The following is a 261,917-nucleotide window of genomic DNA, read 5'->3' as shown; positions in this document are numbered from 1 at the left end:
GGGATGCGATGCCGTGTGAGTAGAGCAATGCAAAACTCTGGAACTCTTGGTTCAGAAATGATACCTTATATTAAACAAATTATCTTTTTCTGCAAGCTTTCAGGCACACATGCCCTTCTTTGGGCTCAGGGAAAATTAAAGATGGCACAGAGTCCCCACAGGTAGAAAACAAACTTCATTTTTGCACAGAGAAAGTTGAAGGTGGAAGTCTGTGCCCAAAAGCTTGCAGAAAAAGATAATTTATTTTGCAAAATTTTTTGTTGGTCTAATAAAAGGCATCATCACTGAACAAAGAGTTCAAGAGTTTTGCATTTCTTTTTGTCTCAGACCAATACGGCTACCAAATACATCCATAGGAGTAAAGCAGCGTTGGACAGGATAATGCTCAGGACCTACCTAGGGTTGTTGGCTGTAGCTGTGCTGATCTAAGGATATAGGCAAACAAGGGTTTGGGGTAAATGCGATATCTTTTATTCGACAAACTAAGATGAAAAAAATATTCTTTGCAAGCTTTCGGGCACAAACCCTTCGTGCATATATACCAGCAGACTATACATGCCTGAAGAAGGGTATTCATGCTTCAAAGCTTGCAAAGAACAATTTTTCCAACTATTTAGTTGGTCTAATAAAAGGACCTACCCAGTATACTTTGTCTACTTTTGCCTGTGGCAAAATAAGAGTCAGTTACAGCTCAGTCTGGTGACGGGAGCTTGATGAAACCAAGCTTTGTAAAGCTTGCCTCATCCCAGAGGCAACCATGGAGTGAAAGGGAAGTGCTGGTAGTTTCTGAGGCAGGACTGGAGTCTACAAAGTTTGAGAACCGCTGCTAGAGAGAAACACCCGTTCACTCCTGCTTCTTACATGTTACCTCACAGCCACTCCAGTTCAGAAAGGGGGTTAGGTTTGCATTCTGAATAGAGCCTTTGGTTACGTTAGCAACAAAAATTAGTCCCTTAATAATAATACATATAAAAGCCCTGTTCCCTAGTCATACAATGAATACCCCACATTAATTGGCTTTAACACACTTGCCAATTTTTAATGGTTCTTGTTGGGTTGTCCTGAACACCCGTCACCCCTTTTATTTCTTTATTTTGCTGTGCTAGATGTGTCACTACATTCCCCCTCCCAGATACAGTGATCCCAGAAGCAGTTCAGTGTGAATCACAAGGATTAGCATGTGAGAGAAGGGAGGGATTGTGAGAGACAGTTTCAAGGGAGTTGAGATGCAGAGGCCAGTGATCATACTCAATGGTAATAAGGCAACCCTATGAAGGAAAATGGTCACAGAGCATGACTCAGTTTTATAAAATCAATCATAAAAACTAAGGCTAGAAGGGACCTAAGGAGGCATTTAGTGCAAACCCATGCTCAAAGCAGGACCATCTCCAACTAGATCATCCCAGCCAAGGCTTTATCTAGCCAGGTCTTAAAAACCTGTAAGAATGGAGATTCTCCAACCTGCCTGTGTAACCCGTTCCAGTGCTTCACCGCCCTCCTAATGAGAGATTTTTTCCTAACATCGAACTTAAACCTCCCTTGCTGCAACTTGAAACTATTGCTCCTTGTTCTGTCAATTGCCACCAGTGAGAACAGTCCAGCTCCAGGCTAGTTTTAGTTTCCCTGCTCCCTACTGAATTGTCCAAGAGGTCCTTATCTCAGAGGAATGGGCAGGAATACAGAAATTGGAACCTGACCTGTATAAAAGTTCCCCACACAAAGGCAGAGGGGTGGGAGTCTGAAACTTGCCTCAAACCCTGAAGACAGATTCTGGTAGTGAGTATGTGCGTGTATTCTCTGCTGTATTTAGCTGTTCTTATTAACACTGACTGATAACATCCCAATAAACTGGTATATAGCTTGGAGGAACTTGCTTTGGTTTCTCTTGTACTTCTCTGGATAAAATAAAAACCCACAGAGATATCCTGGTGTAACAACCTCTACCCAGGATCTCTTGAACAGCTATTGACACCACTTCATAAAAGCAGGATGTTGGGTGCTGAAATTCCCCTGCTTTACCAGTGGCAGGTTAGGGTATTAGGTCTGCATTGTGCCGAGGTTGATAGCCTCAGGTAGAGTTTAGACAATGGTTTGTATGCAATGGTTTGGCTAGGGCTGATCCTGCCTCAGGCAGGGGGTTGGACTAGATGACCTGTAGAGGTCCTTTCCAGCCCTACTTCTCTGTGATTCCATGACAATGCATGGTGTGTTTCAATTTGCATTTATTAAAAAAAGAAGAACAAGCTGAATTCTGCCTTTTCAGCTGCTTCCTGGAGAGCATCCTCTCTGAGCTGTAGCTAAAGTTTCAAATTATTTGCTTACTATCTGTTTGTATTCTCAGTAGACTCTAACCCCTGAATGAGAAACACCAAACCTACTTTTGTGGTGAAGGCTAAGAAAAGTTTTGTACATGAGGAGGGGTGTACACTGTACAATACTAAAAGCTGCAGTGCTTTCTCCACAAAATTCCAGCACTTACCTTTTGAATGCAGAGAGACATGTAAGCACTTGCAAGTAAAAAGACCTATATACTGTCATAACCCAAGGGTATGATTTTGTATGTGCTTCGGCACTGCAGAATTATTTCCCGCCACGAGGAGCTTTCTTTGTACAGTGCAATTCTCAGTTGCATGGAGAAAACCCCGGTCCAAAGGAGTTCCCGCCATTCGCATGTAAATTTGTTCCCCACTATTGGCTGTTTCTAAATTATTCCCACGTGGCGGCTAGTGATTGGCTTGCTAGCCGTATAAGAGGCTTGAGCGGTTTCCGTCCAAGTTGGAGGACTCCACAACCATCTGGAGAAGAAGGAGAAGGAGAAGGAGAAGGAGAAGGAGAAGGAGAAGGAGAAGGAGAAGGAGAAGGAGAAGGAGAAGGAGAAGGAGAAGGAGAAGGAGAAGGAGAAGGAGAAGGAGAAGGAGAAGGAGAAGGAGAAGGAGAAGGAGAAGGAGAAGGAGGACTTCACATCTTGTGAAGAACTCTAAGTGCTGTGGAGCCTAACAAACCCAGCGTGTGCCTTAAGAAGGATATAGGGGCCTGATCAACCTCTAGCCTCTCCCCATTGCCGCCTAATCCCTCGATGTACCCTTCCCTGCGCTCTCGTTCCATGGAGCCTAGCAAACTCCGTGTGTGTGTGTGTATCCAGAGCTCTGCCTGAGTTATTTCAAGAGGCTCGAGTTTTTCTACAGGTCTTGTTCGTACAAGTTTTGTAACTGCAACTTAAGCAAAGTTTTCTCCTGCCTGCACCGCGACCATCTACAGTGTAAGTAAAATAATCTTTAATCAACCGCTATGTGTCCGTGCCTAATTCTAGTCCGCCGGCCTGCATTCCCTGACCCGCGTGCCAGGGCTGCTGGCCACAGCCCGCTGCGCGCCCCCAAAAGCCTCGGACTGCTCCCGGCCCGCACATATACATTTGATTTTATTACATTCTCTGACTTTTGTCCCAAATGATCTCGAAAACAGATGAACATAGATTGCTCGACCTGCCCATACAATTAAATATTACAGAAATTTTGATTTTAGTGACTATAGGAAAAAAATGTGTAAAGTGTTTTGAAAGCATCTTAATTGAAGGCAGTTCTGTTTGTGTCCTCGGTCCCAAAGAAACACTGAAAGGGCCACGGTAATTTTCAGAATAGAAGATCAATGGCAGTCAGTTGGAAAGTAAAGAATTTTGTGAGTTTCAGAATAACATCTGTGGGAGCATGTCCCTTCAGTTATGAAAATTAGGGCAAATAACCATTAATCTGGAACACTGCTTTTAAAAGACCACACCCAATACACTCCAGGCATTGTAGGGACATGGAGGGTGACATGCAGCAGAAAAGGAAAAAAAAAAACTATGCATGTCAGAATATTGGGAACAGGAAAAAGGGGAAAATTAAGAAATACAAAACAAATATAACTGTAAACCTAATATAATTAATTCCCAAGCAATGCAAAGCAACCAGGGCTAATTAAAGAATCTTCCTCTAAAGGTTTAAAGGTGCAGAAATATCACATGGTAACATATTCTTTGGGGGGGGGGGTTCCTGTTTTGAGGGACTTTGTTGGTCAAATGTGTGGTATTCTTGAGTAGAGTATTAAGTTATCAGTTACTTAAAGTAAAACTCATTATACATATGTAATTTCCCCCAGAACAGGCACCCTAAATCTAGAAAATGTAGTTGAAGATTGGAAATGTATTCTTGAAGCATTTACAGTCTTTACTCAGACATCAAGTGACAGCATTAGTAGTAAAATGGAAAAACAATATAATGTACATATAAATCAGTATAGTATAATCTAGTATTATAAATATTTGAGCATTAATCATTCCTGAATGGTTGCTGCCAGTATCACAAGGCAAAACTGAGGTAGTTTAGATGCTGTATCTGTGCATTGCTCACCCTGATTTTTGTTTTGTGACAATTTAACCTTAATTCTTAGTTTCCTAAGCTTTCAATGTTTGTTTTGTGAATAATTGCAATACCATTTATTATGTTGCACCCTAAATTACTAATAGTACACTAATACACACTCATTTTTAATTCCATTTAAATATAGCTATTGTCTTCAGCTTAACAGGCGCTGTATCCACTGGTTAGGTTTATTCAGCTGTATTTTTGCACAAAATTCCATCCCTGATTTTTCTATTAAAAAAATGTCAACAAGAATTAAGTGCTCAATATTTTCCATGTCCTATAATATGAGGGCACCCTGCATCATTCAGAGTATTTTTTTCTAATTATGTTGAGTTTAATTTTAAATTCTGTCCAGTATTTTTAAGCAGTTGGATACCACCAGTAGCCACTACATTCAGATTGTACATTATGTTATTAACATTAGCATGTGGCAAAGTTACATTTTACTGAAATACAAAGTTACTGTGAATTAAGAAAAGAAGGAAATAATCTTCTTGACATGACTTGAGTATAAAGTCCTACCAGTTAGCCCCAGGGAGACTCTGGTCATGCTGCCTGTAAGTCAACATATATAAAATAACTGGCATTACACAATACTAAACATCTCATCTCTGAGGGACAAGGAAATCCAAATGAAATAAGAAGTAATATGCAAAACAGAATTTCCCCGTAATCTGGAAACGGTCTGTGTATGTTAGTTTTCCCTGTTTTCCAGACATAAGTCAAGAGTTGTTTCATTTTATCATCATAAGGTTTAACAGCACTACATTTTTATCGGAATTTAATTTTATCAGGCACTTAATTCTTGCTGAGAACATTTTATAGCAAAGTCAGGAAATGGGAGAGGGATTCTGTGCTAAATGCACCTAAATAAAATTTATCATCACAAGATTGCCCATGAAGCAAATCTCCTCCTCTTTTATCCGCTGGAGTCGAGTAGAGTAGAATTTTTTTATCAAGTGGAGCAATGTCCTTATCTAGCTTTCCACTGAGTAGCTAGCTACTACTAGACAGCAAATGAAAGACATTTACACAATTGTGGTTCTTTCTTTAAAAAGGGAAGCAACTATGTAGAGATGGAAATAGCAAGGACTGAAGTACCTCTCCAAAGCACTTGTATTACTGCCAAGCAATAATTTAATATGAGGTTGTCAACTCATCTAAAATGAAAATTGCTTAGGCTTTTATAATAAACTACCCAACGTAGGTATTGGCTCCATTGTGTTTGGTGCAACCAAGTGCCCATAAACTAGGTATGTCAACAGAATGGAAGTTTCTGCTACTGCAGAGGGCTTTAGATTGTGAAAGCACTCAACATTTTGCTGGCAGGACTTTGTAGGGTAGACTAGGATTTTGTTAGTAGTATATTGAGACTGCAATCCAGTGGTTCTGTCTTTTTTAGATTCAAGGCACCCCTCATCAGACTTGAGGTACCCCTCCATAACTTTTGCAAACTGAGCAGCACCACATTTAACCACATTTAACCACTGGCCCCCTAGCTGGGTTCTCCCCAGCACTCAGGAAAGGGGGAGGGAGGGAAACACTCAGGGAGCATTTCTCCCTCTCTCCCTGTGCCCAAAGCCAGTTCCCCTAGCTACACCCCCTCCTCAGTCCTAGCACTGGGCCCTGAGCCAGGGTCTCACTGGCACAGGGGAAATGGGGGTGGGGGATAGCCCCCAGCAGGGCATTTCTCATTCTCTTCCCCTCCCTCCCCCCACACCTGGAGCAGGGAGCCAGGCCTATTGCTTGGCTACATCCCTCCTTGGCTGGCAGGCCAGCTGAGAAGGGACTGTGTGTGTGCAGGGGGGCAGATGCCCTGTTCCAGCTCCAGTCCCCCAGGCAGGCTGTGCTGGGTGCAGGGAAGTGTGGGAAGCCCCAAGTGGGGGCCATTTTTCCCACCACTCCCTCCTCAGCTGGCCTGCTGGCTGAGGAGGGGGCATGGCTGAGTGAGTGGCTTGGTTCCTGGCTCAGGTGGGGGAGGGAGAAAAGCCTCTACTGTGAGCTTCCCTGCAGCCAGGAGCTGGTGCAGTCACCTGGCCATGATCTCTCCCCAGCCAGCAGACCAGCTGAGGAGGGATGGGGGTGGAGGGGGGAAGAAACTCTGCCTGGCATGGGAGAAAAGAAAAAAGCCTGCAGTGGGGGCAGCCCCCTCCCTCCCTCCCTCCCCCACCCCACTCCCTCCTCAGCTTTTGGCTGCAGTGAAGCCTGCAGTAGGGGCTTTACTTCCCCTCCCCCAGCTGGGAGCTGGGCCCATTCCCCAGGCCAAGCAGAGGTCAGGGCTAAGGGAATCTGCCTGGCTCCTCACTGCTGGGGAGGAAAATCCCCTGCTGAAAGATGGGGTGGAGCCAGCCCTGCTCTGCTGGAGTGGAGAGCACAGTAGCTGGAGGACTAGGAGTTAAGTTGAATTGGGAGGGAATCTAGGACAGAAGTTCCATAAACAGGTTTGACCTAAGTCAGTTAAGTCTGATACTACATCCATTCAGGTTTATTTTAAACCAGGTTGCAGCCATTTTGAAAGCAGTTTAAGTGCACTGAACTTCTGTTCTGTTACAGGTTTAAACTGGTTCCTGATCACTTAAACCAGTTGATGTGTAACTTCTGTCCCTAACCAAGTTGTTTAGTTAAAATTCAGTCCTGTTTTCTTTAAGATTGTGGCAGTGCACTTTTGGGTGCCTGCCACTTTAAGGGCGTGTGCAGGCTGCAGACCATCCTGCAGGTGGGAGCAGACCCAATCAGGCAGTTACATGGCAGTCAGGAGGCTGCCTCCACCAATCAGGCAGCCTCCTGGATAACTGGGCAGCCTGTGTATAAGACCAGGCCTTGTGAGCAGAGTGGGCAGTTGCTGCAGGATGGTGCTGAAGTTACATCACCCAGCCAGAGATCTGCTCCTCCTGAAACATCAGGAGGTCAGGGTAGGAACTATGGGGATGGAGGAGGTTCCTGCTCCTGGGTAAGACCTGAAGCTGCACCCTGCTGGGGTTGGATGGTGTGGTGGGGCTGCCTGTGGCAGGGCAGTCTCCAGGAAATGCCACACCAGTGAAAGGCAAGGATGGGGTGTTGTATAGCCTCAGCCCCCACAACCTGGTGAGTTACCCTGTAGAGGGGACAGGCTTTTGGGGTCCAGGCACATTAAAAGATACTTGAGGCCTGAGTGGACCATAGGCCAAGTTAGGGTCCAGGCACATCAACAGACACCTGAGGCCTAAGGCGCATAAGGCCCAGCAGCCCAGTGAGGGGCAGAGTAGTGCCCCAGTGTGGTGCTAGAGGCCAAATTTGGCCCTCTGTGGGATAGAAAGCCAGAGGCGGCATAGAGTAGGGTCTGTCGGGGCCTGAAGGACTGCACATATGCTGACCAGAGTAGAGGCCCCAGTGTGGGGCATGTGGTCAAGGCATGTCTGAGGACACCTGGGGCCAAGTTTGGGCCAGAGGCCGAGTGTGGCCCAGTTAAGTGGCTGGGAGAGAAATAGTGGATCTGGATGCCATCTGCAAGGCATGGGACATAGTAAAGGGAAGGTTGGAGCTGTGTATTATGCCCTTGGCATCAGGACATTAAATGGGGAGCCTCCCACCTAGGAACAACTATTCGGTTACAACAAAGGTGTGACAGGAAAGTCAGGTGGGCAGAGTGCCCTAGATAGGTGGGCAGGCCAACGATGGAACTGGCCTCGAGACGGTCCCCTGTCATAAAGATAAACAACAAAAAGAGAGAGCAAAGAATAGCAAAATAAAAAAGAAAAGAAAGGAAGTTTCTCTCTATTTCATTTGCATCTTCATTGCTGGAGAAAACACAAGTCCAACACACAGTCTGATCAGTCACTATGAAACTTTCACTAGCATTGGGCTTCTGAGGTGTTGATCACACTTTCCCAGAAGTGTTGCAAAAGCTGTCTAGGGTACCTAAGCTAGATGCTTCTTAAACAAGAGAAAGAGGAAAAATTAAGTGGGGGAAAAAATTAGTCATTACACAGAACGAACAATCAACCTAAACAGACCAAGAAAGTTGTAATATATAGCCTGTCTAAACATAGCCTGTTTAATACAGTAGTCTGTATTTCTTCCTGACTGGATAACTGCATCCAGTGGGATCACCTTTACTGCGATTGAAAATACCAGAGAAGACGCACTATTATTTTTGGGACCTGGAACATCAGGACCTTCATGGACAACCCTAACAGTGAACAATCAGAGTGCCACACTGTAATTGTGGCCCCAAGTGCCACTCTGATCTGCTTTTCTGTTCCCTACTCTGTTCCCTGCCTGAACTGCTGCTCTGCCTTCTGCCTTATCTACTGCTGTGCTGCGTCTCTCTTCCTCGCCCTGATCTGTTTCATGCCACATACAGAGGCTGCTCATGCCAGCAGGTTGGCCACTCCTACAATATTAAGACAAAAGTACATAAGTTCTTGGCTGGAGTAAGTGGTTCTTTTCAAACTTGCTTTCACCCTGGATTAGTAGTGAAACTCATGCAAGCAACCTATACTTTTACCCTTGATTTGCATTATGCCAGTAGCATCTCGCTGCTAAACAGTGTAGGGCTAAGTCTCTCCATTGTGACTCCTTTTACTGACATCATTGACTCACTTGTGTCTGGGATGTTACTATATTTCTTGTATAGCATAATGTGTTTGGAATTCAGTTTCATAATTCAGAGTTTTTGGCACATCTTACTTGGTATAACTTCAGTGTAGTAAAGGCCATGTTCCTGACTTCCCTTCAACTCCTTACTCATTCAGACTAGTCAGATTAAGACTTCATCTGTCACAGAAAGTAGCATATCTGTACAGCTATTGGCTGTAAGGATTCAGTGTCTGAAATTAAAAGCAAAATAAGGAGAGCTAATGTTTGGTAGTATTATGAGCCTTCGTTACAAGCTTATTGTAAGTGCATTGTGGGATTTTTTTTTTAATTGGGGCATAAAGGTAGTTCCAGTTCTCCCCCTATTCATCTTCTGTGGGCCAGCCCTCAGCCTACCCTGCCCTCCCCCCACACACAAGTGCTGATCACCTGTAGCTTGCATAGTCTGAGAGAAGTGATCTGAAAATAAAGCCTTTTATTTTTATTATAGCTAACTAGAGACTTTCACTCTTTCTCTTTATAATTTTGTCACAGAAAAAGTGTTAACTTGTCCTGTTCTCTGCCGACCACATGAAATAAAGTCATGAAAGTTCAACATCTGTGTTATGTACCATGTCATTAAAACTAGTGGAAGGTTTCAAAAACCTTATCAAAGGGTTAGAGTTCTTAATTATGCCAGTATGGAGTAAAACTGTGCTGAAAGATCAGCATATACCTTTTTGGGGGAGGATATTTGCCGATTTAACCGGAGAGCCTAGTGTTTAAGACCATGTCTGTACTGTTTTAGTTCTGTAGCATTTTAATCCTGTTTGGCACAATGTGTTTGAAATTACTTTATTTTTTATAGCTAGACTTAAATCAGTGCCCTTGTACAGGTAAGACTAGATTGCTGTTTCTGTGTAGAGAGTATAAGTCATAGATGGCTAGTTTAGTGTAGCTTTTGAGGATCCATGCAGCAGAGTTATTGTCAAAGTAGCTGCACTGCGCGTGACCCGGGAATTAAGAGATGAGCTGCTCAAAGAACATGGAGGTGGCTATTACCTTCTTCTGGAAGGGTAAACAAGAAGGAGAACGCTGACTTCACAGAGTTGGTTTTGCCATTAAGAATGAACTCATAAACCAATTCAATGAGTTCCCTATTGGAATTAATGAGTGCCTCATGACTTTCCATCTTAAACTGTCTGGGAGTTAATATGCCACTGTCATTAGCGCATATGGCCCGACTCCTGGCGCCGCTGATGAAACCAAGGAGGAATTCTACACCAACCTTGACCAAGTCCTTTCTGATATTCCAGAGGGAGATAGATTTATTCTTCTCTGTGATTTCAGTGCCAGAGTTGGAAGGGACTCTATCCTTTGGAATGGAACCATCGACAAGGAAAGAGTAGGAAAGGTCAACTCCAATGGCATCATCCTCTTGTCCAAATCTGTGGAACATGGACTCAACATCATCAACACCCTGTTCAACCAGAAAAACAGGCACAAGACATCATGGCAGTACCTATATCATCGTCCATGCCCAGGATTGCATAGGTGTCCACATCACCTGAGCTATGCTAGGAGTTAACGATTGCTGGACTGATCACCTACTTATCTGTTCTGTTATCTCACTCAAACCAGCTCCCAAACAACAGCTGCGGCAGAAGCAATGCCAACGGAAGATCAGCATTGAAGGATTCAAGATCCCAAGCAAGCGAGACTTCTTCCACCAGTGCCTCAGTGAAAACCTGGTGAATTCCAATCAATAACAATACGATAATGTCAGCAGCATGTGGGGTGCCGTCAAAGCCACCATTATTAGTGCCTGTGAAGAGACCACTGGCAATGTGTAGGGGGTGCACGTGGGTGCATGTGCACCCCCTGAGATTGGGCGCTCTGCCTTCTTTGTATCTTTGGTTAGGAATCTCCCCTGGCTTGTTAACAGAGGACCCAGCTTCCTTGATCCTTCTTTTCTTGCCAACAGATTTAGAGAACATCTTCTTGTCATCCTTAACTTCCCTTGCCAGGTGCAGCTTGGTCTTTGTTTTTGCCTTCCTGGTTTTGTCCCTGCAGGTTCTTGCTATTTCCTAATCCTCATCCTTGGTGACCTGCCTGTTCACTTTCCTTTTGCTTTAGAGACATCCTGGAAGCTCTTTGTGCAGCCACATCAGTCTCTTGCTATTCTTTTTGTGCTTCCATCATTTCAGAACAAAAGCTCCCAGGCCTTCTGGCATAGACGGAAGGGTAACTTCAATCTATCCTCCCATGACACCATGCCTATTAGCTCTTTCAGTCAGATGAAATCCACTTTTTTGACATCTAGCATCCTAGCTTTGCTAACTTCATTCTTTCCCTACCTTGGGATATGGAATCCTAGCGTATCCTGATCGCTTCCTCCCAAGTTATCTATCACCTACATAGTCTCCACCATTTCTTCCCTGTTGGTCAGGACAAGATCCAAGAGAGATGATCCCCTAGTTGTATCCTTCTCTTTCTGGAACAGAAAGTTGTCTACCACACAAGTGAGAAACTGGCTTGACATTTTATATCTGGCTGCATTGTTCTTCCAACAGGTCCCATCTTGTCCAACCCCTGCATGAGGCAGGATCAGCCTTGTCCAAACCACCCCAGACACATGTGTGATCCAGGCTCTGAGCACTGCAGTGCAGTCACCCCAGCATGGAACACAGGCATCACTAGGCCCAGCAAGACCCTGATCATTGCCACAGGCTGCAAGAGCTCCCAGCCAAAGCTGCAGAGCCCCAGGGATGATTGACAGAATCATAGATTCTACGAGAAAGGGGACAACCATGGAGCACAGTGGGGTTTTGTCAGCCCCTGCAGCCCCTGAGGCTCTGTCATGAGGCTCCTTCTGCTCCCCACAAAACAGGTCCTGCTCCATACCAGGTCTATGCATCTGGCTGCAGGACAGGTCTTTGCAACAAGCTGTCTATTGGCTGGGGTGGGGGGACAGAGTTTCCTTCAGGCACCTCTTAGAGATGCATCAGAGATGCTGCAGTGGTTGAGGGGCTGCCAGGTGGACTGCTCCAGCTCATGGCCTAAACAAGCTAATTCTGGGCCTATGTAGCATCCGTGCCCCTGTTCCCACCCTAGAGTGGTGTGATAAGCAGCAGGCAGCCCAAGAGCTGGACACCAATGACAGAAGGACAGTGGTCAGGGCATGGGACCTGGCTCTGGCCAAGTTTGCCATCCATCAGACCTGCCCCCCAGAGACTCTGGGGTGAGGTGTAAGCTGGGACCAAGGGTCTTGGGCCTCAGAGCTGGAAGGCCTGCTGGCCTTGCTCCAAGCTGAAAAGCCCAAGTGCTGGCTGCATCCCTGCCCCCATGAGCCTGCCTTGTGCTGCACCAGCTGAGGTACCTCCTTCATGCTCCAACCCGGAGCTGGCTGCATCTTGAAAACCACCAACCTACTGTGTGTTGCTCCAGCTGGGGCTGTTCCCAGCTGCTCCACCCCAGAGCAGGCTGCATCCTGGCCCCCAGGATCCCGCCTCATGCAGCATAACCTGGGGCTGTTCCCAGATGCTCAACCCCAGAGTTGGCTGCATCTCCATGCAGACCCAGGCACCTCTATACAGTCTCCACAGCTTCCTCATGGGGCCACTCAGTTGAGACAACAACAGACTTCTGGGCAGACAGTGATGAGCTGGGCAGGGTGGTCAGAGCAGGTAAGCCAGAGATCAGGGCACCTGGCTTCTCTCCCAGCTCTGGGAATAGGGTAGAAGAGCAGCTGAGCAGTCGCCAAGGGGTGAGGTTGGCCACCGAGGCTCTGGGGTTGCTGGTGGACAGAAGGGGGCTGGACAGAAGAAGCATCAACCCATCACGTGATGCCTAATCCTCGGTGCTGGACAGGAGCAGGAAGACTTGTTGTTAGGTCAGGGCCAGGGGCTGCATTTTGTGGTCTCAGATCCCAGAAGGACCACAAAGACCAGGAGAACCGTGGGCTGTGGCCATCTCCAGCGGGCAGCACCTAGTCCAGGGCACCGAACTTGTTACCGCAACCCAGCCACAAACCACCTGCCACTGCAGCCCCACAAGAAGCCATAGATGCCCCCTCTCTTCCTGCCCAGGTGCCCTCCCTGCCTTATGCGCATGGGCACAGCCCCCTCAGCTGCCTCTAGCTCTACTCCAACCCGTTGTCTTGCGCTCAGCCCCATCCCATCATGCCCAAGCCTGAGGCACCCCTCATTCCCCACAGTCAAACCCTGCTCCTCATTGCCCCAGCAGCAGACTTCTTCAGCACAGGCTCCTGACCCTGGACCCCACTAAGCCATCCTCAGCACCTCATCCCAGCCCCACACCCCTCATTTACCCCAGTCTGTCTTGCTGCCCCGGAGCTCTTCAGTATACAGTACACTGACAACATTTTAGAGGAGGACGTTTGGTTACCGTGTTTTCCCTGCTTTACCTCTGGCAAGTCAGGGTGTCAGGTCTATGTTGTATCAGAATTAAGGGTAGCCTTATGTACAGTTCAGATGATGGTTGTATGGGATGGTTTGGATAGGGCTGATCCTGCCTCTGGTTGGACTGGATGACCTCTGGTGGTCCCTTCCAGCCTTACTTATTTATGACTCTATGACTCAACTCTTTGAGTACCACAGTCTTGCTGAAAAATGAGGTAGCACCAGAAGTACTGCTCTAGTACTTGGTAGCTGTGTTGCTGTCCTCTCTGAGTGTTATTCGTATGTTCTCAGCACTGAATATGACTGTAGTTTTGTCAAAAAGTGATAACCAGGAGATCCTTACACCAATCTTGTCTTCAAGAAGTGGCAACAGTTTGGTCAGGTTTACTGTCTATAATCCATGACCCAGAATACAGCTGCGATCTGACAGACAAGATGTTATTGCACGTATACCCACAACAGGCTATCAGTACAACACAGTGTAGGCTCCCAGGGGGCAATACAAAGTTCCCATGCTTTCTAATTCTCATTTTATACAGTGATCTAAACAAATAACATATTATATTCCACAAATATCTGGAATATCTTGAGTCATCCTGTGCTATGGACTTGTTCTACATCTTAATCTGGGTGTTGTGCTGCAACCCAGTCTACTGGTCTATTCTCCACCTTGTACTGCCATCTCGCCCCTCCCCCGCGTCCTTACAAGAGTGATCCTCTGGCCATCATGTCAAATTATGCTTGTATGGAAAGGAGCTTATGCATGTACCCCCCCAGATTTGTGTGCAGGATGGGGATGGATGCATGCTGAGGGCTAAGTGCTCCCCACCCTACTGCCCCCCTGCCTGCGCAGCAGCAGCAGGGGTAGGGTAGCTTGGATTTGTGTCTCCTGCAGCTGCCAGATGGGCTGGGGGCACACAGTTGGTGCAGGACTCCTGGGGAAAGGGCAGCAGGTAGGGACCCCTAAGCCCACAGCAGGCAGCCTGCATCCCCACCATGCAGAAATCTGGGGGTATGTGGGGAGGGGTGGGCAGGTGTCCCGTCTTTACATTTAAAAAGCGTGATGACACTAAGGTAGACGTACACATGGGATGCAGTGTACCATCTGAGTAAATATGTCACCATCCAGATCATAGAGAACCCACTCAACTGGTGGAGAACCACACTTGATTTTAGCCTACAAGAGGCCGAGAGGGAATGGAAAGGGGCTGGAAGAGACCACAGGGGTTTTCACTGGTCACCAAAGTAGTGGGTTGATAGGTTTTCTCCATTCCAGGGTGACCAGCTAACAATGAGTCATGCCATAAACATAGTACCATGGACTTGACTAGACATGGGGGCATGTAAATCTTACCCTGAGAGAACCCCAGCCTGGACTTGAGGCAGGGGTCACATTCAAGCAGCCTGCTCTTCAGGACAGACCTCTTCTAAGTGGTGGCACAGACAGCAGAGCCATTGGCAAGGTGGTGTGAGGATGTTTTGTGGCTTCAAAATGGGGCTAGGTTCCAATGATCTGTGTGCCCGATAAGTGTCATATTCCACTTCTTGGGAAATAGCACCCACCTTCCCATTTCTACATCATCTGAAATTCAAAGTAGGACAAGGAAAACAGCCACCCCAGCAAAGCTGCTCTATTTGAGTGTTTTGGTCACACACAAATATTCTAGTACAATGTGAATGTAATGTGTGTAACTGCAAGAGCAGTCTGCAGAGCTGTACTCAGTGGGAGTCTGGACTACAAATCCCAGAAACCCCTGGGGCTGGGGAGGAAGGAAAAATGGAAGATGAAGCTGGAGGCTGAAGTAAGGGGGAAAGATAACAGTGTGCCATGAAGCCTGGCCAGCCCTACCCAGAGGAGTGTGCAGTGGAGCTGGAAATCTCACTGGCTTGGTCAGCCAGGACAGTGGGCTGAAGGAGCTGGATTCAGACCCTGGGGCAGCTGCACGTTTGATCGCTCTTGGGACTAACAGCTTGTTTGGGGAACACTGCTGGTGGGGTTGAGGGGTAGCAGGGAATTAAGGTGCTAAATGTATGGTACCACAATGTTGCTGTTTTTTGACCTTTTACTTGTTCCCTCCCTTTGCCCATTGACTTGTGACCCTAACCCCTGTGATTTTCTATATACAAGTGGGAACCGCCCCCTTGCTTCTTGTGCCAGTTTCTGGGGATGCAGATTGACAACTAGGTTTTTGTCATCTGCAAGAACCTGTACTTTGTGCCATGGCTTTTCAAAGCATTGCCACCACTTCCCCAAAGCCACTGATGCCCATGAGTTGACAGGTCAGGAGCTCAAGATTTCTTTTTCCCTGAGGTGAGTTTGCAGGAAAAGATGATGAAGGGATGGATGCGGGATTTGGTCTGGGGCCTGCCACTGTGAGACCACCACACCTTTTACAGTCCTAGATGCATCTATTGCTTTCACAGATGACAAGGTGGGGTCTGGACAACCTAGCAAAGAGGCAGGGGTGAAGGCCCATTTCAGATATTCAAAGGGTCCCTGGGCTGCTGCAGGCCAGTAAAACTGGAGGCTTTACTTGGTTGGGTGGGGAGAGGGCTATCAATAGATAGCAGTAAACCTGACACTGGCTGCCAGATGTGGGAAGTGCAATAGCAGGGAAGTCTCACTTTTCCCAAAGGGAGATTACAACATGCTGCATTTCACCCAGAGAATGCCTTTATACTGTCCCCACCCTTCCACAGCAATAGCAGGACCTGTCATAGGCTGCACCTCCTTTACCCCAACTATTGCATTTAACCCAGAAAAGACTCTACTTGCTCCTGGCCAGAGGTTCGTTCAAAAGGGCAGGGTTCTTGGCTGCACAGCAGGACCTGGGTGTGATGCCTTGAATGTGACCAACTTCTGCTCCTGAGGCTTAGCAAAAACCCCTGGATTGTGATGAATCCCCTGGAAAGGGAAGGGGCTGAGCAATCACAGAGAAATCTTCCCAGGAAAGAGTTCTGGTCCCTGCTCTGTTCCCATGTCACAGCCCTGGAGAGGACATAGAGACCAACCACAGGGGTATTGTGTTAAGTTGTGGGGCTTGATTACCAAGGAATCTGTTCTAGAGAATGGCATGAGGGGAAGGAAGGTGCAGGGCAGGGGGGTGGGGAGGGCAGAAGAGGGGAGCAGCTCACACTTGGCGGTGCCGTTCTGATGAGGGGCTGAGAAGCAAAACCTGAGAAACTGGGCTCATGGGGCAGCAGTAGCAGTTTCCTACAGACCCTGATGGGCATGTGCAGGCCTGGGAGACAGGTGATGCCATGGGGAGGAAAGGTATGGTCAGGGTGGAAGGGAATGGTTCCCTAGAAATAAATGTCCTCCTTCCTACAACTCTAGAGCCTCACATACAAGAAACCTGGGACCAGGATGGAAGTCGAAGCTGGGAGTCAGCCAAAGACAGTCCCTGGATGTCATTTGGAGCCAGCTGTCTTGGGGAAGGGACCTATTGTGAAGGCATTTCTCCCCCTAGGAGCACTGGCTGCTTTTAGAGAATGATGGGGATAGCACAGGCTCCAAGGCTGTTGCAAAGATCATCTCCTCACAGGTTCCCCCAGCATCTGGGCTGGTCTCTGCCTGAGGTGTTTCTTTTAACCCCTCACCTGCATCTAACCTGGGAGGCCAGCCTCTATGTACTTTGGATTTTGCAGTACCTTGAAAGGCTTAATGAAGGGTGAACTATGGCTGCAGTGCATCAGCATGGGACTGCTTCCCTGCATACAAACACTGGTGGATACTAAGCAGGTATACAATCTCCAAGCCTTTCCTGTATTGCTGGCAGAATTATAGAAACTCCCAGATAGGGATGCACTGGTGCTGGGCCAGTTTGGAGTGGAAGCAGCACTTTCTGCACTGAGCACTGATGTGGTTTCTTCTCTGTGTGGATGAGTGGGTGCCGGGACAGGATGAAGGATCAAGTGAAGCTCTTCCCACATTCTGAGCAGATGTGGCTTCTTCCCCATGTGGGTGACCCGGTGTTTGGTCAGGCTGGACAACAGGAAGAAGCTCTTCCCACACACCGAGCACTGATGTGGCTTCTCCCCTGTGTGGATAAGCTGGTGCTGGACCAGATTGGAGCAACGAATGAAGCTTTTCCCACACTCCACGCACCAATATGGCTTCTCCCCCGTGTGCATAAGCTGGTGTTGGGCCAAAGTACAGGATCGGTTGAAGCTTTTCCCACACTCCAAGCACTGATGTGGCTTCTCCCCTGTGTGGATAAGCTGATGCCGGACCAGATGGGAGGAATGGGTGAAGCTCTTCTCACACTCTAAGCACCGATATGGCCTCTCCCCCATATGGACAATCTGGCCCAGCAATGAGAAGGACATTGCTCCGTCTCAGGGAGTCCACCTCATCCAAATTCCCTGGGGAAGTTTGTACTGACTCCAGGTCTGCAGACCCTTCTGCACAACGCTGCTCCTCAGCTCTGCTCAGCAGCCAGGCACTTCCTGCATGGGGAAGAAACTTGAGATTAGTCCCTGCCCTGCTGGCAAAGGGCACACACTGCTATTCCTTCTGCTGGGATGGGCCTTAAAGCAGGCGTGGACCTTGGCACTTGTGTTCCCTCAAGAAAGCAAGGTCTTCCTGTCAAAACCCCAAGTGTTGGGGGTGAGGGAGGGGCAGGTCCCTGTGCTGGGCTAATGTTGCCTATTCAGTGGAGTTCAGAGCCAGACTGAGTTTTTGGCTCCACTGTCCATACTATTGCCTCAGGCCCTGCTGAGACAAGCACATGTGGGACATGTGTGTTAGGGCACTGCCTGAATAGTGTCATGCTCTATTGGGCTAAGGATGAGGGGAAGACCTAGAGCTGTGCCTCTCTCTTCCAAGCAGAGCAGTACTGTGCTTCCTGCCTGCTTCCAGGGAAAGGTCTTATGCAGAGAATGCCCCCATGGAGCTTTCCTCTGCTGACAGGTCCCAGGTGGCCTCCATGTCCCAGCAGTCTTCAAAGGGTCTTAGGCCTTGGCATGAACCTGAACCTGGACTCTGTGCTGAGTCTCAGGCTTCATGACACTGAAGGCCCTGGAGACGAGACAAGAAAGGGACAATTCTCATGGATACCATGGGGAATTCACTTCCCCCCACAACCTGAAATCTTGTGAATCCCATCCATGCCATGGAGCCATTTAATGCAGCCTGAGACCATGCTGAAACTCTTCCTGGGTTCCAGGTCAACCTCAACAGAATCAGCCAGAAAGAGCCTCAGCTGCTTTCTTGTCCAACAGGAATAGCTACACATAAAGTAGAGAGATATGGTTACCTTGAGCCGGGGGAATTAACTCTTACACTGCTGAGTGAAGATGGAAACTTAAGATCGTGGCAGCCTGGTCTGAAAAATTAAGACAGCAAGCCTGATTATCTCCTAACATCCACATCATTGAATTTCAGAGTGGGAACAACACCTTTCTGGACACATAATAACAGGGATGGGCAAAATACGGCCTGCAGGATGTATTCAACCAGCAGAGGGGCTTTGTCTTGCCCATAGCAGGTTCCTGGGTTCCACCTGGCCAAAGCATGGCCTGGCTATGGCACATCCTGCCGCCCCCTGGGTATGCAGCACGGCTGGCAGAGCTCCAGAGCTGGGCTATGTTTCTAGGCAATGTGAGTGGTGGATGTTCCTTCTGGCTGCCACCAGCCCCGTGGTAGCGACAAGTACCAGCACACGCAGCCCTGACCCTGTGTGCCCCACACCAGCTGCGGGCTCGCCCATCTGGGCTGAGCAGCTGCAGTGCAAGACTGAAACTGCTGCTCAGCGCACAGCAAAAGCAGGCTCTCCCCCTCCCATTGTTCATGCTTATATAGGTGTAGCTGCCCGGAGCCTGCACCTGGGGGCTGTAGTAGTAAGAAGGAGCCACCCTAGCCATGCTGCATGTGCAGGGGTGGTAGGATGCTTCAAGCACAGGGTAGAGTGGGCATAGGCCACGCTGGAGCTGCTCACTGTTGGCAGGGGTGGGGGAGGTGCTGCAGGGTATGCAGGTTCTGGGCTGTTGTGGGCCAGGGCCTCCCATGTACACCCCATATACCCTCAAACCCTCCCCCACAAAACCCAGAACCACATCCTGCCTCACACACAATAACACACGCCACAAACACCACACCTACCCACACTCTTCCCCACACTCACACCTGCACGCTTCTCGGGGGAGCCCCGCTCACTGCCACAGACACACACCACAAACATACACCCGCAGCCACCCTCCCCATCCACACACCCCAAAGCCCCCACAAACTCCATACCCACCCACACGCCACATATGCACATCCACACACATACCCACAGGCCCCACAAACCCCATACCCACCCCTCCACACCCCCCACAAGATACAAGAGTAGGATTTCACATTGAGCTATTATGCAATCACTTCTACATATACACAGCACAAACACACACAAATCAGGAAAAAATATTAAAAAAAATTAAAATGTTATTATGGATCTTTGATTTTTAGTACATAATTTGTGTTTTTTTCCTGGGTCCAAGATGGCAAACCCCCTTCCCAAAAGGAATACTTCTAGGGGAAAGGGGAGAGACTTCCAGTAGCAACGGTCAGAGGTTAGGGGCAGGACTTGCACCCTTGCGGCCCTCAACAGTTCACTAGAACTCATTAAGCGGCCCTACAGCCAGAATAATTGCCGGCCCTTGCATTACAGCATAATATATTGTGTCTGAGGTCAGCACCCTGGAATGGCGGCACAGGGCAGGCCTACAGTTTTCAGGTTCCCCTGGCACTCTGGCCAGGGAGTTTTACTGACACCAGTTGGGTGATGGGGACAACCACAACTCACCTGGCAGCGGGTCCTCTGATCTTGAGATTTCTCCATGGTCCTCATCATCACAGACCCAGAACTCCACCTGTCCTTGCTGGATGCTGCAGATTAGGGCGGGTGTGGGACCTCGATATCCTGTTTGGGCAGTCATTAAAGAGTGTTTGTGACTGAATAACCAACTGGGATTTGGGGAATGGATCCAATGAACTCAAGGTGTCTACTAGGGCCTTGATGGACAAGGGAGAGTAGGCTTGTAAGATGAAAGAGAAGGCACTGCAGTGAGAAGCCTTCAAGAGGTAATGGTCCTTGTCACTCAAGTGGTGTAGGGATGGTCATAGGAAACAAAGCACGAACCACTCCTGATTTAGAAAGGGCATTAAACTGACAGTCACCAGGGACAGGTGTGGAGATGCAGTGATCCATGATGTACTGGGGAGCAAAAATATAAAGCTTTCACTGTTTTCAGAATACCAAAAGAAAGAGATATTGGACACTCTTATGGATGGATAACATTTATCTTCTCAGTGTAATTCCAGGAAGAGGAGTAGAAGTGAGCTTATTGTCAGTGAAGGTTTAAAGTGAGGACTTGTGGCACTGAAAATCATAGGTAGCTGACAATGAGACAGGTGGCTGAAAATTAGACTTTTCCTGGGAGAGAGAGTAATTCATCATCACCAGGGCTAGGAAAGGATGATTTCATAATAAATGTAGCTGCAACTGAGCAATCATCCAATCCATTGGGAGGATCATACCACAAAGGGAGATGAGTGAACAGGTTGGCAAGTTGTGACAGGTCATCACTCTGGGCCATCCTCAATGTGTCCCACACCTGTCTCTGGGGCAACTGCCCACCTACTCGCCTTGGTCTTAATTAATTAGTGTTAATCAGCGGGAGGCTGCCCTTATACTGCCCCCTCCGCTAGGGGGCGCTATCTGCGGCTCCGTTTCCTCCCCTATACCGCAGTCCACACCTCGCCGATGTAATCACCGTTGTCTCAATTCTCTTACTCCAATTCTCTCCCTATTCGGCCCCTTACTGTTCTCCCTGGGCCTTCTCTATGATGCTAGACTTCCTAAATGTTGCCCCCCTGTCTGGGGCTCCTAGTGCCCAACTTGGGCTTCTCAGTAGTGCGACCCCCCTGTCTGGGGCTCCCAGTGCCCAAACTTGAGCTTCTCAATAGTGCGGCCCCCCTTCTGGGGCTTGCCGTGCCCCACTTGGGCCTCTCAATAGTGTGACCCCCCCTTCTGGGGCTCACCGTGCCCAACTTGGGCCTCTCAATAGTGTGACCCCCCCTTCTGGGGCTCACCGTGCCCACACTTGGGCTTCTCAAATAAGATGGCCCCCTTTCTGGGGCTCGCCGTAACGCTGCCCCTTCTCTGGGGCTTGCCAAGCCCACACTTGGGCTTCTCAAAGTTGCCCCCTTCCTGGGGCTCGCCGTGGCCACACTTGGGCCTCTCAATAAGATGGCCCCCTTCCTGGGGCTTGCCACGCCCACACTGGGCTTCTCAGTAGTTGCCCCCTTCTCTGGGGCCTTCCACAGTACTGCCCCCTTCTCTGGGGCTTGCTACGTCCACACTTGGGCTCTTCAAATGCCCCTCTCTGGGGCTGGGGTCTAAGCACCCCATAAACTGCATGCTTACTGGTGCTGGGATCCCCACGCTACTGTGGGTCTCCTATGAGGCCTCCTCCAACCCCTTATAGCCTCACCCAAACCACCGGTCTTAAACAGCAAACACAAACTTGAGCCTCCTGGCTATAACTCAAACATAAGGTGCCTGGCTACAACAACATTGCTCAACTCCAGTCAAGCGGTACCTGCTGTTAGGCTTCTACCCGCACCATTACTCCAGGAGCTCCTGCCTCTCTGGCTGCTGGCAGGGAACTGCCCCTGGCCTCAGCTCCCTGGGTTTATAAAGGGCCAGTCAGCTGGCCTTCACTGGTTGCCCTGGCAACCCCCAGCTGGGCTCCTTAGTCACTGCTAGGGCTCCTTCCTTAGCAGCTTTTCCCCTCTTCAGGCACAGGGCACCTCAGTGCTCTGTGACACAAGTTCTGCAGGGTTTAACACAAAGTTCTTGGCAGTCATGGATATGGACAAAAGAAGGCAGAAGATTACACATTCCACAGCATGCAAAAGGCTGTAATATAGAAATGGTCTCTATGGTCTTCATTGAGCTAGACAAAACATTGAAGCACTTCCCTAAGGAAATCCTCTGGGGGAAAGGGAGGGAAAAGAAAGCACCAAAAGGCTGTAATATAGAAATGGTCTACATGGTCTTCACTGAGCTAGACAAAACATTGAAGCACTTCCCTAAGGAAATCCTCTGGGGGGAAAGGGAGGGAAAAGAAAGTAAACCGACCTAGTAAACGCTAAGTACCTCAACCCTACGAACAAGCCAGAACAAACCCCTGTATTAGAGATCCTCTGGAAAAGAAAACAGGTTTTTACTAGGTCCTGCAGCTCTTCCACTTCTTTTTATCACAATGATCGGCATCTGATCTGCAGAGGGAGCTTGAGAGCACAGGTCTTAACAAAAATACAGCAAATTCAGAGTCTCTGATCTATGGAGATGAAGATGTTAGGAAGGAACGCAGACAGAAGCTTCCATTGACCCCTTGGTAGAAGTACCTGCATTGCATCTTGTATACATATGTCACTAGAGGAAGAGTTGAGGAAATGCATCCTGTTGTAGCAGCACAGGCTCATAAGACTTTCTATTAACTTCTCCTGGATCATAACCAAGGTCTTGTCTTAACAACCTCATCTCCTTTTACGATCAGGTAACTAACCACCTGCATAAGTGAAAGGAAACTGACATTGTATACCTTGACTTCTAAAAGGCCTTCGATCTTGTATCCTATGATGTACTTGTGAGAAAACTGGAGGACTGTGGGCTTAACCGTGAGACAGTTAGGTGGGTATGGAGCTGGTTGCAGGCAGGACCCAGAGAGTTGTAATGAACGGATCTGTGTTGTCTTGATGAAAAGTGGCCAGTGGTGTCCCTCAGGGGTTAGTGCTTAGTCCACTGCTTTTCAACATCTTTATCAATAATTTGGAAGTGGGGGTGAAGAGCTCACTGGCCAAGTTCATAGATGACACCATGCTATAAGGAAGCATGGTCATTCATGCTTGAAGATAGGCTGCAGATCTACAGGCGGACCTAGAGAGGCTAGCAAGTTGGGCGTATTGGAATCAGATGAAGTTCAACGTTGAAAAATGCAAAGTGCTCCAGCTGGGGATAAAACCCACCCTACACAACTACAGGCTTGGTAACGCCAAACTGACTAGCACCACAAATGAAAGGGACCTGGGGGTAATAATAGACCACGGTATGAATATGAGCTGCCAATGCGACGCTGTGACCAACAGGGCAAATAATAACCTGGCATGCATCAATCGATGCAGCTGGAGTACTGCGTTCAGTACTGGGCGTCGCACTTCAACAAGGACGTATGAAAGCTCGAGAGAGTCCAGAAGAGGGCCACCCGTATGATCAGAGATTTGCACGGCAAGCCATATGATGAAAGGCTGACGGACCTGGGACTCTTCAGCCTGAAAAAGAGAAGGCTGAGAGGGGACTTGATAGTGGCTTACCACTACATCAGGGGCATACATTAAAGTGAACAACTGTTTATCAGGGCATCCTTGAGAAAAACCAGGAGTAATGTTCACAAATTCTTAGAAGAACGTTTCAGGCTCAACATTAAGAAAAACTTCTTCACAGCTATTGTATCCAGACTGTGGAATAGGCTCCCTTCAGAGGTGGTGCCATTGCCTACCTTGGAAATCTTCAAGAGGAGACTGGACAGTCACCTTGCTGGGGTCACCTGACTCCCAGTTGTCTTTCCAGCCTGGTGCAGGGAGGCTGGACCCAATGATCTCCTGAGGTCCCTTCCAGCCTCACAATCTATGAACCTATACACTTAGGAATGAATAACGAGGAGAAAGGGGATTTAGATATCACAGAACCAAGCAAGCTAGGATTGTTAAATGTGTTTGGAGAGGACACGCTAGGCCAGACTCAGAGGAAATTAGAATTATTCCCGAAGAAACAGCTTTTAAAGCATTTATGTACAATGAACTGGAGATGATATGAACATACTGAAAAGGCAAAGGGATATCATGTTGCTAAGAAACTGCTGCATCTAGAAGAACCAGGAATTATAAGAATGGGGAAGATACAAGTGAAGCTGGCTGGATCAAATGAAGGCAGATATAATCAGTATGAAATGCAATAGAGGTCTGATCACTGACAGAGGAGTGGGGAGGAGGTGGATTTAAAACTCCAGCCACAAATTCTTGAGGATAAGACTCTTGAAACAGGAAGATGACTACAAAACTCGAGTTCTCCCTGCAGCTATGTGAAGCACAAACCAGATCTTTACCCAGGTAAACGAGGGCTTGGTAATTCTTCAGCATCTGGGCCTGGTAAAGCACCTTGTCTTCATCTTCCAGTAGCTCCCACTCCTTCTGTGTGAAATACACAGCCACGTCCTCAAACACCTTCCAGAGCTGCAGTCAAAAGCATTACAGTATCAGTATCTTCTGTTCTAGCTCCTTCCAGCTCCTACAGCCCTGTTTAGAATCACTCAGTACTGCATCTAATTGCAATCTTAGCCATGAGAGGAAAGGGTGCACAGTTGCTCAATCTTCAGCTGAAATGTGATGTGGATGCAGCTGTGGACACAGGAGTTCATGTGTCGGCTTTAGCCTGTATCATCGCGTTTTATTTGCTTGGGCGTGCAGGAAGGGGATTGCAGCCCTGCCCCGGCTCGCTGCAGCAGTAAAAGCCTGGTCTGAAACAGTGGCAGAGCTGCAATCCCCAGCCTGGAGCATGCAGGCTATAGATCAAAGCTCTGCCCTGGCTCCGGAGCATGCTGCCCACATCGCAAGATCCCAGTGGCTCTTGAGCAGCCCCTTGCCCTGCCAGCGTGGCTGGGGCTTGTCGCCATGGCAACCCCAGCCTAGAGCTTTCACAGCACAGCTGCTGCTGGGGTCTCCATGAAGGCCGGTCCCAGCCATGTGGGCAGGGGCTGCTAGAAAATGGACCAGATCAGCCATTTTGCCCACCCCTGTGCTAAAGCCAGCTTGGCGTGTTCACAGCCTCCATCACCGCAGGCTTGATGCTCTTCAGGTCTCTCTACTTCCCAAATTCTTTATAACACCCCTGGCTCCTCCTGTGCTCCCCGCAACTGTACTCCCAAACCCAACTGAACCGGGTTCCCTGCTTACCTCCAAGCTGGCCTCCTGCTTTGGAGGCCTGCCCTGCCCCTTCTGCACTTGGCCTGGCTCAGGGGTCATGGAGCTCTCCTCCAGTCTCCCTGGGGAAGCGCTCTGCAGCTCCAGCTTTACAGGCCCCTTCTCAGGAGGCTGCTGCTCAGCTCTTCTCAGGGTCCTAGCACCTGCGAGGTGGGGAAGACAATGCACAGGTTACCCCGGTGCTCCCGACATAGAGAATATCCTGCTAGTCTCCTCGACTGGCTTGGGACTATGGCAAATAGAGGCTTCAGTGTGCGGAAGAGGGGCAAGAAGGAAGTCTCAAAATCCCGCAGCTCTTTCTAACAGACCTCCACAGGCATGGGATGAGAGATGAGCCCCAATAACTCTGTTCCAGAGTGAGGTGGTGATCACAGCACCATGTCAGACCCTACAGGGACATCACTCCCTGGAAAGAAGCTTGAGGGATGTTGGAGCTGTATCAGCAGCACAGGTTAAGGGCAGGGGAAGGGGAAACGCAAGGTCAGTCTTCTCAAGGGCATGTGAAATGATTCCAGGGCCGCTGGCAGATCAAGAACTGCTTATCTGCGGAGCACTGACCCCATCAAAATGTTCTGCAACAGAGATTTCTCCACTGAGGGATGGGGCCTCCTGCTGTTGGAAAGGGAAGAACCATCGCTCCTTACCTGCTCCTGGGATAGAGCCTTGTCTGGGGCACCACCCTGAGGAGCTTTCAACTACTGACAGGTCCCAGGTCCCCTTGGTTTCAGGGGACTCTGCAGCAGGACGGAGTCCTGGGTGAGCTGTACCGAAACCAGCGAGAGGCCACTGGGGAGTCTCATTTCCCCGTCACCTGCACCAGCCCTTTATCGGGCACAGAGGACTCACGGGGGCATGAGAAAGGGGCCAGTGAACGTGGACTGTTGGAACATGAATTATAATCACTGATTGTGACCATGGCAGCACAAGGCCCAAGCAAGATAAAGCCCCTCTGTGCTGGGTGCTGCACACATGCGGTGAGAAAGATCAGGGACCCCTAGCCTTGGAGCTGCTCATTCACAGGGACCACAGCTCTGTCCCAGCCCAGCCACATAGTTATGAATCTTGCAGCCTTGTTATGGGCAGGGGCAGACATTCAAGCCTCCCCCCCTGCATGCAGGACAGATACTCAGGCACCCAAACCCATGCAGAAGCCTCCATCCTGTACCTCACCTGACTGTTGGTGGGGCAGGGACTGCTTTCTGGGAATGCGAGGTGGCTTGTCCTAAGGCCCTGGTATTTCCATCTCTCCTGACTCCTTCACAGGCCTGTCCGCACGATGGCCATTTGGCTGCTCCAGCCAGGAAGGACCAGGTTTCTGCAGTGTCCCAGTGGGCTGCATCTTGTCTGAGGGCAGTTGCTCCACCTTCCCACTCACTGTGACCTGGGGACCAGATAAACATATCACTGGGGAGCCAGGATCTAGGACAGACAGGGCTGGGAGGGAACATCCCCCAACCTCATAGAGACAGGGACAGCAGCATTCATGATCCAGGTGAAACATTTTTACCTGAAGCTTCTCATCCTCCTCCTGCCCCACCTCCAACCCATCAGTCAGAGTTACATTGCTCCCCCACTCCCAGCTCTGCATCTCTTGGAGCAGAACGGCTAGGAGCTGCTCCAGCACCACCAGCTCCAGGACCTGCTCCAGTTCAGGCAGAGCTCCTGCAGTGGCTGAAAAACTCCCACAGCCGCTTGGCTTCCAGGTAAGAGGCCCCTGAAGTGTTGACACCAGGTTTCGGGGGTGGGGAGCTTGTCCCCCAGTGCCAAATGTGGGATCTCCAAGGGGATCTCAGGCTCAGGAGGGGGCTGCATGGCCTGCATCACCTCCTGCCCCTGCATCTCCTGACATTCGGCTGGCTCCTGCAGCTGCAGCTTTACTGCCTGCGGTACTGACCACCTTGGGGGCACCCCGCTGGTCCCAGCCTGGACGACAGGAGGGACTTGTCCTGCCCCCTCAGCTCCAGCCTGGAGGCCTCCCAGATCCTGCTCCTCCAGCTGCACCTCAGGCTGCTCCAGGGCTGCCAAGGGAAGGGCCACAGCTGCCACTGTCTCCACCAGGAGAGACCTCACCCAGCCGGGGCCTGGGCTCTTGCTCTCCCTGCACGCACGTGCAGCCCCTGCCGACAGCGTCCAGCCTCTGAGGCCCCTGGGAGAAAGAAGACAGCACAGACTTCACCACATGATGGGAGACCCAGGACCGTGACCCGGCCCAGCTGTGAGGTCTGCCCAGCCCTGATGCCCCTGACTATCCCCCACTCAGAGCAGCCTCAGGGTCGTCCTCGCTTCCCCTTCTGCTGACACAGGCTGCAGGAACTGGGCGGGCTCCAGAAACCCACAAACCCAGCTGCTCGCCCCCAAGCCTGATGCCTGCCCTGACCTTTGCCAGGCCCTGCAGCACCCACCTGACACCCAGTGTGGCCCAGGTCTCCCATCCCCATGGTCCCTCCAGTGCCTCCACAGCGCTGACTCCCCTCCCCCACAGCATCCACAGGGGACACAGCTCCCCCCACAGTGACATGCACATGGCCCCGGGGTTCCCCCAGCCCTCACCCATGGCCCCACAGCCATGTGGCTGCACCACGGCTAGGTGGCGTCCGCGTCGGCAGCGTCTCCCAACAGCTCATGGTCCTGTCTCCCAGGGGTCCTCGTGTGCCCCACAGCACCCATTCCCCACAACAGCATCTGGAGGGGGCACCCTCCTCCTTCCCAGCCCCACAGCCCTGCCCACAATTCCCTGCACGTGCCCCAGGGCCTCTTCCCACACAGACCCCCATGGACATGTGGCAGGGCCCAGGTGGGACTCAGCTCCGGTCCCAGGACAAAACCCTGCCGACCCCACTTTTCTCCAAAGGGCCCCCACAGACTGCAGAGAAGGCAGTGCCAGCCCCTGCCCAGCACTCCCGTGCCAGACTGACCCCAGCCCCATGGCGCTCTGCCTGCGCCAGCCCAGCACCTCCCACCGCCGCTGTAACCTCCCCGCCTGCCTGCGGTTCCCCCCCACTTCATCCTTTGCTGGCTGGAGCTGGCAGGGCCGGGGCTGCTCCCAGGGTTGGAGACCCCCCCCCCCGCCCCTTAACGCTGGGGTCAAGCAGGCGCTGTCTGGGGGGATCGCCCCTCCCTCCTGGCCTCACTCCGCCCCAGCCCCCCCTCCGCCTCAGTTTCCCCTGCCTCCGTGTAAGAAACCCTGCAGCGTCAGGCACAATCCCTACAGCCAGCGAGGGGTTTCCTTTATACGGAGTGAGTGTCCTAGGGGTCGGTTCGGGTCGCAGGCCAAGGGGACGGGACAAACCCAAGCACACGGGGTCCCACGCACAGCAGCACACGCTCGGAGGGCAAGTGAAGAGGTCGGTCATACGGCTGGGGCGCAGGCCAGAGTCCCCTGCCCGCCCCGGCCGCGTCCCCAAACCAGCTTCAGCGCAGAGTGGCTCGGCGCTGGGCTGCAGGCCGGGACCAGGTGCAGCGGCTCTCGCTCGGCCGCGCTGCGCAGACACTCCTCCCCGCGCCAGGCCCTCGCGGAGCAGGCGCCACCGCCTCCAGGTGCGGCGCCACCTCGCCCTCCTGCCCCCAAGGTGCTCTGGGGTTTGCAGTGCGGGCTGTCTCCTCGCTTCCTCTTCCAGCTCCCGGGTGCCTCTGGGATTTGTAGTCCGGGGTCCGTCAGCGCCAGGCTGCTCCGCTTCTGGCACGCGCTCGTAGCACGTTTCCAGCGCACGCCGGGCGTTACGCTACACACCGCACACATCGCATTACACACTGCCCACACTACTCGCATCTCTCCCCGGGGCCCTCAGCTCCCTGAGCGTCCTCTTCCCCCGGGCCCTGCAGCTTCTGTGCCCGGGCCTCCCGCGTGCCTCGGTTTCCCCCGAGTCCTCCAGCCGCCCTTGCCGGCTTACCTCTGAGTCCTGCAACCTGTACCAGAGCGGGGGCTTGTCTGGGCCCAAGCAGGAGAGAGACTCAGGACATAATGTTGGTGCAAGGGAGACGGTGTCTGTGCCAGGACGACAGCCTTGTAGGCCGGCGGATTGAGATGGGACCGGAGGCAGGAGCGTGGGACGGGGAACCCCAAACAGCTTTACTCTAGGTGTGAGAAGCAGATCGAAAGCACAGCCCTTCCAGCCTCGTTGCTCTGGGACTCGAGCCTGCAGATGATGCCAAAAGGGCCTTTTGCAGCGTCCCCTGTTTCGGGAAGGAGGCTCCAGCAGAGCTGGGAAGCAAAGCCCAAGGCCCCGAGGAGAAGCACTGGGCAGCTAAGACTCGAGAAAGGGGATTTTGCTCCAAGCTTCAAACCCACAAATAAGGGGCAGGAAGAGGGAGCTGGCCTTGATCTGCTTACAGCTCTGCCAGTCGGTGTCTATCGCTAGCAGACACTGCTGTGCCACAGGGAGCTCAGGCAGGACATGCTGCTGGCACAGGGGTAGACACGTCTGCTCCCAGGGTGGCTGTGTGGGCTCAGGCTCTGGCCTGTGTGCAGGCATCGCTGCCAGCTGGAGTGGCAGTGGGGAGAGAGGGCAGCTGAGGGGGTTGTGGGGGGCAAAGCCCACTAGCCACAACCCTGCGGGTTGGTTCCAGCAGGAGCACTGGCCCAACCTGGTCCCCAGCCCCAGGGTTACCAATGAGTGTTACCCACAGCCAGCATTTCTTCTGCAGTGGAGTCCTCCCATTCTGGGGATCAGCTCTGGTCTCCGTGGGAGAAAGACACAGGATGAATGTTGCCTATGCAGACCTGGGAAGAGAACCCAGGCATCTGGCCCCCAGCTCCACATCCCCCTCCCAACCCGAGGCCTCCCGTTCACCGGGGAAGTTGATGCCCTTTGGTCGCTGGCAGCCCTGCTGTTTCATCAGGATGGCCTCATCCTGCTGGGATCTCTCCTCCTGCACAGGGGAAATCAGGGATGCTGGAGCTCCACCCCTGGACCCCAGGGCAGGTAAAATGGAGTTGTCTGGGTTTCCACCCCCTGCTGGACACCTACTGCCCCCTTCCCTTGAGACCCCACTACCATTCCCCTGCAGCCTAGAGACCCCCCACCACAACCTGGCCATTCCCTTAGCCCCCCCCAATTGCCCCCCCCAAGTCCCATATTTAGGGCAGTGACCCAGTGACCCCTGACCCTGGTGCTGAGCCTGGGAGCCCAAGCACAAGCAGACAGAGGGCTTCAGGTCAGGAGTGAAGGGTCCCCAATGCTACTAGCTCTGGTGGGGTCTTGTGGTCCCCCTGCACATAGGTCTGGGGGCGGGGGGGGGGGGGGTCTCAGGAGTTTCTGATGCTGCCAGCTCTCTGGGTCCCTCTGCACCTGGTGTTGTCTTGGGGTCCCCCCCTGTACCCAGGACTGGGGTGCTCAGGGTCCCCCTGCACCTGCCTCTGGGATTGGGTCTCAGGGTGCCCACTGATGCTGGCTTTGATTGGGTCTCGGGGTCCCCCTTCACCTGGGTCTGCAGGGGGGGGTCTTGGGGTCCCCCTGCATCCAGGATTGGGGGGGTGTTGGGGTCCCCACTGCTGCCAGATTTGGTGACATCTTGGGATGCCAAGGCATCCGGCTCTGGGGGTGGGTTTCAGGTTCCATGGCACCCAGGGGTGTGTGCGGGGCAGGTCTCAGGATCCACAATGCTGCTGGCTCTGCGGTGGTCTCAGAGTCCCCCACACCCGGCTGTGTGAGGATCTCGGGGTTCTCGATGCTGCTAGCTCTGAAGGGTCCCAGGGACCGGGGGAGGTCTCAGGGTTCACCATGCTGGTAGCTCTCTTGGGGTCTCAGGGTCTCCTGGCACCCAGGTCTGGGGGGGTTTGGGGTCCCCAGTGCTGCTGGCTCTCCAGAGGTCTGGGTTATGTAGGTAATATATATTACCTATAAGCCAATTTCCAAAAGCAAACCTTTAAATACCATTTCTAAGCCAACACAAGGTGTCAGTTGCAAAACTTGCTTTTTTGTGGTTCTTTGCTGCAAGAGCACTTGGGACCAAAGAGGAACAAAGCGGGTGAGATGGAAAGCAAGTGCCCAACTCTGTTGCTGGAAATACCTGCCCAGAGAGGGCAAGGAAAGCTCACCCTGGTGACAAGCGGGAGGGCTCCATGCAATTCTGCTTCACAGGGGCCTGTGGAGCGTGTGGTGGGGAATCAAAACCTGCCTTCCCAGACTGAGAATTCAACCTGGTCCATGGTGGTGGAAGTGCCACATGAACCTTCAGGGAGGAGTAGTTAGGAGGCAGAAGTGTGAGCCACTCAGTCATTAGCAAGCTCCCCGTCCATGGCAAAGAATGGTACAATTCCCACACTTCCAGCAGCTGTCTGTGGGCTCTGGTTTCCCCACAGGCAGGCTCTTCATCACCTGAGAAGTCCTCTCTGCAATGAATGGGCCACTGGATCTGTGTGGAAACTCCATGCATTCTGCATGTTTGAAATTCCCTCCTCATCACCAACCTCAATCTCCTCTACTACAGCTGGAGACTGGGGCTCATAGTCGTGTCCTATCTCCATCCGCTCTCTAATAACTCTTCAGGGCCTGGAAGACTGAGATCTAATCTCCCTCAGTCTTCTCTTCTCCTGACTTAATTGCCCCAGCTCTTTCAGCCTATTCTCATCAATCTTGCTTCTCAGGCCCCTAAGCAGTTTTGCCACTTTCTACTCAACTTTTTCCAATGTGTCCATATCTTGCTATGTGTAGACTCAACCCAAAACTCAACCCACTGCTCCCATGAGGCTTTCCTAGTTCTGAATCAATTAAGAGAATTGCTTCCCTGGAAGTGATCTGTTGATGCTGAAGTCTCTCTGTAGGATATTAATACTTTGGGGACATGGTAAAGTCCCCTCCTCTTCTGACCAGTTCATTAGTTAAGATTCACCCACAACTGCCATTCTTGCCTCCTTGGCTCTGGTGGAATGTCTCTCCTACTGCATTCGAGGAACATAGGATTGGAGGAGAACTTCTGGGCCAGACAGTCCAAGATCCTGCTGTGGTTCTTTGCATACCACTCCCACCTTCTCTCAAGAAATTTAGCCTTCCAAAATTGGGATGCACATCTTAAGCAGGGAGCACAGAGCATGGTGCAAAAAACAGAACAGATAATGGAACAGAAGTACAGGGCAAAAAGCAGACAGCAGAGCAGTGCAACAGATGGGGCAGGGAGTTTTGGGCAGGGGTCATAGGGCAGAAAGCAGCAAGGTAGGGTGTGGGCCTGGGGTGAGTCACCCTTGCCCCTACTTCTGACTCCTCCCCTTAGGCATTACCAGGGACATGCGCCTTGCTTGCCTACCCCATTCTACAGTAGTGGATGTGGCCTGATCAAAGCTGTTGCACCTTCAGGAGGAGGCTCTTTAGTCCGAATCAGAAAGGCAGCACGTACAGGAAACAGCGCATGTTTTATGGCCCTCAAAAGCACTGACATGCATCAAATGGTCCCTGCCTGTGGTCTGATCCTCCCCCCATCTCCACTCTTTTCAGAGGATGTCCAGTGAGCTAGCTCATCACCTGAGGAACAAGCAGGTCAGTAAGGCTAACAGGGTGTCACTGCCTCAAAGCTCAGGGGTGCCACAAGCACAGCAGCCTTTGGGTCTACAAGGTGGGAGATCAGAGGGGACAGGGAGCACAGTGGCAGGTAGGGCAGGGAGCAGAAAACAGAAGAGAAGATCAAGCAGGGAACACAAGGCAGGGAGCAGCAAGCAGAGCAGCAGATAGGGCAGGGAGCACAGTGCAGGTTGTCAGCAGGGGCTTACCACCCCCAGGAGACCTAAAGAAGTCCTGCCCCCAGGTGAATGTAAGAAGCAGATGCTTGGCTCCAGTCTAACTCCCTTCAGGAAGAAACAAGCTCAGGTTTGTATTTACTGTTCAACTTGATGGTCACAGACAGAGCAAGAATCACTGCCTACCACTGAAAGCCAAAGCCTCCAGTGAAAAGAGAGAGAAAGAGAAAGAGAGAAATAATAGGGGAATTTAACCATGTTGGGGAATGACCAGTGGCACAAGCTCCCAGAGGAAGTGGCCTGTGCTCTGGCTTTTCATAACTTGAGCTCCAGGCTTCCACTAGCACCACAAACCCCTGTTTGAGCTCCTACTTTCCAGGCACTATCCTCCCTTCCTGGGCTGGAGGAATAAGTATGAGTCTAGCCCTAGAGGCCCATGGCTCCATCCTGAACAAACCCGTCACAGACCAACACGGCTAGAACCAACACCCCCAGGAAGAAGGGGAAACCTGATCCTATTATAATTAACCCATCCATAAACATTTCCTTCTATCTGTAGAATCTTGCAACTCATGATAATGTGGATTGGTGATGGTACCAGTGGGGTTGAAAATACCTTACCTTAGACCATTTCACTTACATAATCCAATTCATACGAAGCTGTCCGTCTTGAACTCATGCTTGCTTTTACAGTTTTATGTAACAGATTGAGGTGGAGTTGTTGCCTTAGCCAGCTTATATGACAACACTGCATTGACTACAGGTTGCACAGTTATACAGGAACCAACTTTAACTCAGGTACAGGCAGCATGGAGATCAGCACAAGCTAACTGCCTGAATACCTATTTTCACAGGCAGGTTTTGCAGCTCCCGGTAAGCTCTGTGCTATTATACAAATCAGGGCAACTTGTAAGAGACAGCCAAATGCACATGTTCAAATACATAGTTTAGTGTCACCACCAAGTGGCCTTTCTATGAATCTTTCTTTCTGCTTATCCATAAAATAGATAAGCCCTAGTACTTAATTTAGTAAGTTTATGGTAATTTCTATTCAGTGTGCCATCTTGCAGAATTAAATTCAAAGTATGTGCCCATATTGAATAAACTCAGCCATTCTCTTTTCTTTGGTAACCACAGTAGCTGAAAATTCACATGCCTCAGGGATTTCACTGCTCTTTCTCATGACCTCGGTCCTCTTTGCTCAGGCTTTTCTGTGTTTAAGTTTTTATGGTTAGGATACTGGCAGATATGTCTGCTATTGCACGCATCACTTAATCTTAGTTAGCATTGGCTTTCCACATTATTCTAGTGCCAGTAGTTGATTTTCCATGTGCTGCCCTTGAAATAGAAAACATTTTCAGGTTAACATTGTAGCTTTCACTGTGTGAAGCAGTGTTAAGTTTGTGTCACTTCTGAGCCATCACAGAAAAACGCTAATAAGTACAGTTGGTTGAAAAGCATTTGTTAAAACAGTTTTCTGTCAGAAAATGCCATTTCAATTCAGGAGAAATTTTTCAGAAAATCCTATCATTCTGAACAAAATTTAATTTAGAAAAAGTGAAAGCAACACACTAACATTTTAGAACAAAAATAACTTTTTATTTTAAAGTGCCTTCATACTTTTAATATAAAAATATTTTTCAATTAAATATTTTAACTTGAGTGGTCATTTTTCAGAATCATACACACACCTTTTCATTTCAATTTGGGTAAAAGAAAGGGGTCAAAATCTTTAATTTTTTCACGAGATGGATAATCTACTTTCTGACCAATCTTTCCCATGAGCAGGTACTACTGTAACTATCCATACTCCTGCACAACAAAATGACACACTATGAAAACTGGCTGGATTTCATCAGAGAAAATGAGAAGGAAGAAAGGAAGAGTAACTGAGATTCTTTTCTGGAGAGGCAGTGTTTACTGCCTTTGCCCCAAGCGTTGGAGTGGCCTAATGTGCTGGGGCTGAACAGAAAACAGCCAGCACAGTTAAGAACTCCAAGAGAGTCTGCATGGCCGGGAACAACTGAAGCCTAAAAAGGCATGGAGAAAAGCAGTCAGGGAGAGGAAAAATAAAATCTTCTTTAATAAGTAGCTCTGTAGAGAAATTTGCCTACAAGCCAAGAACAGAAAAGTTGCAGGAAGGCAACAGATTCCATAGAAACCAACAGGGAGGGATAAAAGCATGCTTTTTCTCTGAAAGGGTCAGCATCATTTTAGCCTTTTAATTCACATCCCTTCCTTCTCCTGGCACCTAGAAAAACCTAGATTTTCTTGCCTGACACTGCTCTTTGGTCACAAACATGTTACTGTGGACTCTCCTTTCCTTCCACACCCCTTGCCTTCAACAATTCCTAAACGCGCTACACATCAGAGGAGTACACTACAAAATGACAGACTGGTAGAGCTGTCAGAGCCAGTCTTCAGAGTGGGGCTCAAACAAAATGGTATTTGTAACAGAAAGCCGACATAACAGGGATGTTGCACATGGGTTTATTGACTTGGGTGAAGAACAGCTACAGGATAACATCAGGTATTCATCAAGGGCTGGGGGCACATTCTGTATCTGGGGGCAGAGTGGACGTGATGCATTCAAGGACTGCAAAGATTCAGGGGAATACTGCCTATGCATGTGTACAGTCTAAGGAAAGACGGCATGAAGATGAGAGGTAGGCAGGCACCCTTGACAATGAACAGGTAGACTTGGAGTCAGATGTATTGGGGCCCTGGGCAAAGAGAAAATGGAAGGCCCCCTCCACTGTGAGAGCTGGACTCCAGCAGGGGCCCTTTGCCCTCCTGGTGCTGCCACTGCCAAGGGCAGGGCAGGCCTCTATGCCCCATGGGCAGTGTTGCCAGGTATAGCATAATTATTGTATTTATACAACAATTTCAACCTTTACACAACATACCATCAATAATAGTAAAGATGTTCAAAATATAGCATATGATCATTTTTGAGGCAACTAATTGATACAGCATAACCAAGTCATTCTAAGGAAATTTTAAGCAACTTTTGGTCTTGCTGTCAGTACTTTCTTATGAATGCTTCAACTTTGACCCAGTTCTCACACACTTAGAGTTACAGTGAGCAATACAAAGTAAATAAGAAGACAACTAATTTGCATGCTTATTTGCATGCTCATTTGCATATTTTTCAGTGTACAATAGTTTTTCAGTGAATATGATAATTTTGAGCTTCAAATACGATGTGTGGGACCCCTGGGACAAAAGGCAGCAGTGAGGAGAGCCCTAAGCCCGCAGCTGACAGTCCACAGATGGCCTGCATCTGCCTTCACCTGCCTTCACCCTGCTGGGCTCAGCTCTGACCCTGGCAGGGAGAGAGGGGCTGGGCATGTGCCACCCCACCCCCAGCCTGGCCAGGTCCACCCAGCCTCCCCCGGGTGAAGCATTGCCAAGTCTTAAATATGAAATTATTATATTTGAAGCTCAAAGTTATCATATTTGTTGAAAACCTATTGTACACTGAAAAAATTTTAATATAATAAAATCCTTTGTCTGTCTGTCTGTCTGTAATGCTCCAGGCCAACTGTGCATGCACTGCTGACAGGCCATACACCAATTGGTTGCGAGGGCCCAGAGCATTACAGACAGAAATGGCAAGGGAGCCACTGCACCCACCCCCACAACAGCCAGCAGGGAGGGGGAGGCAGCAGGGAAGAGGGGAGGAAGGGAGGGAGAGAGGGAGGGGAGCAGGAAAGGGAAGGTGGGGATTCTGGTGGCAGTGCCCCCACCCACCGCTGCCACCACCCAGCCCTGACCACAGCTGGCAGAGAGGGGGAGGTGATGGGGAGGGGAGGGGAGGTGGGGCATGTTGTGTGCTGCTGGGTGTCGATAGCCACTGCTGCGTGCAAACTCCCCTCCCACTCTGTTCCTGGGAGCTGGCGGCAGCGTGTAGTAGAGCAGCCAGTGCAGTCGAGGGTGGGGAGGGGTGCATGGGGCTGGAGACGGGAGGCAACACAGGGCTGGATGCAGAGTGGCGGCACCATGAGGCGCTGGGTGGTGGTACTCCGTCCCCATCTACCTCCTCCCCCCATCATTCATGACAGGCAACTTGCTAGTAAGCAAATAAACGTGCAAATAAGTAGGCAAATAAGTACATAATAAGTCTTCTTCTTAATACTTTATATTGCTCACTGTAACTTGCCAGTGAGCAAGTGAGAACTGGATCAAAGTTGAAGCATTTATTTATTTTGATACAAGAATTATCCTACACCTGGCAACACTGGACCCAGGCACTGGGGGCAGGGGGCTCCCAGACATCTGGGGGGAAACCCAGGCATCTGGGGGCTCCTGATTGGCAGGGGTCCTGCTGGCCCAAGCCCTACTGGCCCATGAGTTAATCTGCCTATGCTTGGGGTAAAGGGCACACTGAGTTGATAGACAAGAATGGCAGTGGAAGATCTGGGAAGAGGAACTGGGGTCCAGTGCACAGAAGTGGGAGGCAGGAAGATGATACACACACAAGCCAGGCTGCACAGGTTGATAGTGAAGGTAAAGGGAGGCCAGGGGTAAGTGTTGGTCCTCAACAGAACCAGATGCTGAGCTCTGAGACCACACTAGTATGGGTGCCCTCATCAGGAAGACTGTGCTTCCTGGTACTGTACAGGGTAGCAGTCATCATTAGTATGTCTGTTGCTCTGGTCAGAGCTGTAGTACTGCTGCCAAGCCTAACGTTTGTGGCTGAAATGGCCTATTCCACACCCTTTGCTAATGCCTCTACCTATGCAGGCCACTTGGAACAATTGAGTCACGCATCCCACTACAGACATACAGCATCTAGCTCCTCCATTCTAATTCTTCCATGTTCCAACACTGCCTGCAGTCCTCTCTAAACCCAGGTTTATAAACCCAGGTTCAGGTTGCACTGGCAAGCATTTACAAATATACTTCAACTCGGTAGGGTGTGTAACAGTGTGCTGTATCCTTTAAGATTAAACCTACGTTCTGCCCATTCCTATTCCAAGTTCTGGCCCAGAATAGAAAGATTCTGGTCAGATCAAGGGACATTGTGGTAGCCGGAGCTGTGACAGTGAGAAGGGCTGGAAGGGTTTTCAGGGTATAAGAACATTCAACCTGACTGAGGCCTGAAGAGAATTACAAGTGGATGGCTGTTGAGTCAGCCCTGGCAAAGGGCCTACAAGGGATTTGCTTTTACTTCCCTTGTTTGCTTGCTATGGGGAAACAGATGGTGGAAGGACAATGGAGAAGGGGAAAAGTTTCATGTGGTAAAAGACTGCTTAGAGGCTTAGACATGCTGTTTCATGAGAAGAAAGAGGTTAGTGGAGGTAGTTGGTCATATTAGTCTGAAGTCAGGCAGAAGGCAGGGGAGATTTGCATCTTCTAGACTAACTAAAGCCAGAGATGTGTAAGCTTTCATAGGCAGCAGCTTACTTCATCAGGTGCTAAGAAGGGACCCTGGGAAATTTAGGCATAGCAGAAGCTAAGGCAAAGGCCACACCTTGCATGAGACCAGGCTGCATTCCAAATCCTTATGTATGATAGGTGCAGGCTCGCTACTAGGGAGACAACGGAAATGTGCTATATGGGATACTTGAAATCCCCTCTAAGCCACCAAGGCCTGAGGGGAACTATTCTTTGTATTATATTAATGCCAAGACTCCCCAGTTATAATCCCCCATTACACTGTACTGGATAATGTACACATATGGACCATAAAGAAAGGTTTCTTTCCCAAACACCTTACAATCTAAGGAAAGAGACCATCTGGTCATCCTTGTCCACATTCAAATGCTAGAAAGTAGAAACAGTCCTCCACAGAAATTGCCTTTGGAAGGTTCTCCAAGCAGTGCTCCACAGATAAATGTAAAAAAAAGAACAAATATTTTCAGGGTGTAGCATATGCAATATCTGATCAAATGTATATTTTTACATATGTTCTACTCCTTATTCCACTCAACGCTTTCCAGATGTCAGGATCAGTGAGGTTGCTGAGTGAAAATGTAAAGTTGCTCACTTGCTAGTTTATATTCTGGAAAATTGCATCTCCATTTATTCATCCCACCCATTTCAGAAGAACAGGAATCTAAAGTATAATTTAAAATTGATGGGGAGAGGGAAGCAGGCAATCTTATACAGCGTTACACCATTATTTAAATGCACCCTGTGGAGTTCATTGAGGAAAAGTTCATTTCAGAATTAGCATGTTTAAAGGTATTAATTATGAATTTAAAATTCAATATTAATTAGTAATTATGTTCCCTGGTAAGTATGCATCTTTCAGTGGTGTAGCCAAACAGATGCATAACCAGTCTCAACAGCTCCTAGTTTCTGCAGAAAAGTTAGAGTTGGTAGAGAGAAAATAATTGAATCAGAAATCCAGACTTCTAAATGAAATGTTCCTGTTCAAGGACCGATTAGTTGTCAGCAGCATATTCTGTAATTAACATGCCAGATAAATATAACACAGCTACCTTGTTCTGTGGGCCCATGGAGGTCATTTTGTAAATGTGCCCATGTCTTTTCAGAGAGATGCCCATGATACTATTATACAAAAAGGGGCATGGAATGAAAGGGTGGGGGAGGGGCCCAGAAGCTGAGCATGGAAAGATTATTGTCTCCAAAGGCTTGGTTTGTGACAATAATATAAATATGAGTCTTATCTCAAGAACACAAGCAGCTTTTCTTTCCTGAGTCTCGTGTTCTTAAAAATTTGCCCTATGGTGCTGTTCTTAGATGGCAGTAGCAGTTAATATTGCCAGTGCAAATCAGAAATGTCAGCATTTTAATCACTGTACACAAAAATCTTGTCTCCTCTTTAACGATCACTGTACATCTGTGATACAAGAGCACAGGAATAATTTTACGACAGAAACACAGCTGTGCTTTGCCATGAAGGAGCTGGTTGCCATGCCTCTTAAGCATCCCTCACTCCTGTAGGATTCACCAGATAAAACATTGTAGAGTCGATACCTTATGTATGAGGTTCTTCCAGAGATTAAAGGAGTCATCATAGTCAGCAATTTAGCTTCCAGCCCATCTCCACTGTGGAAAAAGAGAACCCCAGGCCTTAATTTCTGTTTAAGAAGTGCATTGTAAAAATTTTCCATAACGCTGAGTAGGCCTATGAGGTCAATAGGTCAAACCACGTCTATGCCCTCTTGCAGCTTTCTGGTTCAAACCAGTTTTCTGTTTGACTTGTTATATCTTGTGTCATGTGACCTGAATTGAAACATATAAAAAGCTTGCTTTAACTGTCTGTGGGGGGGGGGGGGCTCAGTGTCCTCCCCTGCAGCTGCTTGTATAATAAAGAGTCTCTGACAACTTCAAAACCAAACAATAAAGTGAAGCTTGTTTCTTTCGCACCACCTACCTCCTTCCTGCAACAGGGCCTGATCCTGAAAGTGTGCTACGCTTCACTGAAAGAAGAGGATAATGCCACAGATTTACCCTGCTCCCCCTTCTGTATCCCTTTAGTGAAGTCCACCTGACTTTGTTCTCCTATTGCAAAAAAAGGGAAAACTAGGGGTCTGTATCAGAAACATGCTGATAATATGCTTTTAGCACTGTGATGTTATTGTCTAGGCATATACCAGTTGCATATCCCTGTAGTTAGTCTACAAAGCTTAAAAGTTGCAAGAACCTAGAAAACACTGGTTCCCTTACCCCAAAATGGCTAGTTTTTGTTTTAATTTGTTGCTGAGTGGGAAGGGTGAAGAAGCTACTGTAGCACTGTAATCTGCAGGGAGTCTTCCAAGCCAAAATAGGAGCCAGTTCTGTAGTTGTGGATTAGAACATGACTTTGTCTACTGAGCATAGGTTTGACTACTTCTTTCAACTGTACTAAATAGCAACATATGTTAGGTAAGGTTCGCCTTTCACCTCTGAAAGCTTTGGAAATAAGGAACAATATCTGAAACATAATTTTCTCAATATCCCTTACAGATGCTGAAATGACCCCCCCAAAACTGAAAAACAAAAACAGGATAGAGGGGCAGAGGGAAAGTAAGACAAACAAGAACACAGTGATGTGAGTTTTTAAAAAGGGGTAACATCCCCCCCCCCACACACACACACATTTGGAATTAAGAATAATTTTTATAGCCTCTCTTGGAAGAGGCAAGAAGTGAGCCAGAGGGCTCAGGGTCTGTATTAGGGAAAGCTCACCTTGGAGTAACTTGACAAAGAGGCTAGATGGGTGACTCAGAGTCACAAGACTTTAAGTGGGAAAGCAAGTATATTGGAGCAGTTGAGAGGGAAAAAAAAAGAAGAAAGAAAAAGAAGAGCCATAAACAGATGTTTAGGAAGTGGTTGTGATGGAAAAAAAACAGAATTTTAGGTGGTATTTTGCAGGAAAAAGTGGAATTGATAGCTATGAATATTCAAAAGCAGTAACATGGTAACTAATTGATGCAAATATCAATGGTAGGAAAGTAGGTAATTATTAAACCAATCAAAGGTGGGGGCCCCAAAAAGAGAGGTGAAGTCAAGGTAAGGCAACATAAGGGAAGGAAAGTGCCTCAGTGCAAATATGTGTTAGCAAAATGATATAAATCAGGACTGTCCAACTTCAGTGCAGCGAGGGGTGGCACACTGTATATGACATATGCTGTAGAGCCAGGCTCCCAGGTCCATTCCCCCTGTCCCCACCACATGGGCTACACAGGCAGCGTGGGCCCATAAGCCATATGCTAACACCTCTTGGACTTCATGAGGGCCTGTGGGATCATGAACTGGAGAGCCCCGATATAAAATAATATTTCCTGGCATAATGCCAACCATGAAAGGAAACGCCAGGATGGTGCTTATCTATTGATATAGGGAGACACCAAACCCGTCTCACTTGCTCCAAAAGTCTCTTCCTCATGGGAATGAGTAAATAACAGGGATGCTAATAGTTTTGTGTTGCTCCTGTCTCACCAGTAGGCCGTATTTTTGTTGTCATTCTGTTCTGAATTACACCTTCTCTTAACATAGCAAGTAGCAGGAAGACAGATTATTGCAGGCTGAATTCTCACTGGCATTGGTAATTCAATTTATTAGGTTGCAATACTAACATTTGCATTGCCTTCAAGTAACAAGGACTCTTTTTCCTCAAGTTTCTGCTTTCGGGTCTAATCTTTCTGCCATAGAAATCATTTATGAGGCTTCCAGTAATATGTTGCCAAGTCAACTGTAAAACTTCCACTGACTTCTACAATAGCATGACTGGGCCTTTGCTGTTTCTATTCCCATAGCTCCCCTTTGGAGAGGTGCTCCTGGGAAAGGTAGGTTCCTCTTTGCAATTCAGGGTGTTTCTTTTTTACAGATTGATGATGACATTAGTGTTATACATCCTGTCTTGCTGATGTACTTGTCCTGATGGACTGATAAGAATATCCTGCAAGCTGTCCTCGCAAATATGTGGCACAAGCATGTGCAGACTGAGACTGTCCTACTGTAAAAAGGATAGCTAAAAGCACAGCCAATGCTCTTTAATTTATGGACAAGGGGAAGTGATGACACCCTGCCTTGATTTAAAGGCTGTTTGACAGATTCCTGGAAATATGGAGGAGATTCTTCACATTCAACCCTGTTTCTGTTCTAACCAAACATACCCATATCAAACAGGACCAGTTTGGCTTTAGATAAATAAAGTAGATGAATAAAGTTGCCAGCCTTTACAGTATTACCTATGATTCCTTACACTTACAATACTGAGAAGCCCACAACTAAAGCTACACATACTTTGGTGTGATCCCAGTATTTCTAATGTTTGCCAAATGGAACAGGGCAATATTTCTAAATGAAGATACTATTTATTTCTTAAGCTTCAATGAAAGAATTGCAAACCAGTAACCATTATTAAAACTAATTACTTGAGGCTGCTTAACAATATCCTCTTCAGTTATGATGAACACAGTGCTTATGAAGGTGAAGCACCTATAACACTGCCCACTGAGCTACATGTAAGCTTCTTAACTTAAAATCCTTAGAGCTAACAAGGTTGTCCCTGTGTAAATGAGGACAGAATTTGCATATTTTTCTCTTATTAAAACGGGCTCCCCCCTGCTTTAACCAAGATACTGCATGAAGTTGGAACAGCAATCTTTTAAAAAAAACATGGATAAGAAAGCAAGCTATTTTGTGGCAAATTCCTACAATGTAGGTCACCTTTCACTCTCTAGGAAGACCATTTGCTTTTCTAATAGGGTGGGTTTCTTAAAACCATATTGAGTAGATAAGCCTACAGCAAGCCTTCCTTTTAGTCTACTTATGAATGGTCCATCTGAGAGAAAAACAAATATTGCTGCAGTGCAATTTGCTCTCCCTAATCATATCTCAGCGACGTTAACAGAGATACTTTGTGATCTGTTATGTACAGTACTTCATTTAGGAAGGGCTAGCACCTACTTGTACAGTTGCCAGTAATAGGTTGCCTCACCTCATGAAATAAAATCATTTCTCCTTTTCCCCTGGTGCTGTAATAGAATTTTTCCCTCAGCATGACATGAAACTAATCCTTTACTGTAGACAACTGCTTCTCATAAACATATGTAATATCCCACGTTACATATAGTCATGTCTCCTCCACATTTTGCAGCCAAAAAAAATCTTTAAACACGGAAAGGTTTTTAAATGCTGAGTGGGAAGCCTGCTTTTTTTTCCATGAGCTGTTAATGTTAAACTGTCCAGACCAAACCATCAGTGCAAAATTCCCCAGGCTAACAGCTGCATCACACCCATTCAATGGCTCCTGTTCAGCACACAGCGAGACTTTGAGAAATATGACAATGCTTACCTGTCTCCACCCTGACATATTGGGCAAGGAAGTGTTTGTCCATGTTGCCAATAAGTGTTCAGCACTGTATGACAGGAAAATATGGTGGCACTTAAAGTATATTATGAAAAAAACCCGAGTAACTTTTAATATACTGGAGATCTTGGGAATGGGGATTTGTGAATTATAGGGCTTGCATCTTTATGACTTGAGTTTAACCTGGAGTAGATAAAGCAGTGGAACAGGAGAGGAGAGCTGGCAAAGGAAGCAAAACAACTTGATGTACCTGTTTAGCATTAATTGCATTCTAGTTACCCACCTACTCATCTCTGTGCAGTTGCTCAAATTAATACCTTACAGTGGAAAGAAATCCCCGTTGTACATAAAGGAAAGTTAGTTTTGTATTTATATATCACTTCTCATACATATACTCAAAAGGCCAAATAGTGCATTTCTGAAAAGCCTTGAACTGGCTCTGTTCTGAAACACATGCAGTATGATACTGTTTTTTCTGTGTGGTTTTCCTCCAAACTAAAGAGAGGTGTAGGTTCAAGGGTAAAGCCAGTAAGTCAGCAGTTCTGTTGATCCACTGTCCACCTTTGATCTTCTGAAGGAACAAGTGTGATTTTTGTATTGACTAGTATGCGGCAGCCACAAAAGCAGCTCCATCATTTTGTAAGAGAGAATTTTACACCTCTCAACCACCACATGGGTTTCATGGGGTTCAGGATTTGGCCCAAATGAATGAGGCCAGACATTTTAAAGTTTCCCTAGTTTAAGTGGGCTGCAAGGTAGCCAACTGTGAGTGATAAGCATCATATTCTGGTTGCATTACAATGCCCAGGATCTACATAAAGGGGGATTGGGTACAGTGTTGTCCTTTTTTTCTGAATTTTACAATGTTAGTATTCATGTATATGTACCTAGTATTTCAGAAAAAATCTAATATATAAATGCAACTACCAAAAATCCCCAGATCAATACAAGGTTAGCTCAGTACTTAGGATAATAATGTGCTGCCTTCTTCAGCTGTCCCAAATTCAGGTGGTTTGAAACAGGAGGCACTGATGTCTTGCTAGGTGCTCTATCTATTAATACTTGGAAACATGCTTCATTTTATGGGAAAGGGGAGATTGGCAGCAGTGGGAAACACAACTGTTTCTTCTAGTACCATAAAGTCTGATTATATCAGACGAGGAATTTTCAATATTTTTAAGTCTAGGAAAGAAGTACATTTTGGCATGCTCAGAAAGAGTTTCTCATGGTTTCTTCAAAGGCTTGTGTAGTTGGACTCATATGGGTCTCTGCACTTCAGAGACCGAACAAAGTGAAAATAATTCCACTAACTTCTTTCTCCCCAGAAAAATTCAGAATGATTGACATAATTTTTTCTGTAGCAGGCGTATGAAAGGTTGGCCCAAGGTTTTTGTTAACAGTGGTTTGGACTATGTGGATTTGCCTTTTGCAAGTACAATGGCCATTACAAACTTATGCCAACAAAACCTGTACATCACAGTGTACAGTTGGTATGTGTGTGGGTGACAGATTTCCAGTTTAGTAGCATGCCATCATGCTAGTATGTTGTTACTCAGTGAATATTCCCATTGAAACATATGGGACTGTTCATACAGAAGGGTGAACATAAGATGGCAGAATCTGACCTTAAATTTACTTGAGAGAAACCAGGTAGCTTTTGAGAATTACCAGAACCATGAAGACCTATATAAAAATATAGCATCCAGGTGTCCTTATGACTGTCACACTCCCTTCTCAGCCTCCTCATCTTATTATTACTAATCATATTATTACTGAGCACCAAAAGATGTTAGGCAATGCCAAGAAAAAAATTAAAGTTTGTTTTATTTGCTCTTTAAAGAGCTTTGACTGGTTTGTAGCACTGTTAAATAGCTACCAAAGAATATTTGTATAAATACAAGATCACTTTTTGTAATATTGCACTTACACTCAGCACTAGATCTATATAATGCTAGAAATAAATCAAGTTACAGTCTGAGTGAAAAAGTCACTGTTTATCATTCGTTTTTTACTTCCACTACCATAAGGGTACTGACAATGCATTCTGTTTGTTGGTGCTTCCATTAAAAATTCATAAGCAATAGGTTGAAAGTACAAGTGAGGTTCATCAGAGATAAAATGCCTATCTTTAACAAAAATTAATTAAAATGTTGCAGGAAAGTGAACTCTCAAGATTCAAATAGCATAGGCAATAGGGCTCAACTGATGAGAAGCAGAAAAGAAATGGCACACCTCTAAACTCTGTAGCATGTGCACTGCATTGTAACCATGATTTTTAAGATGGGAGGGGTAGCTTCTTTTAACCCTGTCTAGTTTCAGTCTATTACTCATCTCAGCAGTTTCAGAAGGAGCAACTAGCACCAGATAGCTACTTATTACTTTATTGGACAAGTAAATAAGAGAGGTGTCGTGAGACAACTAGGACACTGCTAAATTCAGCTTCTATCGAATGTTTCCTTAAATCAGCAAGATTTATAAACAAGCCTTGGATCACAAGTGCCAAGCAGTCTTTTACTAGAAAAGAAAAAAGCCTTCAAAAAGAATCAACCTCCACTCCCCACGTTTCTTTTTTGTGATCTATCCCCTGGAAATCTGCTCATTTTACCCTGATTCTATCAGTAATGTTTCTGCGTGGAACTACTTAGCACAACTGACAAGATATTTTGCATTTCTGATACTCTGCTTTACAGCAAGTGCCTTTCTCTTTTCTATTCTTTGCTTTGCTTTTTTAAAGTCTTACACATTATTCTACTCCTGAAAAAAATGTTCTACCAAACTGAGCACAAATACCATTTACAGTGATGCTATCTAGATTAAAATTATATGGATGATCAATCCATGTACTCATAGGCAGAATATGATCAACAAATAGATATTAAGAAATATTTTTCCCCTCTCAGAAAGTCTAGTATTGTATAATTAATGTGAACTGGGACATCACTTGCCTTTCTCTGATCTATCCAGAATTGGTCACAACAATACTACAGACAGGATTTTTGACAACAGGTCTATTGCAGGATGGTTGTTATTATGAATACTAAGACCATGCATGACCTTGAAAATGCACCAAGAATTAAATTTGTGGATGAAAGTAGTCCCGTTGAACTCAACAGGGATAAATAGTGTTTGAAGCAGAAACTTTTTATTATACATTTTCAGAGAACCCGGAACAACAGGTTTGCTCTGACATAGCTGAAGCCTTTAGGCACTACTGCAATATAAACATTAAAAACAAATAATGCATTTATAGGACTCTACACCACCTTAGGAAGTTACAAATGATCAAAAACTACAGATTTTTGTAACTGCTACGTAGAAGTTTTGTCTTAGGAAAAACATAATACCGTTATAGCATCAACTGAGGTGGAACTGGCAGGTGGGGATAGGTCCCCATACCCTCTTGGCTCTGGGAGTGAGGAGCGCAGAGAAGCACTAGCAGCACAGCATGCAGAACTGGCAAGAGGTTTGCTACTGTGGTACTGCAAGGGGGAATTGTCACCTTGACATGCTTGTTAAGTGATCAAAAAAAGATCAGCTTTGGTGGCAAAAAAGGGGGTGACCTCCCCCACCATGGTAGCGCTCCTCCACCATGTGCTGTCACCACTTCTTTGCCTTCCTTGCTGCCATAGATGTAGCCATAACAGGGAGTGGAGGGGAGGGAATGGGAGGATGAGACACCATTCTGGTACCACTCCGTCCCCACTCCCCATTCAGCTGCCCATTGTTACCATACTGGATTTATGTAACTCCTCAGTAATTTTGGAATGCAAAAGAGTAACTGGATTTAAATTATATTTAAGTGAATTTAGAGCCTGTGCAAGATACCAATTAGAAAGCTACAGATCATGAATAAAAATGCCAGGTTATTCTGCTGACTCACCCTAACAGGCAGACTAGATGAGTGTTTTTATATCCAATGAAGGAGATGACTAGTCTCTTTGCCAAGAGATTTTCTAGGGGGTAGGAATAGAGGGTTCTAACTCGAGAACCTCATAAACAGCAAGATCTGACTAGCGTTCATATTTATTCTTAATGAACAATAAAGCAACACTCTAGGCAGTAACACATTTGGATTTATTTTGCTAGAAGTAGTACTGTATGCTTGATCTTACTGGCCCACCATTGGACTACACCACTGTATGCAGGAAGCATCTTGAGTGACTAGGATAGTGGTTCTCAACCCTTTTAGACTCTGATCCCCACCCTTGAAAATGCCAGCTCTTAGCTTTCACTGATTTTTTGACTATGGAAAAATAGTAGAGCAAGTCTTCTGTTGCAGAGAACACAGAAAAACCACAGCAGGTCAGAATGTGTTTGATGCTATAGATTCCTATTCACAATCTCTGGGTTTATTTTGTGAATCAGGTGTAGGCATTTGCATACCCAAGAGCGCTAATACTGCACAGCACCCAATGGCATCCTTAGAAAAAAAAGCAAAAACCTCACGGCACTTCAGGGTGCCATAGCATTCTAGCTGAGAACCACTGGACTAGGAGGGTAGTTCTTTCCCCACACCAGTTCAAGTACAGTACTTGGTATCAAATGCTGGTGACAAAGATGAATCAGCCGTCACATATGAATGCCTTTGGATTACTGCTGATTTGCTCTGGAATTCAAGTGGCAACATAAGAATTAAAGCAATGGTATGGAACTCATCAGACCCCACAGACTGGATTGGGCCCACAGACTGGCATTGTGTGCCACATACAATGCACACACTGCCCCAGGCTCCTGTTTAGAGAACCCCAGACTTGCCTCATGTGCCACATGCAGTACACAGGACTAGGACTGGGGCGGGTGCATGGTATGTGCAGGTCCAGTCCAAGACCAGGGGCAGCACTGCAGGCCAGATGATAAGGCCCCATGGCCATTATCTTTGGCACCCCTCAATTAAAAGATACATTGCTTGCTGTATTAGCTAAATAGAAATGAGTCAAATGCATCTTGTTGCTCCATAAATTATCAGGATGTAAATATGCATCAAAGTGATGACAATATAGAGTATACATATGCAAACATGTTTATGCATATTTTTATATATGAAAAAATACAGAGATGCTGTGTCAGATCTTTAGATGATGGAAATCAACATAGTACCACTGAGTTAAACTAGTGAAGTTCTTCTTGAAATGGTGCTTAACCCCAGAGCAGCATGTAACCTTCCTTTTGGGAAAGAACAAGTGTTAGTGCCTTTAACTTGCAACAGAAGAGATGTAGGACAGAAATTAGGAAAGCTTTCTATGGGTAATGACTAATGAAGAACCAGGATTACCAAGTTGTGTTATGGAATTTCCCTAACTAGAGATATTCAAGAACAAGTTAGAAAATCATCTGTCAGGAATAGCATAGGTGTAGCTGAACTTGCCACTGGGCAGAAGAATGGAAAAAATCAGCAGTGCTCAACCTCTGGGCCATGTGGGCCAAATAAGTGGCATGGGGGCAATCTGTGCCCCATGCCACTTATTTGTCTGTGAACCTATGCATCAGGTTCAAGTCCTGGCACCCCATGCTACCTCTGCCCAGCCCTGTATGCTGGGATCAGGGCTACAGGGCCCTGCAGCACCTCTGCCTGGCTCCATATAAGGGGATTGGGGTGCCATGGCCCCACACTGCCTCTGCCCAGCCCCACATGCCAGGATCAAGCTCCACACTGCCCTGTGTGCACCAGCCCTGAATTGAGCTCCAGGCTGCACAACAGTGCATAGGGTCACAGCCCACATGGCTCCTGAATCTTTGGGGAGCCCTACAGGCTGCATGATACTGTGTTAGGGGCTGATCTGGCCTGCAGGCTGGAGTTGAACACCCCTGGACTAAATGCTCTCTCAAGGTCTTGTCTAGCCCTATCTTCTCTGATACAGTAATACTATCGAAAGTTGCAGCAAAGTAGGCTTGGATTGCATATCGGGAAAAAAAGTATTTACTGTTAGAACAGTGAGGCAATCAACTCGACTGCCAGGGGACGTTGTACAATCTCCATCAGAGGTATTCAAGAACAGGCTGAACAAGTGCTGGTCAGGGATGATCTAGGTGCTATGCCTATGGTCTACTGTGGATATTTCCCATGCTTTTGGGCTTTACTGGTTGCCACATGGGGCCAGGAAGGAATTTTCCCCCCCTCTTGCTGCTACACATCATGGAAGGAGGAGGGGTTGTTTTGCTGTCCTTGGAATCACTGGGTGTTGGTTGCAGCCAAGGCTGGGGCTTGGGACCGGGGTATGCCAGTGCTCCTGGTGAGACTTAAACCCAGAAGTTCCTGGCTAAAGAGTCTTGACCCTTGGCTCAGGGTCAGACCCATTGCTAAGTGGGATCAGACTGGTATGGGCTGTGAGGGGTTTTTCCTTCCTATGTAGTGGAGGGTGTGGCCCTCTTCCTGGGATTTCTTGGGCATATTTTAACAACCCTCAGTGCAGCAGGCTTTTGGCTGCTGTGGCTCCCTGCCTTACCTGTGGCAGGTTAGGGTGTTATGTCTTGTGTTGTGTCAGGGTTGAGTGTAGGTTTGCTAAGAGATTCGATAATGGATCTGTATAGGATGATTTGGATAGGGATGATCTTACCACTGGTAGAGGGTTGGACTAGATGACCTATGGAGGTCCCTTCCAGCCCTACTTTTCTACGATTCTGTGAAATAGTTTAAACTAAAGCAAAATGTAGTACTAACACGACATTCACTGCTATCATGCACTTTGCCTTTCTCCAGCTCTTTTTTTGCTTGTCTAGATTGAAACCTCTTTAGGGCCAAAGGCTGCCCCATTTTAGGTTTCTACAATGCCTGTTGACCTTAGGCACTACTATAACAAACAAGAAATAATGAATATAGTCCAGGACAGATATGGCTCCATATTAAAACATTTTAGTTGCAGCCTCACTAGTGCTCATTAATTTAATTACATTAACAGTAGCCAGCTCAGAAAACATAGTTATGGCGTATAATAAAAGTTCAGATGAATTTGTTCGCCAAATAAAGATAAATATTCCTAACTAATTGCATTTCCTAAAGTATTGTTCCTGTCTTTCTCTCTCTGGATTCCCAAGAGGCGTTTCCTCGGGATACCATTAATCTGGAGCATATGATCACAAAGGGCATGGAGCAGAACATCAGACAGAGAGCAAGTTGTCAGGCAGTAAGTGGATTTGCAAGGGTTTGGTTCCAGTTCTGTCCATCATAGTACTTTTATTTTTATGCAGATTCTAAGATTCTAAGCTGTGCTTTATTGTTTTACGTCTACAAGAGATAACTTCCTTGTCATTGACCTGGTGCTATTTAAATTGCTATATCCCATTTATTATAATTATACACAACTTTATACATGCATATACACAGAGACAGGACCTGATTTTCAGAAGGCTGAATGCTGTCAAATGTAGTTACATCGGATGCTCAGCATCTCTCAAAATCATGTCTATAGGCAAGATTTTCAAGTGGAAAAAAAAAGAGTTCCAGGAAAGGGTTATATCTATTTGGGAAGACAAATGAATGTATGCAAGCAAAGAATGGAGATCCCAACCTTGTTTAGTTCCAGTATGTACGGGTACATAATATACAATTAGATCAGTGGTTCTCAAATTTTTTGGGGTCCCCTTAAGTACCTCCATGATTCATGTTACAGATAAGGGATTATAAATTAGCTTTCAGCAACAGCAGAACAAATTAGTGCTACCTGATCCTGAGGCAGGCACTGCTGCTGCCTTAGCTGCTGATTCCTACCATGATGATTCACCCGCCACTACTGCTCTAAGGCTCTAGGTGGCTGACTCCAGTTAACGATAAGTAACTCTCAGTCACTACAACCAGCTAAAAGAGATCATACTTCTTTTTCCTCTATTACCCCTTTCCCTCTCTTTCCTCATTCCTTCCTCTGACCACACCGCCTATAAGTTTGCTGCATACACTAGTTTAAGCACCACTACTTAGGGAGAATACACAGCTACAAGACACCCCAATTTCCAGCAAAAGTGTTAGGTTGTTCAGTCGCTGTGCAGAGCACCTCATTGACCTTGTATGTTCTTGTTATAACCAGACTTAGGTCTCCAGTCACATGCTTTGATCAATATAAACCACCCCTGGATGTTGTTCCTGATGCACTTATAGCTTTGCAACTCACAATGAGATATAGTTGGGGTTAATAACCTTCCCTATTAAACTCTTACCTGTTGTGAGCATCCATTGCTCACTGAATCGCTCCATGCACTCCATTTGATACCAAGCTTGGCATGCTGGCAGCACTCTTCCTGTTGGTTTCCCATCACCATAGGACAGAAATAAACATCCACTGCAGATTTTTGCCACATATAAGTTTCTAACTTTTCAAATCTTCTCTTGCTGGAACTGATTTTATCCAAGAGTTCCATGGAAAAGACCCTGTAGTTTAAAAGTGCATTTCTGAAGCATCAGCTCAGCATCAAAACTGACAAACTTATGATAAATTTGACATTTGTCCTAGGCATTTTTCTGACAGGTTAGAAATTTAATTCTGTAAGGAAAAGCTGGAACACTTCCTCGAGTCAGCAGCCACAATGTAATTAGTTTTATACTACTACTCACAGGGCACATCTACATGTGTGATTAACGCACAAGAATAAACTCCACAGCTTATTGTTCTGGAGTTTATTCATGCACAGCACATGGAGCCCAGTAGGAGCAGCCCAGGCTGGCAGGAAACCTGGGGCCGGGGGGTCAGCCTGCCAGCCCAGGGCTGCTCTGACAGGGCTCCACATACTGCAGAGGGGCTGGCTGGGGCCCCAGCTACCTGCTGACTAGCCCTACACTGAAGCACCCTTGTGCATCAGCCAGCCCCTCCACAGCATGTGAAGCTCCGTTGGAGCAGCACTGGGTTGACTGCTCCAATTGGGCTCCACGTGCTGCAGAGCAGTTGGCTGGGGCACAAGGGTGATTCAGTGTGGGGGCTGCCTGTCAGATAGCCCTGCACTGACACACCCTGTGCCCCAGCCAGCCAGGACAGTGTCTACAAGTGTGCTGCTGTGCATGAAAAAACTGCAGCAAGTTAGGACTTGTATTTGCAAGTCCTAACCTGCTGCAGAGCTTATTAGTTTCATGTACACTAATAGGAGCACATGTGTAGACACTGAGATGTTTGCTGTGCAGTTAATTAGGCAACTGCACAGTAAACATCTCAGGTACATGCACCCACAGTAACATGATACTTTCTGTTTGAAAGGAAGCATTGTGTTGCATCTTGTGGGAATACAAGATCACAGGAAAGTAGGGCTGGAAGGGACCCTCATCTAGTCCAGCCCTCTGCTCAAGGCAGGACCATCCCCAATTGAACCATCCTGGGCAAATGAAATGATTTGTGTTGTGGCGATGGGATGAGATTCTGTGAGAGTAATACAGTGGGCACAAGGATAAAGTCCAGGACCTACACAGCACTCCACGTTTGCAGGTAGCAAAACAGTCACTTGTAGCTAAATCTGGTAACAAGGAGCTTGATAAAACCAAACTTTGTTAAACTAGCCAGTAGGGGCTTACAAGCAGCAAGTTCCAGCTGCACTGAAACTACTGACAGCAAAACCACAAGAACTTTGTAACACATCAGCTGCATCTTACTGAAAAGCCAGCAATATTCACCAGATCACCAGGTTAGCTAGGTGTCTGCTGCAACAGTTTCATGTGAAATTATCAGGACTTTTATTACCATTTTTTTCCCACCCTCTTCCCATAGATCTTCCTTTTAGCTGAGGCAACTACTTCTCATTGGCTAAGGCAACTACTTCCCATTAAAATGTAAGGGCATAGACTAGATTACTCATTTAATGCAAATCATATTACCCCTTTGAGTATCCACGGAGAAACTGACTCCCTGAAGTACAATTGTAATCCTGTGCAAGATTGCACATGACCCAGAAAAATTTAATCCCATCAAGAGAGCATTTAAATGTAAATCATGTATACACTTTCCATCCAACTGATTTACAAATGTTGTGAAAAGGTGCTGTGCTTCCTAAGTGTATTTTATGAGCACATTCTTATTTGCATGATTAATGCACATTAGTTTGTTACAATGACTTGTTGAAGATTAAGTCCTACACATAAGATAGCAGTCACATTTTTTAATTTAAACATCAGTGTTTTATTGCAAATGTGTCTAGCTGATGCTGTTTTTCAAACCAGGCAATCTCGCACTTGAAATTTTAGTGAGACAATTTAAAACTGATTCTGATTTTTGACTAGAGGGCCTCCTGAGGGTCTCTTCCAACTCTAATTTTCTATGATTCTATGATTTCACAAATGTTGAGTGTCTGCTATACAATTCCCATGTGAAATGATATTGTGTCTTAAACACTTTCCTGTTAGGGACAGGACTGAGAGTTATCTTACCCTCAACACAGATCTCATTCTCTGTCACTTTGGGGAACTCACTGAGCCTCACTGCTTCAGTTTCTCCATCTGCAAATCAGGATCCCCCACTTGTCTCAGAGGACATTGGGGAGATTAATTCATTAATGTCAGTAAAGCGCTTTACAGTTCTTAAGCACTAAGTATAACACTTAGAAAAACAGAGGTGAAATAACATGCAAGTATCTTTGCATGTGAACTGCTTGTTTGTTTTTATTTCTTAACCTGTATTTTTTTGAAGCAGTATCTGCAGCAGAGATGTGAGGGAGGGGAAGGGCAAGTTTAAAAGTTAGCCAGTCAAGCCAGAAGATGGTTTGCATTCCCCGCTTAGAGATTAAGACTGGATGGGGCCTTCTGGATCACCAATTCTGCATTAACATGAAGTGTTCTCTGTGGTTCAGCTTTCCCCAGTATCACTTACAGAAAAGCAATTCCTGTAATGGGGTGGAGAGAGAGAGAGACAAAAAGAGAGAGACAGAGAATGCCATGTATGTACTGGCTTAAAGCAGGTAGGAGACCGCATTTCTGTAATGAAAGTTCAGGGTTTGAAAACAATCTAGAGAATGATCCTTGTTGGGCCAAGAGAGCATCATAAGCAGTCACACTACCTTCTACTGATCCTAGATTGTTCAGGCAGCATCAAAATGCTGAAGAGATTTTCCTGGCCAAGGATGTTGATTCCTTGACATAGACGGGGTATTAAAGGGAACTTCACTGTACTGCACCAAGTTTTCATAGAAATATAAAAGTTTAATAACTTTCAGGCACATCAAAGAGTGGTTTCATAAATATATGGATATAGTCAGTCAACCACTTAGGGCTGCATTCCTTTTTTCTTTTCTTTTTTTTTTTTTTATAAACACACAGTAGAAGTAGATGCATCAAATGATCCTGTGCTGCACTTATTTCCAACTCCATTATAGCCATTTTCTTTGAATCCACAGCCCAGAGTGTTGCAATTCTGGAAAGGGAGCATAAACCTTGATTTAACACTTGGCAGCATCTCTGTTGTTGGTGCCAAATTGCAATGTCAACATTTGATTCCATACTCTTGGTTTTCCTTGCCTAATCCTGATACAGCATTCACTGTATTGGAGGCAAATGGGAGGATACGTGATTTTCCTATTAACTTGGTAAGGCATCAGGAGATGTAGAGAATAGTAGGGTGGGTGAAGTGATTTGCAATATATAAGGCACGGAGCCCTTCACTCTTGTCTATCACTAGATGAGATCCAAACAAAATGTTAGTGGCCAAAAGTTGATACCACCAGAAGGTGCTATTTGACTGCTCATGTGACATGGGATAATGGTCTCTTATTTCAAGACCACCAATGTCTAAATCTAGGGTTAGGATTTGATGGTCTTCAGCTTTTCAGACAGCTGAAGGTCTTAGAATAAACCTCAGCTTTCATTAAAAAAAATTCTGTGCCCTTTTTGTCATGAACTAAACATTTGGCTGGGAAGTTGCGAGGATTTTCACTTACTAATATTTGGGCAATGGCAAGCTGCAATATCTCTAATGTTTCCCCCTCTGGAGCTTCCATAGTGACCTCCAGAGAGAGGACTGGATGGCTAGAGATTGCAAAGTTGGTGTTCTTCGGTTTGGGTGGTTGTTAACTGTGGGGTAGGGAAAACAAGATGATGCTAGGGCCATCCTGAGAAGGAATGAATCCCAGTGAGAAAGATTTAAAATTGTAGGGAACTGTCGAGCTCAGAAGGGAAAGAGATTTGAAAACCTCCTGTAAGTGGGTTGGTTCTGCCTGGTGCTGTGGAGGTTGGCTTTGCTCCTTGGGGTGTCTGCTGCTTCATAGGCTGGCTTTGCTCCCTTTGGAGCCCTTCAGCCAGTCCTCCTAACAGAAACAATAGTCTTGGCACCAAACAAATGAACCACCCAGACTCTAATCTTTTCATAGGCGGAGGGGAAAAAAATTATTTGGGAGGGGGAGTAAGACAGAGCAAAAGGCTTCTCTGGGGGTTGCCCAGTACAGGGAGGGGTTGGCAGCACACAGCATGGGGAGGGTATGGCAGATCCCACCATTGCACCCACCCCAGAAAACCATGTGGGCGGGGGGGGGGCATGTGCCCTCAGATCTCCATGGGAGGAGGTAGGCTGCAGCTGCGGGCTGCACCGGATGATTCCCAGTAGGGGCAGGGTTGGGCTGCACTGCACTTGAGGCAGGTGGTGGCAATGCTGGGAGGGAGGGATCAGGGGACCTACGGCAAATTTGGGGGTGGCTGCAGTCCCCCACATAGCCCCTTTCCAACATCACTGCAGCCCACCCTGAGTGCAGCCCAGCCCCTCACCCTCCCGCCAGGAAAAGCCCAGCTTAGCCGTAGCCCCAGCCCCAGCACCACTCCCACTCCCACTGTTGGAAGCCTGCAACTGGGCTGCCTTGCAGTCCTACCACTTCCCTGCATTTGGGGGGGCTAAGCCTTGTTACCCCACCTTCCCCTGGCCCAGCCCAGCTGGAGGCCCATTCACCCAGTGGCAGGGGGAGTGTAGGGGGATTGTCCCACTCACCTGGCCTGGCCCTGGCAGCAGGGGGCATGACTCAGCCCAGCCACATGGGTCCCGCTACTCCTATGTCCCACCACTCTTGGACTGTGTCCCGGCCGCTCCTCACATGCATCCTGCTGCTCCCAATTGTGGAGCCTCTGACAGCCCCCCACCCCAGACTGAGATTGACTGTCAGAGGCCCCCCCATCGACCAGTCAATCATGATCGACTGACTGGTGACCACTGTGCTGAACTGTTAATTGAAAGTGTCTTCCCAGAGTTGATACCTGGGCCTAGATCCCAGCACAATTAGTTGTGTTCCTGAAGTAAAGGAAGCTGCTTGCAACCCCTAGCAAGGCCAAGAGCCCCAGGACTGAATGATCATGGGACTCCTAATCATGGTGACCTTCTTCAAGTCAGGTCTAACACATGCTAGCAGAGTGCTGTAGGGAAATGTAGACTGCTTCTGGAAGGGCTGAAACCCATTTTTGGAAAAGGATGACAAATCCAGCACCTTGGACAGATACAAGGTTTACACACAATCTTGATTTTCTGCAGAAACTTGGTAAAACTGACTGATTGACTGTGAAGATAATGAGCAAGTTACTGACAGGCCAATCATACAACTGTAGGGCTTAATTTCTACAACTGAAGCACAAGAAATTAACTCTTTTCCTCCAGTTAAATTTAAAAACTAAGCTATGGCTTTAGATGGGCTGTTTTTTTGTTGCTTTTCTTTCAGAAGACAGAGGTTAATGTGAAGCTTCAGATGAGAGCCTTGTATCTGACATCCTTTCTTCCTTTTAATGACAGACTGAATATGCTTTGCTGAATATGGAGCGGTCAAAACCCAGGACAATACAATACATTTTGAAAGGATTCCTTGACAAGAGTCTAAATAGGTTTTTGCATTGGTTGGAGGAGGACAAAAAAATATAGTGATTAGGAGCTTTTGTCTTAATGAGGAGCAGGAATGCAACCCAGAAGTGCAATTATCAGAGAAAGGCGGGGGGGGCGGGGGGGGAGGGGAAGCACACAAGTTAGAAGATGCAGAAGAAAAGCTGCTGAACAGAAATTCAAACATAAAATCAGATCAAGCCCCAGACTATCAGACGCTACCTGAAAGCAAGCACAAAAAGCATTGTGAACTTTTGAACTCAGGAAGATGGAAAATGGAAGAAGGCAGCAAATGTGCCATCACTTTAAAGAGTCTGATAGGATCAAGTGTTATCTCACTCATATCATCATGTGCTCTCAGTCCCATGCACAGTCCATGGGAACATCAATCCTGAAAAGGAATCTTTCTGGCTTTATAAACACCTTTGGTTGGTTTGAAAGAGTCCACCTCCTCCATACACCCCATCCATGGAATGGTGGCTTGGTGAGACAGAAGGCATCCAACCAGGCAAGGAAGAGACCTGGAAACTCTGTTCACCTTTTCTAAGTTTATCAAAGCGAGAGGCATTTGAATTTTCAAAAAGATTTGATTTAGCTCTAAGGAGATCCATTAAGAACCATTTTGCTGGGGCTAGTCATTCTTTTCCCAATGGAACTCTATAGTTTGACAATTTAATTTCAACTAACACAGAACTTCCTTCTGTTGTCAACAATATTTAAGGAAAAATATATTCATGGGAAATGAGCAAAGCTTTTCACTTGTTAAACTTTTACCATAAGAAAAGTAATTTCCCCAATCATCCTTATATTCTATTTTCTCCCAAGCTTTTTTTGCTATTAAAAAAAATACAAACCCCTCCCCACATGAATCAAACACCATAACCAGTCACTTTTGAAAAATTCTAGCCTGTTACTAGTGCTTTGTGTATGTGCAGGTGTTAACTGATGAGTTTGGAGCCCTCAAGCAGCCTTCATTTTCAGAATGTAGCAATATGTACCCTCCCCCTACCAACACATGTCTCCCTTTTTAAGGTACCTTGAGGTGAACAACTGGACAACCACTACTCAGTCACATTTGAAAATCTTGGCCATAGGTATTTGTGCGAGGAACTCAAGACAAAACCTCCAGGGGCCAATGAAAGGCTCGTCCCATTTTCACAAGTGTAATACACACAACGCTACTCAATAAAGGAGGAATAGCTTTGCTTTACTGTGTTTTCATATTAGTGATAGATGAAAATAGATGAAAACAGCCAGAGAAGGTACCCAAATATTCCTTTCTCAGTGTTTCATCTTGCAATAAGGATTTTTTCTTTTTTTCCTTCTCCAATAGTGGATTTTGACTCTGTTCCATTTTTGCTTCGTCCCCAAAAGGAAGTCCTTGGCTTCTACACAAACCTAAAAGAATTTACCGAACATTTGGCGAGTATCTTCTAAACACATTTTCAAATAAACTTGCTGAAAAAGAGAGAGTTCATGAAGGATAATTACAATGAAAGTTCAAGAAAATATAGAACAATGTGCTCCAAGACCTAGTGTTTGTTGTATTTTTCTGAGGCCCCTGACAGACATTATGCTTAAGATGTGATAAACTGGTTAATCATGTTTTAAGTAGTGACCTGGCCACATATTCAATCAATTAATGGAGTGATAAAATGCATAATAAGTCACAAAGCTATTATACAAGATATGTGTAATAACTTTGCAGCTGGTTTCTAGCATACCTTTAACTGAACATGTGGCCAGTGCTCCCAGCCTCTGGAGCACACTGAAACCCTTCAAGACTCCAATATCCTCCAGAGGCTAGAAGTGCCCATCAGCTGATTGAGTTCCCACCTGGAAGAGCATAGGGAGCCATGCTTGTTGGTGCAGGGTGAGCCTGGGTCATGATCCCAAGCTCCCCCTGCACCAGCAACATGGTGTGATGGGATCTGATGCTTGAACCCCACAATTGTGCCTCCTGCCTTTCCACACATGCATGACAGAAGATGTGATTGTTGGGATCTAGCATCGGATCCTATCGTATTTATAATGTAACATCTGCCAGGGACCTGAGGGACACCTAGCACCTAATGGTAAAGTAAGAATATCTTTGAGTTTTGTTTTTTGTTCAGTTCCAGCTGCTCCATTTTTTCCCCTACAGCCATGTGGAAGAAACTAGTCTGAAAACACTGCACTATTTGGAAATATTCTGCAATATACCTGGTTCAGTCAGAAGCCTGACCTCAGTTTTGTATACAAATAACCAACTACTCTTAAGGAATAAGGCCATGAGACCATGAGAGAATCTGATACAACTAATGGTGACCAGAAGCAATACATTGCTAGGTATCCATGCCCAGTATAAAATAGTTAATAAGCTGTATGTTTTCACAATAACGTACATCTCTCTCCTACACATATGACTAATATCTATGTATTTTGAGCCAATCAACATTTGTCCACTACTTTCTGAGCCATTGACATTGGGACTTTCTCACTGCTACCAGCAGGTTCATATGCTATATATTAAAAATAATGAAAACTCTACTTAGGTTGTGATTGGAAGTGGGGAATCCTTACCTTCACATCAATACAGGACCTGATTTTTTCTAAATCTCTGACTCGGGTGGCATATGCAGAGTGCACTTCTTTAGTGAAGAAATTCTTCACTAGGGTAAGATACATAACTCCCTTGCTGCTTCATTACACGTGAGCGAGCAATGCATCAGTCCCAAACCTAATGCCAAAAGTAACATTTAAACCTTCATTTTCTTTTCACATTTCCCCTTTTGCCCTTTGGCTTTGGTTACACTGTTGTGTCAGCTAAGCTTATTTAAAACAAAGTATGACTAGCCATTGGGTTTGTTGCTGGTGGAAACAGATGCTTTTCTCTAAAAGTAGGTGGCCAGTGTAAAATGTCACACTGGGTTATTTTTTTAGGTGCTTTCCATTTTTGATGTAACGTTTTGTTCTCCACAAACTTTTATTAGGAGGCTTTATAATTGGATTCTAGCTATCCTAATATCTGTTATTGACCTTTTTTTTTTGGTCTCAAGGATAAAAAAATTCTTTTCTGAGATAAGCCATTTTATTTCAATTTCAGATCAAAATCAGCCTTTAAAGCTGAACTGTGAAGTTGAACAGATTTAACAGAAATGTCAAGGACAAGGAAAGATGGAGCAACGCAAACTATAAAACAAAAATGGGATTTTGCTTTTACACCATGACCAGTTGAACCCATCTTTTTTATCCAATAAGATTTTCCTATTGCAGCACTAAGACTTCAGATGAAAAATGGAAGCCTGAACAATGTGCAATTTAAAAATTATTTTAATCTCCAAGGTCCACCCAGACAGGCAGCTTGTAACCTTCCACCTACGGAGACAACTTGTTCAGTTACACAGCTCTGCATTTACTTGAAAAGTTCCTTAATGAAATAATATTTCCCTCAGTTTCTTCCCCTCTGCCCCCCCACTCCATTTCCTTGTCTTGTTTTTTTTCTTGTTTTTTTTTCTTCTTACTTTTGAGGAGAGGGAAAGGACAAAAATACTGCACACTGACCGTGTCTACACGTGCGCTTTACTGCGAGTTGATTAATTAGCTCTGCAGTAAAGTGTCACCATCTATACATACACCTGTATTAGGGTGTAGTAAATTAACTCCGCTGTAGGATAGTATTGTCCGAGACAAGCACTATCTTACAGCAGAGTAGCCAAGCGCGCTAAAATGCATATGTAGATGGTGACCGGGGTTGGCTGTGGTACGAGTGTGCTACAGTGTGGGGGCTTCCTGTTGGGTTAGCCCCACATTGTAGCACCCTCATGCCCCAGCCACTCCCTCTGCAACATGTTGAGCTGGGGTAGAGCAGCCCCAGGCTGGAAAGCTGACCCCTGGGTTAATGTGCTAGTTATACTTAGGGTCCCACATCCTGCAAGATGATCTGCACAGGGGAATCCCCATTGAAGACAACACAGTCTGACAATGGTGGAGGAGTCTCATCTGCGTGGATCAGCTCACAGGATCAGGGCCTAGAAGGAAAAGTGACAAATTACCAAACAAAGCAACTAAAAGGAAACATATTAAATATATGCATTTCTTTGTAGAATTGGTTAGTCAGCCAAATCAGAAAAAAAACCATGGGTCTTCCATTTAAATGTCAGATACCCTATACAGTAACAGACCTGAAAGCAAATGTTACATGACTGTTCCTGCTTTTCAATAAGCACAAATGCAAACAAATGTTATATACAGAAAGTCACTTACAACAGTTAAAATGAACTAAAAGCATAAATGAGGTTCTAATAGATGATGCTTCCACACAGCCAAAGCTATTTTATTTTACAAGATGTGTCTTTTGCATTAATCATTTTCTGAAAGCTCAGTAAAAACAGCCATGAACTATTTAAGCAAATTTAAGAGAAAACTTACAATGTAATATTTGCATAGCACTGTAAATCTGTGCACTAGTTTGGGACAGTTTTTCAGAAATGATAGTAGGAGAGATTGTTTTACTACTAACTTTTAACAGATTTAAGTGCAGCTTTTCTGAATTGCATAAAATTGCGTGTAGGAAATAACTGTAAAAAATGTACAAAAATATATACACATGCACAGTAAATTTGTACCTTGTATACAGTTTTATTACTCAGTTGTTTTGGCTAATAATGATGTCTGGTAGTTAACAAAAATAAATCACAGGTTTGTAACAATCAATTAGGTTAATGATGGTTAGCTTTCTCAAAGAATTTTTTTTCATTAAAGCTACAGTACTTGCTGGTGATCTTTATGACTAACATGCCAGTTTACAGTACCTTACTGGCTTTCAAGCAAGTAGCATTCAGATGTCACAACTCACAGTTCTGAGACAGCAGAAGCAAGGAATATATTGGGTACAGCATGTGTGTGTGTGTGGGCATGTGCATGTGTGTGCGTGTGTGTGTAAAACAAATGAAAGCTGAGAAACAATTTCGTGCTTCTAAAAATACAATTAAACAAAGACCCCCAAATTAGACATTAATTTAAAAAGAAGGTTCATAAATTAAGTAAAAATTACTCTTTCTTAACAATATATCTTGACAGAAAATTTATAAATGAAATGAGACAAATAAGATTGAAAAGTTGTAGCGTTCTCCTCCTCAAGGGACATTGACCACCTGAATTTTTTTTTAATTGATTTTTAAAATTCCAGTCTCTGACAGTCCCTGTTAAATCATATGTCCTGATTCTTTAGCATATTCCCTTTAAAAAAAAAGGTAATTTTGTTTTTACTACTTTACTGTTTCTAAGGATCTTTTCAGCAAAGGACAATTGACTATACAAAGTGCTCTCCAAAGTCAAAGTTAAACTAGGAACTGTTTTGCTAACTTTTCCTCAGTAGCAGAGCTGAGGTGTTATATGTACTTCATGTTTAAAAAGTTATACCTACAGGTGTGATTTTCAAAGTTGTGTTCCTTAAATTCAAAACCAGAGGTCAGCAAAAACCGAGCTGTGACATGCTGGTTTATGGACAGCAATTCACTATCTTGCCAGGGGATTCCTTATGATACAAATGACCAGATTCCAAAAGATGCATCTTCTAATGGCTGGCAAACATTGCACAGGATCTGCCACTGTCAGGCTTTCAGAAATCCCAAAATATGGTGGCAGGCAGAAAAGCTATTTGACTCAGATGTGAAATGAACTGGTGCACAAAGTGTTGAGAAAGTCAAGAAAATACGAACCTAGATTCCAAGACCAGCATCTAACGATGCTAAGGGGACAGACACTTTTTGGGAACAAATTTTGATCCCGGCCACATCAGTGTATCAAGTTTCTCTACTGATTGCAGTGGAATTATTGAACATTAATTCTGACACAACAATGATGAGAATTTGGTCCTTTACATGCCTACAAAACTAACTCTGTTTTCCAAACTTTCCGTCAGTTGTTCCAGTTTCCCAGATGAATTATTCAGTGATACCAGTCAGTGCCCTTTATTCTTCAGCTCCAACCCTTAACATGGCCTTTATGAGCTTCAAAGCCCAGCGTCATACAGCACCAGGGCTTGGAGCAGTCCAAGCTCCATCAAGGGTTAGAGAAACTAGCAAATGAATAGGAAGGGAGCAGCTGTGGCACACTGAGCACAAAGTTAGTATTAAAGTCAAGTGGATGAGCCTATACTAAAAGCCACAACCTAGAACTAGTAAAACAGCTACTGGTTCCCAACAGTTGCTAAACTAGGTACATCTACATGCGACTCTTAATGTGATGCAATAAACTCAGGTGCAGTTTACATATGCATCGTACCCCAGCCAGCCCCAGTCACCATCTACATGTGCACTGCAGTGGAGTAAATAACTCCACCATAGAGCAGTACTTGTTTCAGGCAGTACTATCTTATGGCAGAATTAATTAGTTTGCTCTGGCTTAATAGCACCACTCGTGTAGATGGTGATGCTTTACTGCGGGGCTAATTAGGCAACTCCACAGTAAGTATCTCATGTAGATGCGCTCACTGTGTGTGCATCTAAACCCCAAAGGGAAATGCACTGCTAACAAGAGAAGGCCATGATTCAATCTGCACATTTAAATTGGCCTATTTATTTAAATGACAATTATTTGGGACAAAACTATTTTGGATGTGTTTGACACACATCTGGCTAAGAGACAGCAAACAACACAGGTATTTTATTACCCGTCTTCTTGGAACAACTCAAAGCATTCTGACCAATTTGAACTCAGCATAAAAACGACCATTTATTAAGCAAAAGTGCCTAAAGTCAAAACAGAAAGCTTTTTGGATACTCCCCACCAGGGACTGCCCCCTCAACTACAAGAAATCCACACTCTTGGTCTGTTGGTTAATGATACCCACACCAAGTAATAACAAACTAATGCCCTCATATTAGTCTAGTTCATGTCAGAAGGATCAGGTACTAAATAATGATAGACTTATGTGAACAGTCTTCTTAAATGACATGCTTTCCTGCAACAGGCCTGTGCTCTGTATCAGTGATGCTGAGTTATCAACATACTTAAGACTCAAACATACACTATTTCATACCTATCGAACTTGCTAAACAATCCTGAGGGACAGGAAGACAAAAATTCACAGCTACTCATAGTAACTTTTTACAAGAAAATGTGCTGAAATGCAACAGGCATTTTGGAAAGCCCCTGAATTTGACAGGAGGCATCAGAATAGAGCTGCTGACTTAGCAAACTTGTATAAATTGGGAGATGGAGACAAGATGACCAACATAAATTAATATAACTGAATGTCAGGTTGCAGCTGTTCACTTTTTCCATGAATGCTACACAACTAGGAAAAGGCATATAAGCCCATTCATTGACCACAATTAAGTTTAGAGCCCTTCAAGGTAGTTTAGAGCGGAACAAAGACATTGTCTATGCTCTTTGTGCCTGAGAGAAACACTTGACTCAGTGGGACACAAAGCCAGTTGCAAGAGCAGTCTATTGACCACAGTTGGCCCATGGTCAGCAAGAGAGAATCTTGAGAAGGCTGCCAAGAGGGTCAGCATCAAGCCATCCCTTAACTGCACTTGAAAACGTGAGAGGATGTGACTTCCCCTTGCATGCCCAATGATAGAAGGCTGTCATAGCCCAGCATCTGAGATCTGTCCACATTTTGTTGAACTATGTGTCTTTTGAATTATGACTAAGCTCCAAAAAAGTCAGCATAGAAAAAGCTCCACTGAGCCTTCATGTTAATAACTGGAGAATTTGAAATTTAGTCAAAAAGTGCAAACAGCAATTACAGCTTTAAATGATGAATAGGGTAGGGGGGGAAAGACTTTCAGATTCCTAAATGTAATTACAGTGTAGACCTCATGGGTGCAAATCAAAGACAAAAAATTTCATGATATATTTTTGTTTATTATTGCTCTCAGAGGGCTTGGTAGTCAAATATACAAGCTATATTCTATTAAACCAGAAGAGTGTAAGATATAAAATCTATGCTCACTTTTCCAATTCAAGCCACCTGCTACTCTTCATTAGACACATTTACTGCAGCTATTTCCAATCATGTTAATTTATACACATTCTGTATATTTAGATATAGATATATAAAAAACTTACTTGAAGAAACGAAGGAAGTTCAATGAAAGATTAGGTTTTTTGCATGATTTTGTGTCCTGCTCTGTGCACTGTTGTACATTTCAGATTTCCAAATTGTTACCGATATGTCTGCTTAGAAGACCCAAAATTTTGTAAACAATAATATTTTTTATTATACTTTCAAAACAAATGCATGGCCAATATGTTATGATAATAAAAAAGGAAACACATGAAACATGCCTATTCTCCCCTTGATGTACATGCACTAATCCCATTGGATCTAACTTGGAATTATATGCACTAAGAGGAGACAAGTTCCCCAATACAGAGAAGGGAATTTTAACTTTTCCTCCTTTAGACTGCATCCCCCGCCTTGCCCCCCCACAATTATTAAGAAAGGGAATTACGTTAGGTTTTGCTCATGGGTAATTGAAAAACATAGCCAGTGGTCTTTCTGCTTTGCAAGCCCTACTTTGCTCATTACCAAGCAACTGCAATTTAAATAAGCTCAGTAGCATCTTCAGAAAGCAAGTGTACAGCATCTGTAAAATCTTTCTAACAAGCAAAAGTTACAGCTGTTACCCAATTACCTAAAATAATAATAGCAAGCCACCCTGTTTTGGTCCTCTGGTCAGAAAACATCAAATAAAACCAGAGACTTCTGATTATTAGCATTCAGAGTTCTAATTTTGTTTAAAAAGTGAGTGCACAAAGTGCCCAATACAAAAGAAAACCCCATCCTCCATCCCCAAATCCTAGCCGGTTTCTGCCTCTTTGAAGCACATGTTCAGCTTTCCTTGCCACTAATAAGAGTTGTGCACCATTACTTCAGGGCAGACTTATTTGCTTTGGAAGCATGACATACTAACACCAGCATTGTCAGTGCAGTGCTGAACTGGGATAAATAAAAAACCCTGCAAAAATCATCTCATTAAGAGACTCCCAAATGGACAGTCAGGTGCATGACAGGAGTGATTATTAATGCCCCCCCAACAAATAAAGGACTTCTCTAAGCTAGGAAATCACTAGTGTAAAGCCTGAAGCTAAAAAAAAAATCCTTGTAGGCAAATCCCTGTGGGAGAAGAGGTTAAACTTCAGCCGTTAGAAAATGTGAAAGGGGTAAAATAGCACCTGTCTTTTACCCTTGGCTACTGAGCAAAGGAAAAAAAAAACCCAGCACTTTAATGAGACCCAGTCTTTACAAAAGTAAGAAACTTTCTAACAGAGCTTGGGGTATGAGGAGAGCGAATGTCACACTCATGGACCTTCAGGACCATCTTCTGCCCTCATTTATACCTGTGGAAGGCACTCCCGCTGACTCTACTGGAGTTCAGCCAAGGGCAGAACTTGACCTTCAGACTTGAAAATATACGCAAAGGTTCACACATATTTATGAATGGCCACGAGGTTGCACGCACAGCAGCAGCCTACAAGATCCCAGGATGTGCATTTGGACAAAGGTAGGTAACAGCCAAAGTTGTGATCAGCAGTAAGTAATCATAATTGGAGATATTAAAAATTCCTGAAGATACCCAAAACTCACTCTAGAGGTTTTCAGTTCTAACAGCATAGCTCACCCACCAAATACTTCACAGTGTTTCCTAACGAAGTCAGCTAAGAAACACAACACAGACCACCATATATATGTTAGCACATATAAGGTGAAATCCTGGCCCTGCTAAAAAAAAATGGCAGAAACTGCCATTAAATTCGGAGTGGCTGGGATTTGAATCCTGATTGCTGCAGACCCTTCCTTTTCAAGTTGTTACAAAAAGAAAAGAAGACCTTTTCAAGGTTGCTCCACAGTTTATGCTGGTTATCTCCTGCAACAGTCTCCTGAGAAAAAACAGTGAAATGGGAATTCAGTGGTGATAAAACACAAACAGAAATAAGGAGGACCTTAGGACAACTAAGTTAATAGCCTCCTTAGAACAGGCCCAAATCGCAGGGTAACAATTCACTTAAAAACAAAAAGCAAACAAACAGAAAACCAAAACAAGATCTGAGGCATAAATATATGCAAAGTGTGAAACAGGGCAAACCATGCTCAAGAACACAAGTAGTATGTTGGGTATTATGGAGTTTTGTGCAACAGGTAGCGTGATGCTGGGGGAAGATTTAAATTGTATTAATACTAGTTAATTTGATCTACAGTGTGTGCTTATCAGTAAAGTACAGTTCTCATCAAAATTCTATTATCCATTTTCATGTGGTACAGATGTTAAAAGATGTTGCCTGAAAATAAAAAGCACCTTCAGTAAAACATATACAAATGGGATTTTGTCTGTAGCCATAAAGAAATGGCTTTTCCAGTGGCTTTCACCTAAGAAAGAGCTATCAATTAATTTACAATGGGTTGTCTTTTCTGGATTATCCTCACCATTAAAAAAGACGAGATGTTGGAAAAAAATAACAACTATTAAATTGGCTATAGCAAGAGGAAACGTTCAACGGCTCCTGTTGCCAAGTGAGTGAGATAGATCATCTGAAGAAGCATGTGGCAGCATCCAATATGCACCCCCAAACACAGACAAAGCAAGGTTATCATTTTTTTAGCCCAGATTTTCTCTCAAAGTTTGAATACAATGCTCCTTAAACAGGCAGAAAAGTTGATGTTTTCTCTTCTCTTGATTCTTCTATTTTTTTCACTCTTGGCTCAAGTTTTATTCATTAATATTAGTCACCACTTATTAAGGAAAAAAAAGATAGTTTCTAAGTGTTTTTTTTTTTTTTTAATGAAGTTAATTTGATACCATAGTCTGGCTATATGTGCTGAGCTGCAGCTGTCAGTTATTCCTTTTTCTTGAATTCTTGGTTGCCATAACTGGAGCCTTTTTCTATTTCAGTTACTCCTATCAGTCTACGAACTCCAAAGGAAGCTTTAAAACATAATAAAAGAAACAGGAGGTGTATTACAGCTGATTTAACAATGAAAAAATTTACACACACACGTGCATACAGAGCAGATTAGGTGGCATGCAGGACTTTTAGATATTGAGGGCAACAAATTCAGAAATCAGCGGTGTCTACTAACAATATGTAGCTTTGATCCATGCCTGCAGCATCCCCTTACTGAAACTGTGAACCAGTTACATGTGCTAAAGATCATTAAACCACTGGCCAGACCAGATTAAAAAAATTAAAATGTAATCAACGCTTATTTGCTAGAAGAAACCATCCTGTCAGCCTCAAAGTTGAAGTAATCAGTTAACCACAGAAAATACACAGTCAAGACTAGCAACAGCAATGCAAACTCCTTGGTACTGCTCTGACAATGTGTAACTGCCCTCATAAAGGGGCAATTGTGTGAATATTAGTACATTATATAACACTTCAAAAATAAAGAGACAAAATTGCCTGGATTTAAGTTGCGTGTACAATGCTATGCACAAAAAAAGAAGAACAAATCAACCTGGGAACTGGCTCTGAATATCAACCCAGAACACATTTCTGTAAATCCCATGGATAATAATTTCACTCAGAATATATTTAGCTAATGACCTGCATTATGTCTTATTGTGTTTTGGCATCCTCTCAACATCCATTACCTGCTCCAACAAATCCCAAGAATGCGAGGATAAGAAGTGGTGATCCACTTGCAAAAATTCCAAAAGCAAATGTGAAGAGAGGAGAGAGGAGGACAGTAGCCCAGAAGAGAAAGTTTAGAAGTGTCCAAGGTCTTCTAGGAGGTTTAAACTGTTGGCCAGGAAAAATGCCTTCTTGATTATACATCTCTTGTAAAGCATCCTGGAAGGAAAATTTAAAAAAAATTATTCAAGAAATAAATGCAGCAAAAAAACAAAAACCCAGCACCATGAGCTTCTTCTGCCATATACCCAGCTGCTTACTATCATTTTCTTCACAATTCAGAGAAGACCTAGCCCCAAAGATCTTCTCAGAACTAATTCCCACCTGTATATTTGTGGCTGCTCACTGGCTCTTCCTTTCTGTGAAAATAATCATACAGAAGCCCAAATAATCTAATCAGAATTGCAGAGGTGGCTCCATTTGGAGCCTGTGGAAGACCAAGCACAAGCCAACCACCAGGGTTGAAAAGTTCCTATAAAATGAAGATACTGAGGCTAATTTTGCACTCAAAAGCTTAAACACTGAAGCCACAGCCTTGGCAACAAAAAGCCCAGGATGAGTTCTTGGAAAAAAGTGTAGTGCTGAGAATCATCAACTAAATTATATCTTACCTTTAAAACAAGGATTGATAAGCTGCACAGCAGTAACAAAAATGGTTATTTAACCAGCTGTTGTTTTTGCCTTTGTTTCTAAGAAACAACAAGATCAAGGCATTCCCTCTAAGTAATAATCCTTTTGGGGGAACATACTTTTTGTTCAAAATGAGCACTTTAGAGATTCCAGTTACAGTAGATTCTCTTCATCCACTGAGGTCAGTTTGTGCAAAGAGACTCAAACAACGTTTGACTGTTTGACTCCAGAGCTGAATAGAAGTACAGCCAACATAAGCAAGAAATATCACATCCTCCACTACAACTAGAGCATTTCAAAGAACAGAACCAAGTGAAATAGCATGCTGTAGGCTGTGGCTGTTTAATTTTATAATACACAAAGAAGAGAGGCACAGACAAGAAAGCAAAACGAAAAAAGTGCATCAACATCCATTTACCAAACCAGGACATTTCATTAGGGATGATCACATATGAGCGCGTCCTCATATCAGCTGGCTTTTCAATACAACACATTTACCGTAGAGGTCAGGGGGAGGGGCAAGACAACTCGTTTTGTTTGTAAACAACCCCACCCTCCCAAAATTTATTTTAGATCCTAAATACTCAAAACACATAAGTTTAAAAGAACAAAATGAAACCATGGAAGGAGACCTCTAAGAACCTTATGAACAATTTGGTGTCTGTCTACAGATTAAGTGTAGCTTTGGAAATGCTGCAGTACAGGTCACACCAAAACAGAAGAAAGCTAGGAGTGCCAGGGTTTCTGTGCTCCTCTACTTTCCCAACACAAGCAGCACAAAAAAAAAAAAATCAAAAAAAAAATCAAGATTTGCATTTCAAAACAGAGAAACTGAAGTATACCAGTCCAATCTGTATAAGGGCTGGGCAACACTACATACAGTTCTCTCCCCCTCTCTGCAGCTATTAAGTCTGCAGACAAGAAATTTACCAGCTAGGAAAAAGAGTTGAGAAAAAACGTAGGAGCATATGGTCTATACACTGCTTCTAAGCTCCGACAGCAAATCAAGGAAACTATGTACATCTTTTCCAATGTGGCAGCAGAGCTCTGAGGGAGGCAAGTGATGAAAGGCAATGTAGTGATGATTCTCAACCAGGGTGCTGTGGCACCCCGGGGTGCTGCCAGATCCTTGAAGGGTGTCAGGAGGTAGAAGGAAATAAGTAAGGTAGCAGATAAGCACAGGCTCAGGTTTGTTCCTGCCTGGTGGATCCCCCACTCCCACTGCCCAGCCCCTCTGTAAGGAGGTAAGCACTAAAATATATAAATCAGTTTTTGAAATTGGGTGCCACTCAATTCATAAAAGTTATGGAGGGGGTCTCAGGCCCAAAAGACTGAGAACCCCTGCAATATAAGATAGGAGACCAAAGAGCTGCAAAACAGTTGTGCTCCCCACCCTCACTCCAGAAGGATTGGTTATCTCTAATCTAGAATTATCCTGCATCTATATTTGTGAATGGGACCCAGCAGCTGAAGCACAAAACAAAAAGAGAGCAGATTAAGCATCCTCTTCCCCCTAAGGGGTGCGGGGGAGGGGGAGAGGATGACTCCATAAGTCTTTGCAGAATCCCATAGCACTTCCTTTCACTTGAAACCTACGAAGTAGCCACTATTCTGAGGTCAAGGAGGAAGAAATGAGGCTCTTTTCAGAGCCTGCCAGCAGTGCTCCTGACATCAGGATGAGGGGTAGCTGCCAAGTTATACATAGTATTCCCATTTCCGCTTTCCTTCTGGGGGTCAAGTGTGCACCACTCAGCTTTGACATACAGCGCCTTAAAATACTACTTTGCAAAAGTTCTGAAAGAAAGAAAATCCATTTACCTTTTCTTGATAAAGTTTATGAAGCCAGTTTGCAGCTGCCTTTTCATCTTGAGGGATATCTTCAAGAGGAAATCTCCTGGTTTATTAAAGAGATTTAAGAAAAGGAGTCTTAAAAGAAAACCTAGATATCTATCTTAGTGTAGAGCTGTTCAGGCAAAATGTTGCCATTCAATACACAGCACAAACTGAAATTGGAGTTTGTCTAAATATAGATAAGAATTGCATGTTAAAATTTCAGTCTCTACCTTAAAATTCATGTTCCTAAAGAGAAAGAAAGTACTTGTACATTTTGCTATCAATTTCAGGGCACCTCAGTGAAACAAATATTACACACACTTACCCTACCCATAGTTGAATCCCAGTAAACTCTAGGGCTGCTTGCAGATGTGAAAACAAATAAACCGCGCTTTACCGCAAAAAGTAGAGCATAACGTGAACCCAGCTCCACTGTGTCTGTATAGATTGGGTGCTTCAGCATGGCTTTTTGATGCTTTTATCTAATAGCTGATTCAATCAGGTATTAGCTAAAAGGACCAAAAAAGCCCTGCTAAAGTGCCAGATCTATACAGACATTGGGCGTGTTGGGTCCAACTAATGTGCTGTCTCTTCTGGGCATGCACTGGGCTCTGTGCAGGAACATGTTGAGTTTTAAATAAAGTGCCATTTTTATTTTTTTGTTTGTTTGTTTTTAAACATAAACTGACCCCATACTTTCAGGTTTAATTTTAGGAAAACACACTTTTCCCTTCCTGAATATAAGTCAGCAGATACAAATCTAGACCATGAACCACGACTGTCCTTACAAAAGCCTACAAAAGGCTCAAATACCAAATAAAAGATCCAAAGAGTTAAATGCACTAAAATACCAAGATAAAACCTACGCAGAAAAGAGCAGCTTTTTATTGCACACACAAAGTTACCTGAAGTACATGACTCAAGACTCTTGGGGCCTGGTTATTGCTCAACCCTGCATATAAGTGTGACTTCTATGGTTCTTTTGGAAGTAAAAAGGTTGGAAAGCAGAACCACATAATATTAATGACTTGAAATGAAAAACTATCTCCTTTTAGCTTAAAACAATTCAAAAAGTGATACAAAACATTTCCTCTCTTCATCCCTTCCCTTTGGCTTCTGGCAAAAATCCAGATTTCCTTCCACTCTTCTGCCCTCCCAATCATGCTGCTTTGTATTAGTCACCAGGCCCAAAATATACCCCATTCTAGCACCATCCTGCTTGTTTTACAATGTATACACATGTTCTGGGACTATTTGCTATTGATTTGCAGGCCAAAAAAACCTGAACTGCACCAAGTTTGGTAGGCTCACAGCAAGCTATCAAATTCTGGGTACAGACAGGGTTAGCTCATTAAATATTTCTGAACAGTACCCTCAGCCCAACCTGAAATAACAGTATTTTAGGGTTCTCATTCAATGAGTGAACAGCCAGTCCCAGTCTTGTAAACCACACAATTCAGCCTGTTAGCAGCTTTCACCATTCCTTTAAGCTCTAAGAGTGAACTTCATTACATTCTTTAAAACAAACGGTGCATCTTTAACACCATCCTGCACATCTGTAGAACTAAGTAGAGGCTGCAGTTACCCCCTCACTTTACCCCAGATAAATATTTCATGGGTAGCAGGATACTATCTGACAATCTACGCAACAGAGCAACAAGAGTTAAGAACCCACCTTTTTTTGAAACTCTAGACCAGTGGGAACTAACCTTTTTGGCAGGCATGCCACACTCTCCGTAAGTGTCACACCAAACCCCTTTCCATGCCCAAACTGCTGCTCTGCTCACTGCTCCCTGCCTGCTTTGCTCTCTGCCCACTCCGCTGCTCTGCTTTCTGCTTCCTGCCCTATCTGCTGCTGTCTGGCCTGGCCCCTCCCTGATCTGCTGCATGCCACACACAGAGGCTGTCCATGCTACTTGTGGCACATGTGCTGCAGGTTGGCCACCCCTGCTCTAGACCACAAGATCAGCTGAGACATCACCTGGCCCCTAATGTTCTATAAGAAAGCCAAACTGAATAATACATTTGGGTCATATTAACTAAGGCCTATGCCTTTGCTGCAGCAGGAGTAAGGAAACTGAACAGGCCGTTCTGAGAAGGAGCACTGCTTTGGGAGTGAATCAACTGGTATTGGTCAGACACCAAGTTCTGCAAATGGATGTTTTGCAAGGCTCAGTTGGCAAACTCAAAACTACAGATGACTGAATCCTGGCAATTTATGTAGCACCTTCTGGAGGGATAAAAGTTAGAGAGTCTGTGCCCCTTCGAGTGAGCAGAAAAGGCACTGATGAAGGAAGACAAGAAAGATGGCTTGCCCATGACCAGGTCAGCTATTTATACACACATCAAACGTAAAAAAAAGAAAAAAGAAAAAAATGGATGTTTTCCCGGAATGCCACAAATCATAGATGAGCAGCCTTCCTAAATCAATTACTAAATGCTGTTTAGTTTTCTATCCTGAGTGGGGTTGGGGAGGGAAGGGAGAGGTTGCACAGTTAAAAACTAAACTTTTATTGGAAAAAAATCTTTTCCAAAGCCACCATTGTTCTCAAATCATCACTAGATGGTGCTCCCAAAGAGAACACTTTGGTAATTTCCATGGATCCAATTCCATGGACTAAGTTACAAACCAATGAAGACCTGCAAAGTTTGCAAATAGGTGCATCACACCTATGTAGATGGAACAGCACACTCTGTACTAAGAGCATGAGCGCATCTGTCTTGTTTTCATTAACCTAAGCCATGTCTGTTGGCACGTCATTCTTTTTTAGTTACTGGATGGAAGCATGTAGTCTATGACCAGATTCATATCAGCTAAACTCTACCTATCAGTGCTTACCAAACTAAGTGTGACAAATGTGAAGAATGAGATTTTCAAATTCTCTAGTTATAAGAATAGGATCTGAAAAATCTTCTGAAGTTGTTCCTGAATGTAACTATGCTCCTATCCATCCTCAACTCTGGGCTCTGAACAGATGTACAGAAAATTCAGAGAAAAGAATAATTTTTTGTACAAGTTACCTAAGTACCTGGGAATAGGACTGGAATGAAAGATCCTCCACAGCTATGGCTTTAAGCATTTGACCCACCTCTTGGATAATAACTCTATAGTTAGCAAAACTGCTGCAGCTAAATCAGTGTTGAAGGTACAAGTGAGAGTTCCCCATGAAGTCCTCTCCATCACTATTAGATACAACACAGCTATTTTTAGCAAAAAGAAAAAATAAGCTATGCCAATGATTTGCTGGCTACAAAAGACTCAAGGGATGTTTAGAAAGGAAAAAAAATGGTGCTTCAGGTTTTGTAGCAGCAGGCTCTCTAACAGAGCATTTCCTAAAGTAGAAGCAGCATTACCTGGGAAGCCCAGAGGGCTGGCTGTGGGGGGAAAATGGACAACATAGACAGACCTTTCAGTCACTCTCACAAGTCTTAGCTTTTTTTCTTTTCTTTTTCTTTCATAAAAAAAATCCAGTTATAGTCCCAGGTTAGAAAGTTGAAGGCAATAGCTGAGAGACCCCTTCTGAGTTAGCAGAAGGCCTGAAAAAATAAGTGAAGTATGAACTGCCTCTTATCATTTCAGCAGCTGCTAATGAAAAGCTTATGATTATGTTATACAAATGTCACTGCTTTATTGCTAATAAAAACCAGTGAGAGAGGAAACAAGCAATATTTTCTTACATAAAATATAGCCCAGAATATAATATTCCCCTTGTTTTTGAAAGACAGAATGAAGGAAAAAGTTTTTTCCCCAGAGTTATGGCTCCCCAGAACAAGTACAGAGCCTAATCTTCAACTCACTCACCCTCCCCTGTCCCACTGAACTAAAGCTGAAACCCAGGAGCTAGTCTAATTAAAGTGCACTCAGCATCTCATGTTGTCAGCACCCCACCTCAAAAAGGCAGCGGGGGCAATTTAACTAAAGCAAGTTCAACGAGCTTTAGTTAAAGTGCCTGCACTGCCATTTTGAAGTGTGGAAACACTGTCCTGAATACACATGATGGCGAGGCTGCTGGAGTGTGCTAATTTTGAGTCTGCTCCAATGCGTTCTAATTAGAATGTGTTGGAGCAAGTGTTGGGCACATGTGAATTTGAAAAGAACTGGACAGTCTCCAAGGCTGTGAAACAGGAGGAGAGAGACCAGGAACACAAAGATCATTAAAAACGAAAGAGAATCGTTAACACATGTGGAATAAAAAACAATGAGCCATAAAGTCAAAGCAATGAGCCATTAAGTCAACTAACTCCCTCTGCCTAAATAGTGATGTACTGTGAAGCAGATATCAAAGCAGGGTGCTTCTATCCTGATCAGAAAATCAGGGAAAATCATCTTCCCTGCTTAATACACACACCCCGACTGGAAGAGGAGGAGGTGTGGAGGGGAGGGTTGATTTGAGGGAAAAGGGTGCAAGAAAATACAGTCTTCTGAAGTTCTACACAATTCACAAGATATGTTCTGCTAAGTGGAAACGGTTTTTCGATAGGAGGAGATGCCCTCACTTTTTAAAAGATGGCAAGTACTGGTTTAAAGGACTGTTCATGCCCTCTCTTGAAAGTTCCATTGTGATGAAAGTCTAGGCCATCACCAACGTTGTAGGTGATGGGCAAGACCTAGGATCTTTAAAAGAGGGAACAGTTTGAAGCACAGGACATGGTAAGCTCCTTGGGACATGCAACGGAACCTGAAGGACAGTGCTGGGGTGATGATGAAAAGTAACATTTCCCTACCAGACGTGGAAACATTTTAGTATCCAGAACACAAGCCCCTTGGGTCTTGCACCAGTCAATCCATGCTCACCTCACACACATATCTGCTTCGTATTTTTTTCCATAAAGGATTCCCAGTAAAGAGGGGTTCTTGTTTCCTCGGAAGTTTAGTGTTACATCATACACTGCTGAAACTGTTGCAAGAAAAAAGAATACAGTCATTATCTTAGTCTTCCATGCATCCAGCTTGCCCATGTTCAAACTTTAAATAAAAACAAACTGAAGCAAACACTGCTTTAATGATGTCAGTTAGCCAAATACTGCCGATAGTTTAATCCATAAGGTGTAACCAACCAGACTGCTACTTAATTTATCCTATTTTGCAAATGCTTCACAAGAGTATAGCAAGAGTTTGATGCATGTTCATATATTGGTACTTTAAAAGGTGTAAAATATTAATTTGTGCAAATTAAAACTAGAACAGTCATGCATTTTAAAGATTGCTCATCAAGGAGTCAAGTGCTTCAAAGTAATATTAATGAAGTCAAATTGCTGTAATGAGTCTGTATTTTCACTAAATATGAGTATATTGAATCATCAGGTACTACACTTGATCTGAGCCTGCAAGAGGCCAAGAAGCAAGTACTGTTAAGATCAAAGGAAAGCTAGCCCATACCTGTTCCCCTGAGACACTGGACTGCAGTGGTGAAACCTTTGGTTCTCGGTAACAGATGATATTTGAGTTTAGGCAACCCCTTGGATGCAGCTACCTCCATGCTGATACGATGCTTGGTCTCTGTAAAACGAGTTCCTTCACAATACAAGAGAAACTAGCACACAAAACAAGAGGAAAAACAAGAGCATCTCATGATCACAAACAGAAATTAAAGTGGCTGTGCAACAGAACAAGGCAGAGGATATGGTACTTTTATGGAGCACGCACACTTTTTCTTTATTTGTTCTATAAGCATCAAGCATCAAAACCACTTTATAACTCTTCACTAGCATAATTGAATATAAAAGATAGCTGGTGAGAGAACTGAACCAGCAGTCTGCTGAGCAGCTTCATTTTCAGGACACAAATAGTTAAAGCAGGGGCAGGCAATTATTTTGGGTGGAGGGCCGCTTACTGAGTTTTGGCAAGTCATCAAGGGCCACATGACAGGCAGTCAGGACCAGATAAATATTAATTTTCTAAATTTTTTAGGGGCCCCGTGGGCTGGATAGAATGGCCTGGTGGGCCACATTTTGCCCACCCCTGAGTTAAAGCCTGGTCTCAAAGAATGCAAGGCTACAAATGCAAACATTCACAGAATTTAAATGTAGGGCACATTTTTGGATCTCAGTTCCTCCCCCCCCCTTTAATCAAACAAGTATATACACACAGACTTACATTTAACATGCATACAAATATCCATTTTGATTCCAGCTCATTCACTGCTTCCTCTAAAAGCTATAGGAGGATTCAAAACTGGATGAAGGTAACTTCAACCCTTCAGTAACATAACTGTGGCCAGAGGCTATATGCCACACAGGCTACACCAGCATGAGTTGCATGGCCCTGGGATCTGCACCAGTGTGAGGTCATGGGTTCCCAGGTCACACCCCTAACACACCACTGCACCATACTGTGGGCTCCACTGGTGTCAGGGGTGGCACCACTCTGCCCCCTGGGGCAAGGGCAGGAGCAGATAGTGAAAGCTCATTTAGGGGGAGGGCCTAGGCTAGGGACAGAAGTTGCACACACTGATTTTAGTGATCAGAAACTGGTTTAAACCTGTAACAGAACAGAAGGTCAGTGCACATAAACCAGTTTCAAAAAGTTTGAAACTGTTTTAAGATAAGCCTAGTTGAATGTAGCATCAGACATAACTGATTTGGGTCGAATCAGGTTATGAAACTTCTGTCCCAGACCCCTTCCTGGTTCAGGTTAAATCAGAACCCCCCAGCATCCCAGCATGCTTTCCAGGCCTGGCCTGACTCCAGCAAAGCAGGGTGGGGTGGGGAGGGGAAGAGAGGCAGGGACTGCCCCCCCAGGCAAACCCTGGCTGGAATCTGGGGCCAGGGAGTGGGGGTTAAACCCCCTTTCCCCGGTTAACCCCCCTTCCCCCAGTACAGAGCTGCTTAGCTAAACATACTGAAAGTTACTGCAAGCTGTGACAGTGGACTACAAATCCCAGAGGCACCTAGGAGCAGGAAGAGGAAGTTATAAGTGACCCTGCAGAGTCTTGATGTGGTGATGCTGGACTGCAAATCCCAGAGACCTCAAGGGCAGCAGGAAGAGGAAATGCCAGAGAGCCATACTCTAGGAACTCCCCCCACGGTCTGGTGTCCATCCTGTCGTCGTCCCCCCCAGCTTCTGGCCTGAGCCACTGCAGGTTGCATTTCCTGAATAAAAGGTAAATGTGTGTCCAGTTGTTTCTCAGTTTCATCTTTGCATCTTAGACTTAGACCTGCAAAGACCGAATCAATTCAACCTCCAGCTTTTTGATTGTCTGTACTTAGCTCTAGGGACTGTAGCTGCAGCAGTTGGAAAAATAAGAGGCCAGTGGTGGTCCACAGGGGTGCATATGCACCCCGTCAGGCCACATTCCCTGTTTAGCTGGGTCAGGGGCCAGGTGGGTGCACCGGTGGCCCCCCTGCGAGTGCCGGCCAGGGAGCGGGGCCACCAGCAAAAGTGGCCGTGCCACTTCTGGAAGCGCGATCGGCTGCCAAGGGACCCCTCCCCATCCGGTCAGTGAGATCAGCCGCTGGGGGACTCCCCTCCCCAGTCACTGCCTACTGTCAGGGTGGGGCACATGTCCCCACGACTCAAGAGGCACCAGTGGCCCATGTAAGAGGCAGCACTACAAAAGGTAGGTAGGAGTCATGGGGCTGTACGTTAACCCTTCACAGGCTCTGTGCAGCCCCCAGGCTGCCAGTTGGACATCCCCGTTCTAATATACCTGCAAGCAACACATGATTTCCAAGAAATTCTGCTTTCTGCAACAAAAATGTAAACACACTGCAGATTTATCTGCGCAGATGAGAAGCAATTTTAGCCCAGGTGCTGCAAAAGCTTTGAAATATTGGTACCAAATTTAAGATCTCACAGGTCCTAAGAGGTTACTGTTGTAACTGATTATAGTTTAAAGAGAAAGACAGGAAAAAAATCCTGAAAAGTTTAAGCCAGAAACTGGCTAATAATGTAAGTCAGAAAGGAAAATCCAAACTAACATACCCATTGCAAAGGAAATGTATTAGACACGAAGGACCAATATCGTATTCCACCTAGGTGGAATTGGGTGCCTAAGAGTGCTCTTATTCCATGTTGCTCAAGTCCCTGAAAAAAAAAAATTGAACATGCCTACTTCCATGTCTCACAAATCACAACAAGTGGGGAGCAGGAACAGGATCTATCCATTTCTGCATTAAATGCTTCTCAGGGACTTGGGGTCAGGAACTTGGGAAGACACTAAGGTGACTGACAGATGGTACAAGATCTGGCCCTAATTATCATCTACATTAAATCTGTCTGCACTCCAGGTCCCTACTAACAAAGCGCAAAACTTCTATTGCTTGTTTTATAATAGCACAATGTAGGACAGACAACTCTGCAGTTCCCCAACCACCATACCACATTCTCTCCTACTAGAGAGGAGGCAAGAAGCAAAGAAAATCTAAAACTGGACAACAATGGATATGTGTTCTGAACTCCACAGGGGAGAACTCTGTGGATCCCTGGTCTTCTTGATGCCCGGACCCTATCTTTCTCTCATCTTCCTGTTAGCTCAGTAATAGTACCTCATTCCAAAGTGTGCAGGCACACAAGTTTCTTCAGCGTAAAAACACTATAATGACCTCTCTCTTTTGGAAGTTACTAGTCAAATGTACAGAAGAGAGAAACATCAAAATGAAACATGACTGTACAATCTTTGTATGACCTCCTTGCGTATATTCATTATGAAAGTGTTGCCCCAAAATCACAGAAGGTTTCCAGTGGCAGAACCAGGAACAGATGAACTCAGCTTTCTTGAATCTCCATTCAGTACTGTATACATCAGGTAACATCCTTTCCTATTTAAAGTATCTGTCCTTTGCAGAAAATGAAAGAGGTCCCAAACTAATACTATCTGACTATATAATTAAAGACTATAATGCATACACAAATTGATCCATAGAAGGTTGTACAAACAGCTTTAAACTTGACATTTCCAGGGTTTACATCAGTAAATAACCAATTTTGATCATCCAATTTAATGATTTAAAGTCACCAAGCAGGAAACTTTGATTTAAATGAATTTTAATCTTGTTTCTCATTTATACTTCTAACTTATTTTCTGAAAAGGGTTGATTCTCAGTGGTACAAGCATTAAAACATGTTGGTTTGCAACTAGATATAGCCTTGTCACAATATTTGATGGTATTTTTTGCTAATGCAGAGGATACGCCACATCCAGCCCATACACATTTATTTAAGCTATTAAGTAGCTTAAAACCCAAAAACTTAAAATATAAGAATCTATCATGATCGTAACTGAGAAACCTATTTCTGATTTACTAGATGCTGAATATCTTACTATAGTTTTGTCCAGGTGATTTTGAATGAAAATTCAAAGCTATTTAAATGTGCAAAAATATTTAATTTTTTTCATTAAAGAAAATTTCTAATAAGTTCTGGATACCAAAGAAAAACAGAGTTATGTTTTACATTCAAAACTAAATGCTTTATTAAAAAGTATTATCCATAATTAATCAATTGTTTGTTATTGCTGTACTCTTCAAGATTTTAGAACTAATGTATCTCATCCTCATGTATCTAGTTTTTATTTCTAGATTGAAAGAGGAAAAAACAAGTTTTCTAATCCCATTCTATTTAAACTTTAAATGAAGTAATAATTGATCAGAACCATCTGAATCAAGTAAAGTACAGCAAATCTCTCTCTGCACCTGCGAAAGAGGTTAATATTGCCAAAAGTGTCACAACCCAAAGTTTTGATTTTTTGTTTGTGTGTGCTTCGGCACTGCTAAATTATTTTCCCGCTAAATTGCAGCTTCTTTGCATGGTGGAGTTTTCTGCTGCAGAAGAGAACCCCGGTGCAACGGAGAATTTCCTGCCAATTTGTAGCTTTCTTTGCATGGTGCATTTCTTTTTGCATCTAAGAAATGCTCGGTGCAAAGAGTTCCCGCCATTTGTATTCACACGTGGCGGCTAGCAATTGGCTTGCTAGCCGTATAAAGAGCTTGGGTGGTTTCCGCCCAAGTTGGAGAGAAATCGGAGTGAGAGAGAAACCTTCGCCTTGCGTGAAGATCTCTTAAGCGCTGTGGATCCTTACGGACCCAACGCATTTCTTAAAAGGCAATAGAGGCCTGAACAGCCTCTAGCCTCTCCCCGTCGCCAACAGATTCCTAGACGTATCCCTTCCTGTATGAGAAACTATCGAACCCACAGAGATTCAACAACTCCGGGGAAAAGAACGAATTTGTCGTAGTTCTCTAACGAGGATTTAAGCGGACCTGTGCCTGGAAACTGCCCAGCCTACACCACGACCATCTTTGGTGTAAGTAAACAATCTTTAAATCAACCACTATGTGTCCGTGACTAATTCTAGCTCGCCCCCGGTCCTCTCCGACCCCGCGTGCCCGGGCTGCTGGCCACAGCCCGCGTGTGCAAAGACGGGCCCGGATCGCCCCCGGCCCACACAAAAAGTTGCTTGAGAAGTTCATACAACTCTGGCTCCATATTTTTATGAACAGTTTTACCAGTTCAATGGTTTGGTTCTTTTTAAAGTTTTGGCGAAAGCACTCTATCCAAATTCGCTGATGACACAAAACTATGGGGCGAAGTAAACACACAGATGGGAAGAAACCGAATCCAGGCAGACCTGGACAGCTTAGAGAAGCGGGCAGGGAACAATAGGATGCAGTTCAACAAGGACAAGTGCAAGGTGCTGCACCTAGGAAGAGGGAATCCCCAGCACACCTACAGCCTGGGGGATGACCTTCTTAGCAGCACAGAGGCGGAAAGAGCTCTCAGAGTTGTTGTTAACTCTAAGATGAATATGAGTTGTCAATGTGATGAAGTAATTAGCAGAGCTAACCACAGTTTGTCATGCGTTAGTAGGTGCATCACGAACAGGTCCAGGAAGGTGATGCTTCCCCTCTACGCAGCATTGGTCAGGCCACAGCTGGAGGACTGCATCCAGTTTTGGGCACCACAATTCAAGAGGGATGTGGACAACCTTGAGAGGGTCCAGAGGAGGGCCACTCATATGGTTAGAGGCCTGCAGGGAAGGCCCTATGAGGAAAGACTGGGGGACATGGACCTTTTCAGCCTCTGCAAGAGAAGACTGAGGGGAGACCTTGTGGCAGTATACAAACTCACCAGGTGAGGGCAGCAGGAAATAGGAGATGCTCTGATTACCAGGGCACCCCTTGGAATAACCAGGAACAATGGCCACAAGCTGATAGGAGAGCAGATTTAGGTTGGACATCAGAAATAACTTTTTCGTGGTTAGGGTTGCCAGAATCTGGCTCTCCCACATCTTGGGGGTCTTCAAGAAGAGACTGGACAAGCACCTGGCTGGGGTTACATGAGCCCAGAACCTTTTCCTGCCATGGGCAGGGGGTTGGACTTGATGATCCATTGAGGTCCCTTCTGACCCTAGCATCTATGAATCTGCGTCTTATTTTTTCAATTTAAAATTAACTGATAATTAGATTCTAGTAAGTTTAAACTGTCATATTTTCAAATTAAAATACAAATAGGTACATTTAAAAATAAATTAAAAACTCATTTAAACTTTTTTTTGTATTTAAATATCTATTTTTATCCATCCTTCTTTTAAATGTTTGACTTTTCAACCTGAGCCTTAGCACTGCATCATGTGTAACCATGGTGATCCCAAAGACACCAACCAGGTAGAAACCAGGACCATTGGTTATGCAGCACAGAGCTGTATCACTTGAGTTAATGTAGTAATCAGTAGCAACAATGCCCTGTTCTCCTCTCTGCAGGCTATCTATTAGACAAGAACAGATTTTAGACCTTCCCAGAGGTTTATGCAACTATTTCTAGACAGCAGAAAAACACTGGGGGAAAAGGAACTGTGGCTGTTATACAGTATACAACTCAAGGAGAGTATGATCTAGTGGTTACAGAGAGGACATAGCCAAGGACACAGATTTTATACATTTGTTTTGAATGACAGTGCAGCTAAGTGGATGACATTTGTCATAGTAGAAATTTAATCAAAATTGAAAAATCTTCCAGAAGTGACCCTTTGTTGCTCCATTTGTGAAGTGAGTGATACATTCCTATATCTTCGGAGACTCTGGTCACTAGCAAGTTATGAAGCTTACATATTTAAAAAGGTAAACAGAAGAGCTCATTGTTTCCTTGTGCCTCCCAAAGAAGAGTATTGTTCCCAAATACAAGGAAGAACAGCTAACTGCTGTTGTTGAGCCCCCATCTCTAGACCTCTAGCGCAATGTTCTACCACAGGCTTGGTATGAACCTGATGTAGTTTTAAAGGCAGCTGGAATCTTGCTAAATATTTTTCCAGATTTCCTCAAAATCCTGCACAATTTTACAGATCAAAGATAATGCATCAAAGCAAAAACTTCCCATTGCAATCTACAGCCTCTCTCATTCATTTCATGCTTGCTTGTTGCTACATTGAAAACATGTACCCCTGGCCTTAAAAAAAAAAAAGTCTCTGTATTATTCTTGCATACAACACACACCTTTTTTTCTCCAAAAATCAACTGCTGGAAATTGGGATAAGTGTTATAAGTGAGGAAACACAGTAAAGCAGTTTCTGTATCTTAAGCTTCTGTGTACCACTACAGATGCTCCACAGGGATCAGCCCAATGTGCAATTTTATTCAGGGCACATGAATAAATCCATGAATTTTATTCATGGATTTGGACTTGAAATTAAGTCCAAATCCATGAGTCAGTCCAGAACCATAAGGGGCCCTACAACTGGCAAACATCCTCCACCCCCACCAGAGGCTTCAGATATTTCCAAAGTCTTTTGACAGGCATCCTACGTGCTGGCCCAAGCCCAGAGGCTTGGGGTTCAGATGCCCCCAAGTTTTGCCTGCCCTCAGCCATATGACTGCAGGAGCAAGCTAGGTAGGCCTTCATGCTATAAGTGTAAGTCACAGGAAAGGGTGTGCATCTTCACTCTTAAGTCTCAGGTTGACACACAGCAGAAGCCCAGGATTCATTGTTCCACGCTCAGAATAGGATGCGCTATATGAAGGATCATACACTTACCCACATGTATTCAGGATAGTCAGACAAACGTTTTAGTCCCTCAATAACTGTATCTCTGTCTTCTTCCCATTTTCTTTTGCAGAAAACTATTTCAAGGAAGTACCATGTCCAGCCAATCAGGGGAACGTATAACAGTTCTCTCTTAGCAAGAACTTTGGAACTCTGTAAGAAACGCCCCCCAAAGATAACACTTGATTATTTATGTATTAGACTCAAATAAAAGCACTACCTTGAGATTTTCAAAAGTACTCGGCATTAGGTCTGATTCAGTACCTGAAGAAAATGGAACTGCTTCTTAAAATCACCCCATGAAGAAAAATATGCAAGAGTTCAAAACCAATTTATACACGTGGTGGTTAAAGGACATTTCACAGAATTACTCACCCCTAACACTCCAAAGCGTTCAGTCATAGTCCAGCCACACAAGAAGTCTATTTCAAAGTTGTGATTCAAGATGATGATGACATGCTCTTTTCCAAATGTATCCACTGTGGCCTGGTCTGAGAATAAAGTACATTCGGTGCCTGACCACCATTCCAGCAACATTACTAACTCTGAAGGGGACAAGAAAGACGTTACAGTACATGTCAGGTGTTGTGATGTACCTCAAGATTTACTATTCTTTCTCTGCTGTGATCTCATGCCAAGTGCCCTGGATCATAATATTTATTAACTTTTTAATTCAGCCCAATGAATTATAGGTAAATAGATTAAATATGATCCTAGATGGACGTACACTAAATTACAAGCATGTATATTTATACCATCACCTTTACACAGAATTTGGGCCACAGGATAACTACTTTATTGATAAATGATCTGGAACCAGCTCCCAAGGGAAGTGGTGCTGGCTCTCCTACCTTAGGAGTCTTTAAAAGGAGGCTTGATAACTACCTAGCTGGGGTCATATGAGCTTAAACTTACTAGGGGTCATATAAGCCCTGTATTCATTCCTGCCCAGGGCAGGGGGTCAGACTTGATGATCTGCTAAGGTCCCCTCCGACCCTACATCTATGAATCTATGATAATGAACACAAATTTAAAACAATTAATTTAGCCAATGAATATTACTGCTCTGCATAAAAGCCCATTGGATCTCACTAAAAATTCCAACCAAACAAGTATTTATTTGCAAAGGCAGCCAGATATGTATCCTTATAGGGCTGGACACTGAACAAATTTCCCTTCTATCCCTTTCTAGACATTACTTTTATTATATTTCTTGTACTTAATTAAACTCTACTCTTAAAAATTTTCCCATTATTTAAAACAAAAAAGGGGAAAAAGAGAGAGACTGAACCTGTGCTCTCTGCTAATGAGCAGAAGAAAAAAAAAATCTACAGAGCCAGATGTGGAGAATCTGATACAACATCACTCCCCACAATTTACTCTGAAATATTGGTGGCATTTTTTCCAGAGATCTTTTGTTACAAAGTTCAGTTTGAGAAATGGGGCAGGAAGCAGGCTGTCCTTTACAAGTGCATAGATACAAAATGTGAGTACATCAGGGGGTGCGCCATTGATGCTACAACCAGCCTAATCTACTAAGGTTTTGCTTGCTCTTTATAACGATCCATTACATATTTTGCACACTTTATTCAGAAAGCTGCCACCATGCCTGTGCACGAATATTTTGCTTTAACAAAAGCTTCTTGCCACCCCGAGTGCTGATTCAGAGGGGGCACCAAATGGCCACCTCTGTGCTGCTGCTGCTGCCACTGGTGCTGGGGGAGCTTACTCCAATGCAACCGCCATGGCCTGCATGAAGAGGGAGGCATTCCACCCCCCAGCCACCAACCCCCTCACCAGCCCACCTGCACCAAAAGTTACAAGTTATATCTACCTCTTGCTCTAAAGCAGTAAGGTCTCAAACATCACAGGCTGCCTGCCCCTTTTAATGCGTTTTATTGCTGTGCCTGACCCTCAGGGTTCAGCGTTATGGATAATCAGAGAGTAACGCTGCATCACTGCTCCCACTAACCTCTTCAGCCACCTAAGAATTATTATAAAACTGTTCTTCATTTTGTTTTTCTTTCTCCCTTTCCTTCCATGTATACTTGCCATTTCCCTTGGTCTGTTATCCCACTACTTCTTTCCACATATTCTCCAAAAGTCTGTCACAAAACCCAAAAGGCGCAAATATCTCAACTTGAGAAATACTGGCCCAGAACACAGAGGATATTAATTTCACGACACTAAGGGTGGCTGTAGACATGCTGGGAGGCTGCTCCAATGCACTTTAATTGCAGCGTGTCGGAGCAGACTCGATTAATCGAGTGTGCTAACTGGCGCACTCCACCCAGCCACAGCATCTTGTGTACCAGCATCCCCGCACTTCAAAATGGCAGCGGGGGTGCTTGAACTAAAGCTCATTTAATGAGCTTTGAATAACATTAAATGAGCTTTAGTTCAAGTACCCCCACCGCGATTTTGAAGCGCAGGGATGCTGATACATGAGACGCAGAGGCGTTTTAATAAGAGCGGCTCTCAGAGACACTCTAATTAAAGTCACCACCCCCCACAAGCATGTGTAAAAATGCCCTGAGATTTTAAGAGATTATTTTTTTACAACAGGGGTAAGCTAAACCTATTGCAGTATTAAAAAGCATGAGTCACTTGAAGAGAGTTGACATGGGAAAGTTGGAATACAGATTGCCCCTTGTGAATTAAATGTGTCATGAAGTGTTTTCTTGGTATAGGGAGTCTTAACGGACACCTTCAGTACCACTTGCCAACCTGATGGGGATTTTCACAGAGGTACCACACTTATAATTATAGTAAGGAGACTCTAGCCTCCTGAAATTATGTATGTTTGTGAATGATTCCCATCACAATTAATCTTCCAAAATGACAAATACCACAGCTAGCAAGATCTGGTAAAAAGAAAAAAGAAAAAACTGTTACATCAGTGACAAAAACCCACCAAAATAAGAAAAAGAAATAAAATTTCAGCTGACCCTTTTCCAAATTCACTGCAAAAGCAACCAAGAGTTAGGACAGTGATGGACTTAACTCTAAGCAATGGTTGTACTCTGAAAATGATTCTGTACATGTGATGCTATGGTCTTATGTACTTATTGCCTCAGTAATAATGCAAGTTGTTCTTTTCTCAAATAAAAGTAGTTTTTCTCCTAGACACTGACCTAGCAAAGTAAAAATGGGACTTTGGAGCCAACAGCTGGGCTCTTCCTGCTTCATCACCATTGCCAGTTATCTGGAACCGCCTGAACTATATCATATCTCATATGTGATAGTTTCTTTGATGACCTGTCTCATCCACATGGCATACTACTCACTATGGACAAATATAACAACACTAAGTACAGATCAAAAGACCAAAAGAAGAGTTATAAGAAAGTAAAAAGGTGTGTGGGTGGGACGGCTTTGTTAACATTGCTTAAAAAGAAAACAACATTGGCTTTGAGACGAAATCATGCATGAAAAATAAGAGCCTTAGGCTCTAGACAGACAACCTGTTTACACCAGTGTACCTTAAATTGATTCTGTACACCCACATAAATTTCACTGGGATCTGGAATGGATAGCTATGCAGCCACCCTGGGGGGGATACACTTGGAAGGCTGCTATAACAGGCTCTTGCCAATATGTGGTAAGTGTACAGGCACTTGTCTGTTTGCCTTAGGCAAATGGCTACCCAACAGGAAAGGTTCAAACAGATGATGGTGCACCAGAGTAATTTACAACAGTTACAGAAAGCAACCTGATTCTTTTCTGAGTAATTCTATTCTGGACAGGGAAACATTACTCCAGTATTAGTCTTTGCACAGTCTGTCTGCTCCTCTTTTATATCAATATAAAGGTCAATTATAACAAAGCAAACGTTGCAACTGTCCGGGGCTTAAATAGTATACTACTCAGTGACCACAACTAAGGATCTAGAATGAAATTCTAGCTATAACTCCACTACCAAAATGCTTTACTACAATATTCTTTATTTATATAGTCAACAACACTTGCACTGCTACATTTATAAGATTATAGTTTCTTTCATTACATAAATCACAATTAAAGCAAACATTCTGTCAAGCTTTTCACTACAGGCCATTAGCACTGGGCAGACTGAGATAACATTGACATTATAAACTTTGTTATTCATTGCTTAAATTTCTCACTCATTTTAATTCAAGTAGGCTACAAACTAAGATGCAAGATGTTATCACCTTTATTCAGCCGCTGTGTGTCTTTTTGAGCAATAATAGCATATGGTCTATAGATTCAATAGAGATTTTTTTTTAAAAAAAGTAATCTGCTTCTGTGTTAGACAATGGATAATTCTCTATGCACCATATTACATTGCACAAAACAAGAACCTGAACAGATAAAACTGCCATGAGTCACAAGTCAGCTGTATTCCCAGCAAAGTCAGTCAGATAACTTGTATGAATACAAGTTTGGAGGCCTGATCTCTGGCATATTAAAAAGGGACACAGTGAAATATAAAACAAAACAAAACAAAAAGCCCTGAGGCAATTCTGAAATATCCTCCTCTGAACATTAAAATATTTTTCCCCTAACAATTTGCTTCCCCCAACACACACATACACAAACCTCCCTTTGATTTGGTTTTCCTTTTAAATCTTAGGAAAGAGGATGACAAAGGGAAGACACCAAGAGGTACAGGAATGACAAGTAAGTGACTTTCAGATTAGCTGCTGAGTTGTATATGCAGATTTTAGATCCTTCAGGATATTTTTATTTATAATATTTTGAGTGCATGGTTTTTAAATGGCTGATGAAGTAGGTGCCTAGAGATGAATCTAGGAGCCTACAGTTAGACACTCATTTTGGAAGCACTGTCCCACATCAAACAGCCTGAGTGAGTGAAGAGACCTTGGATGCAGGAGCAGGGATCAATAAAGTAGTCTAAAATTTTAAAAAGGGAGTTTAAGGGATGGTTCTGAAGGAGGAGAGCAAAGTAGCACCATTCACAAAGGGAAAAAGCAGAGGAAGACTGTATCCTTTAATGATGCATTAACATAGATTACGACTGAAATACAAGAGGTAATTTCCCACAAGACAGTACAACAGAGGCTGTGAACAGCTTGATTTAGTTGTCCCTTTAAATAACAGTCACAAGAACACGACTATTTTCTAATATTTCATAATGCTGCTCCCAATTTACAAAATCCCTTTATCACTTTCTCTCTCTCTCTAATCCCCAACAGTGAATACTCACGGCTCCAAAGCGAGTAGGAGAGACGACAGTTTACTCTGCGATAAAACTGCTTGTTTATTGGCCAGAGGACTAGCGTGCATAGCTGGATGAAGTTAATGATCAATCCGCTCACAACAAAGACGAACCCAATGAGGAGATGAACTATAAACTGGGTCTTCAGAAATGCAATTAAGCCCATGATAACCACTTAGTAGCGCTTGCAGGGTCCTTCACTCAGAATAACAGTCCTGAAAGAGAGGGGGAAACAAGAAAAAGAAAAATCTAGTTGAGACTAAAATGATGAGACTGGAAAAAAAGAATGCTAGACTCATTTCTCAATTTAGATACTAGCAGTAGCACCAGCAAGACAACTATTAACATATTTTAAGTTTCCATGCAGATTTCATTCAGGCCTCTTTTTGCAGTGGGGTAATTGTTACGTGGCCTACGGTAGCCACCATTTCTGAGCCTCAGAAAGGATATTATTAATGTCCTGTAGCTGCTCAGGAAATGCTATTCTGTTTTGCTGATGATCACTTATACAAAAAAATAAACTCCATTCAGGAAACAGGCTGCACTATTAACATCCCTAACATTGCTTATTTCTTATCTGTGAGCTGGAATAGTAGCTGTCAACAAATAAGGTGGGGATCTGTGCAAGTGTAGATTCACAGATGCCTCCCTAGCCTGCCCTCAATCTTTTCCTCTGCAGCAGCCTATTCAGAACCACAAAAATCATCCCTTGCTGCCAAAGGCAGATATAAATATTCAAAGCAAGGCCTCCATGTTTTCTCAGGTGCTCTGGCCCAGACACAGAATGGGTCTTCCATACTGCAGCAAATTTCACTCTGGAAAAACAATGCTGAACACACTGAAAGCAGACTAAGTCAAACAGACTAGGTCTATCAGACTAAGCATGGAAAGGGAATGCTTGCTGAGTAATCAAGCGCAGGGCACTGATCTAGATGACCTTGAGGTCCTTTCCAAACCCATGACTACTCTCTGATTCCTAAATTCAGGCAGTTCATTTCTCCTTTTCTCATTTTTCCCAAAAGGTAAAAGTGTTACCATGATTTTATCATATTGTGTAAGGTTTGCTAGAAAGATCAATTCTGCAGACAATTACACTCAGAAAGTCACTTGTGTTTGAGGTTAGGGGCAGAAGTTACACATAACCTGGGTTAAGTGATTAGAAACTGGTTTAAAACCTGTAACAGAACAGAAGCTCAATGCACATGAACCAGTTTCAAAATGGCTGAAACTGATTTAAGATGAACCTGGTTGAATGTAGTTATCAGATTGAACTGATTTGGGTCAAATTGGTTTATGAAACTTCTGCCCCAGACCCCTTCCTGGTTTAAGTTAAATCACAGTCCTCTAGCATCCCAGCATTTTGCAGCCCTGGGCTGGGATGTCTGCTCCAGAGAGCAGGGCTGGTCCCACCCCACTGTTCCCAAGCTGGGGCAGTGTGGGCTGGCTGACAAGGGGATTGGGGGGGGAGGGGGGGGGCAAGCCCAGCTGGGAATGCAGCCCAGTGGGCAGGGGTGAGGACTGCCTCCCTCTTAGCTAACCCCAGCTGGGGTCTGGGGCCAGGGAATGGGGTTAAACATCCCTTCCCCTGCTCAAACTTACTCCTGGCCCCCAGGAGGAAGTGATAAGCAACCCTGTAGAGTCCTGCAGCTATAAGTCTGGACAGCAAATCCCAGAGACCTCAGGGGCAGCAGGAAGAGGAAGTGAACATAGTTAGAGAGCTGTGCTCTAGCACCCCCAGCTTCTGGCCTCAGCCACTGCAGACATGTGGATGCATTTCCTGAGTCAAAGGTAGATGTCTATTCACTTCTGTTTCAATTTAATTTGTGCAATTTAGACTAACCTGCAAAGACTGAACTGATTCAGCCTCAGGTTTTCTGACTGTTTGTACTTAGCCTGAATATTTGGACAACTGAAGCCTCGATTATTAAAAGTAATGTACACTTCCAAGATGTAAGGAGGCAGGTTAGAAGATCTGGTGCAGTGGTTGTCAGCCTTTTTAGATGCAAGGTATCCCTGGACAGACTCAAGGCTCATGCTTGGAAAATGCAAGCTCTTAGTTTTCATTCACATTTTTACTATGGAAAAATAGTCGAGCAATTCTTTTGTCACAAAGAACTCACAGAGGCCCCAACTGGTCAGAATGTTTTGACACCATGGATTCCTATTTGAAATCTCTAGGTTTATCTTGTGAATCATATTTGCATGTCCAACAGTGCTAACATTAAACAACACCTTTCAGCACCCTTGAAAGGATCCAAGGCTGCTCAGGGTGCAACAATACCCTGGTTGAGAATAATTGCTCTATTAAGTTCCCAATGATCCAAATGTATGTGCAAATTCTAAGAACTGGAATATCTTCATTTATGTTTTCCTTATATTATTTTAAATATTATATCACATCAATTTGAATGTTGAAGCATTATTAATAAGGAATGCTGGTTTTCCTATTAAATGCAAATTATTGCAGTTCCTACCAATTAAGAGCCCTAGATTTTGTCTTGTGTTTTACTGTACAAATGAGCTAAATGGTTTTAATTCTTTACCCATATGGACATTTTAAAAACATAATACAGAACACAGACAAGCATGGCAACCTGACTGCTACTACTATAACACTTTTATATAGTGAGTATTACTGTGCTATCACTCTATGCTAAATAAAAGGAAACTGAACTAACAGCTTTAAGAATAAACATCTTGTTTGTCCCTGGCTATAAGACAAGGTTGAATTCTTAAATAGAGAATATAATTTCATTTTATGTGCTTTTCTTTCTTAGCAATAATTCTCAGAATCTGTTTAAAGAACAATGTAAATTTTAAAAGTATCAGGTTTCTAGGATACTGTAGCCTGCCACAGTCCAAATGTCGCAATATGCTTTACATGTACTGTATCTTCATCTCATCTGCTGAGCTGTGGCATTCAGATACTAATCCCCTATGAACAAATGGATTCACGTCTTTCCACTGAAAATCCTTCAAATTTAGTTTACTAAATTTAGTTTAGTTTAATTACTGCTGCTCAGATGCACATCTCCATTTCCAAGATTATAGCAAAAATCAGCCCATTTATCTGCTCTCTTTCAAAGAACAGTACAAAAACACATGCACAAAATCTAATTTTTTCCTCTGCAGAATCACTTCTAGAGTTTCTATCTGTATTTCATAAAGGCATATGGAGTCAGCTTTGCTGATGAGCGTGTCTAACATATTAATACATTAATATTAATACATATGTATTAATACAGTATTAATACAGTAATAATTGCTTTTCAACATCCAATATGACTCCCTTTGGCCATGCGGTTTAAGATGAAAAACATGCACAAACTGCTATTAACAAGTGGAAATGCAAAGTAATATCTGCCAGAAAGTTTTACCAGCTAAAAAGGGGTTAAGTTTTATGCTTCCTCTGCTTTGCACCAAAACTCAAATGCCATAGCAATTATTAGTCCAATGAGAATCTGAAATATTATAGACAAATGCTAATGCCAGACAAATGGCTGCTGGGAGTCTTGGCCAATGTGGAACATGGGTGGTTCAGCTGCAGGCAGAAAGAAAGATTTCAAGACTTTGTTCAGAGTCCCTACCACTCTGCTGGGGTTCACTATGCCCCTGTGCCCCTCGGCTAGAGACAGACATTCAAAAAGCCTGAGCCTAAATTGATTCAGTCTTTGTAGGTTAGTTTAACCTGGATAGGCTGAACCGGTTAGTAACAGTACAGACATCCCCTCTGGGCTGAAGAAATGCAGGCACATGCCTGCAGTGGCTGAGGCTAGGAGCCGGGGGAGCGCTAGAGCAGCCCTCCCTTCCTTTCTACAGTGCTGACCTGAGGGGGATGGGGGTGTGGCCAGGCCCCTGGCAAGACGCTCTGATTAGGGAGGGGTCTCCCGCTCCCCCCGCTCCTGACCAGTGAGGGAGCCAGCAGGGAGTTACATTGGGAGTAACACAGTGTTTATCAGCCCAGCAAGAAAACAAAAGCTTCGCTCATTAGCTCAAGCTCTTCTTTTAGATCCAAAAAGCCCTGAGCAGACACTGTCCTGTCTGCCTTACATAAACACCTCTCAGCATTAGCTAGCATAACACATGCTGGCTACATCCATGCTGTAGGAGAGGGGAAAGAGGAATCTGTGCTTGAGCAGGGAGTTGTGGGAGTGGGGGGTGGTACGGGGAAGCCAGGCAGATGCTGCTGTGCCTACCATCTCTGTGGGAGCTCCAGCCAGAGAGCAGAGGGGCAGGGCCAGCCCTGCTGTGGAGCAGAGAGCCCCACCCAGGGCTGCAAAGCATCTGGGATGCTGGGGGACTCTGGTTTAAATTAAACCAGGAAGGGGTCTGGGACAGACATTGCATAAACCAGTTGGACCCAAATCAGTTAAGTCTGATATTACATTCAACCAGATTTATCCCAAACTGGTTTGAGCCATTTTCAGACTGGTTTATGTGCACTGAACTTCTGTTCTGTTACAGGTTTAAACCAGTTTCTGATCACTTAAGCTGGTTTTATGCATAATGTCTGTCCCAAAACTGCAGGGGCAGTAAATGCTACTGAAGTCCTAAAGACTGGATAGTAATGAAAGAGTTTTCCTTTTATCCTGAGTCTTTTGTGGGAGTGTTTGGCCCAGTGCTTTGTAAAGCATAATTATGCTACTTGTGCTTCATCTTAAAGAATACATTGCTAAATAAAATCTGAGTAATCCTATTGTTTCTCCTCCCTGATAAAGGCTTGCTGCAATGCTGGATATAGAATCTTCCACCGGTACCATATTTCCTCCCTCCTCACATGCACCTCACCCTAAAATTAATAAATAAATAAATGCAATTAAAAACTAACCCTTGCTGCCTCACCAGTGTACTTTACTGTAGGCAAGCTAGACAATACAGTTTAAAACCATCAGGGAAAAGTTATTTTGATAGCCATTGTTTTTTCATTGAAATTCCCTGATGATCAGTTTACGCTGGGGAGAGGACAAGGATGATGAATTCCAGCAACGAGGGACAAACCTGCCTTTACATTTTTCAACCAAATGTTTTAACAATGGCAAAGTACAGCAAATACTGAGGAAAAAGTTTCCCTCATAGGAACTTTCAGCAATTTTCAACCCTCCTTACTTTATAACATGAATAAAAAATATATGCCTCACCCTGCTAGCAACACAGTCTTTTCTCTCCATCCTAAATCAATTTCTGCAATATCAGACTATAGATTTTTTTTTAACTCTGAATATCTCATTTTCTCCCATGCAGCACTAATAAGAACTGCTGTAGAGGCTATGGATTTTATACTTCCCTGTAACAGGACAGTCTGACCCTTTAAGGGAGGTGGACAGCTATGTAGTAGGATCCGACTGATTAGCAGGCAGTTAAAAGCCAAGGGGAGAAAGCTTGAGATGGCAAGGGGACGTTTGCTGGCCAGAAGCAAACTAAAAGCTATGGGAGCTTGCATTTAGGAAGGGACAGAGCTAAAGGGTCCTCTCCTGCCACCTGGAAAAAGGCTAAAAGTCTGCTTTACTTATACTATTCCATCCCGGATGAGCACAGACCAACTACAGACACCTCCTCAGCCTGACAAAGGGTGCTGTACCCGAAATCTTTGAAAAAAAGAATTTTTCCAACTATTTTAGTCTGTCTAATAAAAGATATTGGATTCACCCAAAGAACCTTGCCTGCCTATGTCCTTAGACCAACACGGCTACAACCTACACCCCTGCTTTACTTGTATATCTCTTTGTCTGGACCAAGGATTATTGTTTGATATTATGAGGACTGGCTAAGGAGCTCCCAAGACCAAAGTTAGACAGCGAAGCTGCAGGCACCCAAACCTACTCACAGACTATTGTTTTGAGTTTTGGAAGGACTCTTAAATGGGAAAAACCCACCCGCACAGCAGCAGGTGCACCAACCCACTTATATCAGCTTTTTTTTCAAACCCCTTGCCAACTGCCAATATCTTAAAAGTTATATCGCAGTACAGCATGCAAGAAAAGGCCACCTTAAAGCTAACAGAACAAACAGCTTATCTTGGGCACAAAAATGCAAATATCTTGTGGGATTAACTGTCTTCCACAAAGTGACAAGTCACTTCCCAAGGAAGTTAAAGAGAAAAGTTGACTTATGGTGTTTTTAAATTCAGAAGGAAGATAACTAGGTTTCTGCCATTCTATGTCTATCATCTCCTCTCTTAATCTGTTAGGAAAATTTGTTGCTACAATATTATTTCCCAAATTCTTAGCTTTTGTGAAAAGCTATACTCTATTAAAACTTGAGAACCAGATACATAAATAATATAGTCAATGTCCAACTGGGAAAAATGAATGAGCTGGCAGGTGTGAACTCTTTCTATGGTTTTTAAATCTGAACTGAATGTAGTTTCTTTTGAATTACATCTCCTGTTTATAGCTGTAAGTATTGTAAATAGTTTCTGAGATGTGTTTAATCAGAAATGAGAGAAAAGCAAGTTATTTTTAGTAAAAGAACTGTTGTATACTAGCAAATCAAAGAAAAAGGAAGAGGAAAGTGCACAAAGTAATCACTTCAAATTGCTCATCCAATTTTGTGCATTCAATGTGCATGGGGGGAAGGAACAGAAAGAGAGACAGAGGAAGAGGGGATGGTACCTTCTTTTGGTAAAGCATTTGAGCATTGAGTACTTTCATGCTTACAACATGAGTTGTATCTGATACTCCTTCATAGTCCCTCATAAGTTCACATCTCATATAACAGAGGTGGCCAAGCTGCAGCTTGGGAGCTGCGTGCCACTTGCCTGCATGGTACTTGCAGCTCTGCGGAAAGCAGCTGAAGGCCCACTCACTTTCCCTGAGGCAGCTCCGGGGAACAGCACAGCCCAACACCTGCTGCCGCTCCGACTTTCCTCTCAGGGACCGTGCCCCAAGCCTACCCTTCTCCCTCCTCTCCCTCTGGGACTGCTGGCTCAGGTGCAGCGGCCAAGCTGCAGCCAGGAGGCTGCAGGGGGGTGGGGGTCACCTCCACTCCAGGTCGCTCAGCATTGTCTCCCCTCCCCAGCTCTTGAACTTCAGTGGAGGATCAGATGTGGTTCCCAGGTGAGTAACTGTGGCCACCCTGTCATATAACAAGCTTTGCTCCCTTCTCCACTTACAGGGACATAACTCTTTAGTTCAGCCATTCCTCATTTTCCACACTGCTGTTGACTGGAGTACACAGTATCTGGATCTGTGGTCTGATTTAGCCAGGCAAACACTATGTTCTTAATTCAAAATGCTGCAATATTCCCACTGTTTCTACCATCTTGGCAAGTTAATGAAGCAGGGACCATTGTGGCATGTACATTTTTGCCACGTAGCTATTATTAAAATGTGGGGGGAGGGGAGTTATTCTGTAATATTCTTCCTCAAGTAATATTGTCTTCTGTTGCTAATCTTATTTATATTACTGGGTCTGAAGCCACTCTCAGAGACAGTCAAGACTAGTCCAACATTTCACACTCCAACAATGGACAGTTGAAGCCAGCAGTGTCAAACATTCTGCCCACGGTCTGGATACAGCCCAAAGCCCTCCTCTCCAGTCCCTGGTGCTGCCCCTGGGTCTGCCCCATGAGACCCACATGCTGCCCCATGAGACCCACATGGGCATGGCATAAGACCATCATAAAGGGCCGTATTGGATCCACAGACCTCCTCCTCTCCCTGTCCCCCAGCATACCTAACTTGGTGGCTGCACCAACCAGTCTGGGACCCATGCCATGTGTGGTACAGATCCTGGAATGGGCCCAGCACATGGCACAGTCTGGCCAGAATGGCAGCCACATCCCAGACTGGCTGTAGTAGGCACCGCAGTCCTGGAACTGCCAGGACAGCCACCCTACACGGACATTGCTGCATGCAGCATTTGTTCCAGCATCTACACCGCAAACGGTGCGGGTGCCATACTTCCAGCTGGAGCGACGTCTGAATCAGGTATGGTGGGGAGAAGGAGGTCTGTAGGCCTGATCCTGTGGTTGGACCAGCCTCATGCTACTCATCTGGCCTGCAGGGTTGAATGAGTTTGACACCCCTGGTCTGAGTAGTGTGATCCTGTGGTAAAACTTCAATAATGATGAAGAGGAAAAGATATCAGTAAGTAGCATGGCTATAAAACCACTTCAGCAGGGTTCTTACATAAGCAAGGAGCTTCAGGCCAGACTGCCCTCAAGTTGTTTCAGTCCTCCCTTTGCCTCATCCCTGTTTTTGTTCTGATTCAGCACTTTCTTTGTGTCTCTTCTGTAGAACATATGAAAAATATAGTTTGTTAAACCAGTGGTTCTTGCAATAGCCCCCAAACACAATCCTTAAATTGTAGGCATGGGCAGATTTTATCAGAGATGCACAAATATGCCCATCAGGTAAGTACAGGTATTGCTAGAGCGAGATAGATTAAATCCTGAAAACTACATACATGTTGTATTTAGCTATTTAATCTGGCTATTGTTCATCATTATCTTGACCTTTCCAAGCAGCAAGTAAGTGCTTCCAGAACAGCCATACATGGGGACCCACACCCACAGAATATGCCATCTCTCTCAACTGTCTGCCCAAGAAACCCTAAAACCTGTTATCTCTAGAAAGACTCTTGTCAAAGAAGTTAGGCAGAGCTCAGCATGGTTAGGGAGAGGTTTTTAATGTAGGTTATTTAATTTTATTTATTTCTGTTCTTAAAAAAGTTAACATAAAAACCCACTCATGAACAGCTATCCCTACAATGACCTACACGACTGAGACACCCCCCCTTCCCAAATCTACCTTTAAACTTCCCATGTCAACACAAGCTTCAGCCCCCTCCACTAAGCCCTCATGTAGTTTGTATTTTTCAGCTGAGCTCTGACATTTTTCTACAATGAGCTTTTTAAATTAAAACTAAACATTTAAAGTCCCCTTCCATGAGTTCTTAAGCCATCTTATTAGTAGTGAAATGTTAATATAACCAAACAGTACTGTTAGTGATCCCCAAAGCATAGAGCCAAAGCAGGGGTGTAAGTAGTTATTCATAAAGGTGGGGGATAATCTTGAGATAGAACCATTGTATGTAAGATCCTTTGATGTGCCCTGAAATAGAAGGAATGTCCTCTTAAAGGGATGCATCTCATGTAAAACTAAGGAAGTGATATTCCCACTGTACTCAGCACTGGTGAGACAACAGTTGAAGTACTGCATCCAGTTCTGGGTGCCACACTTCAATAAGGACATGGAAAAACTTGAGAGGTTCAGAAAACAGCCACCTGTATGATTAGGGACTTGCAAGACAAGCCATACGAGGACAGGCTGGGGGACGTGGGTCTCTTTAGCCTAAAGAAGGGAAGGGTGAGAGGGGACTTGATAGCGGCTTACCACTATATCAGAGGAGTGCATGAGGAGCTTGGTGAACAACTGTTCACTAGGGCACCCACGGGGAAGACCAGGACCAATGGATATAAACTCCTGGAAGGCCCCTCCAGGCTTAATATCAGGAAAAACTCCTTCACAGTCAGGGTGTCCAAAGTGTGGCCTAAACTCCCTCCAGAGGTGGTGCAGTCACCTACCCTGGAGCTTTTCAAGAGGAGACTGGACAGGCATCTCACTGGGGTCACTTGACCCCAGTTGTCTTCCTGCCTAGAGTGGGGGGGCTGGACCCGATTATCTGCGAGGTCCCTTCTAGCCCCATACAATCTATGAATTTATGAATCCTGCCATGGAGGGCATGCCCCATGAGAGGAGGCCTTCTGCAATTCAGTAGGCCCCAAGCAAATAGCATTCTGGGACAATTTCCCCTTCTCTCCTATTTCTACGCCTTTGAAGTAGACACAGAACAACATATGCTATTTTGAAAAACAGAAAAATACACATTGATTTCACATGTATAACGTATAAAGCACTTGCAATAATTTCAAATGATAAACAATCTATGAAAAATATCAGTCTTTTATAACTAAACAAAGGGCAAAGCTATGAACCAGTTATTCATCATGAATAGCTTCCCAGTTCTAATTCTCGTCTTTGAACTATCTACTGCTCTCTTACACATGTATTGTCAGCCAGAAGAAGCCAACAAGGTCAATACATGATAAGTCTTTCATCACCAGTTGTCGTGGCGCACCTCGCTGCCCCGCTCCTAGAGGGGAGAAACTGCCAGGGAGAGCGAGCCCCGGCGGAACAGAAGGAGTACAGCTGTGGGTTGCCGGGGCAACTAATAGGAAGCAGCTGACCAGAAGGGGCAGGGCCTGGCTCCTATAAAGCCTAGAGCCAAGGCCAGGCTGGCAGTTCTCTGCCAGCACCCAGAGAGGCAGGAGCTCTCAGCCATGACCCTAGAAGCAGGGAGAACCACAAGTACTGCTCGAATGGAGTTACAGAAGGCAGCTCGGGAGGCTTGAGCCGTAATGTTAAGTTATAGCCAGGCGGCTTCAATTTGAGTTACAGCCTAGGGGCTTGTGGTTTTGCTTTGGCATTGTTATTTATTAGACCGGAGGTTTGGGTGAGGCTGTAGGGGTTGGAGGAGGCCTCATAGGGACCTCACAGGGACCCCATAGGGGCGGGGTGCCCTAGCGCCAGTGGAGGTGCAGCTTGCGCGCCAGTGGAGGTGCAATTGAGTGCAACCAGTGGGTTGTGGGCGGGGAACTGAGACCCTGGATTGTGTGCGGGGTGCATAGACCCCAGCCCCGAGGGGGGTGTTTTGAGAAGGCCCAGCGTGGGCACAACGAGCCCCAGGAGGGGGCACTGCTAGGAAGCCCACAACAGGCGTGGCGAGCTCCAGGAAGGGGGAGCGCACTGTGGAGAAGCCCAGTGTGGGCACAACAGGTTCCAGAGAGAGGGACGATTTTATTAGGGAGCCCAGCGTGGGCACAGCGAGCCCCAAAGAGGGGACGGCACTACTAGGAAGCCCAAGGCGGGCACAAGGAGCCCGAGAGGGGCAATATGTGAGAAGCCCAACAGGGCAATATATGAGAGGCCCAAGAGGGGCCAGATTGAGAAGCCCAGGATGGGTGTAGCGAGCCCGGTAGTCGGCTAGCGCTGCAGGGAAAAACCCAGGACAGGGGCAGGGTGCTGCGGTGGACCCAGACAGAAAGGGTTAGCAGCACAGTGGCCCCCAGAGAAGGACAGGGTGCTGCGGTGGTCCCCAAGGAAAGGGGATAGCAGCACAGCGTCCTGCAAAAGGGGAAGCAGCGCGGTGGGCCTGAAAGACCGGAGGCTCGAGATAAGTCTCAAGGTGGACAAGGGTCCCTGAGTGGGACAACACTTGTAGAAGAGGCACCAGAGAAGAGGGGCAGTGTGAGAGAAGACCCCAGAGAGGGGGCAGAGTATATAGGAAGCCCAAGGTGGGCACTGCGAGCCCCGAAGAGGGGAGCGCCTTGTGAGAGAAGACCCCAGAGAGGGGGCAGACTATATAGAGAAGGACACACCAACGTCAGGTACATCAGCGAGGCTTGGGGCGTGGTATTAGGGGTGGTAGGAGCCACGCGCAGCCCACAAGGCTAGGGTGCTTGAGTAGCACCCAATGTACGGGGAGACCTACGAGGGGTCCAGGAGTTTACGTGCCCGAGGAGACGCAAGGCAGCCTCCCTATTACATTTACCTTAAGAGCAAAGACGTGGCGGGCGAGAATGGAGGGTGCCCTTGGGCCGAATTAGCATGGAGAGAGGGCCTTGAGGAGATCACGGCCCTCCTGAAGGACCCCGCCGTGACACCAGTACAAGTATATACAAATGAAATAAGAATTTTGCCCACTGGTGTTAGGACATCCAGAGTTAAGGCACCTGTACACATGCAGCAAGGCTGCTCTAACCTGCTGTAATTACAGTATGTTGGAGTAGACTCGATTAATCAAGTCTGCTGGAATGTGGTAAAAGTACGTGAACACCCACACTAACAATTCAAGGGGGTCCGCACCTTTATTCAAAATTTCCAGATGGGTCCACACCACCATTCAAAATTCTTTAGGGGTTCACAAATGAATATAGGTTGAAAAATCACTGGAATAGAGGGGCACTGAGCTACCATCCCACTCTTAAAGGTTGCTGCTCTGGTTCAGAATTGCGACAGGAAAAGCTTTCGCTGCTGCTACCAGTGCTGTATTTGATCCACATGTAAAGCAAAGCTACATTCACCACTCTTGTCAGTGCTGCATTCTTCAGGAGCACTACATAACCAAAAATTGGAAGAAAAATCCCCTTCCTGGAGAGGTAGAGTTTCAAACCATAAAAATATATTATCTTCTCATGAATTATATTAGCCTTTTACAAGAGTCTCTCAGCTATCTTTAAAGAGCAATTCTCACCAGCTACAAGAACCATGGCTCTTACAGCACAAGAGGATAATGGCTAGCCATTTTCTAAAAGTTTTAATATCTTGACATCAAAATACTCACAACAGAAGTACTTGGGAAAAACTTGGGATTGACAGGTCTCCTGCTTTCTCTATTAAACTTATCACTCGCATCATTTTTTAAAAAGTTAGTGCTTGACCAAATGGTATCTAAGAGCCTAGGAGAACAACCTGGCAGAGTCCTTGCTACCTCCAATTATCCCACCAGCTTTCTAAGGCTTGAAGGACTGTGCCTGTAAGGCTCCTACACCCAGCCACAACTTCAGGAAGGGTCGTTTACTCAAACCTACCCTTTACTAGAAAAAGTTGTACCCACAAAACCATACTGGCAAACCTTTCTGGGGGAGAGGCAGCTTAAAAAGTAAGTGCCAGTAAAGCTAATACCTTCTTTCATTTTGGGAACCAGTATATCAGGAAAAGTACTCTTCTGTCAATGCATATGCATCCATATTAGGGCTTTTTTCAAATACAGAAATATTGTGGGAAACAAAATTGCATGCATGATTAACATATCAGTAGAAGTTTCTCATGTAGATACAGCAGCCTAATTCCTGATCTAAACATATGAGAAAGATCCAGTTAGTTTCCTGCACAATAAATTGGATTACTTAAGGTCTTATATATCCATCAGTGACATCCAAGACTGATAAAGAGTTGGAGGATATTGCTTATCAGAGTTTTCTGAGAATTATATTATAGCAGCTCCTATAAAATATCACAATGTTGCAACCTCCAGAGCAAGGCAAGTATAGGGCGCCTCAAAACTCTAGACCCCACTGCCTCGTGGGTACCCATTGGCTGGAGAAAGGCAAAGGGGCATCACTATGACAAACAACCTCACTGAGGCATTAGGCAGTCAGTAGCAGTTTATCTGTTGCTCTCTGGCAGAAGTGACAGTCATTGAGGAACTGAATGCCTGGACTTGCTCTGGCCTTTGGATTCTGTCTCAATGGTCTAAAGGGGGGATGGAAGGTCTTGGGCAGCCTCCACTCCTCCATACTCTTGCCTAGGCATATGCCTTATGCATATACCAAGATCCAGAGGATCGGCGCTTGGCTGCCATGTTATATGGAAGAGTACCTCAAGTCCAACTTTAAATATATATATTTTTTTAAATCAAGTCTTTCTACTGGATGTACTGTCCCTCAGTAATGAGCATAACAATGGGCAGAATTTTCTATCTTGACTAACAAGAGGAACTCTTATCTCAAAAATTAAGACTGAAGAAGCAGCAATTCCTGCACAAGCACAGCAGCGAAGACAACCACCATTTAGAATATGGTAACCATTCTGGTTCTGATCCAAAACCCACTGAAGTCAATAGGAGCTTTCCACTGATTTCATGGTCTTTGGATCAAAGTCCATCTGTACAGCTGGTGTGATAAATTGGTACTTCTCACCCTAATACAGTTTCTTGCTTAGACCATGATAATAATGATACAGATATTTGAAGGTCACAGACATATCAGTTCTACAAACTGCTCTTACATTTATTCTTATACAGACAGTCCTTGCACTTACGGCAGGTTATGTTCCTGGAAAAGGCTGCAAGTTGAAATGATGCAAGTTGAATCTGATTTTCCCATAGAAACAACGTTATAATAGGGGGTTACGTTCCTGACCAAGGGCCTGATGCCCAACTTTTTATAGAAATGACCATAAACACCATATTTAAATAAACTATTTAATCAACTCAACTATACACGATATACACTGTACAGTACAAAGCTTTCTAAAGTGTACTGTATATAAATTGATTAAACTAGGCAATACAGTAACTAATCACGTAACATTTTATTTAATCAGAAGGTGAAGGAACACCTTCATCAGGGTCATGGAATTCAGAAGGGCTTCTTTGGGGAGATTTTGTGGAGACTTAGGGCCACTTGATGGCTTTTTGAGAAACTGATCCAGGGATGTTTGTTTTGCTGCCTTCTTTTTCTCATTGTAAATTTCCATGTAGTGGTGTAAGTGTGAGGATCCAGCGCCATGAGTAATAACATGGGTGTAAATGGTGGAGCGCCACAAGTGCGAATCACCATAAGTCGAGGGCTGCCTGTATACTTATCTATCATTTCACAGAGAAAAGAGTTCAGTGTTGCTATCTATAAAGAATGGTGACATCTGAGTCACAGCAAAAGGCCTCTCATACAACATCCTCAGCTATGAAAAGTGTAAAACGTAAACCACCTGAACAAGAATCTAAATGTGCATTATTATACAGAGACAGAGAGAGACAAAGAGAGACCTGAGGAAGGGCACCCGATGCCTGAGAGCTTGTCCAACAATTCTCTCAGCTATGCGATGGGTCCAGAAAATGGTATCACAAAAAAAAAAAAGCCCCATCTCTTGGACATTATTATAAACATATATGTTTTAAAAGTACTAATTCTTAGCCATGTCTCCTACACTCTCAAAAAGGCTCTTTAATTTTAGTACTCAGGGCTGCAAGATACCTTTAAGAAAATAAGTTATTTTAAACACTTCTCAGATCTACAATCCACAGCAATAAAACTAAGCAAGAGTGAGCAACATAGTTATGTACAGTGTAACAGAAGTCATCCTTTTGGTCTAGGAACAAATCCAGCACCTCAAGATCAAGGTTTTGACCAGTCTGGATCTGGCATTATATATACTCATAGCCTAATTTTCAAAACTGCTGAACAACAGAACTCCCACTGAGGTGGCATAAGGAGAAGGCAGTCTCTTAGGTATGTAGGGCCCAGACCTTTTAGGCTAAGTACAGACATTCAAAAAGCTAGAGCCTGTATTGATTCAATCTTTGCACATTACTCTAACCTGATCTAAACATATGAACCATTCATAGACTGAACCAGGAAGCAAGTGAATAGACATTTACTTTTGATTCTGGAAATGCAGTCACATGCCTGCAGTGGCTCAGGCTAGAAGCTGGGGGGGAAGGAGGGGGAGGGAGGGGGGGGAAAAAGGGGGCTGCGCTGGAGCACACCTCCCTTCCCTTCTGCAGCAGCTGCAAGGCTGGAAGGAAGCTGAGCTGGAGAGGGGGGTGGGGAGTGGGGTGGCATGGCCAGGCTGCTGAGTATGATTGGGGAAGGGTTTAAACCCCCACCCCGTCCTGCAGGGACCCCAGTTAGGGTGTGCTTGGCTTTTCCCTGCCCTGCTTTCCACTCCAGCAGCTGAGGAGAGGGAGCCTTGTGTCATGGCTGCCATTGTCATTGTCATATGTAGAGTTTAAAGTATGGGTGCGAACAGGATGGTCTGGACAGGAATGCTCCTGCCCCAGGCAGGGGCAAGGTTAGATGTGACCCCTGCAAGTCCCAACCAGCCCCACTCTAAGATGCTATGACCTGATCCAGAGAGGAACCCTCTGTGCTGCTCCTCCAAGAACAGTGTTTCAGGCCCCTGTTCTACTGCAGAAAGAAGAGGCGGAAAAGCGCAGGGCCTGTTTCCCTGCTGGGACAGTCACCTCTGCGCTGGGACACACATGAGGGGCTGTATGAAGCAGAGGGTCTCACACACACACAAAGTGAAGTAGGGCCCGGTGCTGCACAGCCCTTCCTCTTTGCTTTCCCTTCCCTGTGGACTTCCTACAGCCACGAGCAGTGGTTGGGGCCCTTCCCCTCAGCTCCCTGCCCTCCTCCCTCCCTCGTGTATTTTGAGAGGGGCCTGACCCGCACCCTGGACACGCAGGGAGGAGGCAGGAACTCCTTGTCACCAGGCTGCTATCTCTTTGAAGGTGCCTGGCACAGGGGTGGCGGCTGTCTAATCTCTGTGATGTGACAATGGGGACAACGCGGGGAGTTTGGAAGCAGGCACCAGACCCACGGGCACCTGCAAGTGGCTTCTCCTCCTTCCGGAGCCATGCCCGGGCCCAGGCCCAGCGCAGGGTGGGTGTCCCCAGGAGAGGGGAAGGTGGTGGCACCAATCAGGAGACAAGTGGGATGCCCATCCTAGCCCCCGCTGCCAACTCTGCCTGAGTCACTGTCGCCCACCTCCAGGGAGCCATGGCCATCACTGGGGAAGTTGCCGGCACTTGCCCACAGAGTTGCTGGGCACTGCAGCTGCCTGATCACAGCCTCTTCTTTCAGACCACCCAGCCTGGCAGGTGGGGGACAGCACCAGGATCCTTCCAGGAGCATCTCTCCCCATGCCCACCTCTCCTCTGCTTCTGCCTACAACAACACTGACTGGGGCCCTCCCTTCCCCACTTTGCCTTAGGCACCGGGCCAGCGTCTGGCCATACACCCCCGCCCCCACCGTTTATCCACCTCCACCCCTTTTCTCAGCCAGCCAGAGCAGTGACAGTGCTCTGGCTAGGGATGAGAGGGGTGGGGCCCTGCTCCCCCAAGCCCAGCCCAGCCCAGAGCTGCAAAGCATCCTGGGATGCTGGGGGACTGAGTTAACTTAAATCAGGAAGGGATCTAGGACAGAAGTTCCGTAAACTGGTTTTACCCAAATCAGTTAAGTCTGATACTACATTCAACCAGGTCCATCTTAAACCAGCTTTGAAAGTGGTTTATGTGCACTGCATTTCTGTTCTGTTACAGGTTTAAACCGGTTTTTGATCACTTAAACCGGTTATGTGTAAATTCTGTCCCTAGCCTTAGGGTCTACTAGGTCAAAAGCAGCACACTGCATTGCACCCAGAAAGCTACCAGAAGCCAGTGCAGACTTTGGGGCATAGGAGTTCTGTGTTCCTGGCAGAAGGCAGGATGCCATATTCTACTCCAGATTTTGGATGGTCTTCAAGGTCAGCCTTGCATAGAGCCACTGCATTGCAGTGGTCTAACCTTGAGTTTACAAAGGCACAGATGATGATGAACAGATCAAAATCTGAAATGAAGGGTCCCATTCTTCTCACCAGATGAAACCAATGAAAGGCACGCCTAGCCGCCACCACCACCAGAAAATCCAGTTGCCACTGAGCTTGAGTAACAAGGGGAGGCTGAACCCCCAGCTATGACAGATGTCCCAGTCCTCACCCAAGTCAAGCAGTCTGCCTACTACCATCAGCTTTCTTAGTGAAGTTTCCAGTCACCTGCATCCAGTCCCCAACTGCAACCAGGCACTGGTTAAGGACTGAGATAGGAAGAGAAGGAGAGGTAGAGCTGGGTGTCATCAGCAACAAGCGATGAGCGATGGCACCTGACTCCAAATCTCTGCACAATCTCACCCAGTGGCCTCATACACATATGGAACGGGAGCGGTGACAAAATGAAGCCTAGGAGGCTCCAAAGGAAAGGTATTGAGGGGAAACAAGCCCTGCCCGCCCCATCATCACCTTCTGGGACCTCTCTGCTAGGAAAGAATGGAAACTATTTAGAGTGGTTCACAAATACCCACAAGGTTACATAAATGTTTTATCAGCATTTGGCCTCATGGCCAACTGTGCTGAAGGCTGCTGAAAGATCGAGTAAAGACAGGGAACAATTTCCCCTGTCAATCTCCAAGTAAAGATCACTGACTAAGGCCACCCTGTCAGTCTCTATCCAAGACAAAAGCCAGACTGACAAGGGTCCAAGAAACAGTTGGCATCCAGGTGTACCGGGAGCTGCCAGGCAACCACCTGTTCAATGACCTTCCACCAAAAGGGGAGTTTGGAGACAAGTTTGCATATTCTGTGTTTGGAGGCAGAGATTCACAGCATCTCTCTCTCCCTCCATCTTAGCCAACTGCCCGTCAGGAATTACGGGTGTGGGGGGGAAAGGGCAGAGACAGAGCACCGCCACCCAGTACCCCACAGTGCTACCACTCTGCCTCTCACCCCATGTGCCCCCCCCAGCATTCTCCCCCCCTGGCTCCCAGGAACAAGGTGGGAGGGGAGTTTGCACGCGGCAGCGGCCACTGACATGCAGTGCCCCATGCTGCTGCTGGTCTGCATCCACCGGCACGCAACATCCTCCCCCTCCCTGTCTCCTCCCTCTGCCGGCTGTTGTTGGGGCCAGGCAGTGGGGGAGGGGGCATGGCAATGGCAGCAGGGGTTTGCTGCCAGTGGAAAACACCCCCATTCCCCATCCCGCTCCCCTCTCTCCCTCCCCTTTTCCCCACTGCCTCCCCCTCCCTGCCAGGGGGGAGGGTGGGGGCGGAGCACTGCTATCCACCATCCTGCACCACTGCTGCCCACCAGGAGCAGGGGGGGAGGGGCTGAACTTGCTCCACCATCCCCAATGCCTGCACCCCAGCCACCGCCTCCCAGGACTGGGGGCAGGGAAGGGAAAACTTGCCCCGTCGTCCCCTTCAGCCAGCACCCCGTGCCACCGCCACCTCCAGGGAGCAGAGCTGGGGTGGGGAGGGAAAGAGAGGCATGAGGCTTCCCCCGCCCTCCCCCACTGTCATGGAGGTGCTCCACTGTGCCACCTCTTGTCCGGAATGCTCCTGGAGCACTCTGATTGGCTGCCAAGACAACCAAGCAGAATGTGATCAAAGCATTATGGACAGACAGACTAAGGCTTTTATAATATTAGAACACAGACATGCGCGCGCGCACGCATGCACACCAGCTTTCCTCTCTCTTTCCCTCCCTCGCCTAAATGGTACAGACACAATTAAGCATCATTTTTGGTAGTAAATGGAGAACAGCACTCACTGCTCAACACCAGGTACAGAGATATTAATGAAATCTTTATTTTTCCTGACCTTTGTTTATGTTACGAGCAAAAAAAACCCAGCAAGTTCTAACGTGATGATTGATTTGTCAGGTATAATATTAACTTTATCCCTGCTACATGCTTGCCAAACAGAAATGAAAATGGCAAATGTGAATAAAATTCCATGGCACCTAAAATACACAGAGTGAACCCAACCTCTATTTAAATGAATGTATCAGCTAACTAAAATAAAACCTGGATAACTTGGAAGCTTGCCAAACAAGACAACACCCTCCCAGCAGAAGAAAGCAAAAGTGTCACTCCCATGTCAATGATTTCAGGCAAATCCATATCCAAGATGAAATATTATAACTATTTTCTGTGATATTATTTCAAAGTAGCTGGGCAAACCCCCCGATACTGAAATGTGCATAATGAGCAACCAGTACATCAAGCTTTCCACAGAACAATTCCCTTGTAACTACAATGCACTAAAATAATTTGGGATTCTTCATTTTGCTTCACTGTATTGGAGTTTCATTAGCTAAAATGAAGTATCCATGCACGTGAACTCTATGAATTACAGGCACAGTGTGCAATGTTTCATCTAAAATTTAGGAAACCAAATGACTTATTAAGATGGAAACCCTTATCAGTTGCTTATACCTGAACCGTTTTCTAGCTTTCAGGTTCAAATTAAGCAGGATTTGTGTTGGCTTGCTTGCTTGTTCTAGATAGAGTTGGATTCAAAATGATTCTTGTCATTTTTGCCAGGAAGGTTTTCAAAAAAATCTCTTTGAACTGCAAGCACCCATGCTTAACCTAAATCGGGAAGGTTAATTTGGAAAAGGTTTAAGGTTGCCTCATGCCAAAAGGTTAAATATGAATGCTCCTTCCAAACCCATGTCTACAGGCAATAGGGTGACCTCTAAAACTTAAAGCTTAAAGACCCTTAATCTACACTATTAATCAATTACAAGGATCTAAATACTTGCGAGCACCTGCAACTTATATCTTTCTTTGGCCTGCTTGTCATGAAGCAAAAAGATTTCTTATTATGCTACACCTACATCAGGTACAAATAACCTAAGAGGTTTGGAGGTTTTTTTTCTTAACAGATTGTAAATGTGTCTATTGATTTATTTGCATTCGTATCACAGTGCTGGATTTCTATCACCAAATAACAGCAACAGACTTTCAAGAGACTCATTTATAGAGAATGCCCGAAGTTTTGCCTTTAAATGGAGGAGGACATTGTAACCATTTTGGCAACTAATAAAAAGCTATCCCATTTCATTTCTAGTCACCCCATCAGAAATTTCACGGTGGATGATAAAGCCCTGTCATTATACCACATAACTAAGCTAAGTTTCAAGTTGACATGCTAATTTTACTTCCTGCATTCATCCCCGTTTGGAAGAACTTTTGTAACCCTGCATCCATTTCTAGTGCTGATTCTTGCCAGAGGACATGAGGCTCTACTTTTACTGTAGAATTAATGTCTAACGTCATCTCATGGGGAAAAGTTATCCAGCAAATGAGTTGTCAAGCAACCTCTGTTGTAGTCAAGCCTAGAGAGCCAAGAAACACCTGTGCAAAACAGACTCATTTACTTCCTCAAGTGGTTTCACAAGCATGTGATCCGAAGCTCCTCAGGGAAATGCCTCCCTATTTCAGTCAACAGACCTGCTGCCAGACACAGAGGATTGTAGGTCATTTACCATGTGTATTGTAACAGAAAAAATCTATGTCTGGTGCTCAGCCCCCTACAGTCAATAGTGAAGTTTCCAAAATATGCCTGTTAAGTGTCCAGTTTTCACAGGCTTTGAGGGGAAAAATCCAAGAAGCTACCCTTGAATGATTCAACACTCCAAACACTCTAAGCATTGCGCTTCAGTTTTTAAAGGAAAAGACACACGCTTTCTGGACTCTTAACTGCTCTCTGCAACTTGACTTTATAAGCTGAATACCTGTTCTTCCTGATTTCAAACTGAGAAACTGAATAGGGACACTGTGAAATTATTTTCGCCATCCCCACTGTGATACTTCCTATTCATGTACTCTTCCCAGACAGTTTTTTCCATGTGTAAAATCCAGCTAAAGATTAAACAGCTGTATCAACTTCTCTGTCCAGCAAGGGAGATTTAAAAAGTAAGGAAATACATATATTGTGCATGCATGTGTGCACACACTATACACCCTCTTATGAAAGTCAGACACATGACATAATACATGGCTCTTCAATCCTTTGGGTATTTTTTTTTTTAAGTTACTGCACCTGCACTCTGCTCACTAACACATCTTTTAATACAGCAAAAACTCTAAGGCGGTTTGAAGAGCTGTCATTTAAACCTAAGTGCCATACACATTTGTTTTCCCCCTCCCCCCACGCCATCAGACTGTACAGAGGCCCAAGACAAGCCACAGACAGCCATGCATTATTTAAAGGTCCAATAACTCATGATCCACACGGAACAGAAATGAAAAGTTTATACCACTGGGATGAAAGAAGTCTAGTTTGTCCATGAAATGTGATACACTGAGCCGATTGGTTGAATCCATGTTCCAGGATGCTCACACACTTTTAGAAGCCCTGGGATCCTACCCAAAGGCACTGATATTCTTGGGTTCTGTGGTGCTACCCCACGCACAACAGCTATGATGCAGAGCTATTCTTAGTGCTTTGCTGAGAACTTGATGTGGAGACCCCATTTCTCAGCTGACTCAGCACTTTATTCTGTCTGCATCTGTAAATAAGCCATCTCGAATGCCATGAACCAATTTATGCACTTAAGCACTGAAGTGTCCAACAGGGCTAGGTGGCATGACAGTTTCTTTTCAAGAGTGAGAATCATGCCAGAAGATAAATCTTCAGAGAAGCAACATTCAAGGTAGGTAGTTTTCCCTTTCCTAAATACTCTCTACAATATATATTTTGTAAAACACACACTTTTCAAATACAGCATACATGATTATCTTCACTTTGTCATTTCTAAGGCATTCATCCCAATCTTGTGGCCTAAAATCTTTCATTTCAAACCGGCCCACCATTTATGCTGTTTCACACAGATGCACATGAATTTCACTCACACGTTCTTCATAGTAAAGCAAAAATGGGATCCCACTGTGGCAGGCTTCATCTTTGACAAAAGTGTCAATCCTTTATTTTCCAGAAATGCTGTAAAGCTAGCAAAACCACAAAGCATTATAATTAGCATAGTATTTTAATTTTTTCTATTGGTACAATGCAGATAAGGTTCATAATGCACAGAATAAAAGAACGTCAAAAAGGACAGTTTTTAAAAGGGGGATTACATCTTTTCCTTGCACTCTTTTTGTAAAATTGTATAAGCTCTTTGCATCTGATTTTTCCCCTCACACTTTATTCTACAGATGCCAAGGCAGCAATATCAGTCACAAGTATGTACCCTCTTCTATCTTTGCTGTTGCTGTTTCAACAAAAAAATAGTTGCTCCTATTTTTAAGCATATGAATAGATTTAACACTGAGGACACTATTTATTCTGAAGGACAGCTCTGATGACACAATGTTTCCAGCTGCTAGAAAACAAAAGGAGCTCAGATGGAATGATTTGAAGTGTAGGGGGACAGCACTTTGTCCACAAGGTCCTATCTGGTTTCTGCTGATCTCTGCTTAGATTTGCAGGAAGGTGAATAAACATTTTTAAAACAAATTTATGAAGACTGCATTAGGTTTTAACATACTATTCTTTTAAAAATAACTTCCTGTAATATTAAATGTAAAAGCTATCCTAAGGCTTACACTAATAATCATTTAAATAATTTTTTAAAAATATGCTGCAGAGATGACTCCACAAAGTGGAGCAAGTTAGTGTTGCTTCTTAATTAAGAATTAGGAGAAAACATTTCAATTAAAAGGCTTGAGTTGACCTTGAAAATATGTCTGAATGTCGTGTTCTGCAGTTAGCCACTATTACTTTGTCTTTCCAACGGAGTAAATGCTGGTACAGTGTATTCTACTAATATGCATACTGGATCTACTAATGTGCATACTGGACAAGTGGATAATTTGCCAATATGCACAACACATACCTGGCTCTAATTTTTGGTCTATTGCTTACATTATACCAAACAACAGTTACTTGCCTACCTAAGTCAGGACAATAGGGCTCTGCAGGCTGGATCTGGCACTCCTGGGTTAAGTGGATAAACTGCACAGGTACATAGATAACATCTTTCAGTCTCATTGGGCACGTCTACGTGAGACACTTAATGCTCGCTGGACTAATTTTACTGCACATTGGACTAATTCTACAGCTGAAAAAACTGTATTAAGGGTCTCTCAAAAAATATCTGTGCTAATGTGCAGTAGTTCCAATTATGGCAAATTTAGTACCTGTTATAAGAGGTACTAAATTAATGCACTGTAATTATGGCGCATAAATAAACTTGTAGACACACCCACTCTCTATTTGATAAAGTAGCTGCACTCTACTAAATGATGTAGCTGCACTCTGTTTAACTGCATAATCAGTGCTAGGAAAGGGGGAAGGAGAATTAGCTGTCAAAGGGCTGCTAGTAGAAGACTCGACAGTGACAGAAGATAACTAGAGTCCAGGGTTGCTATTATTAAAAGTCTTAAGGACCGAAGCTGGTCAGGTTCAGAGTTGCTACTTCTCCGCATTTCCAGACTTCTAATCTCAACCCAAAATTAACTATAAGAAGCCCTTAAAACATTGGGAGCTATTCAGTTCCAAGGCTATTAATACCATAGCTTTTACAGTATGGTGTGGATAGTGAGCACTGTTAACATTAGTTTGAATAAGTGCATATTCTGAATAAGTGCATAGCCTTTTTTCTGCCCAAGGCTGTATACTTCAACAAGAGGGAAGCTTGTTTTCCTCTTCCAAGTTATGAATAAAACACAGGACAGAGTGGATGAGATCCAACCATTTTAAATACATGGAAGACATGGAGCCAGAGTTCCAAAGATAATTTAGGTGGTAAAGGGCCCTCAATTTCCCCACGCTAGGGCTCTGTTCTCACGGTGGGCATCTTAAATCAGAGTTCTTTTTCAGTGTCAATAGATATTGTTTATAGTCAATAAACAACAGATGATTTTCAGAGGAACTAAGTTGCTTTCTAAAACCTTTTATTCTTTTAGTTTATAGGCCGGATGGCTACTTCGTACAGGTGCATATGCATCTTTAATAGGGCAAAAACTTTTTAAAAAATCACTAACTGACCCTATAAAACCAGCATTTGACCAGATTTCCATATAGATGCTGAACACCACTTCCAACAAGCATCAGATATAAAGCTATTGGGAAAACTATAACAAAACTTTGAAATCTAGCTTTTGAAAATATGATTATGTATGTTTTCCACAGTGTTTGCTATTGCAAGGCTCTTTCTATTTTATTTTTCCAAATAAAGCTTTTAAATCTTCCTCTGCATGTTATATATTCTCGCCATGCCCTGGGCCAAATCCCGAGTCTTCTTCAAGGCATGAAGAATTCTTAACAGGTATCAACTGTGCTGTTTTCAGTTGCTTAAAATCATGCCCAACTTCGACCATTCCAGGCTGAAATTTTCCCAGATAGCCAACTAATAATAACTGCCTTCATCAGTGCCTACCTAGAGGTGTGTCACTGGTCAAAATACAACCCTAGATCGGCTACTCAATAAAACTAGGGATATGGGGTATCAAACATACAGTCTGCGGGCCACATCTGACCCATGGAGCTGCTCTATCCAGTCCACAGGGCTACCAGTTGGACACTGGAAGTTGGGGGAGTATGGCCTGCCATGGAATTCAGGGTCCTTAGGCCCTGCTGGCCATGGCCATCAATGGAAAATTTGGTTTACTGCTGCCACCCTGCACTCCTTCCCCAGAGCCACTGAACCCCTCCTGTTTCTGGCAGGCCCCCACCCACTGCCAGCAGAACCACATCCCTGGACACTTCACTGCTTCCACCACCGCCACGGTGTCTGCCCCCATGCCCTGGTCTGGATCTAGCCTGCAAGGAGTCCCACAGCTTGCATCCAGTCCAGAATGTGATGCCCCTGCATTAACCCATTAAGCAAGCTATTCATAACCCCCATCCATTTCACGCTCTTCCATCCTTCCTCACCCACTTCACTAAAGATTCGCTAAAGGTAAATTGGCAAACTGGTCACTAGTCAACTCAAGAATACTTTAGAAATTGTCATGGAATATTAACCTAACAAGTATCCAGTCTGTTTTCTTCCAGCACAATATATTGGTGCACCTCTATTGTCTAGTGGCACAAGTTTCCCTTTTATACTCTCTCATATTAGAGTTTCCTAGTAGCTATCCATGCTAAGTGTCTCACTTTCCTTGACATAAATGCCATTTTCATATCCATATCTGATGACGCTTCTGTCTCCTTTCCTGCTCCTAGCCTACATCAAATTAGCCTCCTAATTCTTTCCTCAGAAAGTGCCTCTAAATGCTTTACAAATCCCCTTGCATTTCTCAAGGGTTTCCTATCAACTTACAGTTTAATTATCTTTTTTTTTTTTTTTAAATCTCAGCATACCCAAAAATGGACAGAAAAGCATATATGGTTGAGGAATGGAGAACAAGAATTCTTCATGTACCTTAGTAATGGCTACTGCTGCTTGTTTTTATAACCAGAGAAGTTGGTGCTGGTAAGGAAATGACAATGCAATTACAGAAGCAGTCTTTCATGAGGTGTTAGCGTGTGCAAGGACAGAAGTGCAAACACTCCCATATTAACTGAATTCTTCTCTGCTTTCTGAAGGGCTGAGTTGTCAGCAAAAGACAATGTAGGGGTTGCTTTCAATCAACAGAGATGGACAAAATGGCAGATCCAGGGCATGCAGGCAGTGGATCACAGCTCTGCTCCTGCTCCAGACCACGCAGTCACTGCTGCAAGATCCCAGCCCCGGAGCAGCTCTCCGCCTAGCTGCATACCCTGCCAACACTGCTGGGGCCGGTCTTCATGGAAACCCTGGTTCCATGCTGTCACAGCCCCACTGGTCCTGGGATCTCCATGAAAACCAGTCGCCATGACATGGGCAGGGGCTGCTGGGAAACGGAGTCTGTTGCGGGCCCAATCTAGCCCATGGGCCAGACTTTGCCCACCCCTGTAACAGAGGATCTTGATACAGTTCATAAAGTTTCCCCACTGAGCTTGCAAGTTGGTTCTGCATTTCTAAATTAATCCCTCTTAGAAAGTACATTAGGAGTGATGTTGTAGCTGTGATGATCCAGAAAATGATAGCTGCAAGGTTTTTTGTGTCCAGCTTTTGCCGTGTCAGATTTTTTCCCCTGAAGAATACATTACATTCAAAAGGTTGTCTAAGTCTACCCCAATCATGAAGCTGACCAATAAAAAGATATCACCCACAAAAATCCTTGCCTCTCTCTCTCTCTCTCACACACCAACTTCCACTCACCTTTGGGCAATGCCTAAAAAGGCTGCAGACAAATTCATCCCTGAACCTGCTTGATATACTTCTGGGCCTAACACCAAATCCAACCTGGGAGCTCAAAACTCAAAGTACAAACCATGGTACTGCCTCTTTCATCCACTCATTATTAGTTTTTGACTGCAATAGCAGAGCATGCCCAATTTGGCATTCAATAGCTACATCTGATATGCATGGGAGGGCCAGAATAAGTTTGCTAATTTGCTACCTGGACCAGGGCCTTAAACTGTCTTGACACATTTGTTCAGTAACATTTCACAAACTTCAGACTTCAAGAGTCTCCCTGCTGAATATAACCACAGCCCTTGACATTCCTAGTACTTCTTCTCCTATTGAACCAGCAGAGCTGTGGACTTCTTTTCAAGGCCTTATTTACCATTTTAAAATATATTTAAAAATGACAAGACATTGATCTTAACCACTTCATCCCCTACTGGCTGTGTAAGCATTGAAAAGGTTTCTTCAAATACCTCTAGAGGTACAAGCCTTAAATTATTTTATCTCACATAAAATTACATCTAGAACTCTTAAGTGATTGGACAAACCATTTGAAGACTATTCCCGAGTGTGTTTCTGTAGGTAAAGGCAGAATCAATGAAGTTGTAATTAACCCACATAGACACATTTATCACCCAAATACTTATCCAGCTTTGTGAACAATTTTGGAGCCTGTGCAAAGCCTAACGCTGCCAGGACTACACTGTAATCAGTGTCCAAGCTAACCAATCAGCTAAGTCAACCACAGACTCATTTCTTCACCTGCCATCTCTGGAAGTCAAACCTGAGATTTAGGAGGAAATCTGGCCACTTTGCTTTAAAAGACAGATGATCATGAAGTGGTAATCATTTGAAGCATTTTGTTTCCTTATTCTCCAATGCCCCCACTACCATTAAGGAGACAAGACTACTTTTCCTTGGTTAACTTTGAGAAAAGTTGAAATGCATTGTGCATCTCTTAATTGTAATGCAGTTCTTTGTACAGTATACATTCAACAGCTAGGATTTCCACTGATCTAGGTTCATCTCATGCTTTACACAAAAGGATTACATTTCCAGGAAGGAATTACAGTTCAACAATGATGTGTTTTTTCCAGTGAAGCAGAATTTGTGCACTGTTTTCTAACTGGAATTCTCAGTGATTACGATATAATCTACAAGAAGACGTTGTAAGAACTCCTTATCTAAAAGACTACTTCAGAGAATTTAACTTGTGCCTACAAAATAACCACCACCTCCCTTGCGACTGACCCATTTCTTGCTAGTTGCCCTCTTAAATGTTGCTCTATTTGTACCAGTCAAAAAAGGTTTTGAAAATTGTAATTCTGACATTGCTCATCAACAGGGATCCGGGTTTTCTGTTTGCCATGGAAAAACACAGTAAAACACAGATTTTCTCATTTTAAGGAGAAAAACACAGATAAAAACATGGGAGCTGGTGGGCTTCCCCTTGCAAGGAGCTGGGGGGAGCGACATGAGGGCAGTCAAGCAGAGGGTGCCACATGTATGTACATGTGCACACATATATGTGACAGCCAGCCAGCGTGGAGAGCAGCTACCCACAGGTAAGAGAGTGAGGGGATTAAGGCCCCAAAAGAGAGGGAGGGAGATGGGCAAGGCTGGGCGCACTGCCCAGTCAAGGCAGTACGTGGGGCCTGGGGCTTGGGCAGGAATGAGCAGCTGCAGGGCCCAGCTGGGGAGCGGGACAGAGCCATGGATAGCTCATCTGGGGGGCCGGCTCCCCACCACTGCTGGGGGTCTACTCTGGCAGGGTTGGGAAGGCAGGGGGCTATGGGTGAGGAGTGAGGGGCACCAGCAGGGCCAGGGGGCTGTGGGTTGGGAGTGAGCGGTACCGGCAGGGCCATGGGGCTGTGGGTGGGGAGTGTAGGGCACTGGCAGGGCTGGGGGGGGGGGGAAGGAAACGACAGCAATGAGGGGCATCAGAAGGGCCAGGGTGCTTTAGGTGAGGAGTGAGGGGCACCAGCAGGGCCAGGGGGCTGTGGGTCAGGAGTGATGGTCACCAGCGTGGCTGGGGGCTACGGGTCAGGAGTGAGGAGCACTGGCAGGACTGGGGGTTGGGAGTGAGGGGCAATAGCATATCAAGGCTGCTCAGTGCCACAAAGTGGGGGGGTGCAGCCACAACTGGACCCATGTCCTGGTGAGCAAAAGGGGCAGGGGGAGCTCTGATTTTCCATGTTTAAAAACCAAAAACCAAATGCTAAAATGTATAGGTATTTAGACTTTATTATATTATAGTGATTGAAGCACTGCTGGGCTTTCAAACTGCTTTAAAATTGTAAATATATCAATACAATGTTGTGTTCAATTAATACATATATATAGAGAGAGAGTGGCATTTCATTTTAATCGGGGAAAAAACAGAAGGGGGGGAGGGGTTAAGCAGAGAATTTGCAATTTTTAAACAGAGAAAACCAGGATCCCTGCTCATCAATAGCTACTCAAACCAAATTTAATTGGATTTGACAAACAGGTAAAAACTGTGTTCAAAACTCCTTAAAAAAATGTATTTGAGACTTAATGAGATGCAGTATTAAATGGTTTACTAGAAAACAAACAGTTTTCCTTTCTCTTGTTTTCCTTTCACCCCTAAACTCTAATTCTACCAAAACACTGGTGGATCATTACAACACTAATGCTAATATTACAAAAAACCTGAAACAAAAAGACAAAAAAAAGTAATGTTGAACTGTTCTAATTTTCTAGGCCAATCTCATGCGTACCATCAGGTCTTGTCTATAGTGGGAACCTTCAACAATCTCAGTCAAAGGGAACCAATTGTTTGAGTGGCTCCCCTGTTGCAAGCTTTTAACACAGACAGTAGGTGCTATTTGGGCTGAGAGACCTCTTCTCTCATACAGTGCAAATAAGAATTTCACTCATTTCCCATAGAGGTTTGTAAGACAGCGGACACAGCAATGGATGTGATCAGGAAAAGAAAAACACAGATAACAGCTTGTAGTACAGCCAGTTCCCACACTTTCATCTCAAACTTGCAATATTCCATCATTATCTTAAATTCTATCATCTGGAGCAAGGGGAAATGGGGGACTCTGCACTTCCAGGTTGCAAAGAAAAGCCTTGAAAATGTGACCCTTTAAGAACTACTCAAAAACAAGAACCCACAGTTTTTCAAGCAAAAGACATGGTAGGGCTGGGAGAGGGGGCAAAGAGGGGCAAATCATGATTTTTGAATACTTGTGTTGGGAACATTGATTTGAGCTAGTTCATGAAAAAACCACATTGCTGTGTTTGTATCTTATTTGTGTAACAGGAGGTGTTAGTAAAGACTTTTCAAATATAGCATCATTTTCTAAATATAAACAGATCCTTAAAGATGGTAATGGAAGGGAACCATATCCTGAAATATGAAATGAGAAAAGCTGCCCAAAGCCTCAGCTTTCCTGTAAACGGTGGTTGTGCTTGTATTTAAGTACAAAAATCACACAGTACAAAACTACCTCTAGGCTCTTAAAATGATACGTATCCAAATAGTTTCCTGATATTAGTGACCTATCTAGGGACTGAGAACCATGGTTCCTGGTTTCTGAATCCATTACCACCATGAACCTGATATATGTCCTCAGACAAGACACTTACTTCGTTGCATAACTTAAACCTATATGAAAGGAGTACTAAACACTGTTTCAAACTAGAATTAACAGCTTTATTATTATTTAAAGCACAGATATTTTCAGATGATATTTTCAGATGATGGGCCCTATAGAAAAGCACAAAATACATTACAGTTTATATCAGTGACTAACCAGAGCAGGGAAAACTAACATTGAATTAACCATTCCTCTGAAATCCTTTCCTCCTCCTCTGATCCCTCAACTGGATGCACACATGCGTATTACTACAGCAGATGGATGTATTCTGTAAGATCAATCCTGACACAGAATTGGCTTATAAACCTGGCTTATAAACCTAGCTTTGCACCATCAAAACTAGAAGCAAGGTGATAAAGTTGTCCTAGGTTGCTCTCGAGGCACTCCCACTGCTGCTCTCACCCTCCAGTGGCAGAGAGGGGGAAAGAGCCAAAATTTCCCTGTCCTGAAATACAAGTCTTCAAATATCTATTGATAGAAACTTTAAAATAAAGTCCCAGTAAATCAGACAAAAGGCTCTAGAGGCAGCTGACACGCCGCATCACTGTTTCAAATACTTATGTCAGTTAAAGATCAGAGAGTGGACATGACATCCACTACAAAGGCTGGTCAATGATATTCCAAGTGTTACACGAGCAGAATCTGGTGGTGGTTAAAGCTACCTGAATTTCAGGCTATCACAGAAAACTCACTAGAGAGATAAAGCAAACTTAAGCAGCTAGATTTTCAACACAGCCAAAATCCAAGGGCACTTTTACACATGCTCTGATGTGTTCTGATTAGACCACGTTGGAGCAGACTCGATTAATCGAGTGTACTGGAGCATGCTAATCAGAAAGTTTCAGCATGCTGCAGGGTCTCATGTATTCAGTGGCCCCTCATTTCAAAATGGCAGCAGGGTGCTTTAACTAAAGCTTGTGCAAGCTTTAGTTAAACCACCACCGCCATTTTGAAACGTGGGATGCTGCTCTTGAGAGGCCCTTCCCTCCCCCCTGGAGCACGTGTACAGATGCACCAAATGCTTAAGCAAACTATTTGAGTTTCCTTAAAAGCATATTAGAACTCTAATGAAAATTATGAATATTTCAGTCCCTTACTGATTTTTGTTTACTTAGTTTTTCCTTCAAATCCCTGCCACAAATACCTCAAAATAACTTGTATGATCACATTTTGGCACTCCATGTTCCAATTCAGGGTAAGCAGTGAGGGTGGAAAACAGAAGACATTTATCTGAACACATCAAAAATTTGGAATGGCTCTATTCCAAACATTTTGGCAATAATTTTGAGCTGAATTTTTACTTAACCTAAATCAATTTGCCCACACATACACCCCCTTCCCTTAACCAGTCTAGAATAAGCATGTACGTTATTTATATGTTGGATGTTCTTATAACCACTACTCAGGGAGACGTGTCCGCACAGAGGCAATGAGCACTCACAATCCCCAGCACAGCGTGGTTATGTAAAGCGTTTTGCCATTTTTTCACCTCCTGACTTGGACCCCAGAAAGCAGCTTCTGTAGTAACTTACAGTTGGCTAAAAAAGGCAACTGAAAAAAGGTCTATCCACACGGTTAAAAGGGTTTTTTTCCAATCCGAGGAAAGCAAGAGATCATTAATGGAATTATAGCAAAATCAGATTAATTTCTCAATATGCAAAGTTGACTCGCACTGACTTTGCGAGCACCCTGGTCTTAATCCATCCAGCCTTGTTTATAACATATTCTATGGGAAATACAGCACCCAGACAAGTAATTTGAAAAACCTTTTTTGTTCTTTCAACTCCCAGAATGTCTCAGGGGAAAAACAATCATTTAAAATATTTTCCTTGGGTGGAGTCTTAATCTGTAGAACTGTTCTTTTAAAGAACCAAACCACTGAATAGGGCAATATTCAGTGCTCTTCATAGAGCAATAATCTTCTCTATAGCTAATATGTTACCTATCTTGCTTTTCAGACACCTTTGTTGAGGTAGAACACCAAGAAAGCTACCACTGCCAGGTTCAAATGAGGCTCTGACCTATTACTAGCTAGATAATTCCCCGCTGTGCACAGATTTGTAATCTGCCCTGCAAACCAGATCTGGCCTAGATGCAAATCAAGAATTTTAGACCCTAGCAAACCACGCTGCTTTTATAGCAGTCCCAGATAAAAGAAGAGTACAGGAGATTTCAAATATTTTTTTAAGTCTCCTGGAAGGCAAGAACAGATAAAAATCTTTCAAGAAAAAAATGTATTGCCTTCCCAAGACTTACTCCATGTATATAAAATATGTTATATGTATCCTACTGTATAAGGGCATACACTTTGAAGTAAGATTAAGGTTACATTTCAATTCTGTCGAGTCAGAAAATGAACAATTTGGTATTTGCACAACAACCTTAGTTTACTCAAAGTGCATGTATTTTCTTTGCTGAAGTATATTTAATAGTACAACTAGTATTCCCACAAATTCTGAAATTTGCATTTCTTCTCTTTGGAATGTTTAAAATGGTTATATTAACACGACACTCATGCAAGTGTTGCTGTTTGTTTATTTCCCTGGATATGTTTAATAAAGATGCTTCAAAACTAGCAATTTACACAGATTTTAGTCTGCACTTCCACGCTGAACTGCATAGCTAAAACCAACACAGCTGTAGAGATGCACAAGTACATGATACTGATATTTCATTATCTTAGTTTGTAATACTTTAGGTAACTGCCTAATAAAAATTATTCTCATAAAAGGATACCACTAATTTTCATTGACTTGTCTGTCCTTTTCTTAAAGCAACACCACCGCACACAAAATTTATTTTGAAGACTTCCTCAGTCATAACAGTAACTTGGAACGAAGTCTTAAAATTCTGACCCTATGAAGAAAGGAGTTTAGATTAGGTTAAAATTAGGGCTCAGTTCCATATCTGGCTCTACTGCTAGCTGCTGCTACATTCTTTCTTCCCCAGTGGTTAAGGACACACTGCTGACTCTGCTATTTCCACTACAAAAGAGCCTCCTCCATCCTATTCCCATGGTCTTACCCAGTCTTCTCTGTAGGTCCCAATTCTACTCTCTCTCAACAAATCACCACTCTTGGTGGCAATGAAGTCAACAAGTTGCATGATGAAAAAGATCATGCCGGCTGTTAATCTGCACTTGTGTGAATCACTCCCAACTACAAAACAAAAGGTACAATTTCCCATGCATGTCTATATATTTATAGACACACACACTAGTTGTGAGGCAACCAGTGACAGCCAACCTTCCAAATTAGGAGGAAGACAGCTGCATGGGTAGAAGGGGTAGAAGCAGGAGTGCTGAAAAAAGGAAGTGTGAAAGAAGTTAAAGTTGTACCCACAAAATAGTAGTTAGATTCCCCTGATTTCCAATACCATTTATAGAATCCTTTTATGACACATTTCCCATCTAAAAGTAAGGAAGAAATTAAAAACTTCATGTAACAAAACTAATTTTGGGGGGAGGGAGCAGAGCCATAGATGGTGACAAACTAGTAGTTACATTCAGGAAGGAAGCAATCTTCAGAAACTTACAACAATATCTAAATATCTTTATGGTCACAAAATAAAACTAGGCAGATACTAAATCTCACTTACCAGTACGAGTAATAGGCTAAAGCCAGTACAATCAGTGTAACACAAATTCCAGTTAGCAAACATATCCCTGGCTGGTTTACCAACATCTTCTTAATGTATTTGTTTCTGTTTATTAAAAAAGGAGAAAGGAGGAAGGAGGAGGTAAACAAAATAGGAAAAACAAAGACAATGCAAGCCTGCTTGGAGAGTAAATCAGGATTGGTAAAGAGGAGGGATTATGATGACAAAAGCACATCGAGGTAAATCTGGAAGCCTCACAATTACTAAAATCTACCTCCTCAGCAAGAGCAGAAATTCTCCTACAGATAAAGAGTGGCACCCAACAGTTACTCTGAGTTTACAAAGCTCCTTTTACTTGAAGGAATAAAAAAGCACTGATAATAGAGGTGTTAAAGTCGACTAATATTAAAATTGGAAAAAATGCTTCTATAAAAAAACACTGTCAGACCTTGTTGCTGTAGCCCTCTGCCCTAATCCAATAATCTTCTTACGACAAATTACCATGCTACAACCAACTAGATTCGCTTGCACTGTGTAGCACGCATGTTCCACACTGTTTTTTTGCATTTTTCTCTCTCCACCAAGTTAGTGAAAGACATCTGAACATTTAATAAAAACAAGTTCTGCCCACCTAGCAAGTCTTACTTTCATTTATATCAATAGAAAGTTCTTAAAAAGTTTAAGGACACCAAGCACTAAAGAAAGGAGAGAAGGAATTTGGTCTGTCATTGGCAGAATAAGTGCCTAAAGGCCATGAAGACTTCAATAACTGTGACGGGACAAGTACCTTATGTTTCCATAGGATACAGAACTGGATTTTTGTAAAAACTGGGGAAGAACTCAGATGCCATAGGCTGAAGGGAAGTTAAGACTCTGATGTCTTTAGGTCTCTGTTGTGACTGAGTCCCTTACCCTTCTCCCAGGAGTAAGGACAAATGAACATTATAGTAAAATAAAAGGATGTGGAGATTCTTGCAGAGCAGCTGGCACACAGGAACTGTCCATGTGCATTCTCACCCCACAGTAAATGGTAAAACTAATCCCTGCTGGATTTGGCCCTCCTTCACTGAGAGTAAATTACAAGGATTCCAATTTTACAGGGAAAAAACAGAAACATTAATGGCTGCTCTGAAGCAACTGATGCAAAGTAAGTACTCATCCCCACTTACCTTGCTCTAATTTCTTTTTGTGATTAGCTTAAATGAAGAGGCTATGGGTAAGAAACATGAACATGACAACATAGGGAAGGCTGCACTATAGCTAGCCACAGTAGATCCAGGGTGCCAAGCTTCAGGGCCACAGGCCAAATCCAGTCTGCACAACTGTTTCATCTGTGTGCTGGTACTCCTGAAGGCTACTGTAGGTTAGGGGGCAAAGCTGGCGAGGTGTGGCTTGTCACAGAACTTGGGGTCCCTGAACCCTGAAGGACATGAACATTTGTGGCAGGGGGACAAGCGAGTGTTGTGCAGATACAAACATTGCCTGCTCCTGGACCTGTGGATCTGGCCTGAGAGGAGTTCCCAGAGTTCAAATCCAGCCAAGGGCAAGTCTGACAGACCTGCTCTAGATCTTCTGTGGATTAATAAAGGAATCATTTAGAGACTAAGGAGAAGAGAAAAGAAATCTAAGCTCATTACAGGAGCAAGCAATGCCATGCCAAGGTATGGTTAAGGTTCTGAGGCCCATAGCTATCTAGACATCCAAGATTAGAACAAACACAGAATTAAGTACATGTCGATACAGTCTTTATATTTGGATGTCAGGGAAGAACGTGTGCTAGGGAGAGGGTGCTTTTCACTTATATAGTGAAAGTACAATGTTTAGCCTGGATACAGTTATGCCAGTAAAAATACCTTTAGATCATTTTACCTTATTCCAGAATAGGAGTGGTTGAAGTGGTAAGACTTGTCTAAATCCACAAGTTTTAATGATTTAGAAATAGTATCAGGAACTCTGGGAAGCAGCAGATTTCAAACTAAGTATAGTTTAAATAGTAATTGGGTAAGACAACATACAATTTTGCAGGCCAAACTGTAACATCGGGGGGAAACCAACTAATAGGATGCTTGTTAGTTATACTTTGTACGTCAGTGACTGTACAAGTCATCAATGCCTAGTACTTTTACAAGATGTAGTTAAATTGAACAGATGCAACATAAAGCAACTAAAGGCAATTAGTAGAATGGAGAGATTTTTATAAACGAAAGGGACAAAACTGGAATTACTTGAAAATATGAACCAAAGGGGAAAAAAAGAATGGAACTATTTGGCTATAGTTAAAGACTGAATCAGATATTTATGAAGTCCAAGACAGCTAGCTATAGTAAGAAACCCATGCAAAGAAATATTTAAGAAGGACTAGTGAATTAGTCACCTAAATATATTGTCTGAGTATAACTCCATAACTAATAGGAGTTAGGTGCTGAAATATTTACATGGGCCTAGACCAAGGTGAAACAGAGTTCTAAAGGAGGTAACCGCATCAAGCACCATTCATGCATTTCCTCAAAAAGGAAAAGCTTGATTTTCAAACGCCCAAGCAGGTGCACATTGGCATTAATTTGAAATGCTCACACTTGGAGACACAAACATTAACTTGTGCACTGTATGTGCTTGTATTAGCATTTATCAAACCCACACACTCAGAAGTCATGACTTTTTTGCAATCACTTCAGATAGCGGAAAATTACTCACTGACCTATACAGTTATGAATTATGGGTAGATCATTAGTAAATTCCATACTCTGGAATAGATAGGTGCCCTTCCTGTGGGTCACAAGGGAGTTTTTACTGATCATGTTTTCTTGGCTTTGTTGTTTTTGCCCTCCGCTAGCATAAAAAGATGAAAAAAGCTTTAGGAAAAAAAAGGAATACACAACATAAAGATGGTATAAGAGACCTGGTGCTCCAGACGTAGAAGCTTACAAACCACATTTCATCCTACAACGTTTCAAATAAGCAGGTATGAAATATCAATCTTCAGGACTATAAATCCACATTTTTCACAAGCACAATACTAATTTATGAAAATTCATTCAGTGAAATGTGACAAATTATCAGACAGTCTCAGAACACTGTAAACTAATACAAAAACAAAGATAAGCAGCATTTAAAAAAGCTTCATTAGAAGATTTTTTTAAATTAGAAATTTGCAATAATTGCCTACATTTGAAACAGGCTTATTTGGCCTGCTATAAAAGCAATTCTAAAGTTACAGTCCTGGTATTCAAACAGTGATTCTATAATACCAGCCCTTACATAACAGAAGCAAAAAGGAGTTAGATAACAGAACTGCTATTAGTACAGAATGGCTTCTGAGTAATAGATTTCTTATATAAAATAAAATCAGTTATATAATTATATAGTGTTGCCAATCTTATTCTCTGGAAATAAAATATTTGCTAGTGTCTCCCCAGCTCTAAGACTATGCAGAGTTCTTCTCTCTTCTCCCAAAATACCATTTGTTTGTTTGTTTTTTTTGGTCAGGGGGGAAAATATACACCTTTTTGCTCAGAAATCAGAATAAAATACATAGAAAACTTGAGAACTAAGTGCAGGTACATCAGGCAGATACTCACTATAACTAGGAACTCATCGAACAGTCTACCATTAAACCCACTCAAAAGTCTCTCTGCCTCTGATTCTGTGTATAAAATACAGATTGAAAAAGAAATAGAAAAACCAAAGCCTTAACTATTTAAAAGGAACTGAAAATGTTATATAAGGATAATAAATTTCACTTTGTGAATAGAATATGCAAAAAAAATAGTCAAAGGAGAAAAGCTATTAGATTGCAATATACTCTAGCTGAACAAGGTCATGCCTTAACTGCTTTGAGCAGTAGGTGTGTACTCTGAGCAGCCGGTGAGTGCTGCAATCATCACATGCAGAGATTCTTCATTGCAATCAAGGCTGTGTACAGGCAAAGTTCTTGCGGACTCACCAGGCTTAGATCTGAAGATGGCAAAACACTCCCAAAAGACAATGAGTACATCCAAAACCGCTGGAAGGAACTCTTGAACGGAGAATTAACAGCGACTGATGAAATCATGAAATCTATCCCACAGTATCCAGTCCACTTGACAGTCCACCAACCTCTGAAGAAGTCCACCGGGCAATATGACAGATGAAGAACAACAAAGCTCCTAGCCCTGATGGCAGATTGGATGAGGTCTTCAAAGTTGTTGGGGAAACTATGACCAAGAAGCTCCACAGTTCCTCAAAATTTGGAACACTGAGGAAATTCCCGCTGACCTAAGGAATGCCAATATTGTCACCATTTTTAACCAGGGAGATAAGTGTGACTATGGAAACTATCAAGGTATCACCCTCCTCTCTATCACTGGGAAGATCCTTGCTCAGATTCTGCTGAACTGACTACTCACTCTCATGGAGGAAATCCTTCCCAAATCTCAGTGTAGCTTCAGACCATAGAGAGGACATGATTTTTCCAGGCCAGATCCAGCAAAAATGCCAAGAACAACACCAGGAACTATATATGGCCTTTAGTGGTTTAACTAAAGCCTGTGGCTCTGTTAACCATGAGGCTTTATGGAAGATCTTAGCAAAGTTTGGCTACCCAGGGAAATTTATCACCATACTAAGATTCCTTCAAGACCAGATGACTGTCTCCATCCTATACAGTGGCTCTGCTACAGAGCCCTTTGCCAGTTGACCTAGCATCAATCAGGGCTGTGTCATTGCACCAATTCTGTTTTCCATCTTTCTTATGATCATCAGGATGCTCCTCTGTGACTGTCTGCCACATGGCTCGCTAACCTAGTGAGGAGGGCTTTAAATTAGGTTTGCTGGGGGATGGACACCAACACCCTGAGGTAAGTGAGGAAGTGAGTGACCTGGAGGAAAAGCAAGTAGGAAGGGGCAACAGAGGAGGTGCTCTCATACTTCCTGAGAAATCAGGGCAATCAAGTAGTTACCTTGGGTGCCTGTACACAAATGCATGGAGCCTAGGAAACAAGCAGGAAGAACTGGAAGTCTTCGCACAGTCACAGAGCTATGATGTGACTGGAATAACAGAGAATTGGTGGGAGCTCGCATGAGTGGAGCGTTGTCATGGATGGGTATAAACTGTTCAGGAAGGAACAGCAGGGGAGAAGAGGAGGTGCATGTTATGTAAAAGAGCCATATGATTGCTCAGAGCTCCAATATGAAACTGGAGATAGGCCTGTTGAAAGTCTCTGGGTTAGGGTCAGAGGGGAGAACAACAAGAGTGATATCATGGTGGGGGTCTGCTACAGACCACCAGACCAGGAGATAGTGGTGGATGAGGCTTTCTTCAAACAGCTAGCAGAAGTTTCCTGATCACTAGCTCTGGTTCTCATGGGAGGTTTCAGTCAACCTGACATCTACTAGGACGACAATACAGCAGTGCACAGGCAGAGATGTGGAGTGGAAAATTTTCCAGTGCTTTATTTTTCCATAGGAAATTTTCTATTTCTAAAAGTTCATTGTTTCATAAACTTCATTAGTAACAATGAATGGATGTCAATACAATATTAGGCAAGCTTGGCAGTTTCACAATTAGTGAAGAAGATGCAGTGTGATGATAAGCTGCCCTTGCCCATAGACTCATTGGTAAAACCATCCTTTAGCGAAAGAGAATGTGGTTCAAGTAGTTCTGAATCAGATTTGCCTCAATCTGATTCTGAAATGGAACTACGAAGTAGTGCAAGTGATTCTACAGACAGTGACAGTGAAACTGGAGGTGCCGCAGTGACCTCAGTGGAAGAGAGTTAAACTCTGTTGAAGTAGATGAGTGGACAACCATGGTATCACACACAGTTCTTTGGGTGTGCTAAAATTAGTGTGTTCACAGTTTTCAGTGCCTTCGGGACTTTTTTCTTAAATTTAAACAAACAATGTAAGGGAAGTACATGTTATTATGTATTGTCTTTACATTTTTACAAGTATTCCAATAAAAATAATTTCTTTCCACATAAAGCTTTGAATTTCTTTTAATATAAACCTTTAAAGCACATTAAGTGTGCTGTATTTAATTTTTTTCCTAATCAAATATTTCTGTTTGAATACTTGTGAGTATTGGGACATAAAATTAACATGGGGGTACTTTTTAGTTTTGTTTACTAAACATAAGTCAAATAAACATGCTAAATCACATCCTGCTCTATTTAGGGCATTGGAAAGTTTTCCAAAAAACCCACATCTCTGGACACAGGCAATCGAAGAAGCTGCTGGAGAGTGTTGGGGACAACTTCCTGGTACAACTGCTGGAACAGCCAACTAGGGGCCATGCTCTTCTTGACCTGTTGCTCACAAACAGAGAAGAACTGGTGGGGAATGTAGTAGTGGATAGTAACATGGGCAGCAGTGACCACAAGATGATTGAGTTCAGGATCCTGAGGAAAGGAAGGAAGGAGAGCAGCAGAGTAAGGACCCTGGACTTCAGGAAACCAGACTTCCACTCTCTCAGGGAATTCATAGGCAGGATCCCCTGGGAAGCCAGACTGAGGGGGAGAGGAGTCCAGGAGAGCTGGCTGTACTTCAAAGAAGCCTTACTGAGAGTGCAGAAACAAACCTTCCCGATGTGCAGGAAGACTAGCAAGTATGGCAGAAGACAAGACCAGCTTAGCTTAGCAGGGAACTCTTCAGTAAACTAAATCACAAAAAGGAAACTTATAGGAAGCAGAAACTTGGACAAACAACTAGGGAGGCATATAAGAACATTGCTCGGGCATGCAGGGGTGAAGTCAGCAAGGCCAAAGCACAATTGGTGTTGCAGCTAGCAAGTGAAAAGTAACAAAAAGGGCTTCTACAAGTCTGTCAGTAGCAAGAGAAGGATCGGGGAAAGCATGGGTCCCTTACTGAATGGGGGAGGCAACCTTGTAACAGAGGATGCAGAAAAGGCTGAAGTGCTCAATGCCTTTTTTACCTCAGTCTTCACATGCAAGGTCAGTTCCCACACTATTGCATGAGGCAGCACAGTTTGGGGAGGAGGTGAGCAGCCAACAGTGGCAAAAGAACAGGTTAGGGACTATTCAGAAAAGCTGGACATAAACAACAAGTCCATGGGGCCAGATGGGATGCACCTGAGGGTGCTGAGGGAGTTGGCTGATGTGATTACAGAGCCACTGGCCATCATCTTTGAAACCTCATGGCAATGGGAGAGGTCCCAGATGACTGAAAAAGGGCAAACATAGTGCTCATATTTAAGGAGCAGAAAGGGATATCCAGGGAACTACAGACCAGTCAGCTTCACCTCAGTCCCTGGAAAAATCATGGAGCAGATCCTCAAGGAATCCATCTCAAAGCACCTGGAGAAAAAGAAGGTGATTAGGAACAGTCAGCATGGATTCACCAATGGCAAGCCATGCCTGACCAACCTGATTGCCTTCTATGATGAGATGACTGGCTCTGTGGACGCAGGGAGACCAGTGGATGTGGTATGCTTTGATTTTAGCAAGGCTTTTGATATGGTCTCCCACAATGTTCTCATAGGCAAGCTAAGGAAGTATGGTCTAGATGAATGGGTTATAAGGTGGATAGAAAACTGGCTGGAGCATCAGGCTCAGAGGGTAGCAATCAATGGCTCAATGTCTAGTTGGCAGCCAATATCAAGTAGAGTGCCCCAGGGTTTGGTCCTGGGGCCAGTTTTGTTCAATATCTTCATCAATGACCTGGAAGATGGGATAGATTGCACTCTCACCAAGTCTGCAGATGACACCAAGCGGGAGGGGGAGGGAATAGTAGATATGCTGGAGGATGGGGCTAGGATTTGGAGTGACCTAGACAAATTGGAGGATTGAGCCAAAAGAAATCTTATGAGGTTCAGCAACAACAAGTGCAAAGTCCTGCACTTAGGACAGAACAACCCCATGCACCAGTACAGGCTGGGGACTGACTGGCTGGGCAGCAACTCTGCAGAAAAGGACCTGGGGGTTACAGCGGACAATACGTTGAATATGAGCCAGCAGTGTGCCCTTGTTGCCAAGAAGGCTAAAAGCATGCTGGGCTGCATTGGTAGGAGTGTTGACTAGGTCCAGGGAAGTGATTATTCCCCTCTATTCAGCACTGGTGAGGTCACATCTAGAGTACTGTGTTCAGTTTTGGGCCCCCCACTACAGAAAGGATGTGGAGAAATTGGGAGAGAGGCCAGTGAAGGGCATCAGAAATGGTAAGCGGGGTGGGGACATGACTTATGAGGACAGGCTGAGGGAACTAGGCTTATTTAGTCTGGAGAAGAGGAGACAAGAGGGGATTTAATACCAGCCTTCAACTACCTGAAGAGGGGGTTGAAAGAGGATGGAGCTAAACTGTTTTCAGTAGTGGCATATGACAAAACAAGGAGCAATGGTCTCAAGTTGCAGCAAGGGAAGTTTAAGTTAGATAGTAGGAAGAATTGTCTCACTAGGAGGGTAATAAAACACTGGAACAGGTTACCCAGAGAGGTGGTGGAAGCTCCATGCTTGGAGGTTTTTAAGACCCATCTAGACAAAGCTTTAACTGGGATGATCTAGTTGGGTATGGTCCTGCTTTGAGCAGGGGGTTGGACTAGATGACCTTCTGAGGTCCCTTCCAGCCCTAATTTTCAATGATTCTATGGCACTGAATACAGGATGAACGGGAACCTTTCAATCACTCCCACCTTCATGTCAAAACCAAAGTTACATCGCTCTTGATTGTGGAACGTCAGTACGCTGATGATTGTGCTGTCACTGCACATACGAGGAGGACCTACAAACGGCCCTTAGCTGCTTCTCTCAAGCATACCAATGCCTGGGACTGACCCTTAACATTGGAAAAACAAAGGTGCTTCATCAGCCCACTCTGGGCCAATCAACTTCCCCAGCAAAGATCCTCATTGACAATCCCTTCACCAGCAGTATCTCTGGAAGATCCTTGACATAAAGTGTGAGGTTCGTCACACAAATGCCAGTGTCCTCACCAATGCTAATACCACCAGTACGGAAGCATTGATTACTCAACCTCAGCTGTGGTGGACAGGGCGCTGTGTGCATATGCCTGATGTACGCTTAATAAAACAACTGCTATACTCTCAACTCAGCCAAAGGAAATGCTTCAAGGAGACCCTCAAAGTAAACATTAAGTGTGGCACTGACATTACAAACTGAGAAAAACTAGCCTGGGACAGGACTAAATGGACACACCTTGTGAGAGAAAGTACATTTTTCTCTGAGGAAACCCATTTCACCTTGGAGGCAGAAAAATGACAGAAACAGAAGGAAAGGAAACAAGACCAAGAAATCTGCGGTCTGACCTTTCCTTTAACTACCTGTGGCACTTGATAGAGAGGCTGAGGCTCTAGGATCAGCCTTCTTAGCCATCTATGGACTCATGTACAACCTTTTACTTGACCCGCGGAAGTGATCATCCTCGACTGTGAGGGATTGCTGCTGCCACTGACTCTAGCTGAACTATGGGCATGCCTTAACTGCTTTGAGCAGTTGGTGTGTGCTGCTAGCTGAGTGATTGCTGCCTGTCTGAGAAATCTCTAACAAGGGGATGCAGCCGGTCCAGGTCCAGGAGAGAACATCTATGACCCCCCACCATGACCAGGGGAGAAGCCAACAACGAGGAACAAACAGGGCAGTTTGCAAGCAGTTCACAAGTCAGTTCACAGGTCAGTTTGTTGCCCCCCAACTTTTGAAGGGGAGCCTTCAAGGTAAGTTCTCTCTTTAATTAAGAGTACCTAACCTAGCTATCTAGTTGAAGTAGCTATAACTCAGCAGTTAGAACAATATTTAAGTCCCTTGTTTAATATTTAGTTGCAATTAGGGATGAGTTAGGTTAAAAAGGTCAAACCATAAGTTCAAAGTTTCTAGAACCCAAATAAATCAAAACCTTCTTCAAAGGGGAAACTCAATTTTAACACTTAAAAATGCAGATGGAAGTCCACCTGAGGGGTGGGGGCTTCCCAGCTTATTGTACTGAGTACACCTGTCCTTGGGGCAGGTTTCATACGAGTGCACATCCTGCCTTGGAGAGAACAAGTATATTCTCTCTGGAGTACAGTGGCACAGCTGGAGCAACTAAGGGAGACAGAGAGGTTTACAGATGAGGTTTTCAGGGACATTGCAGTCCCTCCTCCACTGTAGCAATTCTCATGGTGCTGAGGAGGATGAGCGCCTCTGGAATGAAGGGCTTCAAGCTGGACAGAAACTATCCCTTGGACATGACCCACCTTTCACCTGATGTTACTGTGTCCTCTTGTAGCATGAATACTCCTCCAAGGGAGCCTCAAAGGATAGAAGGTGGCAGGTGGTGGTACTGGGGAGTTATTAGCAAGGATTCTGTTTTTTCTGTTTAAAAATCACAAATTCTCTAATTAACCCCCCACCCCCAAATCTGTATTTTTCTGTAATTAAAATGAAACACCACTATATATAAAGGTATCAGCTGAACACAACATTTTATTGATATGTTTACAATTTTAAAGCAATTTGGAAGCCTACCAGTGCCTCAATCAATATAATAAAATATATTCTAAACACCTATACATTTTGGCATTTGATTTGGGTTGGTTTTTTTTATAATGGAAAATCAGAGCTCCCCCTGACCCCTTCATTCACCAGGACACAGTCCAACTGTGGCTCTCCCCGCTTCACTGATCTGTGGCACTGAGCAGCCCTGATATGCCATTACTCTTCACACCCCACCCACAGCCCACTGGCCCTGCCAGTGCTCCTCATTCCCCACCCACAGCCCTACCAGTACCCCCACCTGCCAGGGACCCAGGGACCCAGGTCCACAACCCCCTTCCCTCCCAGCAGTGCCTATAGGAGGTGGTGGCTGCTGCAGCAGAGTGGAGCGTGGAGCTCATGGGGGAGGGTGCAGACGCAGGCTGCCCACTGCAGGCTCAGGGCTTCCTGCCCTGCTGCCCTCCCCCTTGGCATTTCCACGGCCCAGTGAGTGGGACCTGGTGCATCAGGGAAGAGTCGGTCAGGTCCCAGTGAGTGCGACCTGGTGCACCAGGGAAGAGTGGGTAAGGGAGCCTCAGTGCCATCGCCAGGGAGGAGCTGGTGGTCACGGTCCATGTGGGTACCAATGATGATGTTAAGGGTAGACCAGAGAGGTCCTGGAAGCTAAATTTTGACTGTTAGATAGGAGGTTGAAGTCCAGGACCTCCATGGTAGCATTCTCTGGTATTATTTTTCAGTGCCACACTTGGGGCCAGCAAGACAGGCAGAGCTCCAGCGTCTCAAGGCATGGCTAAGATGATGGTATAGGAAGGAAGGGTTTCGGTTTATAAGGAACTGAGAGACCTGTTGGAACAGGGGCAGCCTGTACAGGAGGGATGGTCTTCACCCGAGTCAAGTGGTGGGGGAATGGCCATCTACATCAAAGACTCCATCAAATCAAATAGAGTAGATTTTTTTAATGGATAAGAAAAGTACCATAAAATATCTGTGGATAGAAATTCAGGGTTTCAATAGAAAAAAAGTACATCTAGGGACATACTGTCAACCCCTCGACCAGGACAGCAGCAGTGAGCTAGAAATGCTAAGGGAGATTAGAGAGGCTGCAACAACAGGAAACACAGTAATAACGGGGGACTTCAACTATCCACAAATAGACTGGGTCAATCTAACATCAGGCTTGGATGCAGAGACCACATTTCTTGATGTTATAAAAGACTGTTCCCTGGAGCAGTTCGTCCTGAAACCTACAAGAAAAAAAGGCTATTCTTGACCTAGTCCTAAGCAGGATTTGGTGCAAACGGGGAGTATTACTGAGCTGTTCAGCAGTAGTGACCACAATGCAATTGGGTCTGACATCCATGCAGGAGGGGAGAAGAGAAGAAAATCTACTACAGTCATCTCTAACTTTAAAAAGGGAGGCTACACCAAAATGAGAAAGCTAGTTAGACAGAAGTCAAAAGAGGATTCTGAGGAGGCAAGGAACCGTCAAGCAGCAAGAATACCACATTAGAGGTACAGACCAAACGCAAATAAAAAAAATGGAATGTGGACAAAAAGAAAGTCAGCATGGTTTAATGGCACAGTTGCAGAGGCAATAAGCAAAAAAAGGCTTCACTCAAAAAGTGGAAGTCAAATCCTATTGAGGGAAGCAAAACAGCATAAAATGGCAAATCAAATGTAAAACTGAAATAAGAAGACAAGCTAAGAAAGAATTTGAGGAAAAATTTGCTAGAGACATAAAAGGTCACAATAAAAGTTTCTTTAAGTACACTGGAAGCCAAAGACCTGTCAGGGAGTCTGTTGGGCCGTTGGATGATCCAGGTGTAAAAGGTGCGCTAAAGGTGGGCCATTGCCAAGAAACTAAATTATTAGCCATATTCACTGTGGAAGATGTTAGGGAGATTCCCTCACCAGATCAATTCCTCTCTAGGGACAGGTCAGTAGAACTGACCCAAATGGAGGTTTCAGTAGATGACATCATAGAGGAAATGGATAAACTAAACTGTAGCAAATCACCAGAACCCAATGGCATTCACACTAGGGACCTGAAGAAGCTCACACCGGACACTGTCAATCTCTTAACTGTAGTATGCAACCTATCACTAAAAACAGCCTCAGTACCAGTGGATTGGAGGCTTGCCAATGTGACTCCAATATTTTTAAAAAGGCTCTAGAGGGGATGCAGGGAACTACAGGACAGTAAGTCTAACTTCTGTTCCTGCAAAACTGGTAGAAACAATAATGAAAGAAAATAGTTCAGCACATGAATGAACAGGACTTGCTCTGGAACAATCAACATGGCTTTGTCAACAGGAAATCATGGCTCACCAACCTACTAGTTCTTTGAGGGTGTCAGTGGTGGACTTGAGCAATACATTTATCATAGTATAGTTGGACTTGCAAAAAGCCTTTGCCAAGGTCCCCCATCAGAGACTCTTAACTAAGGTAGTCAGGGATTACAGGGAATGTCTACTTGTGGATTACAGGTTGGCTCAAAGATAAAAAAGCAAACAGTAAGTATAAATGGGCAGTTTTCAGGATAGAAAGAAGTAAACAGCAGGGTCCCTCAGGGATCTGTTTTGGGACCAGTGCTCATTAACATATACATAAATGACCTGGAAAAGGGGGAGAGTAGTGACATGGCCAAATTTGTGGATGGACAAGATTATTCAAAGTGGTCAAGACCAAGGTGGACTGTGAGGAACTACAGAAATATGTAGTACTATTGAGCAAATAGGCTACTAAATGGCAAATGAAATTCAATGTAGATAAATGTGAAGTGATGCACCTGGGCCAAAATAACCCAAACTATACCTACACTATGTTGGGCTCTACATTAGTGTTACCACCAAGGAAAGAGATCTGGGAATCACTGTGAACAGTTCACTACAAACATCATCTCAGTGCTCAGAAGCCATAAGAAAGGCAAACAAAATGTTAAGGATTATTAAGAAGGGAATTGGAAACAAAATGGAAAGTATGATCATGCCCCTTTATAAATCCATGGTGTGGCCACACCTTGCCCAGTTCTGGTCCCCACACCTCAAAATAGTATAGAAGAACCAGAGAAGGTACAGAGAAGGGAAACAAGTGGTATGGAGGGGCTTCCATATGAGCAGAGACTAAAAAAGGCTAGGCCTATTCAGTTTAGAAAAGAGATGCTTGAGGGAGGATATGACAAGAGTTTACAAATACTAAATGGCAAAGAGAAAGTTGATAGGGATTCATTATTTACTAGCAAATTACCGGTCAAGAATGACGAGGGGCGTGGGCAGGGATGGAGCCCCCTCCACACTTCTTCAGGTCTGGCCCCGCTCAACTCCCCCCGCTGCTCCGGGTCCAGCCCTGCTCAACTCCCCCCTCCTCCGCTCCAGGTCCGGCTCTGCTCTACCCCCACCCCCTCACCGCTCCAAGTCCGGCTCCACTCTACACTCCCTCCCTCCCTGCCGCTCCGGGTCTGGCCCAGCTCTACCCACCCCCTCCCCAATGCTCTGGATCCAGCCCCACTCCACATCTGCCTGGTCCACATCCGTTTCCTTCACTGTCTGCTGCCTCCCTCTTCCTGCCGGCTGTTCTGGGGGGTGTCAGGGCCAGGGGGTTGCCACCACCATGATCCCCCGTTTTGCCCTCAGGCAGAGAGGAAGGGGGGAAGCCCCACTGTTTGGATGGCCAGGGCGTGTTTGCTGCTGCCACAAACTTCCCCGGCAGCGGTGTAAGCTTGGGGACGTGCAGCCAATCGCCACCCACACTCTCGGTGGTGCAGGCACCCAAAAGCATTACAGAAGGCCACACTAAGCCTTTTATTATATTAGAATTCTCTCTCACAATATAAGAACTAGGCGTCACAAAGTGAAACTACTAGGTAGCAAGTTTAAAACTAACAAAAGAAGGTCGTTTTTCATACAGTGTGCAACTAAAGCATGAAACGCATTGCCACCCAATGTTGTGGAAGCCGACAGTTTAGCCAGATTCAAAAAGGGATTGGACAAATGCTTGGAGGAAAGGGGCATTGGTAGCTATTGAACATGGAAGTTGGGATACTGCCTCTGAATCAGGACTTTCCAGACCTTGTTAGCTGGAGGCTGCAAGTAAGAGAGGAACAGAGGAAAAAAAACCCTGGGTCATACCCAGTTCATCATCTCCCTTTCAGCATCCACTCTCTGCCCCTGTGACAAGCCTATTTGATGTGCCACTAAATTCACAAAATGTTTTGAGATGGAAATGCAAGGTATTTCAAAAGCCTTCTAAGTTTACTAGCTTCTTCACTGTCAAAAAGCAAAAGGAAGCCAACCCACCATTTTTATTTTAGAGCTATGACCTCAGCAACTCACCCTAGTGCTAAAATGCCACAGAAGCAGAGATGGTATGAAATGTCCCTTGAGAGACTGAGTCCTCTGCCACCTGGGCAACTGGTGCCTCCTGAGTCTGGGGGGCACCCACAGAAGCCAGTGTCGGCAGCAGAAACAGGGCTGGCGAGTAATCGCAGAAGCTGCTGGCAGCATCAGCATTGGGGATGGAGCTGGCGAGCACCTGCACAAGCCGCCGGAGGCGTCAGCAGCAGGGACAAAGCTGGTGAGCATTCACAGAAGCCACCGCCAGCGGCGAAGATGGCTCTGTCAGGGGGGGCACGTACTCCCCCGCACGCCCCCCTACCAGTCGTCTATGCTCCGCCATGTGGTGCGAGTCGAAAAGCACCAGAGTTATACCAATGATGGGGGGGACGGGGGGAGACAGAAAGCAGGGCAGAGATTAAAAAATAAGTTACAAAGGGCATACAGAGATTGAAAGATAAAAGATCACAGAGATATATCTATGCAAGCCAACATTATACAGGGTTGTATTAACAGGAATGTCTCTTGCAAATCAAGGGAAGTGCTTCTTTCACTCTATTCAGCACTGGTGAGGCCCTCATGTGAAGTATTATGTCCAGTTTTGGGCCCCACACTTCAAGAAGGATGTGGACAGACCAGAGAGTGCCCAGTGCATAGCAACAAAATATTTAGGGAGCTGGAAAGCCAGGCTTATGAGGAAAGATGAAAGAATTAGGCTTATTTAGTCTGAAAAGAAGACTATGGGGGAATTTGATAACAGTCTTCAAATTCCTGAAGGGTGATTATAGAGGATGGAGATGGGCTTTTCTTTGTGGCCACAGGGAACAGGACTAGGAGCGATGGTCTCAAACTGCAGCAAGGGAAATTTAGGCTGGACCACCCTCTATGAAGGTGATTAAACACTGAAACAGGCTACCTAGAGAAGTTGTGGAATCTCCATCCATAGAAATGTATAAGAGCAGGTTGGACAGACACTTTGCTGGGATGTTTTGGTCAGAAATGATCCTCATGAGGTCCTTTCCAGTCCTACAATCCTAAGATTTCTATGATCCTAAGTATTTTAAATTCATTCTGGAATATATTTCTCCTCCAAACCTTTTCAAAGTTGTGCTCAGTCAATTTCTGCTGTCATAGAGCTCAAGTCCCAGTGCTGCCTGTGCTGTTCTTCTTTGATGTTCACAAGCATCTCAACCAAAATTCACAGGTCTGACCTCATACCAGATAACTAGCAAACAGTAATACTTTCTGAGAAATTTCAAGTTTCAAAGTTTTTTCTCTCTCATTCTTTTATGTCTATTTGAAGTTCATATTGTGCAGTTAAACTGCTGTTGTTGGGGCTTCTTTGCCTCCATCTAGTCATCAAAAGGTTCATAAGTTTCTCAGAATGAGGCCCTTGTGATATTCACAAACATGTCAACTCACTTAGTAAGATTTTTATCAGAGCAAAACAACTGCCAACTTGCATAACCATTCAACAGAACAAAGGAGGGAAATTCCTGTAGGAAACTTTTATTTTTTTTAAACAGTATTTTTATGATGACACTTTAATAACATCCTTTCATGAATTCTGAGAAGGTAGCAGAAAGGGAGAATACTCAGTATAGAGATAAAAATTCATTTTGCTTCTTGCAACTCCTTACAGTCACAAAACATTGAGGCCTGCTTCCCTCTCTTCTCTGGAAGCAGCCTGTTTGCGACAGTGTTACCGACTTGCTGGAGGTAGACAAGGTGCCAGACCCTTACATATGACAACATGATACCATCAAATATTTTAGTGTGCCATCTCCATCTGCTGGTTGGAAGTAATTATAACTCAAGTACGTGAACACTATAGGAAATCAAGATAGTGAAAATGTCTGAACAAGCCTACAGACTGCACACTGAATGCTCTTTGCACATTTTCTTGTGGAAATACTGACTTCAGCATACTATGATCAGTGAAGACCAGTGCCAGAAGTCAAACATGGCCCCTCCCAAAGGGTCCTTTTACTAGGGAGGGCAGCATCTCTCTAGTATATTCATCCTCCATGTCTGAAGTCACATTCTTCTCTCTCTGGTTCTTATTATCTACCCCAGGCTAGGGTAGAGGGCACCACTAATCACAAATTTGGGGATCTATATTGGCTGCCACCAAACATGGGGAAAAATTAGCCTGTTTTTGTGAACTGATTTCTGTAATAGTCACAAGTGTCTTAAGGAACTGGTGTGACCTGCTAGTGCGTTTTACTTAGCCTTCTTATAGATTACCTCCATGTCCATTTTTCATGAAGCAACATCCTTGTGCCATCTATACTAATTGTTTTTATGCACAAGAAGCATCAAAGAAGGATTTAATGCATTGCATGAGGTCTTCAATTCAGTGAGGAGCTTGTACCACTCTAAAAGAAACTGGAAGCAAGAGGAGCCAGTAATATCCAACTTGACAGATGGCAAACATACCACAGAGTAATTTTAAAACTGCTGTTCTAAGGGGTATGTTAGGATAGGGCATTCTGAGCTTCCTGAGCCAGCCAGCTTTCAATTTTGGAAAATATCAACTGGGGCCATGATGAGGGCATTAAAAATGGATACAAGTGCATGGAAATTCTATTGGATGACAGATCACCACCTGGCTGAATAAAAACAGAAGTAGCCTACTTGTGTGTTGTCTGTTATTTGATACACATGAAAAAAAAAGACAGGCCAAACCCACTCAGGTGGGTAGGTAGGTAGGTGCAAAACCCAAGTAGTTTCTAGATCAATTCAGTGCACCTGCAACACCTTTTTTCCCAACAATATGTGCTCAGCACTTTCAGTCTTAGCAAGGTGACCACAAATGGATATAAAAGAAAGGTTAAAAAACTAAATAGCAGAAAGTGAATTAATATGCTATTTGCCCTATGGGCAAAGCAAGGGCAACTGACACATCAATACAGTAGAAAATGCTTCAGAGTAAGAGAGGGGGTGCAATATATGTCAGTCTCCCATATATATCTTAACTTCAGCAACTCCCATATATATCTGCAGTGTACCATTTTCAAAACTGCCACCCATACATTCAATGATGAAAATTACAGGCATGCTTCACTTGGATTTGTGCCAGCTGACACTAGGGAAGCAATTTTATTCCTATGGACTATCAAAGTGGTGAAAAATTACTCTTACTTTCACCCCCATTCAAAGTCAAGCTGAGACAAGTCACACTACTTTATAACCTCTGCTTCGTCTTAGACCAGCTTACACCTAACATGGAGTACACATCCCTGTCAATTTCATCACGTGAATCTAACAGAAACTGAACTATTTGAAAAGGTAAATTAAGGCTCAACTTTGTTAGGTGCTGTTACAGATAAACTCTTTCCAGTACAATAAGAATCTTCATGCAGTACTTCAATATACAGAACAAAAGCAGCCTAAGTTCATTGACAGATATTTAGAAAGTCATTATCAGGTCACTTTTCAGGTCTGGACTGATAGTGATGCTAATGTCCGATGTTTTAGAACAGTCAGGCTGTGTTAGGATGACTAGAAGTCTTTCTGAAAGATGTATCATAGTTCAAACAGAAGTCATGGGCTAGATCTAAAAAGAAAAAAAATATTGGATAAGGTTCTTTGTCCTGTACTTTGCAGGAGTTCAGATTAGAAGGATTATGATTATCACTTTTTAGTAAGAAAATCCTGAGCTGATCATAATGCTAAAATCTGTGGCCATATAGCATTTCCATCATAAACCTCTTTCAAATTGAAACTAGAAAACAAGTACTTCTCCCTATAAAATGTGGCATTTATAATTTGATTTTAAGGGAGAACAATTAAAGAGAAAGTGTGCGCTAAAACATATTTTATAAATACAACTAGGAAGCATGGTAGTAATTCAGGAACCCAGCTAAACAGCTCTTTTTCATAGCGACTGTAAAATTCAGTTTATTTTCTTGAATTCAGCTGAGAAGCAGAGCAGAAGCTACTCTGAACCAAGTCCATCTGGTTTGAAGCTTACATAAGGGTAAAACTCAAATGAAAGAAAATGAAAGAGTTGTAGATCTCACCAGTTCTTTAGATTGCTCACTGGCTATCAGTTTGGCAAGCTTTGATAAGCTGTTTGTAATAAATAGTCAATTTAACTCATTACACATTCTTTAGGGGAGGGGGTCCTTCTACAGGCTGTCTTTGAAAGTCATTGCCAGTAGAGATCAAAAATGAAAGATCACTTAGTACTTTCAGGATTCAGCTCCACTTGCTGTATGTCATGAACAGTAACCCTTTTACGTTGCAATGGAGAAGGAAATACACTAGAACAGTGGTTCTCAACTTTTTTTGACTCAAGGCATCCCTTGGAAAATGTCACCTCTTATTTTTATGTACTCAGAAAATGAGAGAAAACTTAGAGCGTCATTCTTCTGTTGCAAACTCGGACCACAATAGGTCAAAAAGCTTTTAAACACTATGGATTCCTATTAATCTCTGGGCTTAATTTATAAATGATGTTTGCACATCTAACAGTGCTAACATTATGTGGTACCATGCATCACCCTTAAAAGGCTCTCCAGGGACCCTAGGATGCGAGAATATCTTCATGTTGAAGGGCTGTCAGGCATAGACTAAGGTTTACTTAAAACAGTCAAGCCCCAGCCACCTAGGGCCTCATCTACACTGGTAAAATTCAGATTCCTAATTCTGCACTGGCTAACATCCACCTGTGACAGCACAGACAGGTCTCTAGTATATTCACCTCAATCTTATCTAAAACTATTCAGAGCAGCTGTAGATGACGTGAAAGTAAATATTCACTGCCCTGCATATAGGACTGTACTACTGGCATTGCTGCAATAGTGGCAGATTTCTAAAAGGCATCCAAGTGTGAACTAAGCCAGCAAATAGACGTGCTTGTATCCTAAGCCTTCATATCATATGAGTTTTTCTTGGATGTGAAACATGGTGTGGTTACTGGAGCAGGGAACATGTTATATGGCATGCTGTACAATTGAAAGCACAGAAAAAGGTGTCATGAAATTACTATAAAGCTGATAGCCTTTTTCTCCTGGCACCATGGCAACTTCAGAGAGACAAGCTGCAGAGTCAAAAACAGCTCAAAATTAGAAAGTTTAAAGCTTAATAAGTAAATGATTGTTTTTACTGCACCAACCCCCCACAAGTATTTTGCTCACCATACCCAAATTCTGAATTTTAAATGACAGTTGGCTTAGCATTGCTTCTTATGAACTTCACAATAAGGAACTTTTGTGAGTGACACTTTTTATTGGATCAATTGCATGGCTAGGATAGACTAAGAGCAGCTTTCTGGTATCACAGCTGATGGCTAGAAACATCATAATGGAAAATTACTACACACTGAGTCTTTTCTGTCCAGCAAAAATAACCCTTAATTTGCAATTAAATACCAATAAACTATAAATTTTGCAGATTATGTATTGAAAACACCCTGATTTCAAATTGACACATTAACATGAAATGCATTTTTAAACAATAATTCTAACATGCTAACATAGTAACTTTAAAAAATTGGCAGGTCAAATTATCAGAATTAATTTAAAAGAATCTGTATTTCCCATTCAAGATTTATAACAAGATCCTTCATGCTATTTACCCAAAGATGTGCTATAACCACTTGTTAGGTCTGCAAGCTGTGCTGTTCACTTTCAGGCCCATTAAACATGAACTGCTGTTCTAATGATTTATTCCTTTTCAACTTCTTTCACCTTTAATGTAATAACCAGATTTTGGATACATCAGGAAATCTAAAATTATTTCAACTTTGTTTCACTAATGGAAGTACTGCCTATAAAAGATTTTCTTTCCTCTTTTAGACAACTGAATTTACCTTACCTAAAAATTACCAACACTAGGTCTCTAGATATTCTGGTGACAAGCTTCTTCTCTGGTATTTACTGCTACATTTGCAACAGTAAGTAGCTGCGGCAAAAGAAGCTAATTGCTTTCTTTAAAAAAAGTGGCACAAAAGAAGGTGATCACGACTATTTATCTTAGGGGCTTATTTCTGTGCTTCATCACACAGTAACAAAATGAAATGTTCGAAAGAGCTACACCTTACTGAAGAGGACAAAAATTTTATAACATTGGTTAAGAAATATCTGTCTTTATAGCTTTCCATATAGAGTCACAAAATAGGCCAATGAATTACTGCAAGGAAGTTTGCAGGGCAAGCAAGCTGCTTGAACCATAGAAAAAGGTAGTTCATCAAACCTTGGGGTGCAAATACATTAGGTTTATTATGGAGTAAGTTGACTTTACTATGTAGTAAATGTAGAACAGACGCATACACATACCCTTAGTCCATAGGGCTTGGAAAATGCATAGTAACTTTACTACATGAGAAAGTTGCTATATGATAGAAGTGATAGCAGTGGGTAGACCACCTGACCTGGGGAGAGATTACAATACCGAGATTGATGGGGTTCAGTCTCCCCTTGCCACTCACATTCACAGCCCCAGGGGTCCCTGGATCTCCAGGTGGTGGCAGTGGCTATGAGTGCCTTTCATCAACTTCAACTCCCTCCCTCTTAAAGCCTGCCAGAGCCCAACCCTGGACATTTTCTGGTAGCTCTATAAGATGCTTCCATTTGAGCAGTGTTGAGCAAACAAATCTAGCATGGGATACTGTTTAGTGGGTTTCTGTTTTGTTTTTTATTTCAATATTCTACTTGCTTTTAAAAGTTACTTTGTTCTCCTGTTCATTCTCCTGTTTTATAAGTTATTTTGTTCTTTTCCTGTAAAGCTCACCCTGATCCTTTGGGGAAGGGTGGCATATGAATCTAATAAATGTATAAATACATGTGAAACATACTACAGGTCTACTAGGGATACAAATACCAATTTTAAAAATATCCATTTGTTGTAATTACAACTGTTAATTAATCGATTGGGGGGGAGGTGGAATAGTATCTAATAGTTACTCAACGGACCCTGACGCAGCCACCTGCAGCCTCCCCACTGCCTGCCATGAGCAGCCCAGGCTCCACGGCAGGTAGCAGGAGCCTGCCTGGAGCCCAGACTGTCTGTGGCAGGCAGAGGGGAAGCTGCAAGCAGCTGTACCTGGGTCCACAGAGCCTAGCTATAGGTACTAGTGTCCGTCTGTCCCCTGTCCTCCCCTCCCACATGTACACCTTCCCTGCCACCTTCTGGGTCCTACTGGGGCACCGCATGGCTTCCCTTCTCCCCCTTCCCTGACAGACTGCACCCCTACACACGAAATGATAACCGGTAAGCTAAAACCGGTTATCCCTGGGTTTATCAGTGAAATGATTAATCACGTAATTGTTCACACACCTACTGTCTACTCACTCAGCCCATTCCATCCTAGGGTAGCTATTTGTTCAATGAAAACTGGCTCCATCACCTAGTGGCCAGGTACCCATTGTACATAGCTTGGGAGAGCTGGTCTCACGTCTGCTTCTTACTGCAGAGCAAGAAGTCAGGAAAATTATTTCATAGCAATCATCCTGTGCATCTGAAAAGTTTTTATTTAAATGCAAAAAACCCCCTACAAAAAACCCAACAGCGCAAAACAAAAAAGCCTGTTTCACAAACAGGCAGCAACGGTTAGATTCAGGCTAAGCCTAACCTAAATCTTTTATCTTTATGCAAAAGTAAGTGCTGGAGTAAAGAGCCCTCCCTCTATTTTCAGAGAAGCACCTTTTCCTTTCAAGTCATCTTGTTCACTATGAATGAAAATAAATAAGATTGAACTGACTCCTTAACAGTGAACCAGATCTGTTCTCATACAACACTGTAGTTATCCAATTAAACTTGATCTCCCAGATGAAAACAAAACAGAGACTCAATCTTAAGGGGGAGAAATGCTGTACAGAATGTAGATAAGTGGATACTCATGGAGAAGTTGTGACCTGATTTATAAAACCTAATAAATACTTTGCCAAAATATCCAGCGTGGTAATATTTGTAGTTCTTGTATCCACTTCTGATAACTGTACGTCTTTTTTCCAATGCACTGGGGTATCTAGCCTTTACAATATAGATCCTATGTGGAAATAGCCCTACCCCCCTCAGCATTTACATTTCAAAACCAATCATAAGAGTAGTAAGAGGTCTCACACCTTTTCACAAGGCATTTTTAGTGTAACTTATTTTCTCCCAAAATAAATAAATACTTATAATGAGAGATTTGCCTTCAGAGGTGAGAAAGGCAGAGAAATTTGTCCCAGGGTGATCCATCTTCTAGGAGCAGCAATTTTGGATGAATCAGGTTGACTGATGAAAGGTTTAACAAACAAGTTAAGCCTTACAGAGGGTAATCTAATGATGATGGCCCAGATCCAGAAAAATACTTTTGCACCTAAAATGGGATATAGGTAGATTTCACGTGATTAAGTATACCAGTGTGATCCCCAGAATCTCTGCCCAAGCTTGTAGGTGTCTCAAACCTGTCAATGCCTTGTTCTTCACCAGTGAAACCCACTAGGTGCCTAAAGTTCTGCTTCTGGGCATGTCTAGAATTACTGCCATCCCTGGCAGGGCTGAGCAGCTCAGCACCTTTCAGAACAAAGCAACATCAGGATCCCCAAAATGAGGGTGGAAGGAAAGGGGGGGGGGAAGGGGAGTTGTGCAGGTTTGAGCTCTGCACAAAACACACTAGGCATGCCCTACTTTTGAATCAAAGTGGCTCAGAAGAATAAGTGGTGTCCTTCTCTCATGTAAGAAGTTGGTGGCTAGAGCACTTGCCCAAAACATGGGTTTAATATCCTCTGCAGCTGGAGGGAATTCTAAACCACATCTACTTCCCAGGAGACTGCGGTAATCATTAGGCTACAGAAGGGGCATATTCTCCATCCTTCCTGTCGAGGCTGTGTCACTGTGCAGCCAAGAATTCAAGATCCTTCAGGCCAAAGAGAGCTCTTGCCTACTGTTTAGGGCATCTAACCATTTACATTAAACAGTCACAGTTTGAAAACACATAAGCAGTTCTTGAAACAGGGACCATAACTAGGTCTCCCCTCTTCCCAGTGAGGCTGAGTTAGAGTAGCATTCTTTACTAAACTATACTGAAACAGGATCATTTCTAGTGAAAGAGTTAGTTAAAGACACTGGGGGGGAATAATTGTTATGTCTAATAGAATCCAAGTTCTCAGATTTAATTGACCTGTGCAGAACACAGATCTGCCTTAATTTCCAAGAGGCTATTTGTGTCTCACTTCCTGGGTTCTAGGAAGCTCTTGTTGTTTCTGTTTCTCCTTAACTTTTCCAGCCCCTTTTCCAATTAGAGGAAGTCCCAGTCAAAAAATATGAGTTTTGCAGGGAAACCCATGAAAATTTTAATAAATCCAGGCTTTGGTCACTCTTCCTATTGCTAAGGCTCTTTATTTTAGGAAACTATCTCCAGCCCCTCATATGCTCCATAGTGGGTTGTAAGATGCACTGCCTCTGAGAAGCCCAACTCCCTTGGTGGATGATGGATGGAATTACAGTTACTATTGTAGCTGGTTCCTGAGCCACTGAAGACTCTGGCCAGGGACTTGAATTGGCAGTAGTTGTTGACAGGGAAGTGGAGGTCACAGCACTCAGGGATGATGTATTCATAGCAGCCTGGACTTCTAAGCTCATGGACTGCCCTCTTTAATTTGAACTGGAGCTTTTGCATAGCTTCCCTCTCAGGTAAAAACAGTTGTAGAAAGTGTCTGGCAATAATGTCCATGTGGAAAACTATAGCCTCTTCTGATTCAGAGAAGCTTCCTAGGAAGCTGAAGGTAGAAGACCATTTTTTCTATGGATGCTACCAGATTTTAAACTTTGTGGTGGATCCAACAGATCATCAAGACTTTATATCTGTTTGACAAACCAGGAGTGGAAGGAAATAGAAGGAGAGATTAATGCCAAGCTGATTCCTCAAAATCTTTCCTTCTTTCAACCGTAAGCAAAGCACTGAAGGCGTTGGCATAAGTGCTTTCATTTTATATATATCTAACATTAGATAAACATCTGAACTGTTTGTTGTTGCTGTAAAAGTGTAACTAAATAATAAATCCTGGGCTAAGCTACAAAAGTATGACTAAAAGCAAAAAACCACAAAAGCCTGCTTCTGAGCAACTGCAGTGCAAATCTTTGTAGACAATTACTTTGGTCAGCAAACAAAAGAAAGCAGTTAACATACATACAGCTGAATCACATCAGATGAAACAGAGTACAAGGCCTTAAATTAGATATCCAAACATACTATAAAATAGCTTATGCATGTTAGTATGAATAATAGATGTAACCAAATATATTAACACTAAAATACATCTAATAGAAGTATTTGTATTAGGTTTCTTAGGTTGTAAAAACAAAGCAAAGCAGACTTGTCAGTGAAAATCATATAAATAACAAGCAAACTAACTGGCTGCGCTTAACACTATGCTGGTAAAGGAAGGAAATATAGAATTTTTCCTTCCAGAAGTGTCACTTTCACAGAAACACAGGGAGCCTGCAAATATGAGGGATGTCTCCTTTGACACGCTGTAATTACAGCGCAGCAAAGCAATTAATTAATTGAGTCTGCTGAGGCATACTAATTAGCACACTCCAGCAGCGTCAGCGTCTCGTATAGTCAGCGTCACACGCTTCAAAATGAAGGCAGGGGCACTTTAACTAAAGCTCATCACACAAGCTTTAATTAAAGTGTCCCTATCACGATTTTGAAGCATGGGAAACTAAATACATAAGACACTGTTGGCGCTTTAATTAGACTGGCTCTCAGGAGAGCCAGTCTAATTAAAGTATCCCCCCTCTGGAAAGCCTCTCTAATTAAAACACCCACCTGTCCTCCAGAGAATGTGTGAAGATGCTCATAAATCCTAACTAATTCACTTTTTCTATGTCAACAAGAGAACTGGTTCAGTCCAATTCCAAAAGTTCCAGTGAAACAAATATATTTAAATATGACCAACCAAAGTGTAGATTAATACATATAATTAATGACTGTATACTTGGGCAGGCTGGGGAATAATGGAACTGATTTGTTGGGGGGGGAATCAACAACTAATGAGCTCAGAGATCCTGGAGTTCACCTTTATAAACATTCTCCCAGGAAGCAAGTGTTTTGCATTTCTGATCTAAATGCTAGCAAAATTTATGTTTAACTGTCCAATCAACTGATTCTCTTGAGACAGGCATGCTCAGTCCTCATTCCAGGGTCCCTTTTGCCCTAATGTGGGAACACAGGGCTTCCTTTCATCAACCAACATCAGCTTGTTCGTGCCCAAGCTCAGCTTGAGCCAAAACAGGCTAGCAAGTTGGGTGGATCAGAACCTGATGAAGTTTGACATCAAGAAATGTAAAGTGCTCCACTTCGGGATGAGCAACCCTCAACACACCTACAGGCTTGGTGGCACCAAACTGACTAGCACCACAAATGAAAGGGACCTAGGGGTAATAATGGAGCACAGCATGTATACGAGCCAGCAATGCAAAGCTGTAGCCAGTAGGGCAAATAACACTCTGGCATGCATCAATCGATGCAACTCCAGCAAAGCCAAGAAGGTGTTTGTTCTGCTCTACTCAGCACTGGTGAGACCACAGCTGGAGTACTGCATCCAGTTCTGGGCACCACACTTTTAACAAGGACATGGACAAGCTAGAGAGAGTCCAAAGAAGAGCCACCTGTATGATCATTCTTAAAAGGCAAACCATACGAGGAAAGGCTGAGGGATCTGGGACTCTTCAGCCTGAAGAAAAGAAGGCTGAGAGGGGACCTGGTAGCAGCGTACCGCTACGCTAGGGGAGTATATCAAGGACTCAGTGAGCAACTGTTCACCAGGGCACCCAAGGGGAAAACCAGGAGCAATGGCCACAAACTCCTGGAAGATTGATTCAGGCTCAACATTAGCAAAAACTTCAGGGTGACCAGATTGTGGAATAAGCTCCCTCCAGAGGTGCAATCACCTACCCTGGAAATCTGCAAGAGGAGACTAGACAGTCACCTTGCTGGGTTCACCTGACCCCCAGTTATCTTTCCTGCTTGATGCAGGGGGCTGGACCCGATGATCTTCCGAGGTCCCTTCCAGCCTTACAATCGATGAATCTAAGTACTGACTCTTAGGTGATGGTATCTTATACCCTAGTATCATTTTAGTGAAGGCACTAAATACATTGAAAGAAAAAAACATACAACTTTGTCTCATCAGCATAGTGTTGGAAGCAGCCTGCAGGATCTCACCACCTCTCCCAGTGGACATTTTATATACAGACTACTGAACAGGCATCTCATATGGTAACAGCTTCTCTGGCACTACTGAGCCGTGTAAGACTCATGCCAACAGAGGTGGAAAGCTGTATACTGCATGAATAATTCCCTCCATTACATGCGTCTTAACCCACCCTACCACCACTACTTGATCCAGCTCCCAGAAATAAACAAATGGTAGCACTCAGTAGTAGTAGGTTTACCATACGTCTGGGTTTTCCTGAATGTGTGCTTTTTGAGTCCTCCTATCTCTGTACAGGCAGGCTTTTTTAAATATCTGCAAACGTCCAAGATATTGCTCTGCCTTTGCTTTCCCAGTTTGTCCCAGCAAGGAGCTGCTTGGGGCTGGAGAGAACAGAGGAAGGCAACTGGAGGCCTGAGCATCATGTGTCTCTGTGCACACCTCCGCAGCTGGAGGCACGCAACTCTTGGGGGGCAGAGGTTGGAGGGCCAGTGCTGGGGACTGTCCGTGTGTGTGTGTGTGTGTGTGTGTGTGTGTGTTGGGGGAGGGGTGTGTGTGTGTGTTAGTGTGCAAGAGGGGCAGGTGCCTGCCAGTACTGGGGATGCAGCAGGACAGGGAGGCGGCGGAAAGGGGTGGGGGTTCTCTGGAAGCAGCAGGGAGCTGCGTGGGTAGTAGGGCTGTGGGGGAGCTGGGGGGTAGGGGGCTGTGGATCAGGAGTGAGGGGCAACAGGGGAGTGGGAGTTGTGGGTTTGTAGTGTGGGGCACAGGCAAGGCCAGGGGGCTGTGGTTCTGGAGTGAAAGATATCGGTAGGGACAGGGAGGCCTGCAAGTTGGGAATGAGGGGCAGCAGCAGGGCTGGGGAACTGTGGCTTGGGAGTGAGGGGCAGGGTAAGGCATGGGTATATCACTGTCCCCCCCCACAAATCAGAAACCCTTCCCTCCCCACACAGGCGTCTTCTTTTTTTAAACTGGAAATGTGGTAACCCTAGTCAGCAGTCAAGGAGCACCATTCTCAGTAACATCCAGGAGCCAGATAGAGTCGTGCTCCTTCTCAAGGCAGAAGGAGAAAGATTGAAGTCTGAACAGCCTGAAATTTCACAAAACCTGTCCCTGAACACCAGTTAGCTTCTCAGCCAGGACACTAAAAACTCTTTTCAGGCTGTTTAGAAGTGGAAAATGAGGCTCCATACTAACAGAGTAGTAAACAGGTAAAAAAAATTATTCAAATGCCCAAATTTTATAGCACTGCTCTTCCATTAACAGGAATATACACAGGCAAATCCATTTTGAAAACACTTCTCTGAAAATTATTACAGTAGATTTAGAAGTCTTATCTCCTCCCCCTCCCCCACCCCACTGGAGTTCAACCAACCTTTTTCCAAAAACCAAAATCTTAGCAGACAAAATTAAATCAGGCGTTGCCCGAATACTAATGTAAGAGTGCAATTTTAGTAAAAGAGTATTTTGAACCTGCAGAACTCTACTAGTCCAAAAAGGCTGGGCTAAGTGCTTTAGTTCCCTCTAGAGCTAAAAAGTTTATCCCTTTCAAATGGGATACAACTTCATATTCAAAATACATCATCTCAACCAACTGCAGCTGCTCCAGTACCTATAGCTGAAACAATGAAGTAACGTAGACATTATTTAATGTCTTCCAGGAGTTAAAGTTTCTTAAATAGAAATGAAATGAAATAGACCTTGAATAGTTACTGTAATGTAATGAGGAACTATAACAATATAATCTTGCTACTGGGTAAGCCAATCACCAATCAATGGTCATAAATAAGGGTGTGCAAAACAGGCCACATTCAATTTGGATTCAGCCCAAATCGGGGACAGTGATTTGATTCGTTGATTGGGATTCACTGTCCCTGATTCGATACGACTGAATTCAAATCTGAAGATTCAATGCTGATTCAGACAATCAGTGATTTGGCCAAAAACACAGCTTTAAATGTTTTTTCTACATAACTCGAGGTACCAGGTGTACACATGAATGCTGTGATGGTGGGGAGGATGGGGTGTCCTGCAAGAGCACAGGGGGACCCTCCACATGCTCGGCGGTGAACCCAGCAGTGGACTGAAAGTACTTCTGGTCCACTTCCGGGTCCACTGCTGAGTGCCTGGGGGGCCCCCCTGTGCCTCCCCAGCTTGGTGATCAGCCGCAAGGGGACCCCAGGTGCCTCCCCCAGACCTAGGAGGCACCAGTCGCTGAGTCAGGGAGGTGCGGGAGGGAGGCCAGCACACTCCCTGGCAGACCCGGCAAGTGGACCGAAAGTGCTTCTGGTCCCCTTCCAGGTCTGCGGCCAAGCATGCTGGGGACCCCCCACATTCCTGTGGGACACTCCATCCGCCCCACCATCACAGCATTCACAAGCTGCCTGATACCCTGATGTAGAAAAAACATTTAAATCTGTGTCTATGTCCAAATTGCCGAATCTTTCCAAATCAATTTGGAGGGTTCCGGTTTAATTCAGAGAGATTAAAGGGTCTCCTGAATTGATTCAGAGATTCAGCCACCATAATCAGGCCAAATCAAATCAGGCACCGAAGCTTCGCACAGCCCTAGTCATAAACATCAATTATTTTTTTATCAAAAGCTCTCAGGCTGCTTGCAGACGTTAAAAACAAACAAACAAAAAAGTGCTTTACCGGAAGCAGCAGAGCGTTACTTCAACCCAGTTCTACAGCACCTGTATAGATCAGGTGCTTTTAGCTAAAGCTGATTCATTCAGCTATTAAATAAAAGTGCCAAAGTAGTCCCACTAAAGTGCATATACATATGTTGGGTGAACCGGGTCCAACTAAGGTGCTGCCTCTTCTGGGCACACATGGGGCTTGGCATGGGAACTTGCCAAGTTTAAAGTGTAATTTTTTATTGTTTTTTTTAAATGTCTGCAAGCAGCCCCAGAGTACAAGAAAAAGGGTAAGACCACACAAAGGTCACCATTATGTCATCAATATTTGGTAGCTCCTAATGCAAATTTTATATTTCCTTCTGATAATGCTTGTATCATCGCTATGTCATTGAGTAACTTCATCAGTTTTTTCCTCCCTCACAAACTATCAGGTTTTATTGGGGAGTGACAGGGGAGCAAAGGGAAGAAAGATAAAGGGGAGGCAAAGATGCTGTAATTTATTAACTTACCTATCAAGTTTCTGGACAGAATTAAAAAAAAATACTTGGGTGGAATGAGATGACTGTATCATACATATTAAGATAACTTTCCTTTGGCACTCTTGAAGATATTATAAACATTTAGGGTCACAGTTCCACTTTTAATCTTTCAATATTTATTGCATGCTTTTTATATAGTTCCCAGGAGATTTATTTCTAGCTAGGCTTTGCTGTATTTATTACTAAGAGTGGAGTATTCAAGAAAAGTGGGGGAGAGAGAGAGAAGAGGGCAAGTGAATGAGAGAACACAGCCACAGGACAGTTTTGCTTTTTTTTTATAAAGCTACTAAGACTGTGGGACAGAATTTAAAATCCCCACCCAGGGATTCATATAGATCACAAACAGAACAGCACAACATCTGCAAGACCCCAACCACACCTCAGGGACTTTTAGTTTTGAAAAAAAAAAGGAGAGAAATAAAGGACTAGGAAGATGATGGCTTTGTTATCATGATCGCTGTGAAACACTGCTCAGACATAGCAACAATCAGAGTAATGGGAGAATTCCAGCTTCTGCTCTCCTGAGGATTTGCCATAGTTTGTTTAAACATATCTGCTGTCTCACTGGCCTATAAGCAAAGAAAATCTCCAAGGAATCAGAAGAAAATACTGTTTTCAAAAATAACTTACAAGGAATCAGAGAGGTAACTAACTGTGAACTCGGGTTAGGAGATTATCAAATTACAAAGTGATAAAACTTTAGCGACTTTAACAATTAAACCAAATATTTTAATTAAAATTCTATCATTCTGAGGATATGTCCATAACTTGGAGTTAGTAAATTAATCGTTCATGATTTTTGTGTTTAAGGAATCCAACATTTACAAATTTACATTCTAGTTCATTCAGGACTAAACAACAAATCATACAGATCCATTTATGATGCAGTGGCTTGTTTAAAGTAACTGACTCCCTTCGAAAGTTTCTCTTGTCTCCACTATAATAACCCATCACACAGACATACCAGAAATGTTATATTTCACCTTTCTGGAAGAAGTGCCTATGCTTTTATTTCTACATTTTTGGAAGGTGGTATCACTAAGTTCTGACTCACAATGGAGCACATACATTAAGAAAAAGAAATTACATCAAGTATGAAAAAGGGATGGTCAGCAACCTGAGTGCACTTCCTGACAGACCCCATTTCATGCAGGATTAAAATAAAATTTAAAAATATTAAATGGGGTGCTGATGAAGCCAGATGTGTCACAAGTACTTACAGACAACATTTAGTTAATCTACCACTGCCTCCAGCAAAGCTGAAAAGCCAGTCTGACATTTTATTTTTAAAAAAGACACTATTACACATGCTGCCCTCAAATAAATGACCTCATTCTAACTAACTGTAACAGAATATACAAGGATACAGACAAATAAGTTTCAGAGAAAAAATCCAAGCAGAAGTTTGCTATAGTCCTGAAAGTTATCGATATTCCACTGGTTGAACATTGATAGCAAGGACTGATTGCATTTATATCTGTGGCATATGAACAGAAGAAACTGGCCTTCTAGTCCAACTTTCTTCTAGTGCAGGTTGTTCTTCACACTGGTCCTGGCTTAGCCAAGCACTCAAAACATGTTTAATTCCCACAGATTTGAACCAATATATTCATTTAGATAAGGCAATTGGTACATTTGTTTTTAACTGTATTAGTGAATGTTGATCATTCAGCGAACTGTCTCCCTCAGAGCTCATTTTGTGTACTGATGGGGGTAACTGTCCCAGAGCCCGCTTGGACTAAGAGACTTCCAGGAACAATATCACACCAAACTATGCCTGCTACTTTCTGGAGTAAGAAATATCCTCCCCCAGCACTCCTAGTAAAGAGCTGCAGAAAAGATGACCAAGAGCTCTCAAAAGGTAAACTTTTCCTGGGAATTCATCTGGTAACAACTGCCTAATGAAGCAGAAATGCTGAATTGGAAAACATACCAAAGTCTGAATTAAATTCAGCTATTTGTACTCATCAAATGAGGCTTAGATAACTGAAAAGGTCATAAAAGGTGACCATAAAGGTCCCATTATGATCAAGACCGACAAAAGCCATAAAATTCCACATAACTGTTCTTTCATCCCAGGGTAATCTGTTCCAATGGTTATTTACTCTCACTGTTAAAAACATGTCTTATTCCCTGTTTGAATTTTGACTTTAAACTCCAATCCAGCTCACCTGACTAGTTGCTAGAGGCCTCTCCTATCATATCTGTTCCCCCTGTGCAAGTCCTCATAGGCTGCGATCCAGTTGCCTATTAACCTTCTCACTATACTGAATTGATTAGCCTCTCATTACAAAACCTGCTTTCCACAGCTCAATTCATTTCTGTAGCTCTCTTGTCTAAACATTTACAGAGAAGTCTCACAACTTGCTGTCAAGCACAATTTGCTCGTAAGGCCAAAGTGCCAGTATTGTGGATTAGGGAAAGCAGGTAGATTAATGGTGGGTGTTGTTGTTATAGTACACTACAAAGCAGTAATGGTTTTATTTACTTACAAATTTGAGAGGTGAGGAAAAAGAGAAGGATGTGACTAAATGTAAATATCTAATGGACAAAACAATAGTTCTGAAAATTTAAACTTAAAAATTAGCCATATAATTATGTACATTATTATAAATTAATATACATGTAATAGGAAGGTAAGGTGTTCATTGTAATTGCTTGGAATACCATGTAAAGAATATAATCCCAGTCCCCAGTATCCTAGATTAGAGGCAAGTGTAGAACCAAGACAACAAACAAGACTACAACAGGTCACCATAAACTTGATTGCTTCTTGAAAAACAGGGCCAGTTTCTGGGCTTGAAATGACCTTTGAACTCTGCCATCCTTGCATTTTGAAAGGATCTTTGCCTTTCTACTGTGTATGTATGTAGCTTTTCATTTACAAATATTTTAGCAGAACTGATAATAGCAAGGGCAAAGTCCCTAAAAAGCAACACAACTGCTGGTGGAGCAGGCAAATCTAGTTACAAGTGCAACCGCTGCACTTTTAGCCAAGAAATCAAGTTCTGGCAGCAAGTTACTTTACAGCACTTTCCTAACATTCAAGTTTAGATGAGAACTCCTTGACTTCCAAAGAAAGGAAAGGAAAAAGGGAGGAAAATGTTTTTAAAAGACACTATTTTTATTTAGGCCCCAACATTTTAAAAAGGAATTTTGAAGTAGTAACAATAGCTTTCTGATATGAACCAAGATGGAACAAAATTCACTTACTAGCACATTAAGTATGAATAAGTGTGTGAATGCTTTTCCATTTCAGATACATTTTCAATGAAATATAAATGCTTGTGCACTCAAATGTTTATGTGGTTTCTTTCTGGAATAATATCTTATATTGTATTCAATATGATAAGCTTTAAACCATGCTTCCATTAGCTATTTTGATAACATCACTCTGAAAGTGTTCTCAGCGTGCCAAGAATTAGGGTGTACTGTACTCAAGAGCAGCATTCATCTGTTTTTCTTCTTCAACATCACATTCCTAAAAGAATGTTAGTCTTCCTTAAAAAAAAAAAAAAAAAAAGTTTGCAGACCTCTCTCTCAAAACAAAAGATAAATCTTTTTTTTGCCTCTCCCATTCCTTCCCTCATCTGTAGTTCAGCCACCAATGCCAGAAGGCTGCAGGGGATACCTTTGCAGAAGCATCAGACCACGATAAAATTCCCTAAGCATGCATTTTCCATTTGGTAATTCCCATTAGGAAGAAAAGACTAGAATAAGATGAATAAAAGAGCTAGAAACTTATCTTGCCATTTAACAACTGAAATAAGAAGCTATGATTCTTTGCGACTGTAATAACGGTTCCTGTTGGACCTCTATCACAGAAAGACAAAAAAAAAGAAGAGCTTTAGTAAGTTTCCTGCTTCTATAATAGTAGTAGCATCATCATCACCATCTGTTCCTAAAAAAAGACAACCTCAATACCATAGACTAGACCTCTTCTGCCTATTAGGCCACTGACAGATGTTCAGTTAAAAGTGTGATGGGAACTGATTCCTGATCCCATCAATCATGCTTCCTGCTATGCAACATGTGCATGGCAGGATGCACGATTTTGGGATCAGGGATAAGATCCCAGTCGCACCTTACTTGTCAGCGGGTTCATGTTTCTGGTAACCCCCTGCACCAATAAGTTGAGAGCCAGATGCCCAACAATCAGCTGATTGTCAACACCCCAGCTGGGTTGCGTGTAACTTTTAGTCATCTCAGCACACTGGGACCCCAGGATTGGGCTGAAACCCATCTGGGCTACCCACCTGGTTTTTACAGAACACTGTACATGGGGACTCTGGGATCTAGGAGCCTCTCCCCAATCCTGTGGTCCCATAATGCTGGGACCTTTAAATCCTACATGCACAGCTGGGCTCCACATGCTGTTTTCTAGCATACCTGGTGTACAAGGACCTCGGAATCAGGGAGAAGCTCCTTGATCCTGGGGTGTCAGGGATGTCAGAAAATCATGTGTGCCATCCAGCTGCACATGCAGTTTTTAAAGGTCTGGCATACAGCCAGCCTGAGATCAGGAGGACACTCCCTGATGTCAGCCTCACCACACACCATCTGTCTCTGGGGATCAGGTGCGAGTCCCAGGTCCAAAAACTGGTTCTGCTCCATGCTGGATCCTGATACTCAGCTGAGCACTGGGATCTGTCATGAGCCAGACCCAACTTGCCATGAGTTTAATTTCAGGCATGATACAAACAAGCCAAAGTTTTTACACATTATACGTGGAATAACTTTATGGCTCATTTTCTGTATTATCAAGCAAAATATTGACTTGAATGTGTGGCCATTTTACTATTTAAGGTGTGATTAACAGGTCTGTGTGTGTCAGAGGTCTTAGGCTGAGTTAAAGAAATTACTTCAACAGGTAAAGAGCACTCAATGTTCCTTTGTTGTCACACCCAGAAAACCCTAAAAAATGGCAAAAGGCAAAAAGAAAATGGGAGTTTAGCAGCAGGAACCCATGATACCAGGACAACTGAATAAACTTAATGCAAAAAATTATATAAACAACTGAATGAATCCACACTGACAATAAAATTATTGCGATTTGCAAGGTCTATAGAAAGATAACCAGCATTGTCACGCATAGTACTGTTTTTCCTCCTCCTCTTCAAACCATTTATATACCACAAAGAATTTTTGTCCAGCTATGTTACACTTCATCTGCCATGAAGAATAAAGTTAAAAATGAAAAACAAGCAATGACAAATACAGGGAAAATATTCTAATGCATCATGGAATAACTGGGATGAGATTTAAAATATACTGTTATATACTGTGCAACTGAAACTATTTTCCCCAAAATAGTTACAACTCCCCCACCCCCCATGTTTTTAGGTGTTCCAAGGTTTCCTTTCCCTCCCAAACAACGAGGGAATAATAATAATGGTAGGGAAAACCCTGGGCTCCAAAATCGGCGGAATTTGGAAACTAGTTTTTTTTTGGTCCACACCTCCTCAAACTTTAGGTCCTCAAATGTGGCCCCTTACTGAGATATTCAAGATAGGAGCCCTAACTCAAATCCAGGCATTCTCTGGGACATTCTAATTCAGGCTCATTTCTCATTTGCGGCAGTAGAGGGGGTATGTCTTCACCAGCACCAGCATGCCCCAAACACATACTGTGATCCAAGGGAGTGCTACTGTTGCCATGGCCAAGAGCCCAGAGCAGCACAATTTTGGCTGGGGCCTAGGTATTTTCTGGAGGGACAGGGGGAAGCCAATCAGGAGAGGCCAGTCTCAACACCTTTAGAATCGGCTGTTTGCAAACCAGGGATCATGATTTCAAACAGTTGCAGCAGTTACAAAGCAAGGTTGTGTGCCCAACAGAATTGCAATTGTTTATGAAAATATTGAGGGTCATGAGCCTGATAGAGGTAGGGTTCACAACTACATGTGAAGTTGGCAACTGCTGATTTAAGCATAAAATGCTCCCTCCAGAACAGGCCCACCTTCTATCAAAATGGAGGTTAACAGTTCACTGACAGAACTACACTTAGTTTTTGAGTACAGCACTCAAATATTATAGTGAGGGGCATGTTATAACATTTATAGAACTTATGCGGGTTTCTTATGGCCCTTAGCCACATACTTCTTTCATCTCCCCCCCCACCCCTTCCCAGATTCTACATTTCGTACCAGATTTCTTTGATTGTTTTTATTTGATTGACCTTTAAATTAATAGTTTATTTGATTACGCTGTATTTCAATTTCTCCAGCGTGCAAAACATCGGATAGCTGGGGAAGCCTTTAAAACACAGCTTCATTATATGCAGGGTCAAAATCTGTCCCTTGTGTGCAGAACTCAGTTGACTGAGGCTGTCCAAATACTTCTCCTATCACCCCAAGGTTTTATTTGCCATGCAGCATGTATTATGAAACAAAACCACCAAAAAGGTAGCTTTTGTAGATTTATTGATAGCTCTTAGAGATGTAGGTTTTAAATGGCCTTCAGTAAATTAGACAAAAATTCCCTGAACACAGTTTTTCATAATTACTCACTAATAAAAAGTAACTGATCATTACACTCTGATCCTACATAAGATCACTTTACAGCTACTATCTATTAATCATTTTCCTGTGTATTCCTCAGCTGCTAACACTTCAATCTTTTTACAGGATTTTACAAGGAAATTTATTTTTAAAAGAAAAAGAAAAGAGTAACAGCAGGATTAAAGTTTCCCAAGAGCTGCAATTTCTTGTCCCTAGAAACAGCATTCACTCCAGGAACTCTATCCCTACAGTTTTTGTGAGGACTTCTATGTATCACTCTCCTGTACTACCTAGAGTTTATCTCCACGTGCATTTTGCCTGTGGAGGAGAGCATGACTAGCTCAGGGCTGTATTCAAAGGAAGAGTGTCAATGGGAAAACATAACAGACTTTGCTGGGGAGAAGATTTGCCTTGCCATCACCACTCAGACAGCATCCTCTGCTTCATGGTAAGTCCCTCTGCATTGAACAATAGCCATGAAGGCAGGGGTGGGCAAAATATGGCCCACCAGGTCATTCTATCCCGCCCATGGGGCCCCTAAAAAATTTAGAAAATTCATATTAATCTGCCCCTGGCTGCCTGTCACACGGCCCTGGACGGCTTGCCAAAACTCAGTAAGTGGCCCTCCGCCCGAAATAATTGTCCGCCCTTGCACTAAAGGTCCCCACTCCTCCACCACTTCCTGAACAGAAGCAAGAGAAATTCATCTTGGCTCAGGTACTTGCTAAAAACATCCAGCACTGAAAATCAGAGTCCTCTTATTGCAGGCAGTCTGCCTCATGCTTTCTTGGTATTTTAATCTGGAGCTCCTTGGGAAACAGAGCAAGTCCTCTTAAATGTCTGGAAAAATGCTTTCTGTCATATCACTAATACCTCCAGCAAACAACGACAAAGTTGGCCTGGTCACAGCCATGTGCCAGGCTTGCAATTAAAATGTTATCACACAGGAATGCAATTAAGAATATTAATGTAAATTAGTGTCAGTTTAGGAATAAAGCCATGCTATGAAAAGACTTGCAGAATTAATATTCCCTGTATACAGAGCTATTAGTTTTCTGCATTTAAGAAAATAAAAATGGTTTACACAGAATATGGAATTAAAAGCAATTCTAACTAAAAAAGCTCTATGTCCTTTTCCGTTTCCTTGGAGTCTCAGACCAGCAGAGACTCCCTATGCCTGAAGAAGGGTGATTGTGCCCGAAAGCTTGCTAAGAACTTTTTTTCCAGCTATGCAGTTGATCTAATAAAAGAGATCACATCTACTCAAAAAATCTTGCCTACCTATGTCGTTAGACCAACATGGCTACAACCAAAATCCTGTGCTTCTGCTACTTGCTATTGCAATTCATCCCAAAATAAGAGTATTGGTGAGACATAAATCAGTCATAAAAAGAACAGAACAAACCTAAAACTTTTTCCCCATTATAAACAGGTAATCTGTTTATAATCTCTCAAGGGACTAATGAAGAGATTCCAGTAACCCTTGCTCACATAATTCACACCAAATTTTTTATTTTTTCAGGAGGCCCCCCAAACTAAAGACATTCCACATCCAGCTCTCCCAGAGATTGAGATGCACTAAATTTAGAAAACTACCGTTGATAATCTATAGCACGTGTTAATATTAAAAAAGTGGGGCAATGGCTTATCTTTGCCAATACAATCAATGTATTGAAATGAATGCAACCAGAAAGAAAAGACAGACAGACGGACAACAGTGATTTCCCAAAAGTCTTGATAAAAACGTTTACAAAAAACTAATTAGTAAGCACCTCCAGGGACACTACATCTTATTAGAAAAAAAGTTTTTGAAGGAGGGACTTATTTTTGACTGAGGAAGTTTCTCACTGCCCAGGCACTCTATAATATTAAGTCATTCAATAATATCTAAATCAGGTATTTTATTTTCAAAATGCTGAATCAACATTAATATCCATGCAAGACAGTTAAATATTTATCTCCCCCATTTCATAGTTGCAGAAATTCAAAGTGAAATGATTTGCTCAGGTTGCAACAAAAGTCCCAGAAGCCCAGAGAAGAAGAGAGTAGATGCCCATTATTGAAGTGTCAAGTCTTTTCATCTTATTTTTCCCTGAGCAGAATTTTGACAAATCAGCCTGTTACAAATTGTATGTAAAAATGATTGGGGAGTGAAAGAGGATAGTATGACAGGCTTCAACATTTCAACAGGTACTCACTGCAGCTTAGTTAAATCACCCATCAGGCTGATTCCTCAAAAAACGTGACTATATCTAGCGTAACTGCCCCACCTATTCGATTTCAGCACACGTAAGATGCGTTATGTTGCAGAGCTAGTCCTTGGGTTACTGCATTTTAAAAGGTTGCAATATATGAAAGAAAAAAGATGCAAGAGCCATCATACTGTCCCCTGAGGCATAGCATTAATGTCTAAACAGACCATCAACAGAATGTTTTATTACAGGAAAAGAAAGAATTACACAACCTTATCTGATGTTTAAAAGTAGGAAGAAAGGCAAGCTGAGGCAAATGCCCATGGAAAGCATATTCCACACTCCAAGAGCTCTCAAAGTGATCTAGTCTCGTGATCTAGATACAACGTAGGTCAGGAATGGTGGGGTCCCTAATGAAATGTGTTGACCACCATGATATAAAAGATAACAGCCCCAAGTCAGGATTAGAATCTCAGGGTGCAGGTCCTGAACCCACACAAGACGAATCAATCTTGGAAGCCAACATAGTTGACTGTCTAAAAGCAGAGAAAAATGTGGGAGTGGGAAAGAAGAGCTACAACATCCAAGAAGAACAATCAGGGCAGGAACAGGCATGCTTTTATTTATACTGCAAGAGTGCCATGTATGTCAGTAACAATATGCTGTGAAAGTTCCTCCCAGAGGCCTTTGCATTCACCTGCTGAAAGAGAGGATGCTGGGCTCCTGGAGTTGGACCCTCTGGGCTTATTGTGGAAGACTGTGAGGTTCACCTCAGGCAACCTTAACTGTATACATAAAAATAGCTGGCACCTGCTAAACTACAACTTACATACTCAGAGTTACCAAGTTCAAAAGGAAAACTGGCAGCATGCCACCAGATAGGCAGGCACTTTAACAGGGTCACAATTCAAACTAGTAAATGGGCTCTTATGCTTTGTACCCTGGACATGGAGTTGAAAAGCCAAGACGAAAAATCTTGCTAAGATGAAACTGTGTACCCCTTTGCCTCAGTAGTGTACACTATGTGTTGGGGAAGCTGGTAGATAATGTGCTTTTTATCTGAACATTTCCTCTTTTAGATGGTTTAGTTGGCTGATCTCAATACTGCTGGACAAAGGTTGTATAACAACTCAGGATTTATAAATAGAGAGAGATTAAATCAAGCTAGAAGTCCCATGCAGTACGTCAACAGGCTCTGTAGTAACAGTGAACAGAGATAAATTAATCTAGGATTTATTTATTAGGTCACCAGTTCATTTCCAGAACACAAGTCTGAAAAGACTATACTGGATATAATTAACAGCTCACTAGGTGCTAGGAATCCTATCCATGATAGGAAACCTGTAATTATTGACAGCTACTTTAAATCTGTTTAAATCATTATGTTGCTCTGAAAAATCTCAGCCTCCTAAGATTTTAAATAAATACAAAATAAACTATTTCGAAGACCAGTAGCCTGCCTCATACCCCCTGCAAAGTCATTGCTGCCGAAGTAATACTGATTCTGGACAGACATAACTTTACCATCCAAGAAGCCTTTATTAAAAGTCAGATGTTAAACACCAGTGGATGTTTTTTGAATCTTGAGTTGCTCTATAATATATACAGGCTATATGCATTCTTTAAATCTATTTGAAAACATTTCAAATAGAGTCAAAATAAGATTCACTGCTCTCCCAGAAGAAAACACAAGCATAGAGATGTTCAAGATTTTTCTCCCACAGCAAAAATGGCCACCCCAGGAAAAAAATAACAGGAACAACCAGGGTTAAATCACTCCAAAATTTTTTTCCTGGGACAGCAAATAGCTGTGCAGGTTCTAAAAGGTACACACACTACAATGGCTCATGAGTTTTGGAGAGACTCTTAAAAGACAGTTGGGTTTTTTTTAAATTACTACTGGTCACAAACATAGGCAACTTAAAAAGCAATTGAAAAGGGGGAGGTTTCTTCTACTATTGTAGTCTTTTTCTACTTCTGTATGTGAATTCTCTTTCACTTGTGGAGTCTTTCATGAAGAACAGACATATTTTTTTAAATAAAAGTGGAAATCCACAAACATCAGCACGGAAATCCCAGGGCAAATTCTGTACATTAATATACTTTTAATTCGCTCATCTCACACTTAGAAGGATGCCTGTATTTATATATTATTGACTAACCAAAGTAACTTTCACACTGCCAAATCACATATAGTATACATACGTAGCATAATCTTCCATCAAGAAAACCTTTATAAAGGAGACAATATTTCAAGCTGGTGACCCAGAAAAATGTTCATTACTACATAGTTATGATTTATTTTTAAAAGTAGGATGAAATTGTTAAAATTATGTCCAAATACAACATTAAAATAGGGAAATAAATTAGGCTGGTAAAAAGTCAAGTTCTCAGATAAGGTTCATAGCTTTTAACAGAAATTCCTTCCAGACACATTCCCCATACAAGCTAGAAATGTACCATCCACACATATTTCTGAACACCTTTCCCACTGATGCACTTGGGGCTTTAAGGTATGTGGATGAATCTACTAATCCCAGACTCGGCAGCCATAGGCCAGCAAGGGAGTAAAGTCAACATTTCACACTTCAGCAATGCACTTTACTTAGTTTTTCTTTAAAAACATCCCCTGTGCTCTTTTGAAGGCACATACACTTCAACTTTTAGGCAGATTTAAGAAACTTTGGGGCCAAAAGATTTCAGTCCAAATGAAGGTGTGGAATTTGCAGAACAACCCCAGACTCTAGGGAAAAATTTCAAAAGCATCTGCACCTTTAGAACCGACAGGGACCCTAGGTACATCCTCTGGTGGCTAGTACATACTGGAGTACATTATTTTTTCTTTTCTTTTTATCTCGTTCAAGGCCAAATTGTTTCCAAATCCAATTGGGCAAAGCCAAATAGTTGAGTTCCAAAATTCAGCTGAGCAGAGCTCAGTCATCAAGTCTGTGTGGCTCTAACACCAGGCAAATATCTTCCTTTCCACACCCATCAGTCTGGGGCTTTGGATACTCCCTAAATCCAGGCAAGCATCCTATATGCAAGCCCCAGGCCTGGAGGCCTTGGGGTTCAGGTGCCCCCAGTGTCACTTGATGGTAGCCGGAAAAAGTGGCAACTTCATTGCTTTTCTGACCAGGCCAGAGGAAGCTAACAATCCTTCACCCTGAGGTAAAGATGGAGCAGTTTTGCAACATTTGAACTGTTCCCAGCTCATTCACACCTAACAGTTAGAAAGTGCCAGCTAGTGCCCTTGTGAAATGTTCCCCTTTTGAAAGACCTCCAAGCATTAGTGTACCGCACCCTTAATTTGTCATGCAGACATACCCTCATCCCCATTTTTAAAAGGGACTTGAGCTCCGAACTCTTTACCTCCCACAAAGTGCCTAAATCACTTTTGAAGGGGAGATGCAGGTTCCTAAGGCACCTGGGTGTTTTTAATTCCATTTAAATAATTTTAAAAACTAATGTTTTAAGAAAAATGAAATCAACCCCTTCATAGAAGAGAAAAAAAAAGCAAAAGAAACAGTTTGAAATACTTTATGGCAAGTCCCAGGCCTCAAGACGAAACATGACTGGTCTAATAATTAGAGGTAGCATTGAAGTGATATTGTAGCCATGATGGTCCAGGAAACCTACAAGAGGGAAGACTTCTTGTGTGCGATCTCTTTTAATGGATCATCTGCATGGTCAGGATAGCCACAGGAAAGCTTCTGGGTATCACAGTACCCTTGCTCAGACCTCTGGGAGTGAAGTCTGAGGCCTGAGCAAGGGTTCTGCGATACCCAAAAGCTTTTGTGTCTTTCCCAACCATGTAGATGGTCCAATAAAAGAGATCACCCACAAGAATTCTTTCCTCTCATTCTGGAACTGTAGAATCAATGATGCTAATCCTGCATTAAAGTGCCGATGGCTCATTTACATGTTGAACAGGCTTATTACATTTGTATTTTACTCTGCAAGTGAGTGAAGTAATTCTTCAGTCTGGACTTTGTTTAGCGAGCTTCTTTTAGGTCTTTTACCTCTCATTTGGCTCCCCCTATCACTAGTTAAATGTAACACTCTCCCATCAACGACTGCACTTACCTAAAGCTATTTGTAGTCAACTATAAAAAAAGAAAGAACTTAATTCAAGAAGCCCTTCCCTTCGGCTGTACAAAGTAAGGAAATTCCTCTTCTCCCAAAGAAAGAAGTTCTTTGACAGCTGGAGTTACATAAAACAGGTTTTAAAAAAAGCCATCACACAACATGTTTTTCATTATCATTTTTACTTATAAGTCTGTTTATGCAATGCCTTTTTTACTGATTAGTAAAACAAGGGTTTCAATGGGATGTTTTGCATTAACTTTGTTTTCTGAATTAAAATACCTTAAACCCATATGACTTTTTGTTTTTGTCTGCATTATCTGGGCATTTATTATGAACTGGATAATTCTCTTTGAAATCAGTTAATCCAGGATGACTCACTCCAGAAAAAGTCATATATATTTTGAAACAATTTTTCTACCTCTGGCAATATCTCCCTTCCCATTACAATTGCTTCACACCTGGATTGATCTGTCTGCTTGGCTGCGTGCCCTCTCCTACTCTGAGGTCGAGTTGGGCAGATGTAACTTTCTTGTTTAAATGCCAAAGCAGAGACAAGGGTGTTGCAGAATCGAATCACACACACTCACCATTATAGCAGGTCTTGTGTATCTTGGTGTATCCTCCCAGAAATCCTGGATTTACTTAGAGGCTCAAAACTACCTTAGTAGCAGATACCCAAGTGCATATTGAAGCAAGTGACAGGCAGGGGTATATGCAGCTATGCCCACATGGTAAATTTACCAGCCAGGATGGCAAGTGCCTTAAGTACATTGTGGGTTGCTTTCCCTAAACAGAAAGCTGCATGATTGCCTCCAGGCAGTGCCTGGGTGGGCTAATTACTATTGCTGAGTAAGAGTGCTGATTAGCCCACCTGCATGACTACTCCGTACTACCTTAGGAGACAGCCCATTCAAATCCATACAGCATGCTTAAGGGCACTACTGCCAGGGATGACAAATTTACCATACAGACAGAGGCAGAAGGTAGGGAACCAGTTAGGCTGCCTATACACATGCTTAAGGGTTGTGGGGGCTGGGGAGGCATTTTAATTAGAGTGGTTCCTGGACAGCTGCTCTAATTAAAACGGTTTACTATCAAGTGTGCTCAGCTCCTAAGCATTTCAAAATGGCCAAGGGGGCACTTTATCTAAAGCTCATTCAACAAGGTTTAAATAAAGTACCCCTGTAGCCATTTTGAAATGCATGAGGGCTCAATGCACACTGGAGCATTCTAATTAGAACTTGAACAAGCACATCTATAGGTACCCATAGGTGCCACCCAGCCCTGTCTTCTGCCAGATTTCAAACTAACACAGCTAACCACCTGTCCGTATAGGCGGAGATGCCCAGGACATGCCCTGATGCTCCAATGAAGGAAAGGTGCTCCAGCAGGATAGCAAAAAAGAAATCAGGTACAGAAACAAGGCCACTGGCAAGGCTGCCAGCACTTGCCCTGATGACTGGCTGCTTATTTGGTCTGGTTTGGTGTTTTTGCTGCCAACAAGAAGGCCATCACAGATCTCTGTTCTTTATAGACAGTACCAAAAGTACCAATAAAGGCTTCTCAGAGCAGAAGGAAGATTCCCAGGAAAGCCAGGGCCTCTTCTGCATGCAGCAGTCATGAGACTGCTCCCAAATCCCAAGCAGACGCTCAGCTTTACAATACTGGAAAAGGCCTCTTCCCCAGCCAGTGTGATATGCTATATTACCACACAACACAGTGATGTTAGAAAAAGAATAGTTCAAGGAACCCAATGGCAAGTGCTATCTTTTGCATATAGGAACTTAGCGGTCTTTCCAAATCTGCTACACTTTAGCTGCTCTCACACACCCTGTCCTATGCCCAAAATGGCATGCCCAACAGGTAGAAGTTCCTGCATCTCACAGCCACTGGACACATGGCCCTTTCCCTCCCTTTCCAGTCCAATGCCATTCCCCACTCCCTCCCACATCTGCCTGTTCAAGCTGGCAGCACCAGGGCAATTAGAAGACACACACATTGTTAAGACAGGCCTGCTTATCAAAACAGCAGATGCAGAAAAAGAAAATGCAACATAAACAGTTCATGGGTTCATCATCTGAACAATGCCCTAAGCTCTCAGATGGCATAACACTGTATGGTGGCATATTTCCCCCAAGGTGTGACAATGAAAAAATGCAGGAAGATGATAATGCACCGGGCTACTTTTAAAAATTGAGCTTCGAGCATCTGAACTTCCTGGGTTCAGAACAAATTGCTGGGAACATCTATTTAATTTGCAGCAGACTGTGCTGATCTCTAGACATTACACCAGAGAATCTAAAAAAAAATTATGCTTTATGTTGGCATGGACAATACCAGGCAGTGTAGCCTTCTTGTATCCTTGCAGTCACAAAGCAACTGTGGGAGGGGATTGTTCCAGTGAATAACAATGCTAGATGTCTTGCTGGTCTGCCCAGCACCTCTGAACAAGGCCCTTCTCCATCTCCAGGATGCATGCCCCACAGTCAACTCTTCCAATGTAAGGACAACCTACAGAAGTACACAAAACAACAACTAACCTGCTGCTCCCCCACTCAATATTACTCACTCAGGAGTGGTTGAAGATTCCTATGTGAAGGGGAGTAAGGTGGAAAACAGCTTATCATATCCAAGCTCACCCCACTCTAGGAAAAAGCCATGGGAATGATATTCCAAAACTGAGGAAGAAGCAACATTTTATCCTTGTTGCCATGGAGACTGGAATTAGCACAATAACGGCTCATTCCGTTTTTCAGCTCCCCCAGTTCCTGTACCCGATGTGCCATGGCCTTCCCTAGACAGGAGTGTGAATCAACCTCACAATGCTTGGCAAATATCTGGGTCAAAAAAAAGGAAGATAAGAGATTCAATGTTTGGGGATCAAACAGCTGCCTCCCCTAGGAAAAATAAGAAAAAGGACTAGAGTGAAGGTCTATGACAGGTCAGTCTGCTCCATGGAGGACCACAGGGACCAAGGAACAGCCAGCCTTGTTTTGGCAAAAGGCAGGTAGGAGGAATCATCAGCAGGGATCCTGATGTATTCTGATAAAAAAAATCCAAAATTTTCTGATTTAAACCCACCCCATCCACATTTTTCCATTATTAAAACAAAACACCACTCTGTGTGTGTGTGTGTGTGTGTGTGTGTGTGTGTGTGTGTGTGTGTGTGTGTGTGTGTGTGTCTATATAGATATCTCTATATATTGATATCTATCTATATAGATATATAGTCAAAGCCATTCACTTGGCATTGCCTGATGATCATGGGTCCTGATTTTTGATTGAAAACATCCAACGTTTTCTGATTAAAAAAACCCAACAAACCCAAATTCCACATTTTTCCACGATTAAAACAGAATGCCACTATATATATTATATCAGTGGATTTGAGTTTGTTTGGTTTTTTTAATCAGAAAATTTTGAATATTTTTAATTAGAGAAAACCAGGATCCTTGATCATCAGGCAATGTCAGGTGAACGGCTTGGATGACTACCAGCTAGAGCAGGGGTATCAAACATACAGCACACAGAGCCTCATCACCCAGCCCCTGGTGCTGCCCTTGGATCTGAGCAGACCCACATGGGAGACAGTGTGCACTGGACCGGCCCCATGGGCAAGCTCCAGGACACATACAGTATACAGCGCCTACCCCTACCATTCCAGGACTGTGCCACACACATGGGTGCAGGCAGCGCAGATCCTGGAGTGCCTAGAACAGGTGCTGTGTGCAGTGCAGTCTAGCCGACGGTGAGAAGCACAGATCCGGCCTGGCCAGAGTGGGTGCCATGCTACACATGTGGACTACATGTGGTGCCCATCCCAGTCAGACTGTGTCACGTGCAGTGCCCACTCCAGAACATGTGCCATACACAGTAAGGCTGTGCGAAGGTTCAGTAGCCAATTCGATTCAGAAGAGATTTGGCCTGATGTGGCAGCCAAATCTCCAAATCGGAATTGAATCAGGAGACCCATTAAGAGGTCCAAATAGAATCGGAAGCCTCCGAATCGATCTGGAGAGATTCGGGGCCAATTCAAGATTCAGCCATAGGCTATACAGGTTTCCCTCACATAAAGCAAACCCATTTTATAACGTAATAGATAGGGATAGGTTCCCAAGTTGGTGAGGGAGGTGGGGAATGAGGAATGAGGCTGGATCTAGAGAAGGGGCAGCCTCCTGTCATCCCATGTCCAGATCCAGGGGCACACACTCCTCAGAAAGAGCCTGATGCAGCCCCCACAGCCCGCATCCCCCCCAGCAGAGCAGGAAGAGGCACAACCCGCACCCACTGACAGTTCTTATTGCAGCAGGCACCAGTTGCTCCCAGGGCCTCTGCAGCAGGGGCTAGGGTCAATGCAGACAAGATGCACTGTGTCCCATGCCACCTGGGGCTCTGCTTGCTGCCACTTCCCCCCAAGCCCCTGCTGCAGAGGCCCTGGGAGCAGCCGACACCAGCTGCCTGCACCACAGCACGGAGCAGCCCAAGAGCTGGGGTGAGTGGGGACAGGTGAAGCCCACATGGGGGACAGGCGGAGCAGTGCAGCCCCAGGAACAGCACCCCTCCCCCTGCCCCTTCCGTAGTCCCAGCCTCCCTCCCTCCCTCACCACCTGGGAATGTATCCCTATCTGTTAGGGCTGTCTGAAGCTTTGGTAGCCAATTTGGCAGCCAAATCTCCGAATCCAAATTGGCCTAATCGAATTGGGACAGTGATTCGAATCACTGTCCCTCGAATCAGCCGAGTCCGAGTCCAAATTGAATACTTGCTGCTTCGCACAGGCCTAGTACACAGCACCTGCTCCGGCACATTGGAATCTGCACCGCACATGAACTGGCCGGAGGGGGCACAGTGTGTGGCGTTACATGTGGTGCAGTTCAGCTAGGGTAAGCCAGACAAGTCTGACACCCCCTAAGCTAGAGGATAACAGAAGAACGCCCTGATCCATTATGATGGAAGACAGGGGTCTGCCATGAGTGAGAAGCCCTGTAGGGAGCCCTGGGCTGAGGAGACACTGATAGGGGTCTGCTTTGGGAAGCAGGCCAATTGCTTTATGTAGTCCAAACATAAAAGGAAAAAGCAAGAAATGGCAATGAAATAAGATATAACGGCTATCTTGACTGTAGCTGATCACTACCTGGGCTGGAGAGTCCGGCTCCCAGCCTACATATTCTCTGCTCTCACTGAGAGCAATAGCACACTTCCCTAGGGACCAGCCACAGGCACTTTCAGCCTCCTCCATACTCCAGTGGATGCTGAGATCTTCCCTGCCATAGCTGTAAGAGATGACAAGGAGAGACACTATACTACACCACAGAAGCCAGGAAACCTGTAAATCAAGGAATACTTGTTAGAACAGCACACAAAAATGTATACTCAGCACTTTCAAGCAGGTGTGCTACATCTAAATCTACGTCCCCCAAAGTTTGCCCTGTGTGTCATGATTTACAGTCCTCTAATTTCAAGCTTGTACTCCTATATTCAATAAATAAAGGCTTTTTATGTGCATGGCTTGATGTTTTTATTGACATGGGTTCAAAGTTTCATAATGTCATGTCATCAAAGAAAAGACACTTCCATAAAATCATTGCACAAAGTATATAATTATAAATTATACTTAGATTTCTATATATTTATACACAGTAAAAAGACACAATAAAATGGTCACCATTTCAGCTCTTCAACTCAATAGCAGAAACATACCATCTCCTGTGACCCTGACAACTCACTGCAGTTTGCAGAAGCAGTTTTTCTAACTGTGTGTAATGTTCTAAAAGCCCCTGAAGTATTGCTTCTCACCCGTTTGTGGGGCTTTCTCCTTTGTTCTCAAGAGATGTGAGAAACCAAGCAGTCAGTTCTCACAAGAGATGTGTACTAATGAAGTATCCAGCCTTGCCATAAGGCACCCTCTTACTTACCTGGCCCCTTCATTTTACACAGACATGCACGCACTCCATTACTAATCTGCAGCTACTTAAAGCAGTTAGGCTTTGCCTTCCAGAATGACAGCAGGAATCACAACTCCATTAGTGTTCAAAGTGGTCTTAGGAGCACGTTACCCTTTGCATTTCACAAAGAGAGATCTGTGGGAGTTTCTAAAGACCCAGTAGCATGAACCTTTCTGGGTCACTCTGCATTAATATGAGTGAAACTTCCATAGTAACAAGACAGGCCTTACAGAACCATGAAGGAATACCCTTTTATGTTTGCGAACTCTAAGACTGGGGCAAAAAAAAAAATAAAAAATCACATTTAGGGTCTATGCCCTTGTCAAGGGCTCCCAACATGATTCAGAAACCACCTCTGTGGAAATCCATCAACAGCCCCCTGTACAAAGCCAAATTTTATGGCCCAGGTCACCAGCACCCCTTTATACATTGCAGTGATTAGCTGTTGAATGTGGGAGGAAAAAAGGGAAAGTGGGGGTGAGCTGAGTGCCCAAAAGGCAATGGACACACTTCTTTGCACTCAAGCTCACTGGCAGCTTTCATGCCAGTGAGCTACTACTGTAGCTCTTTGTGAGCTCTCTAGGAGCATCATTTGTCATTGTGAAAGTGAGTGATCACTGTTGGTCATCCTAGGTAGCCACTCAATTTTCCCCTCCTTTTTTTTCCTCCCACATCAATTCAGGAATACATTAGCTGTGCCCCGCTAGAGCCAAAGCTGTTTGATCTGCACGACTGCAAAAAATACGCAGCAGCCTCTGTGGACTAATGACTATCAGTAGGGACCTACCTAAATCACGGCAGAAGTTCGCAGCACAGCGGTGCCTTTAATATCTCTCTTTTCTCCACGTACCCCCATCCTTGCTGCTGAGTGGTTGAGAGGCAAAAACTGCAGCCTTAATTGCCCCTTGGCCACTCAGTGGCAGGGGTGGGGACACAAGATGAAAAGAGTAAAACTGAAAGCACTGCTGTGCCACAGACATCTGCCATCATTTAAATAGGTACCTAGCTATCAGGATAAGTAGTGTGGGGGTGATGTTACAGCCATAATGGTCTAGGAAAAATACAAAAGGCAAAGATTTCTGCAGGTGATACCTCTTATTGGACCAACTGTATAGCTGGGAGGGACATAGACAAGCTTTTGGGTACCTTTGTACCCTTCCTCTCAGAATTCAGACCCAAGGAAGGGTACCCAAAAGCTTGTCTGTGTCCCTCCCAGCTATACAGTTGGTCTAATAGAAGATATCCCCTGCAGAAATCTTTCCCTTTATCAAAACTGTGGCACACAGCAATGTTCTCTCCAGGCTGGCTGACAACAATCTAAAAACTGGAGATGGCTTGCAAAAGACAGATGAGTTACAGGATTGTGACCCCAAGTCCCAAAATACCTGTGTCTTCTGGCAGGTGTTCCCCACCCCAAGCACTGTGACAAAAATCCCACAACACATTCCTCCCCCAAAAGAAGAACAATGATCCAGAAATATCTTCCCAGAATGTCTCTCACTTTTTCCCCACTTCGGGGGGGGGGGGGGGGTAAGAGTGGGAAGGGAACACATCTCATTGTAGAGATGCACAGACTCAAAAATTAAAGTAGGTTAAAGCCAGCTGTGTTGGTGCAATTATTTCAGATTCATTATTCTACTAGAAACATATTGGTAGATACACATTCTGCAAAAACAAATGCTCCTGTATAAGTCATCCCTTACTGAAATGAGGCGGAGGCCCTCAAATGGAAGACCACCACCCAAACTGCACAAACTAGCATTTTCCAAACACTGCACAACACAAGCCTGCAAAGCATTCTGCCTTTGTCTGAAAGGCACTTGCACCATTTTTCAGCTGATTTTATCAGTTGGAAAAATTTGCTCAGACCCCACCCCAGCCAGGTATCCCTTTCTTTCGCAGATCAGTTAGATTAGCCACATACAATAACAGATGACTTCAAAGCTCTTTGAAGAAAGATGCAAGGGTTCTGTATCTCCAAGTAGCCTTAGCGGAGGGAACAAATACATATCATGAAAAAAAGTTCTCTTTAAACTCAAAGGGGAAAAAAACAAAAACTTTCTACAAACGACAAATACAAAATACTTCTGACGACAGACAGCTCCTCCTAAAATACATAATCACCATGTACTATTTGTACACCAAAGCTACAGAATCATGCCTCAGTAGAAACAATGACTTGTGATACAGAAATTAAAAATTTTCAGAATGGACCTCCGATACCAATCACAGACCTCAAGGAAGGAGTGCTGGCAATTCTTCAGTTCCTTCCTGGAATAGCAGATTATCTCTCTCCTTTTTTTGTTCCTTTTAACTTATATGACCTCATTTCTACTGGCTCAGAGAAAGTCAACCAGCAGTAGTGAAGACTACAGGTAACAATGGCTTTTAAAATATAATGAATTAAAAAAATTAGTTACTGAACTACTAAGATTTCTTTAATTCTCCTCTTTCTTAAAATTACAGGGAAGAAAATCTTGCAGTTTGTATGCAAGGTGATACTACTGTCTCTCAACAAGCATTTCATTTATTGTGTGCTAAAACATCTCTCTCCCATTGGGGACTGGAGACTCATTCACTACACTTCTGTAATGACAGGTATATAATAAGATACACCAGCACACCTTTTATTATATCTCTGGACACCTGTCTCTGTTTCTTTATGATGTTGTTACTGAAATATGTGAGTGACCTTTCAGAAGCAAAGGACAGACCCTCAGTAAGACTGTCAAACCAGAGGAAAAAATTGCACCCCCTCCTCTCCAAACATCTTAGGATGTTACCCTTGCAAAGCAGACAATATAAACAGCTCTAACACAGCTCCTAGTAGCCTTGTCATCGGCGAGGCTCAAAACAAAGCAGGACTTCTCCGAGTGGCACAATACAGCTATTATGAGTCCAGGGTCATTGTCCAGGCTTCGGCTTCCTGGACAATGACCCGCACATCACGACAAGGGACATGCTCATCTGGGATGGGCTTCACCTGTCCCCCAAAGGTAAGCGTGTGTTTTCTTCTAGGTTGGTGGATCTCCTCCGGCGGGCTTTAAACTAGGCTCGTCGGGGGGAGGGGAGCACGAGGGCAGGGGAAGCTGTGGACCACCAAACCATGTGGCACCCACAAGGACAGCCCAGCCTGAAGAAGGAGAACATTGGGAACCTGAAAGCCATGGGGAGGCCAGCACTACGGCACAGGTAAGAAACGAGAAGGTAAGAAACAATGGGCCCCATGGGACTGGGAGCAGGGGGGCAGCAAAGGCACCAGTCGCAGGGCTCAAGTGCCTATATACTAATGCTAGGAGCATGGGGAACAAGCAGGATGAACTAGCGCTCCTGCTTGCACTAAACACCTATGACTTAGTGGGGCTAACAGAGACCTGGTGGGATTCATCCCATGACTGGGCGGTACATATTGAGGGCTATAGATTGTATAGAAAGGACAGGTCGGGGAAGAAAGGGGGGGGGGGGTTGCACTTTATGTCAGTGAGCAATACACATCAACCCTCATCAAGACAGAATCCGAGGTTGAGGAAGTAGAAGGATTGTGGGTTAGGCTACATGGGGGGCAAGGAGAAAGGGATTTGGTGGTAGGGGTCTGTTACAGACCCCCACACCAAGGGGAAGAAATAGATGCGGGGCTCCTGAGGCAACTCTCGGAGACCATAAAAGCTAAAGAGGCGGTAGTCATGGGGGACCTAAACTACCCGGACATCTGCTGGGAGACGCAGACAGCAAGGTCCCATCGCTCACGCAGCTTTCTAACTTGTGTACAGGACCTCCACCTGACACAGGAGGTGCATGGTCCCACTAGGGGGAATGCCATACTGGATCTGGTACTGGCAACGGGAGATGACATGATAGCTACCGATCTGGAGGTCCCCTATCTGGGAGACAGTGATCACCTTATAATAGAATTCAACATAAGACGGCGAGTGGGTAAGGTAACTAGTAGGGTGAAAGTGCTAGACTTTAGGAAAGCTGATCTCATTGCACTCAGGCGATTAGTCAAGGAAGCACTGCAGAGTAGGAGTTTTGATGGGATGGGTGCCCAAGAAGGGTGGCTGTGCCTAAAGGAAACGATCCTTTGGGCACAAAGCAAGACGATCCCCCAGCGAGGCAAAAGAGGGAAAGGGGCCAGGAGGCTTCCATGGATGACCAGAGAAATCCAGGGCAGCCTAAGGGCCAAAAGGGGAGCACATAAAAAGTGGAAACAGGGTGAGATCACTAAAGATGAATATACCTCCTCTGCTCGTGCTTGTAGGGAGGCAGTTAGGCGGGCCAAAGCTACCATGGAGCTGAGGATGGCAACCCAAGTAAAGGACAACAAGAAATTATTTTTTAGATATATTGGGAGTAAAAGGAAGGCCCAGGGAGGAATAGGACCGCTGCTAAATGGGCAGAAACAATTGGTGACAGATAGGGGGGACAAGGCTGAACTCCTCAACGAGTTCTTTGCCTCAGTGTTCCTAAGCGAGGGGCACGACAAGTCTCTCACTGGGGTTGTAGAAAGGCAGCAGCAAGGCGCCAGACTTCCATGCGTAGATCCTGAGGTGGTGCAGAGTCACTTGGAAGAACTGGATGCCTTTAAGTCGGCAGGCCCGGATGGGCTCCATCCGAGGGTGCTGAAGGCACTGGCCGACGTCATTGCAGAGCCACTGGCGGGAATATTCGAATGCTCGTGGCGCACAGGCCAAGTCCCGGAGGACTGGAAAAGGGCTAACGTGGTCCCCATTTTCAAAAAGGGGAGGAAGGAGGACCCGGGCAACTATAGGCCGGTCAGTCTCACCTCCATCCTTGGTAAAGTATTTGAAAAAATTATCAAGGCTCACATTTGTGAGAGCCTGGCAGGACAAATTATGCTGAGGGGAAACCAGCATGGGTTTGTGGCGGGCAGATCGTGCCTGACCAACCTAGTCTCTTTCTATGACCAGGTTACGAAACGCCTGGACACAGGAGGAGGGGTGGATGTCGTATACTTAGACTTCAGGAAGGCCTTCGATACGGTATCCCACCCCATACTGGTGAACAAGTTAAGAGGCTGTGATGTGGATGACTGCACAGTCCGGTGGGTGGCGAATTGGCTAGAGGGTCGCACCCAAAGAGTCGTGGTAGATGGGTTGGTCTCGACCTGGAAGGGTGTGGGCAGTGGGGTCCCGCAGGGTTTGGTCCTTGGACCGATACTCTTTAATGTCTTCATCAGCGACTTGGACGTGGGAGTGAAATGTACTCTGTCCAAGTTTGCAGATGACACAAAGCTATGGGGAGAAGTGGACATGCCGGAGGGCAGGGAACAGCTGCAGGCAGACCTGGATAGGTTGGACAAGTGGGCAGAAAACAACAGGATGCAGTTCAACAAGGAGAAATGCAAAGTGCTGCACCTAGGGAGGAAAAATGTCCAGCACACCTACAGCCTAGGGAATGACCTGCTGGGTGGCACAGAGGTGGAAAGGGATCTTGGAGTCCTAGTGGACTCCAAGATGAACATGAGCTGGCAGTGTGACGAAGTCATCAGAATAGCCAATGGCACTTTATCGTGCATCAGCAGATGCATGACAAATAGGTCCAGGGAGGTGATACTTCCCCTCTATAGGGCGTTGGTCAGACCGCAGTTGGAGTACTGCGTGCAATTCTGGGCGCCACACTTCAAGAAGGATGCAGATAACCTGGAGAGTGTACAGCGAAGGGCAACTCGTATGGTCAAGGGCCTGCAGACCAAGCCCTACGAGGAGAGACTAGAGAAACTGGACCCTTTCAGCCTCCGCAAGAGAAGGTTGAGAGGCGACCTTGTAGCTATAAGTTCATCACGGGGGCACAGAAGGGAATTGGTGAGGATTTATTCACCAAGGCGCCCCCGGGGGTTACAAGAAACAATGGCCACAAGCTAGTAGAGAGCAGATTTAGACTGGACATAAGGAAGAACTTCTTCACAGTTCGAGTGGCCAAGGTCTGAAACGGGCTCCCAAGGGAGGTGGTGCTCTCCCCTACCCTGGGGGTCTTCAAGAGGAGGTTAGACGAGTATCTAGCTGGGGTCATCTAGACCCAGCACTCTTTCCTGCTTATGCAGGGGGTCGGACTTGATGATCTATTGAGGTCCCTTCCGACCCTAACATCTATGAATCTATGAATTATGCTTGTGTGTCAGCCTAAGTTTTAATACTGCCTTGGTGCTGTTCTCCTTACAGTCACAATCATCTCCCACTATCTGCTGCTGCTTCAGAGTACACCAGAGGACTGAAACTGGTAAGAATTGGGCAGTCTGAAGCACTTGGAAAGCTCCATTCACTAATACAATAAATTAGTCACATATCTATACTTGATAGTGGAAGTGGTAAGTTACCAGTACTCAATGTAGGTGATTAAATGCAGGCATCAGCTGACTACAGTAAGGCCACTTAGCATATACCCACAGTGCAGCACTGCAGGAGACTGTAAGGTCAAGAGAAATTGTGATGAGGAGTCAGGAAAGTAAAAGAAGAAGCATAGGTGGAAGGAACATAGATGGGGGGCGGGGGGTTAAGCATGCATGCGCATATGCGCACGGGCCCCCCATCCCTACCCCTGGCAGGAAAGTCTGCGAGGGAAGGGGTGGGGGAGAGGAGAGGGCTGGGATCAGGAGGGAGCAGAGCTAAACCAGGCCCAAGATTGGGATCGGGGCCGAGGCCCACTGCGCCTGTGCGGCCGCCCCTTCCCCCACGCATGGGGTCGTTACCCGGCACCGGTGCCCGCACACCCCATGCCAATGAATCCACTGCACCGGCCCCAGCTGTCTCTCCACACCGGCCCTGCATTGCCCGAGGGGCCAGAGTGCGGCCAGCTGCAACTGCGCCACCAGGCCAGACAGGATGGAGCCCCCGGGACTCTCACACCCAACTCACCACAAATTGTTGTTGTTCTGCTGCTGCTACTGCTGCTAGGGCAGGGCCTGTACAGCCAGGGCAGGGCATGGGACAAAGCCGTGGCTCATCCGGGGGGGCGTGGGCAGGAGGCAGCTCCTGCCACTGTGTGCATCCTGGGAGGCATGGGGGGGTATGTGTGCCCCTGGACCTGCACAGGGCATTAGGCTGTTCCTGGCAGGGGGGTGGGCTGCGCTCAGGCTGGGCCGGTTGTGGGGCAATCAGAGCCCAGCAGCTCATACAGGGGCGTGGGCAGGTGATGCAGTGCAGCACCATGTGCCCCGCTGCTTGGCCTGCCCAGCAGCGCAATGCACATTGCGGTGCGCCGTGCTGCACCGTGCTGTGCTGCTTTCAAAGCAGCAGCAGCAAGTCGCACAGGCAGAGAGCAGAGCCCAGCTCACAGCTGCAGCCCGCCCTTGCCCCGTGCAAAGACTGGGGGGCCACGTGCCCCCTCCCTTGGCTCCCTGGAGCTGTGCCTCTGGAGGAACCACCAGGCTCCAACTGTCCCACGACCTGGTCTGGTGAGGGCCCCATTCAATGTGAATGGGGCCCTGGCTGGGCCAGGTTGTGGGGCAATCCCCACACTACAATAGGGAGCAGGGCAGGGGCAGGAGTAAATGATTTGCCCCTGCCCCTACACCCCTCCCTCCTGCACTGTGGGGGTCTTGATCTGCACTCCTCTCCCCACCCCCGGCAGTCACAAAGAAAGCAGATTAAAGAAATTTACCTGCCTGCTGAGCCGGCTGCAGTCCTGGCTGTGCAGGGTATCCGAGTGTGCATGCCCCTCCCCCCCTGCAGCAACAGCCTGCAGCCAGGCTGCCCTCTGGCCATACCTGCTGCCCTGTGTTTGGGGGGGCTGAGCCCCGTTACCCCCCTTCCACTGCCTATGAGAAGAAGAGATGGAAAAGGTACAGAACTCAGAGACAGAAAGAAAAACAAACAGTCAAGGAACAGAGAGAATTAATAAGAGAAAGAGTGAATCCAGGTTTTGCTTTGGCCAAAAGATACAATACATTCCAGCTATATATAACAGGAAAATAAGTAGACAGTGTAGGAATGTTATATTACCTCTGTATTAGACACCAGTGCAACAAGCCCTACTGCAATGTTGCATCCAGTTCTGATGTCCCTAAGTCAAGAAGGAAATTAATAAATTGGAGACTGATAGCTCACAGAGCAGCCACAAGAATGATTAAAAGGACTGGGAAAAATGCCTTTACTCAAAGTCTCCAGGAGCAAAATTTACCTAGGTTATCAAAGGAAGGGCTAAGGCATGGCTTCACCACAGCCCATAAATACCTACAGGATGAACACACTTCAGGATGGCTTTTCAGTTCAGCACAAAGGTATAATACTACCCAATAGCTAGAAATTAAAGCTGGAGAAATTTAGGTTAAGCATAATGTCAAATTTCAACAGTAAGGGTCACTGACAACTGGAACAGCTTACCAAGGATGATGGTGGATTCTTCATCACTAACACTTTTTCAAAACTAATTGAATCCTCACAGATAAGTCCTATGGCTCATATATAATGCAGGTCATCAAAATAGAGCAGTGAGGGCCAACCTTTTTGGCAATGCCACTGTGGTGCTTGTCCCCTCCCTGATTCGCCATGTGCCACACAGACAGGCTGCCCATGCCACTTGTGGCATCCCTGCCAGAGGTTTAGCCACCCCTGGACTAGATGATCACAATGGTCCTTTATCAGCCACATATATGAAAAACTAAAAATGAAAAAGGAACAAGCATGATATAAAGGGATGGTAAAAGATAGAACAGAGAGTAAGGAAAAGATGGATACAAATATTTAAGTAGGATGACTAAGGATTGACAAAGTAAAGAAAGCAAAAAAACCAAGATTCAAGTTAGAATTTGTTAGTCTCAAATTGTATTTCTTTTAGTGGGAGGGGTAGGGAGGAAGGATTGGAGGAGTTGAGAAAGCATCAAGACATAATCCACTTTGCACAAGAAGGTAAGGGATAGGAAATAGGCAAAGATGTGAGCAGGCCAAAATTCATCTCTTCCTAGTTACTTTGAGGTTGAAGGGAACAGCGCTCCTTGAATTCTGTGGCAGACTGGAAATTCTGGGTCCAGCATAGTGTAGGCCTTGTGATGTTTTTATAACGCATGATCAGGATGACATTCATGAGCAGAAGCTGATTTTGCAGAATATAAATACAAGAATATCCAGGCTGTGAAATATGCACAGCACTTATTTTTCACACAGCCTCTTTTACTAGAGAGAGACATGTATGTATATACATATATATTTGTTAGTTTTTTGCAATATATGTTCTTTTACTCACTGAGCTGCCACCTGATAAAAATCTGTGGGCGAGACTTTTAACATAACTATATTCCTCCAAACACTGTGTGGATCAAGAGTGCTTAAGTTTTCATTATTCTATTTACTTTGTTGTACTTAATAAAGTACAAAACACATAAACTTTACCTGGACATTATTAACTCTACAGGGATCGGAAGTGTGCAGGTATTGTGAAAAACACGCAAAAGGAAGAAGATACCAAGACACATGAAGTGCAAACTGCATGAAGAAACAGACTACCAACGATATTTCTGTATAGATTCCTTCAAGCTTTTAATGACCATCACACACAAGGGCCACATTACTATGGGTTCATACAGTTATAACCACAGCATGAGTGTCTTTCATACCAGCATAAAAAATGAAGGTGTTGTATTTGGGCATACCTAAGAAAAGAATGTAAAACCAAACTCAGTTTACTTATCAAGTTAACAGAACAAGATTAATGGCCTACTTAAAAACACCTCCTGCATTTTCATAAATCTAAGGCAAGGCTTTCTTCCCCATTTAACGTGGGGAAAAATTCCCTTGCCCTGGATCTGAGTACAAGCAGGCAGCTGCTGCAGCTCTGGGATGCCAGAGCTCCTGCTGCCACCACCATCACTGGTGCCTCGCCAGGCCAGGGCCAGAACTAATATGTGCTCTGTGCCAGAAAAGACCTGGAACCATGACTGATGGTAACTAGTAGGGAGAGAAGAGGCCACAGGCTGTGGGAGCCAGGTGGGGAGCAAGTGGCTGCTGTGGCTCCAACTCCAGTCCCAACCCAGGGTCAGGGTCAGTCAGAACCACAGCAGCTGCCTGCCCCCATGCCTTGTACTCAAATCCATGACAAGGGGCTTTCATCCCCTTCTCCCTAGCTAAATGGGGGGAAAAAAACCTTTGTCTTGGATTCAAGTAAATACAGTAAAAAGAGAGAAAAAGAGAGAGAGAGAAGCAAGGAAACAAACCCAGATGGTTTTTACTTTTTTAAAAACAGATTTCTGGGCTGCAGTAGAGTCAGTAGCATACCTAAAGAAAAGCAACCAAGAAACCAGCCCAGGACACCGTGTTGCAGGGGATGGGAAGGGAGGACACAAAAATGGTTACTGTGCTGCCATCCTAGCCACCACTGTTGCTCCTGGCAGCGCAGCCACTGATGCTGCTCTGTGCATTGCTGCTGCCCATTGTCACAACCCAAAGTTGTGATTTTTTGCTTGTGTGTGTGCTTTGGCACCACTAAATTATTTCCCGCCAAATTTGTCGCTTTCTTTGCACGGTAGAGTTCTCTGCTGCTAGACAGAACTCTGGTGCAGCGGGGGATTTCCTGCCGGATTGCAGCTTCTTTGCAGTGTGCATCTCTTTCTTGCACCGTAGTGATACACGTTGCAAAGAAGTTCCCGCCATTTGTATTAGGATCCGCGCCATGTTATTGGCTGATTCCTAATTTAGGCACACGTGGCGGCTAGTGATTGGCTTGCTAGCTGTACAAAAGGCTTGGGTAGTTTCCGCCCAAGCCGGAGGAGGGAGGACGAGAGAGATTCTGTGTGAAGATCTCCAAGCGCTGTGGACCCTCGCGGACCCGATGCACCTCCCCTAAGCAGGCAAGAGAGGCAATAGAACCGAGCCTACGGAGCTTTCGCTTCTCGCCTCTTCCCATCGCCGAGCGCAATCCTAGACGTATCCCTTTCCTGTAATTTCGGACCCCGCGGAGCCTAGCAAACTCTGGGGGAAAAACTTATCGGACCCGCGGAGCCTGAATAACTCCGGGGAAGCTTTTCGAACCCAACTTAACCGGACCCGCGGAGCCTAGCAAACTCCGTGGGAGCAATCGATTTGTCAGAGTCCTCCAACGAGGGTTCAAGCGGGAGCTGTGCCTGGAAACTTGTCCAGCCTACACCAATACCATCTTTGGGTGTAAGTAAACAATCTTTTCAATCAACCGTTACGCCTCCGTAACTAATTCCAACTCGCGTGTGCTAAACCGCTCCGCGGCTCTGTCCCACCCCGCGTGCCCGGGCTGCCGGCCACAGCCCGCGTGCACCGGAGACGGGTCCAGTACGACCCCGGTTCACCCCCGGCTTGCCCATGGCAGCCAGAATGGGATCGGAATCACCGCTGCGCATGGCGACGAGGGTGGTATCAGGGCCCGGCCCGTGCACCCATGACACCGAAGTGCCTAGGTATCCAGTACAGCCATAGTACTGCATCCAGCAAGAGGGAAGAGGGATCCCACAGAGTGGAGCTAGCATTCATACCCAATAGTCAAAGAACTCTATGGACAAAGCTATGCTTCCTCTCTTCACTCGATTTGAGCAAAATGCCACAAGATGCTAAAATGAATGCCATAAAACTGTTTAATATTCCAATGGGGAACTAACACAAGCAAGCAAGCAAGCAAACTGAAGAATCCACACACAGAGATAACAGCACATCTTTTATGCAAACAAATAAATGTGTTACAGGCAAAAGCAAAAGATTCTTGCTTTCCCCATACTTCTAAGTGAAAGAAAAGTGCAGGTATAAAAATAACATTTCCTGAACATAGTCGGAAAGAGAGCTTCATTGTCTCAGGAACCCGCAAAGGGCTGCAAGAATATAAAAACTCAAAGGCTACTTTCCTGGAATATGGCAAAATAAAAACCCATCTTGCAGAGCCCCACATTTAAAAACCGCACATTTAGGGGACACAAGGAATGGGGGGGGGAAGGCATCTAGGGATCTAGCAGGGATAATAAGCACCTTCTTTTCCTTTAACACACAAACTTTCAGAAACCAAGCAGATGAGAACATCTGAAAACCCTTGTAACATCTGTTGAATGTCCCATCTCCTGACCAATAGGATGCTAGCAAAAACGGGCTAGTGTTTAGCTGTCACAGACACAAGAATTACAGTAAACCCAGATGGGTTGGTCACTATCCTCAATACTGTAACTATATCCATAGCCAGCAGCCTCTTAGGCTTTGTGGGTTGCAAAAGCAGCTAAGTCTACACGTGTATTCCCCTCTTTCCCAAAAGAGGTTTAACAAAAGACAACATTACATTCAATCTGACTGGCCCAAAGAGACCAAAGATCGTGGGTTTACAGCTGCAACTGCTTCTCATAGTAACTGATGGCATCGGTTAATATCGTTTGCGCGGGCGTTCGCGCCGGAGGGCGGGCCAGGAGGGCCAGGAGTGGGACTCCTGTAGGGGTAGGGCGTAGACACCGCGCAGGTCTACAAACAGCAGCTTGTAGAATGGTGTCTACGAGGAGTACTGCTAGGGCCTCTGCCCAGGGGGACAAGGCTACCAGGGGCAGGTCTGAGGCCTCCACCCAGACCGAGCCCATGGGGGAGCCGGTGTCCCCCTACCTCCTGGCCTGTGGGGTATCCCCAGCAGGGCCGGGGGGAGCAGAGATTGGGGGCCCCCACAGCTGTCCGGCAGGTGCCCGTCTTAGGGCTCTGGAGGCGCAGGTGAGGGAGCTCCGGGAGGAGGTTAGCAGGCTGAGGGGGATCAGGGAGGCGGAGGATGAAATTGACAGTTATTTCCTTTCCCTGCAGGCCCAGGCACCAAAGGAAGAAGCACCCCGGGGAATACCCTCCACAGCAGAGTGGCAGACGGTCACAGCCAGGACCGGAGCGGCACGCAGAGAACCGGTACCAGCTTCTCCAGTCCGACTGGTGAACAGGTACGAGGCCCTGGCGACCCTGCAGGAGATGGAAGGGGAGGAGGACACCCTTGGGCAAGAAGAAACACCACGTTCTTCACACCCCAAACAGATCAAGAGATCCACGATGACCCAGAGGAAGAGGCGACAAGTGCTCGTCATAGGAGACTCCATCCTGAGAGGTACGGAAGGACCCATCTGTCGCCAGGACCCCTCGGCACGAGAGGTATGCTGCCTCCCTGGAGCAAAGATTCGGGATGTGACGGAGGTAATCCAGGCCAGGATCAAGCCCACCGATTATTACCCCATGGTCCTAGTCCATGTGGGTACTAATGATGCGGCCAGGAGAACCCCCGATCACTTGATGGCGGACTACTGTGCTCTGGGCGGCGTGCTGAAGGAGTTCGGTGCCCAGGTGGTTTTCTCTTCCATCCTACCAGTGACCGGACGAGGAAGACGGCAGGAGAACTGCATCAGAGAGACCAACTGGCGGCTTCGGCAGTGGTGTCTCGAGGCAGGCTTCGGCTTCCTGGACCATGACCCGCACATCACGACGAGGGACATGCTCAGCTGGGATGGGCTTCACCTGTCCCCCAAAGGTAAGCGTGTGTTTTCTTCTAGGTTGGCGGATCTCCTCCGGCGGGCTTTAAACTAGGCTCGTCGGGGGGAGGGGAGTACGAGGGCAGGGGAAGCTGTGGACCACCAAACCATGTGGCACCCACAAGGACAGCACAGCCTGAAGAAGGAGAACATTGGGAACCTGAAAGCCATGGGGAGGCCAGCACAACAGAACAGGTAAGGAACAAGAAGGTAAGAAACAATGGGCCCCATGGGACTGGGAGCAGGGGGGCAGCAAAGGCGCCAGTCGCAGGGCTCAAGTGCCTATATACTAATGCTAGGAGCATGGGGAACAAGCAGGATGAACTAGCGCTCCTGCTTGCACTAAACACCTATGACTTAGTGGGGCTAACAGAGACCTGGTGGGATTCATCCCATGACTGGGCGGTACATATTGAGGGCTATAGATTGTACAGAAAGGACAGGTCGGGGAAGAAAGGGGGGGGGGGTTGCACTTTATGTCAGTGAGCAATATACATCAACCCTCATCAAGACAGAATCTGAGGCTGAGGAAGTAGAAGGATTGTGGGTTAGGCTACATGGGGGGCAAGGAGAAAGGGATTTGGTGGTAGGGGTCTGTTACAGACCCCCACACCAAGGGGAAGAAATAGATGCGGGGCTCCTGAGGCAACTCTCGGAGACCATAAAAGCAAAAGAGGCGGTAGTCATGGGGGACCTAAACTACCCGGACATCTGCTGGGAGACGCAGACAGCAAGGTCCCATCGCTCACGCAGGTTTCTAACTTGTGTACAGGACCTCCACCTGACACAGGAGGTGCATGGTCCCACTAGGGGGAATGCCATACTGGATCTGGTATTGGCAACGGGAGATGACATGATAGGGGACCTCCAAATCGGTAGCTATCTGGGAGACAGTGATCACCTTATGATAGAATTCAACATAAGACGGCGAGTGGGTAAGGTAACTAGTAGGGTGAAAGTGCTAGACTTTAGGAAAGCTGATCTCATTGCACTCAGGCGATTAGTCAAGGAAGCACTGCAGAGTAGGAGTTTTGATGGGATGGGTGCCCAAGAAGGGTGGCTGTGCCTAAAGGAAACGATCCTTTGGGCACAAAGCAAGACGATCCCCGAGCGAGGCAAAAGAGGGAAAGGGGCCAGGAGGCTTCCATGGCTGACCAGAGAAATCCAGGGCAGCCTAAGGGCCAAAAGGGGAGCACATAAAAAATGGAAACAGGGTGAGATCACTAAAGATGAATATACCTCCTCTGCTCGTGCTTGTAGGGAGGCAGTTAGGCGGGCCAAAGCTACCATGGAGCTGAGGATGGCAACCCAAGTAAAGGACAACAAGAAATTGTTTTTTAGATACATAGGGAGTAAAAGGAAGGCCCAGGGAGGAATAGGACCGCTGCTAAATGGGCAGAAGCAATTGGTGACAGATAGAGGGGACAAGGCTGAACTCCTCAACGAGTTCTTTGCCTCAGTGTTCCTAAGCGAGGGGCACGACAAGTCTCTCACTGGGGTTGTAGAGAGGCAGCAGCAAGGCGCCAGACTTCCATGCGTAGATCCTGAGGTGGTGCAGAGTCACTTGGAAGAACTGGATGCCTTTAAGTCGGCAGGCCCGGATGGGCTCCATCCGAGGGTGCTGAAGGCACTGGCCGACGTCATTGCAGAGCCACTGGCGGGAATATTCGAATGCTCGTGGCGCACAGGCCAAGTCCCGGAGGACTGGAAAAGGGCTAACGTGGTCCCCATTTTCAAAAAGGGGAGGAAGGAGGACCCGGGCAACTATAGGCCGGTCAGTCTCACCTCCATCCTTGGTAAAGTATTTGAAAAAATTATCAAGGCTCACATTTGTGAGAGCCCGGCAGGACAAATTATGCTGAGGGGAAACCAGCATGGGTTTGTGGCGGGCAGATCGTGCCTGACCAACCTAGTCTCTTTCTATGACCAGGTTACGAAACGCCTGGACACAGGAGGAGGGGTGGATGTCGTATACCTGGACTTCAGGAAGGCCTTCGATACGGTATCCCACCCCATACTGGTGAACAAATTAAGAGGCTGTGATGTGGATGACTGCACAGTCCGGTGGGTGGCGAATTGGCTAGAGGGTCGCACCCAAAGAGTCGTGGTAGATGGGTCGGTCTCGACCTGGAAGGGTGTGGGCAGTGGGGTCCCGCAGGGTTCGGTCCTTGGACCGATACTCTTTAATGTCTTCATCAGCGACTTGGACGTGGGAGTGAAATGTACTCTGTCCAAGTTTGCAGATGACACAAAGCTATGGGGAGAAGTGGACACGCCGGAGGGCAGGGAACAGCTGCAGGCAGACCTGGATAGGCTGGACAAGTGGGCAGAAAACAACAGGATGCAGTTCAACAAGGAGAAATGCAAAGTGCTGCACCTAGGGAGGAAAAATGTCCAGCACACCTACAGCCTAGGGAATGACCTGCTGGGTGGCACAGAGGTGGAAAGGGATCTTGGAGTCCTAGTGGACTCCAAGTTGAACATGAGCCGGCAGTGTGACGAAGCCATCAGAAAAGCCAATGGCACTTTATCGTGCATCAGCAGATGCATGACAAATAGGTCCAGGGAGGTGATACTTCCCCTCTATAGGGCGTTGGTCAGACCGCAGTTGGAGTACTGCGTGCAATTCTGGGCGCCACACTTCAAGAAGGATGCGGATAACCTGGAGAGGGTACAGCGAAGGGCAACTCGTATGGTCAAGGGCCTGCAGACCAAGCCCTACGAGGAGAGACTAGAGAAACTGGACCTTTTCAGCCTCGCAAGAGAAGGTTGAGAGGAGACCTTGTGGCTGCCTATAAGTTCATCACGGGAGCACAGAAGGGAATTGGTGAGGATTTATTCACCAAGGCGCCCCCGGGGGTTACAAGAAACAATGGCCACAAGCTAGCAGAGAGCAGATTTAGACTGGACATTAGGAAGAACTTCTTCACAGTTCGAGTGGCCAAGGTCTGGAACGGGCTCCCAAGGGAGGTGGTGCTGTCCCCTACCCTGGGGGTCTTCAAGAGGAGGTTAGACGAGTATCTAGCTGGGGTCATTTAGACCCAGCACTCTTTCCTGCTTATGCAGGGGGTTGGACTTGATGATCTATTGAGGTCCCTTCCGACCCTAACATCTATGAATCTATGAATATGGCAAAGACAATGAGAGAGACTGCCAGCCATATGGTCAGCTGACCATATATCTATGCACTCTGTTATTGCCATACCTGAAAAACACCTCCATCTGTTCCTGCCTCTGCTAGATGTTAGAGATATGCTGAACTTAACTTGAACCACTTCTAATCATACCTAGAAGACAGCAGTAATTATCTATGGCCACACAGTTGCATGTCACCACTGAGAAACAGGATGTGAAACATTCTTCATGGATCTACCTCAGAGGTGGGCAATTATTTCAGTTGGAGGGCCACTTATGAGTTTTGGTGAGCTGTCGAAGGCCACAAGGGCAGCCCTGCCCCTTGATGGGTGCCCCACCCCCTGGTTGCCATCTTGGGACCACAAGTCCCACCCCTAGCCCCTGACCTTTGCCACCAGAAGTCCCACACCTTGCCCCTAAAAGTACTACTTTTGGGAAAGGAGTTTGTCATCTTGGAACTGGAAAAAAGCCAAATTATATACTAAAAATCAAACGTCTACAATAACATTTTAATTTTATATCAAAAAATATTTTTGTCCCAATTTGTGCGTGTTTCCATAGTGTATATAGAGGCGATTGCATAATAGCTCAAAATGAAGTCTTACTCCTGTATATTGTGGAAGGGCAGGTGTAGAAGGGTATGGGGTTTGTGGGGAGCTTTGGGTATGTGTGTGCGTGCGTATGTGGGGTATGGGGGAAGGTGTGGGGGTGTGGAATGTGTGCGTGGGGTTTGTGGTGGGGTGTTAGGATATAGGTGTGGGTGTATATGTGGGGTGTGAGGGAAGGTGTGTGTGTATGTGTGCATGTGGGGTGTGGGGAAGTGTAGTTGGGTATGAGGGGTTTGTGGAGGGGTGTATTCATGGGGATGTGAGGGTGTGTGGGTGGGTATGGGGTTTGTGGGGGGCTGTGGGATGAGTGGAGGGAGGGATGAGTGGAGGGGGAGGCTGGGTGGGGATGTGGGGTATGTGTGTATGATAGGGTGTGTATGCGAGACCCCCCCATAAAAACACCTCCCTCAATCTTTGTGCACAGCCCCTGCCACCAGCAGCAACAGCAGGCCCTCAGGGCATTCACAGCCCGCGGCAGCACACAGTCCCAGCGAGTCCCAGGAGTGCATATGGCTGGGCCACGAGCTCCATCACGCAGGGCTCAAATGCCTGAGCCCCATGCAATGAAGCAGTGCTGGTCATGGGGCTCAGCTGGGGTGGCAGGGAGAACGGCACAGAAATCCCCGCCTTTTTCCAGGACCTGTGTATAGCAGTGAGAAGGGACAGGCCACCACCTTCATCATGTGGGGCTCCCCACAGAGGTGTGCAGTTTGGGTGCAGAACCTGGGAACTGCATGCAAGCCATGCATGATGGAGCCAGGAGGATCCCGCGCCCCACTGGCTGGGCTCCGCATTCCTGCTGCCCCAACCCTGAGGCACTGGCATGGGCCCCACACTCCCACACACCTGCTTCTTTTACACATTACAATGTAAGCACCACAAATGTTGATTGGCTTAATGCTAGCTTGCAGTCACGCCTTCCATTTGAGCAGCACATCTGTGAGGGGTGGCTGGGTTATGCTCCTAGGTTATGTGGATCAAGAGATAATCTTGCCCTTAAGCAGAGTAACTTTGAGCTACATAACACATGCTTTAAGACACTTAAAGGTGATTGCAGACAATCCAGGTGTTAAGAGCTCCAGAAGCTGCCTAAAATTAATGTGCAACAAGGTCCTTAGTATACTTAAAAAGTAAAAACCATATGCTCTTCAGAGGGATCAGTGCAAACGAGGATTACGGGCAAGTTTAAGAAGGATTGTGTACAAGAAGTATATCTGTGGAAAGGATATAGATACACAGGCACACATAAAAAACTACCATATTTAATCAACTCTAAAACAATCCTGAATTTACACTGACCCCTCCCTTCTTTGTCACTCACTCTTTCCTTTACTTTTCCAAGTCTTTCCCCCTTCACACACACTATTCTTCTCCAATACAAATAGACATCATGCCCTAATTCTTACATTTAGCAATCCACTGTCTTCCACTTCTACCTCTCTCATCACCATGACTTCAGTCCAATGTTTCTCCCAATACCCACCACCATCCAGTCACTTCATTTGTACCACCTATTCAGTTATTCACATCCTTACATCTGTTCTCACATTCACTTCTGCTTGCGATCTCAAATCCATCCCATGCCGCTGGCATGCAATACACACCTTCATGCCCACCGCATTCAGCAGCAGCCTCTCACTGATGCTTAAGTAGCCCTGCCATCCTGCATGAGTCTACCGTCCGTTCTGAGGGGAGTAAGAGAACTTCAGCCACCATTGCTTCTTCTGTGAGACCTACCAAATCTTGCCACACCACATACAACAGGGTAGAAGGCACAAAGGGTGCCCTCTTCTTCAAAAGCAATGCATGAGAGGCAGGAGAAAAGAAAATTGTTGAGATTTGCCTCATGAGAGGAGAGAATTATGCAGCAAAGAAACTTTTATACTACATGCAAACTGTATTCAAATTTCATACAAATATCTTACCCACCCTCATTCTATCAGGTGTTTAGCTGAGCCCACAGTGGTAACCCTGTCCAGGCCTTATGGGTTTCTCTGAGCATTTATTTGCTCGTTTCAGCAAGCATTACACACTTACTCCATATACTTTACAACTGAACCTGCCACTTAATGCATCATTATATAAATCAAATTATTTGGACCTTAACAATGCAGGTCCAATTATAAAACCTACGACTTTTGGAAATCCTTTCGGAAATCCCATCCCAAGAAAGATGGCTCAAAGTTAACTCCTACCCCTATTTTTTTCCTAAATGGCAGGTATAATTTTTAAGTAGTTAGGGAAAGGATTTGTTTGCCCTGAAATAGCACATCACAAAAATTAAAAGTCAGCATGACCAGAGTAAGTGCAAATCTTCAAGCCTGATGTAATTTATGCACCTGTGTAAGTGCTTTGCTTTACTGAGACTTACACTGTTGAGAACAGAGAGACACAGATCGTTTACAGCAAGTCCATAATTATGTGGGTGTTGAATATTTTTTTTAAAACCTGGAACTACTTTTTAAATAGAATTTGAGGCTTTTTTTTTTAAGTAGTTTCACCTTTTTTACCAAAGTATTATACAATCCCTTTTCCTAGGGCATGCTTTAAAAAAATGTTACTAGGCAATGGTGGGCAACCTAAAACCCACCACAAATTCATCCATCACTTCCTCTCTACATCTTAGACATATGCTAGCAGCAAAATCACATCCTTTTTTTTTCTTTCATGCCTATTTCTCCTCTTTTTGTCAGTACTTAGGCACATGCTGTCTGAAACAAGACCATTTCTACTGTGTCATTCTGTCCTTTCTTTTGGCTGTCTGAGTTGTCAGCCTGCACTACAACATTTATTTTGACAGCACAGAGCCTCTGCTCTGTTCAGTTACTTGGAAATTACAGTTTTTACATATTATAGACCTGATCTTACAAACACTTTAACTATAAGAACAAGTAGCACTTCAAAAGAAAAAATCTAACTTCTCACATACTTCTCACAGATATTTGCAAGGGTCTCACAATAATCCAGCATTACATATTACCATTATCATATATCCATTCAAGACTGACCTTTAAATATGCAAGCAACTAAATCCAAAACAACATTATTTTTATGGGGAACAAGTCACTTAAAATGTGGGTCAGACACCAAACAGTGAATATATATTGGACTAGCATTAGATTAAAGAGGATATTTTTACTGTACTTATTTTATGCATTTAACAAATAAATGAATAAGAGACAACTGAAATTTTGGAATATCTCTTAAATTTTGACAGCCTCTAGACAAAAACAGACAGTTAAAACAAGGTGTCCTTTTAAAAATGTCAACCAGTGCTTAATCTCCTTTCCACTCTGTCAGTCACTTATTATAAGGAAGGCTGGACTTGTTATACTATATAGTAACAAGGAGGAGAAAAGATATTTTCGTCTTTAAAAAAAAGAAAAGAAAAAAGAAAACGGTATTTGTAACTTCTGAGATTTTGTGCACAAGCCAACAAATCTTTCTGACAAATCACCACATGAACTTCCAGGACAGCAAAAGGGTTAAACCTGTGCCACTGCATGAAAGGCTAAGAGGTGGTTCCCAGGGAGCTTTAAAACATTAAGTAGTCAAAAGGTTCCTGTGCACATTTCTCACCATCTCCACAGAATAAGGTTTCTATTTTTATTTTAAAAGCTAACTAATGCTTCCAAAAGCCAGGCTCTAATCTGGCAAACCCCACATTCAAAACTATACTCTTTACATTTTAGTACAAACCATAAGAAGTCATTTAGATACTAAACATGCAAAACTGCAGTTTTTGTATCTGAATGTGACTAAGTTCACCAAGTCTTCTCCCAAAGGCTACCATATCTACTGTTATAGGCCCAATCACAGATAGGTGCCTTAACACGAGCGCAGAGGCTGCTCCAATGCTGTAACTACAATGTGTTAGTGCAGATTCAATTAATTGAGTCTGCTGGAGCGTGGCAAATACAGCACTCCAACAGCCTCCCACGTCTCATGTATCAGCGTCCTCATGCTTCAAAACGGCAGCAGGGATGCTTAAACTAAAGCTCATCAAACAAGCTTTAGTTCAAGCACCCCCCACCACTATTTTAAAGTGCACGGTCAATGATACACGAGATACTGCAGTGCTTTAATTAGAGCAGCTCTTGGAGTTGCTCTAATTAAAGCGCACCCCCCGGAGCACGTGTAAAAGTACCCAATAACTTTAAGGAGTATTAAAGTGCGTAAAGTCACATTTATATTTAATAACATGGGACTCAATAACAGTGTTCTATTTTATATCTTCCAAAGAAAATAACTATTTCAAGGTCTGAAGTTTCCTTTAAATTTCCACAGCGTCTCTTATCTTTTACATTATTTCTCTCTTTTTTTTTTTTTTACTTATCTGCTAGTTGACAGAGAAGTTGGAAATTTTAATATCAAATTCATAACAGGCAAATGGTTCAGACAAATAAAATGCACTGCAGCTGATCTGTAGACAACACAATCTCATTAAAAAAATGCTTTGGGTCCCTTTCAATTTCACTTTTCCCCACTAAAAGTATTTCACAAAGATGGTCATATTTACATTAAAAATTTAAAATAAATAAAAATTAGTGTTTCCTGGCCTCAGATTGGTTTTCTATTTTGGATCAACCTAATATGAGCAAAGAAGATTAGTTAGTATCAAGTAATTTTACTTGGATCATTGAAGAAGAATGCCATGGGCAGCCACTGAAGACTCAATTAAACCGTGCTGAAGTGTATCCAAAAAAAATCATCTGTCAACTAGGGTTAATCAGAATGGGAAAAAAATCTCTCTCTCTCTCTCTCTTAATAGAGTGATCCTCCCAACAAACACATTATCTGATAATTGAGTGTGATGCAGTCAGGCACTGGTCAGTAAAAACAAGATCTCTCAAGTAAGCTGGTAAAATTCCCTAAAGATTTGGGAACAATTGCTTCATCACAACAGAAATGCAAAGCTAACTACTGTGGTGCCAATTATCCAGCCCATGGGGCTTCTGGGGGGGGGGGAGGGGAGAAGGGGGGGCGGGAGACAGGGCTTCAGAGTATGGGGCAAATGGGAGTAAAGACACAAGGAAGGCGTGAGCAGTGGGTAGCCCTCTCCCCCCACCAGCTCAGAAACCAATGGCAGTTAAAGACAGACCACTTGCCCACTACTGGAGGTGGGTCTAGATCTAGCCTGCAAAGAGCCCTGTGGTCTGGACCTGGCCCAGGGAGTTTGAAACCCCTGACATAATACATTATGCAATGCTGCTGGGTTTTTGGTTGTAGCCGTGCTGGTCTAAGGACATAAGCAGGCAAGCTCTTTGGGTAGATGTGATATCTTTTATTATACCAACTAAGTAGTTGGAAAAAAGTTCTTAGGAAGCTTTCAGGTGCAATGGACCTTCTTCCGGCATAGGGAGTCTCTGCTGGTCTGAGACACCGAACAGCCGAGACTTCCTATGCCTGAAGAAGGGCAAGTGCACCCACAAGCTTGCTAAGAACTTTTTTCCAACTACTCAGTTGGTCTAATAAACAATGATGCAACACTGACATTTAAACAACACTAAAAATCCTAATTCAGTACCTGTGTACATTAGAATCACATACAGAATTTAAGAAGTAGCTTAAGTAGTAGAAAAGTAGAAGTAGAAGTAGTAGAAAAGTAAGTAGTAGCTTAAGTAGTAGAAAAAAAGGGGATAGTTCCCATTACACTGTACCAGTTGCTTATGAACTTCAGGCAATGGTTTTCCTTCCCAGAACATGTTATACTGGTGTAAACAATTACAAGAGGTCTTGCTGGAAAAAAGTAAATGAAGAGAATATGAGTTTGGCAGAAAACTAACTCCCTTCAGAGCAGCAAAAAAGGCTGGAGCAGCAGCAAGTGTAAGAACTAGAGCTTATTTAGAACAGCAAACAGGGGAAAGAAAGATGGGATGGAGAGGTGTGGCATGTTCAGGCATTTACCACAGATAAATTTACATGGGTGTTGTAAGCCAGTGTTGTAAATTATGCCAGGAACCAAACGAAAACCTATAGGAGGTATCCACAGGTAGTGGCCTGCAATAGGTGCTATTACAGCCCTTCACCATTAGGGAGTAGTGGGTTAATTCTACTCCAGCTTCAAGATAGTTACACTGCCCACTCCTTGTTGGGTATCCGAAGTCCTAGGGCAGGTAATAATCCCTGAAAACAAATGGCAGAACAGAGAGACTCGAAGAGAAAAATAAAGAATTCAGCTTCTCATCAAGAAGAAAAGAGATTGTTTTTACTGAAGAGGCTATTTCCAAAGACCTCTGGATAATTTAACAGCTGATGCAGAATTACAGACCTGGAAAAAGGCAAATGTAATTATATAAAAATCCCTCCCTACCCTCAAACTCTCTTCTCTCCCAACATAAACACTATTTCCAGGAGAGGGAAAAATGTTACAGGTGCAGTAACAAAAGTCAGTTGCAAGCAAACAAACAACCTCCCCCTCCCCCCCACATTGTTCTTAAACTACTGGGAGTAGGAATAATTCACATATGCACACACAAAAATAAATTAAGTGTCATTAATACAATCATTACATCTATTATTAAGATAATGTGCTCATTACCATGAATTGGAGAGTTGAGTGCCTACTTGAAGTTTAAGTAAACTCCTAGCTAGGAAGAGGAAAAAAAGAAAGGACAGAAAATGAGAAAGATAGAGGCAAGGTGAAAATAATGGATAAGCAGAAGTGTGGCCACCTGGGGAGACCAGTTTCTTGCTAGATGAGATCTGGAGACTAAAATATCTTGCAGAACCTCTCAGTGGAAAAAAATGTGTCTGGTCATACTGTTTTGTGCAGAGAGAACTTGTTAACCTCAAAATTGCTGAGAGAGATACCAGTTTTTATCAGGATATTACTACACTGAACATCTGATTTACATTAGACTATAATTAAGCTAATATTTATAAGTACAACATAGTGTTATCATACTCCTGGAACTGCCATTCTGGGTCCTACCCAAGCTCTATCCACTCCATCAACTTCTGAGAGTTTCATAGTTTCATAGATGTTAGGGTCAGAAGAGACCTATTAGATCATCAAGTCTGACCCCCTGCCCTGGGCAGAAATGAGCGCTGGGGTCACATGACCCCAGCTAGGTGTCTGTCCAATCTCCTTTTAAACACCTTCAAGGAAGGGCACAGCACCACCTCCCTTGGAAGCTTATTACATATTTTGGCAACCCTTGCTGTAAAGAATTTTTCCCTGATGTCCAATCTGAATTTGCTCTCTTCCAGTTTGTGGCCATTATTTCTAGTTACTCCGTCAGGTGCCTTGGTAAACATTGTATCCCCTATTTCTTGCTGCCCCCCCCCCCCCGATGAGTTTGTAGGCAGCCATGAAATCACCTCTCTCTCTTGTGGAGGCTGAAGAGGTTCAGGTCTCCCAATCGGTCCACATAGGGGGTTTTCTGTAGGCCTTCAACCAGACGAGTGGCCCTCCTCTGAACCCTCTCCAGGCCATCCACATCCCTCCCGAAGTGTGGCACCCAAAACTGGACACAGTACTCCAGCTGTGGCATGAACAATGTCACATAGAGGGGAAATATCACCTCCCTAGACCTGTTGTGAAGCACCCACTTATGCAAGAAAGAGTGCGGTTAGCTTTACTTATTACCTCATCACATTGGCAACTCACGTTCATTTTGGAGTCGACTACGACTCCGGGATCCCTTTCTGCAGTTGTGCTACTTAGAGTGGCCCCTCCCAGGCTGTAGGAGTCTTGATGATTCTTCCTCCCCAGGTGCAACACATGACACTTATCCTTATTAAACTGTCCTATTCTGTTCCGCCCACTTCCCAGCCTGTCCAAATGCATTGGATTCACTCCCTGCCCTATAGTTCGTGTACTTCCCCCCATAGTTTGGTGTCATCAGCAAACTTGGACAGGGTGCTTTCTACTCCCTCGTCCAAGTCACTAATGAAGATATTGAATAATACTGGTCCCAGGATAGAGCCTTGGGGGTCTCCACTGCCCATGTTACTCCAGGCAGAAACTAACCTGTCCACCACCACTCGCTGAGTGTGTCCTCATAAGCCAATTTTCTACCCACTGGACTGTGTAATAATCTACATTGCAACTGTTTAGTGTATTTATAAGAATTGGGTGTGGCACTGTGTCAAAGGCCTTTTTAAAATCTAAGTAAATAACATCTACCTCTATTCCTAGGGCCTTCTTAAGTACCCCACAGGGGTACGCATACCCCTGGTTGACAACCCTGGGTTTATTGCATTCTGAAACCCAATTTAATCCTACCAGCAAAGTCAGAGTAAGCTTTGGCTCCATTTAAGTACAACCTTTTGAGTGTAAACAGACTCTCAGACATGGATTTATGGGGTTATTCATTTATGGGGTTATTCCTTTCACAGGAATGGGAAAGGAGAGCAGGTGTACTTCCTTCTTAAGAAAGTCTGTAAGGGCTAAAATTACATAATTCTTATTTGTGCTGGTGAACATCATTTCAAGATATCCCATTGCAGTGCATGAAACGACTTGTGCTCACCAGCTTAAAGCCTGGGTTACAACATCCAGCCATACATATTTTGATCTCAGCAAGCATATTAGAATTATGGAATAAAAAAAATGGCAAAATGATTGAGCAGAATGACTTAAAAGTACACAGTCTCATTACTGACTTCAATATATCTGAAGTGAAACTGGAAGTGTTTGTTTCTTAGATTCTGGCATAATTCTCAAGGATTTTGAATGGGTCAAGCTGCAACTTCAGTATAGTAGGCTCCTTGAATTCTAACTTCCTTAATGGTGACATTGTCTAAATTAACAGGCATAAAACTATAAGTCTGATGACATTTGTGACACATCCACTAGTCACCATCACATCAGCACTCAATCTAAACAATGGAGTAGACACAAACTGAAAGACATGAAAAACCTTTCTTTGTATGTGCTTCAGAAAGGCAGGTCCCAGGAATTAACACGCTGTCTATTCACATGGAAACATGCCTATCACCTGTATATTGGAAAGAAAATCAGAGCCAGACAAGTTAAGCTGTGTGTAGGTTAAACGGTTTAGTAGGGGTAGCCATCTTGGAAAAAGGACATCATTTTTACACTACAATGAAAGCTAATAAAAATTCAAAGGCTAATATTCACCTGCTTCTATTTTGCTTTAAAAAAAGTAATTTAATTTTAAAATACAAATGCATCACTTGCTATATATATAGGTGAAATTTTGTCAATGCTACTTCAATTACAAAGATATTTTCTGTTTGTTAACCCAACATTAAAACCAGATAAAAAAAACCTTCATTCTGTCAGTACGCTCCCAGACTGATGGCTAATCACAAAGGGGTGTTCTTCAATTCACAGCAATGGCTGTGGCTGCAATGACCAGGAGGCTATCAAATGCTAGTTTTAATTTCAAGTGCAATATTGACCGCCATAAAGCTTTTGCCTACCACTCTCACATACTCCATCCTTGCCCTTTTTTCCCTTCTGCTGCCCTGCAAGCCAAGTGCCATATTTCATAAATCATCCTTGCTGGTGATTTGTGAGACCTTATGCCACTCCTAAATTGATGTCAGAAAGCAGTGGTTTCCATCCAACCATCCCAAAAGAGGGTGAACATGGCAACCTGCTGGAAGCAAAGACTTTATGCAATAAAATGCTGACCTGCCACATGGATGCATACTGAGGAAAGGAAGAAATGAAAAAATTGAGTTTATTGAGTCTTCGAAATACATTTCAAATCTGCATTTGGACATTATATAAGGAGAGTGGAACATTGCTCAATTCATGAAACATTTTTAAAACAGCGAAAAAGGAAGGAAAAGATTGTGCTGCTTTTTCAGGTAGGGAGACAGAGGAAATGGAAGAAACACTCAGCTGTTACTGAAAGTGATGATGACAGCAATGTGATGGATTGCATATAGCAGCTACTATATTTCACTGATGAATGCTATCAGACGTCTACTGTGAAATACTACCAAAAAAAATGATACTGCATGGATGCCAAATAACCCCAACTCATCAAAACAAGATAACTCCATCTTTTCCCAGTAAGACTAAAGATTCCTTTAAGTCATAGAAAGCTACTTTCCAACATGTGCAGACCTCCTATTTTTTAAAAAGGCACTCAGGCTAATTCTACACTAAAGATGCTTGCCAGTGTTGGCCCACGGGTATGATTTTGATGACCCATGTATACTAATACATGCCATATTAACCATGCACTATTGGTATAAAAGTCCTTTCATTTATACAGTGGATTTCATTTGGGGAACTTGTATATGCTTTGCCAGCAAAAAAGACTCTTCAGTAAAACTGTGTCTACAGTAGCAGGGCTTTTTGGTACAGCTATAATGGTGTAGTTACACCAGAAAACCTTTTCTTGTGTAAATTAAGGCTCAGTTACATGCCACATATTCTGCTATATGCCAAATACACTGTAATAAGAGCTTGTAGAAAACCTATTGTGAATACAGTGCTTGTATGGAGGCTCTTTGTTTTGCCTTTGTTGTTAATTCTAATGAACATTTGGGAAGGAGGGGTTGAAAGGAATTTAAGTTTTTGGCAGCAATGGCTCTCAAACCACCTCATCAGTATGCTGGTAAGTGAGAACTGAAGAATGGAACTGGGCAGTTGAGTTCTCATTGTCAAAACAAAAGAAGTCACAACCAGCAAACTAACAACATAAGTTGTTAGAAGTAAATTATATTTCAGCTTACAGGAGCTAAGATTTTAAATAAATAAAGCCTCTGTTTGCAATATTGGTTAAAACAGAAGCAGGCATATTCATAAAGGAACAAATTACTTCCCTCACCCAAGGTTCCCTTTCCTAATATGAGGTCAATTAAACAAACACACACATGCATGCACGCAAATACAGTTACAAATCTTAATAATTAACTATAGATATACATTTCTAAAAAATGTGTGCCCAAGTTCTATCTGGGAAAAGCAGTCCTTAAAACTTATGTACCGTCCGAATCAGGGTGGCCAATCTGTGGCATGGGAGTTGCAAGTGGCGCAGGCAGCCTCTGTGTGTGGCACACAGCAGACTGGAGAGGGAACAGCCAGCACAGTGGCACACAGGGGAAGGAGCAAAAACAGGGCATCAGACCAGGCAGGAAGCAGAAAGCAGAGCAACAGAATAGGCAGGGAGCACAGGGCAGGGCACAGAAAGCAGAACTTTCTGGGGAAGGGGATCAGAGTTACACCCTGGGATGGTATGAGGTTAGTCTGCAGTATACCTGCTATAAAGCTTGGTCCCCACTGGTCTGAATTACTCCAGCCAAACCCTACAGCAAAGGCAACCTTCATATTTCAGTCTCACTTTCCCATTTATTTTGCTTGCTACAGCCATAGGTTGTCCTGCCTGACTAATCACTTGAAACTACCCCATTTGTATTTGAATGCAAGTTAAGAGCTCACAAAAGTAAAAGATTAAGGGTGACTTATATCAGTAGTGTTAGCACTGAGCAGGTGCTCTATGAGTAGATTAATTCTGAGATGCTACAACCTCTATGACACCTCACAGTGCTGGGTTTCTTAAAATGAGACTTCCAGTAAAGTTCCATTATGCAGATTTCGTAACATAGGCAAACTGAGAGTTAAAAGACCAAACTTATTTGCATATATTATCAGTGCTAAGATTCTGAACATACATTGCCAGATGTGAAGAACCAGGACGCTAACTGCACCACCCACCTCTAGCCTTACTGGCTAAGTGATAAAGAATCACAGTTCCCCAAATCATCTCAACTGAATGTGATAACTGTATACAATCTAAATGGTCTGTTTGATATTGGGGCCTCTTCACATGTCAGGCTGCAAACTCCATTTTCTTTGGTGGACACGACAGCCAAGTTCTACATCTTTTGCCTCCATACTGAGCTAAAACCTATAGAAGGTAGCAGGAGCTCTCTCAGACTGGACACAGGGAAAAAACTTCTTTACAAATCCAGTGCCAAGGGTCTGGAACAGGCTCCCCACAGGGGTGGTACAGTCACTCACCCTGGAGATCTTCAAAAAACATCTTGATGACCACCTTGCTGGGGTCATCTGACCTCAGCTGTCTTTCCTGCCCAAGTGCGGGGGGGGCTGGACCTGATGATCTTGTAAGGTCCCCTCCAGCCCCTAACATCTATGAAACTATGAAATTATGAAAGGAGGCTGTTATATTAAAAAAATAAACCAAACCAACAAAAATCCACTATCCACGTGAGGGAGAGTTTTTTCAAAACGAAATCCTAACAGGAGGATGGTAATGCAAGAACAGATGAAAGAGTGGGAGACCAATCACTGGCAGAACCAAGGACCGCCTGACAAAGCAGGCTGGAAGTTAGAGAAGAAAGCATCTCTGTCCAGCCATTTCAGACAGAGAAGACAGTGACACAAACACACAGTGAGTGTTGCCAGAATGAGTGGAACTTAGCTCTAAAGAAAAACTCATGCTATTGGGAAAAAAATAAAGTCTCCAACACTCCAGAGCAGGATGGTCCAGCTTCAGTACAGCTGGAGCCCACATGCAATGCCAGCATTCAGCCCCTGGGCTGAACACCAAACAGGCCATACGCAATAGGGCTGGCAGCCCAGGGTCCTGACCCGACTGCGTGGGCTCTGCCACCCCCCACCCATGGCAGCACGCAACCCCTCCACCCAGCAGGAAGTACATGGACCCCTCCTGGGCCTTCCCCTACCACAGAGCAGTGGGAGAGGCAGCTGCAGTGGGGAGCACAGTCGGAAACCCTGCTACAAACGCTTCTCAAACGCTTGAGCATCACATATCTCCATTAAGTTTTTTTAGGTGGCTGTATACCCCCATGATTCTCTATTATGGATACCAAAATAATCATAATAAAAGCAGTAAATACTGTCTGTGACTATTACCACATTATAGCCTTTCCAGTTACCTAAGAGATATTGCACACTTGTTCTTCATTTTTCTCTCTCTTCCTTTTCCATTTATATTGCCCCTTTCTCATCTAAGGAAAAAGACATAGGAAAGCAGAAGTTCACTGCATAGCCTATTATAAGCAACACTGCACACTATGCAGACCAAAACCTAAAGACTGCTCCAGAATGGTGAAGAAATGGGCAGGAAAATGTACACAGGCATTTAGCATTTTGCCCTGTTCTGTATATTCTGCTCTAAAGAGGGTCTGTTTTTGAATCCGTAAGGTCTGCATTTTAACCATCCCGTAACCCTAGGAAAACGGTGTTCCAAAGGCTAAAGCAACTGAATCATGATATCCCATTTCTGTGAAGAAGTGACTACAAAAAATCCTGGTCCCAGAAAGCACACTATGCCGTCTCTGGGCAAAGAGGCCAAGGAAACCACCAGTGTTGCATCCTACCTAGACCAAAGCAACCTAAGAGCACCAGAGCCAACCAGATGAGACCCAAAGGAAGCACATACATACAATACTATGTATGTGCATGTGTACATACACAGAGCACAAAAAGTCTTATGCCAGCATTGCACACGTTAGCTCTGGTACTAGAAATGGAAGAAATATATTAGCATGATGCTGCATCTGATTATTTAATCTGATTGAAAAGCAGGATTTATTACCTCACACACAGCACAGCATGAACATAACCATACTACTTCTAATTACAAAGCAAGCCCCGCTATCCTGGCATAGTGCCCCTACATGCTATACAGACATACCCAAGAACAGCTGGAAGAGTTCTACCAGAGCTGTGCTCAGAAGTTCATGGAATTTGTATGCTTAAGTCACTTAGGCTTGTCTACATGCAAAGATGACATTTTTAACTATGCTACAGATATAGGTTAACTATAGGTAAAACAGCACAGCTCCTCACTCTCCCCCAACTAAGTGTGGATGCAATTTATACCAAGATAAACAGAATTTATTACCTTATGGGAAACAATATCAGCTGCATTTGGGCAAGCACTGTTAAACACAGTCGCTAGGGGCAGGTGAGCAGGGCATGACCCCGGGCAACTGATTCTGAAAAGAACTAAGAATGGCAGCCACTGCAGCTGCCACTACTTGTTCTGCCCCAGGGGGCAGAAACTTCTTGCTCCACCTCTGTTTAAACAGACAACTATATCCATTAGGGGTATAATACTATATTATAATTATTTCTACAGGGAGGAAGCACACAAATCCACTCCTAGCAAAAGCAATTATACTGATGAGGCGAGTACAGAGCAGACCTTAAACACATTGGAAAATTCCACTACCAAAATCAACTGCAATGGTACCAACTAATTTGTTTTCCAACCCATAAAAATGGATTCAGCACTGCATTGGGGGTGTGATGTATACAATCTGATATACGTGAAGTCCTCTGAAGGTGGAGAAATGCCAATATGGTTCCAAAATACTGTGCCATAATATTTGGAGAGAATTTCATGTGAATGATGCACAATATACTTTTCTGGGACAGTTCACTTCCTAATACATAGTAGCTCAGAGAAGTTTACTTATCTGGGACAACAGTTTAGTCAAAAAAAGAGAGGAAAGCAGTACATTTAAGACAAAACAGTTCCTTGCAACTTTTTCAAGTACCTGATAGGATTGACGTACTGGTTCATTTAGGGAAGCATTCCAAGTTTACTCACATTTCTCTAGACAAAGAGTTCAATTTAAGATGTCACAGCTCCTTACAAACACACCGCAATCACCACAATATTTTTAATGAGCAAGAACAAAACACTTAGTAAGTTTCTTTCACAGTACACAGTAACGGATGCCAATTCTCGGCATGGAAGAAAGAGGTCAATACTGTACTGAATTCCTTCAGGCTAACTGCAAGCGCCACCTTATTCAAAACTGTTCAAAAGAGTTTGAGATTTTGATGTTGAGGCAGAATCGTTTTACTTGAAACATTTAAAATAGTCCCTGGCAAGCTTTCACCTGCTGTCAGGGAACTCAAGTAATTTATGGGAAGTGTTGAATTCTAAACACTTCCCAGGAGAAAACAACACACAACCTCCAGTCCACCTCTTCCGCTCATAACATTCGTGTGAGAATTTCGCCCCAGAATTCAGGTAAGCACTGTATTAGTATGAGCACTGTTACCTCGCTAGCTGGGGGTGGATGAGTATTCTGATTCTTGAGGGGGTACAAAAATGGCAGCCACCACAGATAAACTCTGCACTTAATTGCAATACCAAATATGGGCAGTTATTTTCTTGATCAGTCTCAAAGTGACACTAAAATGCCCTAAGTGCAGTGGTATTCAGGCTGGAATCTGGAGAGGGTACCACAATGAATCTCTCTCATGTGAAAGGGTCCTAGGATCTTTAGGCTACTGGGAGTCCATGTCTTATGTTGGTATAAGATACTTAACATTAATTGATACAGGAACTGGCAACCCAATTCTCCCCCTTCCCAGGCTCTAAACACTGGTAGAGTGCGATGCTGTCTCTAATTCACCAAGTATTTTTCATTGCAAAGTCAGGCCCTTCTACAGGACAGGGAAAAGGTACCCAACACCAGAATAACCTCTCCCTTGGTAGTCAGAGCATTCAACTGAGAGATGCAGATGCAAATCCACTGAGGCAAAGAAAGGAATTAAACTGGCCCTTCCACACCCTGGGCAAATGCTCTAACCACCAGTCTTTTGAATAAATGAGGACAACACCCTTACCTCCTGCTGCATTTTGTGCTGGGCCTGATCCAGCTGGAGTGCTCTGAGAATATCTACTCTATTGGGTTCTGCAGATGAGGCAGGTGTCCTCCCACCTAGTCTGCAGATCCCAATGGTGCCCAGTTGCTCAGTGTTGTCAAAAAGTGGGAGATTCTGAGAATGACCAGAAGCAGGCCTTAATCATCTAGGCTGCTTGCAGACATAAGAGGGAGAAAAACCCCAAAATTGGGCTTTAGTTTAAACTGGGCATGCTCCCATGCCAAGACTAGCACATAGCCACAAGAGGCAGCACATGAGATGCACCCGGCTTTCCCAACATTTGTAGAGATCAAGCACTTTAGTGGGGCTTTTTGGGTGCTTTTATCTAATAATGAATTGAATCAGCTTTAGCTAAAAGCATCCAAAAGCCCCACTGAAGCACCTGATCTATACAGACATTGCAGAGCACGTTTTATTTTTTTCCACATCTGTCAGTGACCCTAGATCAGGAGTATGCAACCTTTTCCAACTAGTGGCTGGAATGACCCACCCTGGGTCAAAGGCAGGTGGGCAGGCTACTGGACCACCTGCTCCCTGCAAGTCTTTTCACAGCATTTGACAAAGCACGCTGTAGCTTATGAAAGCTTATGCAGCTCTAAATTAGTCTGCAACATGCAACTCTACCCTGCCTTCTGCCTGACTTCAAACTAATATGGTTAATCACCTCCCCCAAACATGAGAGTAGTCTTAATCTTAACAGTGATTTTAAAGGTGCTTTCAACAAGCACATCTGTAGCATATGAACTGCATTAGTTGGAGTACAAATAATTATGCTCTTTTGCTATTCCCATTCTATGCTGGCTGCTATTTATATCTAAGCAAGAGATATCCACTTGTTGCTTTGTATAATTTTTTCCTAACATTGCCCATTCCCTTCCTTTTCATGTACTTACTTTTTCTTTCCAAGTGCTCATTTGTATCTATAACTTTTAATTATTACACACACACACACACACACACACACACACACACACACACACACACACACACACACACACAATGCAGTGAATTAGATATGGCATTAGATTTCTCAAGGCGAGAGGGTAGGCAGGGTGACTACTGGAGCCTATCACAAAATTGCAGGTTCCACCACTTTTAGTGATACATTTTTTTGTAGCTGCCATTCTTCACATAGGAACAGTCAAACCAATAATGAGAGCCACAGGTCTATTCCCTCTCTTTTTCCTTATGCCATTAGCTTCAAGCATTAACAGTAAGCAAGATTTGAATAATACTAACTCAGACTTTAGCAGGGGGCTGAACTAGATGACCTCATGAGGTCCCTATCAGCCCTACTTTCCTATGATCCTATGAAAAGAGAGGAATGTGGGGCTGGCAGTTTGATACTCTGAATACATTAGGAGCAAAACAAGTAGTACTACAATGACAGTTCTTTGCTGAAATAAGTAAGATACTGAAAAAGGAGCACCATCATATATTAATAAGAGGAGGAATAAGTAAATACAACTCTTTTGTTTGTTCAGAAAACATAAGTTATGTTCAGAAAACAAGTTATGGCAGGCTGCTTCCCTAACTATTAGAAGTCCTGTGATAAATAACCTGCAGTTAACAAGACTACATTATTTACAGTTTTCCCCTGAAGAATAGCATCTCTAATCCAATTACTCAATAATAATTTCATAATTACGCAAAACATCATTTAGGACTTCAAAACAATGCATCCCTCTGCAAATAGAAACAAAAATAATTAAACTAGTACTGGACCATGCAGCAAATGGTTTTATTTTGCAAGACTGTGAATAGGGGGGGGGGGGGGGGGGGGGGGGGAAGAAGCTCTATCCTTCTGATTCAAAAAAGCATGCACACATCCTCTATTCTGGAAAAGTTCCATGAATAGCTATAAATACAATTGTGGTTTGTTTGCTAACATGTCTGTTTGAGAGGATCAAGAATTAGGCTCAAGGAATTTCATTTCCACAATTTCAGGTCAAGATAACTGCCAAGACAACTACAACACATCAACTAATAAACCCTAATCTTAATTTTGACCAGAATTAATTCACCTCTCTAAGTGGCATGCTGCATCACCTTACTCCCAGGTGAGGGATGAATGATTTGCAGTACATTGTTAAATTTACAAACTTATGAACAGTAAGGCAAAATTAATTGTGCTCAGTCATCGCAACCTATGTGGATCCTTCTACTCGAAATGTTGAATTCAAAGGCCTTCTAGAGGCCAGCAGTAGTTCTCTCCAAACTGCTATGACCATTTATGTGATGGAGAACTAAAATGAGAAAGAGTAACATAGAAAGCATAGAGTGATTTGGGACCATTTTAGTCTTCCAACTCCGTGTCTTTTGTCATCCTTTTTAATTTTAATACTACAAAGTGCAGTAACATCAGACACAAAGAGAGGAAGGCAGACCTGGGTCTAAAAATCAAACCAAGATTTACCTTCCAGTTGGAAGCAGAACGTTTTCCCAAACCAGAAAACACTTCAGCCTTAAAATGCTGCAACTCCTACCTGATGTTAAAGCTGTGGCCCAACAGGAGTGGACAGAAACAAGTAGATCCAACAGCTGTAATGAAACAGAGGTATGCAATACCGATAATACTGTATTTAATGCTGCTATCAAAACAGTAATTTCTGCAGTGTAGGCCGTTGTTCAAGAGCCTGCCATGAAGTTTACTCCAACAGCAATAAATAGAAATATAATGATTCAAAAACCTAATTGTAAGTTTCTGGAGTTGGTCGAGTAGCAAAAAAGTTGTAGCTTTGTCTGTACCATGATAATTCTCACACCAAAAGAGATGTTGCTAATACACGCGGGGAGTGTTCTCCCAAGTACTTGTGCTCAAATCAAATATTTGATTCTGGACCTTAAAACATTAGCGCTACAGTAGAAGGAGGGGAAAGGTATTACTCTTGAAAACAGAGTGCAATCATGAGCTAGTAAACCAGCTGGACGTGCAACAGAACTATTACAAGTTTAGTAATCCTTCAACAGCTGCTACCTCCCCTTTCTCCCATTAGAAAAAAAAAAAATGTAAAGACCCAAAGAGAGGAAGTGGACTTCAGGAGGAGAAAAAAAATACCTCTAAGAAAATGAAGCATCAATTAGCTAATACTAAGGATCACTATATCCCAAGTTCCAACAAAAAACTGCAGTAAAGCTATGAGAGAATAATCAATGAGCATATTGATCTAGGTGCCTAGACATTAGATTAACAGTTTATTAAACCCATCAGCATCATTGTAACAGAATCCCACACCTAGCAATGATATATTTGGTTTGGGCTGCCAAAGCCTGGGGTCTTCTGCACTGAACAGCTACATGCTCACCTACAGCTCAAACAGGAAGCCTCCTTTCCAATGGCTAAATTATTATTCCATCACTTTTTGCACAGGCTTCTCTCTGAGCATCACACTGTGGCACAGCAGATTTCAGCAAGCCATGTGCCACCAGCCTTCCAGTATGCAGCACAACCTCTCCCTCCCAATTTGCTGCACTCTTTATGGGGAAACGCATTCATTTTGCCATGGGCAACATTTCCAGGCAAGGAGGTCACGCACAGAGACGCTTTGACAGAAGGCGTTGTTCACATGGCACTTAGCACTGTATCCCCTTTCAAATACCCACCTGCAGTGTGGTCAACCGATACAGCCGGGCGCCTCGGATCCTTTTGCTTCACCTGCCTAGTGAGCATGCCCCCTCCGCACTGCTCCACCTCTCCCCGCCTCCCCGCAGGGGTTTGATTACAGCAGTGACACACAAAGGGCTTTTCAGACACTCCGAAACAAATCCACCAGGCAAACAAAAGCAAAAACCTCCCAGCTCAGCCAGTCTCTTCTGCACACACTCACCCTCACTTTCTCTCACACTCATAGTCACTTACACTCACTCTCACATACACACTCAGTCACACACTCACTGTCACTCTCACTCACTCATACACACACATTCACTGTCACACACTCATGGTCACTCACAGATGCACACACACTCCATCACTGACCATCACTCATGCACACACTCACTGTCACACTCACACACATGCATTGTCACACACACACTCCATCACTCACACTCTGCCATATGCTCACTGTTACACACATGCACACACACACTTTCTCACTCAAGCATGCACGCTCACTGTCACACACTGTCACTCACACTCACTCATACACACACACACACTCAGTCACACAGATGCACACACCCCCACACTGTCACACATACACTCCATCACTCACCTGTCACAGTCACACTCATGGTCGCACACACACCCGGCCATTCAGTGTCACGCATGGCCACACGCGCGCGCACACACACGCTGTCACACACACACCCGCACGCTCCCCCTCCCCCAGACACCAGCAGCCCCGCCAGCCCCGTGGCCTGCAGCAGCAGCAGCCGCTCTCCGCGGGCCAAGCCGCCTTCTCAGCCCGCCGAGCCGGTGCTGCCCCCCCACCGGCAGGCCAGGGCCGGGCGGCGGCAGAGGCAAGCGATGCCGGGCCCCCGGCCGCGGCACTGCACCCCCGCTCTCCGCAGTGCTGGGCGGGGGCGGGGAGGCGGCGCCGGGGCAGCGCGCCGGGGGCGGGGGGCTCAGCCCGGCGCCCTGCCCCTGCCCCTGCCCCAGGGGTTGGCTCGCCAGCCAGGCTCCCGGCAGGGGCAGCCCCCGGCCCCGGCCCCGGCCCCGGCCCGGCCCGGCCCGACCCCCGGGCGCTGCAAACCTGCGGGGAGGCTGCAGGCGCGTGCGCGGCTCCGGCCTCGGCTCCGGCTCCGGCTCCCGCCTCGGCCTCCGCCTGCGGCTCCGCACCGGCACGGGGGGGCGCAGCCCGGCCAGGCGCTCGCACGGAGTGCGGCACGGCTCCCGCGGCTCCGGCACCGCGACTTCCTGTGCAACGCTGGCTCCGCTCCTCCCGGGCGCTGGGGGCAGGAGAGCCGGCCGGCGCCGGGCGGGGGTCGGGGCAGCCGCAGGGGCTGCCTCGCCTGGCTGCCGGCTGGCCCCCCGTCTTCCCCCCCCGGCCCGCGCCGGGGCCGGGGAGCTCTGCCTCGCGACAAAGACCTGCTGCCGGGAGCCTGCCCCCCGCGAGCGCACTGAGCCGGACTGCCTCTCCAGGGAGCGGGGCCAGGAGGACGATGATGGGGCTGAATGCGGGACCGCGTCTCCAGCTCTGCCTCTTCCAGGCGGAGGAAGCCGAGGGCACGCTTGGAATAGGCGTGCACACACACTCACATGTATGCGCGCATACACCGCGCTAGGGACAGAGCCAGGGGTCACTTTGAAGACATAAACACATACACACACATAGAGAGATAGGGGTCACTGGATACACACACACACGTTTGCATACACAGATATAGATATCAGGGTCACTGAATACACACACACGTGTACACATATACATACACAGGTATAGAAGTCACTGAATTATATCCACTCCACACATGCATACATACACACAGATACAGGGGTCACTGAATATATATATGTGTGTGTGTGTAGACACACACACACACATATATATATACACACATACATACATGCACATGTGTGTGTGTATATATATATATATATATATACATACACACATAAGTATACACACATACAGATATAGGGGTCACAATATATATGTGTGCATATCTATCTATCTATCTATCTATCTATCTATCCTCTTTCTTGCCAGGGGCAGGGGATCAGACACGATGATCCATTGTGGTCCCTTCTGACTCTACAATCTATGAATCTATATACACACATGCACATATATATGCGTGCATATACACACATATATATACATACATGCATACAGATACAGTCACACATAAATATACACACAGATACAGATATGGGGGTGGCTTTGAATGTATATATACATCCACACATACACCTACATATACACACACATAGATATAGGGGTCAATTTGAATGAATATTTAATAAATATATACACATATATACCTATACACACATATAGAGGCTGCTTTGAATATATAATCTACACACATATATATACCTACATATACACGCAAACACAGAGATATAGATATGGGTCAATTTGAATATATATACACATATATGCACAGAGAGACAGAGATACTCAAAATGACCCTTTGGTTTACTTTGACTACAAATATATATTTTATATATATATAATTTAGAGCCACAGGAAAGCACATAATGATCTGTTCAACTCAGTCAATCAAAAGGCAAATAAGCTGCCAGGTTTGTGTTCAACTGAGAGAAGTCTCCAAGAAGGATCTCTTTGTATGGGAGGCAGAGCTGCAGCCTCTCTTCCCCATTCCTCTCCCACCTCACCTTGCGCCTAAAGCTCTCACCACCTCGTACTGAGGGGAAAATATATGCATATTCAGAGTGGCCCCTTGGTTTGCTTTGACTGCATCCCACCAGAGCCAGAGGCTCTCTCCCCCTTAATTGCAGTGGCCTTTGGATCAGGCACTTTCCCTGAAAAACAGGTTTATCCATACAGGGAGGATTAGAACATGCATTTGGGAAAACATGGGGATGGGACCATGAGTAGTCTATAACAGAAATAGTTAGCATTGTGGGAAATTATACCTGCACTTATAATAAAAATGATTTGTAAATAGAAATCCCCCAAAGTGAGGTAATTCAAAGGTAGCATTGAAGTTCTCCATACAACACACTTAATTGTGTCCTGTGCACTGCAAAATTCAATAGGTGTTTTGCATATGAAGAATACTATCAAGTCAATGGTATTTTCTTTTAACAAATGTATGCCTTGGATTGCCAACACTTTTATGTTAAAAGGTGGGTGTATGTGTATATGACAATCATAAAAGCACACTATATAACAGAAACAGAAACCAGGTTCCAGTATGTGGTTCCAAAAATCTTATACAATTTTCAAAAGTTAGCGTGTAAATGTATCCTTTAAAGTCATGTTAGGGTGATGTACCTGTGATAATTCAGGAATTAAGGCAAGCATTTCTTTGGGTGATATTTTTCCAGCTGAATTACTGGAAGGGAGTTAGACAAGCTATTGAATGCAAGGCATTCTTCATTATGTGCTGGCGTTTACTGCTCAAACCTGGTGAAGAATGTCTTGCATTTGAGAACTTGTCTAACTCTAACCCTACTATGCAGCTGGTCCAATAAAAGATATCACCCTATGACATCCTTGCCTCTCCTTTAGATGCAACATTTAGATACTTAAAAAAAAAAGTCTTGCTTTTCAGGGATTCTGAGAACTTGCAGCGCCCACAGATTGTAATGGAAATTTTGTGTGTTCAATGTCTGAAAATCAGGCTACTTTGCATTTAGTTTCCAAAAAACATAGGTTTTGAGAATGCTGTTAGGCACCAACATTATAAAAACATTGGTCACGCATGGTGGAGTATCACAATGGAAAAGAAGATAACTGGAATGGTTGTGGGAGACCTGAAATGCAAAATACGTTTACAGCCATTTATGTCCTGAATGGTCTGCTCTTACCTTTACAATTTGTTGCATTTGTAATATAAACATAAATTTAGCTTACTTTAAAATATATACTTGCAAATACTCTCTATATATCTTTGTTCTTTGTTTCTCTGAAGTCCCATTTAAATACTCTAATCTTTTGTGCTCTGTCACTGCTTGCCTCACCAGCCGTTTCCTATTTTGATTAGTTCTAGCATTAGACACAGATTCTGGTCTAGATCTATTACATTTCTGTACAATTTAGAATTTAGGATGCTTCTGGATACATTTCCTTTTCACTGTTTCTTACTAAATATTCTTTTGATCTGTCTAGTCTGACTGTACTGTCTACCCAAGCTGAGTAGAGGGAGGGCAGGGTGGCACCTTAGAGAGCAACTGGTCAGAGAGGCACAAGCCTTTATAGGGAGATGCGGAATATGTTGCTGCTTACAAAAGCTAATGTCTCGAATCTGTTATTCTAGTGGCTGTGTTAGAGTGAAGTCAGTCAGAAGGCAGGGTAGCTATGCCTTTATAGACTAGCTACATAAAATAGAGCACATGCACAAGCTTTTGTGAACCCAAATTCATTTCACTAGATGCTGTGAAAAGATGTGCAGAAAGCAGAGTATAAGAAAGAGAGAAATTAGAATACAAAAAGAAAGCCAGGGTGGGGAGACAGTGCTAGGAGAAACAAGCAAACAATTTTAAATGAACACAGCCCCATGTCCATGTTGGATGCACTGGATCATAACATCTTTGGGTGATATTGTCCAACCCCCTTTTTTGTCATTGCAGCATAGAGAACTACCTTAACTTAGAATAGTCCCAATGCCTGCATAGGCTATACCAGTGGTCACCAACCAGTGGATCTCGATCCACTGGTACATCTCAGAGCCTCTTGCGGTAGATCTCAGAGCCTCTTGGAGTCGATCCAAGGCTGGAGTGGGGGGCTGAGTGCCCATGTGCATGTACATGCACACCCCAGCCCAGCAGGTCAGTCCATGGGGGAGGGAAGAGTTGGGGGCTAGATTGAGGCCCCAGTGCTGAGGGACAGTGCTGCAAAGGCAGGTGCAGGGGTAAGTTTAGTGGGGCCCTGGCTGGGTGGGACTTAGCTGCTTGGGAGGCACACTCCCAAATAATTTTTTTTGCTTCAATCTGCCCCTGCCCCCCTTCCCTTCCCATAGACTTACCAGCTGGGCGTGAGGGGGTGGGGGCTGGTGGCAGCGCATGGTAGATCTTGGGTTGCTTTTAAATGCCAAAGGTGATCTACTTAAAAAGGTTGGAGACCACTGGGCTATACCATAGACATCCTGGTCCTCAACATAGCTCAGAAAAGGAATGGAGCAAAGGTGACTTAAGCCGCTTACTACCCTACCCCATTCCCCAGTGGACAGCACAGAAACTCATCCCATTTCTCTCTTTCCATTTTGGTGGTCAAGTGCTCACCGTAGTACAGTATTAAGAAAAGTAGTTTCTTTGTTCATGCAGCCAGCTTAGTTTGTTCCTTTAAATATGACTGTATCCAAAATAAAAACAATATTAATTCTAACAAATAATATAATAAAAAATAATCATTGGATTTAATTGCAAAAATAAAGCATGTCATATAATCCTTGTCAGAAGTCTTCATTCAGATCTGGAGCATCTTGAGCTGTTTTGGTCTGGCAAAACTATATTGTGACCATAAAATATGCAAAATCTCTACCTTTAGTAAATACAGACAGTCCTACTGTGAAATATTTATGTGCTCGTAACTCCCAGCAAGCCTATATAGGTTTTGTATGTGTAACAACTGGAGAACCTGACCTGATATCTGAAAGGACAACATATTCATAGAATATTTTATGGTTAGATAGATATAAAAAAGGAAGAAAAATAAAATGGAATGGGAGTTTGCGAGGGAGGAAAGGTGACTGTGAATGACATGAAAGAAAAAGATGAAGGAAGGACTGGTGTGGTTTCCTGTAAAACCCTTTTCTGCTTTCCAACCTTGCATACACTCTCTAACATCTTAATGTGACCTAACATTTTGTTTCCTGTCATAATGAGACAGTTATAAAGCACTGACCATTACTTCTAGGGGGAATTAAGACCAATTGGCTTGATAGTCATTAATTTGATCATCATACTCATAAATGAGCTTCTTAAGCCAAGCAAATCTCAGTCATATACATAAAGCAGTCATTCAAATAAGGCACTGCTGGGCTTTCCCACTGCCTAAGGAAAAGATATTTGACACATCAAAGTTACTGATACCTATTTATCAGTTGTCTTAGGAAGCCCAGCCAGGCATGCTAGATATGAAATGTCTTGCATTAATCTGCATATGTGTTATCAGTCTTTCCGAATATGACAAAATATTTAGGAAATGTGAACCTCCTCTCCTCCCTCCCATCTTTCCAACAATAGCAAGGGTGCTTATTTAACAATTCTTAAATAGGTTATAGCCAATAACCTGGAACAAGCTCAGTCTGGCTTCTCAAATTATTAGCCCCTAGTCGATAATTTTCCATTTTTTCCTCTCGGACTGTGAGCCAGGTCTGAGTCAGGCTTAACACATGATTGCAAACACCACTCCTTCCTAGCCTCTCTCAACTCTGGGGGCGCGTCTACACGTGTCTCTGTGGCACCTTTGTTACTGTGCCGTTGTTTAGTACTTCCAGTAATAGCCTGGACTGCGCCATGTGCGCCATGCACAGTTATTTTTAGCTGCTACATTGCTGTAGCAACACACTACAATGAGGGAACGCAGTGCTACAGCGACATACCTGCAGCATCACGGTTTGTGACAGCCAATACTACGTCAACATAGTGCGTTGCTACGGTGACATAATGTCATGTGTAGATGCGTGCTGAACATAGTTTAGATTCTGGGTTAAACAGGGCAACCGAAGAGGTTGATAATGCCTTGTTTATTAAATGTTGAATACACAGGGTAAGTCTTTCTGCACAAACCATGTTATGCTAGTTGAAGAAAGGGCTGGGAGAACTACATTTGACACCGAGGGCCTGAACATGATTGCATTTACACTCCTGTAAAATAGGAGGTAATGTACCATAATTATGCTGCCTTGGTATAAAACTGATGGTATAACTGAAAGGATAATCAGACAATAAGTCTTAAATACAGCTCATTTTTAAATGTAGACACACCCTAAAATAAACTTGCTAAACTTAGTCTCCTACTTAGCTTGAACACTTGAAAATGTATTAATCTGAATGTGATCTCAGAAAGATATTAAATGCAGCTAGGCATTTCATTAAGGGCTCAATCCCTTAACCCAAAATTTACAGAAATTCCAATTAAAGTTCCCAGTGGTTTGAATGTTATTTGTATAGTAATTTTTGCTAGTTTTCTTTACTGTGATAGTGCTGTTCTAATACCACTACATTAGTTAATGAATAGGGGCTTTAGCTATAAATATATATTTTCAAACATTTATAACTGCTTTTTTTCTTTCCTGAGTAAGTCTGCTCAGCTTTCATTTGGTCACTGTTGTATCATATAAACACTAAAATGTTTCATTTGCACTAACCACAAAAGCTGAAGACTACCTGAACTAGGTAAGAGACCTGATTATGCAGGTTGAATCTAAGGGCTTTAGATGCTACAGGAAAGATAAATGTATCCGTATATCATGTTAAAGCCTATTATAAGTGTAGCTTGGATTTTCTTTATGCTTATAGTTTCTTGAAGAAACTTCCTGCAAGTATTTACAATGAGCAATTAATGTGTGTGTGTGTGTGTGTGTGTGTGTGTGTGTGTGCATGTTTAAAATTCTAATGAGACAAGTACAAAAGGAAAATATATAGAAATTGCTAAATTATCATTTTAATTTAACAAAATTCAGGAAAATTTGTTATGCAACAGCATAATAAAATGCACAGTACACTTTTGTCTATGACATTAGACTAATAGATATCTTGCAGACCCTAGTTAGTAATGTTGGCTTCTATTCAAATCACATCTTTTTCCCATAACTTCAGGATCCTATCTTATATACCTGATTCAGGGTAAACACCTTCAGTGTTAGTGGGAGTTTACCCTATGCAAGGGATATAGGATCAGGTTCTCATACATATATGAGAAGATTTTATTTTCTTTGAACCCCCCAGACATGGGTGAGCAATAACCATATTGTTTATGCATCCTAAACACAGGATCTCCTTCTCCTTTCCAGCATTCCCTGGGAGCTCAGGTGCACTGCTCTTTTTTCTATGCTCTTTTCTATGCACTAAAATGCATGCATGCAGGTCATGGGGGGAGCACTGCCTTAGACCTTCTTCCTCCTCTCTCAGCAGCACAGGGAAGCAGCATAGCTGCAGCCTCAGGACCCCAGCGATGTCAGCATTTTTTATTTACTCAGTAGCTTTTAATAATGCACTGAGAGCTTTCATGTTGAAGTGCAATTTTTGCTCTTGGATTTTTACATAAGTTACCCCTTTATACACAGACGTAGACAAACCTATTAGCAGTCTTACATTACTGCACATAGGTTATTCTGTAATCATAGAAATATGGGGCCAAAAAAGGCACCTTGAGAGATGCTCTAATATTCATCCCCCTGCATTGAGGTACAATCATGTAATGATCATCCTGGGGAATCCTAACTTAATTTCCTGATTTATTTATGTATTCATGTATTTCTGTTATAATGATTGTGTGCCGCATTCTCCTTTATACTCAGATTTCTTTGCACCATTTTGGCAGTGTAAATAAATAGTCTGTAAGTGAATTTCCTATGCATTCGTAGAAAAGTGATAGAGTATAAATAAGAATCAGAATCTCAGTTAAATAATTAATATAACTTTGTGACAATTGTCAGACAGGCTTCCTTTTAATAGGCTAATATACAGTATTGTTATGGACGCTCCAGAGCAGATTTTAGCAGGTGGCCTTCACCATAAAGGTACACAAGTCTTTACATTCGTATGTTTCCACACTAACTGTTATATTGTTTGTACATCACCCTCAGCCTCCACTGAAAATGTGGTCCTGTCATGCAGCCGTAAACACTAAACTCCTTCTGTTTGTATTGGCAATGGCCATGTATGCTTCCTTATCATGTATACAGATATTAAAACTGAAAAAAAATGAATGGTGTGTGCCAAGTTCCCAGCTAGAACAAAACCTGATTTCTCTTACACCTGTATGGAAGAATTCCATCTTTTTTTTTCCCTTGGAGGCAATATATTTGTAGGTTGATAAACTGTTATTACAGAGAATGTTTTCCTGATATGGCTTTGATGTACTTTACAATCCTTTTCTCTTGAGTACTCTGTGGCTTTGCCATTTTGAAAAATCAATGAACATTAAAAAAGTGGGGTGGGGGTTTGTGATAACACAGTATGTAGATCAGTGAGGTTATGTGAGGATACTAATCTGTGAGTAAAACTACAGAGAAATCCAAAGTGTTCTTTGTCATCTGCTACCTTCAGTCAGTGGGTCCTTCCCTACCCCTTTACACAGGTGGTTCCCAAGGACTGCAACCCTGATGTGGTGTAGAAGCTTGTGCACTACCAATAAACTCAAGAGTGATGCCATCTGGAGTTTTGCACTGCTCGTAGGATCAGCCATAGAGGTAAGGTTGAGAGTGAGATTTCTAAACTAACACCAATCCAAAAACAAAAATAAAAGTCCTCAAGGGTGGAGCAGGCAGATGAAGAAGGAACACCTCACAGTGGCTGCACAGGTGGATGAAGGCTGCAGCAGAATAGAAACCTCCGGTCATCCCAGTTTTCCTTGCCATCAGACTAGGATTTTCTTACTCCAAAGTATTGTGTGGTTGCTGATGCACAAAAGCCTCCCCATGTTACACGAAGACCCATGCAGGTATCTTCCTTCTATAGGAAGTCCCATGGTGACAGGTGAGTGGAGATGAGGTCAAGTGCTAGCGGTTAGCAGAAGCCTCTAGTCACAGACCTACACAGACATGGTAAATGTATGATGATTGTTTTCTACTTGGAACTGAGACCCTGAACTATTTGCCACATCTGCAGTCAAACATGAGGATCTCAGATCCGCCTCTTCAGTCATCTCCAGACTAACTGATGACTTCCCTGTTTACAGGAAGACAGTCACCCTCATATCAAGGGACTGCTGCCACTGCCGACGACAACACAGATGGATCTCTGCTTACTTCAGTGAAGTTATACTGACATTAAAACAGTAAAACCAAGAAGGAAATCAGTCCTCATTTGTAACGGCAGTGAAAATACTGCAGTGAACGTAAGGCACTATATTGTCACTTAGCAATGGGGAAAGCGGTACAATGTCTTTTTGCTGCTCCATAAGCCACCATCTTCTGTGATTTTCAGTTAAAACAGGTTTTTGCCTTTTTATGTAAATGATAGTCCTAGAGCAGGTAATGGAAGGAAAATAACACAGTGCAGGATTCCCAAACCAATGACAACCAACAGATTTGTTGTCGGGTTTACATAAAAGATGTTCTTTCAGGTGATTTCCTCAGAATTCTGTGCAAAAATTAAAAAATACCAAAGTTGCCTGAGTACTTGTGAAATAAAAACCCCCTCCGTCCCATCATTTTAAAATGAGAAACCAAGCAGTGAACACCTAGATTATACTTCCTTTGTTTATTAATTTAAATGCAAAACATGTTGAGAAATATACTTTTTTTCTGATTCATCCATCACATTTAATGCAAGTTATTTCATTAAAAATATTGAAATGTTGTTTTTGGGCACTCTTAATTGAACTCCATTTTCCATCCTAACAGACCTTAAATGAAATCACAGGCAAAAAAATAATCGTCCTTCAGCTCTTTCTTATATAATACAAATCTAAAAATTAAGAATCTATGTAAATATATTAAGTTCTACAGTTGCTTTAGTAAACAGGTATGGAGCCAGTGTACCTTTCTGGTTAACAAAAAAAAGTACCAAATTTAGTATAAAAGCAGTCTTTGATTGCAAATCCTCATGTTTCAGTGGGTGTCAACAAATAACAATCAACCTATGTTTAGCAAAATAATTGAAAAATACAAATGTGAAAACAAGATTAACTGATTATATACAATCACCAAGCAGAAAACCTTGATTTAAATCATGATTGAAATTGGCAATTTAAATCAATCCAGCAAGCAAGACAACATTCCCCTCCCCTACTCCCAAAATCCCTGTTAGACCGTAGAAGCCTTAGGGTAGGAATGGACTAGCATAGATGCTGAGAATGGTGGCATGGCACTGATTCACTGTATCATCTTGGGCAGGTCATTTAACCTTTAATTTCAGCTGATCTATCTCATGTACCGGAAAATAAGGATAATTTCCTCTGCAGAACGGTATTATGAGACTAAATTAATACATACTTGTAAGATCATTTTTCATTCTCTGATGAAAGATCTAACATAGATTTGAATAGAAGTACATGGGAACCTGAATTTCCTTTCCAGGAAAAATTTTACTTTTTTACTTTGTTTTTTCAGAACAAAGAGCTAGACATGGGAATATTTCTTGTAAAAAATATACAAAATGTCCATTTTGGAATAACTTAAAAGGATTTTTTAAAGATATTTGGTCTCACTGGCTTTGCCTCTCCTCTCCCCATCTACCCATCTACAGCTAGGAAACTGTAAAACTTGCACAGGCATCAGCAACATTTTAGAAGTGGGCTGAAGTAATGCAGCTTGGTCCGAGGTAAGCCAATGCTTGTCACCTGACTGCCACCATCACTTCTACTTCCCAATTGCTGCTGATATCCCAGCCTCATGGACTGAATCAAATTGCTTGACAATATATAAAGTCATATATCCATGGGAGGCTGATTAACAGGGATCCTGGTTTTCTCCAATTTAAAAAAATCCCCAATTTTCAGTTTTAAAAAAAGTAACTGGTTAAAAAAAGTAACCCCAAATCCACATTTCTGTGATTAAAATGAAACACTACTATACATATAGATATGTATGACAGTGTTTCATTTTAATCACAGAAAAGTGGATTTGGGGTTATTTTTTAAACTAATATACACTAATATAGATATACATAATATAAATAAATATAAATAAATACATATATATTAGTGTGTATTAGTATATATTATATCTATCTATATTGATATAGATAGATATAGATAGATATATATAGTGGTGTTTCATTTTAATCCACAGAAACATGAGGATTTGGGGTTACTTTTTTTAAACCAAAAATTGGGGATTTTTTTTAAATTGGAAGAAACCAGGATCCCTGCCAATTAATGAGCCTATCCAGCAGGCAACCTAGGGACCCAGGCAGCTAGGGAATCACCTATGTGGGGGTAGTTGTTCGTGGAGCTGGAATGCCTCCTGGCTTGTTTTACCTGCAGACAGCCAGGGAGCTAAGCAGCTTGGAAGCCTGCAGACCCTCTAGGCAGCAGATCAAGGAAACCAGCCAGGGAACTGGGTAGTACAGAAACCCAGAAGAGCCACAGACCCCTGAAGCCAGGAAGCCTGCCTGGTTTCTGTCAAAAGTTTTGCTAGAATTGAAACAAGCAGTTGTCATGGAATTGTATACAGTTGAACTGGAATTTTGATGGAATTCATCCTATTGAATTTCATTCAACAGTATTTCCTGCCACAAAACATTGCACCAGTTTTCAGTTAATGGACTTGTCATCATTATTAATAACAGACAGAGGTCATTGTCAGGGACATGAAGTTATGTTAGATTGAACTGATAGCAAGTTCTAGTCATACTCCATATGGAACTAGTAAACCTTTCTGGGAAATCCTGTGACAAAATGAGAAAAAATCCTGTTGGAACTTACTTTCTGTCTTTAACTCTTCCCCTTTGTCCAGGCTGGACAATTTTTCTTGACATAGTAGCTGAAAGCTAAGAAACATACAATTGTTACTTTCACTAAAAAAGCTCTTAAGTAGAGATCCATTACTGTGATGCTGTCAACTTTTCCTATTGTAGCACTGCCTTAGATAACAATGAAAAACAAGGGGAAAAAAATCCTTCTGCTTTAGGTCCTAAAATGGAAAGTGTTGCTTTATGTGATATATTGAATTTTGTTCATTCTAGATTTATTTGGAACAGATTTTCAATTTTGTGAGTAATGTAAGCACACTTAGACTTACAAGTGTTACATCAAGCTTTTTTTTATTATCCACAGCTGATTGTGCTTTACAATGAAATACAGCATTCAGCTTATTATAGGAATAGTGATGACTAGCATATTAAATAAAATAGTCTGAACATAGACTGGAACCAGAAGGGAACTTCAGTTTTTGTGACAATTAAAAAGATGTGACATCAACCTAACTTGCCAAATGGAAGAACAAGAAAGTGAAGAGATTCCAAGATACTTTCTTGTTATCCTCTATTATTTTCCCTTCTTCAAGTTTAGGATGTATTTCATGAAGGAAGTAGTCGTAATTACCATATTTTCTCACATAAAGCATATGTGAATATGATGCACACTTTGTTTTTGAAAGGTAGAATTGAGAAAGGGAGATCTTTCCTTGTAGGTGCATCTACATGAGATGCTACGTTGCTGTAGCTCATTTTTTACAGAGACATAGCATCGGCAAGCACAAACCATGATGCCAATGCTACTTTGCAGTACTGTGGGAAAAAATCCATGTGGCGTCAGGACTTGTGGAGTCATTTAGTACTTGCTTAAGCACAGTAACAACTGGGGAGCCTACTCATTTTTCTGAGCCCTGTGGACCCCATGCAGACTTTATTTTTACTTTTACCCAGCCAGACTTGAAGGGGCAGAAGCTGCTGTTACCATATTTCCTTATGTAAAATGTATAGTTCAATTTCCAGAAGCTGTTTTTTGGGAGAAAAAGCGTGCGTTATAGTTGAGAAAATATGACACAAAACCCCCCAAAGCAGCCAAACCTTTTTTTCTTCCCTTAATTATTAATGTTGTTTTATGGTTAGAAGAGGCAATACTAGGCTAGGACTCTGTTCTGATCCTACTTTGGCCACTAAGTCACTGTTTGACATTGGGTGAGTCACGTATTGCCTATTATAATGGGGATCTTTCTATTGACTGGAGTGGAGGTTGGATCAGTCCTTAAGCATTTTACTTTAGAATGCTGATAAACTATCACACTGCTCCATCAGTGTTTGAATGTCAAATACCCTGTTTGGGAATGTCTGCCTTCACTATCAGATGCCTCAGTGTACAGGAGACTGGGATAAGCTGTGTTTTAAAATGTCACAAACGTTTTCTAGGCCCACTGACTAAAGATCACATATGCTTACAGCTGTAATGTATGGATATTTATTGCAATCTCTCAGTGACAGTAAAAAAAAAAGTTGGTTAGAGGCAGTTTCATACAATCATATTTGGCATATGGAGTTGAATCAAGCTACTACATTAAGAGTAAATTTTGAAGCTGGGAGTTCAAGGGCAGTAAGTAAAGCTTGGCTTTCTTAGACAAATAGTACATTGAGGATGACTGAGATATATCTTAAAAAGGATTTAATGCAGAATAATTCAATTCTTGCCTTACCTGGGAAGGAGAAAGAAAACCTCATGTTTTTATCATCCTATATACGCCTGCTCCTTACAGTAAAGAAAATAGTTGGTGGTGGTGGTAAGACTCAGCTCTCAATGAGAATGCTTACAGAGATTACCCATTTTTCATTCTGGAACACAGTGGAGAGCGCACACAGTGATATACTGGAAGGGGTCTAGGAAGTCATTTGTTAAAAATCTCCCAGCAAGTTGAAGGGATGGTCAGTATGATTTTCTTGCCTGTGATGAAATCACACTTCCTTTGGATACTGATGTATTCTCCCTGCAAGAGATAAACTATCTCCAGGACTCTTTACAATACTTCTAATGGAGTTTTTCTCACTTTGAATATGCCAGATTGTGTCACATACTGATTTCCTCAATACTGCAGCCCCTATCCAAAAAGTCTTCACTTTCTCCCTCTTTCACCCCATTTCCCAGTCTGAATACACTGAACCTGCATATTCACAATATGTTACAGAACAAAAGCTGGCAAGTCAGTCAGCAACACGGAAGTCCTTGACTTTAGGAAAGCTGACTTTGACAAGCTCAGGAGGCTTGTCAGTGAGGCCCTAAGGGACCATGACCACAGGGAGAGGGGAGTTCAAGAAGAGTGGTTGCTCCTCAAGGGAGCGATCCTCAATGCACAAGCTAAGTCTATTCCATCTCGGAGGAAAGGCAGCAAGAGGGCACAGCAGCCCCCCTGGCTCTCCAGGGACCTAGCAGACCTCCTGAGGCTAAAAAGAAAGGCCTACAAAGGATGGAGGATGGAAGTTACCTCCAAGGAGGATTATTCTGCACTGGTCCGGTCCTGTAGGGAGCAGACCAGGTAAGCCAAGGCTGCAACTGAACTCCAACTAGCTTTGAGCATCAAGGACAATAAAAAGTCCTTTTTCAGATATGTGGGGAGCTGGAGGAAAAGCAGGGGCAACATTGGACCCCTGCTGAACCAGATGGAGCAACTGACAACTGACGCCCAGGAAAAAGCCAACCTATTAAATAGGTACTTTGCGTCGGTCTTTCATCAGTCCCATGGGACGCCCATGCCCGCTACGGGACAGGGAAGTCCGGGTGAGGGTGATCCCCTGCCCTCCATTAATGCTGACTTCGTGAAGGAACATCTTGAGAAGCTGGATACCTTCAAGTCAGCCGGCCCTGACAATCTACACCCCAGGGTACTCAAGGAGCTGGCGAGCATCATAGCCCAGCCTCTAGCACGGATCTTTGAAAACTCTTGGCGCTCTGGTGTAGTGCCCGAAGACTGGAAGAAGGCTAATGTGGTGCCTATCTTCAAGAAAGGGAGGAAAGTGGATCCGGCTAACTATAGGCCCATCAGCCTGACTTCTATCCCAGGGAAGATCTTAGAAAAGTTTATTAAAGAGGCCATCCTTAATGGACTGGCCAACGCCAACATCTTAAGGGATAGCCAGCACGGGTTTGTTGCGGGTAGGTCTTGCTTGACCAATCTCATTTCTTTCTACGACCAGGTGACCTATCACCTGGACAAGGGAGAAGAGATTGATGTCATATATCTTGACTTCAAAAAAGCCTTCGATCTGGTTTCCCATGATCACCTCTTGGAGAAACTGGCCAATTGTCGCCTTGGGTCCTCCATGATCCACTGGCTGGAAAATTGGCTCCGGGGTCGGACCCAGAGGGTAGTAATTGATGCAAGTCACTCATCATGGTGCCCTGTGACCAGTGGGGTCCCTCAAGGCTCTGTCCTTGGACCCATACTGTTCAACATCTTCATTAATGATGTGGACACTGGAGTCAGAAGCGGACTGGCCAAGTTCGCCGATGACACCAAACTTTGGGGCAAAGCATCCACACCAGAAGACAGGCGGGTGATCCAGGCTGACCTGGACAGGCTCAGCAAGTGAGTGGACGAGAATCTGATGGTGTTCAACACCGATAAATGCAAGGTTCTCCACCTTGGGAAGAAAAACCCGCAGCATCCTTATAGGCTTGGCAGTGCTATGTTGCCTAGCACTATGCAAGAAAGAGACTTGGGGGTCATCATTGACCACAAGATGAACATGAGCCTGCAGTGCGATGCTGCGGCTAGTAAAGCGACCAAAACACTGGCTTGCATCAATAGATGCTTCTCAAGCAAATCCCAGGACATCATTCTCCCCTTGTACTCGGCCTTAGTGAGGCCGCAGCTGGAGTACTGCGTCCAGTTTTGGGCTCCACAATTCAAAAAGGATGTGGAGAAGCTTGAGAGAGTCCAGAGAAGAGCCACGTGCATGATCAGAGGTCAGGGAAGCAGACCCTACAATGACAGGCTAAGAGCCCTGGGGCTCTTTAGCCTGGAAAAGTGCAGGCTCAGGGGTGATCTGATGGCCACCTACAAGTTTATCAGGGGTGACCACCAGTATCTGGGGGAACGTTTGTTCACCAGAGCGCCCCAAGGGATGATGACTAGGTCGAATGGTCATAAACTACTGCAAGACCGTTTCAGGCTGGACATAAGGAAGAATTTCTTTACTGTCCGAGCCCCCAAGGTCTGGAACAGCCTGCCACCGGAGGTGGTTCAAGCGCCTACATTGAACACCTTCAAGAGCAAACTGGATGCTTATCTTGCTGGGATCCTATGACCCCAGCTAACTTCCTGCCCTTTGGGCAGGGGGCTGGACTCGATGATCTTCCAAGGTCCCTTCCAGCCCTAATGTCTATGAAATATAAATGTCTATAAATATTTCCAGCAAATACACTAAGCAAAAGCAAGTGTCTGAATTCCTTTCTGGGCTACAATTACAAGTTTTCTGTAAATGGAAGAAATAAATTAAATCCTTCCTACCTGATTTAGGAAACATTATTACCTTTGGACTGAAGGAATCGAAAAACTGGGCGTTAAGGAAACTGGAGGAGGCTATGCAATTCAAAACCACTAGACATAAGAGGGCAAGAAGACATTCTTTGCAAGTGAAGGCAGATGAGGATGGTCAAGCTGTGACTACCAGAGGAAAGGGGACCAGAAGGAATTCCACACAGCTCAAGTTTTCAATCATTGCTGGGTCTTCATTGTGCCAATGCCATCATCTCTCTTATGGCCTAGAGATAACTGAATACAATGAAAAAAGTCTATTGGACTGCTCTCATCCACTCACCCTAAGCCAATCAAGCCTGCCCACAAAGAGCTATCCAGCCATCCTAGGAAAATGAGAAATTCTTAATGGGCCTCTTTATTGAGAAGAGTGGAAAGAACAATCTGCTGCATCCAGGCAAACTCACAGAGATTGTGTGCCCAGAGTGCAATGGATAGGTTTCACCCTCGGAGAACCACCTTAGAGAAATTGCAGGGGTCAGCCTGCCCACAACACAAGGGACAGACCTCACCCTGGGAAAACCCATCCTGTTGAAACTCATCTGCACAGTTTTGTGGCAATGGGGGACTGCATTCACACTTCCCCTTGACTTGGTCCTTGGCCTTTTGGCTGGGAGCAAGCGAGACTAGGGGGCATCTGAACCCCCCGGTCTCTGGGGCTTGGATGCAGGATGCCTGCCATGGTTTTGGGGAGTATCTGAAGCCCCAGACTAATGGGTCTGGAAGAAAGGATACTTGCCTGGTGGAAGAGGCACACAGACATGAGTGATTGAGCTCTGCTCAGTCAAAATTTGGAACTTGACTATTGGGCTTGCCCAATAGGATTCAAAACTGATTTGGACCTTGAAATGAAATTAAAAAAAAAAGAAGAACATTTTGCCAGGGACAAGCAGAGACACAACAGAACAGCATGCTGTTTCTCTGAAGCCAAGACATGAAACGTGATTCTGAGATTGGATAGGCTTCCAAAACCTGCAGGCTTGAATCTACTGGTGAGGCTTATATTGGTGATCGTAACAGGGAACCCTATCCCTGTTACTAGGAGATAGGGTGGTCCCTTTAAATCCAGAACCTTCCAGTCACGGCTGGCCAGTCAAGTAGGGGTTAAGGCTCAAGCTCTGCCAGCCGGTCAGGTGACAGGAAAAGAAAGGCCAGGATCTTACAAATGGCAAGTGGAGAAGGCCAGAGGGGCAGCAGGGAGGGGGATTCCCAATGACCACAGTGCTGTGGCTGCAGTCTCTGTCAGAAGACTACGCCATGCTGTGAGCCATTCTCATGATCATCTAAAGAAAGCAGGCATGTTGCCTCTCTTGTTTCTGTATTATCATTTTTTCCATCATATGGCCTTAGAATCCTATGGTTCATGTTGAATGTTAAGACCGGTGGTTTGGGTAAGGCTATTTGGGGAAGGAGGAGGCCTCAGTGGGGGCCCACTGCAGTGTGGGGACTCCGGTGCCAGAGAGGGTGCAATATTTGGGGATGAGCTGACCCTAAAGCCAGAGAGGGCGCAGTATTCAGGGGTGAGCAGACCCCAGTGCCACAGAGGGCACAGGAGCCCGAGTGAGTGTTTTTTTGAGAGCTAGAGTCTAGGAGTCAAACCCTGATTAGTTGGGTTTTTTTGACTGACAGGCCTAGCTAGAGAGAGAAGGGATAGGCCCACAGCAGCCGAGACCCCAACATAAAGAGGAATTTACAAATACCATCTGCGAGGCTTGGGCTGCGGTGTAGGGGAGGAATGGAGCCGCAGATAGTGCCCCCTGGCATCGGGGCATACAATGGGCAGCCTCCTGCTTAATTAACAACTAATTAACAACAAGGCATGGCAGACAAGAAGGAGGGCAGTTGGCCCATAACAGGTGGGTGGGTCCAGCAGTAGATGGACCCCAAGCAGGCCCCGCCCCCCCCCCCCCCCCCCCCCCCGTTACAGTGATAATGACACAGCTTCTCATGATATCTCACTTCACAGCTTGCAGATGATTTCAGGAAGCTGAGGAGTGAGTTGTAGGAAAAGAAAGTCTCAGTGTTCTTCTTGGAGATCCTTCCTATCCCTCAATCAGAAGAATACAGAAGGCAAAAGATTCTAGATGGAACCACGGGCCAGGTAAGTGATGTGAAGCACAGGGTTTTGATTTTGTGGCCTGCTTTCTGTGGAAAGGGGGTTACATGATTTGCATGACTTACATTTTAGTAGAAGGGGAAATAATCTTCTAGGGAAGAGTCTGGTTGGACCTGCCAGGAGAGTATTAAACAAACAACAAAAAGGGAAGTGAAAAGAGGTAATAAATAAACACTCAGTACAAAATCATGAGGTTCAGAACAAATTTAATCAAGATACCAAATGATGGGAACAGAAAAAATTCATTAATTACCTATCAAGTGATGCTAGGAGCCAGGGTAATAAATAAGGGAAACTGGAATAGCTCATTTATATGCATAAATTCAGTCTAGTAGATGTTACTGAAACCTGATGGGGCAATTTCATTGATTGGAACAATACAAATGACTGATTAAAACCTATTTCAGAATGAGCAAGGGGCAGAAGAGAAAGCCAAGTAGTATTCTATGTCAAAACTGGCATTAACCTTTCAGAGCCCCTGACAACCCAGAAGCAAATGATCTTGAATACTTACAATGCTGATGGGACACTAGTTGGCATCTGCCACAGACCACCAGATCAGATTACAGAGAGCAGGATGACTGGCTTCTTAAGCACCTAACTACGAAAAGGAAAATGTTTATTATGGGATTTCCCTCTGAGTGACACATGTGGGATGTCTCTTGCTGCCAGCATGAAACATCTTTGGAATTTCTAACAAGTGGATATTTTCCTAACTTAAAAGGGTTGTATGTATCACAGGTTAACTCTATATTTAGACCTCATTTTGACAGCTCAAAGAGAAATTGAATGGTCACAGAACTTAAAAGTAGTGGGTGCCTGTAGACATGAGGGACATCTGCTCTGATGCACTGTAATCACAGTGCATTCGAGCAGGCTCAATTAATCAAGTCTGCTGGAGTGTACTTATTAGCACACTCCAACAACATTAGCATCCCAGGTATTCAGCATCCTCGCACTTCAAAATGGCAGTGGGGGCACTTTAACTAAAGCTTGTCAAATGACCTTTAGTTATAGCACTCCTGCTGCCATTTTGAAGCATAGGATGCTGAATACATGAAATGCTGTGGGCGCTTTAATTAGAGCAGCTCCCAAAAGTTACTCTAATTAAAGCACCCCCTCCACCCCCAGAGCACGTGTAAAGACGCCCAGTGATTTTAAGTTAAAATTAGAGATCATAACTTGATGCTTCCTTTTTCACACCAGAAATGTAAAGTTCAACTCAATAATATATGTTTAGTGTTTTAAAGGCTAATTTTTACAAAGTTGAAAACAATTATGGGCCAAATCAGTGACTATTTTACTAGCTAAAATCAAGAAGGAAGGCTACTTCAGTTAAAAAACAATTTGGCTTAAAGAGAAAGTAAAAGTGGTGAGACAAAATGGAGAACAGGGAAGCTGAAAATAATTAATATGAATCAGAAGTAGAACATATTTAAGGGAAACAAGAGGAAACAAGGCAGAATCTGTAGCCAGCAAAATTAAGGACAGTAAGTAGGACTTTCCAATGGCATCAACAATAGAGGTAATGCTAACAGCAATGGAAATGGCACATTTGTCAATAATAATTGCAGAAAGTACAGACACGTTGAATAAATATTTCTAGTTTGTATTTTGTATTTGAAGAAAAGCCAGACAATGTAGTCATATCAGGGAGCAATGAAACGAGGCTGATAGAAAAATTACCACAGTGAATATGAAATGGATTAAAAGCTAGTTATTTGGCAGGTCTCAAATTGGCACTGTAAATGGTAAATCATCACAGGGTAGGCTTGGATGTTTCTCATGGGGTCCCAAAGAGCTCTGTTCTTTCCCTTACATCTACATTATATAACACTTTTTAATCAATGAGCTAGATAAAAATCATAAAGCACTGATAAAATTTACAGATTTGGGGAAGAGGTAAAAATGAAGATGTCGGGTCACTGATACAAGTAAACAATGTGTTTTAATATGGCCAGATAATAGGCCATGGAATATGGTCATATTGACAATATGGGGAATTCTGTCCTGGGCAACAGTGAATCTGTAAAGGATATGAGGGTTATGGCGATAATCAGCTAGCCAAGAGCTAATATGATCTTTGGATGAATAAGCAGGGGCATACTGAGCAGCAGTAAAAAAAGTGACTTCTTTATTTGAAACTGGTGAGACTACTACTGAAATGTATGTCCCATTCTGGTGTTCACAACTCAGAGAATGTTGATAAATTGAAGAGCTAGAGAATGGACATAAGAATAATTAAAAGACTGGAAAATATGCCTCAGCAAGTGACTCAGAGGTCAGTCTGATTATTTGGTCAAAGAGGGGTCACTTGCTCACAGTCTATAATAACTACATTGGTAATATAAATCTGATAACAGGGGCTGTTTCAATCTAGCAGACAAAGATATAATGCATTCTAATTGGACGGAAGTTGAAACTGAACCATGAGTCAACTAGGGGTGCAATTTAGTAAGGGGTATAGCTAATTATCAAGCAATAGCAAATTTTGAATCAAGATTGGAAGCTTTTCTAAAAAAATGCTCTAGCTCAAATAAGAATTAATTCAGAAGAGTGTGGTGTCCTATATAATATAAAAGGCCACACCAAACAAGCTCTGATTCCTTCTGACTTCATAATCTCTGAATTCTCCTTCTGTGGAAATGCATCCCTTCATGATGCTTAGAAGGGTCTATCAGGGCTTAAAGGGAACTGTTTTGTGGGAGCTGCTTGTCAAAGAATTGGCAGCATGTCACTAATTTACATCATTAAAAATAACTCCTGCTTGAAATCACCCATAAATGTGTAACAAGAGAAGGAGAACTTGAGTAGATCTCAGCTTTGTGAATTGGGCCACTTGTGTGAATTTTAGTTAAGTGTAAAACTGGAGAGAAGCAGAATGACAGAGAGAGATATCCACAGATGGAACACATGACCAGATGGAATACAGGGTGTATCTATGACGTTATGCCAGTTGAGGATTTGCTCTCAAATTCCTTATAGCTAGAAATCAGTAGATACATGCTATTTTTAGAGTTCCAAAACATAAACAGGGCTCATAGCCCAGTTTATGTGGACATAGAGCCAGTGTAACCAGCCAGGCAGCACAGGCAGCTGTGGAGGGTAGCAACTTGAAGAGGGCAGCAAAAATGTGTTCATATACCTTGCATGTGCTCACTGGGGGCTGCCTTGGGAGTCAAGGCAAGTGCAGAAGTGAGCAGGGCAGCTCTGGCATTGCCAAGCCATTGCTCCAGGGCTCTGTCTGGTGCCCATCCTCGCCAAGACCCAGATACATTACAAAGAAGCGTGGCAAACTTTCCTTTGCCTAGAGTGACAAAACTCCTTGTGCTGCTCCTGTGTGGACAAGTAGCTCTTCAGCACTTTCTGAAGCTTCCATTATTTTAAATGAAAGGGAGATGGGTAGGAATTTCTTTTCAGATATCCAGAGATTGACTGAACAGAACGGAATATTCTAAGCAGAATGCTGAAACTGGAGAGAGGGTGAAAAGGAAATGCATTGAGAACAGTAGCCTTGGAATGAGGAAAAAGATAGAGCAAAAGTTGATGAGAGAAAATATTTAGTCCTGAGATGTACAATGAGCTCCATAGTGGACTGGCGAAACATCTAGGATCCTGCATAATGATCCTTTGCAGGTGGCTGCGTTAATTTTCCAAGTGGCAGGGATCGCTGCTTGGCGATCGCCAATAGCCCATTGGCTACAGGGAGTGAGAACAAGATCTTTGGTCATGAACACCTTTTTCTTTTTGCCATTCCTATTACCAGCTACCGCATCCGTTGGAATTTCAGGATGTGCACCCAAAGCGCTGACACCAACACAGACCAGAGCTGAGCGAATGCATAAACACCACCGCAGGCAGTGCCAGTCAAGAGGAAGTATGATGGAGGTTTTGGTGGCATGCAGAGCTGAAAATCAAGAAATGCAGGAAATAGAGTGAATTAAGGATGCTCAGTGGTCTAAAAAGACACGCTCAGCAAATCTTGCAAGTGGAAAAGAAGCAGTTGGCTCAAAATGACCAAGAAAGGGTGCCTGGCCGTGGGTGATAGCAGGCCCTCACTACCTGCAAACAAGTGCCCACCCACTGTGGCCACCAATGCACCTCCCTGCTGGGATTGCCCTATAGCTCAATGCACTTTCCACTAACTCCCAGGGTCTTTAATGCACTGTCCTACATTGTCCCCCTCTCCTTGATCTCATACCCCAGCCTAATCACAGCTGTCAGTTCAGGTGACAGATGACTTAAAGGGTCCCCAGAGCTTCACATACCAGGTGTGAAAGTTGAGCTCCCCGGCCTATCTTCTTCGGAGGAACTGGCACATGACATGACCGGGATCATTCTGCTATCTTCTCTACTGGAGTCCCCGTGAGTCACAATGGTGGTTGGCAATGAGCCTGCAGGCAAGGACGCCCCAGAGGCCTCTGTCCCCATGGGTTCATGGCACTCCAGTACCTCCATTAGTGGCTGGAGGTATCTATAATGGGCCATGTTAGAGAGTTGGGGGTTCTGCCATTGTGCTCTGGTGACATCCCTGCAGAAGGAAGCCCACAGCATCTTTGCCTGGACCTGGCACTGGAGTGCCATCCTGTTGTGCTCCCGCTTACTCATTCTCCTTGCAACATATATGTAGATGTACTAGTTGGCACATGGGCTGCAAATGAACTGGTGCACGACCTCAGGGTCCCACAGCACCTGCACCAGGCTCTTTGTTTCGGCAAAGGTCCAATTGGACCTAGACCCTTGTGGCCCAGTCCGTTCTGTTCTCCCCTGAATGTCAGACATCTAGGATCAATCAAGGGTACCCCAGGGAGTCATGCATTCAATTTATAGGTCTTGAGGTGACCTGGCCAATGGAAGTTCACCCCTTCCCACCCTGTTGTGTCTGGGCAAAGTTTGGACAGCACACATGCTCTGCAACTGTTGCAACTTTTGGTGCCACTGAGTGGGCTTCACTTGGGACATTTTGGCATCAGGCAGGGTCAAGTCAGGGAGGGGGGCTCTGTCTTCACCCATGGCAACTTTTTTATCTTATGGGCGTGCTTGTTCTGGACGTGTTTTAACCTTGCTAGGTCCTCGTAGCGGCGCCAAAGGTGGAGTTTACATCGGGAGCCATACTATCTAACGCGGGGCCCCTCCCCTCAACTCTCCTGCCATGACTTGGTGTTATTGAATGAAAGGGAGGGGTTCAGTGGAGATCTTCTTCCTGGGGGACCCCAGGGACAGTAGTACTCAAGGTCTTGACACCATGTTCCACGGGGCTCCGCCTCCCCTACACCCCATCCACTTGCCAACTGAATAGGTGCCACCTGCATAGATCAGCTGTGCCCTGTCTACCCTTTTCATGAGGGGGACTGGCGTCAGCGTGGGTTCTGGTGAGCTAGCCCGATTATCATGACAGCTAGCGTCTCTGCCTTGGATGCTGACAGGCTAGGCTTCTGTCGGCTGGCGTTCTCCTTCCCACCTCTGGGTGGGACACCTTCCAAAGCTCTTTATCAAGGAGACCACTGGAAAGGGGTGTGTGGAGAGGTGGTGGAACTGCCTCCTCCTCCCAGCCTTCTACAGAGGCCCAGCTTCCCCTGGCTCTGGATGTCGGCATTGAGCTGGCTGCAGGGCTCCTGCCCGCCACAGAAGCCTCACCACACCAGGCTCCTGTGGCACCATTAAGCCACACAAAGGAACATTTTCATCACATGTACATCATCTGTTGTCACATGTATGAGTACCCCTTGTTGCCTTGAATAAACAGCTAGTGGTTCACACACTTGCATAAGGAGCTTGGATGACTGGGGAGCTCAAACTACAGTGTGCTGAGCACACCTGGGAAGTGAGGTTTTCCCTTACTTTGAATTGAGATGCAGGCAAAAAGTGAGATGGAAGGGGAAGTTTTCTGTTCCAGTTCTGCCTCTCCACTCAAAACCTGGACTCTGATAGATGATCTAGAATGGGATTTTGAAGTAGAGTCTAGAAATAGGGGTGTGTACAGAAGTTGCTTTTTTTGCCATTTAAAGTGCTTTATTGCCATGATTTAACAGAAGTGCACAGCTTCATATCACTTTAAAAATGGCCACAGCACTTTAAATTAACCCTCATTAAATTAGGTTTTCAATTTGAAGCACTGTATTTTACAGCACTTAGCAACTTACAGTGCTTTAAATGACTTCTGTATACTGGTCAAATTTCTGACCAATGGAGAAGCCCTAGGAGGCTATGGAGAGCCCCCTGCCTCCTAGCCTGGAAAGTGCAGGGAGGCTCAGAGCCCTCTCCCACCTCCCCACCAAACGTTGCACTTCTGTCATGTTTAAAGCATTGTAACTTTATAGTGCTGTAAAAAGTGCTCTAAATTACAGCAGTGTAAAACGTGTACGAAGCACTTCTGTATTCACCCCAGAGGGTTAGGGCACATATCTGTGTATCTCATTGAACTATACAATGGCAAGTGTCCATTCCTACGTGCATGACTAGCAACCCTAGTGGGAATATTCTGTACAAGACAGTTTGCAAAGATTGCTCCAGCCAGAATACGAGTGCTTAGTAATTCTGCTTTGAGGGCATAGCTATACTGGTTTTCATAACCATACAGCAGTAGTACTCAGCCTTCTGGCCTCATGAGCTGGATGAATGGTGTGGATCCAGTCCACAGGCCAGGTCCAGCACACAGAGTTGGTCCATGGGTGCAATTCAGCGTGCTGGTCTGGCCATGTATGCAATACCAACACCAAGCATGGCCCAGCCCAGCATGCTGGATCTGGCCACATGCTAGCCCCACTGCACACTGGTGCATTCTTCCACACAGGGCCATATCATGCAGCCTACAGGGATCCTCACAGATTTAGAAATTTGGCAGCAGGGAAGATGCCACTAACTCTGCCATTGCTCCCAAATTTTTGGACCTGTGGGCCACATGACATGTCTTCAGAGGTCAGATCTGTCCCACAGGCTGGTGTTTAAGCACCCCTGCTATACAGTATAGTACCAGAACCTGGCTCATTAAATTAACTTTTTTTTGCCACTAGCAAATAGAAATACAGATCTTTCCTTAAGCAGGAAATACAGATCTTTCCTTAAGCAGGACTCAGTCAAGACAGGTGCCTTTGTTTGGCCTTTTAGGCTGCAGGTACTAATGATGGCACTTCCATGTGGTTTGCAGGTAGTCAGACAGAAAATAAATTTGAATGTGCCCACGCTGATTTGCGAATTGGAGGCTGTTTCTAAAAATTAAGCTTAGGAAATTAAAAACAACAAAAACTCCTATCATTGCATATAAGATATCCTATCTAACTGGCTGAATCTTTTTCTTTTTAGATGATTATTTTTAGATTTGACAGTGGAAGAACTCACCAACAGAACAATGCTCATGTGAGTCACAAAATATAGGTAGTAATACCAAGAATATCATAAGGTCTTCTTAGGTCACTGACAGAGCAATGAAATAGAAGTTGTATCACCCAGAATGGTACAATAAATGTGTCCAAAACATTTTATTACAATAAATGAAGTGAGCAGTCACTGCCACATTTCAAAGAGAAACTTCTCCAGCCACTGTATCAAAGTAATGTTATGTTTATGTTGTAATGCAGTGTCACATTTGATTTATTTAGGGATATCTTTTTATTGATTTTTTTCCCTGCTCTCCCAGGAATTTGATAAATAAGACAGGTTACAGAATTATATTCTAATATGCGAGGCCAGAATGGAGAATAAAACATATTTTACAAACTCCATCAATAGAGCTCATATTAATGAAAAGCGAGCATTGCTGTACATTTAAATACCTTGGATGGCAGACTTTATGTTGAAGATGTCATTAAAGCAATTACGTTTTCACCATGTGTAACCCATACTGTCTGTGCTCTCTGTAATTTGGGAAAACAAGAGCCAGGATTGAAACTCCCATTTGCTTCTTCTTGTCTAAATTAGAAAGGTTGCAACTTCCAGTGAGAAATCCCACAAAGCCAAATGGCCTTGGTGTTAGCTTTTCATTTAGAATAATTAATGTTTATTATTGCAGTAGCATGTGGAAGAGGGAGAACTTCCCTTTCCTCACCTACCCTGAAATAGGACCCTAGCATCCAATCCTGCCTCTGGGAACAGACACAAGACAGGTGCCTTTGCAATTTCCTGGAGTGGCAGGAAGGTGGGTTGGGGGGAAGAGTTCAGTATCCTCCAGACAGCAGTCCTCATTGGCTGCCCCTTTTGAATCCTTTCTCTGTGATGCTTCTTTCTATGGGGAAAACAGAATGAGTGCACTCCCCCCCACTTTTCTAACATGCAAGGCCAGACTGGCTGAAGTGTGCCATATTAATAGACAGGGTATGGAGCTTTGGTTAATGTGGCTTTAGAGGGAAGTAAATTTTAACCACATATTTGATGGTTGGAGAATGGAAGTTAGTTAAAAGAAAAGTAAGAGAAAGGTTACTACAAATTATGAAAAAAAAGAAAGTATTGACAATAGCAAGATAGGTTAACTGTGAAATATATAAAAAGGGACAGGCAAAACGAATATGGCGTATGCTTATCATTCCCATTGTTACTCGCTTTAAATTTTATTCTCTCTCAGATCAGAATTTATCTGAGTCATACCCTCAGCTGGTGCACTTTAGCATAGGTAGATAGAATTCAATTAAACCTCATCTTTTTAGGCCAGGTGAGGACCTGATTCAGGATCACATGCTTTGTCATGCTGCCTCCATGAAGCTGCGGACTCAGGTCTATCACAGGGGAAGTCTGTTTCCATCTCTTTCCTTCACATCTTTTATCCACTGTTAATAAGATCCACCACATCACTAAGTCTCACTGCAAAGAAAAGAGCATGATGGCATAGCACTGTCTATATACACTGTTTTATATTTAACACTCTCTGGTCCCTCAGATACCTAGGAATGGTCAGCAGAAGCAGCCTGTCTGCTGTCATAGTAGAGGGAGAGACGATCAGTAAGACAGTCAAGTCTTAAACCATGTAAGGCCTTATAGAGCAAAATCAAGACCTTGAAAAATGGAAACTAGAACCAACCAGCTCAAAGGCATAAGCTTATAAAAGGGTCAATGGACTCTACACAGCACCCATTTCATTGCAGTAGAATACTGATTCTTTCAAGATCATGGGCGCAGCTTTTGATCTTTGATTTGCATATTATCTTGACTTTTGAGTCATACCTCTTACTTAACAGTAGCCATCCTCCTGGATTTTTCCCCAAGCCTGAGTGAACAAAATGGAAAGATATTATGAGCAAAAAGAATTTACTTGCACCCTTTGTCTGTTTTCATTAGGGGTGTGCAAAATGGGCCCTATTTGATTCGGATTTGGATTCAGCCCAAATTGGAAACAGTGATTCAATTCGTTGATTTGGATCACTGTCCCCGATTCAATTTGTCCAAATCCGAATCTGAAGATTCGATGCAGTTTCAGAGAATCAGCGATTCAGGCATAGACACAGCTTTAAATGTTTTTTCTACATACCTTGAGGTACCAGGCGCAGCTTGTGAATACTACAATGCTGGAGCGTCCCACAGGAGTGTGGGTGGGCCCCCCCATGTGCTTGGTGGCAAACCTGGAAGTGGACCAGAAGTACCCCCCATGCCCCTCCGGTTCGGCGATCAGCCACGGGGGGATCCCAGGTGCCCCCCCAGACCCAGGAGGCACCAGTTGCCGAGCCAGGAGGCAGGGAGGATGGGGGGTCCCCCACACACCCCTCAGCGGACCTGGAAGAGGACTGGAAGTGCTTCTGGTCCACTTCTGGGTCCACCCCCAAGCACACTGGGGATCCCACCCCCCCCTTTACTCCTGTGGGATGCTTCATCTGCCCCACCATTACAGCATTCACAAGCCACCTGGTACCTTGAGGTATGTAAAAAAACCCATATAAAGCTGTGTCTATGTCTGAATCATTAAATCTCTCCTAATCTCTACAAATCGATTCGGAGAGATTAAAGAGTCTCCTGATCCAATTCGGATTCGGAGATTCAGTCGCCAAATTGGGCTGAATCTCTGCTGAATCAAATCAGTGACCGAAGCTTTGCACAGCCCTAGTTTTCATTAGTGTCATTTGTGCTGTGGAAGTATGATAGTTGCCAGCTTTTTCTTTGTGAGAAAACTGACCTACTGTTGATAAGTTGCAGGCAGGGGCAGGAAGATGCAGAGGTGCAGTTGTATCCACCTTTGGTTCCTGCTCCATCCAAACTTTAAAACCAACTGCCTGGGAGGGGCAGTGGCATTTCTACTTAGGCAGTGCTGAGAGAGTTGACTTCATGGCTCATTATCATCTCCCTGATTCCTGCTAATCTCTCTCCACTCCACAGGTATTACCAGGCTACTATCCTCTTTCAATTATCTTAATGTTCTGCTATTCAAACTATTCTTTCTTCCAGAATTTTGCTATCTGTTCTTGGTAATGTCTCTTCTTTTTCATAGCCTTGCAGTCTGTTTTCATCTCTAGCTAAAAACCTTAATTCAGGTGTGGTAATATTAACTCAGGTGTAGATATGATTGACAGTGAAGTATTGAAGGCACAATCAAGCTGCCCAAGAAGTCTCAGTTTTGTTTTATGAATCTGAAGAGACATACATTTAAGTATAATGGGTATAGCACTAATGACATAATATCTTTTGACTATTTTGACTGTTTTTGTCTAATTTGTTGTGTTTTTAATTTAATATATAGTCCAGCAAATTAGTGCACATTCAAATAATTATGTTTAAGATCAAAGTAACAAACTGAATAATAATATATAAAAACAATCTAAACATAATATAGTGTTAGCCCCCTAGCACATTAGTGAACCTTCTAATTTCCCTTTAAATGGAGAAAAGTGTGTGTTTTATTATATGTGATGATGCACTACACCATCTGCACCTCCCTCTTGAAAATCCTACATCTGGCCTGTGGTCACAGGTGCATGTGCAGGAATTTGGATTACAGGCAGCACCAAATAGACTAGTTCATGAACACTAGGCTTAATGTTTTGATAAATTACAGATGGCCAATGACATCCCAGTTAACCTTTCTCCACCTTGCCCTGCAGGCTGGGGCAAGGACAGTTATAAGGCTGTATGCTTTGGTTAGGGTATAATGAACAAACAAATTGTGTGCCACAATGTGTTAAGTATTTAATAGGCAGCTGGAAGGCTCTGTCTCTATAATGTACCGGGTGCAATGGAGTTACACCATCAGATAATCTGGCTCTTTAATTCTCAGTGAAACTCTTTCAAAATTGCAGCAGCAATTTATACTATTATCAGTAAACAAAAAAACTTGGTGGGAAAATAAACATTAAGACTGAAATAGCATTTCAGTGGAGTCTGGATAAGACCTCAAACCAATAATGCTCTTTCTCTACAAAGAATCTGTTTCATGCAACATACACTACCTGAAACCAGCCTGTTTCTCTCTGCCCCCTAATCCCCCATCTCTCAGTAGCATCCCATCTGATTTATACCCTCAAACAGCCTTCACTTTCCCCTTATATGCAAAGGTTCCAAATAAGAAGCTACTAGGGGTTATAAGCTTACATTTCCTATAAAAGGGACCATTTCCTACGGAGTCTTTGGGCAGAATTGTTATCTGTGGCAACGTGTCTGGAGAAGAAGCTGGTTATGGCTGTCTAATCCTTCATGGGCAATCAGGCAGGCTCACTGGATTAAGGTTCTTAACCACCCTTATCGTGGAGGAGAGCCAGTGTAACGGAGGTTGATTCTTCCACATTCTCTCCCTGCTTCAAAACACTGCATCCCTAACCTGATGCTGCAGTCATGGGGTGGCTGGCAGGGGGAATAGATATGTCACCTCTACTGCTTTATGCCAGTGGAACTTCCACTAATGCAAGGTGCTTCCGTCAGCCATTCTGGGCAGTTTCCACCTACTCATCGTTGCTCAAACAATGCAATAGAGATATCACTGACTGAAGACTTTGAATTCAGCCTCTAGCATATTTTTGGCCATTTCCACTAGTAAGAGCAAGAGAAGCGGAACCCAAGCCCAGGACTGCTGTTGAAGAAAGTAATCCTGCCCATTTGATCCCACTAAACCCAGCAAGCAGGCAGAGTAGACAGGCTATATCAGCTCCGAGCACATGCTCCAGCATGGTTTTCAGATTCTCCATCTTGAGAGCAAGGCAGAGTTTCATTCCTCAGCAGCTACCCAGGGTTCAATAGGGGAGGTACAGTTATAAACATACCTCTAGAGAGAGTTCCCACAGTAGGAGGCAGGTGCAGTAGAAGAGGCTGTTTGCAGGACTACTGTCAGAGCAGGAGAAGCAGTGATGCCAGTCCTGCCAACCTCCCTGCCACAGAAGCAGCACCAGCCCACAACAGCAGGAGCTGAGAAGAGGCAGCAGCAATAGTGAAAGGAGGCAAAATCCTGAAATTGAATCTTGCATGTAGACAGAGCGAGATTAAGACGCACCAGATTGGGCACTGTCCTATCCTACCCTAGTTATTCTTCTGTTCTGTGCTGGAAAAGGGATTACTGGAATTTTCCTCTCCCACCAAAAACCCAGAACCTTGGCTGTACATCGACTAGGGCTGCTTGACTTCCAAGGTGAAGAAATGCAATGAAAGCTGAAGATAAGTGAGGAAAAGGGCATGGTCTTACCAGGGTTCTCTGGGAAAGGCAAAAGTCCTCCCTATGTTAGTATCACTTCTGGATGTGTGGCTGAAATTGTCACTGCCACAAAGGAGTGTTGTCATGCTCCATCCACTTCCACTAAGACTGCCAGTCCTAAGTAATAGTGTAAGTCTCACCATTGCCTTGGAAAAGGGAGAAAGCAGTCACAGTTCAGTCCGGTTTTAAACTGCAATCTTGCCTGGGTAAGAGAGAGAAATACTACACCATAGAACAATGACTATTCACACAGGTTCCTGTAGGTTCAATGGCTTAGCAGCTCTGTGTTGCTGGGCTTATTTCAAGCCACAGCCCTTTGAGAGGTTGCTGCAGCCGACTGAGTTGATGTCAAAGAAAGCACATAAAAGGCTACAGCTCTGCCTACACTGCCATTAGAGGTTTGTCTGCAGCCTGTGAGGACATACCAACCCTTACTTTAAACTTAGCCAGCTTTGGTACCAAAAGCAGGGACACAATTTCTAATTCAGCTGTAACATCCTTCATGGTTTTATGTCCACACCTTTCTACCATTTAAATGCAATAGGTTGCATTTTTTATATGCTATTACAAGATAATGTAAGAACTTAGTTCTGTACTCTGTCGCTGACCCATCTGCTTCTTCTTCCAATTCTGGACTCAACTTGAGACTGTTCTACTTGGGAATGGGCACATCACCTTCAGCTTCTCTGAATCATTTTTCAGTTTCTTTGTTGCCAGGTTCATAAAGCCAGATTCCCACTGAGGCAATAGCTTTATCAGACTCTAACCTGTCAAATCTCTCTGAAACAAACTCTAATTACTCTTTAAATAAGTGCTACCTGCAGGATCCAAGCCCTCTTCCTATTCATGGGCATTGACAGATGTGCAGCTCCCTGGTCTAAGTCATGGCACTTCACAGAAAGCGCCATGAGTTAGACTGTCAACCTCCTGGATACTAAAAATCATGGACTAAATATAGACATTGGATTTATGACACATTATAACCTGCCTGACATCTGACTCCCCAGGTATCTCTCCACTTTCATCCCCCTTCTCTCTCTTCCCCCTCCCCCCCCCAGCCTGTCTCTCACCCATTGACTCCTCAATCTACATTTTCACTGACTATCTATCTTGTATGCATACCAGCCCAGCTGCTGGCTTCTTTACTTTTCACTCCATCCAGGAACAGCACGTACCAACTGCTGAAACTTCCTTAGCCTGATGAAGGGTTTTTGAACCCAAAAGCTTGCTTAATAACTATTCTCCAACTATTTGGGTTGGTCTAATAAAAGATATCAGATTCACCCAAGGAACCTTGTCTGCCTATGAGTTAGACTGACTCTTCTGACCCAACAGACTTTTAATGTTGGATCAGGAAGGTGTGTGACTGAGCTTAACTTTGGAGATGATCCAGGGAGAGAGGCTGCATGTCTGCAGCATCTGTCACCTAGCCCTGCCCCACACTCCAAGCTCCCATGATCTCTTAGGATGGGAGGGGAGGAAGGCAAGGGAGGGAAGTCCATGTTGGGGTTCTTCCAGCCTACTCTGGAGTGAGTGGATTGGAGCCTCCCACCTCAGAGGAGCTCCAATCCACCTGCCTGACCCTCCAATGCTGGATGGACAACCCCCAGACCAAACTCACACCCCTTCCCATTCTGAAGACAACGCCAAGAGCAGGGCTGGGCTGCATCAGCCCAGTCTTGCTCCTAACCTGCGCTGATGGACATTAATGAAGGTGCTCCACTTGGGACTGCCTTCATATGAACCCTCATGTAACCCTCAGTGCACATCTGTAGAGCGCTTTCAGTAACTAATCACACAACAAACTGTCACGGCTGTCAGTGCCCCATGGGTCAGGTGGCAGCCTCATACTTGGGTTCTTAGCCTGGCCAGCACAGCTGCCCATTTCAGCTTATTACCCTATGGCTGATCACCCAGGGTAGTCAAAGCTGGCCTGAAGCCTTCAGCAGAGCCTAGCCCTCCCCTGACTCTCTGTTGCTGGAGTGGTCAGCTAGAGTCAACTGAACCTCCACTTCCACCTATAAACCCCTAACCTCAAACAAGAAGTGTCTGGACAACAGGACTCTAACTGACCCATTACTGCTTCACTGCTCCTTCTTGTTTGATTTACTGGTGTCTTGATACAGCTGGCCCCCAGACTTCATTCTCTGTTTGATCCCCTGGCTTCTTAAGTTAACCCATCCCCAGACTCCACTCTTGGATTGACTTCCTGGCTTCCTGACCCAGTTCAACCTCAGATTCTGGTTATTCATCCCAGCCCTAGTCAGCATCTCAATCCCAGATTCACCCCAGACCAGACTGCCTAGCGGCAGCAGATGATTCTTAGCTCCAGCTTGCCTTTGACGTGAGTGGGTGTGAAATCATGGTAAAATACCATTCCTTCTGTAATAGACAAATATAAGGACTCAGGCTCCAATAGTGTGTTATTCTGCTCCATTCCACGTCAAAGTATCCCAGCATCCAGGGGACTTAGCCCCCGGATCTTGCCTCCATATTGGGATCCTTGAGAGGAGGCTACATCTCTGTGGTGCAAGGCAGTGATAAGACAAAGCTAAATCTGTGCATGCTAGCTCCAGCACTGGACACAGTATAGACACATTAGCGTATCGCTGTTCCCAAGCTAATTAGCCTTGCTTCACAGAAAAGCTAGTTAACATGAGTGCAGTGTTGCCCTGGCACAGCTGTAGGGCTTTGAGTCTAAGAACTAGTTTGGCGTATCTGTGCTTTGTGTAATATAGACCTACCCTAAATGGTTCCTATTACCAGAATATTTCACCCATGCTGCACCATGGCAGGTGGCAGAGAGAAGTGGCAGCAAGGAGAAGCAGCAGTGGCAGCAGCTGGGTCCTACCTTCTGCCTGCCTTTGACCCAGCATAGATCATCCCAGCCTGCTACAAGAGAACATCACTGAACCTAATGTAGGAAATCTGTGGTACAGCAAGGAACTGAGACTGGATCTCTCAAATTCCAGGTTAGTGCCTGTGGCAGGGCACTGTTTGTGCCTGCCATTGTAAGGGCCTGGAGCTGGCAGCTACCAGGTGCCTGATGACGGCAGCCATTTTGAACCTAGGGCTGCCTAGATAAACAGGGCAGTTCTGCTGCTGGAGGCCAGGCAACAATATTGCCTGGCTGGAGGGCTGCTGGTATCATCTGGAGGTAAGGGAGGAGCTGTAGGGGATGGTCAGGAGGCTCCTTGGTCCTGGGCATGACCTAAAACTGCACCCTGCAGGGAGTGGGTAGCCTGGTGGGGCTCTCAGTGGTGCGGGAGCCCCCCAGGAAATGCCAGGCCAGTTACCACCCCGGTGAAAGGTGGGTTGGGGTGCCTTAACCCCTAGCCCCAACAACCGGGTGGGTTACCCCTTGTTTGGAGGGCCTGGAGGGTGGGCCCTCGGAGAAAGAGAAAGGGCCATAATCTTACACCTGTCTGGACTTCCCCTGACTGGTCCATGCTGGCGCCAGGACCAGAAGGGTCAAAGGGCCAGGGGCCCACTGTGAGGAACGCCCAAGACCTGAGGGCATGGGGTTCCGACTGGCCTGGAGGTGGGCCAGGGCTAGTGAGCCAAAGGCCCCGGGGGGGGCCACAGCCAGAAGGAGAAGCAGTTCAGGGAGCTATGCTGCCTAGTATGAAGGTGGATGAGACTGCCTGAGGAGAGGAATCCAAGCAGGGTTCAATTAGGAGGATTCTGGGGCCCAGTGTGGGGGCCGGTGATAAGGATAACATCAAGATGTCATCTACAAGGCTTGGGCTGTGATGTAGGGGAGGAATGGAGCCGCAGATAGCACCCCTGGCATCAGGGCAGGAAATGGGCAGCCTCCTGCTTAATTACATCATTTAACTAATTAACAACAAAGTGTGGTGGGCGAGAAGGCGGGTGGTTAGCCCAGAAACAGGTGGGTGGGCCACTGGAAAGGTGGCCCTGAGGAGGCCCCCTGTTACAGTGCCCAAACTGTCAGACCCTTTTTTCCCCATATGGGACTCTTCCCTCCTCCCAGCTGCACAGAGAGCATGGCCAGGACTATCCTGTACAGTTCCCTGGGACCTTTGGCTTCTGGTGCAGATTCAAAGCAGCCTTCGGTGAGTGGAGCACTGCAGGGCACTCCAGGGCAAATCTAACTTTTCGAAAAGGCACTGCTTCAGAAACTGAACCTAACTCAGTACCAAAGCACAGAGCTAAGTACAGACAGTCAAAAAGCCCAAGGCTGAATCGATTTAGTCTTCACAGGTTAGCCTAAACTGAGTAGATTGAACCGACAAGCAAGTGAACATTCAATTTTGATTCTGGGAATGCAGCCACATGCCTGCAGTGGCCCAGGCCAGAAGCCAGGGGGTCCTAGAGCACACCTTCATACTCAGCTGAATCATATAGCTTGAGCTATGGCTAGCCTACCTACCCTGCAAGAGGAGGATTTGTGGGGGAGGTGCAAAGGCTCCTGGGACACTGGGGGACTGTGAGTTAACTTGAATCTGGAGGGTATCTGGCACAGAAGTTCAGAAACTGATTTAACCTAAATCAGTTATATCTGACACTATGTCCATCCAGGTTTATCTTAAACTGGTCTTGGTCATTTTGAAAGCGGTGTATATACACTGAACTTCAGTTGTGTTGCATATTTGAACCACTTTCTGATCCCTTATACCGTTTTATGTGTAATTTTTATCCCTAGCCCAGAAGTTCTGCTTTCAAATCTGGCTGAAGTGTCACATTCTAGCAGGACTGAGTTCTACAAACCACTCCAAATTGAACAATGCATACCCTTATTAGGCAAGACATTCTGCTTACCTCTGGATTTTAATTACTTTTCTGGAGGACTGATGAGAAAGGGCACAAGAAGAGTTGTTTTACAAAATCACATATGAGCTGAAAGGAAGAAAACAGGCAGGCTTTTTCTTCCAGGCTATATTTAATTTGCAATCAGAGCTGCACAACTAATTTGGGGTATGGAGATTCAAGTCCTAGTACCCTCCAAATTTGATAAGATTCTGTTATCATCTCTTTGGCAGCCCTCACAGCAAACTGCTCCATCTTCCCCTGGATCAAAATTAAAGCCTTTATTAAGTCTCCAGAAATGTATTTACATGCAAGGCAGCTGTTAATTATGTGGGCAGTTTTAATGGAGACCATTTTTTTATATGGACAGATAGTCAAATAAACATCCAGAATGAATAGACAATTAAAAAGACCTTAGAGATTGAAAGATCCTTTTCTTTCTAACCACCCACATGTTGCTCAAGAGGTCTGATGAGGAGAAAAGGTCAGCCAGTATGCACAGACAGCTTCTGGCTTTGCAATTGCTGTGTGTTTTCATCCTGTTATAATATTTTTAGCACAGCTGTGTTAATAATCCTATAGTAGGTAAAGATAAAGTGTAATTTTACCAATGCATTGTAGTACATTAGTATAATAAAGAACTACAGGTATTAAATTAGTGTAGGAACAAAGTGAAATAGGGTCAAGGTATAAGTGTGTATAACTTCATTAATTTCAGTATATTTCCATCTACTTTGAGAGTTTAAACTTCAGGATTCTTACAGTGGTTCTAAGTAGCTCTCAGTATTATTTTACTACTATACCTACTAGTTTGGTCATCTTTTGTGCTAACTGGTGTTTTCAGCTAATATCATTCATATATTTGTAAATGAAAACATAGTTCTACACTTTCTTTTAGGAAGTTTCAGAAAAGAATATGTGCCTCTGAACAACATAAGAGGTATGAAGCTTTTAGAACTCGTTAAAAGAAATATTGTATCCACCTTGCTCGTTCCAGAAAGGTAATGTGTTATATATATTCTTCAACCTGGAGAAGTGAAGGCTCAGGGGGGATTTGGTGGCTGCTTATAAGTAGGTAAGCAGTATACATCAGGAACTGGGAGAATGTCTGTTCACCAGGGCACCCCAAGGGAAGACAAGGTCTAAGGGTCACAAACTCCTGGAAGACCATTTTAGACTCCCCCTAGAAGTGGTGCAAGCACCTACTCTGGACACTTTCAGAAAATACTTGGATGCCTATCTTGGTGGGATCATTTCACCCCAGCTGACTTTCTGCCCTTTAGGCAGGAAGCTGGACCCAATGATCTTGCAAGGTCCCTTCCAGACCTAATGTCTATGAAATCTACACACACACACACACACACACACACACCCATCTCAGTATCATACACAGTCTTTCATACATAGTCATAATAATATATAATTTGTCATACAATATAGATATAATTATATGTTTATACTATTTATACATACACATATACATACACACACACACATAAATATATATATTTATTTTTAGTCCATGCATTGTGATTTCTGATAACTCAGTGAGGATCAAAACTTGTCCTACAATCCAAACATCAAACATTCATATGCTGTTGCTAATATTGCCTTTAGGTAAGATGATCTGCATATTTTCAAGTAATAGGAGTATATAACCTTCTATGAGGCATATAAACAAGAGAGAATAAAAAATAACCACCCCTGCATCCCAGGATATAATCTTTTTAGATAAGAAAAATAGGGCAGGACCCTCAACTAAAAATGACAGGCTATTGCTGCTGAGTCCAGAGCCATTTCTACCAGTAGATGCTTGCTGCAAAGGATAAAGTACAGTGGGCTTAGTCATCCAAGCCAGGATTTGAAGACCCATCAGGAATGGTCTTGTGTCTTCCACAAGAGTCATAAGAACTAAGGCCTATGACTGCTTTCCTGTTTTTTGGAAAATATATAAGTGTAAACAGTGCTACAGGTATGACCTGTACCGCAGTGAATGGGAGCTCACGCCCCTCTAGTGCCAGCTCTTAAGGTTGGACAGCTTGGCCCTCAGAGTGTTCCACTCACCAAAACTGACCCTCTTTTCACCTGCCATGCCTTGATCTTGAATACCAATGGGAGGGTTCCTGGTCATCAACTGGATTTGGTGCTGATTGCAGACAAGGGTGCTGCATGGGGCTCCACCTCCCCTCACACCCCCTCCACATGCCAGCCAAATACTATGATGATGTACAATCCCTTCTCACAAAATGGTGCAACTCTGATGTTTGCTTGCTGGATGCTACTAATATGATTCCATAGATCCGGATGTCAACTCAGATACTCATTCAGTTTACCGAAGTCTACGATCAATCAATGGATTGTAAATTGACAGTAAACAGCTAAATAAAAAAAAGGGTCCATCACTCATTAATCCTTAAGAAAGTTAATCTGCCCACTACATTTCATTAGTCAATCAAATAGTGATAACCATTGAGATCAACACAAACATTCACAATTCAGTTCTTTCAATTCATTTAATTATGCCATTAAATAATAATAAATAATGAAATCAAGAAAAGGTCCATAATTCATTGACCATTAAGGAAAATCAATTAGCCCAATTAATTTCATTCTCCAGTCACTAATGGCCAGGTCCTTTCACATACTAAAGTTCCTGCTTTCCCAAAAGCTGCATCTCCCAAAGTGCGATCTCTTCTATGTAATCAGCTGTTCCTCATTCTTTCTCTTGGTGGATCAACTGCCTGATAGTCTCATCACGCCCTAGTCAGAAATGATAAATCCTCCCTTTCTCTGCCTAACTCAGTGAGAACATCCTGGGGCTTCTTCTCCCCACTACTTCTCCAGGGGCTCGGGAACTTGCTGCTGGGTGTTCCTCCAAACTCCCGGACCATGGAGACTCTCCCCTTGCCAACTTTATCAGTGTTTGCCTGCCTCTCACAGCTATGTGGCTCTGGCACCATCCTCCACCCATGCCGGACGTTGCTCTCTCCTTCCCCTCTGCCCATGCTGGACGTCTGGTTATACAGCCAACTCCTGGGCATGCTCCAATATGAATAGAGCAGGAACATATAAATCATGACTCCTGCTTTTCCCACCATCCAGCCACTGCCATTATCCCTGTAAGGATGCAGGACAGCTCTCCAGCCCTTACTGGGCTCTGATATTGCACCCAGGTACCAGGGGGAAAATTTCTATGGACCCCTGCCTTTGGGTTCCCCTTCAGGGGGTACCCCCTACTTCCACAATAAATCAGTATTGTTTGCCAAGATGTTCGCAGACATTTGCCCATCCTCACAGGAGGAACTTTCTCACTACAAGGGTGGCCAAACATTAGAACAGATTACCTAGAGAAATTGTGGATTCTCTAGCCTTGGAAATTTTCATGAGTAGGTTAGGCAGACACTTGCCTGGGATGGTTTAGTTAGGCATGATCCTGCCTTGAGAAGGGTGCTGAACTAGATGACTTCATGAGGTTCCTTCCAACCCTACTTTCTTATATGATCCTATTTGAATACAAATCATAAAACTTGACACTATTTTTATTGTGGAGTGATAGTTACAGTCTCACCTATGTTTATATTACAAACCAAATTTTGCCAGTTCTTTACAGTCCAGATCTGAATCAAAATGGGTTAAAGATGAACTAGATATAGCACCAAGATAAAACCTCCACGCCACCCGGAAGAGAATACAGGAGTCATCAGTGAACGACAACACCCCAACAGTAAAGCTGTTAGATCAAGTTCTTAAAATTCTTCTTCTGCAGCTTTGTAAAAAACAAACATACAAACAAACAAAAAAACCCAAAAGAAGATAAAACCTCCATTACCGGAGATTCTACTAGCCAAAATCTAGTAGAAATCAAAATTAAGTCAATTTTAGAATCTGACTTTCATCATCATTTCTTTGTATCACTAGCCTTAGTTCTGACCAACTTAGTACAGTTCTTCCCAAAACTTCTTGAAACCAGTGGCCCAATCCAGAGAGCAGCATCAGTTTTGTGTCAAACCTACACAACTGATTTCACCATCTTTACAATAACAAGACTGAAGCAAGGCTGTAGTAAGTTAGGTACCTGAGCTCTATTGGAAAAAAGGGAATCACATGAAAAGCAGGATGATCCTTCTTCCAAGGCCCTTATTCACTTCCAGATCTCCTACCCAGATTCCAATGGTGTAAGTCATCCTATCGTAGATATTCAAAAGTGCTTACGTAACTTAAGCTCCTAAATCCTTTCCACTTGTAATAAGATTTAGGAACTGAAGTCACTCACTCAGCAGTGAGATTTAAGCTCCTAAATCATTTTGAAATTTTTGAAAGTTTGCACACATCCCAAAGGCTGGGAATGGCACAAAGTTGAATATTTATGTCAATGTATCAGATTCACTGCATGCATGCTACTAAACACAAGTAATACTTTTTTCTTCCTAAACTCTCCTCTGTGCAGCACACTCTGGAACACAGACAACATGAGTCAGCTAAATTAATGTAACTGACACTTGTGCATGTCCTGACAGTACAGCATATTCATACAAGTTATTATGTTTGAAACACAGTGACTCAGTAGTAGTAGTAGCTGAGACAGAGAATGACCTGTACCCCTAATAATGGGGCCACTCATCTGGGAATTGGGGGACCCAAACCCAAATCCATTCTGCTTAGTTCAGAGCAGAGATCTGGATCTAGATGAGCTGAAGACCCTGTAAACTCCACAGAGTCTTCTTCCTCTGCAGCTCCTTAGGTACCTTTTCACTGAACAGTTAACTTTGGCAATTAGTGTCCAGGCATTACCACTTGAACTGCAAGCCCCCCTCCCCCCCCTGAATTACTATACATTAGTTACTATGGCATTTCCTTTGTATGATATCCAGAATTCTGGGAGCATATCCCAAGCTGCTTTGTGCTGCAGTTATTTGAGCTGCTTTAGTTTTTACCCCTTACCTTTAGATCTGTGGGAGAACTCCTTTATCCTTCCAGGCACAAGGGGAGACTGTGGAAAGGCTTAGAGGACTATTAACATGCAAATGGTTATGTCTACATTTTCACTACAGAGCAGTCTGGGTACTGGCCCAGTGAAATATAGTCCAGTCTCTTAAACCAAACCCAAGATGGATCAGCTTGTCTGGGTTGAAAGAAATACCAGACTTGGGAAACAGAGTTTCTGTTTCACAAAAACAGAGTTGGGAGCAACATCCTAGGAAGAGCCTGTATCAACAAATGAAGTGAAGACTTATTCTTAAAACATTTAAAGACATGAAGCTGAAAATGTGCACTGTGCTACTTCCCAATGATATTTTAGGAGACAAATATTTTGTTAACAGTTTCAAAGAGGAGCTCTGCAGGGAGTGAAGGACACTCCCCACTCCTTCCCCTCAAACAGCCCCCTGCTGCTGAGTAATACAGTCCTTACCACAATCTTCCTGCACAGCTTTCTATATGCCATTCCCTTTCTGCTTGCTCACATAATTTGCAGTTAGCAGCGATCAATTTCTGTTCAAAGTTCCTTACTTCGCCTGACCCCGGGATTAAACAGATAGAGCACACAGTGTGATAACCCCCTAACATGGTCCATTAGCCTAGCCAGGAGATCCCTAGCTGCCACAACACCACAGAGCAAGAGGAAACTTCCCAACCTGGAGACTGATCCCACTGCCGGGACCTTGGACCCCCAACCCCAGGTGAGCTGCCCTAGGGCTCATCCCGCTAACCGTGAACCTGAATTGCCTTACCTACCCGTGCCCTAAACATAGCTCTAGGCAACTTATCAACCCAACCAGAAAGGCAGTTCCAAACTTCAACCATCCTCTAACTTTAACCCCAGCTTGAGCAGCCCTGAGTCTGAGCAGTTTGATGACAAGAATTAACTTGGACAGCCCTCAAACACAATCCTTTAGCTTATCCCTAAAATCCCCTGCTGCCACAACACCCAGTGGGGAAAGAGGCGTTGCCCAAACCTAAAGCCTTATTCCACCACTGGGACCCTCCCACCTGCAATCCAAGGTGGGGGCCCCAAGGTCCGTATTGTTCACTCTGAGCCTGGAGTGTCCTGCCTACCCTAAACATAGGCACTCTCTTACTGCCTGCGGGCAGTGCTGAACTCGCACCTTTCTACCTCTCAGTCATAACATCCAACCCCAGAGCCCCCAAGCAGCAAGGCTAGATGGCCTTTTCTTTCTGCAGTCCATATGTGAGATGATCTGAGGGGTCATGGCAGCTCAAAAAAATTTTTTTTTTTAAGTTTATCTGCAGGGGAGTCCACAAGCAACCCAAGTAAAACCCAAGTAAAAGACAACAAGAAATTGTTTTTTTAGATATATAGGGAGTAAAAGGAAGGCCCAGGGAGGAATAGGACCCCTGCTAAATGGGCAGAAACAATTGGTGACGGACAGGGGGGACAAGGCTGAACTCCTCAACGAGTTCTTTGCCTCAGTGTTCCTAAGCGAGGGGCACGACAAGTCTCTCACTGGGGTTGTAGAGAGGCAGCAGCAAGGCGCCAGACTACCATGCGTAGACCCTGAGATGGTGCAGAGTCACTTGGAAGAACTGGATGCCTTTAAGTCGGCAGGCCCGGATGAGCTCCATCCGAGGGTGCTGAAGGCACTGGCCGACATCATTGCGCAGCCATGGGCGGGAATATTTGAACGCTCGTGGCGCACGGGCCAAGTCCCGGAGGACTGGAAAAGGGCCAATGCGGTCCCCATTTTCAAGAAGGGGAGGAAGGAGGACCCGGGCAACTACAGGCCAGTCAGTCTCACCTCCATCCTTGGCAAAGTCTTTGAAAAAATTATCAAGGCTCACATTTGTGAGAGCCCGGCAGGACAAATTATGCTGAGGGGAAACCAGCACGGGTTCATGGCAGGCAGATCGTGCCTGACCAATCTAGTCTCTTTTTATGACCAGGTTACGAAACGCCTGGACACAGGAGGAGGGGTGGATGTCGTATACTTGGACTTCAGGAAGGCCTTCGATACGGTATCCCACCCCATACTGGTGAGCAAGTTAAGAGGCTGGGACTTGGATGACTACACAGTCCGGTGGGCGGCGAATTGGCTGGAGGGTTGCACCCAGAGAGTCGTGGTAGATGGGTCGGTTTCGACCTGGAAGGGTGTGGGCAGTGGGGTCCCGCAGGGCTCGGTCCTTGGACCGATACTCTTTAATGTCTTCATCAGTGACTTGGACGAGGGAGTCAAATGTACTCTGTCCAAGTTTGCAGATGACACAAAGCTATGGGGAGAAGTGGACACACCGGAGGGCAGGGAACAGCTGCAAGCAGACCTGGACAGGTTGGACAAATGGGCAGAAAACAACAGAATGCAGTTCAACAAGGAGAAATGCAAAGTGCTGCACCTAGGGAGGAAAAATGTCCAGCACACCTACAGCCTAGGAAATGACCTGCTGCTTGGCACGAAAGTGGAAAGGGATCTTGGAGTCCTAGTGGACTCCAAGATGAACATGAGTCGGCAGTGTGACGAAACCATCAGAAAAGCCAATGGCACTTTATCGTGCATCAGCAGATGCATGACGAATAGATCCAAGGAGGTGATACTTCCCCTCTATCGGGCGCTGGTCAGACCGCAGTTGGAGTACTGCGTGCAATTCTGGGCACCACACTTCAAGAAGGATGCAGATAACTGGAGAGGGTCCAGAGAAGGGCCACTCGTATGGTTAAGGGCCTGAAGACCAAGACCTACGAGGAGAGACTAGAGAAACTGGACCTTTTCAGCCTCCGCAAGAGAAGGTTGAGAGGCAACTTTGTGGCTGCCTATAAGTTCATCACGGGGGCACAGAAGGGAATAGGTGAGTATTTATTCATCAAGGCGCCCCCGAGGGTTACAAGAAATAATGGCCACAAGCTAGCAGAGAGCAGATTTAGACTGGACATTAGGAAGAACTTCTTCACAGTTCGAGTGGCCAAGGTCTGGAACAGGCTCCCAAGGGAGGTGGTGCTCTCCCCTACCCTGAGGGGTCTTCAAGAGGAGGTTAGATGAGTATCTAGCTGGGGTCATCTAGACCCAGCACTCTTTCCCGCTTATGCAGGGGGTCGGACTCGATGATCTATTGAGGTCCCTTCCGACCCTAGCATCTATGAATCTATGAATCTATAAGCGGACAGAGGAGTCCACAAGCAGCCATGAACTTGTACCCTTCACCTCCCAGGCATAATACCCAGCCTCAGAGCCACTGAAAATGCAGGCTTGGAAGCTTTCTCTATCAGACTGCTTTTGTGGTATGAGCCCAGGGTTTTTGCCACCCCCAAATTTAAGAAATAATTTGGACTCTCAGGCAAGAGGGACTAATGTCAAGGTGGCCGTGGGTTTTAAACCCAGGGCCTTAGATTTGGAAAGCGAGCAGGCTTACCTCTGGGCTTCAGCAGCAGACTGTTCCGTCTTTCTCATGCTCCCCACCTTGTTGGCCTGCAGACTTGCAGAGAAAGAAACCCGGCCTCAAGCACTGCTTGGTGGCCTACGCACATTAGCCCATCCTCACAGACACTTCCAATGGTCAGAATAATGCATGGACCAGAATAGGGGGCTTGGCACACCATGCCAAACACAAAAGGGTACATGATATGCTGAGCCCTAAAATGTTGTGCTCTGGACCCTTGCCACATGTTAGGGGGGGCTCACGAGGGGAAAAAAAAAATTCTGTAAGTAGCCTATATGTGCAGCCAAGAGGTCTCTAACTAAGGGTCTTGAACTCAGGACCTCCAGCTTAGAAAGCCAAAAGGCCAACCATCAGGGTATAGGGGCAGGCTCTTTGGTTTTCATCATATTACATCCCTTGTTGGGCTGGCAACCTGGCACTGAAAGGAGCCAAACATCAAGTTCCACTCAGTGGCCCAACTATATTTTAGATAGATGCATCCTCATTTACACTCCCAGTGCTGGGACTGAATCATGGGGAAGCATAGCTGAAATGCTATACACATACATATATATTATATAATGATTTTTGGTAAACCCTTGTTGCATTTCCCAAATACCTGTATGACTTTCTGGAGGGAAAATAAATTCATACAGTAAGGTGTTTGTAGACTAGTGATGTTTAGTTGCCTGGGTCACTTTTTTGCCTTCTGTTAAATATAGGTATGATACTAAGATTGCTATTTTGCAGTCATATGGAACCACTCCAATGTCACAGATTTATTTTTAAAAGCCATTGCTACTGGACCTCCAATTTCCCATACGAGATGTTTTGGTGACAGATTATTTGATTCTTCCAATAGAGAATATCAAGCTTTTTGCCTTTGTTGTACCTTCAATCTGGAAATTTCAAATTCTCCAATTCAATTCTAATTCTCCAATCCCAATTCTATATTCTCATTCCCATTAGCAGGCTGCTCTTGGCCCACCCATCTTCTATCCCATCATACTTATTAAGTAACTTGTCTCAGTTTTCAATTAGTTTTTGGGTCAGACCCCAGATTATTTTTAATCTCTTTCCCATGCTGGAGGCCTGCCTTCTTGCTGTTTTGTTCTTTTTTAAATTTATATGACTAAATAATATCTTGTTTTTTGTCTTAATGCCCATTTCAAAATCTAATTAAACTTTTTGCAACTGCCACTTTATCCCTCTGTCTGACTCCCAATACACTGTTTACTTTATTTTTCCAACTGCTCGGCTATTTTCCTCCTAGGCTGGGGACAGACATTACACACAAATTGGTTTAAGTGATCAGAAACTGTTTTAAACCTGTAACAGAACAGCATTCAATGCACATAAACCAAGTTCAAAATGGCTGAAACCAGTTTGAGATAAACCTGGTTGAATGTAGTATCAGACTTAACTGATTGAGCTCAAACTGGTTTATGCAATGTCTGTCCCAACCCCCTTCCTGTTTTAAGTTAAACCAGAGTCCTCCAGCATCCCAGCATGCTCTCTGGGATGGGCTGAGCTCTCTGCTCCAGAGCAGGGCTGACCCCGATCCTTTGCTCTCTAGCCCACACAGGGGCAGGACCTGGAGAGACACCGGCTGGCATGGCCCCTTTCAGGCAAAGTGGGCAGGGAGGGAGTTAATTCTTCCCTCCATCCCTTCCCCTTCTCCCCCCATGCAGCCAGGGTCTGCCTGTATGCCAGGAAGCGGAAGGGAGGAGGCTGTGGTGGTGTTCCCTGGGGCTGGCGGACCCCAGCTGCAGGGCAGAAGGAACGGTGGGAGGAATTAACCCTTCTCCCTTCCCCCTTCTTAACGGGGCCATGCCTCGCAGCTGCCCAGCTCCAGAAAGGGACACTTCCCCCTGCCGCAACCCCTGCATGGGGCAGGGAGGGGGGCTCTGTTCTGTGGTGGGGGGACTCTTCCCCCTCCTCCTCCTCTTCCCTGCCACAGTGGTCTGGCTTGGCTCCTTCTTCCCCCACCCACTGAACCCTGCAGGCCAAGGTTGAGGTTTAAATTCCTCCTCAGTATTACACAGTCCTGCCCAGACCTGGTCATGCCCCCTCCTCCTCCTCAGCTCAGCTTCCCTGTGGAAGGGAAGGGCTGCTCTAGCACCCCCGGGCTTCTGGCTTGAGCCACTGCAGGCAGGTGCCTGCATTTCTGGAATGAAAAGGGAACGTCTATCCACTTGCAAACCAGTTCAATCTCTGCAGGTTAGACTAACCTACAAAGATTGAATCAATTCAGGCTCAGGCTTTTTGCATGTCTGTCCCTAACCCATAATTTTTTAATATCTGACCCTAGCCATAAAGCCCTAAACAGCAGCCAGGTGTAGCAATCAGGGTAAGAAAAAGGTTGGCTGGACCCAGGGTAACCTGTTGTTCAAAGAAGCAGGCCACCATGTTATGCTTCCCCAACATTTTGTCCCCTCTATTTCTGACCAGTTTGTCCTTTCAGTCATTCTATGTTTCTATTACCAGTATAATATTACCCTATCATATTCAGTTTTGTACCTTGTACCATAGTTCAAGTTCTTGCTTCTCATTACCCAACCTTCTTGCATTATTAGCAAAGGCTGCCTATACACATGCTTGTTGGTTTGCTAATTAGACTCAATTAATCAAGTCTGCTCTGCATTCTAATTAGAACATTCCAGCATTGCCTCAGCATCACCTGTATTAAGCCCCTGCACATTTTAAAATGGCCACAGGGTGCTTCATCTAAATCTCCTTGAATGAGGTTTAAATAAAGCATCCCGACCCCCATTTTTAAATGCATGGGGGCTGAATACACGTGACAGTGAGGCATTTTAATTAAAGTGGCTGTCTGGGAGCTGATCTAATTAAAATGCGCCCCCCTGCGCACGTGTATAGGCAGCCAAACATTTGCAGTGGACCGGAGCCGGATAGTTCTGTTCTGTGACTTATAAAGGTTGCTGGCTTTATCCAAAGTCATAGCACACAACACCTCTCTGTTCTCTGGATCTGCTCAGGTGACAGATCCATTGATTGAAGTCATCAGTTACACGGACATGTCTCTTTCCTCATGTAGGTATGAATCTCAGGTTCTTTCCCTTCTCTCAATTCTCTCTGCATATCATTTGGTCTCCTATTCTCTATCACAGTACCCTTACTCCTAGGTTTCCTGTCTCCATCTTTCTCTCTTTTGCTGTGATTGATTTGCATTCTGTTCTTCTGTGCCACCTTATCACCTGTTTCTGCCTACTTCTTCTCCCAGTACAGCAAACCTGCCATTCCATTCCTATTCCTTTAGCCTTGTCCTTGAGGTTGTGGTCTCCCAGGGGCTACTTTCCTTCTCCAGTACTCTGCCCTTCAAATCCTCTTGTTTTGCACGTGCCAGTAAATCTTGAGTTCTTCATTCAAACTTCTCTCTTCTCTCCTCCATCAAGTCTCCAAGTTCCTGTCAGAACTCATTGTCTCTAAAACTTTGCTCCCAATACTCATCCCACTGTTTCCACACCTAGTCTTTGTTGTTACCTGTCCTTGGGTCACCTCCTACACTATCTCATAACTAGGGACCTACCTAAATCACAGCAAGACAAAAGGATTTTTGCAGGCCACTTATGGCACACAGCACTGATTCTGTGGTCTTTTTGTGGTGAGCCCTGTCCCTCACTGCTGATTGGCTAAGAGGCAAAAACCATGGCATAATTAAGTAGCAAAGTCTGCAGAAATATCAAATAAATTACCGCAATATAAATCTAAATATAGAATTTAAATCTAAATTGAAATATATTATGAATATAAATGAATACACAACATTAATTGTAACTAATATCATCATCATTTATAATTAGCATTCTCCAAAAAGTTTAGACATACTAAATAATCCTAGCCTTGATAGAAACAATTCATGTTAGTTGTTAAACGCTAGCAGGCAGCATCCATTGGCAGTTGCAGCTGACATCCTTTGTCTCTGTGGTGTGAACACTTGTTCATAAACTGAGATCGCACGGTCTGCATCCACTGAATTGGTTGGAATGGCAAGGAAGCATTTTGCCAAGTTGTAGAGCTGTGGAAACTGATCAGAAACAGACCCTCAAAACACAGTCAGTCGAAAGCATCTGGCGCTCTTTGACAAAGTTCAGGTAAGCAGCATATTTCCTGTCATGCTCTTTCTGTCATCCAGGGATTGATTTCAGTAACTGTGGGTCAAAACTCGGAAAAGGCACCTGACTGGAGTAAAAAATGCAACCATCACTAAGAAAGGAGGGAACTGGTTGTTTAAACCATGGTGGTAGTGACTAATTGTACTTGTAGCGCTGATTCAACTTTACAGCTATTGTGTGAAACAGTTCTTATCTCTGCTGGTTTTCACATCACAGCTTGAAAGTTGTTGTGATACCATATCTTTGACCCAACTTATCAAATCCATCAGCTTGTTGTGTGTTTGGTGGATCAAAGCCTGTTCAGCCACAAACTTAACTTGAGCTTTAACGTCACCCTGTCTTAGGTGATCACATAGTTTAAGCATACACTGTGTGCCAGGTGTGATTTCAAGCTCCTTGCACACTAATTGCCGGTTGTATTCACATTGTTTGCTTGGTAACAAACTGTGTTAAGACATGAATTCCACCTTGTAAGCAATGGCTCTGGTGGAAGTGACAGTCACATGTAGATCCCCACTTTGACTGGTGAAGGACTCACTGTATCAAAGCTTATGGCCAGGACAACGTTCAAATACTTTTTAAAAAGAGGCGGGTGGGCTATCAACATTAGAAAAATGTGTGCGCCAGATGTTACTTACTAAAGAAAAGATGTCTACATTGCTGGTGACATGAATTGCATTGGGTACCTCCCATGGAGCACATCAGAGAAAGCTTTGCACAAATACATTGCATTATCAGACAGAAATGCTGAGATATTGTTAAATTCTAAGCCCTAGTTTACAACAGCCTCCACTACTGCTTGTGCCACAGTAGAAAAATTGTCAGATTTGAGGTGAACTGGCTCTGTTTGAAAAACAAGCAGGTAGCAGTCTGTCCAGCTTTCAGGCACAAATAAAATGTGCAGGACATAGTTATCTTGGGCATCTGTTGCTTCGTCTGCTACAGTCAAGACTGATTCTTATTCTGCCAATGCAGATTTTGTAGACTGAACATGCAAAACAATTACTCCTGGTAGATAATCTTGGCAAAGCTTGTTTGCGCATGGGAAACTGCCAGCATTTGGCACTTATTTTTTCAAGTAGTCCCTTAATTTAGAGTCATCAATTTTCTCCAGAGGAATGCTAGCAGCCATGAATGCCTCCACAAGTGCAACTAAAGCCTCTTTTTTTGTCATACTGATTTCAGTGGTTCTTTTAAAGATCGAGGACATAGACATTTGTTTCTTGCTCTGACCTTCAGCCTCTGCAGCAGCCTCTCACTTTACATGTGATTTGGACTCTAAATGCAGATTGATGCTGTTTTTCCTTGTTGCACAATGAACAAAATAATTTACCTCCATCTGCATGCAAGTTTTCTTGGATTTCTTTTCACTCATCATCTTCAATCATGTGGCTTAAGAGATGGCACCAAAACACTTTTGCTTTCCTGACTGGTGCCTTTGTTAAGTCTACGTCACTAGCTCAGCCTATCAGTAGCTCTCTCTCAAACCACGTGCTCTATGGCTGCAGGGATTGCCATACTTTCTTTGTACTCCAGTAAGATTTTATTTTGTTTTGGGGAATTCCTTGCAAAATTGTGGGAAATGCCATTTTTGAAATGATTGTGGAAAATGCTGTTTTTCAGTTTCCACGAAAATTGTGAAACCATAATTAAAGTAGGCCCCTACTCATAAGCCCACATAGTGTTCTCTTCCTTGTTCCTAGCCTCCTGCAAACTTCTGGAGGTTCACAAAACAGTAGCCTCACTCTTACACAACTTTCAAGGTCTGTAAGAACAAGAAATTAATCCTGCATGCTTTCTAACATGCTGAGGACTAGATCTCAGCTCCTGTCAACTTCTGAATGTGCAACTGAAGTAGAAAAAAAAAGTTGTTTGGGACCCTAGTAGTGGAAATGACACAACTTTTATTCCACACTACCACTGCACCTCCACATTGATAATATACATGTGTAAGAGCAATGAGTTTTGTAAGACAATTGCAACAGTGCTGGCAGCTCTTGCATATTACTGTGAGCACTTTAGCACCTGGGGACACAGGTTGAGTTACAAACATGGCAGGTGTTTGTACTACCAAAATCCTTTTTGTAGACAGAGCTGTGAGTACCCACTTCACATCTTCTCTAAAAGTAACCCATTCTCTTCAGTGTATAGTGCAGTGGCCTCCAACCTTTTTAAGTACCAGATCACTTTATGAATTAAAGTGCAACCCAGTATGTACTGCATGCCATCCCCCCACCCACCCCTTCCAGCAGGTCAGTCTGTGGGGGAGGGAAGGAGCGGGGGGGAGGGGGAAGCGGATCGAGGCCTCTGAGGTGAGGGAGGGAGTGGGGCAGGGGCGAGTGGGCCACTGGCTGGGCCAGGTGATGGGATGATAGGAGCCTGGGGGGCTCATTCAGGTGGGGGGTCCTGCTGCTGTATGTACTCTGGCAGAGGCCCAGGGGGGCACATGCCCCCCAATCCATGCATGGGGCAGAGGCGCTTGTCATTGCACGTCTGGGATTTGCACCCTGAGCCCCAATGCAGCTGCCCCAGGAGCAGCGTGATAAGCCCCCTACTACTGGGATGAACTGCGCCCCCTGCCCACCCACTCAATCTCAGTCTGGGCGGAGCTGAGCGTGTACATGCACTCAGCCCCCACAGACTGAGATCAACTGTCAGAGGCTCCACAATTGGCCAGTCACCTGGTCGGTGACTACTGGTATAGTATATATGCATTCTGACTTCGTTTTTTTTAAGTTTTCATTATACACAAGCTTTGGCTACCTGTTGCCATTTTTAGTTCAACACCCAGCATTTCTATAATCACAGTTAAAATGAGTTTTGCTGCAGGGACTCATGATTGCATGCCTGGAAGGAATCCTCTTTTTCTGGCTTATTTTTATTTCCTGGTATCCCACAGGTTTCACCCTGGAAGTGTTCTGAAAAGGTAGTGCCGAAATTTCAAAATTAGAAGCAAGCTTGTGTTTATTAAAGGATAACCTGCTGTGCATCTCAGGAGCACATCTGTTCTTGACTGCTCTTTATGTCTTTCACCATGCTGTGTATGTAGCATGCCTAATATTAGTGTTATCAAAAGACCTAGACTGTAGTTAGCCAAGTTTGAAAATTCATGGTCAGACCCAAAGGCAAGACAAGTGACCTCTACTTTAAACAGCATTTGCTATGGAAAAAGTCAACTCTGCCATCTTTCCTCACATATAGTGTCTTATTCCACAATTAGTTCAACAATTATTTGTGGTATTTATTTGGGACCCTAGTAGTGGAAATGACACAACTTTTATTCCACACTACCACTACTTGTGCCACTACTTGGAGGTGTGGAAACAGGAATCACATCAGGCATTGGTCTAAGTAGATTTGTTTATAACACTTTCCTCCAGGCTCAACCAGGAGACCAGAACACTAAATAATGTGCCCATCTAGTAGAACTGAAACAGTTCTACTAGAATCCTTGCCCTACCTAGTTTGTCTCCCCAAGATTGAGTTCCTTTCTGTAAGCACTAGTATTTTGTTTTTTGTCTGCTGAGTGCAGTGACAGATTATGACCTGTAAACCTCAGATGAGTAACCCCCTAAATATTGACAGTACTATGGCCTTATTAGTAAGGGCAATATCTTTAACAGTGCTCTAAACTTATTTAGTCCCAGCCCCAGGGGGACTGGCTATGAAAGAGTCTATGGGTCTAGCTTCACCTTTGACTCCTGTAGCTCACCTCCCAAGTGGAGAATACAAGCAAAGTATGTAACAGGCAGGCCACATAGCTAAATCAGGCCTTCTGGGCCAGAAATAAGACAAATGCCTTTGGAGAAATGGACTGGGGCCAGGGCCACAAAGGCATTGAGTAGCATAGAGAGCCCTGGAGGAGAACCATGAAAACCTTTCTCCCAGTTAAGGGAATGCACCACTCTCCTGCAGGGGCTGTGCACCACTCAATGCACCTTCCCCAACCTACTAGTGGCTACTTGCTAATCCTGTTTCACAGATCCTCCTGGGTCTCCTTATGTTTCTGTTGAACAGTTACAAATGTCCAACTCGGGATCCTTAAAATTCTAGTTTATTAGGCGGATTGAAACACTGTAATCATAAACCTTGGGGCTGGTCCACACACACATGCACACACATACACACACACACACACACACACACACACACACAGTAGCAGGCTACAGAGTCAGGTATACCTATCCTACAAGCGCTGGAGTCTGTCGTTGAGGCTTCTTTCAG

The 261,917-nt window shown here is 44.3% G+C and overlaps 2 protein-coding genes across 12 annotated transcripts; both read right to left on the bottom strand.

The window, feature by feature from the left end:
• Positions 1–13,746: 13,746 nt before the first annotated feature.
• Positions 13,747–29,025, bottom strand: LOC106737852 (zinc finger protein 789). Of its 6 annotated transcripts, none has more exons than XR_009459103.1 (8): positions 28,696–29,025; positions 27,301–27,552; positions 26,577–26,787; positions 25,380–25,549; positions 24,533–24,659; positions 20,167–20,283; positions 18,637–18,705; positions 13,747–17,827 (listed from the first exon to the last, which is right to left on the bottom strand). XR_009459103.1 is itself a non-coding variant. In XM_059720777.1 (6 exons), exons 3-6 carry the CDS (start codon positions 25,446–25,448, stop codon positions 17,640–17,642), a joined length of 501 nt encoding a protein of 166 aa, XP_059576760.1. In that variant the 5' UTR covers positions 25,449–25,549; positions 26,577–26,787; positions 27,301–28,449; the 3' UTR covers positions 13,747–17,639. The 6 variants fall into 6 exon arrangements, 1 of the variants encoding a protein (XP_059576760.1); XR_009459104.1 differs by having other exon boundaries at positions 28,720–29,025; XR_002090155.2 differs by lacking the exon at positions 27,301–27,552 and having other exon boundaries at positions 28,696–29,023.
• A 31,863-nt stretch (positions 29,026–60,888) lies between these two features.
• On the bottom strand, positions 60,889–210,055 carry AGPAT3 (1-acylglycerol-3-phosphate O-acyltransferase 3). 6 transcript variants are annotated; one of them, XM_059720775.1, is made up of 11 exons: positions 209,698–210,055; positions 97,991–98,092; positions 89,850–90,076; positions 85,037–85,206; positions 84,653–84,814; positions 77,066–77,219; positions 76,481–76,583; positions 71,671–71,746; positions 69,183–69,381; positions 68,388–68,513; positions 60,889–67,470 (listed from the first exon to the last, which is right to left on the bottom strand). In XM_059720775.1, the coding sequence occupies exons 3-10, from the start codon at positions 90,025–90,027 to the stop codon at positions 68,425–68,427; spliced, it is 1,131 nt and encodes a 376-aa protein (XP_059576758.1). In that variant the 5' UTR covers positions 90,028–90,076; positions 97,991–98,092; positions 209,698–210,055; the 3' UTR covers positions 60,889–67,470; positions 68,388–68,424. The 6 variants fall into 6 exon arrangements, with proteins under 6 accessions (XP_059576758.1, XP_059576759.1, XP_059576754.1 ...); XM_059720776.1 differs by having other exon boundaries at positions 60,889–61,604; XM_059720771.1 differs by having other exon boundaries at positions 60,889–68,513.
• Between the last annotated feature and the right edge of the window lie 51,862 nt (positions 210,056–261,917).

The sequence above is a fragment of the Alligator mississippiensis genome, chromosome 1 (genome assembly GCF_030867095.1).
Source record: "Alligator mississippiensis isolate rAllMis1 chromosome 1, rAllMis1, whole genome shotgun sequence".
NCBI classification, from domain to species: Eukaryota; Metazoa; Chordata; order Crocodylia; family Alligatoridae; genus Alligator; species Alligator mississippiensis.
This window is presented reverse-complemented; position numbering and strand designations above follow the sequence as displayed.

Excerpts from the sequence above, each read along its gene's own strand:
- LOC106737852 (XM_059720777.1), bottom strand. The coding sequence starts at position 25,448 with ATGACCCCTGAGCCAGGCCAAGTGCAGAAGGGGCAGGGCAGGCCTCCA. Across the intron at positions 24,660-25,379 it reads AGCAGGAGGCCAGCTTGGAG|CTCTGGAAGGTGTTTGAGGA; the intron begins GTAAGCAGGGAA and ends TTTTGACTGCAG. Across the intron at positions 17,828-20,166 it reads ATCAGAGGACCCGCTGCCAG|GAAGTGCCTGGCTGCTGAGC; the intron begins GTGAGTTGTGGT and ends TTCCCCATGCAG.
- AGPAT3 (XM_059720771.1), bottom strand. The coding sequence starts at position 90,027 with ATGGGCTTAATTGCATTTCTGAAGACCCAGTTTATAGTTCATCTCCTC. Across the intron at positions 77,220-84,652 it reads ACTATCCTGAATACATGTGG|TTTCTCTTGTATTGTGAAGG; the intron begins GTAAGTGTATGA and ends TTTGTGTGCTAG. Across the intron at positions 76,584-77,065 it reads CCAGTGTCTCAGGGGAACAG|TTTCAGCAGTGTATGATGTA; the intron begins GTATGGGCTAGC and ends TTCTTGCAACAG.